Source organism: Carassius carassius, chromosome 30 (genome assembly GCF_963082965.1).
Source record: "Carassius carassius chromosome 30, fCarCar2.1, whole genome shotgun sequence".
Lineage (NCBI taxonomy): Eukaryota > Metazoa > Chordata > Actinopteri > Cypriniformes > Cyprinidae > Carassius > Carassius carassius.
The window spans coordinates 3872167-4160524 of NC_081784.1; the positions used below are offsets into that span (position 1 = coordinate 3872167).

The following is a 288358-nucleotide window of genomic DNA, read 5'->3' on the forward strand; positions in this document are numbered from 1 at the left end:
CATCACTGCTGAAAGTTGACGCGTCTTCATGGAAGTGCAGAGCCCAACTCGACCGCAGCAGAGAAAGCGAGGTAAAATTGTTGACCCGCGAGATAAAGTTGTATGCAAGCTATTCAAGATACAGTTAGCATACCATTCAACCATGAGGTCACATCTCAAAAATGTGCACCCAAATGAGCATGGCATAATGTGTGGAACTCCAGCTAAACAGTCACGTCTTGACACTTAACGTTACATTGCATCGCCCGCCACAAGCTCTTTGTCTGCAACACGACAAGAGGCCATAACGGATAAATTAATTTCGTTCATTTGTAAGGACATGAGACCGATCAGTATCGCGGATGGGGCAGGCCTCGGGGAGTTCTGTCAAGCAATGGAAGCGAGGTTTGATTATTTATCGTTTCATGTCAAGGAAAAGTTCCATGTTTAGCCTACCACAGCACAGCTCGCTCGGAGCATCCATGCCAGTTCTATATGCTGTAAAACTTCAATTAATATTAATAATATTTGTTTCAATCACTGAATGAAGCCTGCTATATTTGGGACAGAATTCGCGACCTTAAATTGCTTGCACAAAACTATTGATCAGCACTGAAAAATTTGTTTGTTCATTTAAACCGTTAGGGCTGTTTCATAGTCAACGCATCTGTACGCATACGCGTCCCCGAGGCTACGCATCGTTATTATGGGCAGAGAGGGTGAGAGAGCGTGAGGTCTGCAGTCTTGGCCATTAGTTGATTTCCTTGTTTTTGTGTAGGTAATACGTTGTCAAATATGTTTAAACTTAAATAGACTACCTATACAAGTAGTTATGTCTCTTTGTATTATTTTGTCCTGTTATTGACGTAATGCGCGTCATTGACAACATGCGCCACCAGATGTTCGAATAGTTCGAATATTCGTGTTTTTTTAGAGGGAATATTCGAACGTCATTTTTGAGCAATTTTGACAGCCCTACATCCCAGTTGCTTAAAAAAACAATTCTATATTAATATTAACATATGCATATACAGCAATACAAATATAAACATGAACATAAATACGTAATTATTAAAAAAAGTATTTTACGGTTAAGAAAATACTGCCATTTTCACTTTGTAAAATATATTCCATTGCTATTTATATTGTGTCAAATTGCTTTTTTTTTTTTTTTTTTTTTTTGCTGTAGAGCTAAAATTTTAATTGGTAAATAATACAATTTGTTTAATAAAATTTAAGTTTTATTAAAGTTCAGTTTTGAGCATTTTTAGCGCTTCTTCCCCAGGCAATCTACCTCATGAACAGTTAAATGTTCCCCACTTAAACATGCAATATCCTTACATTTATTTTTTACCCCTCCATCCTAGTATCCCTGCATCTTACTCAATCCTATTCCATTATAATTTATGGCACAATTGTTAAATACTTATTTATTTGCAAATTATTATTATTTATAAAAAAAAAATTGTGTATTGTTGTCTCTGTGTACTGGAAGTTTATGTCACTAAAACAAATTCCTTGTATGCTCAAGCACACTTGTTAATAAGTAGTTTTTTTTTCATAATATTTGGGTGTGGGGGCACAACAATGCAATTCTGCTTGGAGCACCAATTTGGTCAGTAGTGGCCCTGTATCTATCTATCTGTCTGTCTATCCGTCCATCCTTTAAAACTTTATAAACTTATATAAAGTCCATTAAGCATGTGTAACATTCAAACTCAAAGCTTACTTGAGACTGACTTTCCAGTGAACCAACAACAGACTGATGCACCTTCCTTTTCTACTTTTCATTCTTGAAGTGTGTAGACACAAATAGTTATGTACCCTGAATATTTTCAACACAATAACTTATAAAAAGGTTCATATATAATAGAAGTTAAGATTTTTATACAATTCAATCACTGGAAACCCACCCTTCCGAGAGAGAGAGAGAGAGAGAAAGAGACAAAACTGTATGGCCTTGAGCCAGCGTGATATTGTGATATTCAATGTCATGTATTTGAAGTGTTATTTCATTCTTTTAATACAATTGTATTTTGCTTCAATATGCGTTGTATTCAAGGCTACCATATGTACGGGTCTGCAGCAGGTCTTGTACTTAAAAAGCTTTAAAGCACAAATCCCCTTTACAAACAAGGAATACAGCTTGGAACGTTCCAATTTCTTTTTTGGGGTACATTGGATCGCTAAAACTCTATTAATGTGATGTTAATATATACATGGTCGAACACGTAAACATCATAATATGTATTTAACTTTTACACAACAAGATTTTGTGAGAATATAAGCAAAACCGGAATGTTGTCGTTTAAATTATTTTTTACTTATGATTAACAAAACCCTATTCAAGACTTAGTATCTTCCACTCGCCAGCTGATCGGCCTCGACTCCCGGTGCGGTCCGTCGGACTGTACGCGGCCGTTAATTTCTTGAATTTTGTCAAAATTACGTCGAATTCATAGTAACGGCCGCTCGTGTCCGCGTCTTTCACTTCTTATGCTTTGTTTTCAGCTCGGGGATTTCGTTGTAAAGCATTTTTGATTAAACGTCGAGCCAAGGAATTCCCTCAAAAGCGTTAGGCCGTGAGCGGATCCCCGGTGTTTCCCGCAGAAACCTGCCGCCTTCACATCGCCACCATGGGGGACACAGGAAGCGAGCGCAGCAAGCCGCCTAGTATTCCTCCCCGCTGCCCTTGTGGATTTTGGGGGTAAGATGATTTATTTTACACGTGAGTATACCTGTGCGCCGAATTAGATGTGGACACGGCGAAAAATGTGAATGAAATGTGAAGTGTTTGTTGTTCATTGTTGTAGGCCGATGGATGGGGGTGGGGAACAACCACTCCTGTTTTTCACATCCACAGCTGTTGTTTCCCCTCGAACACGCATAAGACCCATACATCCATCAAACACACATTGCATTTAAATATCCAGGCTCATCTAAAGCAGATTTGGGCGATTTGGTGGTTTTTAACGAGCCTTGTGAGCTGGACTGACAGATCACTCATTTCCTACTGTCCTCTGTCACAATCATTGGCTGAGTTTGAAAGCCTTATCTTCACAACTTTTTGGGCATTATAGATTGCATAATGTTCGTTTTGTATTCAGAAAACTTATGGATAGTTTTAAACATTTTAGACGTTTGCAGATTTACTTTTTGGCATCTTTCTTTGTTATTTTTATTTTAAGTTTTTGGCTGTATTTAAAATCTAGCGTCCTGCCTACTTAGGCAACATTTAAGTTGACAATCATTTTTGGATTGTATTTCAGAACCTAGTAAGCTGGCTCCCTAGATAGCTTTTTAGGGCATCACAGGTGACATTATGATACATGCATTTCAAAACATTGTGTGTAGGCTTCCTAGACCAAGGGGGTTTCAATCTTTTAGATGCTACAATCCTAGAATAAAAAAAGCAGCTCTCTTTTTGTGTGTGTGTGTAAATGATCAAGTTTATGCTGTGAATCAATAATGTTTAGGAAGTCGTGGCCTAATGGTTAGAGAGTTGGACTCCCAATCGAAAGGTTGTGAGCTCGAGTCCCGGGCTGGCAGGAATTGTGGGTGGGGGGGAGTGCATGTACAGTTCTCTCTCCACCCTCAATACCATGACTGAGGTGCCCTTGAGCAAGGCATCGAACCCCCAACTGCTCCCCGGGCGCCGCAGCATAAATGGCTGCCCACTGCTCCGGGTGTGTGCTCACAGTGTGTGTGTGTGTGTGTTCACTGCTCTGTGTGTGTGCATTTTGGATGGGTTAAATGCAGAGCACAAATTCTGAGTATGGGTCACCATACTTGGCTGAATGTCACTTCACTCACTCACTCACTCATAAATATATATTCTATTGCATTATTGCACCATTTTCCTACTGGATTATGCATTTGTATTTATTTGTATTTTTTTTATTGATTTTCATCTTTTTTTTTTTTTTATTTGTTATTATTTTAGAATGCATTTGTAACACTGCGTTTCTGTAAACTTTTCCACTGAACCCTAGCACTCCCTTGCGGCCCCTTTGGGTCCCTTTGCCCCAGTTTGAAAACTCTTGTCCTAGACAACATTTTGGGATTTTTTTTTTCTTCTTACCTAGACTGCATTTTTAACATTTGATGCACAGTTCTGATGCCTTAAAATTAGGGCTGCATGATTTATCGAACACGATTTATCGCTATTGTCATGCACATTTTGTCAGTAAAGCCAGTTCTGTGATTAGTAGTAAATCTCTGTCACCTGCTTTCAGGTGGAGCAGTATTTTCTACACAGAGCCGTAGTTGTCTGAAAAGCTATGCAAAATCGCTTTCATAATCGTAGGATTATGAAATTGCTTGTGATAATGACAGCTGTTTGCGTGTCTTCTCCGTGAACTATGGCTCTGTGAAGTAAATGCTGCTCCATCTGAGAGCACGTTGAAAATACCACATTTAATAATGTTTTTACTACAAACTCACTTCATAACGTTAGTCAAGTGTTTGAAATGAATCCTTCAGTGAGATGATGTGGCTTCTTAAACAGAATAATTAAGGGCACACAGTATTTCATTGTATTCTAAGCAGTGATAAAGGCTATGTTGATTAGAATTTCATTCTAGATATATACTTTATTACGATGAAAATTATAATAATAAAAAGTTGAATCAGTGAAAGCAGTTAAATCTGTTTATTCAGCTGCAGCAATAGGCATTTTCTGGATCGCTTCTTCGGAGGCATATTTGGATTTTTGGATTGAGATTTACTGCTGATCACAGAACTGCTTCACTGAAAGTTACACATGACAATCGCAGTTTCTGCCTAATCGCGATTTATTGTCTTTGCGATTTAATTTAGATTAATATTACAGCCCTACTTAAAATGCTGTTTAGGTAGACACAGTCATCAAAGGCTAATGACAGATTGCCTTTTTCTTGAGTGACACATCAGTCAGGGCTCTTCTTCAAGCACGTGTCAGGCTCACAGGTGCAGTCATTTGACACTCCTAGCTGTCTGTGCTTTAAACAAATGCACCAGATCTGGGCAAGACCAAGACAGACCTCTGACAAGTGATCATTTCACAGCTTTTTATTAGCCATTTGTCAATTTGCTTAAAAAGATAAAGCAAAGGTTGGATCAAATGCTGATGTAACACCAGTAATTACATGTTGCTTTGCATGTGAATCAAGTGATTTGATCACTTTACCCCATAACTATTTTACTATTTTAAGAAAAGGCTTAATCTGACTTTTTTATTTTGTATATTAGATTGTAAATCGGTTGATAGGTCAGTGTTTCACAAATGGAGATTTCGGGAACTGAATGTGATAGAAATGCCTGCTAATTCTATGTGCATATCTTCATAATTGATTAATCAGTGGTGGATCAGTCACATTTGTCGACTTGTCATCCAGCAACCGATTAGAAGACCATTTTTGTCCCCACATTCCAACAAAGTAAGGTTCACTGAAGCAGTGTTGTGAGTTTGGGGTGAGACTACCTGTTTGAAGACAGTAATTTTTTCAGATGCTGTTTGGTGCAACTAGCCACAAAAAATGTCAGAATGCAATGTCATGCTTTATTGCAATATTATATTAATGACCCAGTTGAGTGTTGTCATTTGGTCAGAAGCATTTTCTGGAATGAAGTCAAGGTTTACTTCAAGGTGTGTGTAGGGCTGTGACGGTGGCTGATTTTTACCACCGCGGTAGTCATGGACCAACAACCGCCGGTGGCGCGGTGTTTGAAAAAAAAAAAAAAAAATATATATATATATATATATATATATATTAGTGTCAAAATTTGCTTATTAACCAAGGCGATAATTTTTTTCCAGTTTAACGTATTCAAATTATTTTACGTAGGGGCGGGGATTGCCACCCACTCACAACTGCTGCTTCTGTCACTTTTTCTCATGACAAGAAGTGAATTTATTCAGTCGCAGACTCGCAGAATGACTGAACAGGAAACGTTTCAGACACGCGCTCCACTTCACTTTATTATCAGGTGCAAGTTAAGCGAGCGAGGACGGTCCTGTGCTCAAAGGCGGTGCGCGCTTCCTTTGTGCGTATCCTTTCATATCAAACTGTGAAATAAACTATGTGCAAGCAGTGTCGTGGTCAGTTAATTCATGGAATTACCAAAAAATGTGATTAAAGCTGACTTAAACTGTGCATGCATGTAATATATTTTATATATATTATATACAGGATATATTTATATGTATGCACGTCTAGAAATCAGCCCAGCACTGTCTCACTCATCTAACACATCCTATTTAACTCGTCAGTTCGTGTTTATTTGAGCACTTCTGTCAGTGAACGCCGCCTGCAAAACACTAAAATAAATATCAAAGAAATAATGTTTATTTAGGCTACAAGAAAGTAGCCTAAATAAGAAAGTTAAATACACCCTGTCTAACGGACGCGAGCAATGCAGCGCAACAAAATACTCATTATAATCAGTGATGCTACACTGGATGTAGCACAACATGACATGATAAATCCCCGTCCGGTCTGTGATGTAGGCTACTGACACAGAGTTCATATGTCCTGTATAGATACTAGACAGACTAAACCTGTCGCAACGCGGTTGTGTTGCGTCCGGTTAACTTTTCCGCCACCAAGCAAGCTCAGTAACTCCTCATCTGTCCGCGCTCTCTTTGAAATAGGAATCGTTGCCATATTTCTTGTTACCATCTTTTATTTATCGCGGTCTCGTTTGTATTTGGCCAGTTTGGAGAAAGCCTCACCAAACCTTACCAGCCAGCGTTTGCGATCACGAGAACGAGAACTTGTGCAAACGCTGATGGGTGACATGAATGCAGATGACTCCAGATCGGCGATGTGGTATTTGCTTTCCCAACAAGATCCATCGCCTAACACTAAATTAATTTGCTGAATGTATAAACTGTATTTTCCCGCGCTCAAATCTGCCAATCTAAAGGATACGCTGTGTTTGAGGTAATTTGTTAATTACCATAGACTTAGAATTTGCAACTATTACAGTTATTACACTTATATACAAAACTTTGTATTATGTTTGTGACGTCACGTGCACTACCGCCGGTGGCAGTAGACAACCGCGGTAGCAACCGACCACCGCGGTGACGCGGTTGTCACGGCAACCGTCACAGCCCTAGGTGTGTGTGTGTGAGTGTACATGGGTGTGTGTGTATTTTGGTAAATTAAAAATGATGACACGTGATGAATAATCCACAAATTGGTCTTTTCATTTTTTTTTCATGATCCCTATAGTATAGCTGTTTGCTTTAAATGTCATGTTTGTGTGACTGAAAGACTCCAATAGATTGCAGCAGTGGTTTATTTTGGACTCTATTCAAGTGACAGTTGCTGTCATTGTAGATGCACTTGAGGTTTGAAACTGGACGTTAACATGGCACATCATATCTGGCTTTTGATAGCTATGTCCTGCAGATTTACACCACAGCCCATCTTTATTCTGATTCCTTGACTGTTTTTCCCTTTCAGACTCCGACTTGAACAGATTGACTGGTTTGCTTTGTGCAGAGATGTACGCAATTATACAGTAAATGTCCTGAAAGAGGTGTATGTTGACTCTGCCTTGTAATGTCAAAGTCCCAGTTTTCCTTTTTACTGTGTTTTTTTTTTTTTTTTAATTACTGGAAGTAGTGCTGGGCGGTAAACTGGTTCATACCAAAAACCGGTGTAAATTTTAGTTACGATATAAATTTTTAATATACCGTCATACCGATGTATTTAATTACTCAACGTTTGGAATGAATTTTATGCTGCGCTGCAGCTGTGCGACACTGTTTCAGACAGACCCTTTACAATGTTGCACTTCTGCAGCGACTGCGAGGCATGGTGAGGGTAAACACAGCAGTGCTCTGGTGTTAAGTTATAACGCCTGTTTCACACATACTCCGTCTGCAGTGCGTATTGCGTATTTTTTTTTGACGCACCCATGTTAACGGATTCCAGCTTTCATACTGCACGAGATTGCGGTCCGTCAGTGCGTTCAAGGAGCAGTGCGTCTGCAGCAGTGCAGTGATTGTTAACGTACCGAGTCTATTTTTGCTGTGCTGCAGGCGCTGAAGTAAAGTGAAAGCGCATTGTTCGCGGGAAAAATGAACATGGATCAGTAGCGGACTGCAAACGCGTCTTGTGTGAAAGCACAATGAGTCCGTGGTATGGACTGCATATGCACCGCAGACTAGTGTTGTCAAAAGACCCGATACTTCGGTACCAAGTCGGTACTAAAAAAATTTAAATGTGACGGTACCAGGTTTCTTTAAGTACCAGTAGTACCGAGGTCCCGTTCAAACCCGGTTCAGCGCTATGGTTTCCGCGAAGCAGAAAATGAGGACGGAATCTCAAAATCCAGTCATGAAAATGAAACTTATATTTTAATATGGACAGTCATAGAATTTGTCAAAGTTAGCATAAATTAATCAAATCAAATCTCCATATGGACCAGTATCTGTAAATGTTAAGCCGCAAATGTTGCTTGAAATATGAATCCGTGTTCTGCGCGTCTCTGTGTGAATTAATGAATGGCAGAGACGTGCGGGTTTGTTTACTACATAGACTGAAGCGCATGACGCTTGCATTAATTTCAGCATCTGAGCTTCAGAGTTCTCTCTCCATCAAGCGATCTTTTCAGTTTCTCACACATGCAAAAGAGAGAGAGAGCGAGAGTCTTACCACGCTGAATCGACACGCTATATGTAAACTATTCTTTATTGTATTTTCCTGTAATGGAGTTCATTTATTCATATTCATTTTTGAACAAGCAGAAGACATACCGGTTTCTCCGGTAGTGGGCGGAGCTAATGCGCAAATGGCAATTTCATTGGCTGGCGCTGATTTAGTACCGTCCCTGTTTTGATTTCAGCAAATCAGTTTGACCGAACGCAGACAACGTGATTAATATTCATGAACCCAGCAGCTCATCAATTCATAGTGCATTGGATATACATTAGTATGATAGTAGAATTAGTAGTAGTATTATCTATGAATAATAATTAATATGATCTATTACTATTTTTTTTACAGAAACCATCAATGACCAAAAATATCTTAAGCATCACCACCAGTTTTAAGTTCAGTTAAAATGACAAATATGCATTCATTAGGCCTAAAAGTTAATTTTTACATAAAGGCATTGTGCTAGAAATATTACTATTATTTAGTAAAATGTATGTGATACTGCTACTACTGTTGAAAAAATTTATAAAACTTTATTTTTTAAAGAAATAAATCACAATATTTCTTACATGTTTTAATTTTAATAGAAAATCCCCTTTATTTACCAGAAATAAAATGTTTAAATTTCATAAATTAAAAGACAAATTAAATTTGGGTGAAACTTGTTTACTGTTTTTCATAATTATATAACTTGTAGAAAAACTTTAAACACAATTGTAAATAAGTTTAAAGAATGGCATTGGTTTTATTTTTAGTGCTAAAAAGTTTTTTTTTTAATTAGCATATTTTTGTGTTTTGCTTTGGTACCGAAATTGGTACCGAGAACCGTGGATTTTCACTGGTATCGGTACTGAATACTGAAATTTTGGTACCGTGACAACACTACTGCAGACGGAGTATGGGAAGATGGATGCTGCAGAACTAGTAGAACAAAAAGAGGAGCCGGGTCTGTTGTTTGGAGGGTTTTTGGTTTCCAAAAATCCGACGTTGACCAAACAACCATTTTATGCAAGTGCTGTCGGGCTAAAAGCACGTCTTGGAATATCAACCAGCAGAAAATCCATTGTACACCTAATTATGCATGGAAAAATAAAAACGTCATAAACCAAGAAATCGGCATAATTTAGACAAAAAACGTGATATAAATTTTTGTTGAAACCTCCCAGCACTAACCGCAAGCTCCAAAGGAAAAATAATTATGATAAAGTCCTCTTGACTGAAAGCATACAGTAGTTTTATGTGATAAAGAGGCCAAGATCTCATTATTTGCATTATTCAGCAGCTCTCCTTTTGTGCACCATGAAAAATAAAATCATATGGGTTGGTAATGACATGAGGGTGAGTAAATCATGATTTGTAAAGTCAAGTTTGATTAATTTGTCATTATTAAAGCTGTCCATTTTTGTGTGTCTTTGCTTTCTGCATTGTTTTCTTTGCAAAAACTGTATGTTGGTAGATGTTGTTTTAATGTTTATTGGTGTATTGGTGCATTTAAATGACCATGATTAAATGGCATTCTTGTTATTGTTTAGTATGAAGCTTTGTGGAAGCATTAAACATTTTTAGTTTACAAGTGGTTACAATAGCTGTTTGGTCAAAATCATTTAAGTCATTTTATAACAAATCCCTATTTAATTTTTAAATGCATTTAATAATTAGTCACCCAATCTCATAAACAGTTAAAGGGTTAGTTCAGCCAAAAATGAAAATTAGCCCATAAATTACTCACCCTGAAGTCATCCTAGGTGTATATGACTTTCTTCTTTTAGACAAATTTTGTTGGAGTTATTTTAGAAATTGTCTTAGAACTTTCAGGCTGTTTGATGCCACTCAGTGGGTGTTGCAATCCATCGGTCCATGAGAATTTGAATAAAAAGCTCATCCAATAAAAAAAAGTGTCTCGTTGTAAACGGAGTAGTTTTGGGATAATGACGTATGGAGGTCAGCTTTGCACATGCATGGCTCAGAAGGGACGCACACGGAAACGCAACAGAAAGATTAAAACAAAACAATGGTCACTAATTACAAAACCAGGATTTCGATATAAGCTAAGAGAATACTAGTTTTCCTTATGAGGAAACTTTGCTTCCTTTGCTACTGTTAACAAACGTTGGTTTTACACTGACCTCATACGTCATCTGCTCGGAGCTGCTTCTGTTTTATAACTGAGCGCAAGCTAGATTAAAGTGAATATTACATTTTGAATATGGATATGTTTCTTACAAAAATGCATCAATTTGCTACAGAAGGCCTTTGTTTCCTCCGTGCTTTATTTTTCTCTGGGTTCTCTGCTGCATCGGTATAAACTTTTACCTGTTTATATCTGGTTTTAGTTTGAAAGGATTAATGTGAACTAAATTGTAGTTCACTAATAATACTAATGGCATGCAGTGTCACTAATGCCTGTGGTCTAATTATTGTTTTCCATCAAAACGTGAAGTGTAGGCCTATATTTGTTATACTGGGCATACGTTAAGTCGAGCATGCTTTTGTAAGTTAGTTATTTAGATTGGACAAAGCGTAAAACCTAGTAAACCGATACTTGAGGGAAAGGTTTCGGCTAACCTGTTGCATGTGTAAAAGCAGTCTCGAAACATGAGTGGTTCTTGCCTAAACCTTGTGTAGACTTGCCCAGCCGGTGTTGAATGGCACAGGCAAAGGCAGCTCTGTTTTGATAACCAGTGCCAAGAAAAATTGTGCACACCTACTTGAAATGTAAAACAACAGCACATCCTTCTATATATGGGTGATCTAATATGTAATTTCGCTTGTTTTTGTTTACAACTGTATGAATGCAAACCAAAAGATCTAATTAATCATAGCAAAAATGTTTGATTTTAAAGTTGAATCAAAATCTGTACTGTTTAGGCTTGGGCGGTATCCAAATTTTGATACTGTCAAACCTCCTCCCTATTTTACTTAGGTATTACCGTGAATAATTAAAAAATTATGACGTAAGGCTCAGACAGCATCACCAAACTGTTGGCTTGTGCCCAAACCGTTCAGAAACTGAATACCAAACACTAATACTGAAACAATAACAAAATAACATGCACAACAATATTAACAACTTTTAAAAAAAGTTCAAATAGACCCACAACAGTCAACCAGAGTTGAATTAACATAAACATGGCAAGTGACATCAAATCTAGTCAAGGCAGCATTTTTCCACCAGAGAAGTGGGTCCTCGTCTCCTTGAGTAACTGGCCCAAAACAGTAGGCTGTTATTTCAGCTCCGATTCAGTTTCGATTAATTCTTGTCTCCTATATAAGTGCATTGTTTTTTTTAGTATGAATGTATTGAAACTGATACCGTTGCTACTTTTAGATCCCGCGGTATACCATATTACCCTATTACCGCCCAAGCCTAGTACTGTTCCACAAAGACATTTCTTTATATGTGTAGATAGAGGTCGCTGCAGTTCAGAGGGGCTGAAGTGTGAAGGGCAGCAGTGGCGTTTCATTTTTCATCCCATTTCCGAACTTCCATCTGGTATCTTCCAATTTAACACCTGTTAACACGTCGGTCTTGTAATTTTCAAGCATGCATTATCTTTTGGGAGGTGGAGCAGGCAGGGAATGAGTGTGGAGAGTGAGATCATCTGTTGTGTTTGGATCCACCGTCCCCTGTGATTCCCACAGAATGCTCTCATTATTGCTAAAGTAAGCCGTAACCAATTCAGTGTTACTTTAATTTTCTTTCAAGGTAATTGCAGTAATATTAGACCTTGAACAGCACCTACTTTTTAAAATATGCAACGTTCTCCTTGCTAGCTGAGTTTCTGCAGATGTTGACGTCACGCATACAGAGATGTGGTGGTTTATGTGTGTATTCAGTTATTAGGTAGGACTTCACATGCTGGTGAATAGATGCTAAGAGTCTGGAGTGTCCTGTTTGAGTGAATCGTTACATTTGGATCAGTCAAAACGACCCCCAAATCTGAATTGCTTTTTAATAGCATTTGAGACTTTGAGTATGTTAGTAGATATTGCATCATCTTTTGAAGAGACATATTTGCTGTTTTTGAAAAACCTTTTAATTATAAAAAACAAGTACAACATTAAAATGGTAATATTGTTTTGTTTAGTATGTAGTTAGAGCCAATTATTGGCAGGTGGGTTCATTCTGTAGGAAGCATGGCATCAATAACATCTCTGAATTAGATTCGGTGTTATTGTGGTTATTTAGTCAAATGGCTTGATTAAGGGTGTGATGTGATTTGTGTTTCTCAGGTTGTTGAATGTGCCACACACAGTGACTCTTCAGAAGGTGGGCTGATGTGTGTGCACTGGGGTCTTGATTGGGCTGTTTCCTCATTTCATAAGCCATAATTACAGATGACATTTAACAGAAGATGTCAGATTAATCCGGAGAGAGGCCGCTTGATTGAGCTGGAGTCATGTGACTGAGGAAGACCATGCATGCACACACACACCAAAAAAGTCGCATTTCCTGAAAATATCTCAAAGTTTGGCTGCACAATAGGGATGCACGATCATGATTTTTCATGGCCGATTCCGATACTGATTTTTTTTTACAAGCAAACTGATCGATTCCGATACCGATTTCCGATTTTTCCTTTATTTATTTTTATTTCTAAGCAACAAACAAGAAAGAAGGAAAGTGTGCATAAATAAGATGTTTATTTGGTATTTAATAGGCCAAACTGGCTTTTGGCTATTGAAAAACAATAACCATAACCATCTGAAATTGCACAGTAAGTAGCCTACATTCAATACAAACACAGATGGTACAGACATCAGCATTTAGCTTTTGTTTTTGAATTGGGTTGAAACTACATAGAACTGGCCTTAAATTAAAAGATTAACTGTAACCATGTGGAATTAAAGGCAATAACTGCATAGTTCTACAGTCCAAACAACACAATCAACACACATTCAATAAGATGTTTCTTAATCAGCATATACTATTTTAGTTTTTAAATTTGGTTTAAAAAAAAAAATCTTTACCAGTGAGACTAAATAAAAGTATGCTATATAAATACATTATTCCAAAATGTTAAAATTAAATAATGTTGGTGCGAATAAAACAAAGATGCAAAGTGTTTCATTCATCCAATTAAAAAACAAATTAGGGTAATGATTCACATATTTTTTTACTTGAGCTAATGAAAAATGAATAACTATTGTCTCAAGTTAAAAAATATAGATGTGAATCATAACCATAAATTTTTTTTAATTGGATGAATGAAGCACTTTTATTCAGTGTGCTACAGCAGGTGATTTTTAAATCAAATTAAGTCTATGTAAATTTAAGGTAAAGTAAAAATAAAGGTAAAGTAAAAAATTTAAGGTAAAGTAAAAAATCCTATCCAGAACTGCTGTTTACTTCTGGCTTTTCAAACGTGTATGCAATTCTACTTTACAAAAAAAATGTTTATTTTGTACGCCAGTACACCAACGGCTGATCGCTTCCTGCTACCTGTGCCTCAGACGTGTAGCTCTGCACTTCCAGTGCTGAACGGCTGCCCGTGTCCTGCGCACAGATTTCGAAACACTTCCACACAAATTACATGATAGCGAATGATTACAATGTAGTCTGTGCACGCGAGCGCACTTCCGTAAAAATCGGCCGAAAAAAGACCAAAAACCGTTATATGGCCGGTCAACCGGTGCATCGCTACTGCACAATGTGTGTAAATTTCATGTATGTTTCAGTTAAAGTGTTTGTGTTTTTGTGTGTGGGTATGTGCTTTTGAGAAGTTGAATGCCTTTTAAACATTATTGGTTTTAATGCAATAATTTACAACTTTCTTAATTTTTCTTTTACACAACCATTTACACAACAGCTGCATAATATATTAGCAAGTATCTTGTTTGTTACTACTAGCTCTCATCATGTAGCTTTAATTACTGATAATCACTTTCTTTTTGGATCATTAGCCAGCAAATCCTTGGTGAACATAGCAAGGGTAATGAAAGTTGCAAGTATGGAGTGTAGCTTTAATTCTCGATTCAAGTGGCTGTTCAAAATGTCTTTTGTACGTTACATTTTGGATTTGATCATAAGTGGTGATGTATCATTGGTCTTCGAATTGTAGACTTTATAATTAGTTAAATCTTCCACCCATGCAATCTATTCTGGCTGATTTGTGGACCAGTTTTTTGTTGGTGGGCTTTATAGCATTGATCAGCCAGTCATAATATGTCAGTGACAATCATTATAATCAGTACTGTCAAAAACAACTTTCCAACCTTTTTATTCCTCATACACACACAGATGCCCCATTGGTGTTCATGTAGTGATGTGCTCTTCAAGACTCTAATGTGCTCATCTTCTTAATATTTATTATTCCTACCCACAATGCCCTGCTCTCTCCCCATGCTTCCTTCCGCCTCTTTGATTGGGTGCTGATTATGATTGCTCTTGATTGTGCTGAAGAAGGTATGTTGATGTTGTTTTCATTGGTAACCTGTGTCATCCTGGGAGACAGTTTCAAACGTGTGCAGGAAGTGCAATGGCTGTTTGCGTGTGTGTAAAGTAAAGTGTTTGATGTCACCACCCTCAGAAAGCAAAGAACAGTGAAGAGCTCTCCACTGAAGAGGCCTCTGAGGCTTTGTTCACACTGCAGACAATTCCGATTTGTTTTTCAAATGTCCCCACTAAAATAGCTTATTAAATAGGTATTGCTCTTGTGTAGGGTAAAACTTGATTGCAAGCCATAAGGTTGTTTGTTTTGTAAGCAAATTATTTTTTCAAGACTTTTTGAGATCTTTTCAGTGAGTCAGAAGAACTGGTTCTAAATCAAATTCACTTCTACACACCTTTATCCAGTAATCACAAACAATTGGAAAGGTCATGCAGGAAATGCATTGGATAAAGTATGGGAACCCTTTAATTTGTGTTTGTTCTGTTTTTCTTTTTCTTTTTTTTTTTTTTTTTATTGAAATCTGTACGAAGAATTATGGAATTTCTCTATATAGATATTCAAGGGAATATCTTCTTTCTATCCTTTTGTCTCTCCAGGTCCAGCAAAACCATGAACCTTTGCTCCAAATGTTTTGCTGGTAAGTGACTTACATCACATGGTCTATATAATCACAGTTATACTTGAATCAGTGTGTCTGAACTGTGTTTGAGTGACTGTCATGCTCTGTCTGTTCTCTCCCTCAGACATACAGAAGAAACCACCAGACGAGGACTGCACTCCAGAGCCCGCCCCCAGCTCAAGCAATAGCCAATCAGCAGTCTTCTGTAACGAGATGAGCAGCAGCAGTAGCCAAACCCAGTCCTCCAAGCCAGCCAGCTCTGAAGAGCCCTCGACAGAAGCCACGCCTCTTCCTGCACAGGATGGTGAGAACACACAAATTCTGTCTTCAAAAAACTGAGATGACATTTCAATGCTTGTCGCATCTAGTCTCAGATGGACCCTAATTGTTTTAATATCACACAGCAGTCATAGAGAATGATAGACCACTGCAAGATAATACTGCAGTTGAAGACAACCAGAAAGTCTGAATCCTTTGAGATCTAGACCAGTGGTTCTCAAATGGTGGGTTGCAGGGAAAAACGCTTCTAAATAGCAACACCAAGGTCATGGGTTTGATTTCCAGGGAACGCATGAACTGATAAATGCAATGTATATCGTTTCGGATAAATGCATCTGCCAAATGCATAAATCTAAATCTTACATCATTCTCTCTCTCCCAGAAGTCTCCAGTACAGACACAGCTCGCGGCACGCTATCCACTCCTACAAAACGACCCTGCGACTCAGGTACACCTCACCACTGCTCTGTATGTGTGTGTGTCTGGTAGCTTTTAATAATCGTCTAGCACATCACACCACTGAGGAACGGAGTTGTAATTCTACAGCAGCAAATGAATGTGGTTAGACTCAAAGCATCTGTTTGAAGGTAATCAAGTGTTGCAAATTACACAAGTTCTCTTTCTCCGTAATTTTTTTAGTGAACATAATTCATTTATTATTTTTTTTATAAATTTTTTTGTGAATCAATGCAAAAATGTTTCATTTACATTCTTTCCACCTCTCCATCCACAAAAAGGAAGAGTTTTAAAGCTCTAAAACCACTGAAAGCTCTGGTTTATACTGAATAACCAAGGGCAGAGAGAGCTAAATCAATAGAGTAGAAGCTTTGGTCAAACCATGTGTATTAGCAAATTTTCTGCCGCCTCTGACATCCCTCTGCAGTGGCTCCAAGTTATACCGCTTCTTAGGACTGGGTGCTATGGCGATATATTTAGAGATAACACATCTGAAGCATGCACAGAAAGTCGCCCCTCAGACAGCTTGTGATTACAGATTTAGTTCTCTTTTGTGGCTTACTGTGTTTATCTGGTTAAATATACATAAAATGATGTCAGAATGCACTTGCATCTTGGTCAGTATTCACATAAACACAGCTGGCTATGACACAAATTGATGTGTAACAGGATGTTACATCTGTGCATTAGGTTTTAAAGGGACAGCAGCCTAATTTACCTACTGCTGTCTGTGTTAATAATGTTAATCTAACAACAGTTGAAAAAGAATATGACTGACTGCTCTTGACTTAACAGCTTGTGTAGCTTTAATAAAAATCAGTATGTATTTAATTTATACAGTAAGGCTATCCAGTATTTAATTTTTGTTTAATTAATCGATTTGTGTATTACTACTTGAAGTTATAGTTCACCTAAAAAGTTCTTAAAGTTCTTCCAACCCTCTTTATCTTTCAGTTGAGAAAAAAAAATATATATATAAAAAAAAAGAAAAAAAAAAGGAATAAGTGGAGGATGAGTAAATCATGGCAGGATTCTACTATTGAATAGACTTACTGAACCTGAAAAATGTATTGTAAAGTTTGAGAAATTTAATTATTCATATTCTGAATCATCATTTTTTTGGATGAGTGGCAACACCATTCAGAACAACTTGGCACACACTTAGTAAGGCCTACATCCTTTAAATCTCAAACAGCAATGCACTTGCAACTACATAAGTGTGTGTTTTGTGTGTTCAGCCTCAGGATCGGAGAGCGAGTCGTCTCCAGAGAAGCGTGTTCGTGTCGGTGAAGCCTCATGTTCTGAAGATTCTCCACGAGTCCCCAAGCAAAAGAACCGTCGGCGGTGCCATCGCTGCCAAACCAAACTGGAGCTCGTACAACAGGAGCTGGGGTCCTGTCGCTGTGGTTAGTATGGCCGTCATCTTGTGGCGTGTCGTCTGTGAGATGATGTGACAAAACTGTAATGCTTCCTGATTTGCATGCCTGAAATCTGGACAGCTTTGTTGATTGCAACAAAAGTTTTCTAGTTTTGTCACATCACATCACTAGTTCTGAGACGTGTAGAATAATGTAAATGATGGGCTTTCCAATTCTGCCGATTCCGTGTGGGTTTGTTCATTCCTTACCTGACATTTTGCAATTTCAGCAAGAACGTTTCGATCCCTACAGAAGTAAAGGAGTTCATTTAACCACCCTCGGCCATTTAAATTTTAGACACTAACTGTAGGTAATGAAATAAAGGAGCATTTAAACATGATTGTGCCATTAACATCAGTCCTCCTGGCTGTGCTAGTTATTTTTTGTCTTGTTTTGTTCAACTGAATGTGGTATTGTAAGTCATCAGTCTAATGACAATTCCCGCTGCTCTGCTAATACACTTATGGATCTGACTGTTCCTGTGACAGCTCGCATCTGAATCATTATCCCACCAGGGTTTATCTCAGACAGGACTCCTGCAGTTATTTGATGCCGAAAACTCTGCCGCATTTTCATCCTATGGTTAGGAAATCTGTTTTGATGTACAGTAACGGATAATAACCTGTGGTCCAGTGAGCAAGTAATCGAATTAACAGAATTGTTCAAACTAGGGATGCATCAAAATGAAAATTCTGGGCCGAAGCGAAGCCGAGAATTCTGGATGCACTTAGGCGTAAACCGAGACCGAAAATGCTTTTCAATAAGAGTTAAAAAATTTTTTATTAAATGATATAAAATAGTTTTATAAGACTTTTAACTCAATTTTAATGATACTGGATTTAAAAAATACAAGCCAATTAAATAATCACACTTTAATTGAAAGTAAAACAATAAAATTGGACAGAAAATATATTAATATTAAATGTCAAATCGGTTATTTTTCTATGCAACAGAATCAGATTTAACTGAATGTTTTTAGTCCAACAAAGCTATTACTATTGGAGCATGTGAGCAGAGCATAGCGTCAGGAGAGGGCAGCGTCATTTTACCAGCGCCGCCCAGTACAGCTATACTACACCATGTTACAGCAGTAGCTGTGTTGTGTGCTACATGGAAATTTCCTGTCAGCACCTTATTTGAGCGGACTCTGATTTTCCAGTGAGCATTCAGATGGGCCGTGAAACAAAACCTTAGAGAGGAATATTAAGCGGAGCGTCTCACCGTGCAGTGAGTACTGCTAGAGGGAGAGTGAAACCTGCAAGCTGAACTACTGCGCTGTGCTGCACACCATATCATCTCCGCTGATATTTTCGGTTGTTATTCTCTTTTGGCCAAAAAGGAAAATGCCATTCTCGGCCGATGATTTTAGGCACATCCCTAGGTCAAATGAGAAAATGTACTCACCCTCAGGTCATCCCAGATGTAGGTGTGTTTGTTTCTTCATCAGAATATTTAGCATTGCATCACTTGCTCACCAATGGATACTCTGCAGTGAATGGGTGCTGTCAGAATGAGAGTCTAAACAGCTGATAAAAACATCAAAATAATCCACAAGTAATCCACAAACTCTCCAATCCAGCAGTTAACGTATTGTAAAGTGAAAATCTGCATGCTTGTATGAAAAAAATCCACCCTTAAGGTGTTTTTACTTTAAACCTTTGCTTCTGTCCAAAACACAAGTCCACAGTTCATAATATTGGTTTCTCCAGTGAAAAATTCTATCCCATGTTGTCCTCTCACATGAAAATCCACTGACATATTTGTTTAGAACTGTTTTCACTAATAAATGGTGCTTGATCTGTATATATTTTTCTCCTGATTGATTTCCTGATGACGGTCTCTGGAAACAGCAATATTTTGGATCGAGGATTCATTTTAGACAGAAGCGATGTTTTTAAGATAAAAACGTCTTTGTGATGGATCTATTTCTGTTTCACAAAACATTAATTGATGGACTGGAGTGGTGTGGATTATTGTGATGTTTTATCAGCTGTTTGGACTCTCATTCTGACGGCACCCATTCACTGCAGTGGGATCTATTTATGAGCAAGTGATGGAATGCTACATTTCTACAAATTTGTTCCCAAGAAACAAACTGAGAGTGGGTAATTTTTCAGCAAGTTTTTGTTTTTTGGTAAAGTACTCCAATTGTTTGACTGATTCAAACCTCTGCTAATCGATTCGATTTGTTAAAATGAACCGCCTCCAATTGAGTGAGTCTTTCATGAATTGGGCAGCACATTATGCTTTGTTCATGGTTGCATGCAGTCAGTGAGAACAACGCTGCACAATGTTTTTCTTTCTCATCAGACAATTCAAAAGCTGACAACTCATCTACAATATATATGCACATTTTTGACCATGTGGCTGCAGCTTCAGCGACGTCGCTCCTGAATAGCACTACATGATGCACTGGTGTGTGCAGTGCCGTGCAGCTCTTCTGTGGCTGCAGTAATTGAAACATTGTAAGCTTTTAATCATCTCTGACTCATTAAAAACACCATGTGTATTAATGAATATATTAAACTGCTTAACAAGACTCTCTTCTTAATGAGGCTCTTAGGATGGAATGGATCCTCCGTGTGCAGATCTGGTTTTTATTTACTTGGAAATTAGCTCAGATCACAGTTTTTACACAAGACGTCAGCCTACTTCTGAATAGAATACATAGAATTATAATAATATATAATGTACAAAAAAATACTATTTTTTCTATTATTATTTGTATAATGTACTTTAATTTTTATTAAACATTATTTTCATATATCTAGCTTTAGGATATCATAGAGACTTGGAGGTGAGCTCTTTTTCAATTGTTCCAGTTGTAAGCACCTCCAACAACACCTTCATCATGCCAGTGTTGCACTGCATGGGCAAGCACCCCTAAAATCCTTTTCTTTTTGCTTAGAAATGATCTGAGCTCATTATAATCTCTGTGCCAGCTCTCAAGAATTAATTTTAAAAAGCCAACACTTCAGCTGGGTTAACAGTGACGTAATTGGTGACTTTTCAGAGCCATTCCTGATGTCTTAAAGAGGCGGCGTGTGGGGGAAGCAAGATGTGCTCTCAAGCATGCTGTTAAAATACGTTAAACTAAGGGTCACGTGCTGTGCTATTAAAATCAACCTTGAGCAGATTATACAACACTTTCATCTCATTTTGATCGCTCTCCCTCTCTCTCGTCCTCAGGTTATGTGTTCTGCATGTTGCACCGGTTGCCGGAGCAACACAACTGTATGTTTGACCATCTGGGCCGTGGCCGAGAGGAAGCCGTGCTGAAGATGGTTAAACTGGACCGCAAGGTGGGCCGAACCTGCCAGCGCATCGGAGAGGAGTGCTCTTGAATGCCCCACTGCACACATATACACACACACACACACTCTTACACACACACACAAGCTTATCCACCGCCCACATGACTCACTAACCTGTTAGTGGCATCTTTTTTCCTCCCAACACATCTCAGAGGACCTACACCCCTGCTTGACCTCTGACCTGTGACCCCATCAGTAGCCTTGTGCTCATCACACACAGGCGACCCGCACAGCCTTAACTTTCTGTTATCTGTCCCTCCACACACCCAAACGCAGGTCAGCAGGTCAGACGAATTTGCCGGTCTGTACTTGGGAGAACTGCTCTCGTCTCAGAGGCTGCGATCGACTCCAGGGGAAACACATCGATCGATCCAGACCTCTGGGAACTTCTGCTCCAGCGTTCCGATGACAGACACTGACCGAGGGAAGGGGGGTGACCTGGATCACACAAGTCACCTCCGTCCCGAAAAAATAATAAATAAAAGGCCGGGTACGGCTCTGACGCGGCTCGAGCCGACGAGCCGCATCAGAGCCGTGCCGTTTTACTTGCGTACACTCACACTCACATATGCACTTACAGCTGTGTTTTCATACGCTGTTCGGCACGAGGGCCGAGGCGAAATCAGACGGTACCCTTCGGTTTGGGTTCGGTTGGGAAAGGGCAGCCCACAGCTCATCTGAGAACTAGTTTGTTCAGGTCTGAATAATCACACTCTGTAACCTCGTACGACTCCCATCAGATTGCCTCTTTTAAAGATCTTGGTGGCTTTTTTTCATTCTTTTTTTCTCTTGCTTTCTTTCCTTCATACTCACTAGTTCCTGTACTTATTGCCTGCCTCCTCATGCTAACCTTTCTTTCTATATTCTCTTGATTCATTCACTCTTTTTCGTTCTTTCCTTCCCTCCCTCACATGCATTATGGAGGGATGTGTTCAGCTCTGGTGGGAACGTGGAAGGCGGAGTCTCAATTTACCGGCGCTTTTTTTTTTGTTTTGTTTGAATTTCTTTTTACTTTAACTGGTTTTCTGTTGAGATGTCGACATGGACAGAACTGAAGAAAAAAGATGAATATTGTGTATCTTAAGAAAAATCCTTATTTAACCTCCTTTGTGTTTCTGGTTAACTCTCTCTCTAAGCATAGAGCTGCATTACTTTGGCCTTTTTAGGTTAACATAAAAAAAAAAAAAAAACGAAGATATGGATAAGATAAATTTCTGTAGCCTTTCTTTTTTGTTTTCTTGTTTTCCTTTTCCTTTCCTCTTTTGCTGAAAAAGAATAAAACTGGATTAGAGGATGTGTGGTGTGCTTTTCTTTTTTACTATATTAAAGCGTGATTTTCATTTATATACACAGAGCTTGTGCAAAAACATTGATTTATACAGCTGAAGAACAATTCATAAATATACTAATACACTACCATTTAAAGTTTGGGGTCAATAGGTTTTTTACTTTTTTGAATTAAGTTTCTTATGATCATCGAGGCGGCATTTATTTGATAAAAAATACAGTAAAAATTATTGTAAAATTTTTACATTTTAAAAGAAGGATTTTCTGTTTGAATATATTTTTAAATGTTATTTATTCCTGTGTCACATGATCCTTCAGAAATCATTTTAATATACTGATCTGCTGCTCAAAAATATTTCTTATAAATGTTAATAATAATAAGTTCCTTAGTTTTGAAGAAAGATTTTTTTTTTTGGATTCTTTAGTGACTAGAAAGTAAAAAATAAAAAAGCATTTATTTGAAATCAAAATCTTTATTAGAACTATTAAACACTTTCTCTTCAAAAAACTAATTGTACTGACCCAAAATTTGAGTGAGTGGTGAAGCTGTAATTCTTCAATAAAGGTTTTCTCTTTAATAAATTATTACAACGGACCGTTTATGTCCAGGAGATTCTAAAAGAAAAAGACAAAAGCTTGAAAATGCAGGTCAGAGCTTGATTTGGAACCGGATCGACAACAATTCTCATTTTTTTTTTTAATGTGGTTAAAAAGAAAATTTGTTAACCAACACAAGCCAAATGTGAATTCCTTTGACAAATAGGTTAGCTGTAAAAGCTGGGAGCACATCCGCTGGACAGACAGAAATTAGTGGGCTGGAGGAATGGCTTCATAAATTCTCCTGGATGAAATGAACACCTGTGACCCAGTTTCAACAAAACCTGCATCAGGAGCCCCGCAAACATGGGTCTGACGGTGACCATTCATAAAGCGCTGCTGTTTAAGGTCAGTGATGTGAAATCTGTGGTTGAGAAGCTCTGATCCTGGATCACATGAGCCCAGCGGACCTACGGTGGTCTGGAAGCTATGAGCGTATAATGACTGTCTGAACCAGAGGCGACTGTCTTACTGCGAAGTCAAGTGACTTAATAGAAGCTTATTTCTGTTTCAGACAGTCAACATCTTGTGTCATTTGGTGGAATATAATATGGTCCATGAATATGGTACATTTTAAAGTCCTTTTAGACTTATTAGCTTTTTTTTTTTTTTAGCTAATTTAGGTAAATTGGTAAGCATTTTGTCATTGAATTGACTGGAAAATATCTTAATTAAACTGAATTGACCCTATGTTTGATAAAATGATATCTAACTAAATAGATTCACCTACAGCATGAAAAGCCTCTATTTTTAAATGCATTACATATCTATTCCCTTTTCAATTGTATATGATTAAATTCATGCAATGTCAGTGTGTTATTGATGATGTGATTGTAAAAAGCAACATTCCTTTATTATGAACTCATTTTTTCAAACTGATGTCTGATGTGTTTTAAATCCAGGTGTTTCTTAATTTTTACAAAGATTTTTATTTAGCAATTTCTCAAGAAAAAAGCAGAAGAAAAAGAAACGAACACCAGCCACTTCCTTAATGACATATACCAGGAAGTGACATCACTTTGGAGAGAAATCAACAGCACAAACCTTTGTAAGCATTATCAGTGGATTTGAAGAATGGCTAGCATTTTGTGCTGTAAGTAAGTTTGTCTCACATCTTGTTGTGATTAAAATGACAGAAATCATTTTGGTCATCATTTCAAGATAATTAAAAACAAATAATAATAAAAAATTATCTTTAAGATTACATGTGAAACAGATGTCAATCCTCCGCTGAGAAATGACTAACTCTTCCTATCCATTTATTTTTATTGCTCTTAAATAATAATGTTATGGAAGGCATAAAGAAAGGTAATTGCGACATTATGAGTAGAGTAGATTTCTGAAAGTTTGGACTGGCATTGTCCAGAAAAGCATCTTTATAGACATATATGATATGATATATGAGGGCTCAAATTGGCCGTCAGCCCCATCACAGAGCCTGTTGTCTTGTCTTGATAGGTATTGGTGCTGAAGCGGATTTGAGGCTCTGTGTCCACTAATAATCCACTCAAACCCTGATCCTCTCATGCGTCTGTAATCCAGGCAGATCTCCACAGTGTCCCGCTGCGTCCTAATGCTGCTCTCCCACAATTAGCCTCATGTTTCTCTTGCACTTCTTGCAAACGTTTTCCCAAGACAGAACGATTTGTTCTGGCTGATAGCAAGTGAAAGCTAATTACCGCTGGATTAATGGAGTGAGTGTGTGCTTGTAGGGTTTATGTGTGTATGAGAAGGTTTTTCTAATCAAATTAAAATGGCCAGCAGTGGACGTCCTTATTTACTGTCATATTAGTTAGATATCTGTGTGGAGGACGAGGGAGGAGAGACTGCAGGGGGTCTGATGTGATTTGCGTTCATTATCTCTAAGAGTCCAGTTGAAATTCCATCTCTTGTTAATACACACTTTGTTCAGTCTTAAATGAGCAATCAGTCATAGTGTCGACAGTGACCTCTCTCATATCTCTCTTAATCATCTGCTCTTGCATGTATTCAATATCATTCCTGCCACTTAATTTATGATTTATATTATAATGATTCAAGTAACTTTTGTGAAAATAAAATGTCAAAATATGGGTGAAACATCATTCCATCATCATCATTCAGCATAAAAGATATGTTTATGTAAAAATGCAGCAACATACTTATTCTGATATGCACTTATTATTTATTTTTTTTAATATGAAAAGAAGTGGTCATACTACTTTTTATTTTATTTTAAGTGATTACAAACGTATTAATGGCAAATGTGTAAAACCTATTGGTTTGAAGGATAGTGTCAAAGTAAAGTTTTAATATATTTTCTGGTATATTAACAATGTTTCCTTAAAAAAAATCAATAAATCAATCAGGACACATTCTTAAGTAAATTTAAAATAAATAAATGAATAAAGCTGTATTAAATATTGTTTTGATGCTTGAAAACAATATCAGCCAATCAGCCAAGTATGGTGACCCATACTCAGAATTTGTGCTCTGCGTTTAACCCATCCGAAGTGCACACACACAGAGCAGTGAACACACACACACATATTGTGAGCACACACCCAGAGCAGTGGGCAGCCATTTATGCTGCGGTGCCCGGGGAGCAGTTGGGGGTTCGATGCCTTGCTCAAGGGCACCTAAGTCGTGGTATTGAAGGTGGAGAGAGAACTGTACATGCACTCCCCCCCACCCACAAAACCTTTCGATTGGGAGTCCGACTCTCTAACCATTAGGCCACGACTTCCCTGTAAGTATAATGTATGTAAGTATTATGTATGTAAGTATTGTTTTTGTGCATCACTACCAATTCAAAGTTTGCATGGGGTTGGTAAAATAAGTCTCTTATCTGATCCATTTAAAAAAAATTTTTTTTTAAAAATAATAAAATAAAATGTAATATTGAGAAAATGCCACATACCTGTTTTCTATTTTAATCTATTTTAAAATGGAATATATTTTTGTGATGCAAAGCTGAATTTTCAGCAGCTTTGGAAACTTCTCTTATTATTGTCAATGTTGAAAACAGTTGCTAAATATTTTCATGGAATTTCAGGAGTTTCAGGATTCTTTGATGAATAGGAACATAGGAACATGAATTAATGTTCAAAGCAACATTGTTCATTTAAAACAGAAATGGTAAACATTTTAAGCATCGGTGTAAATGACAAACCAGTTACCACCAATTAAAAATGAACTTTTCTATTTCTAAGGGAATTGGATCCTGTTTTCAACAGCAAAATGTTGTGGCTCTCAGCTGGTGTGTGACGGTGGGCCGTGAGCTTTCTGAGTCACTGTATTATGAACAGCTCAAAAACATAAGCGACTTTCTCTGTTCTTCTCCCTATTATCATCTGACCTGTCTTTTTATCCGTGTCTGTCTTGCCCTTTCCACTGGCTGCTGAGGATTACTCGTGGACCGCTCAGAGATAAACCAATAAAATGGATAAATATTTATTGACACATCGGTGCTGGAAGGGATAAAACAGATAAGTGAAGGGAATCACTCTCAGATGAACAATAGCAGTGAAGCAGGAAGTTTTTTTTAGAATAGAATACTTCCTCACTACTAAAGCATCTGAATGCAGTTTTGTGTCTTTTTACACCTTTGGAGCTACTCTTTTCACAGAATTTCATAATTGTTCACCAAACTTAATTCTCCCAAAACAGACATCTGGGAAAGAAACTCAAGCCATTCGCCTTATTAGAAGTAAGTGTGCCATCTGAATGATTTTGAAACTGATATTTCAAGGTAAAACATTTCTATATAGTTGCTTGACACTGTGGTTTTATTTACTATTTAAATTCTGGCCGTATTTCAGAATCAGTCCCAGTGTTTATTTTTATAATCTAGTTTGGTCTACTTTGCAGCTTCTCAACAGAAGCAAGAACAGAATGACCGACATGAACAACAGCCAAACACATCTGGGTCAAACTGAATTAGATCAGATCACAATAAGAGACTACCAGAGAAAAAGATCTCATTTAAAATTTGCCATAGAAGTCTCCAGAGGATGCACAGAAACAGCAAAAGCACTTAAACTGTGTGTGTGTGTGTGTGTGTAGAACTTGCAGTCAGAATGTCGGGAAGTAATTTAAAGTGCAGAAAAAAAGCGCTATACAAATAAACTTGAATTTAATGATTATTTCACCGACTGACAGAATATGCATATGAATATGTAGATTAATTGCTTCTGCAGTATGTGGCTTAAAAGAGTCAAAACCTTGAACCTGGTGATCTTTGGCAAATCAAGTGTACATTCAACATTTTGAATAAGGTTAAAAACCAAGGATGAATAAAGCAAACACAGCTAGCTAGTGAGGTAACGGTCAGAAGTTAATTACAATTAATACTGAACAATATTCACAGCAATCAATTCACACATACATTAACGTAGGGTCAGTAAGATAAAAAATAAAGTGATTAAAATTGTGAAATATTACAATTTAAAATAACTGTTTTTATATTGGATAATGTATAAAAATGTAATTCATTCCTGTGATGTAAAGCTGTATTTTCAGCATCATTCCTCCTGTCTTCAGAGTCACGTGATCTTCAGAAATCATTCTAATATGCTGATTTACTGCTTAAGAAACATTTCTGATTATTATCAGTGTTGAAAACAGTTGTGCTGCCGAATATATTTTGTGGAAACGGTGATACTTTTTTAAAACTGTATTTTTTTTAAATAAGTCTTTTGTAACATTATAAATGTCTTTACTGTCACTTTGGATTAATTTAATGCATCCTTGCGGCATAAAAGTATAAAAAAGAATGAAAAATATCTTCCTGACTGACAGACTTTTTAATGCTAAATAATGTGTGATATTAATAAAATAAACCATCTGGTGAAGCTCTGCAGAGTGTAGATGAGTGTATCCTCTGGGTAATTAATTGTGTGCAGACAGCTCTGTTGATGTTCTCATGATGTCCATGATAGCAGAGTTTAAAGTGAATTTTTACATTTTAATTTCTCCTGTCTCGCCCCCTCTGTCTTTTCCTCCCTCTCCTCTTCCTTTTTTCTCATCTTCCTCTGTCTCTCGGAATCTCGTTGGCTCCTCTTATTGATTTTTCTGTCCCCTGGTCTCTTAAAACAAACCAAAGTGGAGGAGATTGTTTTCTTTGGAACTGTTTTCTCTCTCTCTCTCTCTAGTGTGTTTTATTTGCATGAAAAAATTGGAAGTTCATCTTTGTTTGCAGCTTGACTGTGTACAAAAGGGAAAAAGAAACGAAAAGGATCTTAGATAATAGTAATATTAATTTATCTTAATCTTAGTTAGTTTAATAATTATATATTCCATTTTTAATCAAATTTCTTATTTTTATTTTAAATTGGATTTGGATTTTTCAAGTATTATTTTCACATGTTAACAAGTATAAAAAAGGGGAAGTCGTGGCCTAATGGTTAGAGAGTCGGACTCCCAATCGAAAGGTTGTGAGTTCGAGTCCCGGGCCGGCAGGAATTGTGGGTGGGGGGAGTGCATGTACAGTTCTCTCTCCACCTTCAATACCACGACTTAGGTGCCCTTGAGCAAGGCATCGAACCCCCAACTGCTCCCTGGGCGCCGCAGCATAAATGGCTGCCCACTGCTCTGGGTGTGTGTTCACAGTGTGTGTGTGTGTGTGTTCACTGCTCTGTGTGTGTGCACTTTGGATGGGTTAAATGCAGAGCACAAATTCTGAGTATGGGTCACCATACTTGGCTGAATGTCACTTCACTTTCAAGTATTATTAATTTAGTTAATAAAAAAATAATTTAATATGGAATTTATTCTAAATGGAATTAAATAGAATTTAATATTAATTTAATAATAAATGTGTTGTTATTATTATTGGGAAAATGTTTATACATCAAGTATTTTCTTTATTCAAGTAATTTGTTTAACGTAACATCTTAATTTAATTATATTTATTTTTGTTGTTAGGTTATTTAGATTATTATCTTAATTTAATTAGATTTAGGTTAATTTGTTGTTTGAATATTTTATTATTTATTGTTAATTAAAATTACATTTACAATTATAATACAAATGGTTATTATGGGTCCAAGTGTGAAGTGCTGAAACACTATTGGATTATTATTACTATTATTATTATTACAAAATTTTCATTTTTTTAAAGACAGTGGTCACAGTGTTCACTGGTGTGGACGATAACATTGTTATCTTTATAGTTATCGTTCTTGGTGTGATTGAATGGGCCTTTAGACTATTTTTACTAAAGTTAGTCATCTAAATTGTTTCTTTGAGACTGGTTACTTTTTAAGCCAGTTGCATAAAATCTTAGATTTTAAAATTACATTTTTAATTTAAATCTAAATTTAAATGTGTCTAATGTAAGACCAAAAATTAAGACTGATTACCCCCATGGTGAACTTTTCCTTACAATCTGTGTTGCCATGGAAACTGTCAGCTGTGCTAGATAAAAAAAAGTGGCCTGACTTTTGTCTCGTGCTATGGCAAATTTTAATCTTTGATTTTATGAATGTGCAATAAAAAGAGAAAGGATTTTTTTTTAAGGAAGACCGTTAAACCCACTGGAAGTTCTTCCTGAAAAGAAACTGCTAGAAAAACTGAGATTTCCAAGACATACGATTCAACATAGCGTTTGACTTGGAGGGCCTGAAATTTCGAGAAATTGTAGCATCCCTTCCCTGCTTCATGTCTAGCGCTATATGCTTTGCCACAGGATGTTTTATAAATGCAGCTGCAGACTTAATTGGGGTACACAAGTCTACAGCATCAAGAATCACTCCTGAGGGGGATGATGATGGACTGTAGAAAACATGTTGTGTGTTTGATTGAGAACTGACTCTTTTGAAATGCACTTGACACATGTTTTACATTTATTATTAATCAAACCAATATTTACAAAAAATGTCAGTAATAACTTCTGAAATACAATATAATCTTTAAATCACTTAAATAGATCTACATTAATATTCACTTAAATGCATGCCAAATCTATTAAAAACAACTAAAGTTATTGTAAACAAACATTGCTTTCATTTGTAATTGCTTACAATGGAATTTTTTCCGTTGTAATTCTGGAATGAGTCTTGCAGCATGGCAGAAAAACCATGCTGAAGAGCGTTGGCGCTAAAACGCAGCCTTGCTTCACCCCGTTTGTGATTGGGAACGGATCAGAGAGTTCTTGCTGGTCTCTGACACTGGCCATCATGCCATCATGGAGATTGCGCACAATGCCAATGAACTTGTCTGGACACCCATACTTAGCCATGATTTTCCATAGGCCCTCCCGCCTGACTGTGTCGAATGCTTTTGTTAGATCAAAGAAAGCCATATATAGATCAACATTTTGTTCTTGGCATTTCTCCTGTAATTGCCGAGCAGTAAATACCATGTCAGTGGTTCCACGGTCTTTATGAAACCACACTGACTCTCAGGTAGCAGACCCTCTAGATGGACAATTAGGCGGTTCAGAAGAATTCTTGCCAAGATTTTGCCTGCGACTGATAGTATGGAGATGCCTCTATGGTTGTCGCAGTCCTGCCGTTTGCCTTTCCTTTTATATAGATTGATTATAGTAGTATCCTTGAACTCCTTGGGAACGACTTCTAATTTCCACATAGCCTGGAAGAGGTCGTTCAGTTTCTCGACTAAGCGAGGCCCTCCAGCCTTGTAGATTTCTGCTGGAATGGCATCGGACCCTGGAGCTTTGCCTGATGAGAGAAGTGTTATGGTTTTGCTGATTTCCTCAATGGATGGTAGAACAGCCAAGGACTGGTTTGTTTCAACTTGAGGCAATCTCGCAATTGCCTCCTCATTTGTGCATGATGGCCGATTGAGGACCGCATTGTAGTGTTTGACCCACCTTTCAAGTATTTTGTCCTTCTCCGTAAGGAGTGTTGTTCTATCTAAGTTCAGAAGAGATGAAGTTCCTGAGTGTTGCGGACCATAGACCTGCTTGAGTGCATCACATGCATACACATGCAGACAGAGTGAGATCAAAGGCTATTTGAGACAAGTTATACTCTTAATTAAGAGTCTTTATTTTACTTATATAGTTAAGGTTTGATCAAGCACTCTTATTCTTTTTTACCTTTTTACAACCCGAATTCCGGAAAAGTTGGGACGTTTTTAAAATTTTAATAAAATGAAAACTAAAGGAATTTCAAATCACATGAGTCAATATTTTATTCACAATAGAACAGATAACGTAGCAAATGTTTAAACTGAGAAATTTTACACTTTTATCCACTTAATTAGCTCATTTAAAATTTAATGCCTGCTACAGGTCTCAAAAAAGTTGGCACGGGGGCAACAAATGGCTAAAAAAGCAAGCAGTTTTGAAAAGATTCAGCTGGGAGAACATCTAGTGATTAATTAAGTTAATTGATATCAGGTCTGTAACATGATTAGCTATAAAAGCTTTGTCTTAGAGAAGCAGAGTCTCTCAGAAGTAAAGATGGGCAGAGGCTCTCCAATCTGTGAAGACTGCATAAAAAAATTGTGGAAAACTTTAAAAACAATGTTCCTCAACGTCAAATTGCAAAGGCTTTGCAAATCTCATCATCTACAGTGCATAACATCATCAAAAGATTCAGAGAAACAGGAGAAATCTCTGTGCGTAAGGGACAAGACCGGAGACCTTTATTGGATGCCCGTGGTCTTCGGGCTCTCAGACCACACTGCATCACTCATCGGCATGATTGTGTCAATGACATTACTAAATGGGCCCAGGAATACTTTCAGAAACCACTGTCGGTAAACACAATCCGCCGTGCCATCAGCAGATGCCAACTAAAGCTCTATCATGCAAAAAGGAAGCCATATGTGAACATGGTCCAGAAGCGCCGTCGTGTCCTGTGGGCCAAGGCTCATTTAAAATGGACTATTTCAAAGTGGAATAGTGTTTTATGGTCAGACGAGTCCAAATTTGACATTCTTGTTGGAAATCACGGACGCCGTGTCCTCCGGGCTAAAGAGGAGGGAGACCTTCCAGCATGTTATCAGCGTTCAGTTCAAAAGCCAGCATCTCTGATGGTATGGGGGTGCATAAGTGCATACGGTATGGGCAGCTTGCATGTTTTGGAAGGCTCTGTGAATGCTGAAAGGTATATAAAGGTTTTAGAGCAACATATGCTTCCCTCCAAACAACGTCTATTTCAGGGAAGGCCTTGTTTATTTCAGCAGGACAATGCAAAACCCCATACTGCAGCTATAACAACAGCATGGCTTCGTCGTAGAAGAGTCCGGGTGCTAACCTGGCCTGCCTGCAGTCCAGATCTTTCACCTATAGAGAACATTTGGCGCATCATTAAACGAAAAATACGTCAAAGACGACCACGAACTCTTCAGCAGCTGGAAATCTATATAAGGCAAGAATGGGACCAAATTCCAACAGCAAAACTCCAGCAACTCATAGCCTCAATGCCCAGACGTCTTCAAACTGTTTTGAAAAGAAAAGGAGATGCTACACCATGGTAAACATGCCCCGTCCCAACTATTTTGAGACCTGTAGCAGAAATCAAAATTGAAATGAGCTCAATTTGTGCATAAAATTGTAAACTTTCTCAGTTTAAACATTTGCTATGTTATCTATGTTCTATTGTGAATAAAATATTGGCTCATGTGATTTGAAAGTCTTTTAGTTTTCATTTTATTAAAATTTAAAAAACGTCCCAACTTTTCCGGAATTCGGGTTGTATTATTAGATTATGGGTAACAAAATGTTTTTTTTGTTCAAGACTAACTTTAACAGTAATGCAAATGTTGACAGATCAGCATTTTTTTTTTAAAAATAAACCTTTGACAAAAAGTAGTAAAGTATTTTTGACAACACTGTACTCAGAAACTAAGGGTTGCTCAGCCTTGTATATATACTCATATAGAGAGAAATACATGCATACAAGACTGATCATCTCTTGGTTAACTGCTAGTTGGTCTGACTAGTTATTAAGACACAGTTTGGTTGCTATATCCCAGGTTTTTTTTGTGTGTCTATTTTATCATAAAGAAAAATCAAAATACGCACATCCAAAAAAGTCCTGACCAGGTGCAAGATCAAAGGATGAATTAAAAAATAGAAAAAGGATCTGCACACTATACTCCCTTTATTTCAAGAAGTTAAAACCAGCAACGTTTCAGTCAAAGACCTTGGTCAGGCAAACACAGGTAACAGTGTGCAGATCCTTTTTCAATTGTCTTTGCCTATTTTATCACCCACTAGACACAGATCAAAAGTTTTATTGCATAGAATAACAGCAATAATACAACTCTCCAACACATGCCCATAGCACAAACAATGTAGGACAAGCTACATGGAAGTTTAATAGTTTGGCTTAGTGGTTATGTCACGCTGTAAATTTCTGCATAAATGAGGCCTGCAAATTGATTCATGTATGTATGCCTCATCCATTACCCTTCTGTGAACACCTCTGATCATTATTGACACTGTTATCATTGTGTGTATCTGTAAGCATTCACACATGTAATCTTTTTTATTGCATCATGAAGAACTGCTTCTGGAAATCTCCCAACGTGTGCATGGACCTGCTTTTGTTTGTGTGAGACAGTAAAGCTGTACTCATGTGTCCGAACAATCTCTCTGCCGTTCCCTGGATTCCATTACCAATAAACAGATAACATTTCCTAATGACATGAATTCTCCCCTTTCATTCACTCTACAATAATTGGTAATTGCTGAAAACTCAGACTACAGAAGAGTGATGCGCGTGTATATGCAGTGCTTGCAAAAATATTCTTAAAGATGTTTCTATCCTTTGACTGGTGTTAACCTGTTGCAAGTTCAGTTGATTGGACATGCTTTAATTTGGAAAGGTAAACACCTGTCTATATAAAGTCTGTAACGACTGGAAAACAGCTGTTAGACCTTATATACCCTCAGGCCATGTAGTTAATTTTGTTTCTTCATGGGAACAGATTTGGAGAAATTTAGCATTATATCATTGCTTAAATAAGTTCTTTTAAGTCTTTGATTTAATTAAATAAACATGAGCGCTGCACGTACTGCAGTTATCAGGGAATTAATATAATACCTGATTGATAATATAAATTGGTTTAATAATTGATACTTTTGACTCATTCATTTTCTTAAATGACTGGAATGTGAAGTTTATCATTTTATAAAACTTTTTGCTTTTGTGGAAACCTGCTCATGGACTGTAAATCAGGATTTTTAAAGTAATTTTTCAGTTTAATATGTTAACATAGACCTTGCCCTACCCCGCTGATATCCTTTTACCCATGCTGATATCCAAACAGTGTATGCATTTAACTTATTTACTTTTGTTAAATCTCCCAACTAATCTTGCTGGCACAGAAAACGAAAGAATATTCATTTACCCTCCTGTCTCTGCTTCATTCTTTCTGTTCTCATTTTTCAACACTATAATTATCATAATATTATATAGAAAGGTTTCTTACTGATGCATCACCAAGTGCATGCTTTTGATTACCTGTTTACATACCACTGGATGCTGCCAGATAGATAGATAGATAGATAGATAGATAGATAGATAGATAGATAGATAGATAGATAGATAGATAGATTTGAACTGAATGTAGCATTACTGCACATATTCTGATGCATTGAGCTATGGTGCTCATGTTGGCGATTTGTGTTTGAGTCTAGCTTGAGACATTCCTATATCCCGTTCCTCCCTCTTCTCTCCTACATTTCCTGTCTTCCTGCCAAAAAAAAAAAAAATGAAAGGATGTATTGGAAGTCGCCGATATGCTTCCTACAAGTGCATTTGATCAGCTTTTATGTAAACAAACATTTAGTTATGTCTTAAATAGTAATGATTGCGATATAAAATATGCTGCATTGAAGGACATTATGTTAGTAATTGGATTATTGGCTCAGTCTGTGTCTGGGAAGTCTTCTATAGTGTTTAGGATGTGGCAATCAGATAATAGGATGGTTGTTACACATCCAGCTTTGGTTTGCACCGTAGTGTGAATTGATTTCAGCTCTCATTTCAGGCCTGTGAGCGGCGTGCAGCAGATGAAGAGATGCTGGGAGGGAAGAGGACAGTGAGGGGAGGAAATGAAAGCTAACAGCTGGGGCGGCAGGGCGTGACTCCACTCTCTCTCATTCCTCTGTGTTACGGCAGATCACAGGAAATGCATTCAGATTATGTGTTGAGGGATCACACCGAAGCCTGAGGAGATTTCAAAGGCAGATTTTGCATGTTTGATCAGTGTCAGGGCTCTCAGGGGTCACCAAACCTATAATTGAAAAATCTTTATTGAAAAATATTTTTACAGTAAGGGTCAGCTAATTTTTCCAAAAGGATGTGTGTGTATATATATATATATAAACACAGTACTGGGTAGTAAAACACACACATAATACATATAATACAACTATTTAATCTATTTTGTATGCTTTATCTACTTTAATTTCTATATTAATTTAACTTAACAAAAGTAATACAAATTCAGTAACTGCTCAGATTCAGCGAGTTTATTCAGTGAATGATTCGTCAGACTGATTCAGTTGGCATTTTCTAAGTTTTTAAGTATTTGAAAATAAATTATTCATTGAAATGATCTGCTCAAAAGAGTCATTTGTTTGTGAATTGGACTACATCATTGCTTTGTATGTTTTTATTCACTTAAAATAACCGGTTGCACTTTATTTTACAGTACGTGTACTTACATGTACTTATAGTGTACTTACAGTGTATTTATCTAAGAAAGTTCTGGTAATACAAGGTAACTACATGGGGTAGGGTTAGGTTTAGGGGTAGGTTCAGGGTTAGTACCTAGTTATTACATAGTTATTGTAATTACTATAATAAGTACATAGTATGTACATGGGGAACAGGACTGTAAAATAAAGTGCTGCCAAATAACCGGTTCATAAGTAGCCTTATTTATAAATGATACTTACACCATTAATGTTTGTTTTTGTGTGCACATTTTCCAAGGACAGTTCTCTAGAGAGACTTGTTTTCTTGCTGTTATTTCACTGTACATGTCATATTCAACTTTCTTTGTCGTGGGGCTATAGATTCAGCAGAAAACTCTATCGACCTTAGGATTTTAAGAATCAATATCAAATAAAGGGGTAAAAAAAACAATAGCACGTTTATACTTACCCCTACCATTTAAAAATGCAAACTGCTTCAATGCTGAAATGATTCATAGCATAAATGTAAATACACAGTAATTCAGTATATGAACTATCATAAAATAACAAAGAGACTTATTCTGTGCAGATGAGGGTCTAAATGTCAGTTTCATTCTTACATTCCCTTGTTGTTTTAAAGACTGTTCAGGGGATGATGCTATATATAGAAATAAGTGTGTGTGTGTGTGTGTGTGTGTGTGTGAGTATGCAAAGTTGAGAAGCTGTGATGGAGAATGTCAGTGAGAAAAGCAGCTAACCACCTCCACCACCCTTTCCTCTCTCACTCTCGGGGAAAGTTCTGTTTGACTAAATGCAGGATAGTGAGAAAGAGCAGCATTTCCTAGGACTTTGTCTGTTGTTGTTTCCCAGAGCTCTACTTGCAGTCGGAGTGAAATGCCAACAGATCGTCTCTGTAAACGCCACCCAGGACCCCAGCAGAGGTCTGAAGTAATGCAGGGAGAAATGGAGGAGATAATGAACAGATGATCGTTCCTCTCTTTGGGAGAGAAGTGTAGAAAACTTGCTTGCCTTTTCAGGTTCAGTGAACTAGATTTGACATAAATCTGAGGATGTGGTGAGAGTAAGTGCTGTCTATCTGCTGTCTGTCTGTGCCAGACAAATGAGATGTTTATGCAGTTGTACAGTGTTCCTTTGTTTATGATAAATAGTTTTGCTCCTAATACCAGCTCAGACAGAGAGATCCGTGAGTGTGGCTTCTCTCTGTAACCTCTCTAAGAATAGCAGAATGATGCTCTCTCTGTTTTTATTTTAACTGGGACATGAGTGATCTTATCATTAGTGCAGCTCACACCACTGTCAGAAGGAGAGACAGAGAGAGAGAGGGGACGCGAGCATGTGTGAAGTGTGTGGCAGGGAGAGGTGGTCTACTAACCATGTGTAAACTCCTGCTGTGTGATGCATCGTTTCCAGATTCAGATATGAGTTCTGCCTCCCACCGATACACTGATGCTCAGACAACACCTGTCAAATGCCTCGGCCAAAAAGGAGGCTGGAATCTTGCAAGTAGGAGCCTGAAAATGCTGTTTCCGTTTATATGTGAGTGTCTTTAGGTTTAATTGAGTGGTCTTTCCCTATCTGCATTGTTTATCTTGCAGTTTATGTTACTTTTAGAGTCCACATGTGATCGGCAATAAAAAGGTGCTGGAAAAAAAGACTATTTACATTGTAAGGACACTTACAAATGTCTACATTTGTTTGCATTAAATAGCTATAAAATATCAAACAAAGTGTCATATGTGCTGAAATGGTGATAAAACTTTTTGAAACAAACTTTTAGTGCATACACTACTTTTTCGAACATTTGGGGTTGGTAATGATCTTTTATTATTATTATTATTATAGTTTTTTGAAAGACGTCTCTCATACTCACCAAGGCTGCATTTATTTGCTGAAAAAGACAGTAAAATTGTTAATATTCTGAAATATTATTACAATTTAAAATAGCTGTATTCTATGTGAATGTATTTAAAAATAGAATTTGGTCCTTTGATGTCAAAGCTGAATTTTCAGCATCATTACTCTAGTTTTTAATGTCACATGTGCTTCAGAAATCATTCTAATATGCTGATTTGAAACATTTCAACAATCAATGTTAAATAATTTTTCTTGAATTATGATGTACAAAAGACCAGCATTGATTTGAAATAGATTTTTGATGTTAAAGGTTCTTCATGGAACCTTCAACGCTAATAAAGAACCTTTATTTTTTAATTAATTAATTAAATAGATTTTTTAACCTTTATTTTTTAATTCTATTTTATATTATATATGCTATTTCATGAGTTTTATTTGAGGTGGGCAAACATCTGGATCTGTGCGTATGCATCTGCTCTTCAATCTGCTGTATCCATGGCTAACATCAGTGCACAGCATCCATGAGGCTTTCTGCTTGATTCACTGACACCTTCTCGACTGTTATCTAACCTACCGCAGAGATGTCTGCATGCGGTCTGATCTAACACAGAAGACAGTGGGACTAACACTTGTATGTCTTTGAGCTTGAGTGCGTTTGAATCACGTCAGAAGTGGACTGTGAGGACAGCTGTTCAGTCCTCTTCCTTCAGCCTTTGCAAAGATCTTTTTGCATTAATTATTCATGCCTGTCATATAATATGCTTGTATCTTGTGGTCAATTTAAGTTTTGAGGTGTAACCCTCGCTACCATGGTAACCTTGCAACTGTGATGAGGTCCTAAAGGGTTTTAAGTGCTGCTGCCTTATAGATTGAAGAGGTACTGTCCTTACATGACACAGAAGCGTATTATCTCTGCCGAATCTAATAGTTTTAGTGTCTTTAGTGTCTGTTCATTGTGCTCGGCTCTGTTAATCGCTCTTTAAGACCATCTGCAGGCTAATTGACTGTCTGCTGTTAAATGCCATTAACTGCACAACCTTTACACAGACAATTCATCAATAAAGAGTCAATAGTTATATAGTCGTCAACAAACAATCTCGCAGGCTTCACTATGTGCAGAGAGCATGATCAAATTAATTCTTGCATCCTATTATTATGTGGAATTGTAATGGAGCATTTCTATATACAACCCGAGTTCCGGAAAAGTTGGGACGTTTTTTAAATTTTAATAAAATGAAAACTAAAGGAATTTCAAATCACATGAGCCAATATTTTATTCACAATAGAACATAGATAACATAGCAAATGTTTAAACTGAGAAATTTTACACTTTTATCCACTTAATTAGCTCATTTAAAATTTAATGCCTGCTACAGGTCTCAAAAAAGTTGGCACGGGGGCAACAAATGGCTAAAAAAGCAAGCAGTTTTGAAAAGATTCAGCTGGGAGAACATCTAGTGATTAATTAAGTTAATTGATATCAGGTCTGTAACATGATTAGCTATAAAAGCTTTGTCTTAGAGAAGCAGAGTCTCTCAGAAGTAAAGATGGGCAGAGGCTCTCCAATCTGTGAAAGACTGCGTAAAAAAATTGTGGAAAACTTTAAAAACAATGTTCCTGAACGTCAAATTGCAAAGGCTTTGCAAATCTCATCATCTACAGTGCATAACATCATCAAAAGATTCAGAGAAACTGGAGAAATCTCTGTGCGTAAGGGACAAGACCGGAGACCTTTATTGGATGCCCGTGGTCTTCGGGCTCTCAGACGACACTGCATCACTCATTGGCATGATTGTGTCAATGACATTACTAAATGGGCCCAGGAATACTTTCAGAAACCACTGTCGGTAAACACAATCTGCCGTGCCATCAGCAGATGCCAACTAAAGCTCTATCATGCAAAAAGGAAGCCATATGTGAACATGGTCCAGAAGCGCCGTCGTGTCCTGTGGGCCAAGGTTCATTTAAAATGGACTATTTCAAAGTGGAATAGTGTTTTATGGTCAGACGAGTCCAAATTTGACATTCTTGTTGGAAATCACGGACGCCGTGTCCTCCGGGCTAAAGAGGAGGGAGACCTTCCAGCATGTTATCAGCGTTCAGTTCAAAAGCCAGCATCTCTGATGGTATGGGGGTGCATAAGTGCATACGGTATGGGCAGCTTGCATGTTTTGGAAGGCTCTGTGAATGCTGAAAGGTATATAAAGGTTTTAGAGCAACATATGCTTCCCTCCAAACAACGTCTATTTCAGGGAAGGCCTTGTTTATTTCAGCAGGACAATGCAAAACCACATACTGCAGCTATAACAACAGCATGGCTTCGTCGTAGAAGAGTCCGGGTGCTAACCTGGCCTGACTGCAGTCCAGATCTTTCACCTATAGAGAACATTTGGCGCATCATTAAACGAAAAATACGTCAAAGACGACCACGAACTCTTCAGCAGCTGGAAATCTATATAAGGCAAGAATGGGACCAAATTCCAACAGCAAAACTCCAGCAACTCATAGCCTCAATGCCCAGACGTCTTCAAACTGTTTTGAAAAGAAAAGGAGATGCTACACCATGGTAAACATGCCCCGTCCCAACTATTTTGAGACCTGTAGCAGGCATTAAATTTTAAATGAGCTAATTAAGTGGATAAAAGTGTAAACTTTCTCAGTTTAAACATTTGCTATGTTACCTATGTTCTATTGTGAATAAAATAATGGCTCATGTGATTTGAAAGTCTTTTAGTTTTCATTTTATTAAAATTTAAAAAACGTCCTAACTTTTCCGGAATTCGGGTTGTATACCACATATTTTTATAATGCAAATCTAATGTAAAATCATAAATGTCTTTACTGTAACTTTTTATCAGTTTAATACAGAAATGAGTACTAATTTCTTACTGATCCCAACCCTTTGAATGGTAGTATTAAACCTATTTATTTCCAATGAGTTTCAAACAAAAATACTTTTGCCATAAAATAAATCTACCGTCTAATCTAATCTAATCTAATCTAATACCATCCATCCCTAGATGTATTTATTATATTTATCATATTCCTCTCTGCTTCCCAGGTGTTTTCTAGTCTGCTGAGAGATGTCATCACTTACAGTCTAATATTTGATATATTTGCACTTATTCCTGTTTGAAAAGTGATAATTAACCACTAATCCTAGTTTATTGAGGGGGAAAAAAGCAAAAAGGTTATTGTCTGACATTTAAAGAATGCTGTTCACTGCTCAGCTCAGGTGGGCTTCTCTCTCTCTCTCTCTCTCTCTCTCTCTCTCTCTCTCTCTCTCTCTTTCTAATAGATCTCTTTACAGGCTCTTAACTCTGTTTGGTCCATTTTTGACTGTATGGTCATGTGAATAATCCCTCTGTTAGCACACTGTATGGTCTCTCTCTACATCCAAACCCACTCGGTTGTAATTCCCAGAGGTTGTGCTCCCTAATTCACTCTTGTAGGTTTTAACACTGCCCCTAAAGGCTTATGATATGGCTTGTGTGCATGAGCTCAGGCACTTTTTTTATTGTTGAATGCTGTGCTGGTTTTGTTAAACAGGGTTTTTTGGCCTTTGTCTCTTTTATTGGACAAATATAGAGGAGAGAGTGTGGTTTTTTGGGTTTCTTAGAGAGAAAGAATAGAATGAAGACACAGGCAAGATCTGCATCAAAATGTCAGTTTCTTGGTCTGTATTTTATGTAGAGGAGACATCTCAGCTAAAAGGAATGAATTGAATAGCACTCATCTTACATTTTGATGAACGTCCAAGCTGTTAGTAGAAAGTTTATAAAATATGTAGCATAATATTAATACATTTTTTTAGGTGTGTCTGCCAAGTTATAATTAGATTTGAACTTTTAATTAGAAAATGAGAAAATGTCGAGTTGGCCTGAGATTTACATTTATGCAGAAGCTTTTATCCAAACTGACTTACATTGCATCAAATGCTACACATTTTTAGTGTATGCTTTCCTTGGGAATCAAATCCCAGTATTTGTTCATCCATTGCTAAGGTGTTCGGTGGGGTTCTTGAGTCCTTGGTAGATGGCTTTTTTAGTCAAAAGAGCCCATCTTCAAGTCCCTATCATGTCTCTATATACAGCCGGGAGCTGTGTGTAAATGTAAATCTATGCTCTGAAATGGTAAAACCACAGTGTGAGAACCATATCACAAAATGGGCCACAGTGAGCTGTGATCAACCCACAAAATAGCCATTTCTGATCTTAGTTTGCTGCCGTTTTGTGACATCTGAAGCATGAAGGTTTAAAACTGAATTCTTTAATAGATGTGTCTATCCACTCTGAGCATCTTCACATGACCTCAGCATCAGGCATCATCCTGTCCCTTTTTCTTCAGCGCCAGCTGCTCTCAGATCAGTCAGATAGCGTGCTGTGATGTGGGATCAGTAGCTGACAGTATCTCTGAAGGCGGATCTATAATCAGTGATAGTGAAGAGTGTCCATCTCTTATCAGAGATACACACACAGACACAGTCGTTCAAGAACACAGAATGTATGAGAGGCAAACAAGAGCAGGCACAAAGAAAGTGTGTGTGTGTGTGTGTGTGTGTGTTTCATCTAAAAAATAAAAAAATAGCAGTACCTAAGCATACTTAAAACAAGATAAATTTATTTTTAAGGAGATCTTTATATCATATCATATACATCATATCAGGAGGAACTAATGCTTTTTTTTTTTTTTAGCAGATCAGAAACACTCTTGTCAATCATTTTATGCATTGGGATATTTTTGTCTTAATTTCTGATAACTATTTAAAAATCTAAGTAGAATATTATATTATATTATTATATTAAATAAATACAAATATAATATCATATAATATTATTATATTATATTATATTATATTATATTATATTATATTATATTATATTATATTATATTATATTATATTATATTATATTATATTATATTATATAATATTATTCTATTCTATTCTATTATATTATATTATATTATATTATATTGGATCTTAATGCACTCAGCTTTGGAATTGCTCACTTCTTTGGAGAGCAGGGGTTTGAAGTTCAGTTAGCAGAGTGTACCCTCACTTTACATGTGTGTTTATTCTTATCACAGTGTATCGCAGTGTCTGAGTAACAGTGTTGAGTTCTGTTTTTTGACTCTTTCAAGGCCTTGTGGATCAATACAGAGCACAGCTACCAAATGAATGCTTCTTAATGAAAAGAAATAAACAGGAATTAGTCTGTGTCTGCTATTTATGAATTTCCCAAGACTCACCCTCAGCCTCTCTGTCACTATTTGTATGGAAATCTGTTTTTTTCTCCTTCAGGACAGCCTGATAAAGGATTAGGTAAACTGTTGTGAATCTTTTTGAAAGAGTCCCATATAATAGTTTTATTATTTATTTGTTCCCCCCCTGAGGTCCACTTATTATGTTATCAAGTTTTTGTGCAAAAAAAAAAAAACTTAAACTTTAAGAAATGTTCACTCTATGACTCTTAGTCGTATTTCACTCTTTTAGAAGAGTCTTAGAATGTGTTTATTTGTTTTATTTATTCTGCCAGATTTGGCTCTTCTGTCGTTAGTTTTTCTGATGTTTATGAATAATAATAATAATTAATAATAATAATTATTATTATATGAATATCTAATAATACTTCCACAATTTTATATATATACAGTATATATATATGTGTGTGTGTGTGTGTGTGTGTGAACATACACAAGCTGATAAAAGATTACATAAACTGTTGTGAAAAAGTCAAATATAAATGTTGTATTATTTATAGTATTTAATACTAGTATTTTAGTATTTTTTCCCCCTCTTGCAATGTTGGCAATTTTTTGTGTGTGGCTAAAGTAATAAAAAAGAAAGAAAGAAATCATCTATTTTTAAGGCATTTTCCCACACTGTAAAAAAAAAAACGTAGATTCTACGGTAAAACGCTGGCAGCTGGGGTTGCCAGAATTCCACCGTAAAGTTACGGGTAAAACATTTTTTTCTTTTACGGTTGGCAGCCATTGTCATTGTTGTTTCTACGGTTAAATCTGGTGCTTGAGTCAATGATTTACTGTAAAATAAAAAGTATTAACTTTAGGAAAAAACAATTTTTTGGTTTAACAGTTTTATACCGTAAAAAATAGTTACACTGTTGTAGGTTTAACGGTTTTACTTTATATTTACAGTTTAATACCATAATTTAATTGATATAATATTTATATTCGAACTTATTGAAGCACTGAAATCTATTTTGTACCTTCGTATTACACTGGTAACCACCAAAAGCAGGTGGTGATGAGAGAGTCACGTGGTGAAACAAAGCCCATCACAAGCAGCTTTTAAATAATAAGATATATAGAAGTTGCATGGTGTCATTCACACAAGCACTAAACACCATCATGGTGAGACTCATTAAACTGAAATATGCAATAAACATTAATTTAACAACATTTTATGTAACATACAAACCTAATAAACATAACAGATGAGAAAAAATTAAGGAGAAACATAGTTATTTCAAAGAAAAAACATCAAATGCAAACAAAATTTGAAATGCAACGCAGAGAATTCTGGGAACGTAAGTTTACGGTTTTTCCCTGTAAAGTTTACAGGACATTACCGTTAACCAGTAAACAGGTTTGTACTGTAGCATTTTCACAGTTTTTTACCGTTAAAATCACAGTCATTTTTTACAGTGCACTCTTTGACTCATAAATGTGCTGTATTTATTCATGACTTTTATGTTGTTGTTTTTCGAATAATAACAATAATAATAATAATTAAATAACTAATAATTACATAGAAAAATTATTTTGTTTCAAATGGTTTCCAGTGAAGAGTTTCTGAATTCCTAATAGCGTGAGTGGTCATGTTCAAATGATTCATGTACCTGATGTCAGATAGTTTGCAGAAGTTCAGATTTAAGCAGAGAGTTGTTTAAGCAGGTTAGTTTCAGTGAATTCTCTTTCTTCTCCACTCTGTAGGATGTTTCGAGTTATGAAAATGTTACAGTATGTTTTCATGATACATTGAACTCTTTTACTTAAAAGAAAACAATGATTATGACTCCTTTAAGGAATGAAGCTCCTTTCTGTTCTCGTCCTCATTCGTTCCTCTACTTGTGTTTCCCCTCTTCTTGCTGGTTTCGCCTCTTTCTCTGTGCACTTGTGTGTCCTTGGAAGTGATAGCGAAGTGTTTGTCTTGCTGTACTCCCTCCTCGGCCTAATGAGGATCAGTGTTGTTTTAAACATGAAATCTGAGTCTCGGCTGAGAGCAATCGATACACAGTCATTACTTCTCTCTGTGATGAAGCAGTCTCTCTCTCTCTCTTCTCACACACCCGTCTCTTGTCACAGTGTACTTTCTGTTATCGGATATTGGCTTTGAGGGGGTTATGAATTGTTGGCTCCCAAGGGCATGTCCGTGCACCACTCTACCAATTATACCTCTGAATAATGGCCCCCATAGAGGCGGCTGACATGCCTCAGCTGGAGTCTGATACATACAGTACTGTATATACACCAGAGGATGACCAGATTAGAACTGGACAGGAAATGAGGCCCAATCAGGTCTGACTATAAAGATGTCAAGAGTTTAAACTTTTGTTTCAAATCAATTACTGAACGTAGTTTGATTAGTCTTATTTTAGTAAGCTGCCACTTTTTTTTTTTGCATGCTTTCTGTTGATGTGATTTACAGACTTGATGTTTTCGGTGTATATTTTAGCGTAAAGCTGCAGAGTTAACCAAACTTTGTGCTGCTGGTCAGAAGTCTGTGTTCATTTTTCTGTAAGTGTGAACATCTGGCAGACTCTGTAAATGCTTCTCTATTAGATCAGTCCAGCATTAGTAGCTTTTGCTCTAGGGTTTGTGATTTAGGCTGAATTTCACAACTGATCACCTCATCCATCGCTGGAGATGCAATCACAAGCTTTCAGTGCTTACGTGCGGCATTCGCTATTACTTTACACTTCCCAAAAATAGAATGTTTTTATTCCTTTTTTCCTGTATTTGTAGGTTCCGGGATAGCTCTTTTGTTGCATCCATATCTTTATTTGATTATAAATCGTGAAATATTATTTCAGTTTAAAAACACTGTTTTCTATTTGAGTATGTTTTAAAATAGAATTTATTTCTGTGACACAAAGTTGAATTTTCAGCATCATTACTCCAGTCTTCAGTATCCCATGATACTTCAGAAAACATTCTGATGTGTTGTTTTGCTGCTCAGACATTTCTTTTCTGAAACATTTTGTATTATCTATGTTGAAAACAGCTGTGCTACTTAATATTTGTACTGAAACTGTTACATGTTTCAAAAGAACAGCATTTATTTTAATTTGAAAAAATTTGTAACAGTATACAGTATAGGTCTTTACTCACACCTTTGATTAATTTAATGCATCATTCAAAATAAAAGTATTAATTTCTTATCCCACAGAAGAAAGGTGAGTAAATGATGTCAGAATTTTCAGTTCTGCGTGAACTTTCCCTTTAAATGTTAATATGTATAAACAAGAATAAGCTAAGGGATTTGTAGCACTGCAAACCGCATGGAGAGCATCCCATTAATTAATGTCTCATTGAGGATATTTTCAATTTGAAGCAAGAGAAGTGTAGTCCTTTGTGGCCAACACAAGAGGAGTCTGTGAAAGCTGACATACTCCCACTGACACATGCTTGCTGACAGCATTCCCCTGGCTCACACATTCATTTGGCCAGAGTATTTCTCTGTCTTCCAGTCCGGTCCAGAGAGCCCTCATCCTGCTTTCATGTGCCATGCGCTAGCCCTGGGCAGGAGAGGGCACCTGGGGCACGCAGCGGGCATGTCAGCCACCCGTCCGGCTCTGCCAGCCTCTCACACACATTTACTGTGATAAACTAAACTACGATGTTCTCTTAACAATCCTTCACCATGGCCGCTGGCTGTCTCCCAAAAATGGGAGCAGGACTGAGAAAGAGAAAGGGAAGAGGATTTAGACAGGCTGGTGGTTTCTTCTACAGTACATACTGGGACTGATTTATACATTTCTGTGCATCAAACTGATGTTTAATTTCTCTTTGTCCCAGACAGGAGATCTTCCCAGTGGGTTAGAGAATGGCATTAATTCTCTGGATCAGGATGTATCCCTCAGTGCAAAAAGTGAAAATGCAAGATTTTGCACATTTCTTAAAACTGACACGCCCTCTCTTGCAAAACCCTGCCCTCTAAGAGAGGTCAGCACACTGTGACATGCAGAATGACTGACAGGCAGAGAGTGTTTCTGAGCTATGAATGCCACTACTGAGTCTGTCCTTCTTTTTGAGCACTTTAACTATTCCTTTTTTTTATGTTTTTTTTTGCCGTTTTGTCTATGGAGTCATGCATTTTTCAGTTTATAATCTGAACCTTAAAATGACTTTCTTTGCTGCAATTTAATATAGTCAGGTTTTTCATTCATTGCTAGTAATATTTTTGATTTGGGGAAAACAAACAAACAAACAGTTAGTTTAAAAATGATCTAAAACATTTTTAGGTTAGCTGTCAAAATGTGTTTTACTGTCAGTGGTGTTATTTAAGGTTACTGTGTTTGATGATAATGTGTGTTCATTCTGAGATACTGAATGCACCATACATTTATGAAAAAAAAAACACATATTTTACTTAATATTTAAAAACAAATATTTAAGCATATTAAATATGACCAAAACTGAAACATTATTTTCATGCCAATTGAACATATTTGACCCAAATTACTGTAATATAAATGAACTAACTATATAACTAACTAACTAAATATTATTATTATTATTATTATTATTATTATTTTAGTATAAAGTATTGTACTCTTGTTACTGTCTTAGATGATGATTAAAAAAATAGTGGGAGTTGAGATAATTGAGGATTTAGAGAAAAATTGTCATGACATAATGAAGAATATAGTCATAATTATGTAAATATATTTATATATATTTTATTCAGTTTAGATTTTACCCCAAAACCCAAAAGTAAGAAATAAGAAATGTATTTTACTTGAAGCAATGGAGGCTTGTTGTACTGCATTTTATGATGATTTAAATAAATAAATAAATAATAATAATAAAACAAATAATAAAATTTATGCAAAAATGAGAATTTGGAGAAAGAATGCCATCAAATAATGAATGTACATTTTTAGACAAAATCTATTCATAAATGTTTTATTTTATAATTCTATCTTTTTTCTTTTGATTCTAGGGTGAAATGTGACCTAGACATGTTTTAGTTCGTTTCATCTGGAAACAAAACCGAAGGACAACACTGACACCACACACATGATGTCTTGATATAAAATATTGCATGGATAGCTGAGCCAGACCTGATGCACGATTTGTTTTTTCGTCATGAATAAGGGCAAGGGTGAAGCTGAGCGCTCTCTGGAATTATAATTAGCTCAAACACGCCACCTATCGGTCAAGAGCATCAGCGCGCTTTAGTTCAAAAAGTGTCCGCACCATCAGTGACGACAGACCGAGAAACTGATGGAAGGGGAGATGGAGTAGAAAGATGGAGGAGGAGAGAGGGGGAATAAAGAGGAGGGTGACAGAGACATTGTGAGTTTTTTTCTTCCTCTTTCTTATTTTTAATTGGTCCTCCGGGATCCGGGGCGAGTCCTCCGTTCGCAGCCGCGCCGCTTTAATTGGCTGGAGATTCCAGCAGAATACTATTGGAAAAAGCCTAGAGTTTATACAGTTTAGACCCCGGTCCCTTCTGATAAACCTACTCATTACCGAGGCCAGAGTTGGACAAGCTTTACGCAGAGACTCTCCTGAATCCAGTCGCGCATCTGAGATCTGTGCGCGCATCTATCTCCACACTGACGCGCAACCTCTCCATCCGCCTCACTCTTGAGAGAGCCGTCGATGAGCACACATCAGATAGAAGGACGTCACAGGACAAGAGTTTCATCTAGGCACTTCCAGAGATCGCATCGCGTCGGACTGGATTGGATGTGTGGATGCGTGCCGCTTCAAGAGTTGCACATCAGTTGAAGTTGCCTGGAAGAATGTGTTGGAATTTTGTCTTCATTTTCTGGACGGAGAGACATCGGTGCGCTCCTGCTGAACACGCAACAAACTAAACACCTGGAACTCTGTTCTGCTGAGAGTCGTGCTTTTCTAAAGGAATTATTTCGAAAGGCAGCGATCTACAGGCTGAACCCCAACAGAGCAAGGTAAGCGAATATTTTATTCTTAAAAGAGCTTGGAGTGCTTGAAACAGTCTAAACGCTCGATGTCCACACCCAAGTATGCATACAGTAGAAATATGTGTTTTGAGATATATCCAAAAATGCGCTTCACTGAACTGAACATGGTTTATTCAATCAGTGGAATTTAATTTTAACATAAAAATTAGGTAGAAGTTTCTGCACATTCTCACTTTTTATAGTGCATGCTAGACACGAGAGAACTTTGTGTGTGATTTTAGCCCTGCAAACCTAAGTATTCATGAATTTAATGTTCAGACTGTGGAGAACTTCTTTCGTAAACCTCGCAGGACTCTTTCATCATCATTATACTGATCTGCCACTGAGGTGGTGCCAGGTTTGGTCCTCCAGGAAAGGGGTTCGGCGCACTCTTAATGAAGGGTTGAACCTTCAAAAAAGTCAAAAGTGGTTGGGGGTCTTAAAAGCATGCGTCCACATTAGTTTTAACAGCATTTTAATGACCACAAAAGTAAGACTTACAACTTAGTAGCATATTAGTAACGGAGTCGCGGTTGCCTGAGGCTGTTACTATAGCAACAGTACGCTGCGCGAGGACTCTCCTTTAGGATAAGTAGACCAATAGAGATGACCAAGGACAAAACAGAAGAACTACTGAAATCACTTCATTTGAGAGGTACAATTAACAAATATATCACAGAAAACGTTTGTATTTTTTTAAAGATGTTTTACTACAGATTAAGTGATGTAGTGTATGTCATGTAACTTTACCAAAAATCCCAGAAAAAAAACAGCAAAAAAAAAAAAATTCCTGGAAGTTTCCCAAATTTCTGGAATATTTCCGTAATGTACTGGAAATGTTCAACCTATTTGTAACCCTAGTTGAGATTCATTAATAATAATATTAATCATAATTTATATTTGTGTGTGTGTGTGTGTGTGTGTGTGCGTGAAATATTAGTGGTTTGTACATCTATAAAGTGCTAAATAATGTCATTAATTATTTTTGTCAATGCTCTGCCTGGGATCCTAGAGCAGAAAATCATGTCAGTTACTAAATTCTCTATATGATGTTCAAATGAAACAAATACAGTCCAGTACATTACATGAACAATCATCATTTTTTCAGACCTCTGTTGTAAAAATCAATTTAAAGATGGCCATTCGCCTTACCTTAAAAGCTACCTTTTAAAAAAAATAAAAATCAGTTTGACCACCCTAAAGTGGTGTTACCTGCTGGTAGCTGGTCTGATACTAGTCCAAGACGTTCCAAGAGCTAGAAAAGAGCTACTTTGTGCCAAAATAGAGCTTGGCTTTCCAGCAAAAAGTTGAATACTTGTGCATGTCTTTGTTGGTCTGACCAGTGTGATACTGGATTCCGGTCAGATTTTATAAATCACGTATTTGATCGTCCTTAACCGCCCACCAATTTCAGAAATAACTCATGATTGCTGCGTTCAATCCCATCAAACAATAGCACAGCTCCTGTAATCTGCAGATAATCCAAGGTTTGGCAAATGAATTGTCTGTTCTTAACCCCCCATGCATGCATGCACTGGAACAAGGCAGGGATAAAAATACTTCAACTGGTGAATAATGTTTTGTTAGGCTACTTTAATCTCTGATGATGATGAGCATGATGATGACGATGATGGCATGATTCTGGCTGTAGGAGCACTTTTTTAACGCTGAGCTCATGCTGTGGTGTGGTGTCCTGTGCAGTGATTGTGTGCTTTCGTGGTTTTCCCCACAGGTAATGAGGGATCGCACTTGAAGATGGAGCTTTTCTGGATTTTATTATTTTCTGTATTCCATCGCTACGTGCAAACGCAAGGAGTTTACGGTAAGGAGATATTGCATTAATGTTAAGGGAAGGGGTTTGGTGTGTTAGTCCTCACCTGACAAGTTATGCTACGCCTGTTGTAATTTCAAAGAGGACCGATTAAACTAGTGGTAGATCATCACAAGCAGGTATATGACAGATTTGCAGAGCGATATCAATCTCTTAACACAAACTCAACCACTCTGTTCAGTTAGTTTAGTTATATTATCGAGTAGGATAAATACTTCATGATTATAGTAAGAATGCAGAAATCATTATAAGGATTCATCAAAGAGTCTTATTACATCACATGATTGTGATATTTGTAGATTCACCTTTTTTTCACCATTTATTTTACTACAAGGTCGCGTTCACATAAATGTGCAGTAATTTCTCTCCAGGATGACACTCATTCACCTCGGTGCTTGCCAAAAATGATTTCTTCTTTGCATAATTAATATTTTGATATTGGCTGGATTTACTGCACTTACTGTCAGTTTGTGAAAGGACTTAAAGAGCTAAATTAAATGTGCGGTGAAGAGTGAAACACTTGTCTCGGTTTGTAATATTGAGAGAACATTTAGAGAACTCTGGAACATTATGCCATGTAAAAAAAAAGACTATTTGGTTTGTTATTTGTTGTTTTGAGATGTTAAAAGCTCGAACACCAATGAACGGTGAACTCTAAGGATTCACTCTCTGTAGGATCTTTATCCTATTTTTTTTGTGTTGGAAAGTCGTAATGTCACAAATGTGATTGATATTGCGTTTTAGTGGGATTTCAGTGATATCTGCATTTCATTACAATAATACATCTTTTTGTAAAAACAGCTGTGTTTTAGTTCCATATACTAAAGAAATAAAGAATGCAAATGTGATATTTGCCTTAGCCTATGTGGATTGTATTTAATTCAATTGAGAATGATAGTTTTAGTAAAATGCGGGACGAGTTGAAATTATATGCTTGTATTTCACTCAGATTATTCCTTTACTTTATTTGTAGCTGGATAATGTCTTTGTGAGTGCCTTTGTCTTTCTCTCACACCCTCGTCTTCTTATCTTCTTATCTCATCATGCACAAACCATCTCACCTGACTCTTAAAATGAATGTCATGCCATGCGCTTCTACCCCAATCACTGTAAGACAATGTTGACTGACCTTTTTAGTCTCTTACTTTTAGTTATGTGAGTGCACCAAGTGTAATTTTGTTGTGAAGGCCTCCTTGCTGGGAGTGGAGTAAGCTCTCACCTTTACGGTGCGAGAGAGAGTATGCCAGCTCAGTTAATTAAGGGCGGCAAAGCCCCAGAGTGAGAGAGACTTCAGACGCACTCCTCTTCCCACTTTATGTCTCCACTATGGGGGCTGTTAACTCTCTGTGATCATGACTTTAATCAGTGTTAAAAGATGTTTTACATTTACTGGGTTAATCTCACAAAATATTTCCAGGTCATCTAGGATTTTATTTTATTTTATAAAAAAATAATATATTAATATATTTTAACATTTATTCTTATTTATTATTTGTAAAGTAAATGAAGCTTATTGTTGAGGCCTTTTTGTGCATATTTGGTGATATGTTGTGACAGTAATAACATAATTAAGCACTTTTCCCTTCCTTTTTATTTATTATTATTATTATTTTATTATTATTATTATTATTTGTTTTTGGTAATTCCTGTTATTTTATATGGCTATGCTAATTAGATTTTTTATTACAGTACAATAGTCAAAAAGTGTCATTTTAACTGTTAAAAAATAAATAATAAGTAGTAATACATTAATACATTATTTTTTTGTAATTTACTTTGAAAAAAGCTACTAAAAATCAACTTGAATAATGTTTCTGTTCTTATGCTGCATAAATATCCTGTTAATAACTTTCCTTTCCAGCCAACTAAAAAAAAAAAAAAAAAACCCTGCCCTAAATAATTGGACATTTTTTATGATTTTGCACTGCTTTTATCAAATAAATTTTTTCTTTTAATTTTAGGGTGAAATATGAATATTCTGCTGAAATTGTTCTGTGTTCCACCGCTCTGAACATAGTTTTCTCGCTCTTTCTTCTCATTGAATAAGTCTGCTTTTCTCCATGCAGATGATTGATTCCATTACTACATTATCAGACTATCGCTCTCATGGCTTTTTTTCTCATGGCCTGTCATGCACTGTCTCCCTCTTCTCTGCTTTGTCACTCTTTTCATCTTCCTCTTCCCATCTGTGTTTCTCTACAGTTCTCTGCCTCTGTCACTGTCTCTGCTTCAGCTTATTCACTGTGTAGTTTTTGTTTTGTGTGTGTGTGTGTTTGTCTCTGTGCTAAAATTCTATTAACCTGTGGGTCAATATGTTTGCCCTATGGGGACTGCAGTTTTATTTTAGCTTTAGCAGCCCATGCCGTGTATGTGTCAGCGAAGGGAATTCTCCCGTGGATAGATGGAGATCTGCCCTGAAGCTGAATTTTATGACACTGAAAGCAACTCGGAGCGTATTTTTGCACCTGGTTTACGTCTGACATGACAAAGAGTTTGCAAGAGTGAACAGTTGGCATGCTTTGACTAATGCATGAGAATCTGGGCAGGGGGACGAAAATACCATCAAAGACTATCCAAAAAGACTAAGGGTATTTCATACTATTCTGCACTGTCAGAGATTTTTGAACATAGACTTTATAGTGCACGATTCATTTTTATAATTCATGAATGAAAACATTTTGTAACATGATATTGATGTACCATTTACATGGTAATGCAATGTCTGATTGTAAAATGGGTTTTAAAGGATGAATTTTGAGATTTTAAGTTTTCAGTTGATATATAACTTCTGATGATTTCTAAAATGTGATAGAGAAAAAGGCAAGTCTTTTTTTAAAACAAAGGTCAAAACTCCTGTTATAATTTAGATTTTGGAGGGTGCACTCTTGTCATAAATTAATCTATTACTTTTCCTACATATTTTTTAACAAAAACATTGGTTATATATATATATATATATTTGGGAGTCTTAGACCTTTCCAACGATATATAGTTTGTCAAGATTAGATTAAATTTAATTGTAATATAGTGAATTAAATGTAGGCGTCCCGTATACGGGACGGGGTGACAGTTAAAGGGTTAACAGGGACAGACAGTACCTTCAAAGGTACACCGTTGTGCCTTATCTACCCCTAAAGGATGCAAATGAGTTCCTTAAAGGGTATGTATTGGTGCTTAAAGTATGAATAATACTACTTTGAGGCAGTGGTTCTCGAAGTGTGACAGATACTGTGGGGAAATAGCTGTGGCGGCAACATTCAATATGTGAACGGCAGCTGGATCTCTGCCGTTTATAAAGTGGCACCAAATGCCAATTCCTCCGAATCGTTCTTCTTCAGATTTTTGACTTTACACTGTCTCATCAACGCACTTGTAGAAGATCGCCACTTCCCTTCAACAGCAACACTAAGTGTGTGTATGCCAGATTAAAAAAAAAAAGTTTACAGAGTTAGAGTTAGGGCTGTAGCTATCGAATATTTTAGTAATCGAGTATTCTACCAAAAATTCCATCGATTAATCGAGTAATCGGATAAAATGTGTTTTTGCTTAATTAAAGAGCAATATTAATAATGCAAGAGAAAATAAGACTCCTGGGTCTCTTAAAATGAACAACTAAGTTTCCTTTTTTAGAATTTTTTTATTTTTACTTTTTTAAATGCATAGAATGCAGTGCATAAACATTTAATTATTACCCATTGTTTCTCTGTCTGTGCTTGTACTGTGAACAATGACAATAAAGTTGACTGATGAATTAAGTGCATTTAAGTGCCATTCAGTTGGGGTTTTAAATAAAGCATTTTCTGAGATGCACATTAAACATTAAACACATAAAACATTAATTTAATTTATCTTTTAATTATTGAAAATTAAGCAAACTTAACTTTTTGGTAAACAAAGGGGATTTACTATTAAAAATAAAACATGGAAGAAATGTTGTGTGATTAAACCTTAAAAAAAATAAGTTAGATTTTTTTTTTTGTAGTAGGCTATGTACATTCTGCTGAACAATAGTAATACATATCTTGCAAAAAATTGTCTTTAAACCGGATTTTTATTTTGACGGGTTGACGTACCTTTACAGTTCTGTGTGTGTGATGTGACTGTAGTTTTACTCAAATCAAACGGTTAAATGCTCATGAAGTGACTCTCAGTGCCAGTGCCGGCCCGAGCCTCTTGGGGGCCCTAAGCAGAATTTGATTTGGGGGTCCCCCTCCCACCACGCGGAGTCACCTGTGCTTCAAGATTATTGACACAAATGTCACGCTATAATGTTAAATTATAAATGAATACAGTGAGGTTATGTATTAATACAAAATAAATAAATAAAAAACAATACTTAAATAACATACTTTACTCTTAAACTTCTGAATACAAACTGTCACAAAACATGAAATAAATAATTTGCAAATGTCCAAATGCAAATGTGCATTAAATGTGCAATCTTTTAAATGAAACCAAAATAGACAAACATTAATATAATAAAAAATATAATGTTACAAAAAATTGTTAAAAACTTAAATAATGAAAGCAAACATAAGAACAGCTAGGATTCAACAATGACAATTGTACAACAATGACCTCAAAATTGTTCCTTTTTTTCAAGAGCTTTTCAAGCTTTTCAAGAGGCAAAGTCACTGATGACATCGGGACAGCAGGATTGTATTGTTGTGCCCCCTTCCTCAAATATGATGATGAAGTGATAAACGGGCCTCGTTTTTACCTAAATGATTTATAATTTATTTTAATATACATTAAAAATGTATGAGGTGTGCATTGTAGCTGACACCTGAATGAACAATTACAGTTGTTTTTATGACTGTAAGTCATTTTCCTCAAATGCTACTGACATTAGAAAAGTGTATACCAATATCGCATGTAACTTTAGAGACGGTCCCTAAATTTGAGACTCTCGAACGTCCAACGTCAAGCCAACTTTATGTCCTTTTCTTCTTTCTTCTTTCTCACCAGAGGGATACATGCTTTTTGTGACATGGCTTATCATTTATTACAGTGACGCGCACTTGCGCGCCGGCGCGAATTTTCAATGCACGCAGCAGTTGTCTGTAAATAAGAATTTTCTTGTCTTGAATTATTCATTTATTTGTTCATTATTCATTCATTCATTTATATCACTTGTTTAAGTTATTTAATTGTAAAAAAAAAAAAAAAAAAAAAAAAAAAAAAGATTAAGCAGCCGCTTAGTTCGCTTATGCCTCGGGCCGGCCCTGTGTAGTTCTGGAGATGTTGTTCATGTGTTCACGTCCTTCAGTGTGTGATAAAGGAAGACGCGCTTCTGTTCCATTCATTAACAGAGACACGCAGAACATGCAGGATTCATATATAAATAGACTGCTAAATATTTACAGATATTAGTCTATATCGTGATTTGATGTAAGTGCAATTACCTATTTTTGATTAATTCATTCAAAAATTGTCAAATTTCGTGCCATTCCACGTTAAACTGTAAATTCCGTTTTTATGATCGGATTCCGCGATTCCATCCGCGTTTTCTGCATCGCGGAAATCATAGGGCCCTAGTTGTGGTATGCCAGCTCTATCTTGCGATGGACACACGCCACGACGTTCTCTTTACGTTTGCCCGCGCCCTCAAATCAAAACACTGCTGACTCATTGTGTCTCCTTCCGCTTTGTGGGTGACGTAAACGTGTTGTCACATTAAAAAAATCATTGCGAAAGAACCTGACGTGAGATTTAAAATTAATTAAAAGAGGCTTCGAGGCAGAGGAATTTGCCTTGATCATTTTTTGTAATCGAGTAACTTGAGGAATCGTTTCAGCCCTAGTTAGAGTGACCAAAAAGGTTTGAGAACCACTGCAGTTTAAAACTACAATATGTGCCATTTTTCTGATAGTGGGGGTTATATCCTGGTTTTATTTGCCGCTTTCAAATACACAAGTGCTTGTGCTGATCACATCAAACCCTCTTGAACTTGGCTTCAGGACCCTGAGTCGAACAAGGAAGCATTTGAAAAGCATTTGCAAAGGCAAAGGCATATATAGTATGAACGGATGAGAGTTCAGAACTAGTACTTGAGTATTTGAAAATGTCACCAATGTTCGTTAAACGAATCTTACGGGTATCTGTAACCAGTTACAACTATATGCAAATGTTACACAAAGAGGCTTTATTTTTAGTGTATTATTGTTTACAGTGTCACTTTTTTGTTTCTTTCATTTCTTTCTTTCTCACTGCACTAAGGTTATGAGAGTGCTATTCAAAAGTGCAGATCTCTGGTACAGCATAATTCAATATAAAAACTGAATTCTCTGAAGAGACAGAACCGAATTCTCAATGCTCGCTTTCTTTCTCTTTCTCTTTCTCTTTCTCTTTTCTTTCTCTTTCTCTCAGACCAGCTCTGGTGTTCAATAATACAACACAACTCTTCTCATTCATCTCTTACAGTACATGTGTTTGAGGTGTGTATGTATTTTATGTGGTTGAAAAAAAAAAAACATCAGTTTCAGGCAGTTTCAGACAGTGCCTACTGTCAGATATTTGTTCGGGAAGTGATTTGGCAGAAAGGTCATGAAGAGAGACAGGAGTATATAGACAGAGGGTTTACTGTATAAGACTGGTGTAAGCGTAACATTCACCTGACCATGGCATCATCTCTGAGAAACATATTTCCACTTTCTGTGTGTCTGTCATTCATAGAATTCATTGCCTTTCCATTCAGTCTGTTATTCAACATCTATTAATATTTTACTGACCCCAACGTTTTGAACGTCAGTGTATCTTAACTCTATTTTGAAGTAGTTTATGCTCATATTTCTGGAATGGCTGGTTTTACATTGCAAAGGCAGATTAAATACAACCCAAATTCCGGAAAAGTTGGGACGTTTTTTAAATTTTAATAAAATGAAAACTAAAGGAATTTCAAATCACATGAGCCAATATTTTATTCACAATAGAACATAGATAACGTAGCAAATGTTTAAACTGAGAAATTTTACACTTTTATCCACTTAATTAGCTCATTTAAAATTTAATGCCTGCTACAGGTCTCAAAAAAGTTGGCACGGGGGCAACAAATGGCTAAAAAAGCAAGCAGTTTTGAAAAGATTCAGCTGGGAGAACATCTAGTGATTAATTAAGTTAATTGATATCAGGTCTGTAACATGATTAGCTATAAAAGCTTTGTCTTAGAGAAGCAGAGTCTCTCAGAAGTAAAGATGGGCAGAGGCTCTCCAATCTGTGAAAGACTGCGTAAAAAAATTGTGGAAAACTTTAAAAACAATGTTCCTCAACGTCAAATTGCAAAGGCTTTGCAAATCTCATCATCTACAGTATATAACATCATCAAAAGATTCAGAGAAATTGAAGAAATCTCTGTGCGTAAGGGACAAGGCCGGAGACCTTTATTGGATGCCCGTGGTCTTCGGGCTCTCAGACGACACTGCATCACTCATCGGCATGATTGTGTCAATGACATTACTAAATGGGCCCAGGAATACTTTCAGAAACCACTGTCGGTAAACACAATCCGCCGTGCCATCAGCAGATGCCAACTAAAGCTCTATCATGCAAAAAGGAAGCCATATGTGAACATGGTCCAGAAGCGCCGTCGTGTCCTGTGGGCCAAGGCTCATTTAAAATGGACTATTTCAAAGTGGAATAGTGTTTTATGGTCAGACGAGTCCAAATTTGACATTTTTGTTGGAAATCACGGACGCCGTGTCCTCCGGGCTAAAGAGGAGGGAGACCTTCCAGCATGTTATCAGCGTTCAGTTCAAAAGCCAGCATCTCTGATGGTATGGGGGTGCATAAGTGCATACGGTATGGGCAGCTTGCATGTTTTGGAAGGCTCTGTGAATGCTGAAAGGTATATAAAGGTTTTAGAGCAACATATGCTTCCCTCCAAACAACGTCTATTTCAGGGAAGGCCTTGTTTATTTCAGCAGGACAATGCAAAACCACATACTGCAGCTATAACAACAGCATGGCTTCGTCGTAGAAGAGTCCGGGTGCTAACCTGGCCTGCCTGCAGTCCAGATCTTTCACCTATAGAGAACATTTGGCGCATCATTAAACGAAAAATACGTCAAAGACGACCACGAACTCTTCAGCAGCTGGAAATCTATATAAGGCAGGAATGGGACCAAATTCCAACAGCAAAACTCCAGCAACTCATAGCCTCAATGCCCAGACGTCTTCAAACTGTTTTGAAAAGAAAAGGAGATGCTACACCATGGTAAACATGCCCCATCCCAACTATTTTGAGACCTGTAGCAGGCATTAAATTTTAAATGAGCTAATTAAGTGGATAAAAGTGTAAAATTTCTCAGTTTAAACATTTGCTATGTTATCTATGTTCTATTGTGAATAAAATAATGGCTCATGTGATTTGAAAGTCTTTTAGTTTTCATTTTATTAAAATTTAAAAAACGTCCCAACTTTTCCGGAATTCGGGTTGTACAACAACAATAATAGTAATAATAATAAAACTGTTTTATAAGGTTAAATGTTTATGTGTTCAAAAGGTAAGAGTCTTGCAATGAGATCATGGGGACTCCTGGGTGATTATTTTATTTTCAGTAAACAAAGTAGAAGCAGTAGTTGTATTTGTACTGTATTTATCTGCCTTTATTTTAATTAGTCAAAACTCATGACAAATTTTGAATGGTCATCGGTAGAAAAATATGCTTTTTTACATATGTAGTTGTTCCTGTTCCTAAAGTTTAGCGGCCAAACCGGGACCCCCTCGCATGTGTTCACATGCAATCACATGCTTTCAGTAGCTCCCAGCACCTGACGACCCATACATGGCCAAAGGAGGCTACGATGAGATCATGATGAGGTAATGACAACCCACAGGACTGATATATGTACAGGGAACGCTTCACACGAGCAGCTTGCTTTGCCTGATGGAGGCAGCCTAACTTTTTGGAATGGAAATTGTTGCCTGGTTGCAGAAAGAAAGAGTTGTTGGTCCACAGATTCTGCTTTTCTCTTTCCTTTCTGTGTGTCCCTCAGTCTTTCAGAGCAGCATCATTCATCTATAATCTGTTTGTTCTTGCTGTTGTCTGTCAGTGCTTCTTTCTCAGACGTTTCTTGCCTTCAGCTCACGCGTTCCTCACCTCGATCAGTGGTTCTTTACCTAAACTTCTCTGTACAGCTCACTCTTTTCTTTCTCGTTCCCTCTTGTTCTCCATGCAGAGGAAACAGCACCTCCTCCAAACAGCTCTGCATTAGTAATGCTTTAGCATCATTACACAGCAGAACTGGTGTGTGTGTGTGATTTGGGGATGTAGGGGTGTGAGCACTCAAATGCATGTTTTCTGTTTGTGTTATATTTATTATTTAGGTAAATAAAAAACATATCACATGAAAACATAACCAAACATTTTATAATATATTAAGTAATCTATAGATTATTTTTTTGTTATTATTATTATTATTATTATTTTGTTTTGTTTTTTTGTTTACAGGTTTTTTTGATCCCTGCAAATTTGTTTAGACCAAATCCAAATTCAGAGATTTCACTATGTGCGCAAATATTTCTCATCATACTGTATTCCTCTATAAAAAGTTGATTTTAAAGCTGTATACTCTTACTATATGTTGCTTACTTTCAACAAATGATCAGCTAAAATAGGTGGTTAACTGTCAGAACATTGTCAGTCTCAGGATGTCAAAGTAAATATTTAATTTATTATTTAAACAATTATTTATATTAGATAAACACTTTATTTTCTGTTTAGTTTCTATTTTCTCTAGCAATACACATTAAATAAACATAAGGAAATTTTTTTTATGAAAGATGTCTCTTATGCTCAGCAAAGCAACAGTTATATTGTGAAACTTTATTACAGTTTAAAATATCTGTTTTGTAATTAAATTTAATAAAATGTAATTTATTCCTATGGTGACAAAGTTGAATTTTAAGCAGTCATTCCATAGCATGAGTTTATTTACTTAATCCATCCACAAGATGTGGGACACAGTTATGTTGTAAAACATTTTTGGTCATTAAAATTAGTAAATAATTACTCATATATCTTAGTAAATAATAGTAAATATGTTTTAAAAATATTAATTAATTAATAATTACTTTATAATTAATTCTGCAACAGTAAATTGATTAGCAATTGTCTAATATAGAGTTCTTCGTATGATTTTAAATGAATTATATGGTCAAGAAGGCTGATCAAGAAGAAAGACCTCTGAGGTGCATAAATACCAATTTTTGATGATTTATGTGATTTGTGTCTGTATAATGCTTTATAAAAACACACCAAAGTATACTGTATTCATGGATTGTGCCATTTATTCTGTGAGCAATTCCTCCACTTCAGTAGTGTGTGTTTCCTTACTCATCCGTGACTCAGTCTGACTCTCATTTCCCTCTTACACACTGATGAAAACACATCTGATCAGAGCTCAACAAGTGTTTCATGAGCACTGAGGACAAACACAGGACAGGCCACGTCACCGTCGCTCAGAGTTTGAGTTCTTATGCGCTCTCAGAAAAGTATGAGCAGATACTCTTCATCGTGTGACTCAGCACGATGAAGTTTGCAGCAATTTAATTTGTTAACTGTTCTAAATAGAACCCACTTTTCACTATTGACTTTTTTTCTTGTTGATTATCCTCATTTACTTGGAAATTATTTATTACATATAGCTCTTATTTTTTTTTTGTATACTGTATGTTCACCCAGTTTATTAGTTCTGTACTTGTGAATCAGTGAATTAAAGTGCTTACTACTTTTAAACAAGAATGTCATTATCTATAGTGTTCCTGTAGCTCAATTGGTAGAGCATTGCATTATCAAGCGTGAGGTTGGGGGTTTGATTCCCCGGGAACACATGATAGGTAAAAATTGATAGCCTGAATGCACTGTAAGTCGCTTTGGATAAAAGCGTTTGCTAAATGCATAACTTGACTTTAAATTTAATTATATATATATATTCAAGAGGGTGAATAAACAATAACAGAAGTAAAATTTTTGGGTGCACTGTTCCTTTTAAAGTATTTGCATCACATAGAGAATGGAATATGAATTAGTTATTTTTGTTGTGATGCAAAAAGTACATTGAATTGCTACACTGAATCCTACTGGAAAATTTGTGGGGTCCCCCAGCCCTAGAATCATTCTCACCGCTCAACCCATTAGCGATAGCCTTGCAAACGTGTACACATGTGTTTGTTTGTTCTCAGAGAAGAATGCAGGTGTGCCTGATTTCACTGGGTGAATGATTGTTTCGCTCTTTCCTCCTGTTTGTTCTGTTTGAGTTCTTTGTTCACTCGTGTCTTACTGCAGACGTTTGTCAATAAGGCCTGCTCATTGATTAGACATTGTTTGCTGTGATTTGTGCTTGATGAACAAGAGAGAATTAATACCTGCCTGCCTGCATGCCAAACTTGTGGCTTTGTGTGTGTGTGTGTGTGTGTGTGTGTGACAGAGAGAGACACTCCTGCATCTGCTTTGGGCTCAACACGACACAGACATTCTCTTCTGGGAAACTCTCCCCTAATGAAGCAGCAGATCAACAGTGTAAACCCTGGGAAAGTCTCTGATCATTAACTCCATTCTGAGATGGAGTGATCTGCACTAGATGAAAACCTCATGCCTTTATGCAAGAGAAAATGTACACACCTGACCTGCACTAATAATTTTTGCTGGGAATAATGAATACAGCTCTGCCGCTTATCACATGCTCTGTTCGTCGTATTATTCCATTAGTTCCCTGTTAAGGAACATCTCGTCGTGACCCGTGTCTGAAGCATACTTTGAAAAAAGCCAACGTGTTGGCCGGCGACAGCCTTTGACGTCACTATCGGCGCGACTATAAATACGCGCCCGTAGGACCCGTCAGTTATCTTCTTCATCTTCATGGACTGTTTTGTTTGAAGCGTGCATCTGAGAAATGACCAAAACGGTAAGAGCGATCTATCATTTTTATCATGGCATCCACTATCAAGGCGTTTAAACAGTGTGTGCATCCATGTCAGCGTTATTTGACACCTGATGACACACACAGTCTTTGCGTCTCTTGTTTGGGCGAAGAGCACGCGCGTGGTGTCCATTTTTCTGTGAAAAAGCTCCGCTCTCGTTTGTCTCTCTTTTCGAGGAAAGAGGGACAGCCATCTGGTTCCCGCAGCTCAGGACCCACCGTTGCCGAGGCACGGAGGAGAATGAGCTCGTGGGGATCACAGGTGGATCTCGCTGGGGAGTGTAGAGGGGGACTTTTCCTTTCACACTCTTCGGCGGCAAATGAGAGTGAACTTCAGGAGGAAGATGCGTTGTCATTAACCCATTCTGATACTAAAGTTAGTGCTCTGCTGGGTTCTACCCAGAAAGGCAAAGTTAGACTTGCCATGGAAGTGTGCCAGAAAAGTGATGCCACGAGGTCGCCTCGATGAGCGTTATTTGTCTGACCATAGCCCTCCAGCCCAGGTGAGCCTTCCATTCTTGCCTGACTTTCATGCAGAAGTCGAAAAGGAATGGAAGAGGCTGTTTTCCTCTCGCATCCATCGGTTTCAGCATACGAGTTATGCTAATATCGAGGGCATTCACGAAAACGGCTATGAGAGGATGCCCCCTGTAGAAGTGACGCTGGCTAGCTATCTCTCTGTGGGGGAAACATGCTCTCTTAAATCTCCCTCTTTGCCATCTAAGCCCCTCCAGGATACATCCCGCTTAAATGGTAAAGCATACGCAGCAGCAGGTCAGGCTGTGGCTTCGTTGCACACGATGGCAGTGCTTCAGGCTTACCAGGCTGACCTGCTGAAGGACCTGGATACAGGTGAGGGCCTTTCAGCTGACCAGGTAGCCGAGCTGCGCCACACCACAGACCTCTCTCTCCGTGCTACCAAGCAGGCCGCCTCTGCTATGGGTAGGTCTATGGCGGCCATGGTGGTAATGGAGAGACTTCTGTGGGTGAACCTGGCAGACATCGGGAGGGAAGAAAGGGGGTTTCTTCTCGATGCTCCGGTCTCGCCTTCTGAGCTTTTCGGTACCTCCATCGAGATGGTGGTCGAAAAGTTCAGGAAGGCAAGGGCGCGCTCAGCTGCCTTTAAATCCTTCATTCCACGAAGGTCCAGGTCTGAGGCCGAACAACAAAGGGGTCCTGGCCCATCTCGATCTGAGGATCAAAGATGGGCACAGAAGGCTAGTGTCACGGCTCGCGCTCCTCCCCCGCCTAAGGGCAGGGGCAAGAGGAATCGTGGGTCACGAAGAGGTAAGCAGGACCTGAGGGATGTGATTCAGATGAGGCAGCGTTCTCGTCCGGATTGGAGCGATACCTAAGTAGTTACTCACTTCCTTTGGATGTTTTTAACGACTGCTTTTATCCTCCCCTGCCTAATTCCCCTGTAACCACCAGCTCTCCCCCTGATCGAGGTTATGTGGAAAATTTCTCACATAACAGTCTCCTATGCTGGACCTATGATGTTTTTGGTTGGTCCTATATTCATAGTAACCACCTTACTGATGGTCCGGACCAAAAGGGGGCGCCCCATAAGCGGGACTCCGGTACAGGAGGGTGGGTGAGTATGTAACCCTTTCTTTATCTGCTTATGGGTGTTATATTGCTGGTGGTTATATATCTACTAACAAACTCTGTGAGTTTCCTTGCAGCACTGCAGGGAATTTCATGAATGTCCGGCCAGGTCACCCTGAGGGGCCGCCTGGCCGCTTGGCGCATCCGGCAGGATGTCCGCCCAGTTCACCCTGAGGGGCCTCCTGGCCGCTTAGCGACATCCAATGGGAAGGTGGAGGTGGTAGTTACGGAAGTCTTTCTGTATGTACTGCCTCAGGTGATGCTCCCCTAGCTTGAGGTTTGGAAAATTGGAGCTGGCCTCTCCCGTGCGATCCAGCGCCTCTGCGATGCTTAGGAACCTTTCAGTACACACGTTAAGCCTGTGTACTTTCTCAAAACCACATGGTGGTCAGTGTGCACGTGAACACTTTGCACACTGTCTGAAATCCACGTAAGTGGTAAGTGTGCACGCAAGACTCTGCACACTTTCTGAAATCCTGTACGGTAGGGGTTACGCGCTCTGCTTCGTTCCCTTTCTTAAGATGATTAGCCCTGGGCTCCTTGGGCTTCATTCAGGCAGTGTGTATTTGTTATACACCTCAAGCATCGCTTCCCTCAACGTGAAGGGCTGTTTGGGCAATTCTCGTGGTAGTTTAGCAGCGCTCCCCTTTTCCAAATGAAAAAGGGTCGCCTATGAGCGTGCTACTCTGAGCTCGGAGTCCTCCTCTCATATGAGACTGAATTCTCAGTTTTTTCACCAGAGCGCTCCAGTACTACATACTGTTTTTGAGATGCACTGTGAGAGCAGACATCCTGTTGAGGCAGGGGCTGAGGCTCGGGGAATGGCACCTTCGCACCAAGGTGATGAAGCAGAGTTGGAGAGGTTGGCCAGACTTGGGTGGATCGGTTTGCGACTCGAGAGAGCATCGCACTATCCCCTCTGGCTTCCTCTGACTCATCCAGCTCCACTGGGGCTGGACGCCATGGTACAGGCTTGGCCGAGGCTTCATCTGTACATTTCTTCCTCCAATTGCTCTGCTCCCGGGCCATTCCATCTATGAGCTGCTCTATCAGAGTGCCACGAGAGCCCCTCCTTAGAACAGTATTTGTAAATCCATGCTATGGTAAGTGTGCACGTGAAGTCTTTGCACACTTTCTGAAATCCACACTGTGGTAAGTTCGCACGCTAGTACTCTGCGTTCTTTCTAAAATACTTTATGGTGAGGGCTTCGCGCGGTTGCTTCGTGCCCTTTCTTGAGTCGGTTAAAGCCCCGTTCATCTTGGACGCCACTCCACCCAGGTATCCTCTGATACCTATCTAGAACAGGGCGTTGCTACTAGAGAACTGTTGAGACAGCTCTTTCGGCAGGTTTTTGCGAAAGCTAGCGGTAGCCCCTGTGTGACAGGCAAGACTTGGTAAAGAACATGCTAGGTTCTTAGCCGTATCCCTTTAAAGGAATCTTTTGTGATTCCAAGCCTTCAGCTCTACCCTGGGCCAAGACCCTACAGGTAAGTTGGGTATGTAGCTTAGGCCTTTGGCCATAAGGGATAATGTCATGGACAGCTGTCTAACCACCCCAGGGGCGACTCGCAGTGAAATGGTAGAGTTGGTACTTAGTGTTTGCCATGATTCTGGCCTGCACTCCCCTCAGCATGGCGGCGTGGGTACACTGTTCCCCAAAGCGACCCCTAGAGGACGCAGTTCGAAGTTACGAATGTAACCCTGAGAGGGAACGAGACACTGCGTCCTCTAGCTCCCTGCCATGCTTCGGACGCAAGCTTCACGAAGAAGATAAGTGACGGGTCCTACGGGCACGTATTTATAGTCGCGCCGGTAGTGACGTCAGAGGCTGTCACCGGCCAACACGTTGGAGTTTTTCAAAGTATGCTTCAGACACGGGTCACGACGAGGTGTTCCCCAAAGCGACGCAGTGTCTCGTTCCCTCTCAGGGTACCATGGTTACATTCGTAACCTGAGACGTTATCCCACGTCTCAGCCTCACAGGGCGGTCGTTCTCTTCGCTGGCCATCTGATGCACGCTGCACTTAAACTGCACTGTCATCTGATTGACTTCCAGGACCAAATTCGTGTTTACAAGGTTTAGGGTTGATGCAATCAGTGCTTTTGAGGCATGTAGTAGCAAGTAAACTAGATATTGTTGAGGGTTAACATTTAAATATACAGTACACCCTCATAAAAAATCTGTCAGTGGAGCGGTAACTTTTTAAAAGGTGCACCTTTGTACCATTTTTACCCATAACAGGCACATTTTAGTACTGTAAAGATACCAAGAAGACGTCTTGATGGGCTTTTTGTTGTTGCAGTTTCTTTAGCCGGCATTTCTGTCATTCTGTCTTTCACATAATGATGATATTGAATCTGTTAAACCTGTTTTGTCTGGAAAATAAGAAAATGAAGCATATATTTGTATCAACAATACTTTTGGCATTGTTGATGTTATTTAAATGACAGTTAATAGAAATTTTCTAGGTTCAAAAAAAGTTAAACTAGGTAGGGTACGGCTGATAGACGATGCCATCGTCCATCGCCGATGGCTGATAGACATCATAAGTTGAGCCTTCATTGTTTAAATTTACATCTCGCACACTTTAATGTACTTTGAATGGAACATATATGTTCTCTTCAAACTGGAATCATGGCGGAATATCCTGTGATGTCCACTTTGGAGAAACATACAAAATGTGCAGAGCAGGGGGCACGAGGACTGGAATTGAGAACCACTGCACACCATGTCTACACCGGACTCGACAGTAGTTGTGAGGCACCACATCAGCTAAAGACTGTCTTCACTGGATGCGACAAAGCTATCGTTAAAAATCATTTGAAATTTGTATCAGCACGTCATAAATAGAACGCAGCAGCAGTTTACTGTTGGGGATTTGTCACGCTGTGCCACATCTAGTGTAAACAAAATCACTGATTGCAATGAGTTCTATTGACTGATCTATATATGAATCTGTATTATAGATCAGTTATGGGGCCTTTATGGGTTGTGTTTGAACCATAGACTGTATAAAAACATGGACGTAGTGTCCGTGACGTCACCCGTAGACTCCTGAAGAGAGTTTTTGAAGCCTAAAGTGTGCAGAGCAGGCCGTCGCCATCTTGGCAGCGCGTCACCGCGCGACTCTCCAGGACATGCGAAAATGGGCAAAAGGGTGGGAGTTGGTTGCTGAAGCCACGCCCACCTAGCCCGACGGCTATGACAGCAGTGGCAATTCACCTGTCACTCAAGTGGCCACGCCCTTAATTATGCAGAACTTTAAGGCTTAATATAATTTAAATGGATGAGTTATAAAAAAATTCACCCCCCTCACAGTTGTCATGAAGGGCAAAATTAGCTATATAGACCAAAATAATTTTTTTTGCACCAGGCTGAAAACATGTGTTTTTCTGCTGTAAAGTTGGGCATTTTAACATGAGGAGTCTATGGGATTGACTCTCTTTTGCAGCCAGCCTCAAGCGGCCAGTCGATGAATTGCAGTTTTAGTCACTTCCTTATTGGCTTCACTAGAGAGAGCGGGAGGTTGCCGCTCGGTTTGAACACATGCACAGATTCCGGAAAATCACTGGATGTGTGAACCACAATCAAATGGTCCCGGGACACATTATCCATGTATTTTCCAGAATTTCTGTGTGAAAGAGGCTATATATGTCTTTTGGCTAAACTACTGAAATGATGTGATAATCACTTTTATTCCAAAAATGCTGATGGCTGAGCATGACTTGTACTGAACCCTAAATATTCCTTCAAGCACATTTTCTTCCTAAAATTGGCAGCTGATATTACGTGCAATTGTTTCACCATATTGGATAAGGGAGATCAAGAGTGCAATGAATTGTGGGATACTTTATGACATGCAGTGTTCACTGTCTGCTGCACATATAGAAATGGTCTTCAGTCATCTTTTGCAGTGCATGCAGAAAATTAGCACAATGCACACAATATGCATACTAGAGGATGAACATTATAGTGATATGCTATTCTGAACATATATTCAGAAAGAACTTAGAGATGTTAAAAATGAACTGCTGTTGCATGTTGAAGTTGAAAGTCAAGTTGAGCGCAATGCATAGTGTAATCTGTAGAATTAGTAAAAGTAGTATGCTATTCTAACAAGCTGAACTTAGCGTGTCTTTCTAAAGAATTAGAAAGTCACTCACTCTCCCCGCTCTCCCTTTCTTTCCACTTGACTCCTTAATTAGTCTTCTGTCTTATATTACCTATTTTTATGGAAGTCAGCGAAGAGAATGGAGGTATATTTGGAGTGGTTTGACTTTTATCAGGTCAGTTAGATTACTGTGCCAACAAAGGAGGCCTTTCAGGTCAAAGAAGTCAAACAAGCATTGAGAGCAGCCGAAACCTTTTTAGTATGCAGTAGGGCTGAGAGAAATATAGAATATAGTCATGTAGGACTAATATGATCAGAATCGGCTGTCAGGAGATTTTGGAAATCAATTACTGCTTCTGGTAATTGGTCAGTCGGACGCAGTTACTGTCTGATAACCTCAGAATGGCCAGATTAGTTGCACACCCACATGCACACGACAACCTCTCTGTATATGTGAGCACAAAAATCAACACTACATTCATATCCACATGTACACAATCTGCCAACAATAAATTCCCATGAACTGTTGCATGAACGAGACCATATGCTTCTCGTCTATCTCTCATTTCCTCTAGAAGATAACAGCCAATCCGCACGCACGCATCCATTTCTCTAAACCCTTAGGAGACACCCAATTGCATTTAAGCCTAAGTTTTAGTTTAAGTGAGGCTGTGCTAAAAAGGCTTTAAAGCACATTCTGACATGCAGGTTTGCATGCGAGAGCAGCGCTCAGATCTGCTCTTTAGTAAGAATTAGCTGAAAACTCCCACAAGTTTGTAAGACATACGTTGGATTTGCTGCTCAATGTGTTGTCTTTCTTGTAAAGATGGGGAAGACTTTGTGCAAAAGATGGATTAGCAGAACACAAAATAAACCTTGGTCACCTTTCTGCTATGAATGCTTGGAGTAACGGCTCTAATGTACCTATTCTGCATTAAGAGTAGAAATGAGCAAACATTATGTGCTGTTTTCCATATCATTTTATGTGTGCATGTTTTATCTTTCTTTGAATGGCAATGAATATGTCTATTTGTCTGTGATAGAATGCACCCATTAAATGGGTACTATTTTATATTATGTTTAAAACCCTGTTTACTGGTTTACAGTATGCTTAGAAATGAGGACAACAGAAGCATTCAAAATCAGCAAAAGAGCAACAATATGTAAGTGCTGTGACAAGTCTCGGTTAGTCTAACGCAGTACGTGTAGCAAGTTTTTTTTTTATAATTAATAAAAAGAAAACAATTAGATAGAATAGAAAAAGAATAGAGAACTGGTGATAGAGGGTGTGTGTGTTCACGGTGTTGTGTGTGTGTGTTCACTGCTGTGTGTGTGCACTTTGAATGGGTTAACTGCAGTGCACAAACTCTGAGAATGGGTTCACCGAACTTGTCAAACATGTCGATCATTTTCTCTGCATGATTTAAAGTACAGAACCATAAAACTGCACAGAGAATTGGGAAAGATGGACACACAAAGAAACAAAAGAAGGACAGTATGATGAGACAGTACAAAAGAAATGAGGGATGATGGAAAAGCGTTCCATTGTTTCACTGCAGTTACATCCCAAAAATGAGAGGCAGAGTACCCAGAGAGAGATATGAAGGGTTGAATGTCTTGTGCTTCAGTGACACAGGAATTGAATGACAGAAAGTCTGTCTTTACAAGGATATGTCTACTACGTGTATTTATGCGCGGCTGACACAGTCTGTAGTGTATGCAGTTTGCGTTCAGTTTATAATCCAAAATGGCGCTACGGTGATGTGGAGAGACACAGAGGAGACAAATTGTTGAATAAAGTCATTATTTATGTTTTCTTGATGTACAAAATTTATTTTCGTCAATTCATAACGTTACGGTTGAACCATTGATGGCAGATGGACTATTCTGAAGATGTCTTTCATACTTTTTTTGGACCTTGACAGTGTATTTTACTTCGGTCTATGGAACAGTCACAAGCCTCCATCTTTCATCCAAAATATATTAAATTGTGATCCGAAGACGAACAAAGCTTTTACTGGTTTGCAACAACATGGGGGTAAGTGACTGATGACAAAATGTTCATTTTGGGGTGGAGTATCCCTTTAATATGGGAGGTTATAGACTGATCTCAGTTCAGTGGAAAACTCTGGGCATGTGTGGCCATTTAGACTTTTCGCACTTTCAATAATTTATTTTAATCTAAAAAAGCCCAACAGTGAGTGAACATACATGAATACAGTATTCCGATCAAAAGTTTGGGATCACTAAAATTTTTTGTTTTTAAATAATTTTATACGTTTATTCAGCTTACATGCATTAAATTGCACAAAACTACTACACAACTGTTTTCAAAGTTTATAATAATAATAAATGTTTCTTGAGAACCAATTTGGCTGATTTCTGAAAGAGTTTACTAAAGACTGAAGAAATTTTGCTGAAAATTCAGCTTTGCATCACTATAATAAATTACAAATGGATACTAGTTATTTTAAATTGTACAGTAATATTTGCAGTATTACTGTTTTAATGTAGTTCTGTTCAAATAAATGCAACCTTGGTGAAGACACTTATTTCAAAAACATGAAAAAAAAATAAAATAAAATAATAATTACCAACCCTAATCTTCTGAATGTGGAAACACATCCATTTTTATAACACTGTGTGGTGAAAAGGGTGCAAAACTATTTTTTTAAGTGCAAAACTATTGGTTTTGGTGAAAATTACAGTTTTAATCTGTGTAAAAATGTATAAATTCTTTTCACAAAATTAATGTTTATTTCAGTCTTTTATGGTTGAAAGCCTGGGTCTGGGAGAAGAGTACAGCTGTGATGTGAGCTTCATATAACGGAAAGAAAACAGCTAAATCTGCTTGTTGTAGTAAAAATCAACCACTGTGTCTCAAAAATGCTTGTAAACGAACAAGCACTAGGTTCGAGAGAGAGAGCGAGAGAGAGCGAGAGAGAGCAAGAGAGAGAGAGAGAGAGAGAGAGAGAGAGAGAGAGAGAGAGAGAGAGAGAGTGCATTCAGAGCAGCCCAGCTTCATGTCTGTCTGTCTGTGTTACAGACATTTGCATGTGTTCACTGAGATGTGTCTCTGTGTGTTTTTGAGTATAATGTAATTTAAAAGCTTTCAGAGTAGGAAGCTAAATTTAATAGTAAGATTAGATATGTGTAATGAGATTGCAGCTTACACACATACACGCACAGAATGCAGAGTGAAACTCTCTCTAATGAATAGCCAGATGATCTCTGTGCATTAAGTCGTATGAGCCCCTAAAAGCTGTTATTGCTTTCATCAGACTCTCTGTAGCTGTAAAATGAGAGGAGGTTATTGAATTTACTTTTGAAAAGCTGATAGTCTTCTGTATTACCACATCTCACTTTATTGTACATGTGTGTGTGTGTGTGTGTGTGTGAGTTCTGGAGTGTAAGGCCTGAAGCGTACTTTAAGTATGTGTTGGAATGCAGTTCATAATGTACATTGCATTCTAAGCATTGCCACAAGGGGTGCTACAGCAAACCTAACGTAAACCGTTGTCTTTCAGAGCTGCTGTCAGTGAACATGAAATGGCATTCACAATCCATTTTACTTCTTTAATATTATTGATTTTATTTTATAGATAATTCTGATAATAGCTAGTCTTTTAGTGACATAAAATGTAGGACAAGACTTGATTTTATTGGGAATTGATTGGATTGTGAAAAGTGCTCACTATATTGTGGTACTTTACAAAGACAAATGTTCACACTAAAACGAAGAACATGCTAAATATAAAAAACATAACTTTTTTTCTTGCAATTGCTAGTTTATATCTCGCAGTTTCCTTCTCAGTATTGCAAGGCGAAAAAAGCAGAATTATGAGAGAAAAAGTTCCAGTGCCTTTTTGAATATTTTATTCTGTGGTGGAAAAGGGCTTCCAAAGATCTTGATATTTTTAAAATGTAATAATTCATATTTTTTGATGGATTTTCATATTTTAAAATTGAAAGAGTGTGTAAACGTCTCAGTTTCATCTCATTCCTGTCTAAGAGAGAGAAACGAGGTTTATTATGATCTCATTCGTGATTCTTTCCTGTGAGCATGGGACAACTACCTGTTATATCTGGAGAACAGGGCATGGAATATCACTCTGTGTGTGTTTGAAAGGCCACATTTTATGATTGATCATTTTCTGATGATATATGCAGTGTCTGTTTCTCTGAAGCTTCCTCCCCCTTCTTCTCTCCCACTTTCTCTCTGTCTTTCTCTTTATTCGCACTCTGGCATGTATGATATTTCGTCCAATGTAATACATATTTATGGTCTGCTTTCACTCTCCTCCGCTCTCTATGAATTATAACCCTGTTTATTTGTGAATTAAGTCCTTTACCGTGTGTATACATCAGTTTCTCTTGGACTAGAGCCACACTCCGGTCTGATTAATTGTATTGTCCTTTTCCCACACACACACACACACACACACACACACACACACACACACACACACACACACACACACACACACACACACACACACACACACACACACACACACACACACACACACACACACACACACACACACACACAGGAGCATCTACACAGAGTGAATTTGCAAGTTATTCTCAGGATGTCAATGTTTTCTCATGTATAAATGAACCTAATCAGTGTGTCTGAGAGCTGCACTGATTTAGACTCTCATAAGCGTTTGACTTGACACAAATGAAAAAACTTTGTTTTAAAATAATTTGACAATATAAGTAGTAGTTTTGTCAAAAGAAAAAAATGTATCAGCAATGTATAACTTCACGTTCACAATTTTTTTTTGGAATATATATTTATATCTGTATGTGTATATATATATATATATATATATATATATATATATATATATATATATATATATATATATAAATCCAACAGTAAGATCATTTTAAAAAGTCTCTTATTCTCACCAAGGCTGCAATTATTTGATCAAAAATACAGTAAAAATAGTAATATTGTGAAATATTATTACAATTTAAAATAACTGTCTTATAAAGTTATATATTTAATAAAAGTAATTTATTCTTGTGATCAAAACTGTATTTTCAGGATCATTCCTCCAGGCTTCAGTGTCATAGGATCTTTCAGAAATCATTCTAATATGCTGATCTGCTGTTCAAGAAACATTTCTAATTACTGTCACTGTTGAAACTGCTTACAGTTTTTGCCCGTTGCTTGAACACATTTTGCAAAACTTTGCTCATTGTGCCAAAACTCTACACACAAGTAAACATGACACAACACTGGGAAATATACCATTCACATCTGTGTCAAATTGAAGCTCTACTATCAAAACCTAACAATCCTTTGTCAAAATGTAACTCTTATGACAAAATGACACATACTTGCATCATATGCATACACTTTCAGATCAGGGGGAACACACTAGTCTACTTTATATAAAACACTGCAGTCTTTGATTTTCACTGTTTATTCAGAAGGCATATTTTCAGGAGGCACATTTTCAAACAACCAAAAAAGCAAATAGGCCTACTCAATATTGTACATTGCAGCACTGTACATTGCAGTAACATGAATTCAGATAAAGCAAAAATAAAATAAAATAAAATAAAATAAATAAATAAAAATAATAGAAAAAAAACACTATACTGTGAACACAGAAAATCATGGCAATTGTGCATATGTGGGCTCATGGATCCCGCCGTCTGTTGTGGTCTGGCCACAGGACCTCATCGACATCGCAAGCAATGTCTTCTCCCGCTAGGCACCGGGGAAAATATCCCCTTGCATGTCGAAACCATCCATGGATTGCGGTCACCTGAATGTTGCCGCAGGACTGTTCCAATGCCTGCAGAAGAGGCATGCGGGTATGTGGTTGGCGGTCATATACACGCCATCTCCGAGCTGAAAAGAATTCCTCTATAGGGTATAAAAATGGTGAGTAAGGGGGCAAGCATACCAATTCAAATTGATTGTGGTTGGTGAACCAGGCCTGGACCAGAGTAGCCCGATGGAAACTGACATTATCCTATACCACTACAAACCTGGGCTGATCTGGTCTGTTCTGTACAACTATATTATGGAGAGCATCTAGAAATGTGAGTATATGTTGGCTATTGTATGGACCTAGTTTTGCATGATGATGCAGAAGCCTTCGAAGGCTTATGGTGGCACACAATGTGATATTTCCCCCGCACTGCCCCGGGACGTGCACAATTGCCCGATGGCCAATTACATTACGACCCCATCGTCTTGTTTTGCTCAGGTCGAATCCAGCTTCATCAATGAAAATTTATTCATGAGGCTGTGCAGCTCCATCCATGGCCAAGATTCTCTGTAACAAAAAAAAAACATATTACTGTACTAGAGTGCAACACATACAAAACCCTCACCCCATCACACAGGTACCTGTGTAGCTCTCCGAATGGATCCATGTGGTACAGATATGGTACATATTCAGCTGATACTGGATTTCACCAATACTGTATTGTAAATGTAAAGGACAGTTACACTTAGCCGTACATATTCAGCTCGAAGTCCTTTGACCCTGTCACTGTTCCTCTGAAATGGGACCCTGTAGAGCTGCTTCATGGTGATGTTGTGTTTTCCCAAGACGCGTCTGATGGTGCTGATGCTCACATGGTTCGTGTTCTTGAACACTTGCCTGTCTGCAAGTATTTTCTGTCGTAGCTGGTGGAGACGGATGGCATTGTCTGCCCTCACTAGGTCCACAACGGCAAGTTCCTGCTGTTGTGTGAACAGGCGTTGGCGTCCTCCCCCAGAAGATCTTCTAGTCATTCTAGAGCAATACAACCACAAATTGTCATCGGTTTGCTTCTTTTTCTTACAGTACTTCACTGTATATACTGTATCATCCACTGTACTGAAACATCTCAATATACTGTAAGTAATCATGGCAGGGGCGTAGCACAAGATCCCGGGCCCTATGTATAGGCAGTCCTGATGGGCCCCCATGTTCCAAATAAAATATTCCAGACTTTTCAAGGGCGCTCTCTCCCCTTGGGGCCCTGGTAATCAGTACTGGTTTTACCCCCAGTCCGACGCCCCTGAATCATGGTATGTTTCGCAAAAACTACCACTTTGGCTGCAAATGGAGCATTAGCACCCTGCAATACCCTGTACATGTGAGGTGGTAATGTGATATACTGTAGTACAGTGCTGTAAATACCATCTGAGTAGAGAGGTGTAGACATACCTGTTTTCTAGTCGGAATGTTCTTATTACAGATGCCACTGTGAAGCGGCTTAGATGTGGGTGGACTCTCTGCCCAGCTTCCCTCATAGTCAGGTCATGGTTGATGACATGGTCCACCAAAGTTGTTCTTATATCATCAGAAATATGGGTCCGTGCATGGCCTCTTCGACCTTGACCTCCTCCTCCGCCTCCTCCTCCTCCTCCTCCGCCGCCTCCTCCTCCTAGTGTGCAAAGCAGCGCTTTTGTGTAAGGTATGGGTACATGTGTTTGAGGTATGGTAACAAAAGCTTCAAGTTGTGTTACTTTAGTCTAAGCATGGGTCTATAGTGTTCAAGCAACGGGCAAAAACTGTAAAATGTTTGTGGAAAACATTATTTCAGGATTCCTTGATGAGTGAAGAGAGAAAGAAAAAGGCATTTGTTTGAAATAACTTTTGTAACATTATAATGTATGTCTTTCTGTCACTTTTGATCAATTTAATGCATGTTTGCTGGGTAAAAGTATCATTATTGGGGTCAGAAAGATCATATTGTTTTAGGCAATGGACACACTTAACTTTTTTCGCAAACTTAGGAATGAATCTGAATTAAAAATGCAACAGGTGCTGTTCATAGAGCTTAACCTGTATTTAAGACGATTCCTTTAGAGACAAACTGCTACATCAGATGAATTTTCAGTACCACCTGTTAAGAACGTTCCTGTACACATTTCTGTCACTGTCAGATATAAATTAGCACGTCATACCTTAATATTTTATCAGCATCGCTCGTTTGCAAATAAAATGTAACATGCCTCATTGCCTCTAATACTCCTCCTGATTTTTATAAGCGCATCTGTTCTGCTGTCAGTCTCTCCTGTGAGGGATGTCTAAAAAAAAGGGAGTTGAATTCCTGACACTTTTCCAGTAAATCTGTTTGGTAACACGTCTATAGCATTTCTCATTTGTGTGTGCTCTGTTTTGACACAGAAATATCCCTCCTGACACTTTCCTAAATAAACTAATAGATATCACGAAAAGCTGGCTTTCTCCTCATTCCACAGCCACAACCCATTTAGGAAGCTGTCAGCAGTCACACACTTTAGCATGCCACTTGTGCAGAGGACACGCTAACCAAATCTGAGCACACATTAGCAGAAAGCTATGTGGGGTTTTGCTATAGCTTCAATAACATGTTTCAGTGAGGGAGAACAACTTCCATAGAATACTAATATATATATATATATATATATATATATATATATATATATATATATATATATAATTTGTTTTATTAAAAGAAACTATGTTTAAAAAGCGAAACACAGCAAAAGCGCAGACAGAGGAATCATGGCATTTATGATTGACTGCCTCAGCAGTGGATAGAAACGCAAGCACACCGGGGTCTTATAGAGACCTTTGCTGATTCATTGGTTAAACTCTGTGCTTATCGATCACTTTATACACACATGCCCTGACTGGAGCTTAATTATTCAGAGCTGTTAAACAGGCATTCTTAATTATTCACAAGCTGCTCTGATGTAATTAATATTGTACAGTTGTGTGACAGACCAAGTTTTCTATTTCTTTCTTTCTTTCTTCCCCTGCCGGTTTTATAAAAAGGGGTGTACTCTGATATTGATGAAGTGTGTATTTTAGGTCTAATATAGAATAATATATTATATGACCCTGGACCACAAAACCAGTCTTAAGTGTCAATTTTTGCAAAATTGAGATTTATACATCATCTGAAAGCTGAAAGCTGAAATTTTCAAAATATGTTCATGAAACTTCAACTCATACAATGTTTTTTGGCTGTTGCTACAAATATACCCCAGCGACCTAAGACTTGTTTTGGTGTCCAGGGTCATATAATATAATATAATATAATATAATATAATATAATATAATATAATATAATATAATATAATATAATATAATATAATATAATATAATATAATATAATATAATATAATATAATATAATATAATATAATATAATATAATATAATATAATATAATATAATATAATATAATATAATATAATATAATATAATATAATGATACTTTATACAGCAATATATCAAATGTGATAATAGAGACATTTACAATGTGCATATTAATATACAAGATTTCTATTTCAAATAAATGCTGTTCTTTTGAACTTTCTATGTTCCTTCAATATCTATAAAATAATATTAAGCAGCACAACTATTGTCAACACTTAAATGATTTCTGAAGGACCCCCCCCCCATTTTCTGTGAATGTATTATTATTGCTGCAAATATTTATTCAAGTTCTTTTATTTAATTGATTTTTGCTGTGGATATGTATACGTAGATGCCACATTCGACTGCTCCAGACTTGTGTGGTGCATAAAAACAGTAAAAATCCATGAATTTTCCAAGATACCACAACTTTTCATAGCCTCTGATTATAAAAACCATTGATATTTTAATTCCTGAAAAAATTTGATAAGATTTGACAGGTAAGAATGAGTGGGTTTTTGTCTTTATGTGTATTAACTATATTTTACAGGTTTTAAACTACGGTAACTTTTTAATGTCATGTTAGCTAATGCCTTCATCTTGTTGTATTGTTAGTTTAGAAAAATCATCTCCTAAAGTCGATTGCAGATATAGATATTCATTCATATGTATAACTCCGGTTACTCTCGAGTGTTCACGGACTGTTCCAACATGCTGGACGGCTTAGTGATAGTGGCCCATGGAAACAGCCGCTAATGAGGCATCTATGTACATATTTATGGTTTTTCTTTTTTTATTTCTGATGGTTTGCTAGCCAGATGTGACGCGTTATGGAGACTGATACCTTTGTCCACTGTATCAGAACTTGGTGAGAAGTCAAGTCTCTTTTCATGAAGTGTTCAATTACCAAGTTTTTCTAAGCCAGTTGAGGGCTTCACACCAGAAAGAAATGAAAAAAGAGAGAAAAACAAGCCTTGAAAGATAACAGAACTCTTCAAAAACAGGACCAGTTGCTCTTCTCTGAGTGTTACTAGATAAGATAGAAGATGACACAGAAGAGAGCCGAGTATGTACAGATGGAGCCTATAGACATCCTTGATGTTTCAACAATGGTTCTGGTCAGGTGGGAAGACAGTGGCCGTGTTAATGCCACTTAATATTAGAGCATGGCACTGGAAACACCAATGTCAATGGTTTGATTTGCAGAGAATGCATGAAATGACGAAATTGATACCTTGAATGCTCCGTCACCTTTATTTATATAGCGCTTTTAACAGTACAGATTGTGTCAAAGCAACTTTAAAATATTAAATAGGAAAATATCCTGTCAAAAATGCAGAATGACAATAGTAAACACTTAAAATTTTCAGTTAAAGGCAGTTTATCATTGAATTCAATTATGTCATCATCCAGCTCAGTTCAGTTTAAATTCTATCTGTGCAATCAAATTGATGATATCGCTGGATATTAAGTGTCCCCAACTAAGCAAGCCAGAGGCGACAGCGGCAAGGAACCAAACCTCCATCAATGACAGAATGGAGATGAAACCTTGGGAGAAGCCAGGCTTAGTTGGGAGGCCATTTCTCCTCTGGCCAGATGAACCAGGCGTTCAATTCCAGGCTGCAACAAAGTCACATTGTGCAGAGGACTCATCTGGTTCCTGTGGTCTTGCTCCGGTGGCCGCCGAAGAGACAAGAAATCAAAGCTATTGTGCCAAAATTGTGACATTGATCTTACGCTAATATACATAATGTACAAACTACACAAATTTTCCATATGCAAGAATGATCTAATGCATATGATATGACTATATGAGCAATGTATCATGTCAGATAATGCAGTGTGCTCATTATGACAATCAGCAAATGAACTCAAAGTAATATGAGCCATGATTTTCTTTCTTTTAATTTGATTGTTAATATTAAATGTTTAGTCAAAAACCTAAATTTAGTTTGGAAATGATGCATAATACACATACTCTATTGAAATGCATGACAACAATGCGGCATAAAACAGTTTGAAGCATTTGTTGTTGTAGTGTTTCTTATTGTATACTGTTTTATGTTCAATTTGAAAAAGTAACTATACATTGTATACTGTGCAATAATATGTTAGTATTTTGTTCATGAAAAAAGTCTTCACACTCCACCAAAAATCATATGCAAAAAGTTTACTGAAAGAAACAAGGCAACAAGGGAAACGTTTCATGTATTTTACTTTTTGGAAATCCTTTTGGTCTACACACCTCGTCGGAATGATTTTGAAGGCGTGCTGAATTTCTGGCTGTTTTTCTGCATTTTGTTCATGAAACGCAAGCAAAACTAATTTCTAAAGGCGTGTTCAAGAACATCTATAAAGATAACTTAATTAGCTTCCATGCATGAACAACACACAATAATGTTCTGTTGATCAAGTGCACACTGCAGGTTTGTCATCTGCCACATTAAAAGCTCAAGCTCATTAAAACAAGATGGATTCTGATTGGCTGTCAATGTTTTTGTTCATTAGTTGGAAAAAAATTGTCTGAAAGTGAGTCCAGTGATATCATTCATCTTTGTAATTATCATTAAAGTTTTTATATTCACTGTTATAGTTATGTACATTACGCACATACACTAAAGGATGTCATGTTAGGTGGCGATTTTATTGTTAATATTATTTGCCCCACCCACACTGTCCTGATTACATCAGCAGAGGAGAAAAGGCAAAACATGTTTTTACATTTTATTGAAAACAATCATTTGTTCCCATGGAATCATGTGCAATATTTCAGGATATGGTTAAATTGTGTGAGTGTTTTTATCTTGAAGATATGTATTATGTAATATGTAATCTCGCTATATGTTGGATGTAATCTCATTACGTTTTCCTGCAGAAATGCCTTCTGGGAAACTCAACACAACTTTGAAGTTTGAAGTTCTCAAGTTTGAACTCCATAAGTAAAGGGCAGTTTAATTTTGGTGTCTCCTACAGACACATTTGAGTGTGTGTGATGTGCTGTCGGAAACTCTCTTTCAGTGGCATTGTTGATGTGAATGTTGTAATTAGAATGTGTGTGTGTGTGTGTGTCTGTGCGCTGAAAGGGACCGGAAGCTTCTGAGACAAGGTCAGTAAGAAGAGAGGACCTTTTTTCCCTTGTCCTCTTTTTTTAGCATTGCAATGGCCAGAACATCTTCTCTCTTCTTCATCCAGGTGGTTTTTTTTTCTCAACTAGATCAATCTAGGGCATGATAGAGCCGTCGTTTATTAAAGCTGATCTTACTGGATCTTTCAAGCACAGACCCCGTTCTCACAGCAGACGCTTTCTGCCGGCTGTATGATAATCTTTATACACACCTTCAGTTGAAGGCAATCCTGGAATAATGAGCTGCTGTCACACTGCATCTAATTATAGTGAGCATTCACGCTGCGTTAGGCAGTGAAAGCTGGGGTCAGGAGGCCATTGATGCAGGCCACGCTGGCTTGATGCTTCTTGCTTGCACCCGGATGTGTGGTGAAACATGCGGTTCATTCAGCGCTCTTTAACCAGCTGGTTCTAAGAGCGTGTTTGAGAGAGTGTGAGACTTTAAAAGAGTGATTGACTATGACTGAGATTGATGGAGTTGCAGAAAAGAGAGTGAATATGTTCAGCTCAAAGCATTCTTATTTTCTCTGTCCATGATATTAAACTTTCAAATGAGGCTAATGGATGCATCTTACAAAAACATGGTGATTTTCTCATTTGCATAATACATACAAACATTTGAGTGTGCAGTTTTCGTTATTCTCAAATGGTGAAAACGGTGGTTCTCAAATGTGTTCTTCGTTACGTCCCCTTTTAAAACTCATAAAGCAAGTGCATTTGACTAATTTACTTAGTCTTCTGAAGTCATGCAATAGCTTTGTGTGATCGAAATGTACACACTTTGCTATTTAAAATCTTGTGGATTGATAGTAATATACATAAGAATGTCTTTGTTTACATGAATACACTAATGAGGCTCTCCATCAGATTGTTCCCCCCATTATTTTCTGTTATTATTTTTTGTTATAGTTAATTTGCATCACCAAACAGAATTGCTATTGCGCTGCAGGGATGATGTAATTTTAAAGGTCCAATACCCTGGTTCTCTTGACAAAAAGCCAATAGGAATTTTCCATAATAAGTTCTCAGAAAATATGCTTTGTGAGCAACAAAGGTTTGATAGTTGGTCATCACGATAATCTTCACAAATTAACACAATTAGTATCAATTTTGAAGCCTTAAAACAATTGGCAGAAGTAAAACGCTAAACGTAGGCTATAAACGAACTACGAGACGGTCGCATTACTTTAACGTAAACACCACTAAGATTCAGGAAAGTCTTTTAGTCTTTATTTTTAACATTTACAAGTTGGAAGTTTGAATAGTTCAATTTAATTATTATTATAATCACAAGACTATGAAAAGCAGACTATTTAGTAGATGAGTTTTCCTATTTGGCGCGAAAAACAAAACAAAAAACAAAACATAAACAGGGGTATTTCTGATGCATTTTTTTGCATGTTGTAGAAATCATGTGTTAACCACAAACCTTATTTCAGAGATTTAAGCAAAAACACATTTAAACAAAATATTTTGGTACAATGGAACCAGAAGATTTCTAGTGTTAGGATTCCTGTAGCACTCTGTGACTCATTTCATACAAGATGAAGTGAAGTGACGAAGTGACGTGACATTCAGCCAAGTATGGTGACCCATACTCAGAATTCATGCTCTGCATTTAACCCATCCAAAGTGCACACACACAGAGCAGTGAACACACACACACCGTGAACACACACCCGGAGCAGTGGGCAGCCATTTATGCTGCGGTGCCCGGGGAGCAGTTGGGGGTTTGGTGCCTTGCTCAAGGGCACCTAAGTCGTGGTATTGAAGGTGGAGAGAGCACTGTACATGCACTCCCCCCACCCACAATTCCTGCCGCCCCGAGACTCGAACTCACAAACCTTCGATTGCGAGGTTAAGACAAGATTGTGCAAATACTCTCCCAGTCTGTTGTTGGTTAAAAGAACATATAGTCCCACCCCAAACTAATGTCAGTGTTGCATTTTTTGGCTGGTTGGGATATTTAAACAAACACAGTAATGCTTTGAACAGATCAAACAAATAGAGAAACTTTTTGGGAGAAATCAATCTACAAATAGGTTACTTATTGTGGTAGCTTAACCGTATTGCTGGCTCTGAAGAACAATTGAGATATTAAAGAAATCTAATTTATAACATTTATTTTCAATGAGGTTAAAATGCTTCCAAAAGAAAGCAGAGAGAGAATGAAAATGGAATTTGTTTCTGAAAGACCAGAATGACATATCATGAGGTGTTTGGATTTCATGACTCACTTTTTGGAGTTTCTGTGAGAAACTGTGAAATGACTATATAGAAGTGTGTGTGTCTGCGAGTATGCGCTCAGCTCCAGTTACATTGTGGGATGGTGACATTAGGACTCGGAGCCGAAGTGTAGGTCACACATTTCACATTAACAGTCATCACCAAATGTTACTGCTGCAAGAGAGAAAGAGAGAGAGAGAGTGTGTGTCTGTGTGTCTTTGTGTGGGTGAGGGAAAACGTCCAACAGAGTGGTGTGTGGGAGTGGAAGATGAGAGAAGGTAAAGTGAGAGAGAGAGAGGGTCATTGTACAACATTTACTCGCTTTACCCAGGTGCCTCTTAAAAGCACACAGCTTTATAAGGAGGCTGTCTTGCTCGGCTCATATTGTTGAGTTATTCAGGACTCGTGTCCGCAGCATACTCCATGCAGGTACTTGAACCCAGGCCGTATCAGCTATTACACCTACACTACAAATAAAAATGGTTTCTTCACTTGTTGGGAGATAATCATTCTACAAAAAAAAAGGTTCAGAGCAACAAGGGATTTAAAATCATAGCATAGTTGTGAAAAGAGACAGATGATATTTAAATAGTTAGCCCTGAATTATACCTAAATATTTAATGTCGCAGGGATTTGAAAGAAGCTCTATGTTTTATAAATAAATAAATAAATAAATAAATTTATATATATATATATATATATATATATATATATATATATATATATATATATATATATATATATATATATATATATATATATATATATATATATATATATATATATATATATATATACATATATATATACAGTACAGACCAAAAGTTCTCATTCAAAGAGTTTTCTTTATTTTCATGACTATGAAAATTGTAGAGTCACACTGAAGGCATCAAGGGCTATTTGAGCAAGAAGGAGAGTGATGGGTGCTGCGCCAGATGACCTGGCCTCCACAGTCACCGGACCTGAACCCAATCGAGATGGTTTAGGGGTGAGCTGGACTGCAGACAGAAGGCAAAAGGGCCAACAAGTGCTAAGCATCTCTCGTGGAACTCCTTCAAGACTGTTGGAAGACCATTTCAGGTGACTACCTCTTGAAGCTCATCAAGAGAATGTCAAGAGTGTGCAAAGCAGTAATCAAAGCAAAAGGTGGCTACTTTGAAGAACCTACAATATGACATATTTTCAGATGTTTCACTCTTTTGTTATGTATATAATTCCATATATAATTCCACATGTGTTAATTCATAGTTTTGATGCCTTCAGTGTGAATCTACAATTTTCATAGTCATGAAAATAAAGAAAACTTTTTGAATGAGAAGGTGTGTCCAAACTTTTGTTCTGTACTCTACGTATACAGTATACAGTACACATATAAATATACATACCGTATTTTCCGGACTATAAGTCACACTTTTTTTCATAGTTTGGCTGGTCCTGTGACTTACAGTCAGGTGCGACTTATTTATCAAAATTAATTTGACATGAACCGAGAGAAATGAACCAAGAGAAAACATTATCGTCTACAGCCGCGAGAGGGCGCTCTATGCTTCTCAGTGCTCCTGTAGTCTACGTACACTGAAAACATAGAGCGCCCTCTCGCAGCTGTAGACGGTAATGTTTTCTCTTGGTTCTTGGTTCTAAATAAATGCGACATATAGTCCAGTGCGACTTATATATGTTTTTTTCCTCATCATGACCTATTTTTGGACTGATGCGACTTATACTCAGGTAGACTTATAGTCCGAAAAATATGGTAATTGTTGTTTTAGACCTGAATGAGTTTGAACATTAAAGTTATTTTGAAGAATGTGTGTAAACAAACAGTTGCTGGTCCCCAATGACTTCCATGGTATTGTTTTCCTTACTATCAAAGTCAGTGGGGACCAGCAACTGTTTGGTTAACCACATTCTTCAAAATATCTTCTTTTGTGTATAGCACAGGCAAGAATTTAATAAAGATTTGGAACAACATGATGACAGAATTTTACATTTTGGGTGAACTATACCTTTAATATCAAGCGGCAGCATGTTTTGTACTATTAGTATGCTGTCACTTTAAGACCTGCATGCGTCTAATATACAGGGACACATCTGTTTTTATCTAAACTTTTTACTTTGTCTTTAGACATAACCAACTGTGTTTAAATATAAAACTTTTTTGACAGTATTAGCACAATCAGACATGAAAGATAACTTAGTCCAGTATTCAGTGGGTAGTGGTGGCCTAATAGTTAGAGAGTTAGACTTGTAACCCGAAGGTTGCGTGTTTGAGTCTCAGGTCTGGCAGGAATTGTCAGTGGGAGTGTATGAGCAGTGCGCTCTGTTCCACTCTTATGCTGTGTTCACACCAAACGCGAATAGAGCGTCAAATTTGCGTCTACCGCGTCTAGTTTGCCGCTTGAACATTTTGAATCCATTCGCGCGTCTAGAGCGAAATAGACGCGCGTAGAAAGCAAAAGTTTGAAGCGCAATTGACGCGCTTCTGAGGCGAAATCCGCTGCTTGTGGGAGGGGCAAGTGCTAGCGGTTGTCTGTTTGCAAGATGGCAGATGTTTATGGAGCACTCGGGTCTTTTCCACTTTTTTCTGCACACGTCCTCTGAATATCTTGTTAGCGAAAAGTAGCTGTAGGCTATATTAGGGGGAAAATAGTTGTAAAAAAACAGCGGGAAGGCCGCGGGTCGATAAACGTGTACGTGATTCAAAAGTTAAATGTGTATTTAAAAACACACTCTTCCAAGCTAGGTCCTTTTTATTCCTGAAATATGAACTTGTGTGTGATACTAGTGTCAAAAAGCTTCGGTTGACTGCTCACTGACAACATCAGTATTTCCTCCATGTTGAATGAGTGACTCCTGAGCAGGCTCCTGATTGGTTAATGCGGCGCGAATTGACACCAAAGTTAAAATTTTTCACCTCGGGCGGCAGACGCGAATTTGCGTCAAACACATAAATGCACAAAAGCACAATTCGCGCGTAACGCGCCAGACGCTCAATTCATGTCATTCGCACGAACTAGACGCGCGAATGAGGCGAATTCGCGTCTTCCGCGCCGCGCTAAACGCCTCATTCGCGCCGCGAGACCTCCAGATGCGCATAAACGCGCCTTTGCATTGACTTAACATTGAAATCATTCATGCCAGACGCTCTATTCGCGTTTGGTGTGAACACAGCATTAATACCACAACTGAGGTGAGACCTTTGAGCAAGACCCCCAAATGGAGGTAACATTTGATGTGAATGTATGTTGCGTTGTACAGTATGTTGAGACAGAAGCGGCGTAACATTTCTGTCACACGCTTAAGTCATTCGGCCAATCACAACACACTGGACAGCTGGCCAATAAGTGTACACCTCACTTTTCAGAATGATGACCTTTGTAAACATCAACACATTTCAGAAAGGTGCGGCATAGAGGAGAAATAATAATGTACATTATGTGAAAATGTATATTTTTTTTAATCCTTAAACTGCATAAACACATTGCATTACACCAAATACACCAAATAATGTTCTTTTAAGCAGCATCTTATGACCCCTTTAAAGTATTTTCACTGTAAACCTGTGGACCCACTGCATGTACAGTGGGATGGCATACTTGTAATGCATTGTCCAAGCACTGGCATCAGCGTTTGAACACTTGTGTTAGAGTATGTTTCTGGCCTAACCTCTGACTGTCCCTGTCGTCTGTACTAGAGGAAGCAGCGTGCTGTTGGTCTCTGAGTCATGAACACACGGCTGGCTGTAAAAACAGCAGATAGCTCTTGTAAATATTGCTTTAATGCATATTAATTGTATAATAGAGTTATCATCACTGATTATTTACTCTTTTAATAAAGGAAAAGTGTCAGTGCTGCTGTGTAATGAAACACACCAGCATAGTCCATGTGTGCATTTGGACAGACTATGTATTTGTTCAAACAAACAGAGGCAGATCATATACTCAGAAATTATTCAATATGTGGATTTGAGCAAACTGTGTTTGATGGATCTTTAAAACCAAAACTAAAAATAGAAAAGCCTTATTGCTTGGATTGATACATTTGTTGCAATCACATATTATAGACTTTTAAGTGGATGTAAGTTTTTTTATCTTAAAAAAAATATATATTTATAAAGTTGTTTATTTGAACAAGAATATGCTTATTTGAACAGGCATAATGGTGTTTTGAATATGTTTTAAATGTATAACTGTATATTTTCATTAATTGTCATTTATCATTTTTTTTCTGTAGTCTTTAATCACTTATTCAATAATAAAAGACACCTGTCTGCTGTTGTATGAACAAAACAATACTCACCTGTTAGTAAATGCAGCAGTCAATCCCAAAAACTCACTGAGTGAACAATGATTGCAGCTGAAATAGCCCTACCAGTTACTAGTGAGTACTATTTGTTACCCGATAGGATGCTGTTTTTCTGTGACCTTTGATTAGACTCAGTTCCACTTTGATCTAGTGCCTTGATGCTTTACCTCAACTCATCCCTGCTCATTCTCTCAGTGCTGTGATCTGTTTGCCTGACAGATGGGTTGATGACCCAGCAGTCTTTCTTCTCATTTACTTCTCCATCCCTTGTTTCTTCACCTCTTTGTGCCCATTAGACTCCAGTGGAGAGAGAGATTGGCCTGAGCATATGCTGTCCACACACACACACACACACACACACACACACACACACACACACTTACATACAGTACACACACAAACACCTGTAGACAGAATGGCGCTAATTTTAACCTGCACCAGCTGCTCACCTCCTCAACTCCATTGTAATGCAGCTGAGACAGATGTGTGTGAGTGTGTGTGTGTGCAGAAGAGGTATGGACAGGATGTTGAGATATATAAGTATGAAGAAGTCACAGAAAGGTATGGGGGGCCATACAAGCCATAATTCATTCTGGCACTCTCACACACATACATTCTCCATTCACATACATACATTTCTACTCTCACACACATATATTCTCCTTTCACATACATACATTTCTACTCTCACACACATATATTCTCCTTTCACATACATACATTTCTACTCTCACACACACAAGATACAAGCTACATTGCAAAAGTGATGATACGGCTAAATGGAACACCTGAAGAAGCCAAAGTACTCACAATAAGAGAACTTAAAGAATTGGAACAGTACGGATAAGTAAGGACTGCTTGGAGGAATATCCTTGTAGAATGATGTGTAAATCGTGGCTACAAGGGTGAACTATGTGGACTGTACACATGGATCAACAATATAAAATGATGGACTTTGATAAGGATTTCTTGTTTCCATTTAGAGATATTGATGATGGGGAGTTTGTTCATATTCATAAAGACTGTGAGTCTGGTGATTTACAAAGTCACTGTAAGTATGAACATTTAAATTTTAAAACTTTCAATCACACAGATTACAAAATGTATGAGATTAATAATGACATAGACCCAGAAAACCACTTTTTCAATAATATAAATAATAATTGTTGTGAGTACTATACAGAAGAACAATTTAATAGAAATGTGGAAATGGAAGGGGCATTATCAATAATACATTTTAATAGTAGAAGTCTCTATAAAAACTTCGTACAAATTAAGGATTTTTTGTGCAAGTTTAATAAATTTGATGTGATTGCTGTGTCAGAGACTTGGCTTGATAATGAGAAAGCACAAGATGTGGAATTGGATGGATATAATTTGTTGACGATTAACAGAGTTAACAAAAAAGGAGGAGGAGTTGCTTTATATGTTGACACAGCGTTAAAATGTAGTCTGATTAAAAGTATGTCATGGACTATAGAAAATATTCTGGAATGCTTAACCATAGAAATCGACTTTGAAAGATCTAAAAATATAATAATTAGTTGTGTGTATAGAACACCAGGATCATGTATTGATACATTTATGAATAGATTAGTAGGTGTGTTAAATAAATGGAATGAGAACAAGTTACAAATTATATGTGGAGATTTTAACATTGATTTGTTAAATCCAAATGGACATAAGAGAACATCTGATTTTATTGATACAATGTATAGTAAAGGTATATTTCCGGTGATTACAAAACCAAGTAGAATAACATCAGACACTGCTACACTAATTGATAATATATATACAAATGAAATTGAAGGGGAAATTGTAGGAGGATTATTTATAAATGATATGACTGATCATCTCCCAGTTTTTGCGATCTTTCAAAGATTTTTTACAAAACCAAATGAAAATAGGACAAACAATGTTAAAATGATTCGACATAGAACACCAGAAGCCATTGCTGCCCTTGGGGAGGATTTAAAGAAACTTAACTGGAGTGAGGTTTATGAAAATGAAGATCCTAATAGAGCCTATAATGCTTTTTTAACCATACTGATTGAAAAATATGAAAAACATTGTTTTTTCAAGAAGTTTGTAAGGAAGCGAAAAAATGTGGACAAACCATGGATTACAAATGGAATAGAGAAGGCATGTAAAAAGAAGAATGCATTATACAGGAAATTTATTGCAACAATGACAAAACAAGCTGAAAATAATTATAAAATTTATAAAAATAAATTAGTAAGTATTATAAGATTTAGTAAAAAGGACTATTATCATACATTATTGAACAAGTATAAGAGTAATACTAAAAAAACATGGGAAGTACTTAATAGTATAATTAAAACGAATAGAGGAAAAGTAGATTACCCAAATTATTTTGTAAATGATGACTCAGGAATTATAAATAAAGTGAATGACATTGTCAATACATTTAATGAGTATTTTGTAAATGTTGGTTATAAGTTAGCACAAGAGATTGTGGAGCAGAGAAATGAGGAAAGGCCAGATGAAGTAGATATCCCTAGTAATATCCATTCAATATTTATTAGGGGAACTCATGAAATGGAAATACTTGATATTGTTAATAATTGTAAGAATAAAAAATCTACTGATTGTAATGATATCGACATGTCATTATTAAAAAATATCATAGAATATATAGTAAAACCATTTACATATATTTGTAATCAATCATTTTTAACAGGTATATTTCCAAATAATATGAAAATAGCTAAAATTATTCCTATCTTTAAAAGCGGTGATAGACATCTTTTTTCCAATTACAGACCAATTTCTCTGCTTTCCCAGTTCTCTAAAATTTTGGAGAAACTATTTGTGCGTAGGCTAGACACCTTCATAGACAAACATAAACTATTGAGTGAACATCAGTATGGCTTTAGAGCAAATAGGTCAACTTCAATGGCAGTGATGGAAATGGTAGAAGAGATTTCCACTTCAATGGATAATAATGAATATACTGTGGGGGTGTTCCTGGATTTAAAAAAAGCTTTTGACACTATTGATCATGCTCTATTAATGAGGAAACTGGAAAGATATGGTATAAGAGGCAAAGCCTATTTTTGGTTAAAAAGTTACCTTGATGACAGATATCAATTTGTCCAAATAAATGATGTTAGATCAGATTTAATGAAAGTTACTTGTGGTGTTCCACAGGGCTCGGTGTTAGGCCCCATAATGTTTGTACTGTACATAAATGATATTTGTGAAGTGTCAAAAATATTAAAAATGGTTTTGTTTGCTGATGACACTAATTTATATTGTTCAGGGAAAAATTTGGAACAGCTTCTGAATACAGTGGAAATTGAATTGATGATCTTAAAAAAATGGTTTGATGATAATAGATTGTCATTGAATTTAAGTAAAACAAAGTTCATAATATTTGGTAATCGAAAGAGTTTTAATAAAGTTAAAATTAGGATTAACAATGAGGAAATAGATAGAGTATATGAAAATACATTTCTAGGTGTTATAATAGATCACAAATTATGTTGGAAACCACATATTAATCATGTAAAAAGAAAAATGTCACAATCCATTGCAATATTACATAAAACTAAACATATTCTGAATGAAAATTCATTATATATTTTGTATTGTGCGCTCATAGTTCCATACATGATCTATTGTGTGGAGGTTTGGGGACATGCATATAAAACCAATATAAATCCAATATATATGTTACAAAAAAGAGCAATAAGGATTATAAAACATGTTGACTATCACGAGCCAACTAATCAATTGTTTAGTAATTTAAATGCTTTAAAATTTTTTGATTTAGTAAATTTCTATACTGTACAGACAATGTATAAAGTCTATAATAATTTGCTTCCAAACTGTATCCAGAGGCTGTTTGAAATAAGAGAAAGTCAGTATGGAATAAGAGGAATGCATATGTTTAAAAAAATAAGGGTAAGAACTAATACAAAAAATAGATGCATATCTGTCAAAGGGGTTAATCTATGGAATAATTTGCATACGGAATTAAAATTGTGTAATTCACTTTGTAAATTCAAGAAAATGTTTAAAAACAAGGTGGTTAATAATTATTTAATTTAACGGGTATTAAAAAGTTATTTTTCTTTCCTTCTGTTTTTTTTTTTTTTTTTTTTTTCTTTCTTTATATAATTTGTATATGTATGTGTGTCTTGTATTAATCACTACTAGTAAAAAGTGCCGCTCATTTGATTGATAATTATGTACAAAGGGTAGGCGTAATAAGCAGAGGCTTCAGCCTACACCTTTTCGGTTATTATGTATAACTTCATTTATTTTTGTATGATTGATTGTCTGTGAGGACCGAATTAAAAAAAAAAAAAAAAAAAAATATATATATATATATTCTCCTTACACATACATACATTTCTACTCTCACACACTTACATTCTCCTTTCAAATACATATATTCTTGCTTTACACACATAAATTCTCCTTACACATACATATTATTTTTTTTTGCTTTCACACACATGCATTCTCTTTTTACATATATATATATATTTCTACCTTTTTTGGTATCCATTACTTCCTGTATAAGCAGGAAGTCACTCTCAGCCCCGGAAATACATGAGCAAGACCTGCTCAGCTTTTCCTCACAATTTTACAGTTATGCTCTTTTCTTTTAAAGTCATCCTGTTTTCTTTTCAAGTACATATTTTAAGTTTTTATTTTTAACAATTCATTATGTAACCTACGGGTTCTACAGATCTGTGTACAAGTTCTAAGACACTGATTTTGATCGTATTAACAGGGCTTAACGCTAAAGACATTTTCTACTGGTCCGGTTCGGCCAGTGGTTTAATTTTTTCTTTACTTGCCCTGGCAAAATTTTTACAGGACTTGCCACAATCAATCAATCAATCAATAAGACTAATTGTTTTCATTGTTGACTGTAACATTGTATTGTAATAAATAATAACCACTTTGCACAAATAGGTACAATAGTTTTCAAAGATAAAACTGAAATAAACCATGCTTTTTCAGGTCTTTCAGGTAGTCCTAACTATTCCAGTTAAGGATGCACTGATCAGGATTTTATTTATTTTACAATCAAATGAGCCGATTCCCATTCTCGTTGCCAATTTATTTAGTTCTTTTTTTTTCTTTTTTTTACATTTATTAAATGTTTATTTTGCTCTGTTACTGGCCAAACTAACCTTGAGCAAACAAACAAACAAACAAAAAAATATATGCAACATGAAGCAAGTGCACAAAACAAAAACATCAGATTGGCTGAATTAATTTTTCATTATTATTATTAGTTTTATTTCCTTAATTATATGTGTGTCTGCACTATGTTTGTAATTTCTGTACTGGAAGCTCCTGACGAAATTTCTTCTGTGTGTAAACACTTGGCAATAAAGCTCTTTCTGATTCTCATGAAAATGCTAATTCAATCTCTGACAACAGGTGGCGCTTATAGATCACTATTCTAGCAGAGTTATTGCTGCACGCAGAGCTGCAATTGAAAAAAAAAAAAATTAAATAAGTAAATGAAAATCTAAAAATAAATAAAACCTAAAAAAAATAAAGTCTTGAGTTATTTAAATAATATAAAGATATCGCTGTCCCTAACTTGCAACCTCCCACTTTATTCACTTCCTAAATTAAATGAAAAAAAAAAAAAAAACCTTGGACGCTTATAATACATCTATCTGGCAACACGACTGAGGCTGAGCTCGCGTCCTCAATCACAACTCGCTCAAAGGACGAGGCCATGTAACCTTTTCACAATAATAATATTTATTTATTTTTTAAAACCCAGATAGCTTGCTGAAATACATCTGCGGCTTCCTCATCTACCTCAGCCATGCTGATCAAGACCTGTCACGGTGAGCCTGATCGCGCCTAACCTGCCTTCCGTTTCAACTAAACGCCTTCCGTTTCCACTTTACTCCTTCCGTTTCAACTAAATGCCTTCCGTTTCCACTATACTCCTTCTGTTTCAACTATACTCCTTCCGTTTCAACTAAACGCCTTCCGTTTCCACTATACTCCTTCCGTTTCCACTATACTCCTTCCGTTTCAACTAAACGCCTTCCGTTTCTACTATACTCCTTCCGTTTCAACTAAACGCCTTCCGTTTCCACTATACTCCTTCCGTTTCAACTAAACGCCTTCCGTTTCCACTATACTCTCTCTCGCACATACATACATTCTTCTCTTACATACATCTATATATGTATGTGTGTATATGTATGTGAAAGGAGAATGTATGTGTGTGAGAGTAGAAATATATGTAAAAGGAGAATGTATGAGTTTGAAAGCAAAAATATATGCATTTGTAAGGAGAATGTATGTGTGCATGAAAGCAAAAATATATGCATATGAAAGGAGAATGTAAGTGTGTGTAAGAGTAGAAATGTATGCATGTGTAAGAAGAATGAAAGTGTGTGAAAGAAAAAATATATGTATCTGAAAGGAGAATGTAAGTGTGTGTAAGAGTAGAAATGTATGCATGTGTAAGAAGAATGAAAGTGTGTGAAAGAAAAAATATATGTATCTGAAAGGAGAATGTAAGTGTGTGAAAGCAAGAATATATGTATGTGAAAGGAGAATGTAAGCGTGTAAGAGTGCCAGAATGAATTAAGTCTTGCACGGCCCCTCATAGAAAGGTCATAACTGTGCAATGTAAAAATGTATACTTCAGAAATCTTTCAGTGTTTAGTCTTATAATTTGGTTTGCATCCATCACGTTCAGATTTTTTTAGCCTATTATAAATAATAGAAATTAATGCTTTGCTTCCCGTGTATGTACGCTCCTATCATAATAAAGGCAAAAATGCCAAAAATAACTCTAAAAGACCCCAATTAAATTAATTATTACATTTAATTTTTTTTAAAAATTATAATTATATAATAAAAGAAGTCTCTTCTGCTCAACAGGGCTGCATTTATTTGATCAACAATATATTCAGTTTTCAATGCCACATTATCCTTCTTTCAGAAATCATTCTAATATGCTGATTTGATGCTTAAGAAACAATCATGTTTTTTTGAATAATATTTTCAATTATGTTTTGCTAACTTTTTATTTTTGATTTGGGTATTTTGATTTCCTGATTAAAGGTATTAGTTACTTAAAAATTTTTTTTTTTATAAAAACTAAACCGACTAAATCTATGCTAAATCTGCTCTTTATATTATTTAAACTAAGGTTATTTCACAGGTTTTATCATATTTCTTTTGCTCTCTTGTGTTAAAACCTCTTTTTGACCATTACCTGAGAGAATCTCCAACACTTCAAATAGTTCTTTGGCAAGATCCATCAGACACAAAAGGAGGTGACCTGAACTGAACATTTCTGCCGATGTTGAAGCCCTTATTGTAGGTTAGAAATGAAGTGTGTAATCACACAGAGTTTCTCGAGCAGGGATGTTGTCAGTGTGCCGGGGTTTGATGGGATGCAGACATGCTCTATTCACAAAGAGAATGCCAGTCAGGTGCCCTGATGTAGCCCATCTCTGTTTCTTCCTCTCACTCTCTCTCCATCCTTCGCCTTGTCAGTCTGCACAGGAGATCTAAAGTGCCAGTTTCATCTTTCTGTTTTACAATTCTGTTCATTGCTGCCGCTCTCTCCTTCACTGCGTGTGTTTCTGTATCTCCTGCTCTGTCTCTTTGTCTCTGTTTTTCTCTCTCATGCCATCTCTGTCCTTAGAGACATCCAGACCACAGACTAGCTTCCCAGTTCTTGATTGACAAGCTTGTATTTTGCAGTAAGAGACACACTTGGAGGTTCTGTCGCCCGGGTGACACATTATGACTGAATTTTGTCTGAGGTGCCTCACAGTTGTCATCGGAACAACTTTAGCAGGCTAAGATGAGTGAATAAATATTACAAATTATTTGAAGTAAAAACATTTGAACAAAAACACACTAGACTGTTTAAATAATAGCTTTAGGTAGGCAAAGATCCCACGAGGCACTGCGAATGACATGATTAAATTTAAAACCATGGTGAAAAATAAATCTATATTTAAAGTTGTCAATTATATCTATATAAACAATATATTTTAAGTATATTACAAAATATGGATATATAGATTTAAGAATTTGCACAGTCTATTGAGACTTAATTTTGTGCTTCATGGGAGTGGTCGTTTGCTGCAAGCTCATTTGGCATTAGGTGTGTTCGACTTCATGCAGTTCCGCGCAAACTGATCGCAATCTGTCTTGAAGCAGTGCAGGCTGGTTTGGAAATTTTGTCTGATTTGAGACGCCCCCCCAAAAATATATATTCCAGACTTTTAAAGGGCCCTCTCTTCCTTTGGGGCCCTAGTAATCAGTACTGGTTACCCCCAGTCCGGCGCCCCTGCCAATAATGGCCACAAATCTGTGTATTTAGAACGGTTAAATTTTTTTTGTAGTGTATTTGCACTGTTTTATTGAATCACGTTTATCATACAGCACTGATAAAATCATATATACCCCCCACTTTAATAGTATTTAAATAGTACTGTTTATGATTATGTTTAATTTTTTCTTGAAAAGATGGCGCTGTATTAAGCAGTGAATAAAAATTGTTTCTGTTGCTCATGAAAATGTTTCTGAAACGTCTGTGTATTTGACAAATATTGCATTTACAGTTTTACAGTTACAGTCACTTTGGTACATTTCTCAGATCAGAATTGAAATTCTCAACCTACCTGTTCAATTCTCACATCATTGTGTCACTTGTGCACATCAAAAAAGCAGTTTCTCATTTCTTTGAACAAGTTGCAAATGCTTTGGTACATCCATGCAAATGATTATGTACAATTTTCTGTTGTTTCCTACATTATCAGTAGCTAATGTCATGTTGCTCAAAATGTATTATATAGTTTTCTGTGCAATAGTCTTACCCCCCAAAACATCGGGTCTTTAGTTCATCGTATAAGTCATTAAATGCAAAATGGTTAATCTAGTTGTCATAAACTGCCAAGCACACTTTTTATTTTTTTTATATTATTATTAGACTTTTTGTCAATTTGGCATGAATTGTGCAAGTGAATATTTACTAATGAGGAGAATTTAGATGATAAACCAATGATAAACCATTTCTCTGAAATAGCTAAGGTTCATCTCATGAATCTTCAGTTGGAAAGCTTATACTGTATAGACAGAGGATAACACAAGAGTTACAAATTCTGACAATTGACTTATTTTCATCTTTGTGCCTGTATTTCTTTTTCCTTTTCTATATCACAATGACATTGTAAAGGTTTTTTTTTTGGCCAGACCACTAGTAAAAGTGTAACTGGGAATTCTATCCAGTCTCTTTCAATCAATATCCCACATACAGTAATGTGTAAATGTGTACTTTTGAAATGGATATATGGCATACAGTACATAAGCGTATTGCATACTGTTCAATACAGTAACTGTCATCCAAAATGTTGCCATAGTTTACATCAGAACATCTCTCCAGAGTACACTGTTATATTGACAACATGACTAAGCAATTTGACTGTCTTATTCGTAAACTATGACACAAGGACTTGTCATTCGATGGAACTGACATGTTCATTGACACATATTTATTTTTGAGAGATGAACTAAGGATTTTGAGCAGGAGACTGGCTTTTGCAGGTAATCCATGGTGTTTTGCTATTTGTATGAGTTGTTTTGAGAAATGCACTTACTGTTTTGCAAATTGTGAGTTTGATTCGAGAAATGTACCAAAGCGACTGGGAAAACTGTGATCACTTCATCTGTGATGAAGTATGCAAACACTGCGTGAGTGTCACAAACGGTAGCAGAAAGTGTCTGGCTTGACGGCTCCGTTTTCAACTCCGCACCCGACTGCAAGCGGCAACTCTTGCCGATTGCCATCTGTAGCCGTGCTTCAAGTCGAACGCACCTATTATTTGCTGGCCACCACTCTCTGATTGGTGGGATTTTCTGCACAGAATCATGGGTAATGTAGTTTTCCACCACAAAGTCAACTGTTAAACATGTTTATTATAAAAAATAAATTGAAATAATGCTAACGGTTGGGTTCCAAAAGCATATACCATTGATTAACAACATCAAAGCTCAAAACGGGTCTGTCTTTAAAGGTTTAAAAGTTATCAGTTCCCTCATGGAGATTTTGTTTAAATAACTGATTGTTTCACTCTATATATTGGCAATGCAGATGACTTACTTCAAGGTTTTAGCATTTGCCAAAAAAGGAACTGATTGTAAAGTCAGCTGCTTGGTGCGAATAGGCCTTCAAACTGACTTTCTCATCATATTCTCTTAGTGTCTGTTTTCGTCCATCCTCTTTTGGCTCCACTCAACATGTTGTTTGATCAGGCTTGTTCTGATCCTCTCACCCTCAGACTGACTCAACACAGGCTGTTTGAAATCTGCCAACATGGGATGCCCTGATTACATGTGATTGTGCATCTGGCGGTGGGAGATTTGGATGTGTTTGTGTGAAACGCTGATTGTAGTCATTGTTGGCATAATGTTTGTGTACCTGCAGGTGCTGGTGTTTGTGTGCATGCCAGTTAAAAGCAATTCACTTCTGAAAAAAAGTGACCAAGCGTCTCGAAATTGTAAGAAATCACAAAAATACATCCATGTCACATTTCGGCCTAAAAATCGATAGAAAAAAAAAAGCTTATTGTAAATGAGTTGAATCTATTTATTAAGGTGAATTGTTATAGATTGTATTATAATATACAATTTTATGCCATATACAAAATACTATTTTAATTATCTTTAATCTTTAATCAATTACATTTATTATGTCATTTAATGTTAAATACATTTTTTAAATCAGTATAAATGCAATACAGGACATATTATTATTATTAGGTTTAAATTTGTAATATATATTATACAGCACACACACATACACACACTGTACTGTATATACATACATAATATTTAATTATGATAATTTTAATACTAATAATAATAAATTATTGATAAAATAATACATATATATATAATTTTATGTTGCTGGGGTGAATTATGACTTAGTACTTCTTAACCGGTTTCATGAATTCATTGTGTTTTTGAAGTGATTGGTAGATGTGATTTATATGCTATGATTTTTATAACAGCGTATATCATTTCATAAGCCTTTCTCTGTTATCTGGGTGGTGATGAAAGAAGGATGGGAACACCATTAATTCCAGGGTTATGTTCGCTCTTTCTCCTTCTTCCTCTCCACTGTGCTCCTTTAATCAGTTTCTGTCACTGCCACTAAAACTGTCACTGTAGTGATCCTGCAAATTTACTTTAGCTCACATCCTCCCCGTCGTTTTTCTCGCGCCTCTCAGAGCCCCTCAGTCGCTCTGACAGGGGCCGAAAGAATTCTCACAGTGCAGCAAGTGCATGTTTACTCTCATACAGCGCTAATGGATGAAAGAGCCTTCTCACAACAGAGACAAATGGCTTTAATACACACACACACACACACACACACACACACACATACACACGAGGACTGACATCTAATTAAAGTCCACATGAATCAAAATCAGCGCTATTTGCTTTTTAAATACACATTCCTGGTTGTATATGAGTGACTCATCAGTGCACATCATTCTAAATAAAAAAAAGTTTGTCTTTTATAATCTTTTATCAAAATGTAATAACTCGCTCCACCACCAAAGCAACTTTTCTTCTTCAGCTGATGTCACAAATCCCTCTTACTTTCTCAACCAGTCCAACCATCAGCTCCATTCTGGTATGTGTTCATCTGATAAGGATTAAATAAAACGAAAATGTCAATTTTAACAATTTCAATCAGATTATTTTTTCATATGCTGATTAATCAGTTACAGTTAATTAAATATATCAATATAATTCCATTAGTAATCAACTATCAATGTATTAAATCATTTATAGATTTTGTAATAATAAACAATAAAATTGTCAAACATTTTTACTGAATGAACATTTAATTAACCTTCAAAATGTAACTTTAATGTTAAATTATTTCAATGTAATATTTATAGTTTAATTGATTTTTTTTTAAAATCAGCATTATGTATGTGTATAAATGCAATTTAAATAAATAACATAGTAATACATTAAATTGATATTTTTGTTATTATATATATATATTTTATTTTATGTGAAATATGGCCTTTTTTTAGATAGATTTTAATGCAATAAATTATAATATGCTGGTTAATTATATATAATTATATATAAATATAAATTTTTTTTCCTTCACCCCATTTATTTTCTCAGTGTACAAACTAAATTCAGACACATTATTGTGTGACATCTGTTACAAATAGTTTACACAAGATTTTTAGAAGAATGTTTTAACTATATTAGTCCATATAGTGAAAGCCAAGTGGACACATAACATCATTGGACCTCATTGGCTTTCATTACAAAAAAAATAAATCAATAAATAAATTCTTTCAAAATAACATTATACAGGTTTGAAAGAACATAATAAGGGCAACTAAATGATTACAGAATTTTTATTTTAGGTGAACTATCCATTTAATTACTCATGATTAAAATAGTTACTTTGAAAGTTGCATTCAAAGTGATTTTGTTGCTACACAAGTTTGAATGGCCTTGGCGTTTCTGTGTGAATGCATGCAAAACGGAGACTTAGAATTCCTGACATGTGCACCTCCAGGCAGCACTCAGCCCTGCTCCTCTCGCTGCCAGAGATGCTTGTCTGATGAGATGCCGTCTGCCCTAGTGCTCGTTTTTGCCAATAGTTGTATTTGTCAGAGGGCTGATCCATATTGAGCCACAGTGAAAACTAATAGCTCCTCAAACAACAAGTAAACACTCAATAAAACACCTTGACACAGCTAACACTGTCAGATTAGCCCTCACCAGCCCCTGCTGGTCAGTCTCTTTCTCTCTCTTCCTCAAGGATCTTATTTATTCTCACCAAACATGCTCATAGATGTGCCATTCTGCTTCTGCAGGATGAATAATTCCCTCTCTCTCTTTCTCTTTTGGGACAGTGGAAGATGCAGGACAGATGAATAAGTGTATGACTCCAGGACGTGAGTGAAGCAGTAGATCTGGTGAAGCTCCTCAGCAGGAGCGTTTCAACTATGATTTATGTGTGATGCGTGTTCATGAAGAATAGTGAGGCAGAAGAGGAGATGCTCTAGAAAACTTTCACCAACAGTTGAAGCCGGGCAGAAGGGGGGCAGAGATGTTCCCAGAGGACCGTCGATGCAGGTGGAGCAAACAGCAGCTCAGGTCATCAGTTACACCTGCAGATTTACACCTGCCCTAATTTGCTTGGTGTAATCCCCTCCGAGCGCTGTGTTTGTCATCCTGTTGTTTGGGGTCTTTTATAAGAACAGGTTAAAAATGACATTACAGTGACACATTATTAATATTTTACTCCCTGATTTACTGAAAAACGAAAGTTTTTAGCAACATAGAATTTTCATAAGGCTGAAAAAGCTTATAATTAAAATGTTTGTTTAAAAAAATGTTTGTGTTTTATATATATATAATGATATATTTTTCTAGTCATATAGCTAACAAATATAGCTAATATGATAATTATTAACTATTAATGCTCATACTGACACGTTACAAGATTCTGTCTTTAGGAAAGTAAAATAAAAATGCATGAAAATAATTGATGCAGCAAAATCATAAATATTGGTTACATTGTCTAATATTAGTATCGCAAGTGGCTCAACATTTTGTAAGCTGCATCTCAGAAGATGTCTGTACATACTTCCCCTTTAGGCCACGTCCAGTTGTATTTCCTAAAACCATGCAATTTCAATTTCATGTCGGCCATAGTTGTCTATTTTCGCGTTTGTATTCCCACTCCTACTCTTGCTTATATCACCCTCTCTTTGGGTTGTGACTCTGTGAGCGTGTGTGCAGGTTCGGATGGCTGTGTTCAGTTATTTGTGTGTGTGCGTCTCACATTGATTTGTTTTTATATTCCATCTCTCTATGCCTCTCTCCATTTGTTTTGTTTCTTTTCACCCCCCCCTCCCGGCGTGTTCCCCACTGCTGGCTTGTGACTAGTTTGATAACTCACAGAGAGAACCTTGTTTGCTTCAGATTTAGATGGATGGTTGTATGGGTGAATGGATGGATGGATGGATGGACAGGGCTGGTAGGAGAAAAGGCAGAAAGAAGGTGAAGTTTGAGAAGTTACTTGTTGTTGGATGACAACATGCCCACACAACAGCAGCAAAGAGAATTCAGCAGCCCAGCATGCATACAGGTTAGCACGTTTACCTCCCATCCGGCTCGCCACAAATGGTTTGGACGCAGTCGCTGAGAGTAAAGATTTGTATAAATGTGCGTGTACCTATCGTTCTATCATTCTATTTTTATATAATTCTATCTATGGTTCTATCATTCTATCTATCTGTCTGTCTGTTGTTTAGTAATTCTATCTACCATTGTCATTCTATGTATCTGTCATTCTATCAATCGTTTTGCACCTCTATCTATCATTTTATCTGTAGTAAATACAGTTGATAGTGTTGTTGGTCGGACAAGAACTTATCCAGACTAGACTGACTTTGCTCCAGTTCGCCGTGATATTTATTTCCTCAGTATCTGACCCAGTGCGAATCCTGTTGTTGAGCGACCACCGCTGAATACTGATTCTGTGAAGATTGTCTTTATTCCATGATGCGCTTGGTCAGTGTGACAGTGATGGATGTTGACCCGGCTGGAGAGTTAAAGAGAGCTCATCCCTGACACTAGGAGGAGGAGAGTGGCCAACATTCTGGAGCTGAGACACACACTTCCACACGCACACCTGCTGAGAGGGCAAGTGCTTTGTGAGGTCCAGTCATCCACACATTATGTGGTGCACCGGCAGCTGTTAACACAAGGACCTCACGCACACAATCACACCTCACACTTAAACGATCAATAATAATCACATCATGGAGAAATTCATTGGCTCTGTCTTTGAGTAGACCACTCTATTGACCACGCTGTTATTTTCTCTTACACTCATCAATAGAGACACACACAGCCTCTCTTTATTTTGAAACAGGGTGAGGGCGGGATGATATATTTATATTGACTGATGAATACCATGACATTTTCAAGCACAATTATCACCAAATTCTAAGGAAGCATCACAATACCCAAAATTTGTTTCTATAGTTATTATTTTATTATTATTTACTTACAAATTATATTTATATACAAATATATACATAATAATTGTACTATTATTTTGAATTAGCTTTTCATTTTAATTATTAATTTTCTTTTAGTTTTAGTAATTACATATGCTTTTACCATTTTTATTTTGTAAAGAGTTTGTTTCTGTTTAGCTTTATTTTTGTTTCAGTTTTTGCAATTGTAGTAATTTCACTTAAACTTATTTCAGATGGTACATTTTTACGTACATTTGTTTTTAATGTAATGTTTATATTTTTGACTTTTAAATAGATTTTGTTTTAGTTAATAACAACAAAGGTTCATCATCTGGCTGTTCATCAGACTGATTCACTAATGAAGCATTAAGTCCAATTTTAAACTGATTTGAATGATTTATTCATGCAATTGTCTATTTTGTGAAGGTTATTTAGTCTAAGATGATTTATTTATGTAAAGGAAAAATTTTAAATGATGAATTTCCATAAGTTTTCCAACATAATAATTTCCAAATTATAAGGCAGCATCACAAATGTAATGTCTATGTATTATTTTCCAGTTTTCAAATGCTTATATTATTGTAGTATAAGTTACATGTTTAGAACTAGCTTTTATTTTAATATATATATTGTATTTTTGTGATGTCATTTTATATCAGTTTAGTAGTATTAGTACTTAAACTTATTTCAGTTGATTGCCAAGGCAAATTTTTTTTGAATAATAATTCATAATAACAACACTGGTTCATCATCCAGAACAATTTTTGAACTGGTTTGAATGATACTTAAAAAAAAAACATTGCTCACAAATTGTTTGTCACTATGGGCTGTGAACAAGTTTACAATTCTACAAAAAAAATAAATAAAATAAAATAATAATAATAATAATTCAATTAAATGTATTGTAGCAGAGCATAAAGATGAACATTCTTTACATACATTTCCATGACATTCCTAGGCCTACAAACCCCCCCCCCCCCTAAATATTCTTATGTTGTCTATGAACCCACAATAAGAGTTATCTTTGTAAAATGTCATGCACAGAATAGCTGAGCTAAGTTTGGTTTTTTAAGTGTAAAGATCCCAGCGCCTTATTTTACCGCTAATGAGCATTATTCATTTCCGCATGTTGACTGACCTCTGTTGCCCGCTCAGCCCTGACCACACCATTACACTCACAAATAAAAGGTTTGGCAGTTTCCACACATTTCTAAACAAGTCCTGCATTGCCTCGCAGCTCTTCCTGTCCCAGACTCCCTTTCAAATGCTAATAAGAGACTCAGACTCATCGTTTACTGTGTGTAGGCTGCCGCGGTACATGCCTTCCTCTTCATAATCAAAGAGCTCACCGTGCAGTGACCGCAGGGCTTGGTTGCCCGCAGTGCTGGCTTATATTCCCGAGGGTCTTGAGTTTGAATTCTGCTCAGAGCTTGAAATGAAGCCCTTTCCAAACTCTGTTAGGAAAGATGCTGGAGGTTCTTGAGTGCACATCTGACTCATGGAACATGAGAATGGACGATGTCATCTGAAATTTCCGTTTTCATATTGTTCTGTTCATTTTAGCATGTTCAGGCCATGCATGCTTTTCTATAAACGTAAATATAAGAAGTTCATATCTCATAGCAAATTTAACCCCCCCCCCTCACTTAAAATTTGTACTGATGTCAGAATCACTACAGTTATATAAATTTTTGCATTCTTAATAATACTTAGTACATCAAACTTAGTACTTTTTACTTGTATTGCATTTATAACGAATTTTATAGTGGGTTTCAATTAAAAAAAGTGCCAGTGTAGTTCATTCATTCATTTATGAAATGTCATTGTTTTTTATAATATACATAGTGTACATAATATACAGTTATAATCAGTTATAATAATTTATAAATAATACATTGTGTATAAAAAAATAACAATTTTATATTTGTTAGAAATGGTACATTAAACCGTATTTAGACCGATCATTTACTAAATTTAAGAAAAATCTTGATATTGTGTTATATAATGAAGTGATATCCAGACATTTTTAATTGTGGCAAAAGGTATCCAAATACTTTTTAGGGTCACTGTATGTATGAGAGTACAAATTTATCATCTACTGACTGGAAAAATGAATTTGTAGAATCAGTAGTTTTAGTTAGTTGGTCTCCTGTACAGCATTTATAACACCACTGCTAAAGAATGAAGTGAAAATGTAATAAACTTATTTTCTCTCTGTGCTTCAGCTCCTGCGAACGCTCAGATTGTGCATTCTGGGCAGACATGTGTGGTGAAGGAGGACAACATCAGTGAAAGGATCTACACCATCAGAGAGGGGGACACGTTAGTTCTGCAGTGTCTGGTCAAAGGACACCCACGGCCTCAGGTGAACACAAACACACATTCACTAGTGGACGAAAGTCCAAATTAAACAAATAAAACATCTCTCTCTAAAATTGTACCTGTCAGAAAATGACATCTATCATATATTCTGTTGAGTTGTGGAGATTCTAGATTAAACTCTTATGGTAAATCTTTCACCGAGGTAAAAGTTAGAAACAAGCAACATACTATGTTTGCTTCAGCAGTCAGTTAATTTCAATTATTTATTAATTAATAAATACAGTTTACAATTACATTTAAAAATATTATATATTTTCATAATGTATTCATTCTTTTTTTTTACCAAATGACATTTGATAAATTATTATAAAAATAAAATTCACACATACATATACAATTTAGTTATAAAATTAAATGATAATAGTATTCAAAATTAAAGTAATATATATATATAAAATAGAAAAAATGCAATTATTAATCAATGGCAATCAAATTAATCAGAGCAACCCGCCAAAAATAAAAGCTTGCTGATTATAATTTCGAAAATAATGAAAATTCATATATATATATATATATATATATATATATATATATATATATATATATATATATATATATATATAAATAAATTGAAAAAGTTAAATATTATTTAATAATATTATTACAAATGTTTTATAATATTTTAATTTTATTTTAAAATATACACTTTATTATTTTATGATTTCATTTGAAAAATAAAAAAATCTATATACTATTAAAAATTAAATTAATGCATTTAGCAGATGCTTTTATCCAAAGCGACTTACAGTGCATTCCGGCTATCAATTTTTACCTATCACGTGTTCCCGGGGAATCGAACCCCCAACCTTACGCTTGATAATGCAATGCTCTACCACTTGAGCTACAGGAACACTGTTAATATTCTATAGTTATATTTGATGGGACACACTATGTGCAGTATGAGCACCAACCCAAATCTCAAGGTGCTCTCAAGAAAGCCAGACCTCTGTATATAGTGTATTCTTTTTATCAATATACACATCATTTAAATTGTAAAATATCAATTAAAATAAAATGAATAAATGTTTTGCATACACAACAACTCACAACATGTTAACTTGTTGCCAAGTTTTTGAGAGGTCAACACTGACACACACAGCCCTCAGGAGCCACTGTACCTCTCCATGAACCATGCAGTTTTTGTGCGTTTGCGTGTCACATATCTGATAACAGATGACTGTAGACACTGAAGGAGAGAGGGTCTGTCAGTGAACTTTAGTTTTTTTTTTTGAGGCTTGTGTTGGCATGTGAGTGTGTGTTAAGGTAAGGGTGAGCTGATAACAGTAGGAGGTGTGAAGAGCATGGCTCCCACAGGCGCTCTGTCCACTGCCATCAGATCACTTATTAAAGACCCTCATACACACACACGCGTCCTCCCAACGACCTGTCTACATGTATTAGTTCTCCAGGTTGCATCAGCAGAACACCGATCTGATCTAAATTCCATCAGTTTTCACTCCCGCGGTCCTGAGGAAGAGTGCACTGAATAAAGAAGTTGCTATTCCATAACATGATCCACGATTTCCATTAAAAATGTCAGGACATTGCGATGACAACAGGCTGAATATAGGAGCGTAATATAGAGTGTGAATATAGTCACAGTGTCTGAATATAAACTAATGAGGATATTACTGCATATACTGTCGGATGTTATTGCCTGCAGTGCCGGGCCTCTACGGGTCACTAGATAGTGTGCTTGTGTGTGTGTCTAGATATTTGTGCCTGGACTCCAGGGCTTATGCATTGAATGTGTATTGGTGTATTCTGCCAACTCACTGACGTGTAATTGCTTATATTGGAGTCGATGTGTCGATGTGTTTGCGAACTGAGTATACTGTACAGAATGTATAAAAGTACTGTTTGTAGAAAGAGAGACGATAGATTGTCACTCAAAATCTATGGCTATTACTGATATTAACTTATTTTAAACATAGGAAATGAATAAAAACAAGTATAATGCTATAAAAAATTTATTTTAAAGTGACATACAGCCAAGTATGGTGACCCCCTACTCAGAGTTTGTGCTCTGCATTTAACCCATCCAAAGTGCACACACACAGCAGTGAACACACACACACACACACTGTGAACACACACCCGGAGCAGTGGGCAGCCATTTGTGCTGCAGCACCCAGGGAAAAGTTGGGGGTTCAGTGCCTTGCTCAAGGGCACCTAAGTCATGGTATTGCTGACCCTCGAGACTTGAACCCACAACTTTAGGATTAGGAGTCAAACTCTCTAACCACTAGACCACGACTTCCCCACATGACTTCTAGATTTTTAGACAATCTAGAAAACTAAAAAGAAGAAACACTAGATTTATTTTTAGTTCTATTTACCTTAGAGAAGTACTACAAGTTTGAGATGTGTAAGATTGTTTTTGAAAGAAATTAATACTTTTATTCAGCAAGGATGCATTAAAATGATCAAAAGTGACAGTAAAGACATTTATAATGTTACCAAAGATTTTAAATAAGATTTTAAATTTTGGTTTCCACCAAAAATATTAAGCAGGACAGCTGTTTTCAAAATTTATATAATGAGAAATGTTTCTGGAGCAGCAAATCAGCCTAATTAGTGATTTCTGAAGGATCACATGACACTGAAGACTGGAGTAATGCAATAAATTACATTTAAAAATATATTCAAACAGAAAACAGTTCTATTAAATTGTAATAATATTTCACAATATTACTGTTTTTTTTGAGACTTCTGTCAAAGACATAAAATCTCAGTCCTTTTTGTTTTTACACCAATGCTAGAATGTTTTAGCACACTGAATTTATTATATTTAATAACTTAAAATGTGTAAATGTTAAAATATGCTCGTAACAGTCAAATAGTAATCAAATCGCATAGTTATATTCAGTCTGATGTTTATATGTAGTGCAGATATTTTCTTTGATATTTTCACATGGTAATTTTAGAAATCTTTTATTTGTCTAGTGTTAACTCTTATATGTCCATTGGATCTGTGAAAGGTTGACTTGTAGATGATGACGGTGTTGCTGGGAAAGAGATCTGGACTGATGCATGGGGACATTGGTTTCTGGTGCGTTTGATGCATCCCAAAGGGAGTGTTGAGTTGCTCTCTGCATTGGCGTTCTGCAGCGGTTTCCAAAAACATGATATGCTTTCCCCCCTCCCTCCCCTGCATTTTTCTACCATATCATGTTTTTTCCTTTTTTTTCTCTGTGTGATTAACAGAGAGGCAGTAAAGGTCAGCCGTCTTCGGAATGGTGCTGTGTTTGGCTGTCAGAGCACATCTGCATGTCCATTGCTCTATGAACCCATTTGTTTGATATCTTGTTAGCATGACACAACTTCTATATTGTAAAGATGGAGATTGATAAGCATATGTAGATGTGTATAAATGTTTTCCTTCAGTTAGCTGTACTTTTGGGGACATTAATACTACTATCAGATAGGATATGCACATTCTCTTGACAGTTGACTATATACACTACCATTCAAAGGTTCGGATCAGTTATATATATATTTTTTTTATAAATATTTTTATTCAGCAAAGAAATATGGGAAAAGCCTTGCTAATGCAACAGGTTAGCTGTCAGTTGACTCTAAATGTATAAAAATAATTGGATTGTTAAAATTCTAAACAACTAACCATTCTGGTATAATTCTAATGACAGAGAAATTAAAATAATAATCATATTAATAATAATTAAAATCGTTGACATACAGAACACTCTGAGGAGCAAAAGGCTTCAAAAGTCTTAATTTGCTCCCCATTATCTCATTGCTGTCTAGAAACAATTAAGATTTAATTTGTGATTTTTCTCTCGTATACTATATATCACAATGTCCAAATCAGGCCTGATTTATCATACTATTTCTGACACAGATGGCTTAGTACACTGAGAGTGTAGTGAGAGAGTAGTGAGAGAGTCTGTTGTGTATAGGGTGAGTGAACAGTGATTGTGTTTAAGGTCATTGGGAAGGTCTAGTGGTGTTGGAGATATAGCTGTTACACAGGACTCGCGGTTCACATCCTATAGCATTTCTGTCACATGGACATCGACGGCTAAATGTACAGTCTTTAGTTACACAATAGCAGCCTAAATGGCTTTTCTGAAAGAGATCCCGCTCCGCACATTATTTATTCATACTGCTGGTCACTGCAACCTTGGGCCCCGATCAGAGAGAGAGTGAGAGAGAAAAACAAAGAAAAAAAGGGGCATTGGTGTAGAAGTTTGAGATGGGGGAGTAGAAAAAGGGGTCGTCTGGGTTTAGTTTCTGTTCTTGAGAGTGCAGAAGGATCAATACACTTCTTAAAACAGAAAGATCAGATGGCAAAAAAATCACTCCACACCACATACGGATCAAGACACAAGGTCAGAGCGCAGAAAACACAGGCCAAAACAACTGTATCATCCGTCCATCCGTTCTTTCTATCTATCTATCTATCTATCTATCTATCTATCTATCTATCTATCTATCTATCTATCTATCTATCTATCTATCTATCTATCTATCTGTCTGTCTGTCTGTCTGTCTGTCTGTCTGTCTGTCTGTCTGTCTGTCTGTCTCTGTCTGTCTGTCTGTCTGTCTATCTATCTATCTATCTATCTATCTATCTATCTATCTATCTATCTATCTATCTATCTATCTATCTATCTATCTATCTACCTATCAGCCCATCCTTCCATCCATCTGTCCGTCTGTCTGTTCTTAAAAGTTCAATAGGCATTTTTCAAATCTTTTTGTTAAAGAAATATTTTGTCTTGATTTTTTGTTGTATGGATATGGAATCCTTTACTTTCGTTTCTCAATTCTTTGAATTTTCCTTATACATTCAAATTAGAATTTTGCTTCTGAATCTTACTACATTTTACTACTGCAGTTCAAAATCTTGAATTTAGAATTTTTCTATATACAGCCGGATGAAGGTTGTGATGGTGAGGCACATATAGAGCAGAAGGAATATTAAAGCAGTGTGCTGGTGCTGGTGCTGTGAGTTCTGTAAAGCACACAGTGTTAGAGTATTCTAGATAGCACAGTTCTCATTGGCACCTCAGTGTGCACGGCATCTAAATGCATTACAGCAGATGGCTTTGCACAGAAACACTGTTTAACATCCTCTGATTGGCCACGAGAGAGAACGAGTTAAAGGAGGAGGGTTAGACACCAACGTTTTAACTTGTACCAGATGTCTCGTTGTACCATTGGTAATAGCAGGAGGGAGAGACTCGGGCATCAGAAATGTTTTATGTTTGAAGAGCTGATGGTACTGGATGAGTAAACACGGTTTTAAAGAGGTCACATTACAGAAAACATGTTTTTTGAATTTAAACACTTTGATTAACTATGTAGATATTTGCAGTTCAGACTAGGCTGCAAAAACATGTAATTTGGAAGCAGGTGTGTTAGTGGTTCACAGGTTAGTGAATTAAAATCCATTTACATAATTACGTCTTAAAGGTACAGTAAAAGTTTAATGTGTTATTTCAGAAATAGGAAGTAAAATGCTAATAAAAAAAACCCACAATGTTTAATTTCAAGAAACTTTGATTAACGTTATTAGTTGACTTAAGACTAAAAATATAATGCTACAAAATAATGTAATCTTGCTTTTGGTTTAATCTGAGATCAGTGATTTCACCACAAAGCATTATGGGTTGTGTTTTTCATCTTAACTTAGCTGAGCCAGTATCACTTTTCTTAGAGGTCTTCCTTTTAAAGTTGCTTTAGGAATAAAAATATTTAAATGAGAAATTGAAATCAAATTGTACAGTAAAAGTGTAAATCCATGTGAAATAAACATGGATATACTGTATGTTCTTGGAAGTATTTGATTAGAAATATATTTTATAATGAGATCTCTGACTTTTGGTCGCTGATTTTGGTATTGACAAATCAAAGTTATTGAGACATTATTGAGATCTTTTCTGAAACTCTTAAGGAAACACATGTGCGATTACTAGGGTCTTTTCTCTCAGGAGAAACATCTGTGATTAAAAATTAAGGTTCCAAAAAGGGTTTTTCACAGCAATTCCATCGAAGAACCATTTGAGTTCCTAACGATTTTTAATTTATTTACACTCTTAAAAATAAAGGTAAAATGGTTTACATGGATGCTAGATAAGCCATCACGGCCAATCAAGAAGCTTTATTTTTAAGAATGTGTTTGATCATAGAGATTTTAAAGACATCTCAATTGTGATTTTTCCCAATAGAAAACTAAACTATGAGACATGTCACTTACTTTAATCTTTCTCCATCTCTTATGTCTCCATTTCAGCATTCTCTTGATCATACGGTTCATGTTACATTCTGTCAGCGCTCCGCCGAATGCCTCGGTCAGTACTGACATCATCGTAATCGTGTTCCTGTAGCTCATCTGCTAAAGCATGTCACTTGTGATGCCAAGGTTGTGTTTTCAATTCCCAGGGAACACACATATTGGTAAATGAAAGCCTGTTTGTGAAAAAGCCAAATGAATCAGTGCTAGAAAAGCAGTAATCACCATCATCATTGCGATTCAGTTTCCTGTTCCAGACATTGCTCTCTCAGACTGATCGATCTCAGATCGCCTTTGATTGCCATCCAAGAGGAACTGGATCTCTCCCTGATCATGTGGTGTGTTTAACTCAGCGTCAGTGATTATAGAACATCACAAATGGATTAGACTTTTCACTGATGAACTATCTTTCACTGAAATCCTGTAAGTCAGGCCTTGCCAGACTTTTGACTATGGCCTTAAATACTGACCCTCAGTTTGTGTGGCCAAGAACCGCCCACTTAGACAGGAAGAGACCATCAGAACTTTAAATCTGCGTATGTTCTGATGAAAGTGCTGCGTGACACAGAATGTTACAAAAAGTTAAACTTTTGGGGAAAACATTTTAGGAGAGAAAGAAATTCAATTGTTAAATTTGCTATTTAGTGTGCTCTTACTTGCTGTTTTCAAGGGCATGAATGAGAATTATTGAAATTAAATTGCTGTGCAGAATTACAGAAAATTGATTTAAATGAATGGCAAGAGTATTTCCAGTACTTCTACGAGCAGAACAGGAAAAGCTGCATGTGCAGTACAAGTGTAGTTTTTATTCATATTCATATTCAGTTTAATTTTAAGTTAGGTCTTTGTATGTAAAAGTTTAGGTTTTGTTGTAATTTGTTGTAATTTTGTATGTGCTTTTATAATTTCCATTCATTTATTTATATATATATATATATATATATATATATATATATATATATATATAAATCTGATTATTTTTATTATGGTTTTAGTAATTTTAGTAAATAATTCTGACTTCAGTTAGTTGCCTAACTGAACATTTCTCTCTTTTTTTTTGTGTTTCATAAGATTTTGATTTTATTTAATTCCAGTTTTATTTCAAATAACAAACTAACTAAATACATACATATATACAAATGTAATACTTAATATTAGTTTTAGTTAAAAAAAAAAAAAAAAAAAAAAAAAACAACAACAATGATAATTCATATTTATAAATAATTATTTTTGGAAAATGTATACATTGTATCATACAACTTTTCTTGATGATGGCTTAACCACAATATAAATAAAAAAGTGGGGCTTTAAAATGTGTTGCACCAAGTTTGATGCCATTGAAGGTTCTCACGTGTCATGTGACCCAAATTTGAGCACTACCGCAGAGGAGAGTATCATAACAGAATAAGCTCTCGCATGGTTTCAGAAGACTTGGAATATAGCGCAGGAATCGCATGGGCTACGTTTATGATGCTTTTAAGGTCCCTTTACATTTCCAAGATATTCCAACATATTTTCTGTTGAACAGAAGACCAAAAATAGTATGAAATTCAAAGGACATTGTATATGATAACAACATTTTCATTTTGGGGTGACCAGCTACTCTTCATAAAATGTGCATGTAAACATGGCGGTTGTTTTCTGTTGGCTTGTTTGGAGGACAGGAGTGTGATCTTGAAGGAGGGCCACAGAAGGACTAACGCTGTGTATATCCCACATGCCGCAGATGTATTTCTGCCCTCATTGTGTCCGTGAGCAGAAAAAGCCACCTCACACTTTATCCTCTCATTTATTACGCTCGGCGTGGGAAGTTTAATAGAGCTGCTGTTTGTGTAACATATGGAGAGGTTTAAATACTCTGCAGCGCGGTGTGTTATTTGATTAGGATTGATTTCAGTGAACAGAGGTGCAGTTCAGAACGGGAGATGAGCTGGCAAAATCTGACACTGTTTTGGTCTTCTTTCTCTCCTGCTGTTTTATATTTCTCCTCAGGCTTGCTTTTACCACTCATACGGATTTAGTTTTCTAAATATTAGCACGGGACATCTGTGTATTCATGTACAGATTCGGGCAGGATTGCATGCTTTAGAATTATGACTAGGGTGGGAGTGTCATGTTATCTGGATCTGTTGATGTTATGGAAAGTTGTGTTCTCAGGATGCTTGCATTACAAAAGCTAACACAAGACTTAACATTTAGATTTAGATCTTAAACTGATCTAACTCCAGTTTTTGCTTAGTAAAGCGCTGCAGGAGCTTCACAGTGGAATCCTGCTCATTGTCTGTTTATTTGGCAGCAATGACCCATAATTATCCTTAGTATTGCATGGCTACTTACCGAATAAATAGTGTGCACCTTGTAAATTTTACATTATTTACTTTGCTGGTTTTGCTACACTTTAGCAATACAAACGAACAGTTTCTGTCATGCCTATAAAGCACAAAATTGAATTTAGAGAGCTAAAGTGAATGAGAGAGGGAGACACAAGATTTTAGAGTAATACAGTGTAAAGCTAAGCTGCAAATGTTGAGCTTTTGTGTGTAGTGATCACTCTTCACCGATTTATCATGCTCAAATATAAAAAGCTTGGCAATGAGCATTAAATGCGCTTACAGTAGCAATAACCCAATGCTAGCACTGAAGTAGACCACAGCCGCCCAGATTTAAGCAGGCTTGACAGGCGTTAAGCAATAAACGTCTCTTTGCAGATGCTTGACTTGGATTGGTGTCACTCGCAGAGAACTTAATTTATAGAGGCAGTTATAGGATGGGGGGAAGAGAAAACCTGAAGCGGAGTGAGAGAGAGAGGGTTTGGAGAAATGGGAGTAGGATGATAAAAGCTCTCTTCGGACATGAGAAGCTTTCCCTGAGGAAGTCAGGTAAATGCACTTTATGATTTCAGTTCAGCATGAAAGAATTTTTCTCACACAACCTAGATTAAAATTTCAGAGAAAATGACCTCAATCTTTAAAAGATAAAGATTCTTTATTGGCATTTACTGTATGGTTAGATGAAAAACCAAAAGTTCTTAATAGCAGATAAATGTTCTTTAGATTATTTAAATGTTCTTCACACTAATAAAAAATGGTTCGTTTTAACGAAAAGGTTCTTTAGGGAACCCAACATAGTGGTTCTATGGCATTGCTGCATTTTTTTATTATTATTATTTAAATTTTTTAGTGGGTAATTTTCTATATTACGTTTTCTCCTCATTTATTCGAACCCTTATCAAATTTCATAACTAAAGCTAAAAAAACAAAAGTACTATGCTTTGCTGCCTGTTGCAGCTTTATTATGGACCTTTTTGTCAACTTTGTGAGTGAAAAACCAGTCTGTGGTTTTCTGTGGTTGCTGTTAAATATCAACTATAATAAAATATTTGTTTTTAAATGTTGATTGCAAATATTTTGTTCATACAAAACACATCTTATTCTGAATGACCATCAGCATAGAAAGATGAGTTACTGATTCAGCCAGATCATGACTATGACTGTCCCTTGGTCAGTGTTTTAGTATTATTGTTATATATCCTAGCATATATATTCTATGTTTTGTTAATATTTTGAATTAGATTTTAATTCTCTCTTTTTAGGTTTTGAGAAATTAAATTTTAGTAATTTGTTTGTCATTTATTATTATGAGTATTATTATTATTATTAAAGGATGTCTGTATAGGTTTTTATACATTTTTAATAATTTAGCTTTAGTTACTTTAGTACTTCAAGATCAGCTTTAAGAAAGTGGGAAATGTTGCATTGGAAACTAGCTGAAATAAAATAAATATATTTTACAATTATTTTATTTTAGTTAACTTTAATTGTATTGAAATAGAAGAAATCATTTTTTTTTGATTGTTTGATTGTGGTTTTACTTTTAGTTTTAGTTAATGATGATAACCCTGCCCTTGTTCTGAGCAAACAGGACCAAACTCATTTCTATCAAAATGGAAAGATGGGATTCAGAAAGCATATCAGAATATTGTAGAGTATATTGTGTGGCTGATTTTGCAGTAGAGACAGATGAAGATGCTAGCGTACCAATAACAGAGAATCATGGGATTTCTTTCCCAAGAGTTGACAGAAAAGGCGATGTGAAGAAAGAGAGAGACAGACGGATAGACAGCCAATGTTTGCGCAGTCTATTGGGATTTCTTGAGCAGTAAAACATGCTGATGTGTGGCATCTGTTGATGTTGAGAAGGGCAGCGTTGTCTCTTTCACTGGTTCATCTTGACCAATTTCTTCATCCCCTGTTGTGCATTCCAGTGTCTGTTACCATCAGCCAACCTCTCCTTTCTGTCTCTGACGCTCTCCGTATCACTGAGACTTTGAAAGTTTCTGTGCCACTGTGACTTTGCGTTGCTGTAAGTGAGCCGTCTGAGGCTGCTGTAATGATAGCCTATCCAGAGCCATCTGTCTTACGCCTGCCAGCGCCTGCCCTTTGAGAGCCACGATGAATCAACACAATGATGGCAGAGTTTTGGGCTGCTGAGAAAACAAACAGGACATTTTCACAACCAATGGTGGATACTTTCTGGGATGACACGGATCAGAGGTTCAGCTTACTACTGCACTTGAATTGAAAGGGTGCTGTGACCTACAGTAGCAACTTTTCTCATTGTAGAAGGTTTACAATATACTGTATGTAAATGTATATATCCAGTAGCTGTAAGAAGTTTTTCCAGTATTTTTAATGATCATTTTGGATTTTTTAGTTCATGGACCCTACATATGAGCAGTTTGGAGAATGGATAGCTAGATAGATGGATAGGGGTTTAAACTTTAATGAGTTGTAGCTTGTGGAGGACTACTATGCTACAATCTACACAAGAAAGTGGCACAACTTTTTAATGATTTTGCCCCATCAAACAGCTTTTGACCAGCTTTTCTGTCCTTTTCCACCGAGGGGATAGGTTACTCCAAGCAGGAGCTCTCTCTCCTTTCCTCTGTGTTAATTTCTCACACCCCACAACTGATTAATGAACAGCAGCTGTGTCCTAAATCCACAGGCAAACAAACCTGAATAAACACAAAGCTTGCCGTTTACACAGGTCGGTGTAATCCCATAATCCTTTGCACGTACGTCCTAACCTTCCCGCTGCCCCCAGTGCTGCCAACTACAATCGGCTGCTCACCCGTGTGGCACCCTGTTCAGAGGTGACCCCGGGTTATAATGCAAGCAGCTTACTGATGTCCAGAGGTGGAGAACAGTAGGAGATTACACAGGCTTTAGTTTGTGATGTTCACTTCACCTTGCATACTCAGTGCAAAGATTGTTTGAAGGAGTCAGAAGAATGATTGAGATGCATGAGACTCTAATTACAGATAGTCTGAACGCTGAACTTGTTGAGTCCCACTGATCTTTATCTTCTTTGTGACCGGTCTTTTTATACATCTTGTAGGAGACAAGAAATGAAATCTTTCTGCATTTACATGGTTATTATTTATAGATGTTATTATTCTGTGATTTTTCCTCATATGTTTATATTTTATAATTTTAACATATGTTTAATCAATATTTTAATATAAAAATGCATTTACTTAATAATTGAGATTTAATAATTTTTAAAAAAGACGTATCTTTTCATAGACTAGGAACTTATATGATGATGTTTTTTTATTTTGATTTTTATATTCCAAACTTTGATTTTGTTACTTTAACATTGAAAAAGAGTTAAAATATTTGAATGTTAAAAAAGGCATTTATATTTCTTAATCATTACAATTTGATTGCAATCATTACAAGACACGGCTCTTTTTATTGATATAAATATAAAAATACAGTAAAGTCTCAGACCTCATTGAAAATATGAAACTTCATTTTTTTTGTACGTTTTTTATTAAAAATAAATGTAAAGCTTCAGTTTCTTAAAACAAAGAAAAATTTTGACATAAAATGATTATTTAGATGCTTCATATTTTCTTGGTCACAATCAAATATAAGCAAAAGAGAGACCAAATGTTAAGTTTGACATAAAATGATTATTTAGATGCTTCATATTTTCTTGGTCACAATCAAATATAAGCAAAAGAGAGACCAAATGTTAAGTGATCTTTTTAAAGGGGTCATTGCTAAAACGTTGCTAAAAAGAACATTATTTTGTGTATTTGGTGTAACGAAATGTGTTTATTCAGTTTAAAGTAAAAAAAACACATTGTTTTCTACATAATGTTCATTATAGTTTCTCTTCTATGCCCCGGTTTTCTGAAACGTGACATATTTTTTTGGTTTTTACAAATCTTATAGGTCTGAAAAGCGAGGTGTGCTCTGATTGGCCAGCTGTCCAGCACATTGTGATTGGCCGAATACCTCAAGCGTCTGACAGAAATGTTACGCCCCTCAACATATACTGTTATGGTGTCCTGGTCAGAACAACGGCGCGAAAAGACAAAAACAATAAAACCCATTACAATCGAGCCATTTGTTGCATCCAGTGAGGACATAATTACAGATTATAATGGTTTAGTGAAAGTGATGTGACACAAAGCCAAGTATGTTGACCCATACTCAGAATTCGTGCTCTGCATTTAACCCATCCGAAGTGCAGTGAAAACGCACACACCGTGAACACACACACAGAGCAGTGGGCAGCCATTTATACTGCGGCACCCGGGGAGCAGTTGGAGGATCGGTGCCTTGCCACAACCTTAGGGTTAGGAGTCAAACTCCCTTCCCCATGAAATGCCACGACTTCCCCATTTATCCTGTCTTTTTATGAGTTGCATTGCATCGTGCTGAGTAAACATAAAACCATGTCTGCATTTGTGATCGGAGAAATGATGAACAACAAGCTCTACTCTACAATGCTCAAAACTTGCGTTTGAATCATCAGTGGAAAAATTCTTTAAATATGTAAACGTACTTACAGACTGTGAGTCAGAACAGCCGGCAATGTAGTCTAATCTCTCAGCATTAGGAAAGAGTCCTCCTTAAAATGTGCCGCATATATCTGAATATTTGGATTGAACTGTTCTGGAACAATGTTGTAAATACAACGTAACCACTGATTTCTAGTGGTGTCCTCTTTTGGAAGGCTAAACAAAGTATTTTTGCTTTTACAATAAAACATACAGCTTCTCCACAACATGGCACCGGCGGTAACAGCAGGAATAAAAGTTATGCCTTCTTTCTTTGCATGAATATTTGGGCAGCGTTATGCAAATATTCACACATTGTGACGTAGACATGTGGGGGCGTGTTTAAACAAGGCGTTTTAGAAGGGCGTGGACAAGTCTTAACTTTTATAAAGAATATCTCTTTGGATTTTTAGACTTTAGTCTTTGCAACTTTAGGGATCTTATCTATTCCCGAACAGCTTGTTACACTCCAAAGAGAAAGGAAAACTTGAAATCGAATCATATGACCCCTTTAATTCAACATCTGAATCATTGATTGATTGATTGAAAAATCTAAATGTAAAGCATGCGCTGAAATTAAATTGTTTTGCATGTTTATTATTAGCTCCTAAGTCTCTGAATGTCGCCCCCTGCAGGTGCGGTGGACAAAGACAGCAGGCAGTGCTTCCGACAAGTTCCAGGAGACGTCCATCTTCAATGAGACTCTACGGATCCCCAACATCCAGAGAGTGCAGGGCGGCCGCTACTACTGCAAAGCTGAGAACGGGGTGGGGGTGGCTGCCATCAAGTCCATTCGCGTAGATGTGCAGTGTAAGTGATAGGGCCACGATCCCTCCTCTTCCCAGCCTGATCCCTCCCGGATTTCTTGCTGGAGGTGAATCAGTGTGAACTCTCCAGAGCTCCATCTTTGTCCTAGTGCTGGATATAGGTGTGGGAGGTTATGGAAAACAGTAAGGCAAACGATGCTCAGCTGAGCTGCCAAGACAAAAGAGGAAACAAATTGTAGCACCCACCGCTTTTGGGGAGATATAATAAGCGGTGATTGATGGACATATGGGCTGCACTGGACAGATGCACCTGGAGAGTTCGAGTGAATGAATTGGAAGGATCTCGAGTGAGAGTTGAAGCCATAGTTCAGGCAGGGTCACACTCTTTATGTGTGTAAGGGATTCCCTGCAGTGCTGCCCAGCACCACTGATCCACTGTCCCACTGAGCCAAGGGTCAGGTCAGCGGCTACAGCCAGACCCCACAAAAACCACCTACAAAAGACTCCTTATTCTCTCAGATCAACGTCATATTCAACACAAACAACCTTAAGGGGCATTTGCTCAGATCTAGTTTTTAATATATATATATATATTTTTTAAATGTATTCAAATAATTTCAATTCATACAATTTATTAAAATGTATAAAAATGTAATAACAAAAATATTAACCTTATTTTATACATACATAATGATAAAAATATTACATTTTATATTGTTTTTATATTTTTGATACTTAGTGCATATTATTATATGCAGTCTATAAATGTATATTTTTTTATTAAAATAATATGCATCTTTTTTATGCACAAAAACATTTTAAATATATCAATTTGAAAATAATTGCATTTAAATATCTTAAATATTGTTTATGCATATAGTATATATCCAAAAACATAATTATTGTAATTCATTTTTGTATTATTTATTATATAATAATCTTTTTAGATTCTCTCTCATTTACATTGACCATTTTTTTATTAATAATATTAAAAAAGAAAAAACTTTTAATGAAGTATTTAAAAAATATTAATAATTATTATTAATAATTATTAATATTTCAGTTAGTATGACTTATGGTCAGTCGATTTGGTTCAAAATAAGTCAGAATAATTGAAATAAGCCTGGCTTGTTTTATGAAACAGCTCCCTAGCTTGGGTATGAACATCACATTTCATGGGTTTAGACTCATGCCATCGAGAATTCGCTTTGAATATTCACAAAGCTTGAATGCTGCACTTGACAATGTTAAACTTGTGCTGAGGCGAAGCACCAGTTGTCAAGAAGCAAGCAGAGAAAAAAATCTCTCAGAAAACATCATTTCAAGATCATTTTAGGTGTTTATTTGTTTATAAAAATGCGAAGAATTGCTGCAAATTGGTCAAAGAGGCCATTTAATGCATGTTAGCATAGAAAAACAATTAAACAGTTAATAAAACAGACATTTACAAGTTTGGTGGAATTTAAAAACATGTTGTGTAGGATCCCGGCCCTTATTCTTTCACCCTTATGGCTTAGCACGTCTCTGTTGCCACATATACTATCCTGTCACAGACTTTTAAATGCTTAATTTACTTCCAGCCGCTACTACACAACAAGATTCAGTCAGCGATCTCCCTCTGCGATATTCGAGCATCACGCTTCCCCCGTGGCCCCTCCTCGTTCCCCAGAGGATGGATGTGTTGTTCCGTAGGGTTCCCCAGGGGCGGATGATAATTGTGTAGCAGGTAAACAGGGCAGGCTGACAGCTTCTCTGAGTGGAAGCACTCTTGACGGGTGATGCTTGTTCAATTTTCCCCCGCTGGCTCCACACGGCTCTCTGGATGACTTTAGCAACACAACACCGGCAATTAGACTCAGCCTGACCAGAGCGACGAGGCACGGCGCGGACCACCGACCACAAACACACACACAAAACATCCCCCCTCAATCTTCTACAGCACCAAACCCCATTACTGGGAGAAAAGAGAAGTAAGAGAGCAAGTGTGAGCTGTGAGATGGAAAGGTGAGAGGTACAGAAGGTGTGAAAGATAAAGATAGAAGAATTACGGAAGCGGGATTCAGAGGATGTTGGGAAAGGCATGATAATAAGACCGTCAGAATGGCCTGATTCTTTTATTTGGCTGAATAAAAGATCCATGCCGCTTTTGTAGCATAACGCCAGCGTTCGCACAAGTTTTAAGAGTTATTTAATTCGAAAAGTGATGACAAATCTCTGTCTTTTTCTGTTCCCTACTTTTCCTCCAAGCTCTCTGTTGGTTCATAGCTATGTCCAGGGGTGTTTTGATGCGGTCTGTTAAAGGGACTTTGATAGAACCAGTCACTGTTCCGTGTGTGCTGTGCTAAAGCTGTTTGCCTGATTTTATGTCAGCATATTTCATCTATTTAACCTCAGCCTGGCACATGCTACAGAGCCAGACAGCCTTAGTTAACATCAAAGAGAGAGATGCAGGACAGCGATGTGCAAAACCACAGATTTTCAAAATGAACTAGTCTGTGGTTTGTCAGAATGGTTATTCAACTAATTGGGTATAATTAGGCGGCTTTGGGGTTTTGCAATCAAAAACAACTGGAATAAAAGGGTTCCAGGCATATGTTAAGAAGAAATATCCTTTAACTTGACATGTTATAAAACGCAATACTTATCACAAATTTTCTTAATTTTTATTTTTGTCTTGTTTTTCAGTAAAAATATAAAGACATAATTAAATAGGATATATTTGCTTGATATATTATGCAAAATTGCATCATGTTTTAAGATTTTTTTTTCCATTATATACTGTATATTCACTATATTTTAGCTTATAACAAGAATATAATTTTTTTTTTATTAAAACTATTTTATTTTAAATATTTGTTTATTTTTCATGTATACAATTTTTTTTTCAATTATTATATGTGTGATTTGCACAACATTTACATGAAAATGGCCTTTTCAATACTGTGTATTAAGCAATTTTGTAAAATATATTGTTAATATATCTTGTTCATATACAGTACGTGTACATATTTTTACTGGAAAACAAGACTAAAATATAAGTAAATCAATTATGCTATATAATAAGCTATCAATGTATATGATAAATTATGATTATTATTATTATTATTACAGAATACAATTATTTGAAAATATATATGAAAACAAGTTTTTTATTATTACAAGATAATACTTTTATTATCACGCAAATGTATCTTGTTTTAATGATGTTTAGAACGAATAAGGCAAAAATAGGGACAATCTTGACCAATCCTGTGCAGCTAATGCAGATATTGATGGGAACTTTGAAGCCATTAAACATATTAAACATTAAACACACACAAACTCACTCAGTTGGTGGTTATTTTTGTGCGGGCAGGTCATTCTCTGACCGTGGCACTTTGGCCAGTGAGACAGTGGGTAACTGTTCTGGGGTCAGCGTGCCTCTACTGTAAGGATGGACTTGGTTCAGAGACCCAGTTCTCACCCTTTCATTCCTTCAGTAAAGTTCAGATCAAATAATTCAGCACCAGGTAAGAAAGACAGCAGTATGTGTGAAGCGGCTGGTTCGGTGAACTCTGCACCAGACATATTTTTTCACTGCATGTTTTCCTTGACGTTTTTTATATACATTTTCAGGATTTACATTTTGTTCCATCTAGGTGGATTCAGTCAGGTATGTGGGCATAATTCACTGAATCCTATGTGTTATGTTTAAAGCGGATCACTTTAAATGAATAAACGGTTTGATACTGCTGTGATATTTCACACTGTTCATTTGTTAGAACATGAAATGCAACAAGAATGACATTTAGTATATAGTTTATTTGTAGTTAGATTAGGCATTATTGCATTTAACCTAAGCAATGAAGTCTTGGACAACAGTCACCACTGGCACAAACATGTACAGTATATAAAGTAGAATCACTTGAGCCTGTCTTACTTCAGTTCTCGTGAGTGTCACTTTCTGAAGTATTTGAAAAAGAGCTCTTAACATGTCCTGAACATGTGAAATGTTTAAACTTGCATTTGTTTTTTTTCCTTGCTCAGTGGTGGCTCTTCATACAATATCTCAGGATGTAATGGTATTATCAGGTTTCGTTTAAGTATAGAATTTGTCTTAGATGTTTCTCCTTAAACTCCAAGTATAGCTCTATAAAATGTGGAGACTTTTGTCTTGGAGGAATTTTATAAGCACATTTTGAAACATTGTTGAGATATTTTTTAAACCTTTACACTCTTTTAAAAGTTTGGGGGCAGGAAGAATTTTACTCTGAAAAAGAAATTATTAGGATGCATTAAATTAATCAAAAGTGACAGTAAAGATATTTACCTTGTTAGAAAAAATGTATATTTATTCTATTTTAAATAAATACTGTTCTTTTGAACTTTTGATTCATTAAGTATCAAGGTTCCCACAAAAATATTAAGTAACATATATGTTTTCAATATTGATAAGAAAAAAAATATATTATATTATACTGATTTCTGAAGGATCATGTGACCCTGAAGACTGGAGTAATGATGATGGAAATTCAGCTTTGCCAACACAGGAATAAATTACATTTTAAAATATAGTCTTAAAGTCTTACAGACCCTAACTTTTGAATAGTAGCTTACTCGAGATTAGTTTTTTTCTCTCCCAGGAGAAAACTCTGAGAAGCAACTCCATTTACTCTGCATTTAATCTCCTAGGAAATATATGAAAGAAATCTAATTTATCAATGTGTTTTTGTGATATGGGCTCCCTTCGGGTTTTGCTTGTCCGTGTGCTGAGCTGGAGTGTGTTTGGTTGTGCTTGTTGAGTGTGTTTGGGCACAGGCTCGTCTCTGCTCTGATTCTTCTGGAGTGTGTGTCTGTGTGTGTGTGAGCTGGCTTTCAGCCCTGGCTTGACTGTGAGTGCCAGAGTCTGGCGTCACAATACAGTCCACAAAAAGCCCCTTGTGCTGAAGACACAAGAACAACACTGGAGGAGAATAAAAATGAACCAGTGACACACACACACACACACACACACACACACACACACACACACACACACACACACACACACACACACACACACACACACACACACACACACACACCAGGCCTGCCACTATATTTTAAATCTTACTGCGCTAATTAGAAGATTAAAGTACAAGAATTCTGCCTTTTGCTTGGAGTTTAAGGAGTTCTATCGCTCTCTCTCTTTCTCTCTCTCTCTCTCTCTCACACACACACACGCACACACACACACACACACACACACACACACACACACACACACACACACACACACACACACACACACACACACACACACACACAGTCTCACACTTCTGCAGGTTATGGAGAAGGTACATGGTATTTAACCTTTGTGTTGGGATTGTGATGGGTAGTTGGCTAACGGTGAGTCACTGTGCTTTCTTTAGGCCAGACAGAAGTGTGTGTGTGTGTGTGTGTGTGAGCGCCCACATGTGTGGTTTTTCCTAAATGGCAATTTTGAGTGAAACCAAAACCAGTTAGTTCATCATATCTCATCTGTCTGTGTCATCGGAAAGTCTTTCAAATGACTTTTCAAAGAAAGGAGCGAATGAGAAGAAAGGGCAATGACAGAATGAAAGAAGGATGAAAAAAGTTGGAAGAACAGAAGAGATGCAAGAAAGAGAGAGGTGCAAGAAAATAGGAACTACGAAAGAGGAGAGAAGAGGAAAAGTGGAACGGGAAGCTTGAGAACAAAGACATGTCATAATATTTGGCTTTCCATGAAAATGGCTCTTAAAGGGTTACTCCACCCCAAAATGAAAATTCTGTCATTAATCACTTAACCTCATGTCGTCCCAAACCCGTAAAAGTTCTGTTTGTTTTCAGAACACAATTTAAGATATTTTGGATGAAAACCTGGAGGCTTGAGACTTTCCCATAGACTGCCAAGTAAATAACAGTGTCAAGGTCCAGAAAAGGTAGGAAAAGTTGTTGTCAGAATACTCCATCTGCCATCAAACCTGCAATCTGGGTTATATGATGCGACAGGTACACTTTTTGTAAGTGAAGAATTAATTCTTTATTCAATAATTCCTTTGTTAACGGTCTCCTCTGTGTCACCGTGCTGCGTGTGTTCTTGTGTCATCCGCACCACAAGGAGGACACAGATTAGCATACACATACAAGCTTTTTACACATACAAACGGGTTTGGAACAACATGGGGCTAAGTGATTAATGACAAAGTTTTCATTTTAGGGTGGAGTATCGCTTTAAATTTTGTATGTTTCACCCTGTCATAATTTAAGTCAATTTTACTCTGATTAAATGACATTTGATTTTAGTATACTGACTTAAAGTACCCCTGTGCATTTGCGTCATTTGCATCACTAAATAAATAAATAAATCGTATTTACCCCATACTTTTAAACAGAAGTGTATATTCCTACCAGTGTTCATGCAATGATTAGTTCACTTCACATCTTTGTTCTCTGGCTCGCCTCTCATCTCGTCAAACAGTTGTGCTAAGCAAAGTCTTCTGATTGGCTGATTTGGGTTGATGATGTTCCCGCCCCCTCACCCTTGTCTTTGATGATGTCACCTGAAGGCATGGCCCCCCGCTCTTAACCGCTGCCTCCCTCCCATGTGGAGCTGCCACGCCGGGCCTCGGCTTCCGCCTCGCACTTGACAGCAGACTGCTGGATGAAAGAGAATGCTTCACTCCGCATGAAAATTTCATACGGCTCTAATAAATAACTGCAGGCTGTCTAACAGCCACGCGCTCTTGTAGAAATGCCGAAATTGGCATGGAGCATTGGAAGAGTGAGCTTTAGTTTATCATTAAGATCATTTAGTGTAGAGCGAATATAGGGAGACTTTTTAAGGTGTCTGAACTGCTCAGCTGTATCTTTTTAAGTGCAACTGATTTGGCGGAAGTCACCCGAAGGGCAGGGGAGATTTCAGATGAGGAAATGCGAGTTAAAGTGATGATGCTTCGTCTGTAGTAGGTTTCGTTCAACTTTGTATTGAATAAACATTAGCAAAAATTAACAATGAGACACGATTTAGGGCTGAAATGAGCTTGTCAGGGAGATTCGCTTGAGAGGGATAGCCAAAAGGCTATTATATGAAAGCTGAATGAGAGAAAAGCAACAAGAAAAGTAAATTATACACTTTTAGTTCCTTTAGACCGGAGTTTGTCATTTCCTGTTTTGACCATTCGAGATGGTGACAGAGCTTTTAAAAGTCATTCTTGTGCATCTTCTCTCTTAAACTCCTTCTATCTCTCTGTGTGGTTTAAACCTTGTTATTCAGAGTTAGATTGTATCTACAAAGCCCCGAAGCAAATGTTACAAGGCCTCTGCGTCTCTGCTCTTCCTCTTATCCAGCTCACTCTCATTCTCAATAAATCCTCCAAACCTGTTCTCTTTTGCCATTTAAAGTAACACAGCAGCAGAAATGAGGGAGATCTGCCAGTGCTATTGTTCAGAAAGATATTTAATATGAGAGTTTAATAAAGTCGAAAATCTGATTAGATAAAATTACTAAAAAATAACATGAAATTCATACTTTTTCAGATAGCAATTTTTTTTTTGAAGAGCTGGAAATGTATTGCTAAGTTTTTTTTTGTCATTAAATGTATTTTCTTTGTAAGTGCTTAAATCTTATGAACTGTGTTATAATTTTGTAAAAAATTAAGCTTTACAGTCTGAATCAACATTTACTTTCCTCATATGGAAAACATTTCATTTTGTGCCTCTGGATGTCATATAGGTATGGATCAACATGAGGGTCATTGAATGACATTCAATTTTTGGGTGAACTGTTTCTTTAACATCTGCAAAAGCTTCATATCATCTCAAGGAATAGCAATCCTACTTAAAGAGATACAAACACTTGGTGGGAATGAGAATACCTGGATCCCAGGGAATTCTCAATGTGTTCCCTTTCTCAAGCTGAAACATTATTACTTCTCACAGAAGACGATGTGCTATCAGTGTGGGATATCAGTCCTGGCATCAACTCATTTAGTCTCTTATTCAGATGAACTCTCAGATCCACAACAACATCTTGCAGACATACACTCACTGTGCGCTTTGCAAAGATGGTTAATAACTTTCTATCAGCTTTCATATATTTTTGCCGATGCATGTCTTATTGAAGTGTGAAATGTGGAGCTGTAATAGGAGAGGCACTCTTGAATAGAACAGACCACATTCTGCCTTTGCTTTAAAAATATTCTTTTGATTGCTCAGGCTTCATTCAGCAAAAATAAGATAAATAAAAATCTGTTTCTCTTTCTATTAGATGAGTATTCAAAGGCGCTGTCTTTTCTCAATATAATTTGAGATATCTTTAATGGGAAAAGTTTCAGGATGTTTAACTTTGGAGAAGCACTAAAACCATTTTTATACATTCTTTGTCTTTTAATTTTTTTGTTTAGTATTATTATTATTATTAGTATTTTTATTTTATTTTTTGTACTGATGTTATTATATGAATATTGTTTTATTATTTAATTTTGTTACTATCTTTTATGTTTTCTAAAACATTTTCCCTTTATTTTCTGTTTCTTTTTTTTGTACATTATTGTTTATTTAATTTAATTTTATGAATTTTTTTTGCCGGTTGTGCTTTATCAGCATGGCAAAGCTTTCACATATATTTTTTCTTATATTTTTCATGGACTTCTTTTTTTTTACTTTATGAATTTTTCCAGGAAGCGCAGCTTTGTCTGAAGTCTGTGGTGTTTATAATGCAGCTAGCCTTTATCTTATGGCAGCTTTCTGTGCTTCTGTGTCTGCTAGCGTGTTTCTCTTAGTTAGGTCATGTTCTCTGAGTCTCTACTTGTCAGTGTGCTTCCCACTTTTCTATCGGTCTCATGTAGCTTGACATGCACATATACAGTAGAAACTTGCTCTGAAGCTGCACTCCTGCTTCAGATGCGGATACGGTTTCCTCTTGGTGTAAATGTCAAACACTTCCCGGTCTGAATGTATGTGGAACATGATAAAGCCAGGCTTCCACAGATGACAATCGCCAGGTGACTCACAATGGTGTAGATCCTCTGATTCAATCCCTAGTGAGCCATGCTGTCTGCTGCCTACATAGATGGCATCTTAAAGGATATAGAATCTTGTAAATGATTTTTAGAATATTCTACAAAGCTAACATAGGTAATAACTTAATACAGTTAATGTTGCAAGCACATGGATGACTTGACTTGTAATTGATTTTTAATACAGAATGATATTAGCATGTTGCAAAGCTGTCAATGTGCAACTCTAATAAACATCAAAATTCACAGCACATGCTATTTTAATTAAACCGAAATACTTTTTTTTTCTGTAGTAAAATAAATGTATTTCAGTAATCAGTCGCATTTATTTTTAGTACTTCGTCTGCAAACCTGGATGGATTGTTTTTCCACCGAGCTTGTTGCAATTCTTGTGTTGCCTCATCAGTAAAGGACACATATGTGACTGCCTTAGGATCTGGCAAAAAGAAGGTATCATTAGGAAGCAGAATCATGCCTATATAGGCAGCATACTAAGTTTTGGCACAAGACCAGAGTGTCATTTTTTTCATCATACTTAATGTATGAGCTATAAATTCACAGGCAGCCGTTAACGATTCACGAGGATGTATTTTGTGGCAGTTTGTAAGGTGACAGAGGTGATAAAATAGCATTTATAAATGATAAATGGACATTTGGTGACAGTGTCCATCTCAGTAATGATGTTTGGCAACACAACCACTCATTTCCCCTCATTTTTATCATTTAATCTATATAGCATAAACATACATATTAAGCAATCTTAATTTATTCTGCTTTGTAGAACATTCTTTTAAGCTTTTTAAGCTGTAACTAACAAAAGATTTAGAAAATTCTGAATCATGCTTAGCAGGTTCTGTAAGTGCGTGGTAACAACACTATCTTTCAGATGTTTAGGGTCAGTACAATAATAAAAAAAAAATTTTTTTTTTAAAGATTCCTTAAAAAAGCTTCCATAAAAATATCAGCAGCTCAACTGTTTTCAACATATATAATAATAATAATAAGAAGAAATGTTAGAATGATTTCTGAAGAATCATGTGACACTGAAGACGGGCGTTATGATGCTAATTAGTGGTGGGCATAGATTTTTTTTTAAAAATCTAGATTAATCTCACTGTGATCTTGAAATTAATCTAGATTAAAATGGCTCATTCAAATTGCCGTAGCTGGGGTCAGTGGGGCCCCGGTGAAGGTTGTACCAGTGGGCCCTGTTTGAAATTGTTTAATTTGTATTTTCGTTTATTTTTATTTATTTGTGCTATTTACACAATGTTTAAGTTTTTTCAAGTTTGTAGGTGTCAAGGTACAGAAACCAAATAATTAAATGTAAAATAGCACTGGATAGTCTTCAATGTCAATTATATCTGGTGTCTGAATAATTTTTGGTTTGACTGTTAAAACTACAAAGTAATTCAGTCAAGAGCAGTGAGTGAATTTCATTTTCTTTGATTAACATTACAGCAGCCAGTAGCTAAATTAGGCGCGGTCACTTTAAGAGACGATGAATGCATCCAATATAATACACATCAGATTTTTTTCCTCAACTGTTTACTTTCAATTAAGAAATAACTGACAGTTTTTTCGAGCATACTTTCTAAGGTGGGTATTTTGACATATTTTGTATGTATTTGTCGACACAAGAGCAAAAAGCAGATTCGGTGTTCAAGTGTTTTGAGACTCCTTTCTCTGCGTGAGCCCTGAACAGAACACCGCGAGTACTGAACTGGGCTCTTTTACATCTTTTTGTTTGTTCAAACTGCGATTTGTATTTGTTCGTTCAGGTGCAGGAGGGACTTCGAGGAGAACTTTGCAGAAAAGAGCTCGGTACAGTGTCGCTGTCCGTGATACACGGCTCTCGATCTCTCTCGTGCACACCGAACACAGCGCGCGAGTAACCAGCTACTCTGTTCAGCTTTTCCGCGTCTTGTGTTTGGATGCTTTAATGTTTAAATCGACAAGCGGTACGGCTTAAAAACACTTTTTTTTTTTTTTTGAGTTAACTATTCTATTAGCTTAGCAGAAGAGTATCACATAAAGTTTGACTTCACGTGCATGTATGTGCATATATGTGCTGGAGCTCCTGTCTCTTTCTGAATGCATGGTATGTGTGAGCAGCCACCGGTGCGTGCCTCTGCATGTATCTGTTTGTGATGTATTTGTGTCGATGGGTGTTGTTCTAGTCTGCTTCGTTTAATCCCCAGACTAAATAGGGCTCAGATTTATAACGGTGGGATGTAATGAGACATTGATTGCATTCAGAATAGGCCATTTAGTGTCCACACTGCAGTATATGAGCCTCTCTCTGATGGACCCTAGAGTCCTGTGTGGGGGACACAGACACAGTCGGCTTTGTCTGCTATCAATAGGACTTGTGTACTCTCCTGGGGGTTTCACTCAGATAAGGTTTAGTTATTTAATACTTATTTTTGTGAAGAAATACAGTAGTGAGTGACACCCAATCAAACTTGATTGGTTATGACACTATGGTTAGAACACTTTAGATCACTTGTTCTTTATTTGGATCTAGAGAATTCTCATTCGCCTGTATCTTGACAAGTATCATCTCAAATGTTTAATATGAAGTATTATGTTAAGTAGGCACTGCACTACACACACACACACACACACACACACACACACACACACACACACACACACACACACACACACACACACACACACACACACACACACACACACATATATATTTGTAAAATGAGATGTTTTGGTTAATTTAAGTTGAAAGACAACTCATGAAGACCTTGATCACTAAAACTATCATCCTTTTAACTGTGGCATGACAGCAGGAGAATAGTAGAGTTTGGAGACTCTCTTCAGTCATCAGACTAATCTGAGATAGGTCTATTGTATCGCATTTGGGCTAATTAGTGCTGTGTTTATTCCAAACCCCTCGATACCAAGAAAGTCGACCTTGGAACTATTTCTAGATATTTCTCAAAAGAGGCTTGGCTTCCTTGGGCCTCCCTCCCTCTCTCTTTCTCTCATTTTGTCTGGCTTTCTTCTCTCTCTGACCCTTTCTAGATGAAGTTTGAATGTTAAAGTACCGTACAAGCAACATTTTATTTTATTTAATTTTTAATTTTTTTTACTAATGTTATTTTATATTTATTGTTTTTTTATTTTCTTAAATCTTTTATCTTTTACTATTTAATTTATTTTATTTTATATAGAATTTATTTTATTTTATACTTAATTTATTATATTATATTATACTTATTTTAACCATTTTTATTTATACTATTTTGCACTTATTTTAACTGATAATTTTATTATTTATTTTTTATTATTTAATATAATTTTATTTTATTTACAGTGTGTGTTAGGGTGGTGTACAAGCTTAAATTAGAATTTTTGTAGCAAACATTTACATTTGCATTTAATCATTTAGCAGATGCTTTAATCCAAAGCAACTTACAAATGAGACAAAACGGATTAATGGATTTTTAATTGAAATTTTGAATTTAAGGAATAATATTTAAATGAAATTCAGTAGCAGGTGAAAGTGATTACAGTAGGTTACAACACTAGTAAACCTCATTTGCGTAATTGTTTTTTAATAAATAGTCTTCCATACAGAATTCCATAGTTTCTTCATTACCTGTTCTTCTTTTACTCCAAAGGCCTGGATATATTTAACAGTGAGGAGGGAGAATTAAACATTTAATACTTACACATAGACAAACTGCTGACAGTGTCGGCTCTAGTGTTTCTCTTTGTGGCTGTTATGTGATTCCTGAGTTTGTGCTGTAGCAGCATTAATATTGAAGCGCTGATCTATAGTTCACCTCTCAGGCCTCCATTAGCGGATCACCCACGCTGCTGCATTGCCCGCTCCTGTCAAGACTAGAGGATGGGCCTAAATTTAGCCCGGCAGATTGGCACAATTGTTTCGGATCTGCCTCATCCTCTCTTTTTTCATGAATGTGGAGGCAGAGAGCAAACGTTCAGAGATCAAGCTGAAGTCAACACACTTAATGGTCAGATAGTGTTGAGACAAGTGATACAGCAAAAAGCACTTTCCACAACACCTGTGACATATGCAAGGGAGAGATCACCTCAGTATAGCACAAATGTAATTTTAATGGCACATGTGATGAACAAATTATGAGTGGTGTATTGGTGCACATCAATAAAATAGCTCAACCCTAATGAAAAAACAACAACAACAGGTCATTGCAGCTTTAAGGAATAATTTGAGTTAAATACAACTTAAGCTCTATCGATTTCCACAGGCTTAACCTTCCATTTGTACAAACCAACTGAAAATTGCATGTTCAATAATGGACAGAAAATGAAAGTCTATGAGGGCAAGTCATTCAAGCTAAATTGTGAAGCTTGTATTTATTTTGTTACAGGGCCTATAAAGATGTAATTCTTTTGAATAGATACCTTTGTTTTACAAGATCATGACAGTTTTGATCAAAATGAGTGGTTTGGGGTCAGTAAGACATTTTAATGTTTGTAAAAAAGTCTTCTGTGTTCACCAAGGCTGCATTTATTTGATCAAAAAACACAGTAAAAACTGTAATATTGTGAAATATTATTACAATTTAAAAGAACTGTTTTCTATTTGAATATATCTGAAAATGTAATTTATTCGTGTTATGCAAAGCTGAATTTTCAGTATCATTACTCCAGTCTTCAGTGTCACATGATCCTTCAGAAATCATTCTAATATGTTGATTTGCAGCTCAATAAACATTTCTTACTATTAAAACAAATAAATCACGTGATGAAATGTTTGAACAGTAGTGTATTGCAGTAATCTCATGTCAACATATGTATTGTTTAGAAAATTCATGCCTTTCTTGAAAGTCTGTATTTTAAATGTTTATTCTGGTCCATTTTTTCTGTTGTAGCCAACAAATGTTCTCTATAGGCTTCACTTGTCGAGTAGTTCAACCAGTTATGGCCATTTTTTTTCAGTCTGATTGGAATTAAAGGTCACTTTTGACTATGCTGGTGGTGACCGGTTGAGCTGCCAACAGGGGAGCGACAAAAGTATAGTAAGAACGTCATATTATCTGAAGTATCCATGCAATGGAGTCTATGTTTCTAAATAGTGAAGCAAAAACAATAGTTTCTACTAGACTCAGCAGTTTGGACAGTTGTGTCACAGCAGAATCTGGCCAAGCGGGTTCGAGATGCCATCTTCAATCAACTCTCTAAGAGAAAAAAACAACAATAACATAACATTGGCATTTCACACAAGCAGCTATTTACTGCTGGCAATTTTATAGTGATTCATGTGTCCCCTGCAATCACAGAGGCAGTAGAGTCATGTGAAATATATTCTGAATGTGTGGCGCGCGGATCACTTACATGTCAGAGAAATGCAGCTGTGTTTGAGAAAGATCACTCCCCAGAGACTGACCTTATAGACTCCCGGATACTTGCTGTTTTCTAAGAGCTCACCTCAGGACACAGAAAACCATCGATTACCTCCATCAGGGTGAATGAGAGGAGTTCATACCCTCCAAACTGTAAATAGACAAATACACAGGCTGCAGAGTGTCATTGTTGCCTGGCTGAGTGTGTTTTAATCTGCTTTAATGGGATCTATCTATCTATCTATCTATCTATCTATCTATCTATCTATCTATCTATCTATCTATCTATCTATCTATCTATCTATCTATCTATCTATCTGTCTGTCTGTCTGTCTGTCTGTCTGTCTGTCTATCAATATACCTGTCTGTCTGTCTGTCTGTCTGTCTGTCTGTCTGTCTATCTCTGTCTGTCTGTCTGTCTGTCTCTGTTACTGTCTTCATCCATCCATCCATTCATCCATCGTTCTATTTATTGTTCTGTTTATATTTGACAAAAACCATCAGTAGTTTTATCATCTATTTTTATGTAAGTGTTAACTGATATAGTGTAATATAGTATGTATGTACAGTAAATAAATGTTTACTATATTTATGCATAGGTATAATAATAACAATAATACTAATTACTATTATTACTCATTTATTATTTTCCCATCCATCCAACCCAGTATTGACAGCCAGTGCTCACTATGACCATTTCACTCTTTGAAAGATAACAGCTTTGGTATTTTCTTAGTTTGAAACAGTATGAGGGTGGGCAGATGATTACAGAAATGTTGTGGAGAGGTTACTCAATTCACTGACAATTTTGGTCAACAACCCACCCCACACCCCCCCACACCCCCACCTCACAAGAATGATCATAATACTTTATTTTCAAATAAATAACTGTAAATGAAAGTTGGAAGTTGCATTTAAAACCCACTAGACTCAAAAATGGCATCTGATATCTGTTCATAATGAAATGCTTTACTTACTGAATACTGTGCAGTATACATATACTGTATACTAGAGTTGGAGTCCTTGGTCACATACTCCATCTATAAATGGTTTTGGTCTTGTCATGTTGTCTTTTTGTCTTCTATTCATCTTACTGAGCACAGACAGAGATTTCATGATAATATTAGTGTGATGGCTTGTCTGAGAGCCCTGCAGCATGGGAGCTCTACTCTAGAGTGGATTAGTGGTCACCTGCTGTGCCTTGTGGGAGTTTTGCACCCTGCATGCAGCTCTTCTCTGCTCCCTGTGACTGAAAGATTTACCTTCTGAACTGTGAGGTTCGTCTTGTAATATTTTGTGTAATATTATGGAAACTGAAAACAAACACTAAACTTACTTCTGGGTTCAGGTCATAAAACTGCCGCTGGCCAAATGCTTATCTGGGCTTGAGAAAAAATGATGGATACCAGGCAACACATTTGTTATTTTAATCTGATTCCCAGAGCGTTTAATGGCATACTGCTCTTAATCATATATAAAGTGCTTTCAAGTGCTATAATGCCGCTCCATTGGCCATCAAGCGCAGATAAAAACAGCCAAGCAGGTGTGCAGCAGCACCTGTCAACATTAATGAGCTCCAGTTCTGTATTCAGCAGGATTTCAGTGTTTGATCCACCTGTAATTATAGCGAAGCACTCTGTACTTTTGAATTTACTGTAGACTCTGGAATACATTTGATGCTTGTTGTACGAGCTTAAAACCCGTTCACACTTCAATCGCTGCGCTTAACGATTCATGTTGGCTCAGGATTGCAAGGTTGCACACGCTGATGAAGGAAACGATATGTGATTGTCCAACCTAGCCAGGGTAAGCAGAGCGCTTCATTCAGAAGTGATCATGGATATGAAGCTTTCCTTGTGAACACTTATATCACCTAGACTCAACTCAACTCATTTTACTTCTGTAATATGTGAAAATATAGTAGAAATATAGTAAAAATATGTGGGACTTGACTTTATTTTATATTTTATTTGTCAGGAAATTAGTGAATGGTGGAAAGTCTGTGTTATACGCCAGAAAGGAGTGAATTTGGAGTGGAATGGGAAATAAGGAAATAAATCTTTTTCATAGCAAGTATAAGTATATTTTGATCAAATACAAACATTATTTTTAATGACATGCATTGAATGGGCGGTGTTAATTTAATATGAATTAGTATTATATATATATAATAGATTATAGATTATAGAAGTAAATAAATTTCTAAATAATAAATTATATATATATATATATATATATATATATATATATATATATATTATTATTATTATTATTATTATTATTATATATATATTTATTTCATTTATGTATGATGTTCTAGGTATGATGATACAGTGAGCATCACCAGTGCTGTAGAAAGAGCTAGTGTCACACTATGTCTCCAGGGAGTAAAAATACAGCTGAATAAAAGTGTCTCTGGATGAGCCGCTGATAACATCCGTCTGAATGTCCACACGCTCTTTTTTTTTTTTTTTTTTAATCTGAGATGTGTTTTTTTCCTCACCGGGTGCTATGGGCATTTTCCATTCTCTGTGAAGGTTATTTTTATACAATAGACCACCAAGTCAAGACCAGCTTGACCTTTTCTCTGGCTTTTGTTAACTAAGGGGAGAAAAATAAAGAAATTCAGGCTGAATGAATCTGCACATAGACCACCAGCAGGGTGTAGTCTGGCCCGCTCGCTCTATCAATCACCTAGGCCTCCGTCGCATGTTTGTTAATTCAATAGACGTGTCCAAATACCTGGAAACTGAAAGGTTGAGGCTTGTCAGAGCTGTCCGGAGCTCTGTTTCAATCGGTCCCTGTGCAGACACGCTGGATTGACTTGTTAGAAGTCTAGACCGTGTCGCTCCCTTGACCCTGTGCTGTGGCTGGGAATCTATTTCAGGGAATCTATATGAAGTTCAACAGTATTACATACTGAGACTGCTTGTATCTGAGACTATATGATTGTATTGATAGAAGCCTTGTTCATTTCTGACATCTTTTTTAAGATTGTTGGGCAGTTTTGAGATAGACATCAGACATGTTGTATCGAGCTAAATTTCAATGGATAGTTCTTGACAGAGGTTTCTATCTTGGGAATCCACAACTTGGGTTTGGCTTGTTTTTAGGCTGTTGTTTTTCCTTCTCTGCTGCCACAGGTTTAGTCTTGAATGTATTTTTGAGGTCCAGACTATGGTGTGTTTGTGTCATCAATGTAAATAATAGCTATTTATCACTTATGCTAGTTGATGACTTAGTATACAAAGTTTCACTGAATTATTCAAGAGTTATTGATAACACTTCAAAATGCAGTGCATTGAAGGAAGTGTTTTATCAAAATGTACACAAATTACACACTTTGCAAAATAAAATTAAATGTGTGTTCCAAGGAAAAAATAAATAAAACTGAACTGAAATAATAATAACTGATTCGGCTGTGTTGGACTGCACCAATAATAGATATTTTTGAAGGTGAAGTGAGAAATGTCTGTCAGTTCCTCATCTCCTATTGGACTAACAAACAGGTGGCCCCGCCCCCAAACTCACACCATTGGTTAAGAGTGATGTTTTGATGGCAACACAGAGACAAATTTTCAAATGTCCTTTACTTGACTATCATATTTGTGATAGGAAAATGCATTTTTAACATTAAACTGCACTCTTTACCTTCAAGAATGTTCTTTTCTTTTGTTTTATACATTCATAAAGAGTTTTCTAGGTGATATATGTGAGAAAAACAGGGTGAGTTGAGTTTTCTGAAAATGCCTTCAGATATAATGGATATGATATGTGCAATTCTCAAGGATTTGCCACTAAATAACTGTGCACAGAGATGGAAAGCCAAGGAAGAACCACGCAGAAAGAGTGAAATCAGCCGAGAATAGAAGCGTATTCCCTGCCTGACACCTCCTCCACCTTTGGAGCAGAGCCAGTAATTGTAAAAGAAAAGCTCCAGGAAAACTAGTAAATAAAGTGGAAGGTGCGGAAAAGAAGATATAAAGCGCTCTTAAAATGAAAGAGGGGCTTTATATCAAGATGATCCACAAATGCTTACATTGCATGTCCTGCCGGGGAGTGTTTGCAATGAAATGGCTATTTAATGAAAGGTTGAACAAACAGTTGAGTGTCGCTCCCCTGTGCCCTGTGCAGTGGCCCTGCACTCCAGGAGGCCAGGGAGCATGGGGCCCTCGTGCTGGGCACGCGCTGCTCTGCCGGGCCGCCCAGGGCCATATTGATCTCCAGAAGTTAAGATCCTACCTCCCACACAATATTTTGCGTCTCAGTCTGTTCTGGAGAGATGTATTGGAGTCATGAGATTTGTGAAGCAGTTTGTTTGAATGTTCAGTTCCTGCTGGGCTTCATGCTGTGACCGTTCAGCGCACTAAACACAACGCACAGTTAAAGTCTTCTTCAAATTCAGATTGACGTTCCTGGCACAGTATTTTAGTATTATTGAGATACTATAATGTATTATAGTATATATTAAAGTGTATATTAAAGATATTAAAGTCTATATGAATATTTTTAAATAATAGTAATAAATTATGGATTATTAAAACATTATATATATATATATATATATATATATATATATATATATATATATATACATAATATAATATAATATATACACATATATATATATATATAGATCATTGCTGGTTGAAAACCTTTTGGGGAAGTTGTGGCCTAATGGTTAGAGAGTTGGACTCCCAATCGAAAGGTTGTGAGTTTGAGTCTCGGGCGCGGCAGGAATTGTGGTTGGGGGGAGTGCATGTACAGTGCTCTCTCCACCCTCAATACCACGACTTAGGTGCCCTTGAGCAAGGCATCGAACCCCCAACTGCTCCCCAGGCGCCGCAGCATAAATGGCTGCCCACTGCTCCGGGTGTGTGTTCACAGTGTGTGTATGTGTGTTCACTGCGCGGTGTGTGTGCACTTTGGATGGGTTAAATGAAGAGCATGAATTCTGAGTATGGGTCACCATACTTGGCTGAATGTCACGTCACCTTTATATATATATATATATATATATATATATATATATATATGTATATATATATATATATATATATATTAATTATAAAAATATAACTAACTAAATCAAATAAATTATATAAAATAATTGTTTTCATTAAATTTCTGTTTTGTCATTTTTAGTTTTTTATTGTTTTTACTATTTTTTGTTATTTTTTGTTATTTTAATACATCTAGTTAAAATAACAAAAAATTTAAAACTAGCTCAATTTCTTTTTTTATTTCAAGTAACCTTTTTTAAATGGTTTTAGCTTGAATTAAATATAAGAACGCTGGCTCTCAGTTGTGTAAAATTCTGTATTGTGGACTCACTTTTAATTCATTTTTGTGAACTTAAATTGAATTAGCCACAGCATACAGAAATTTGAATTAAAATGACATGAAGTGGAATTTATTGAATTGAGTTTAAAGAAACAGAGGCAATGCATTCTTGAAAATTAACTGTTCGTTCTGCCTTAATCCACCAAGTATCATAAATATGTCAATTATTATAAATCTTTAAACCCAACATGCAAAGTTTCTCTTGACAAGTGCATATTAACATCCCTTGTTTTTCTATTATTTATATTTTTAATGTATTACATTTTAATTAATTTTTTACATTTGAAATATCCATATTCATATTGCAATTCTTCACCTGGTTTGCAACCATTAGTCTAGATTTCAGTTGACATCACAAATTTCTCTTATTTTTTTAAATTAAAGTCAAGTCTCGTAGTACCCATTGTACTCTGAAAAATTTCACATTATGGAAGTTTTACTGGTTGCAAACAACATTTATGTTTGTATTGTGTCGACATTGTGTTGTTTTTCACTCTTGGCCCTTGGTTTAGTGTGCACACTATACTTCACGAGTACCAGGAGCTCTGACTGTATCTTCAGTAGACAGTCATCTTACAGGATCTTAATGACTCACTTGAAGCCAAAATGAGCCCATGTGCTGTTTTTTTCAGTGTGTGTAAACCATTGTGACACACTGAACTCCGATGAGGGTGATTCATTCTGTTGGTATATACAGAATAGTATCATGAATGCTTGAAAATAACCTGAAATACCACTGACTTTTGTGATATTAAAGATAATAGTTTATTATTTCACATATTAATGTGCCATTTATAGTTTGACTTTCCAGAAGAATGCGAATGCTGTGTATTTGAGTTTTTTTTAATGGCATGATATAATACATTGTCTTAACCAATGGCATGCTGAGTTTGAGTCGGGACTAAAGTTTTTGAGCAGATGAAAGGGGCGATAGGAGTAGTGCAGCAATTTCACCATCATTTACAGTAAAATCAATTTAAAGGACAGTTGACATAAAAAAAACATATCCTGTTATTTATGGAGATTTTTAAAATGATCTTCAGTTTATAGTGACTCTCAAGCGCCATCAAAATACAAAGTGAAAAGGAAAAAAAATCAAACCAGTCTCACAAGCTCTCATGTGACTTCAGAAGACTTTGCAATATGGCACGAGTCAGATGCAGTTTTCAATTTTGAGTGAACTGTTCCGTTAAACACTAAGATTTCTCTTCCTTCTTCAGCCAGTTTCGAATCAATCACAGACACTTTGCACAAACCGTTTGTAATGGAAATCCTCACTCCTGAGCCCAACAAATACGTTTCTATTGTTTGCCGACTCACAGTAATGAGTTTAGATTTGGCTTTTAGTTATCAGTATCATATAGTCTAAAGGAAGGCTGATTCAGTATATAAATTAGTAACAAAATACCATCAAATTTAATATCACAGGATGTTCCTTTAATGACTTGGAGGTGTTTTAAATGTAAATGATTTCTTGTCAACAACATCTAATCAATATCTGTCAATAATCAGTAGAGGTCATTCTGAATGATTAGAGGTGTTGAGTTGCCTCTGGTTACTCTGGGCATTTACTCATCATCTAATTTGAATTGCTAACTAGGTTTGTGATACACATGACATTTCTCCAGTCATATAACAGTAAGAAAAGATGGAGATGGTGAAATTCAAAGAGAGAGAGAGAGCCAGGGCCCAAGATTGAAAGAGTGATTAAATAAGTGTCGACAGAAGGAGCTAAAAGTGTTGAGTGTGTCCAAACAGCCCCGTGTTGAGTAAACAGGTGGGCACAGGCGGGCAGACGGGTATTAGCGGCCACATGCATACACAGGGTCCAAAATTAACACTCTCAAATTGCCAGGTGCCAAATGTGTGGAAATCATCTTTGGCAAATAAAACTTTACTGTAACTGCAACTTGGTTCAAGTTAAATTGTAAGAATGATACTGATAATGTGAACAAAATAACAAATTTTGTGACATTTTTGACACTTTTGTGACTGGGATTTTTAACCAAAAAACAAACAAAGAAACAAACAAACAAACAAAAAACGTCTAGAATTTAAACAGTTTGTACTCAGAAATTGCTAGAAATAATTTGAAGAAGAGTGTTTATGTATTTATTTATTGTCAAATATACCCCAGTTATTTATCTTGTGGCAGATTCAGTTTTCTTGAAATTTGTAGCTCTTATTTCATAATTTAAAGGGATAGCGATAGATAATGATAGACAGATAATGCTCATCGGTGTGCATTGCTGCGCTCATAAGGATTGCAGAGCTGTGTGTGTTTGTGCATATAAAGTATGACAACTTTTTAAATTTAGTTTTTTTTTTCCGGACCACATCCAAACTAATCAAGTGGTCATAGAATTATGTGTTTTTCAAAGTGTGTAGAAAAGGTGTGCTTTTTTCTATATCAGATTTGAAAAGATTTATATAATTATTGGCATGTCGTAATGGCCAGAATTGCAATTTTCATCGCTTCTCCTGATTTGTTGAGGGGTTAGTTGTGGGCCAGAAATGCAATACTTTGGGTTATGGATTTGTTCAAATCTCTGACTCTAAGTAAGAGCAAAAGTAAAATTGATTCTTTAGCAATCTTTATGCTGAAGCCAAACCACAAGCGAAATCTTGAATCCTGCTCTCAGACATCTTATATATCTGATATATATTTTAAGAGTGAACATTTTAAACTGCTGCTGTTCTGGATGTTTCTGACGGTAATGGAATGTAGTTTTCATGCTTTACGAACAGTGTCATCCTGTGTCATTGGCCCGTGCTGGGCCGCTGAATAAAAGCTGGATTTGTGGATATGTCATGCGTTATGTTATTAGGTGCCTAAATATTCCCAGACAGGTTGATAGCTCATCTGGTAAGACAAATGGTGTAGTTACCAAAATCTAGCTAGAGCAAAAAAAGAAAACTACTTCTAACAGCAGTCATTACTCTGGGAGGCCAATTAAAAAACAGCATCACTGTACAACACCATCTGTAGCCAACAGCTATGAGTTTGTATCTGTGCATGTAATCGTCCCAAGAAAATCTAGGCCAATTAACAGAACAGCCAGAGCACAAGCAATTATAGAAACTCTCTTTTTGTCTATCCAAAAGAGCAAAGTCCCTCTGTGTCTCTCCTCTGGAATTCTGATCCCGTTAGGAGGTGGCGACTCGGGAAGTGTTCGGATGGTTAGTGACCCCCTCAGCCAGTGGAGTTCAGCTCTCAGAGCTTTGCCTGGGGTTTTTAATTAAAACTGCACCCTAGTTCAAAGCACTCTGAAGGTTCTTGGTGCCGAGCCAGTGGGGTTGACTAAATATCTCATTTCCTGCTGCGGGCCAGAGACGAGGAATGGCTGAGTGTAATTAGCCGATATGAAGAAGAGGAGGCTGCAGGTGTGCTGAGAGTCTGGAGGTTTGGGATCAGTACTAAGAGTCTGTCCCTGATCTGCTTTCTCATTTGGAGGGTGTTTATTAAAATCTCTTGCAACCGCTGGTCTCTGCACAGTTTAACTGGAGCTTCTTGTAGTTGTTAAATAAAAATCACAAACGAGATCTCTTTAAAATCTCATTGTTTCTCTTAAAAACCAAGAAGATCATTTGGAGAGCAAATAGACTCATGTAATACATGCAATGAAATTTCTTCCTAGCAAAGATCTCGCAAGTCGCACATTTTAATATGAAAGTCTGCATTAAATGAAAATTTCCACTTTTTTATATGCACGTCATTGATCTTTTTTTTTGAAGAGATCATATTTTCATGTTCTTTTCTTTTCTTTTCTTTTTTTAAACCTTAAAATTCTTAATCACAGTGTCATAACTTTTATTTTGTAATATTTTTTTATAATGTATTAACTCTCACATCTTGACTTTAACTCCCACATTCTCCCACAATGCCACCTTCATTTTATAGCTTTTAAAATATTACATTTTTGTGAAGGACCGTCTTATTTTTTCTGCTTTAATATAAATATTCATGTAAAATCTGTCTTTAAAATGTTTGTTAAGCCCTCATTACCTTAAAAAGTAACTTATTACTCAAACACAGTAACTAATTAATGTGACTAAGTATATACTTAGTCACATTAATTTTGATTAATTTTATTGACTTTTATGCTTTTTGTACTGCATTTTTTTTAAACCTTAATTTTTCAAATGACTCTATTACAATGATGAGGATCTTATGAGAAGCACCATTGAGAATAATGAGAATTACAAAGAAACTTAAAATTAAAACATTCCAGAGGCATACAGTAATGGGAATTATCCTAAATCTGGTTAACTTTTCTTTATGCAATATATAATCTTCTTTCTTTCTTTTTTTGGAGTGGTGAAATATAACCTCTTCTTGACATATTTCACCCATTAAATTGTACAACAAGTTAAGTGCAGAGAATATTGATTTACTCATACGAAGGCTGACCTGTGACCCTCAAGTGTGTGACCTCTAGAGTAACCCCTGTGGATGTCAGCTGTTAGATACTGTGGATCCTCTCATATTGACAGAGGATATCAGATCTCTGCTGCCTCGGGCTTTGCTATATTATATTCACCTCATATAGGCTACATTCAGCCACAAATCCATCTGCTTAATGTGATGTTCAAATAATTAGAATGTCTTATTTGCCAGGAACTCTAGGTATTTGAAATTGACCTGTTCACATTGGCTGAAAATGCAACATCCAACTATTTTTGAATACTAGACAAGTCATTTGTGCTATTTCATCATTATGAACTTATAGTAAACAATCCTTATCAGATTTATTAGTGCTTTCTTAATATTCTTAATGCACATGTAAAAGTCTCTGACACATTGTCATTTGCTTATACTGTATATCTGTCCTTTCACGCATATTGACCGAGAGTGAGCTGAATTATGAAAGAGATACAGGGATGTTCCTGTGGGTAGAGAACAGGTGCATTGTGGGTCCATGCCCTCAGACCTACCAGGTGAAGAGAAAGCTCATGTTTATAATATCACAGGTTTTATGTTCACACATTATGCAAATAATGCTGCAGTCCTATAGCAGTAAGGACACGATGGAAAAGCATGCATTACAAAATAACGGAGACACACTCACTCACATAACATTCCTCGCTGACTCTGTCCATGTAGACACTGAGAGTGCATGTGAGAACAGCTACTGATTTATAAGTGATCTAATCAGAAAATAAATGAAATGCTGTTCGTATGTGCTCATTATATCCAAAAGTGCTGCTCACAATCATGTGATGCTCCATTTCTAGCAATATGAAGAGTGCTGAATAAATCACAAGATGCTGGGATCAAACTTCTGTCTCTGTTTGTGCTCTTCAGAACACAGAATGGTGTGTTTTGGTGTTGGTGGGTTAAAGTTTGTGATTGTCTGGTATCAACCTTTTGGTGAGATTCAGCATGTTATCAGTATATTCATTCTGAAACAAACTTTTTTGTTGTTGTTTTTTTTTCTCAGAGGAACCAATGATATGACCAAACAAGCATGATAACCATTAATTTAGAAATGTTTAATTTATGTATTACCTATTGTAGTAATAATGCAATTTGAATTAGAATTTTACATCAGTTACATCAGTTTTGACTTAAAATGGATTAAGTTTGAAAAGACATGAAGGTGAGTAAATTAAAACATTCACTTATTAATCTGTTCAGAATTTTGGGGCTCTGTGATGCAAAGCTGAATTTTCAGCATCATTACTCCAGTATTTAGTGTCACATGATCCTTCAGAAATCATTCTAATATGCTGATTTACCGCTCAAGAAACATTTATTATTATTATTATCAATGTAGAAAACAATTGTGCTCCCTAATATTTCTGTGGAAACCATGATCATTTTCACACACACACACACACACACACACACACACACACACACACACACACACACACACACACACACACACACACACACACACACACACACACACACACAGTCACACCACTGCACAGAAAATCAATGGTTCTGCTCATTGGTATATTGGGTTGGGTCAGTGTGTCATTCGTGATTTTCTCCTCTGGCCTGTGGTCATCAGATTAGCTTCAGACGTCTAATAAAATTGAGTGATAATTTGACACGGTCATTGTGATGTAGGTTAGTGCTCTCACCGGATTAATCTCTGTGGAATTGGCAGGGAATTCCCTACGGATCAGCAGGTTTCCCAGTCAGTCTCTCTCTGACGGATGTGATGTTTTCATTTGAGGCTTCTTATTGAATTTACTCAGGTGTTATGCTTAGGTTTCTTTCAGAAGCTAAAATATAGCCATTCATTTGTGTTCTCTGCACACACACACACACACACACACACACACACACACACACACACACACACTATTAGACAGATTCCGGTTCATTCAGTGGGAATCACTGAGCAGCGAGAGGTCAGAGTTCAGACTGGGTTACACAGTCACATAGATTTAACTTTCACCTCTCTTTCCTCCATTTGTGAAACTGTTCTCTGCATGATCTGTGTGTTTATGTGTGTGTGCATCTTGTTTGGCACATAATGAAGTAGCAAGTGTGTTAATTCTTAGGATAGTTCACTCAGAAATAAACATTTTAATATAATTACTCATCCTCATACCAGTCTAACCTGTATTATTTCTATCCTTCTGTGAAATATGCAAGGAGATGCCAGTTGTTCTTGTTCATACTGTTAAAGTTGATGGTGATATTTAGTATCAAAGTCTAAAAAGGACTAAAAAAACACTAAAAGTAGTTTAAAAACCATGCATGCTGAGTCTTCAATCTGAAGAAATGTCGGTCTGAAACCATTTTAATGAAGTGCATTAGAGAGCATTTATCACAGTTTGTGAAATGGCTAACCATCCATTCAGATCCATTTAAACTCTGGTGAAACTTGTGTAATGGTGAAGATAGTGTGCTTACCTGTGGAAAAAGTGGTCTTGTCTGAGACCACATGATCAAGACTCTGTGTTTAGAGAGCATTTACCTCTAAGATTTCTCAATTAAAAAGATTACGTTTTCCCAATCTAAGTCACTTCTCTTTCTTTCTGTCTGTTCTTCAGATCTGGATAAACCTGTGCTCACGGTGCACCAGACAGTGGGTGATGTACGAGGGAACTACTATCAGGAGAAAACAGTGTTTTTGCGCTGTACGGTAAACTCCAACCCTCCCGCTCGCTTTATCTGGAAACGAGGAAATAAACCAATTGAACAGAGCAAAGACAACGGCGTGGACATCTACGAGCCTCTGTACACACAGGTACAAGACTATCATGACTTTTTCTACCCCTGACCCTTACAACCCTTTTTGGATTTTTTCAATTTCAGTAAGAAATTTTGTAGGTTTATTAAGCTTTTGTTGTTGTTGACTGCTGGCTGTCTCGATACTTGATCACTATTTAGTTTGGTCTAATTTCATTTCATGAACATCTCTGGGTGTCCCAAAAGCAACTCTTAGTCTATTTAAGTTAACTTTTGGAAACAATTTTGTCCCCAAACTAAGAAAAACCCAACCACTCCCACACACAGCTGGACAATATGCAAGATTTCTCTATAGGCCTTATTTCTACTAAAACAGAAAATAGTTTAATTAGAGTTAATAATCATTTGAATATCAGATAACCACAGGAGACCTGCTCAATCACAGAGAAACGTACTGAAAAAAAATCAGCGATCAATCAGTGATGAATTCATAATCTGAGTACTTATTATTAAAGAGTTGTTTGAATAAGGTGGGATGGATGGAGATTGATGGCTTTGCCATTAATAATGAGGATTGATCATTTTCCTGATGCACTCAGTCAGAAGAATTAGAGGAATTTAAAATTCCTGAATTCATTCTCTCTTTATCATGCACACAAAGCCTCTGACATTGCATATGTCAGAGGCTTTGTGTGCATGATAAAGAGAGCCCCATTTGTGTTCACACGAATAACATCATGAATTACTACTGACATATTTAACTTGGTCTTATTATTTGGTAGCTTGAACCTTGTTTAATGCAGAATGCACAATAAATTCTGGAGCATTTTTTTTTTTCAGCCAAATTGAATGTTCCAATCCAAGCCAGTTATATTTGAATTGGTAGTATATAATTAAATTTAACTGTATTTAAATTTAGCTTGGTCTTAAAATTGAAATATCATAAATATGTATTCATTTTAAAATGTTTTATGCATTTTAACCCTGTTATGCTCTGATATTTTCTGTTTCTGACATCATATTTGAAGAAATAACATCACCACAGTTGTTTTCACTTGAAGTCAGCTCCTTTATATTACAGCCTTAATAAAGGGTTTTTTTTGTAGTAGTAGTAGTATTTCATAATTTGCACTTGTGTTGGCCTTGTCTCGTCTCAACACTGTGATGCCCCAGGTGGGAAAATGTGATTACATATTTTAAATATGAATTACTCAACAGCAGTCAAATGATGCGAGTAGAAAAAATTCTAAAAGTGTAAATGGCACTGTTTGCAGAGGGTGACCAAAAAACATCATTTTGTTATTATGCACAGTATTAATGCATGTTTTGACTGACAGGAAAATAATGTTTTTGCATGATGTATTTTTACCATGTGAATGTGTGTGTGTTTGCAGGGTGAGACAAAGGTGCTGAAACTGAAAAACCTCCGTCCACAGGACTTTGCTAATTACACCTGTCAGGTGTCCGTCCGGAACGTTTGTGATATTTTAGACAGCTCTGTCACCTTTCGCCTTACCAACACCACCAGTGAGTTCCCATCTACGCTCAAACACCCACATTCTCTCGCTTTCACCTCTTTATACAACAGCTGTATTGAGTTTGGACATGAATTTTGTGAACCTTTTTTTTTTGAAGTCCTGCTTTAATTGTATTTTGCTCATTTCAAAAATCTTTTCTCCTTCAGTTCTTTTTATTATTTGTTTTCTCCTCAAATGTTCCTTTTGCCTTGGTTATGTGTTGACCTGTCAGGTTTAATTCACCTTTCTTTGATTACATCTTCACTTTTAATCTCATGTTCTTTCGCTTCTGCGTTCTCTCGTTCACTGTCTGTCAGAGCTGAATAACACGTGTCTTTGATCATGATGGTCTCTACACCAGTACACTGGTTTGTGTCTCAGGTCTCTCTGAAGGCAGACGTCACTATCATTGTGTTGTCCTGTACCGAAATTCCTCCAAGAAATCTTAAAAAAAAAATTGAAATCATTTCAAATTTTTCTTGTTAGAATAACACACATTGAGCTGTGGTGCACATACTGTATGGGGGGATGTGAGTTCACAACCTATCTTGATCCCATTCCCCCCTCTTCTCCCTGTCATTTTCCTGTCTTCTATATCTCTTTGAATTAAAAAGAGCTCACAGGGGCTGCATTTATTTTGCAAAGCTGTATTTTCACCATCATTACTCCAGTCTTCAGTGTCACATGATCCTTCAGAAAACATTCTGATAATCTGATTTGCTGAAAATGTATTTTTATTATAAACGTACAGTTGTGCTGTTTAAATGTTTTAAATTTTTTGACAAAATTTTCGTGGAAACTGATAAATTTAATAAATTTAAATTTAAACTTTAATAAAAAAGATCAGAATTTATTTCAAATAGATTTTTTGTTTACGTTATAAATGTCTCCCCTGTCATTTTTGATCAGCCTAATGCATCTTTGCTGAAAAAAAAAAAAACTCCTTCTGAACAGTAGTAGTAAATCTTTGTGATGAATTTCCCGTGTGACAACTAGCCCCAGTCTCTTTATATACTGTATGCTTATTCACCTGCTTTCAAATGGTTTCATAGGATGAGTAACTTCAGTGGGCTTATGAAAGCTTGTTCCTTGTAAACTAGCGTTTTCTTCATCGTCAAAATAAATAGTTTGTGTAATCCATAATGAATCAAATCCACCGCAAAAGCAAAAATATGCCTGCAACTGGCAAATGAAAGAGCAATCTTTGCAAAAACAAAAAATATGACTACAATACCCAGAGAAACCCTTTATGAATTAGTCATGTAAAAAACATGTTTGTTCGTGTTCAAATTAGCAGCATTAAGAATTCATGCTCGAGAAACAAGTTCAAAGCTGCAGAGAAAATCTAAAAGTAGCCCAAAAGTTCCTCCCTCTCTGTGTGTGTGTCTTTATTTCCCTCGTTTCTCGTTCTCTTTCTCTTGTGATGAGTTTGAAAGGCTGTTGATTCTCTTCTTTCTGCTCTCTCCACTTCAAAGGCAGCTGTGAAATAGTCAATAGAGATGAGTGACAATATCAGAAGTCTGTACCTCACACACACACACATACACACCCATTCTCCGCGACGCCACATCGGCGTTCTGCCCTGTGGAGAAACAACACACTGCTGCAAATTGGAATTTGTTTTCCGCGTGGCAGGAGCGCGTGGCTCGCGTACACGCAGATCATCACAGAAAGAACAAAATACTGATTTGTTTTTCTGTTGATTTTCATTTTCTTTCCTCTGAACTGACGAGCAGGAAGGGGGTGAGATGAAATTGGAGGGAGCATGAGAAACACGTGTCAGATGCTGCGCTGAAGTTTGAGAAGTTCATCGCTTTAGAGGGTAGAGTGAAGGAGACTGCGTCTGTGCAAAGGATTCAATGCACTGTTTTCAATTACGGGTCGATCAAGACATGTAACTCCAAAACTAGCTGGTCAGCGTCTGCTTGTGTGAAGGTCAGAGCTCAGATCAGAGAGAAAGACCTGCTTTGTTCACTATGGGGGATGGATCTATAAAAGCCATTTTTAACCATTTAGGGTCTAAACCATATATAAACCATCATGGCTGATTATCTGTTTTCATAATTCTCTCTGCTTCTCCTCTTATACACTAGTATTCAAAAGTTTGGGGTCATTAAGAAATTAAGACTTTTATTCAATAAGGACACATTGCATTGATCAAAAGTGACAATAAAGACATTTGTAATGTTACAAAAGGTTTCTATTTCAAATAAATGCTGTTCTTTTGAACTTTCTATTCATCAAAGAAAAAATCCACGTTTCCACAAATAATAATTATATTAATCGGCACTAGTGTTTTCAACACTGATAACAATAAGACATGTTACTTGACAGCAAATCAGCTTATTAAAATGATTTCTGAAGGATCATGTGACACTGAAGACTGGAGCAACGATGCTGAAAATTCAGCTTTGCCTCACAGGAATAAATGTAACTTTTAAACATATTATAATAGAAAACAGTTTAAATTGCAATATTTCACAATATAACTGTTTTTACTGTATTGTTATTTTCAAATAAATGCAGCCTCAGAGAGCATAAGAAACGTTCAAAACATCTTCAAAAACATTGAAAAAATCAAACCAATCTCAAGCTTTTGAACGGTAGTGTGTCACTTTGGTATTTATTTAGAAGAATATTAATTTAACATGGCTGACAAAAGTTACCTCGGAAAGACATACATTTATATTCTAATTTAATGAAAGATGTATTAAGAAATGTTAAATCTAAAAAGCAATAACACATGCAAAATGCATTATATTTATATTTTTCCTTTTTGATTTAATATTTCATGTTTCAGAATCTTAAAGATGATTGTCAGATGAATCAGAATTCTTTTGGATGTAGAAAGTGAAATTGACGTCTAATTGTTGTTTTGAAGGTTTCTGCATTCTTAAACCAGTTTTATATAAAAATATGTCAAGATATAGCGTACAATTTAATGAGATGTCCAAAATCACTGATATTTCTTCCAGTTCATTCATCACACTGGAAATAAAAGGTCAAATCAAGCACATTGCATTGTGGGATACACTATTCCATGCACTTTCCTCTGTTGTATACAGTACTCCACATTTTAGCAAACGTAGTAGGCCATCAGAAAGTTTCCAAACAAAGTTTGCTTACTATATAGTGCAAGTACAAGTTTGTGATTCCATATTATGATTAATTAATATTTCATCCCTATGCATGTATATCAAATCTCAGCTTTGAAAAGATACATGCACCATTTGTGTAGATCGTTCAAGAGGAAACGATTGATGTAACTCAATCCCATCTCACTCATGCTCAAATGAAGCTTTAACTGGATAATTATATGGCTGGGATTGAGAGAGCTGTAGACGATCTGGAAGAGAAAGAGAGATTGTTATTATTCAGAGAAAAGAGTGAACCTGTTGGAACATTTCTCTCTTTCAAACAGTTCCCCCCCCCCCCTCTTTTAATGTTTTCATATTTTCCACTTGGCCGAATCCCACTGCAGTAGGATATGATGAGCTGTAAGTTTAAATGCTTTAGGAGCCTCAAAGAAAAGGAGCAGAAGGAATTAGGAGAGGGTCTACATAGACAGCATTTCCTGACAGCAAGTCTTGTTCACACTGATCAAGAAGCTGGTAAATAAGCTGTCATTCTGTTTTTGACAGGGAATTCATTTATTTATTTATTTTTTATAATTATTATACCCCCCTATGCTCACAGTACTACTAACTTTGTCTTGCTGATATTTGACTCTAGTATCTTCCTAATGATAGAAACTATCATTCACTGTGGCACATGTCATCTCACAAAATGTCAGTTAGACATTATTTTCATGATAATTAAGCATATTTCCAACATAATGAAAAACAGAAAGGGAAACCTTTTCATTTAAAATAATTAGTGTATATATAGTTAATATAATTAGCATTCATGATTTATGATTTATTTATTTATTATTACATATATCAAATTATTATATTTATGCTAAACTTCTTGTTAGTAATTGTAATATTATAATTTGCTTATGAAGCCATGCATTCCAAATAATGAAAACACACACGCACACACATAATCAAATGAGAAGTACATTCGCATTTAATTTTACAGGATGTGCTTGTGTTGTGTTCACCTTTGCCTGTGATTGGTTGAGGCCTGGAGAGATTATTTTCTCTGCTATCTTTATGCAATGGATGCCCAGGATTAGATTCTCCCCAGGTGGTTCACAGACACACACACACACACACACACACACACACACACACACAGACAGAACAGGTGGCGTCCGGTAGATTGATTTTTGTATCGCAGTCCTGATGCTGTATTGGAGTTCATTCGACCTGTTAAAGACGCCACACTAAATCGTCCTCCCTCACTGCTGTCACGCTCTGAGTTTTACTGTATATGAACACACGTGTATCGAGCGCTGCTTACCAATGTATTGACACTTCATGGATTTGACGAGATGTGACAGATTGTTGATGAAGGAAAATCTTTATTTGTACTCTGAATGTCAGCCATAAATCTCAGCTTTATATCACATCAACTCTATGTATCATTATATAGTTACTCATGTTGACCATTTAATGAAACATCATTTTATACTCCAAATAATCATGTGTTTGGAGTATAATCCAACTCCATTTCTAGGAGTGTAATCCAGGGAACTAAATACTTTTAAATGAAATATGATGTATTTCGTGTCATTTGATTGTTTTTTTTATGTTTTATTTGGAATGGATTCATAAGCAAATGATCAGATTATTCATCCCAAATTAACGATAAGTCTGACTTCAATTATATAACAACTGATTTACAGTAATGCTGATTAGTTAAACCATGTTTGAAGGCAAACAAAAAAAGCTATAATCATGCTTTTTGCACCTCTGAAAGGCATTGGGATGCTACTTGGAGGGTAAAAAAACAATAAATAAATAAATATGCTGATTACATCAAAAGTTTTTTTACATCATACATCATAAATTATTATTATTATTATTTGCTATATAATGAAAATATAGTATGCCAGTCAATTCTTTATGCAAGGTATAACAAACTGTAATGCTTTGATGCAATTTAACAAGATTCCGTCATAAATAATATATAATTATTTAATTATTTAAATTTTTTTGTAAGATATTTATTTACATTTTTTTTTTTTTTTTCAAAAAAACCCCCATTTGAATGTGAATCCTCATCATTTTTGACAATTTTTTGGCCGTTAATTCATACTGCCACCTCTCAGCTAATTATAATTTGCACACACTCTGTTTGCTGACTGGTACTCCTATTAGTTTATTTTAGAGTGTGTTTTCTCTGCTTTTGAAATCTCTGTAGGTTCTCATTGTTCAAATCTAGAGGGTTTGAACGCAAATGGTTTGTTTGTAGCTCAGATTACGGGGGTGAATTTCTGGGGTCGGATATATGTAAATTAATGAAGTGTGGGTTAATGTGTAATGCTGAACATGTGCTATTGCTTTAGGGGTCATTGTCTCCCTGTTAGGATGAGTCTAATAAAGGTTTGGTTAAGCGTTGGTTAGCTGTGTTAATGTATCTCTGCCTCAGCCTCTTTGAGCCATTAGCTGCCAGTAATTGCTCAAGCCAGGTCCCTACGGCAATAGAGACGGCGGATGTCCAATCTCTAGATACTTGTTGCTCTGGTGATTCGCTCTCTTTTACACACACACACATTGTATGAACATCAAACACCTGGAATGACCGACTGCATTTGACGGGACATGCTTTAAACTACAGAGCATACTGCATCCCATAATGCAATGCACTCAACATCTATTAAGATGGATGAACCTGAAGAAAAACTGGGATTCTTACACTGGTAGTTTGTCTAGTTTTCTAGTTAAAATATATAAACATACTTTAAACAAGATAATTTACTTGAGAAGCAACACTGCATGAGATATTAAAGCTTGTTTGCAGACAATATATCTTTATCAGTATAAAATTTGTGTTTTGTCTTAATGCACTGGAAGATTTCTTTACCTCATTTGAGTGTACATATGTTAAAACAAGCAAAAATAAATAAATAAATAAATAAAAGCCTAGGAAACAGTACTTAATATCTTATGCAATGTTGCATCTGAAGTAAGTTTGTCTTGTTTTAATGATTTTTAGATATTGTATAAAAAAAACAAGTCAACGAAAATGATAAAACATTTAAATTTTTTAATGCAGTTTTTTTTTTAACACTTGATTGGATCAGTTTGACCAAACATTAAGAAATGTTGTGATGATGGTAGATGGTAGTTTAGACATTTTTATTGCTGCATTTTCCATATTATTATTATTATTATTATTATTTTATAAAGTAGGAGGAAGTATACAATGCATTCTTTCCAGTATTTAGTATGTAGTTAATATCAATTATGAAAATACTCTCTAACCATGTTACAGTTGTGGTGCTCATGTGGATGATGTGGGTTTGAGTCCTGTTACTGTATGTTCTCGTCTCCTTTCTCTGCTCAATCTTTTTCTCTTCCCTCTAAAATGATGCTGTGTAGCAGTGGGTTTGATCCCGTAAGAAACAAGTGAAGTGAAGTGAAGTGACATTCGGCCAAGTATGGTGACCCATACTCAGAATTTGTGCTCTGCATTTAACCCATCCGAAATGCACACACACAGAGCAGTGAACACACACACACACTGTGAGCACACACCCGGAGCAGTGGGCAGCCATTTTTTATGCTGCGGCGCCCGGGGAGCAGTTGGGGGTTCGGTGCCTTGCTCAAGGGCACCTCAGTCATGGTATTGAGGGTGGTGAGAGAACTGTACATGCACTCCCCCCACCCACAATTCCTGCCGGCCCGGGACTCGAACCCACAACCCTTCGATTGGGAGTCCGATTCTCTAACCACCAGGCCACGACTTCCCACCAGGCCACAACTTCCCCAATGGCCCCTGCCCTTTTATAAGACATAGCTCTCTTCCATATGCATATGCACAACTGTGAATTTCTATAGCAAAGCAGATTTGAAAGCATACCGTAAGCATAGCAGAGAGCGGCTGAGGGAAGATGTGTCTGATATTGATCAGTCTGTGTCTCGCTACACTCACCTGCCGTCCCTTACCATCAATACACAGAGCTAATACACCATCAGGTGGAATGAGGATGAATGGGCTGCATGTGTGTGATGTACACACTCATTTCCCCTTGGGAGAGGACATTTGCCTGTTAAAGGGACAGTTCCCACAGATTACATTTCTGTTATCTTTTTTTTTTTCTCCAGTTTTTTGTTCCAGTCTACATTTGCATAGATGTTTTTTTTTTCTATGTGGATTTTCCATATAATGACAGTCCCGAGTGACCATGACTACAACACTCCATAAAGGACAAAAACACCCCCAAAATAAACCATAACTGTTGTCTACATGACATATTTGTAAGCCAAATGAATACTTTGCTGAACTGATTTAGCTTCAACTTTAATTTAATTAGTAAATGAATAGTAGAATACTAGAATAGTAAATGAATACAAAGGAGAAACTCTTAATGAAGCATATTTTTACAAACAAAATCATGACATCTTCTGACTTTGATAAAATGGCAAACACACACACACACACACACACACACACACACATATCGGTAGGCGTATTGGCATACAGTTACGATTTATTTAACAGCACTAATTGAGACAGGCATAGTTAAATCAGAGAGGATTAATTGCTTTAATTATGTTACTGTTGTGTCTAACATTGCTGAGTACTAATTACTTTTCATCTGTTGTCACGGCAGCACGGCTCCGATAGCCTCATTTATTTGCTGTGTTTTTGCATAACATCTTTTCTTTTTCTTTTTTACGTGGTGAAGCCATCCATGACTGACAAGTGTGATTGGCGCATGCGACACTGAGTGGATGAACAATCCTGAAAGTGTCATCCTGCAGGAGCAGCGTTTTGCCATGTTTGTTCCGCCAAAATCCTTTAATAGAATCTCTCTAGGATAAACTCAGTGACTGATATATGAAAACCACAGGTGCTGATTCACAGGTTCATGCTGTCTGCTTGGTTTTCTGAGTCATGCCTTTGAAATAATCAGTACTTATTACTTCTGGATGGAAAATCCAATAAAGAGCATATTGTGATTTTATCAGTAGGTCTGGAAGAAAGTTGTGTTTACCCAATTGATACAATAAGCTAAAGGAAAGTTTGACAGGTTAGCAGCATCAAAGCAAAAGATACTCTGTGTTCCTTTTCAGGAACTCGAGCTGCGTCGAGCGCTTTGGGGAACGTCCCTGACGAGACCAACTCTGAATATCATGTACAATCTGTCCAACGGAAGGGCGTGACATCATGGGCGGGGTGACGTAACGACCAGGAAGCTATAAAAGCACGTGCCGTGCAGCTGGCTTCAGCTTCGCGTCTGTCAGCAAGCGCTCTGTGTGTGCATGTCAAAAGTCTGTCCCGTTGGTCCTATTTATTGTTGTCTGTCTCTTAAGCATTAAAAAGATCGCTAGAACATACACACAGTTTATGCGTGGCTTGCCTGGAATCGAAGCACGCTGAGTCGGCTCTCGAGGGGAGAGTTGTGAACGATCGCCAATGCGGACGCTTCGATCCCGGAGGGTTCTCTTTGAGGAGGGAGTCTTCACCAGCGTTCCCCGCGGTGCTGGCCCCGCTTCTGCCGAGGCAGAACGGCTGCTGCACTCGTGGGGTTTGCAGGTGGATCTGTCAAAGGGAATGGAGACGGGCCAGTCCTTATCTCCCTCCTCATCTGCCAGATCCAGCGCCCAAACCCTGGGTTCGGAAGCACGCTCGTCGGTTTCTTCCCCCCAGGGTGAGGGATCAGCTCTTCACCTCTCTTCCTCCGAGGAGGTTGATGTGGAGACTGTTGCTGGGGATTCGCCACCCCTGTCGCCCCAATATGAGGAGCTTGGTTACTCGCGCGGTTGATAGATTAAAAATCGAATGGTCCGCTGAGAAACATACTGAGCCGCAGAAAAGTAAGCTAGATGAACGCTTTCTGCGGCCGAGGCAACCACCTCCACGTCGGAGCCTTCCATTTTTTCCCGATCTCCATGACGAAATCGCGAGATCGTGGAATCACCCATATTCGACCCGCCTCTTCAGCTATATTATGGCAACGTGATGGGGCTGGGAGAGCGGGGTTATAGAGCGGTGCCACGGGTTGAACAGACGCTTGCGGGCTATCTGTCGCCCGGGTCGGCATCGTCTCTAAAGGCTCCGACGTTGCCCACCAAGCCTCTCAGAGTTACATCTTCGCTGGTGGGCAAAGGCTATGTGGCAGCAGGTCAGGCTGGGGCTTGCCTTCATACTATGGTGGTCCTACAAGCATATCAGGCCGACCTGCTGGGAGATATCAACGAGGGGGAGGGGATCAAGTCTGATGATATTCAAGAGCTTAGAAGGACCACTGATCTCACCCTCCGCGCCACTAAAGAGACCACTTGCGCGATTGGGTGGTCTATGGCAGCCTTTGTGGCCGTGGAGAGGCATTTATGGCTGACCCCTGTCAGAAATTAAAGAGAGGGACAGGGTCTGCCTCCTGGATGCCCCGCTTCAGCTTTCTGGCCTGTTTGGCGACACAGTCAATACTGTCGTCGACAGGTTCCAGGAGGCATGTAAACAGACGGCGGCGTTCCAGAATTTCCTCCCTCGTCGCTTTCGTAGTGCATCTGGGCGGGAGATGCCCACACCACATGCTGGCTCCTCATATCGGGAAGCACAAAAGCAGAGTGTCGCCTCTCGTGTTCTCGTGCGCTCTGAGTCAGGGACTTCCAAATCTAAGCCTGATTTAAGAACAGTTATCGAGGCACGGACATCCTCGACAAAGAGATCCTGACGCCAGTGACATAGGGATCCAGAGGGTAGCCCCTACTGGGGTAGAGTGTGGTCCACCTCATTATACGGTGCAACGGCCTCCAGCGAGCGCTGCTCCCAGTTGTTTCCTCCCACGAGCGTAGCGGAGCTGGGATGCTCGCCACCCCTTCGGGGGCCTTTTACACCAGAGTTCAGTCTCGAGAGACTGATTCCCTTAGTAGATTATTTAGCAGCGTGGAAACTATTGCCAAATGTATCTCATTGGGTCCTGCGTACAATAGAAAAAGGCTACTGCATTCAGTTCGGTCATCCACCGCCGAAGTTCAATGGGGTTACACCGACAGTAGTCGGCCCCCGGAAGGCTCTGGTTATGGAACAAGAAGTGAATACCCTATTAAGGAAGGAGGCCATTGAGGTGGTCCCTCCTCTAGACAGGGAATCCTGGTTTTACAGCCGGTATTTCATAGTTCCAAAGAAGGATGGGGGGTTGCCTCCGATCTTAGACTTACGTCACCTGAACCGCTCAGTTATGCCACTGAAGTTCAAAATGCTCACTGTCAAGCAGGTTGTAGCTCAAATCAGATCCGAGGACTGGTTTGTCACAATAGATCTCAAAGACGCATACTTCCACATATCCATCCTTCCACAACACAGGAAGTTTCTGAGGTTCGCTTTCGGGGGCAAAGCTTATCAATATCGAGTACTTCCCTTCGACCTTGCACTCTCACCCCGCATGTTCACGAAATGTGTAGATGCAGCTCTGGTATCCCTCCATATGCAGGGAATCCACATTCTAAATTATATCGACGATTGGTTGATTCTAGCTCAATCAGAGCAGATGGCGGTTCGACATCGAGATGTCGTTCTCGCACATATGGGGGAGCTGGGTTTGAGACTAAATGCCAAGAAGAGTGTACTTTCTCTAATTCAGAGAACCACCTATCTAGGCGTAGTGTGGAATTCGACCACGATGCAGGCACGTCTGTCTCCTGCTTGAGTCGATTCTCACATCAGTCGAGAGAGTCAAAGAAGGCCAGTCACTCACTGTCAAACAATTTCAGAGGTTGTTAGGTCTGATGGCAGCTGCGTCCAACGTGATACCTTTTGGCCTGCTGTACATGAGACCCCTGCAGTGGTGGCTCAAGTCCAAGGGCTTTTCCCCGAGGGGGAATCCACTTCGAGTTATCAAGGTCACGCGGCGATGCCTTCGTGCCTTAGACATGTGGAAGAAACCTTGGTTCTTGAATCAGGGCCCAGTGCTGGGAGCTCTTTTACGCCGTGTAACGCTAGCAACAGATGCGTCCCTCACCGGTTGGGGTGCGGTCATGAGTGGCCACCCTGCCCGCGGTCTGTGGAGTGGTCGCCATCTGACATGGCACATCAATTGCCTAGAGATGCTAGCAGTCTATCGAGTATTGAAACATTTCCTCCTAGACCTGAGAGGTCACCATGTGTTGGTGCGCACCGACAACACATCAGTGGTCTCTTATATCAATCTCCAGGGGGGTCTGCGTTCACGCCCCTTGTACAAACCTCTTTGCGACTCAGGAGACATCGCAATATCCCCTCTGGTTCTCTCTAGTTCATCCAGCTCCTCTGGGACTGGACGCTATGGTACAGACCTGGCCGAGGCTTCGTCTGTACGCATTTCCCTCTATCGCTCTGCTCCCGGGAGTTCTGGCGAGAGTACGCCGGGACGGGGTCCGTCTGTTATTAGTAGCCCTGTTCTGGCCGGGCCGAGTATGGTTCGCAGATCTAGTCTCGCTCCTCGACGGCTCTCCTTGGGAGATACCGATCAGGACAGACCTACTCTCACAGGCGCAGGGCACGATAATTCACCCTCGCCCGGAGCTGTGGAAACTGTGGGTGTGGCCCCTGAGGGGGCACAGCTCATAGAATCCGGTCTCTCAACTGAGGTTCTTGAGACCCTCCTCCAGTCCAGAGCTCCCTCTATGAGGAAACTGTACGCCCTGAGGTGGAAACTCTTCACCAGCTTGACCCTGTTAACTGCCCAGTTGGTACGGTTCTGGAGTTTCTACAAGCTAGGCTCTCTGCAGGGTTTACCCACTCCTCCTTAAAGGTGTACGTGGCGGCCGTAGCTGCTTACCATGTCCCTTTCAATGATCAGTCAGCGGGTAGACACCCCCTAGTTACACGTTTCCTCCGCGGTGTGCTGAGGCTGAGACCTCCAGTACGATCCTGTGTTCCCCCTTGGATTTGGTTGTGGTTATAGAGGCTCTTTGTAAAGCTCCATTCGAGCCAATACAAGACATCTCAGATAGACATCTGACACTTAAAACTGCCCTGTTACTGGCAATCACCTCGCTAAAGAGAGTTAGAGATCTTCAGGCCCTTTCGGTGGACCCTACTTACCTAGACTTTGCCCCTGGTATGGCCAAATCATTCTTCTACCCTCGAGCGGGTTATGTTCCGAAGGTTCCCTCTATTACAACACAACCTATCGTACTGCAGGCCTTCTGCCCTCCTCCCTTTCCGGAGCCAGTGGTCCACGCCCTCTACATTTGTCAGATTTTATGACCTTGATATGCGAGCCACTCTGGGCTCTTCTGTTCTCTCGCCTTAGCTGTGCTCTTCAGATACACACTAGGCAGGGATTTGGAAGTCTGGCAGCGTGGGCACATCGTTCCCCAAATCGCTCGACGCAGCTCGAGTTCCTGAAAAGGAACTTCTCAAGGTTACGAATGTAACCCTGGTTCCTTGAAGGAACGAGACGCTGCGTCGCAGAGCCATACTCCCAGCACCCCTGCCGGCGCTTGCTTCCCTACTCGAGGCTGATGCCAGCTGCACGGCACGTGCTTTTATAGCTTCCTGGTCACTACGTCACACCGCCCGTGACGCCGCGCCCTTCTGTTGGACAGATTGCACATGATATTCAGAGTCAGTCTCGTCAGGGACGTTCCCCAAAGCGCTCGACGCAGCGTCTTGTTCCTTCAAGGAACCAGGGTTACATTTGTAACTATGAGACGTTTTTTATTGAAGCACGACGTAGAAGATAACTAGATATTCCTGAGCATAGCAATATGCTTTGTTCAGAGTTATATCTGTGAAATAATCTGTACTTCTTTCTTTTGGACAGATATAGATTTTAATCAAAATATTTTACACATTTTCAGCGTTCTCTGCTGCTGTACCATTATTTCATATTTTTTATTTATTTTTTATGCCACTCTATTATTGTAGTTTAAGGCTGGAAACCCACTGCTTCTTTTTAAAACCAATAATTTAATTTAAAAGCAGCTGCGGAAGATGATGTGTGAAATTTAATTATTCATCAGATTTCTATATAATTAATCAGTCTAAATTAAATTGTTAAGAGGTAGAATCATGTTCTTATGAAGGAAAAACTTTGTCAGAAGCTAATAGGAAAACTGAATTTAATATGAAAGTTCAGAAAGCACTTTGCAAAATAGCTATGACTTATTAAACAAATCTCTACTAGTTTTTGTTGTTTGTTGCTCAAATAATGCAAACAACCCAGGAAATAGCATTGGCATCTGTGATCAAAGTCTTAGCAGTTGCAGCTCTTTCATGGTTGTTGGCTTTGTGAACCTCTCTGTGGTGGGTTTTTGTGGAAACAGGCTCTTCAAGGTCAATATTGAAGTTTGCTGTCAATTTGCAGCAGTAGTTCTGTGTTGTTTGGACACAATTCCTCTTAGTGTTTGACCATCACTATCGTTCAATTTCAGTTTTCACATATATATTTTCTTTGCTTCGGAGGTCTTGCCATGTTTTGTGTACGCAGTCATAATCGTACAGACTGTTGATCTTAAAGCACTAAACAGTTGGGCTGTTAAAGGGATAGTTCACCCAAAAATGAAAACTCGCAGTTGACGGAGAACGTCGGTAACCAAAAAGTTGAAGGTAGACATTGAATTCCACAGTGTTTTTTTTTTTTTTTTTTCAAACTATGAAAGTCAGTGACTACCTTCGGCTCTGTGGTTATCAACATTCTTCAGAAAGTTTTGGAACAACTTGAAGGTCAGTAAATGAAGGCAGAATTTTCCTTTTTTTTAGGGTGAACTATACCTTTAAGGACATTCGTACTAAACAGGCTTCCTTGACTTGCCCTTTTTGGAAGTCTGACAAGTCACCCATTTCTCAGAGCACTTGTACTAAACACTGCTGAACACAACTTATACTACACTGAAAGATAAACTAGAGAAATATAGACAAATAAAAGATAAATAAAAGATTACCACAATGTTTGTTTTTGCACTGAAGCCTTTTGTTCACCTACACAAATGATATTAACCCCTGGGTGTTCACATTATTTTGTCCAACCCTGTATATCAACAATGCTTTTCAGTAGATTTATTTATAATCAGCACATCAGCTCTTTCCACCATTTCAGTTATCCACTGATCTTGTGCATTTACCTCAAAACCCTGTTTGGAAACAAAACAAGATCTTAGGAGGGAACACATTTCACATTCTATCTTATTCTAAGTTAATTTCTGACCCTAAATTTCTTTTACCGGATTCCTCTACCCATTACTCTCTCTAATGTGTTTGTGGAGCACAGAAGTGCAGCAGTTTGTAAAAGCGGCATAAACTCCATTAAACACATCAGTCCCATTGTCGAGAGATAACAGTGGACTGAAGCTGCGCCATCCCCCTCGTACCGTTCTTGGGAGTTGAAGCAGTATATTCTTTCCTCCTCAGACCCTTTCTTTCTCCATCTCTGTTTCAGTCCCTATGATCTCTCTGTTATTTGTAGAACAAATAAGATTGTTGTATGTACTGTAGCTGAGAGCTTGTAGAGCTGTTGGCAGTACAGAAACCCAGATCCCCTCCAGTCTGGTGCTGGAGTCCATTGGGATCAACTGAGATTTCAGCAGATGTAAGTCTATATATATATATGTCCTCTCTAAAGGGTTAGCTTATTTTAATCTCTGGTTGAATGAGAGAATAGTTGGGGAGATATACTGTAAGTCAAAAACCTTTTCGATGACCCAGACTGAACTATGAAAAGTCATTTTCTTTGAATATTAATCTTTTTTATTTTTAACATTTTTATTTTATTTTATCATGATTTAAAGTAAAAAAGTAAAAAGTAAAGAAATAAATAAATCTAAATATCTTTAAAACATTTAAAACAGTTTCCTGAAGTTGGATTTTTGGTTTAAATGTATTCAACATGGTTTCTATCAAAACAAAACTTTGTATTGTGCACAGTTTGGCTTCTAAATCATCTTTAAGGATGTTTTGATATTTTTACTGGACGACAAGCCAAAATGTGGATTATTATGACTTGAATGATGATTATCGTTATGTTTTGAAATCACATTTTTAATAACTTCTGATGCTCTTTTTTAACTATTATTCAACTTTTTGGATCAGTTTTAATTGGGCTCATAGACGTTGAATGAGATTATTTGGCATTATATGTGAGGTGTTTTACAAGTCTATTCAGAGCTCAGATATTGCCAGTCACAATTAATTTGTAGGTTGATGAAAAGCACATTGGCAAGTTTTCTGCTTTCTAATTACAGTCATTTTTAACTAATGAGTTTATGATGCCGTCTGGTCTTGTTCAGGTACAGTATGACTATCCTAGACTGCAGAAATAATGAACACAGATGGAAGTGATGCCATTTAGACCGACTGTTGTGTGCTGTGTGACATGAAAGAGAGGTCGATGTTGGGTTCGCAAGTTCCAATCTCCATTTCATTTACACTGTAGTTTCCTGTTTCTTCCAACATGATTACATAAAAACAGACTGAGAAATTCAAATCTCATGAGGACTGATGTATTTGTGTCAGTGTCAGTGTCTCTTTGCAGCCATCTGTGTATAGCATAGTAAATATTTTGTTTCTCTGTAAAGAGAAATGAGAGGCAGCTTTTATCTCCATAAATATATTAGCTTTAATGTTAAAGGTTTTCAGATACCAATAGGAGTTTATTACTCTCAGTTTAACACATTTGATTATATTTAAACTAGGGGTGTAACGGTACGCAAAAATCACGGTTCGGTACGTACCTCGGTTTTAAAGTCACTTTTCGGTACAGTAAGGGAAATAAATGCAAACATTAAACTGCAGGTTGTTTATTACTAGAAACTTTTTTTAACAATTTGTTTACAAATGTATTTTTTTAAATACTTTTTAATAAAATATATATAAAATAAAAAAAGAATAAGAAATAAAATACTGCTGCAAAGTTCTCCACTAAATAAAATACTCTCAGTCTCAAACCAATATCATATAATAAAATATAATGAAAAATATAAATAAATAACTATGATTACAGTGCAGCACTACCAATCCCAACTTGTAGGCCTGTTCATATTTAAAAAATATATATAACTTTTTCAAAGTGTAAAGTGCAGCATCAACAGTTTCAGTTTTTAGACCTGGTCAGATTTCGTTATTGCGATGGACCGATCGGAATTAAAATGCAAATGTCTGTTTAAATGCCGACGGGAGCTGCGTTTGAATTACAATCGCTTTTTTCCTAGTTGTAGTGATGTTCACACTCGCATGATGCCTTTTGAATACCTTACCCCTCTTTCACACCGCAAGCGTGAGCGGTGCGAGAGCAGCGCGTCCGCGGAACTACATCGTCACTGCAGCAGCAGACTCTCGCGAGTATTCACACTGGAAGCGTATAAGTACAGCATCACAGCAGCAGCTGCAAAGCGTGTTCGGCAGACAGTATAACCATTTCAAACAATGGGTATAATTCTTTCAACATTTGTTTTTATAGCAATACACCATACTTTCACCCAAAACGATTAATTAAAAAGTTAACATGGGTAAATACATATTTGTTATACTTAATTTTCTTTTCCATACCGGGACCAGCAGCAGCGCGTGAGCGTCAAGCAGGAGCGTCGCGTGAACACCAGTGCAGCGGGGATTTCGGCGTCCTTTCTATTTTTGCTGTGCTGCTCACACTCAATTAAAGTGAAAGCACACTTTTGATGGACAAAATAAATGTGATTTAACACAAAACGCTGCTCAAAATGCACAAAATAAGCATGTCAAGAGTTTTGACAACAATGCCAATGTCTAGTGTTTTAACAATTATGCCAGAAAACCCATATAAGTATAACAAATATGTATTTACCCATGTAAACTTTTTAATTAATCGTTTTGGGTGAAAGTATGGTGTATTGCAAACCGTTCTCATCCCAAGGCGTCATGTACTGACCCTTTTGACATTTCGTCAACATCCTACGCACATGGCACCCTCTAGGGTCAATATTAGAAGCAGATAAAAATGGGCCAGAAGGCGCCTTCTAGCGGTCTAACCCTAACCCTCACCCTAACCCTAACCATAATCTGTGTCTCATATTGACGCTAGAGGGTGCCATATGCGTAGGATGTTGACGAAATGTCAAGAGGGTCAGTATATGACGCCTTGGGATGAGAATGCGTTATGTATTGTTATAAAAACAAATGTTGAAAGAATTATACCCATTGTTTGAAATGGTTATACTGTCTGCCGAACACGCTTTGCAGCCGCTGCTGTGATGCTGTACTTATACGCTTCCAGTGTGCATACTCGCGAGAGTCTGCTGCTGCAGTGACGATGTAGTTGCGCGGACGCGCTGCTTGCGGTGTGAAAGAGGGGTTAGAATCAGCTGTAGAGCGGGACTTGCACTGAACGCGGAGACTTCCGCCACTTAATATGTTAGTTTGGAAACACGAAAATGTACTTATGTTCCGTGTACAAAATATTGCATTCAGTCATTCGGTACACACGTGCACCGTACCGAAAGCCCTGTACCGAAACACTGTATGAATACACGTACTGTTACACCCCTAATTTAAACCCATCTTCAGCATTCCGAACACTTTCCCCACAATCAGCATAACAATGTGAAAAGACAGGTGTATTTAAATAATATGTATTTGTATAACTTTATTTTAATTTTTCTTTACATTTTTCTCTTTATTTACTGCAGTGGATTTCATGAAACTTCTCAGGAACATGTCCATGTCCAAAACAAAAATGTAAGAAACCATATTTAAAATGATAATAATAATAATGAAGAAAATATGACAGATATAGTAATTAGTAATATTTTCTTGCATTGTAGCATTATTTTTATAAAAACAATTAAAACAAAATAAAAATTCTCATTATAAATTAGCCTTTAAAAAGCATTAAATAAATAAAATAATTAAAGTTATTAATCTTTCAGCTATGCTTACTTAATGTTTTTTAAATAATCTAAAATACATTGTATTACTTTTTTTCTGCAGCTGTTTAATTTTTTTATGGTAATAATATTATAATACAAAAAGATCTGAATGGTCCTAAAATGTGTCTCATTTTCTTTATGCATATATATATATATATATATATATATATATATATATATATATATATATATATATATATATATTGTATATATGGAATATATATATATATATATATGGAATATATATATACCTGTATATATATATTATTGATGGGCAACGATAATTTTTTAGCGATTAATCGCATGATTGTCTGTGATTAATCGCAATTAATCACATTGTTATGCACAAAACTAATTGTGCATTCAAGAGTAGTGTATTGTGCACTTTTTTCATTTAAACGTTCTGCTGTATGAACAAAAATGCAATAACATTTGGTTTACAAACACTTGAAACAAATAAGGTGCTTTTTTTACAGCAGTATTCTTTACATAGTAGCCTATTAAAATATTTCTTGTAAAACTTAACTTATAACATTAATGTAATTAAATATAAAACAAGCTGTTTGTGACTGCCAGGATTAACGTTTTTATAGAAAATATTTTATGATTTGTTATAGAAAAACAAGTTCTGCTCTGAGTCTAGAGCCTCAATCATAACAGGCATCTTCCGAGTAGAGAACTGCAGGACCTACAAGTTTTTTTCCTCTAAAAACTGTTAGAGGAAGCAGCGAAGAGGTTATTTCTCTTGAAGGTTATTATTGATCAATGGTAGGATTGACCCTCTTGTCAGAACACTTTTAGCTTTGAAGTATTCACATGTTGAAGCGAGATCAACTGCTCTTCTCTTGTTCTGCTCTGTTCTGTAAATGCAAGACTCACTCATCTAGACATAAACAGGAAACCTACCAGCTTTAAATGATGCACACTTTTGTACACTGTTTTTAATTCCCAGCACCCCCTGCTCTAAAGCTGTCTGTGAATGAGACGTACATGGTTGACCCAGGCCAAGACGTCACGCTGTCATGTGAGGTAACAGCAGGGTTCCCCACACCTACGGTCACCTGGTCGCGGTACCCTGGGTCCCTCCCTCAGCGCTCTGTGATCCGAGGCGGGTCCCTCAATCTCCGGTCCGTCACTCCCTCTGATGCTGGCGTCTACAACTGCACAGCTGTCAACAATGTGGGAAACCCTGCGAGGAGAACTGTCAACCTCATTGTGAGAAGTAAGTGTGCTCGTTTTTACACATGTACTGACATTTGAGTTTGAAATTAAGGAAACAGAATTCAAATGCATTGGAAATTCATGTCACTTTAACTAGAATAAGTTTATAAATAGATGGATGGATGGATGGATGGATGGATGGATGGATGGATAGATAGATAGATAGATAGATAGATAGATAGATAGATAGATAGATAGATAGATAGATAGATAGATAGATAGATAGATTGATAGATAGATAGATAGATAGATAGATAGATAGATAGATAGATAGATAGATAGATAGATAGATAGATAGATAGATAGATAGATAGATATGTGGGCTGTGGCCAATTCAACTTGTGAATTAAAAATGAGCCAGTTTAGTTCTGAATTTGATTCAACACTGGTATGAATTATTTCTGCAGTTCTGTTGGGTGGCACAGAAATCACTTCACCTTTAATGGCTGAAATATAAGTTACATCTCAAGCCATCAGATTCAATTTAAGTTTACATATTCCTCAGACCGCTTGATTGACATGCATTGAATGAGTTATGACTTTCTGTCTGTCCCACGCTTAGCACAAAAATTGCAGAGCCAGATTTCTTCATATGTATGCGTGGGAGCGTGTGTTTATGTGGCGTGAGTTAGCGGTTGAACTGTAATTAGCTCTCTTGGCAGTGTGTGATCATGTTAAACTCCTCAAGCCGAGAGGGTGATTCAGGAACGGCTGCCATAACGCCTGCCGTTCATCAGGGCCTGGAGCTATTCTTAGCTTCTTAATCATTTTTATTTGCTCCAATTAATTTGAGAGGAATTGAGGTAATTAGCAGTAGAAGCGTCTTATTTCAGAAAACGCGGGGTGCACGCTGGATCCATCTCTGTTGATGGTAATGAGCTCACTTTGTGTCAAACGCGCACACAGGTGCCGCGGACGCCTGAGCGCAGCCAGTCATCCAGGTAAGGCAGCCGTCTGTTGAAATGCAGGGTGATATGGATCTTCTAAGCTTCTTCAGCTGTGTTTTTGATACTGCCTTCAAGCTCCTTATTTTCATCTTAAAAAGCAGTTCATGACTGAGGCATTATTTTTTATCATGTAAATTTAACTTTTTTCCCCCCATGAATACATTCAGTGTTTGTAGTAAAGCAGACCTCTGAGATGGTTTCATGAGAAATTAAATCAGTTAAATTCACTCCTGTACAGACTGCATTCAGTCTTTGTCTTGCTGATCCTTTGAGTCTTAGATGTGCTGTCTAATTGTATGTGTATGTATGTCTTTTTCGTAAGCTATATACTTTTTCAGAAACATATGATTAAATAGAATTTCTACATTTAGGAATGTTCAGTTGTTTCAGTGTTCTACATGTAACTGACAATGATGATGCCATTGCAATATTACACTTTATAAAGACTATGCATTTATTTCTGTTTACATGATGACATCATTTAATTTACACTGAAATAAAGTTTTAAACCTAAACTAATCTAAAACATAAAAATAAAAATGATTTAATTATACTAAATGCTAGTATTTGAAATTTAATTTTAATATGTAATGTTAAATATTTAGTTTTAATATTGTTTTTTATCTTTCCTTTTTATTATGTCCTGCCCTTTTAAAATTGTTATTATTATTATTATTATTATTATTATTTATTATTATATTATTATACTACAGCTGTGCCTTCCATTTAAACGACACCCACAGGTTTTTGCATATTTTATCGCACATTTCATAATGTATTTAGCTGCTAATCCTGCATAGTAGCATAGCATAGAATCCTGTTGCAAGACCAACATAGAATGCAATTAATTCTGCAGTCTTTCATAGACCCCCCCCCCCCCCCAAAAAAAACATTTTACTCTTAATTACTATGATATATTTATTCATTAAAATTTTAAATTAGCTTTTATTTTTCATATTTTTATTTTTTTATGTTTTATTTGTGCTTTTATTATTTAAAAAAAAAAATCATTTTGTATTACTACATAGCTTTAATGTGTTTTTATTTCCATTTTAGTTTTAGCAATTGTAGTACTTAAAATTATTTAAGTTAGGTAGAAAAAGCTAACAAAAGTTTTTAAGGTTTTTTCTTTGGTCTAATATTCAAATTTATATAATTTATATATATATAATATATAATATATAATTATATAATTTCAGTTATTGATTTTGAATAGTTGTAGTTATAAACACTGGTGAATAAAAAGTTGATAGATCCAGGAATGGGTTTATTTATAACCTAAATGCTTCTTTCACCTTGATCACCATGTCATTCTTTCTCTTTTCTGTTAGCCATGAAGAACTTAACATTCCAGATCACGCCAGACTCCAACAAAGACGGTGAGAACATACAGATGGGTCGAGACCTTAAACTTTCCTGCCACGTTGACGCCCAGCCCCAGGACAAGGTGAACTACACCTGGTACAAGAACGGAGCGCTCATCTACCCCACCGACAGCCTCATTGTGCTGCGCAGTGACCCAGACATGCCACCAGGCACCAGCAGCCTGGAAATTGTGGACATGAAGTTCAGAGATCAGGCCACCTACAGCTGTGTAGCGAACTTCCCCGGGAGCAGCGTTCCTGAACTGCGAGTGGACGTGAACATCACACAGAGCAGCGGTGAGACAGTGATTGTAATACTAAAGACGCTGTGGGTTTAAGGCCTCAGAGCTTTTAAAACTCACTTGTTGTGCTCGTACTGTGAAATGGCTCTTTGATCGGACTCCTTCTGCTCGTTGCTGATGATGTTGTTTGCTTGTTAAAATGTGCTTTTCTTTGCACACACACACACACACACACACACACACACACACACACACACACACACACGTTTCTGTCTATCTATCTATCTATCTATCTATCTATCTATCTGTCTGTCTGTCTGTCTGTCTGTCTGTCTGTCTGTCTATCATCTCTCTGTCTGTCTATCTATCTATCTATCGTCTCTGTATGTCTGTCTATATCTGTCTGTCTGTAATTTCTTTCTATCGTTCTGTCTGCCTAATTATTTGTCAATCTACTTATAAAACATCTTAGCAACTGCAAGTTTTCAAACTAGTACTCATCACCTTCAAACTTTTAGACATTCAGAATTTTATTTAATTTTATTTATTTATTTTTTATTTTTTTTATTTTTTTTTTATCATGGTGTATTACACTGGATTAAGACTGTTATGTTCATATAAAAGCAAGCCTAAACATAAATTTACCAAAAAATCACTCACAACATAACTCTTAAAGAAATCTAAAAAAGAACAATGAATATTTAGCACAAATCCTTTCTCTTATATAGGGCCTTTCTGCCCAACATGCTGTCTGAGTGTTTTTCCAGCTATCAGAGAGGTTAAACTTATGCCTCGTGGGTAAACCGTGATACTGTGGGAATTGCCATTCTGTTGGGTTGTAGGTAGTAAACTGTTGAATTCTGGGAAAAACTGACGCCCTCATGCATTTGCATCCCCTCTGATCTGTTCTCTCTTATCTCAGCAGGATACTATTTTTTTTGTGTTTCTCCTCTTTTTTTTCCAGAAGTTTCGACCTTCTCTTGGGTTACTCTCTGTTTCTGACTGCAGTACCTTGCATGATCAATCAGATCATCTGACAGTCTCTTTATCTCTTGCTTTATGATCTTTCTGTCCTACTGTCCACCCGATATGGTCATTATTTTGAATATTTTTAAACAGTTATCTTATCTTATACATTTTTCTATATCGTATCACAATTAATTGTTTCTTTTGTGTATTGTTAACCTGCCAACTGGTCTTCTTTAGGCAAGCTGTTTATAAGACATAAATCGTTTTTTTGATTAGTTTATTAACTGCAATAAATAAAATACTATTCCAAATGCATTTTTTTTTTAAAGATTTGGGATAAATTGTTTCATTTTTTTCAGTGTCAGCAGATTTACAATGATGACACAAGATGTTGCATATACATTTTTCATAAACATCACATTTGAGTGTCATGAATCACTAAAGCTAAATATAGAGAGAGAAGTTGCAGTTCAAAACGTTGGTCAAAAACTTTTTGTTATTTCTTTTTTTTTTGATACACATTAGCTATTGAATAAAAAAAATAAAAAAAATAATGGTCTGACTTCCAAAACCAATAGATCTCCTTTTTACGACTTTGTTTCCTCTTTTCCAGTCATTCCTCCAGTTCTGAGTGTGCCAGTCGGAGGGGGTGTGGTCAATGTCAGCGAGGGCGGTACAGCAGAGCTTGTGTGTTTGGTCGATGGTAAGCCCCGCCCACCTGTTCTGTGGTCTCGGGCAAACAAGGACCTGCCAATGCCATCGGGGGATTGGGTGGTGGAAACACGTGATGGCCGCTTGCGTCTGACCAATGTGACACGGGACATGATGGGTGCATACCGTTGCCAAACAGCTCCTTACAATGGCCTAAACATCAAACGGCGACAGGGTCAGGTGCAGCTCAATGTTGAGTGTAAGTGTTTCAGTCATCAACCAAAGTTTTTCAATTAGAGAACTACTCTGAAACTGCTAAAGCTATAAGTACCTTGCTACATTGAAATGATGTACAAGCAGTGAACTGCGTTTCTCCCCATGATATGCATAAATGAGTGTTAATAAAATATTTATGGGTTGCCAAAGTTAGCAATTGAAGTTGACTATTTATTTTCTATTATAACTTGTACAATTATTCCAGATGTCTTAATTTTTTTATCAAAATATAATTTTACATTTTTGGCTGTATATTTTATGTATAATACCTTTCAAATTTAGGGGTAAGGAAGATTTTTTTTATGTTTTTGAGAGTCTCATATGCTCACCAAGGCAGCAATTATTTGATAAAAAATACAGTAATATTGTGAAATATTATTTTCAGCATCATTTCTCCAATCCTTTACATGACCCTGCAGAAAAAAGTAGTGATTATTGTTTAGTGGAACTAGTAAAAGAAAATTCAGGATGCTTTGATCATTAGAAATTTTGAAAGAATAGCATTTATATGAAATAGAAATCTTGTAACATTATAAATGTTTAATAGATTGTTTAATATATCCTTACTTTACAAAAGTATTCATTTCCATCGAAAGTTTGACACGTAACATTTGAGTTGTAGTGTATAATCACTATCGAACCAGATTTTTATTCCTCATATATTTTGTATCATACTCAAAAGTATGTCCGATTCCATAAAATGACTTACTAAGTTAGTTTGCTTGTTGTTTTGGTCTGTATTGCGCAGGACAAACTATATAGCAGTTTCAACTGTAAATTAAAAGGATTTAGTTAAGAGGTTATCCAAAGTGTTCAAAGGAAGTCCCACTCTAGTCTCTCTGTAAGGTCACAGAGGGTTTTTTATTTGTAAGTCGATCAGACCACTGGACTTATCGCACATTATTTGTCAATTGACACAGTTTGGACACATCCCAGAACATTTCAGGCAACGCCACTTCTGTGCCTATCTAAGAAAGGACAGCGGTAATGAAGTCTATCATGAAATTGCCTCAATCGATGACGTGATTGCATTTGATTTGGTGCCGCACATTCTAATGTGATTTTAATCTTGATTGTAATGCGATCCACTGACTGAGGATAGATTGAGTCTCTGAACGCATGACCAAAGATCCAAAGTGGTACGTGTTTTCCATTAAGACCCAACAGGCCATTATGAATGATTTTGATCCTGCTATTTTTTGATGCAGTATTTGGGGGCTGGCGGTTGTGTTAATGTGCTCAGAGTTTTCATAATGCATTATGATGCCTGCATGGAGTGCGTTTTGTAAGTGCCAAACTAAAAAGCCTTGAATTCATTAGTGCTCTAGCTACACACAACCACACAAAAGATAGACAGGCTAAACCCTGGAACACTCAATGTGCATCAGCCCTTTTCACACGAGCCATTAGCAGAGCAAAGCACTCTGTGCTCTCATAATGGATCCTGTGTTTATTGTGTTGCTTCAAAATGCACCATGTGATTACAGGATGATGCTGAATTTGAGTGTGCGTCGGTGCATTCACTGCACAGGAGGAGTATCTGATCATGAGTGTCACACAAAGAGCTTTTGGAGCTGTGACATTGTGGCTGGGAAAGCCAGGTGGCTGGTGGTTCAAGCCCCTCAAGCTGCAGGCTATGAACCAATACCATTGTGTACAAGGCATTGAACCTAAAGTTTATTTCAGGAGAACTGAGCATGCATAATTTTTTTCAACTGGTTTTCTTTCAGTTACCACAGGTTTTGTATTTTTTCTTGGATCTGGTTTAGATCTGAGCTAACTGAAAGAAGACACGCTGTCAAAAAGATTAAATCCGAGATTTATAAGCAGGATTTTTTTAATATAGATCAGTCTTTTTTTAACCCGGAACACTAAATTGGGTAAAGGATTTTCAGCACAGCACAGGGTTAAACATGCAAAAGTAGAAACTGCAAGTGTATTGGAAAATGTACTTAAATTATCTTTGTTTTAATTACATTGTGTGATAGACTTGGATGTATGTGTTTGCTATGCTGGTAAACTCATTTTGATATCTCTTTAGATTATTTTTATTGATCATATGCTGTTTTGTTATTATATTCTGTGTGGTTGTTTCAGTATACGTCTCTTTCCATCTGGCAGATAGTGTTTAGGTAAACGAGTTTGTCTCAGGTGAGCGGAGCATGTCATTGATGACACCAGCTACGTGATTTATACTGTTATTAAAGAGCACAGTCAATGAATCTGCACAGCCCATACAATCAGAGATTAAGTATAAATTCTTCTGCACAATCTGACTTTGCTGCAGCCTGGAATTGAACTACTGGTTTCGTCTGGTCAGAGGAGAACTGGCCCCCCAACTTAGCCTGGTTTCTCCATTCTGTCACCGATGGAGTTTTGGTTCCTTGCCGCTGTCGCCTCTGGCTTGCTTAGTTGGGGACACTTCATCTACAGCGATATCGTTGACTTGATTGCAAATAAATGCACAGACACTATTTAACTGAACAGAGATGACATAACTGAATCCAATGATGAACTGCCTTTAACAATCATTTTTGCATTATTGACACCGTTTTCCTAATGAATGTTGTTCAATTGCTTTGACGCAATGTATTTTGTTTAAAGCACTATATAAATAAAGGTGACTTTGGCTGTGCATGTGACTTGAACACAATATACCCCAAAACATGTAATGCAGAGCATGCTGTGAACAATTTGTAGTTCTTGGGATGGATTTATTGTAACGACTGGGTGAAGGAGTGGCAGGAAGCAAGTGCGAGATTAATGAGATTTAATGAAGACAATGAGACAATACAAAACTGAGACACGAATAACGCTGGGAGGAATGCACAGTCCAAGATGGTGGTGAGGAATGACGAATCCGGAAGGTGGAGGTGAGTTGGCAGCAGGAGAGGGTGACACAGGAACTGCGGGGAAGCGATCCGAAGGTAATTGGTGTTGCTTGGTGGTGGGTTGCTTAGAGTGGACGGGGTTCTGGGGAGACACAGACATCCAACGCAGAAACACACAAGAAAGCAAGGCATAGGTTACAAACATGAAACAACGCTCTTACGAACACAAGACACTAGACAAGCCAATATATAGGGATGAGTAATGAGTGACAGCTGTTGCTGATGACAATTAACGGAGACGCCCACAAACTAATCAGTGCTGACGCGTAACACACAGACTTCGCCCACAAAGTGCAAAACCCAGAGATCACGGTTTACCAACCTTGACAGTACCCCCCCCCCTCTAAGAACGCCTCCTGGAGTTCCCAGAAGGGCCTACCTGCTGATTGTAATCATCAATAAGGGAGTGATCCAGTATGTCCCTAGCAGGTACCCAACTCCTCTCCTCCGGACCGTAACCTTCCCAGTCCACCAAGTACTGGAATCCACGTCCCCTCCGTCTCGAGTCCAGAATACGATTAACCGAATAGGTCGGTTCCCCATCTACGAGACGCGGCGGCGGGGGATCCAGGGTAGGTGGATTAATACGTGAATAAAACACGGGTTTAATTTTGGACACATGGAAGGCGGGATGTATCCTCCTGTACGCTGGAGGTAGTTTGAGGCAGATTGTCACCGGACTAATGATCTTTGTGATAGTAAACGGGCCAATGAATTTGGGAGCTAATTTGTTAGAAACGGAACGGAGAGGAAAAGCCACACCTTTTGACCCATGACGTAAACAGGAGGCTTTGACGGGTGGCGATCGGCCTTGGCCTTAGTGCGCTCCCTCATCCGGAGCAGAGTCTCGCGGGCTCTGGTCCAGGTGCGGTGGCACCTCTGGACAAATGCGTGAGCGGAGGGGACCGCGACTTCAGATTCCAGACTAATCTGTGTGACGCCAGTGACGCCCCTCCTCTAAAGCTAATTTGACAGCTAACGATTCTCTGTTACCAATGTCATAATTGCGTTCAGCAGGAGATAACCGATGAGAGAAAAACTCGCAGGGATGCATCTTATCGTCCGAGGCAGCACGTTGGGAAAGAACTGCTCCTACCCCCACCTCTGATGCGTTGACCTCCACCACGAACTGCCGTGTGGGATCAGGGGCTACAAGGATGGGAGCCGAAACAAAGCGGCTTTTGAGGTTGGTTAATGCAGTTTTGACTGCATCCGACCACCTGAACGGAGTACTGGGGGAGGTCAAGGTCATCAGAGGTGAGACTAGTTGGTTGAAATTACGAATGAAACGTCGATAAAAATTGGCAAACCCCAGAAACCGCTGTAGGGTCTTACGGGAATCTGGAGATGGCCAATCTTTCACAGCCTTAACTTTGTCAGGATCCATACATATTCCCTCGGATGAGACGATATACCCTAGGAAGGGAACAGACTGTGCATGGAATACGCATTTCTCCGCCTTGACAAAAAGCCCAGTCTCGAGTAATCTCTGGAGCACTCGTCTGACATGTTGAACATGTTCCTGGAGAGATGAAGAAAAAATCAGTATGTCATCCAGGTAAACATATATAAACTGATCTACCATGTCTCTGAAACCGTCATTAACGAGTGCTTGGAAAACCCCTGGCGAGTTGGAGAGCCCGAACGGCATCACCAAATATTCAAAGTGCCCTCTAGGGGTGTTAAAGGCGGTTTTCCATTCATCCCCCTTCCTGATGCGGACCAAATGATAAGTGTTACGTAAATCCAATTTTGTGAATACGGATGCTCCCTGTAACCTCTCGAAAGCTGAAGACATCAACGGTCACGGATAGGTGTTCTTTATTGTGATGTTGTTCAGCTCTCGGTAGTCAATACAAGGTTGCAGAGAACCATCCTTCTTACCCACAAAAAAAGAATCCCACCCCCGCTGGAGAAGAGGAAGGGCGGATGAACCTCGATGCCAAGGAATCAGAAATGTATTTCTCCATGGACCCCTCTCCGGAATAGAAAGAGAGTAAAGTTTGCCTTCAGGCGGAGACTTACCTGGCACTAAATCTATAGCACAGTCGTAGGGACGATGCGGAGTAGTGTTAATTTCGTCACCTATTTTTAATTTAGTCTTAGTCTTAGTCTTGTGCCAAATGTCCTTGTTAGTTTTAGTCATATTTAGTCATTCACATATCTTTTTTTTGTCAGTCAAGTTTTAGTCGACTAAAAGTCTTGTCATTTTAATCTAGTTTTAGTCAAAAGAAAACTCAAGGTATCTTAGTCGACTAAAAGTCTTTTAATTTTAGTCTAGTTTTAGTCAAAAAATGTTAGTGTTTTTTTTTTAAATAACACATTGACGACCACATATACTGTCATATACAATAAAAGAGCCCGCGCAGCAACAGGAAATATAATTTAACACAAAAAGCCTGCCTAGACGGTGGACTTGCGCTCAGGAATTTTTTTTTATTTTGTATTTTTTGAGCGGCGTGTGGACAAATTCTTTTTACGCACACACTATTTTATTTCTTGATAACAGACCGCTGCTAACTATAACACACAAATATCGAGCCTCTTCCTTTGACCTAGCATGTCGTCGTCGCTCGCTCCTCACTCGTGTTCGCTTTGGGTGTTGTGCGTTCAGCAGTTTTGTGTTGCAGCCACAGGCTGGCAGCAACAGGAGTATGAGACCAGTAACTTGAGCAACAGCGGGAAGCCGCAAACTCGTTCTGAATTTTTAAAGGCGTAACAGTTGATGAAAAAGCAGAGACGATTGTAGACGAAAATGAAGAGAGATTTTATCTTAGTTTTTATTTTATGCAAAACATTTTCATCTCGTCTTTTTTCGTCAACAATAATGCATGTTAATTTTGTCTTAGTCAGCGTTTTTGGACAGTGGTGCAGTCTTGTCATCGTCTCGTCTTAGTCATGAAAAAAAAGGTTGTTGACGAACATGTTTCGTCTCATCTCGTCTGACGAAATTAACACTAATGCGGAGGAAGAGAAGCAGTACGGGACTTACTGAACACCTCCTTCAGGTCCAAGTACTCTGCGGGCACGTTTGATAACACCATGGTCTCTTTCTGAAAGACAGAAACAGGCACAACAGGACAAGCAGAAACCAGACAAGACTCATGACAACTTTCACTCCACAAGGTGACAGTGTTGGAACCCCAATCCACTCGTGGATTATGTTTGACTAACCAGGGGTGACCTAAAACAATGGGAGCTACAGGGGAGTCCATGAGGTAAAAGGATATGGTTTCACTGTGGTTGCCTGAGGTAAGCAGAGTGATGAGTTCAGTGTAGTGGGTGACGTGTGGCAGTTCCTGGCCATTGAGTGCGGTGACATGGATGGGATGAGACACAGGAAGGACAGGAAGGTTCAAGTGACGTGCATGGAGAGAGTCAATGAAATTACCTTCGGCCCCAGAGTCCAGAAGGGCGTGACAGTCGTGAGTGTGGTTCTCCCACCGCAGTTTCACCGGAAGGAGAGTCGATGATGTGGTTGAGGACTTTCCGGAGGAGATCCCACCCGATAGTAGCCTCAAACCGGGCTGGCTCTTTTACCGGGCACGAATGGATGGAATGCTCCGAGCCACCGCAATATAAACACAGTCCTTGGGACCTCTGCCGCTCTCTCTCCCACCGGGAAAGCCGAGCTCTACCCACCTGCATGGGTTCATGATCGTAGACGGGGCCGACCATGTTCTCTCAACTCGAGCGACCCCTTTCCGGAGAGACGTAATGGGGTGTAGGACTGACTTGTCTACCCAGGCGGTTAATCCGAGCGTCCACCCGAAGGGCCAGGTCGATTAGCCGTTGAGCGTTGGGGGCAGCTCGAGGTAGATCTCCTTCTGAACATGTTCGGCCAGCCCATGCAGGAATCGATCTCACTGCGCCGCCTCATTCCACTGGCACGCGGCCGCCAGGGTGCGGAACTGAATGGAATATTCCGCCACTGATGATTCTCCTTGTTTCAGGTCCGAGAGCTGGTGAGCGGCCTCCCTGCCCGCTGCGGCTCGATCGAAGACCCGTTTCATCTCTTCGGAGAGGGAGTGGAATGAGGCGCAACACGGATGTTGATTCTCCCACACCGCCGTCCCCCATAAGGCGGCCCTGCCAGAGAGTAGGGTAAGAGCAAACGCAACCTTGGACTCCTCTGTCACGAAGGTGTGGGGCTGCAATGCAAAATGCATGGAACATTTGTTAAGGAAAGTCTTGCAAAAGTTTGGCTCACCGGAGTAACTCTCTGGCGCCGGAAGTCGCGGCTCTGGCCGTAAGTGGTCCTGGGAGGTCTCCCGGGGGACGGGCGGCGCAGGCGGTGCAGTGGGCGCAGTGGGAGAGGTGAGTTGATGAATCTGCTGGGTGAGCTCGGACACCTATGTCACCTGTGTCACCAGTGCTTGTTCACAATGCTCTCTGTGGTGAATGAATTCAGACAGTGAAGTGGTGCTCGCTGCTTCCATGGTTGGTGAGAGCGTTCTGTAATGACTGGGTGAAGGAGTGGCAGAAAGCAAGTGCGAGATTAATGAGATTTAATGAAGACAATGAGACAATACAAAACTGAGAAACGAATAACGCTGGGAGGAATGCACTGTCCAAGATGGTGGTGAGGAATGACGAATCCAGAAGGCGGAGGTGAGTTGGCAGCAGGAGAGGGTGACACAGGAACTGCAGAGAAGCAACCCGAATGTAAGTGGGGTTGCTTGGTGGTGGGTTGCGTAGAGTGGACGGGGTTCCGGGGAGACACGGACATCTAACGCAGAAACACACAAGAAAGCAAGGCATAGGTTACAAACATGAAACAACGCTCTCACGAACACAAGACGCTAGACAAGCCAATATATAGGGATGAGTAATGAGTGACAGCTGTTGCTGATGACAATTAACGGAGATGCCCACAAACTAATCAGTGCTGACGCGTAACACACAGACTTCACCCACAAAGTGCAAAACCCAGAGATCCCGGTTTACCAACCGAGACACTTATGGCATGAGAAATCCCAGAATGTTGTGTTTCAGCTAAATGAGTGATAGCTTCATTAAGAGCTCATATGAATCACCCTCTCCCCCACACATCTAGTCTATCCTCACATCCTCAGTCCCTTTGTTTCTATTTTCTGTCAATATCGCTGCTGTAACGGGCCCAGCTAATACAGAGTATTGCAGGATGGAGGCAGTTTAAAGCCCACCGCTGTGGGCATCCCACGGCAGGTCTGATTTATGAGCCAGGTGGCTCTGCCTGTCTCTCTGGAGCTGAAGACAGGGGGATGCTGTCTAACACCTCGTCCTGTCTCTCTGTGTCAGGAGAGGCAGACAGCATCTGCCTGAAACTGAACCACATTTCATGCATTGAGAGGCTAGCAGGGTAAATCTCACAAAACCTGTCAAGAAAAAACTTATGTACTGTATATTGATTTAAATAAAATGTATATTTATATTTAAAATATTATACATAAGGTTTTAATTATGAATACTAATGTTTTAATTTATAAATACATTTACAATTATAAATATTTAATAAAAGAGAAACCCGTAATATATTTGTAGAATGTAACAGTAATCATTATTAAAGGAATAGTTCACACAGAAGTGGAAATGTAATACATAAGCTGTGTGTTTGTAATAAACAAATGTGACTTTAAAACGTTTTTAACTTCAAATATTTGCTAACTCTTTTATTCAATAATATAGCTTTCTCCAGTGAAAAAGTCATCTTGTCTGATTCAGGAGAGAAATATGAACAGATGAAGCACCATTTACAAGTGAAAATAGTCCAAAACTGGTTAGATTTTGATATGAGAGGACTTTTTCACTGCAGGTGCAAGTGTTCATTGTGGATTATGGAAGTGTTACAGTATTAATGATGGGTTTGTTTCTTAGCTTGTTGTTTAATAAGACATTTATTGATGGACTTGAGTGGTGTGGCTTATTGTGACTTTTTTTTTATCAGCTGCTTGGACTCTCATTCTGACGGCAGCCATTCACAGAGATAAAATTTTTCAAATCTGTTCCAAAGAAACAAACTCATAAACATATTTCACATACTGTTATATTCTCAATTTCCCCCTATCCTTTTCCTATCTTTTAATGGCCAATGACAGGAAACTTTTTATATTTAATATGTATGTACACAGTATATGTTTTCTCTTCTGTCTTTATTTTGAATTAGTTTTATCTCCGTGCTCATATTGATCAGTGTTGTTGGGTGGCTGAAGCTTATGATGTTTTGACTACAGACACGTGTCCTTTCACATGAGACGGATGATTATAGTTTGTTTATTGGAACCGCTGTGTTGTGAAATGAAAATAGTCTTGTGTAAACTTCATTATGAGAATAGATGAGAGCAAATCACCTCTTCCTGTTGAATTTAAATAAATGTTTTTCACAAACTACGTTAAAATTCAAGACTGATGATCGCCCGTCCCATCAAGGGAATTTATAATGCTATATACTGTAAAGTATCATTCACGGCACCTTTTGTTATGCATTTCCCGACTTGACTTTTCTTTTTGTTTTGGCTGTTTTTATGCTTTCTTTGTTCACCACATTTATATCTTTTCAATGCATTCAGCATTTTTTCTTTGTCAACAAATAATCAGTAAAATGAGGTACATTTCAGAAAAGTAAGACAAGTCAAAGAAAATATCTTATGAGCTGTTTTATTCATTTCATCATGCATAATGAATATGCATAATTTATAAGTTCATGTGTTCCATGGGACTGGAACTCCTGACTCTCGCGTTGCTAGCGCAGCTGCTTTTCTATTCAGTTTAATTTAAGTTTACCTAACCTCTTTGCAACATTTGGGACATGTCTAAGCATATTTTATTTCAGGGAAAAAAAAAATTAATAACCATCTAAATACATATACAAACTGTATCATATTATAATGCAAAAATTTATGCAAAATGTGCTTTTGTGTTCATGTAAATTATTTAATATATATATATATATATATATATATATATATTATTTTTTTTTACAGCAAATAATCATGCCACTTATGGAGTGGTTCGGCTGGAGTAGTAGTTCTTTCCCACACTGTTTGTTTTCTTAGTCTTAGATCCAAATCACAAACCCGAGAGCCTTGTGGGAATTTCAAATGGGTTTGATTGTGATAATTTTGGCGGTTGTGTGTGAACACGAGTCAGTGAAATCAATTTGACCTGGTCTGCTTCCTTAATTCATAGACCTGGTCTTGTTTTACCATATTTGCTGCAGATGAAAGACAAAAAAAAATGTTTGTCTTTATTTAATTTTATTTATTGTTTTAATATTATTTATATTTTTCACCATGTGATAACTTCCTCTGACACGAATTTCCTTTTTATTTTAACTCGTGTCACCTTGTAAGTGTGAGATGCCAGTTAACAAGCCAAATTATTTATTTAATCTGACATATTTAAAATAAATAAATAAATAATCTATCCGGAATTAGTTGGATTATGGAAAATGGGGATGATAATCGTTTAGAATGTTGGATTTATATTTCAAATGATTATCCATTAAAGATATCATCCTGTACAACCAAACAGTTTGTAAATCAATCTGAAGCTAATAAGGATTCATAATTATATTGTCATTAAAAACACTGAATTAAAGTTCATAAGTTAATTACACCCTGATGCTTTGCCACAGTCTCTGCACATTATCAGTTACAGTAATGTACTGTTGATGTATTCCTGAGGTGCTGTGATGCTAATTTGCAGTCACATCACTTCATACATGCAGAGTGTCAAACCAGACCCTGGTAGACTGTAATTAGTTATTAGCTCTTGCACACTATATAGATTGATTCCGTGCAATTAGCTGAGACAATGTGGACCCCATCTTATTGATTCAGGTAGTCGCTTGCAATCTGTCATCTTAACATCGTCGGCATGTGCGATGGATTCATGCATTGTGTCCTAAGTGCTTTGGTGTGGTTTATGTGGGGCTTTGTTTCCAGTAAAATTCTCAAGAGTGGTCAGTTCATTTACTGTTTTTTTCCTTAAATTGATTTTTGTCATGTTAGTGAAAAAACAAAATGCTGTTTGAGAACCTTACTCTAAAGAGCGTTTTAACAAAGTGAACTGTCAAAGTCAAAATGTCAGCACAGAAGGCCAAAAGAGATGCAATTGGTAAAAAACTTTAGACTTTAAAATCTTAATTTTACCCAAAATATTCACTGAAAAATGTTGAAGAATCAAGGATGAATTCCAGTGTAATAGTCTTTCTTTCTCCACCAGACCCTCCTGTTGTGGATCCAGTCCTGCTGGATGTCCGTTCTCAAACACTTTCGACAGTCAATCTCCGATGCCTGGTTCTCAAGTCAAATCCAAACCGGATAGCCAGTGCCCGCTGGTACCGTAATGGGATCCCCATCCGAACTCCACCGGTGGACCCTCAAAGTGTCCCTCAGCTCCGGTTCAAACTAGACACCACAAATAATGGCACTTACGAGTGCAGAGTGAGCAATGGAGACGGTACATCAACCTGCACCTTCACTGTGTCTGGTGAGTTGTAAAACACTCAGCCAAAAACTGGAAACTTTTTATGCGTTTTGCCTGTTCGTTTACACGACAACAGCGTTTTGGGGACTTAAAATGCATATTTTTGAAAACGTCTTTCTAAGTGCAAGTTTATGAAAATGCCACTGTTATCATTTCCATGTAAACACCCAATACAGGAATCTTTGAAAACAGTGACGTTATGCCCATGCGTAGTACGTGTTAGGTATGTAGACATGTGCAGTATGTGTTACTTTTCAAGTTTTGTCTGGTGCAGCGGATAGGGAATAAATTATATATTTGCAATGCTATTTGCGAGGAAAATACACGCACCCGTAAGCAGATATGCTGTATTAAAGTAATTTTTTATTTAAGTGAAATGTCAGTTTTTGATGTTTCAATGTCCCTTACAAAAATCTATCATGTTAACCAACATACAGTATCTGAAAACCAAAATTTTACATTTAAAAAAAAAAAAAATTTTTGGAGAACATTCAGAAATAACATTTTCATTACTTAATGGGAATGTTAGCAAAATGTTCTTAAAACATACTTTTGTTAGCTGGGGTACATTTCTGCAGAAATGCCTTTGGTAGTAGTCAGAGTAAGGAAGTAAGGCATGCTAAATGTTGCAACACAATTCCTTCTACAATGTTGTTAAATGTTACACAGCAGTTAGGCCTTTAACAGCAGTCGTATTAGTGTGTGACGATAGAACTAGCTGATTAGGATTAGCATTAGCACCTCTCAGCTGTCATGATGTGTTGGCAAAGCTAAAGATAAGACCCTACTGAGAAGGAAAAGCCTAACAAGTCTGCAAAGATGGCAGCCAATTATTTTCCCCAACAGAGAACAGAAACACCTGGGCCTTTCGAAAGTGCACTGTCCAGTGCCACAAACGTTTGACGTTTCTTGGCAGATTTTTTCATCAACTAGCACAGTAGTTAACAAAGCTGGCAACTCAACTCTAAGGAGTGAGTGACAGACGTTTTTCACATAAAATTCACATTTTAATGCTATTCATTTATCACAGGAAAGCAAGCAGAACTGATCATGTGATCCCGGATGGAAGATCCAGTTAAAACCAGCTTGATGATAGTGATCATATGGTTTAGTTGGTCCAAGCTGGTCATTTTTGTGATGGTGATAGTGATGTCTTAAAGATTCATTCTTCTGAGTCATGTCAACGAATCAGTTAAGCCAGTTCACAAAAACTGAATGATTCATTTATGAATCAACAACTGGACTTGACTAAACTGAGAGGCATCACTTTATAAATGTTTCAAGAAGGGTTCATATTGTAGCTTAATAAGCAACATTATGATGTGAATAGTATTCTTGAAATGGTTCACTGAAAGTGTTTGAAAGATCCAGTTCGTTGAAATTAATCAAACTCCACCTCTAAATAGTTGATCATCTAGTCTAGCAGCTTTTGGGCTCAGGCTGACCTAGCAAACTGGTCTGAGCCAAATACCCCTTCGTGTCCCTTGTTTCATCGCCTTGGTCTATTAAGACTTACCGAATATAATACTTTTCATAATGCCTGTATGATATTCCAGGTTGTTCATAAGTTAAATTACAGGTTGTGTGAACTTGTCCCAATCAGCCGACCCCAGCATACATATCACACAAGGGAAAAACATTTAATTACTGGTAAAATAAGACGATTGAAATGTACGTGCCTGAGTGCTGTCTGTAGAGGTCAGCAGATTTGGAATGAGCTTGAGGAAAACCTTAAATTGATGCATTCTGTCTCCGTTTTCAAGAAAAATCTTAAGGAAAAACTGCTTTTAACATATACTTTTTGATCATTTTGAAAGTGTTACATTTGTGCTGGGATCGTTTGTTTGCTGTAGTGTTTGTCTTGTTGTATTTATATTCATTTGTGTTTATGGATTGAGCTTTTGTTCTTGTATGTTATATGTTGTATGGTGTTATTGGGCCCCCTCCTAAGAGCTTTCAGTAGCTTCTTTGGGGTTTCCCCTTTTTACACACAATAACCTTTCTGTAACTATTGTTAATTTTGTCTTTAAAATGATGAAGTGTGTGAAATAAATTCTTCAAATCAAATCAAATCAAATCAAATCAAATCAAATCAAATCAAATCAAATCAAATCAAACAATCTTGGTTTTAACAAGATTAGGGTTAGTAGACCAGCTTGGCCAAACTTGTGGGGTTAAACCAGATGACTATGAAAAACTAGTCTGACCAACTAGCAGTTTTCCAATGCATAATCAGTCCCACTTTTCGGATTCAAATTAGAGTTGTTAAAAGGGACATCGGATGAAGGTTTCACTTTTTCTCGTTTTGCATTTAGTTAGGTTTTTGGCATGTCTGCAAACTTAGAAAAGCTGAAAAGAAAAAACGCAACCAGTTTGTTATGGGCGGTCTTGAGTCTGAAACTCAAGACAGCCGTTTACACGACAACGATGTACTCAAAAAGTTTTTAAAGTTTCATGTATACACGACAACGTTTTCAAAACGATTCATGTTTACACATATCTGCGAAAACGAAATGTATTATGTATGCCAGGCAAGTAGTTGGTCCTGTCACCTTGTTAGTAAACAGCATTTGTAGGGAAGTGAGGATTAAATTATGTATGTGATGTGTTTCCACTATTGGTTGTAATGGTGGTGAAGTAAATCCACACTTTGCTGAAGAAGCGTTAGCAAACTCTTGAGCAGCAACTGTATCTCAATACTGTTATCATGTACTCCTCCATTGTTGTGTATGTTTGTTCACGCTTGCCTTTAAAAGCAATTATTTTAAACAAGTTTAAAATGCACCCTGGAGTTGCAGTTTCATTTGGTGACACTAAATTAAACAGTTCTCCTTTAATGAGATGCTTGTCCTTCATTGATGCTGTAGATAATTGATTTTCACTCGGTGGGTCATGACCCAATAATGGCTTTTTGTCTGCAATAAAAAATACAATTAAATATGCATACCTAGAATGGCAGACAGGTTTTCAACATTATTTTCAATGTAACAGCTATGTCTTGCAGCAGAACCACTGCAATTTCAGTCAGATATCCACCTTATTTTTTAATAGTCCATTAAGCTGATTTTTTTTTTTTTTTATCATATTATTTTAATGCGTCAATATATTTATAGACACACCAGTTTGTAGTGCAAATAGTTTTACCTTTTACTGCACTTTGTTATTCTACTAGTTATTTACATACAAGTGGCTAATGAATCAAAAACATCACACATTCACAGAAAATAGCTTACTTCCTTATTGCAAAATAAGATGGTAGTAGTTTATCTTTTTTTTTTTTTTAGTATTTGACTAACTAGTCATGCTCTGTTTTGGTTTGTTTGTTCATTTAGCTCAACCGTATAATGCAGAGTTTTACTACGACACTCCAAACCCCATTCGCACCCTGAAGAACAATTATTCCTACATCTTGCAGTGGACACAGAAAGAGCCCAGCGCTGTGGACAAAATCATTGGTTACTGGATCAATGTCCAACAGGTAAAGCAAACAACCACAGACACTGGAAGCTTAAGATTTACTACTTCTTTCTTTCTTTCTTTCTTTCTTTCTCTATGGTGGCTCAGTGGGAGGTGGATGAGTAGAATAAGTGTGCTTGTAATAGGAGTCAGGGGAATAGTGTGCTCTGTCTGATTGGGTCTGCATTCCATCCCTGCTGGATAAAAACAGGTCATACACCCTAAGGTGCTCTTTTAAGGAACATGGACAAGCATGTCCACACCATCTTGTAGTGTATGTGATAAACAAAGAGATTGGATTAAAATCCAGTGATACTAAAGCCTATTCTGAGGTCACGTTTCTTCCCTAACCATGTCATTGATGAAGTAAATTGGCTTTTAGGGTTAACCTCACTGGCCACTTTGGACAAAAATATTGCTGTTAGCACAAAAATCACAATAGGAAGTTGCATATTTATAGCATGTGCAAACCTATTGTGTTTAGTAGCTTGAGTTCTTCTCCACAGAGATGAATATGTCCTCATTGTGTCCATCATACTCGACTTTGCCAGATGGGATTGGATGGTCATGTACTGTATAGCTAACTTTATTTCACACCCAAGCAGCAGTAATTCACATAGTTCTTGTCTTTTGACCTTCATCCCTGAGTCAGCAGTGTGAGGCCACATGAATATCTGCTTTGCATTTATGTACGTGATGTAGTGGGGCATTGTCTGAAATAGTTTGCTAAAAATTGTAAATATGTCCCAGTTTCCACTGTGAGGCTCACTGACTGAAAAGGTAGTATCTTCAGTGCATGTCTATAATAACCACCATAGACATTGAGGACACAAGTGAACTGTTAGCTGCCAGTGTTAAGTGTTCCCAACCAAGCATGAATTACTTGAATTACACAATGCTTCAGTTTTTAATGGAGAAAGAGTGCAAGGCAAGATGTGATTTGACAGCTGTTTTTAGATAGAAATATAAAAAACCAACAGTAAATACCAGTGATACAAACTACGCAACTTTTTTTTTCTTCTGCTGTTCTGAGTTGAAAATACAGGCTGTCATTTACATGTTTCATGACTTTATTAGTGACTGTGATGAGACAAGAAGTATGTTTCTATGTTTTCCGCAAATAAGGCATACAGATAAGATTGAATAGATGCATATTTAAAAAAAATATATACATTTAATTGATTACATTTGATTACATTTTTCGTTATTCCCTTAAAGTAAAAAAATATATATTTTAAGTGAAAAATTTGTTGAGAACATGGTTTGCTTCCTTTTAGCTTAAATGTAAAGCTGTTTCTTATCTTAATTTTTATCTGTAGTTTTATTCTAGATATTGTTTCAGAATTGAGCTTGCATGTCTGGTCACTGCCTGTCGTCCTCTCGGTGCAAGCAGCTGGTGCAGCCAGCTTAGTTGGAAAAATGTGCAAATGCATTTTCAGCTACCAAATTTTTACCACACATACATGTGCTGTCTTTGTTTTTGTCATCCACCAAGCCAAGCTTATAATGCTATACCACCTTATGATCAGTGTTAGGGGTAACGAGTTACAAAGTAACGGATTACAGTAACTATATTTCTTTTTTGGGTAACGAAGTAAAGAAACGCATTACACTAATAATATTGGTAACTACACTACTTTACTAGACTATAGGAAGGCTCTTTTTTCTTGCATTACACATGGCGTGTTTGCCTGTGTGTATAGTTCTGGGCCGGGTTTCCCAATAACGATTGATTGTAGTGCTTAACCCTCAAAGACCGAGACAACCGCCCGCGGCTAAAAATAACTGTTATTCTTTAATGTTTAATAACATTTGAATCCGCTAATCCAATCTGAATGCTTTAAAAAGTGATGTAAAGCAGATATTCTCCATGGTTCGGAGGTATCATATTTATCTCATTATGGATTTTCAGAGGCGCCGTAGTGTACGTGATTACGTCATCGCATTTTGACAACATTGATTCGTCAGAAGAAACCAATGCTTTCGTTCCTCTGAGCCAAACAGAAATGATTGTTGACGCTTAGTCCCTCCCCCGTGCCCAGATTGGTTCAAACTGTCCCACATTAAACCAATAACTAGTCTTTTGAACTACTACTTAACATAACCTATTACTTTGGAAAATAAACAAAAACAAAGTGAAAGTAAAGTCTTGTCTTGAGTGCATGGATACAAACACACAATAACACATTTGCATGAGAAAACTCTCCGAAAAAGCACAAAAAACACTCGACAGAGTACTTTGACATAAATCAAAAACAAGGATGAACCAGTGGAACATATCTGATAAAGCACTGGGATTTATGTCTTGGGTCGCTAGGTGATGTCCCGGTAAAATCGATTCTGACACAGATTACAGCCAACAGATCATTTATATTATGTATATTATGTATACTAAGTAAATCATTATATAATTATACAGTTCATAAAGATAGTTGCACTATTTTTTTCTGTTGCACTCTGAATATTTCTCACTCATTTTGTGTGTAGTTTGTGAATCATTTGCACTGTTTTTGCACTGTATTATTGAAGACAATTTGTGCAATTGTTTTTACTATATGCTGCATAGTTTGTGTTTATTGTTCATACTCCGATTGAAAATATATTTCTCAGAAGAAGAAAAAAGACATGCAATTTATCTTTAAAAGAAATTCTAAATGAATGTTTTATACCTTCATTTGATAACCAGAAAAATTTAAATACACAACAGAATTTCTGAGGGGAAAAAAAAACATTTAATAAGGCTATTTTAAGAAAAAATTAATAAATGAAGTTGTTTTTATGCATTTAAATAATTACACATGCTTAAATCAAATTGATTGTTTTGAAAAAATCAAACATTTCATAGGGCCCTAAACATGTAATTTTTTTTATAAATTGCTGTGAAAATGTATGTGTTATGAATTAAATTAATTAGACATGCTTTTTGATGAATACAATTAAATTTAACCATTAAAAAGGAGTTGAGAAACAAAAGTAAAGTAATAAGTAGTGAAGTTACTTTTCAAATGCAGTAACTAGTAAAGTAATCTCATTACAATTTACAGAAGTAACTAGTAACTAGTAACTAATTACATTTTTTGAGTAACTAAATACTCTAAATGCACTAAATATTCTGTAAAACATGAATTTTGTTCAAAAACATATTGAACTGTTTATACTGTAAAAACAAGCCTTAATATGTTATGCAGTGTTACTTCTCAAGTAAACCAGTCTTGCTTTCAGCATTTTTAGATATTTTAACTGGAACACAAAACAGTTGCATTTAAAATATATAGCATTTTCTTTTGGCTAAAAAGCAGCATCTCAAGTATCCTTCATTAGAAGGGCGATCCCATAAAGCCTTACGACAAGCTGAGGGAAGAAATCTATGGTTAAGAATTGAAATTAATTGAACATGAGAAATATCTAAACATCTTGGGACGACCCCAACAGCGGCAGCGGTGCGTCGGGAGCAATTCATGAGTGCATCTCTCACAACTGTGTGCGCTTTGTGACTCTTCATCAGATTTTTTCAATTCTGACGTCCTAATCATCTATTCATAGAAACCTGGCCCAGAGGGGGGCAGCAGGAACGGAAGAGCGCAGATGAATTATGGAAGGAGGCAGGAATCAAAGCGAACGGGGAGGGGGAGATTAGCCACTTGTCTTTGTGTGCATGAATAGCTAATCTTTTCCTCTTTAAAACCTTACCTTAAGTAAGAGTCTACAGGGACCAATGAATTAACATCCTGACTGCAGCAAGCATGCATTAACTTTCATGAGTTTGAGTGTGTGTGCGTGTGTGTGTGATGGAGAGAGAGACAGATTATAGATGAGTTTCTCAATATACTTAGTTGAGTATATGTGCATATTTGATCATAGCAGAATAACAATGAATGTCTGTGTGTGAATAGTGAAATATAGTTCATTCCATTTGTGTGTGAATCTACAGTATACGGTGAATTGACCTGTCCCTTTGTGTATAAATTTGTCTAAGGTGTGAATGCGTTGTGCTGCTTTGCGGTGGTAGTAATGTTGATAAATGTTTTATAGATGTTGCTCTGAGAAATGTAGACGAGAGGGAAAAGAGAGAGAGGGTAATGAGCTGAAGAAAGCAGAGTCATTGTTTCAAACAAGCTATGTTTACATGCACAAGTTTTGTTTCAATTAGACTGAATTCATTCCGAGTGATGAATCTGAATGTTGTGTTTATGAATGCTAAATAAAGTGACCCTACTAAACTTAGCATTCTGTCTTCCTTTACTTAAACACTTTCTTTACATTTTCTTATAAAAGGTGCGCAGACTGCTTTTATTTCCTCTGAACTCGCCAAAGAAGATTCAGAACATTTCTGAAATGAGTGTTGTGTTTTCAGAGTCCGCAGGAAACATCAAGCCTAATTTCTAAAGCTGTGCCACTTGTTTACCGGTGCGGAAAACAGAATCCCTCTAGAATAAACGTGTGCTGAGTAAGATGAGAAACTTTCATTACCTATTATTATTTTGGGCTCATTTTTTTGCAGTTCTTTTTTTCCCATTAAACTGATGCTAACAAGCTAAACCCTTTATTCAGACATTTTTCTAAATTTGCTGACAAACCCAGTTTCATGTTTTAAACACACTCTGTGCCATATGTTACTCAACCACCAGAGACTCAAACAGCTGTCCGCATCCAAACCGAGCACCAATGACAGACCTCCAATCAGTGGGGTGAATAACCTCAGGAGAGGGAGTGAGAAAAAGAGCTCTTGAATGCATTAACGCGTCTTTATTGAGATGTACCTGCTGGGGAATCCTGCGGTGAGAGAAGCGCGGTTCACAGGTCTTTGCTCACACTTTGCACACCTGTGATTTTATGAGAGGTGAGATCTTACAGCTGTGTGTGTGAGAGTTTAGTACATAAAGCCCTTTGCAATGTGATGTAACCCTTCAAGCTTCTACATTGTGCTAGTTCGTGTTCGTCATCCTTTAATGATTCAGTATGTACCATTTTCCTAAAGACCAGAGAACTGGTTCCCTTCATAAAGGTTAAAATTCTATTCAAATAATAGAATATGCATTCCAGATATCAGTGTTTACTCTTCAGACAGATTTATCTATCGTGGCATGTTTAGAGGGAGCGCTAACAGGAGAGAAGTCAAAAACTATAGAATACCCAAGATGTGTCACGCGTATTGTTTTGAATGGGGCTAAAATGCAATGATCAATATGGCCGCTCAATCACAGGAAGCCCTGCCTTCTGAATGAAAGAGCCAATCGCTAATTCTTGCACTTGCATGCCCGAGAGGCATTTCAAAGATGACTGACCGAGTGACATGACTTGTCGTAAAGGGACTTTGGAGACCTGAGGATGTGTTTCAATTTACCCAACATGCCCTGCTGCAGGTGAACATGTGACAAACGAAATTATGTCTGACAATTCACTCACTACATGACATGCAGTGAAACCACAGCTTGATGTTATCAGGTCTTTCTCAATACAATGATGCTGTTATTGTTGGCACATACACATTCACCGGCCACTTTATTAGGTACACCTGTTCAGTTGCTTGGTAACAAAAATTACTAATCAGCCAATCACATGGCAGCAACTCAATGTATTTAGGCATCTAGATGTGGTGAAGACGACTTGCTGAAGTTCAAACCGAGCATCAGAATGGCGAAGAAAGGGGATTTAAATGACTTTGAACGTGTAATGGTTGTTGGTGCCAGACAGGCTGGTCTGAGTATTTTAAAAACTGCTGCTCTACTGGGATTTTCATGTACAACCATCTCTAGGGTTTACAGAGAATGGTCCAAAAAAGAGAAAATATCCAGTGAGCGACAGTTGTGTGGAAAAAAATGCCTTATTGATGTCAGAGGTCAGAGGAGAAGGGCAGACTGGTTAGAGATGATAGAAAGGCAACAGTAACTCAAATAACCACTCATTACAACCAAGGTATGCAGAATACCATCTCTGAACACACAACACGTCGAACCCTGAAGCATATGGGCTACAGCAGCAGAAGACCACACTGGGAGCTGCTTTTGTTAGCTAAGAACATAAAACAGAGGCTACAATTTGCACAGGCTCAACTGGACAATAAGATTGGAAAAATGTTGCCTGGTCTGATGAGTCCCGATTGTGACATTTAGATGGTAGGATCAGAATTTGGCGTAAAGAACATAACAGCTGGATCCAACCTGCCTTGTCTCAATGGATCAGGCTGGTGGTGGTGTAATGGTGTGGGGGATATTTTCTTGGCACACTTTGGGCCCCTTAGTACCAATTGAGCATCGTTTAAACGCCACAGCCTACCTGAGAATTGTATCTGACCATGTCCATCCCTTTATGACTACAGTGTACCCATCTTCTGATGGCTACTTCCAGCAGGATGATGCACCATGTCACAAAGCTCAAATCATCTCAGACTGGTTTCTTGAACATGACAATGAGTTCACTTTATTCAAATGGCCTCCACAGTCACCAGATCGCAATCCAACAGAGCAGCTTTGGGATGTGGTTGAACGAGAGATTTGCATCATGGCTCTGCAGTCGACAAATCTGCAGCACCTGCATGATGCTATCATGTCAATATGGACCAAAATCTCTGAGGAATGTTTCCAGCACCTTGTTGAATCTAGGCCATGAAGAATTAAGGCAGTTCTGAAGGCAGGTTCAATGAGGTACTAGCAAGGTGTACCTAATGAAGTGGCCAGTGTATGTGTTTCTTATATCAAAAGTAATAAATGAATTAAAACAAATACAATAAAAATGTATTTGTTACTAGCTATTTTTCAGGTTTTAATATTGTCGTTGTTGTTGTTGTTTTATCCATATAGTTGGTAATCCAGAGGATAATGTTCCTCAAGTGGTCTCAGTCGTTGATTGCATTTTTTGGTCTTTCGTTCTTGACAACGTCCAATACATTAGGTGGCCGTTTATACCAAGGATGATAACAATAATGACAAAGATATAGTTAAAAAAATTCCAAATGTAAAGCAATTACAGAATCCACACCATATTTACACAGATAATGACACAGTGAAATGATATTATTGGAAACACTTTTTTGTTTCAGCTGGTGAATGATAAAATCACTGACAGCCAATCATAATCCAAACTGTTTAAAGAGCTTGAACATTTAAAGCACCAGACGACAAAACTGCAGTGCGCCTTTAATAAACAGAACATTACTGTGCATTGAAGTGAATGGTAATACATTTATAGTTATCTTTACACTTAATACTGACAGGATAATCAGGCATTGGAGGCACTGTCTCCTGTCATACGACTTTTTGTCTGCATTTTGCATTATGTATATAGCTTTATAAAAGATTTGATTTCATATTTCATAATGTTTAATTTGCTTAATTTCTGTAAAATCAATTATTCTCTGGTCTTATCTTTTTTCTTCATTAAGCACTGCCACCCTTCCCTTGGAGAAAACACCGCTGGACTCTCTCTCTTGTGTGTGTGTGTGTGTGTGGTAATTTAGATGAGGAGAGATGCACAGAAATTTTGTGTTAACAGAGAAGAGCAGCCAACCAGAGACAATTTATCTGTGACTTTTACAAAATGCATGTTTGCATGTGTGTTTTGGATACGGCTGTTAAGTCTTGGCATGCATTGTGTAGGCTCAAGTGGGTTTAGTGTTGGAGACGTGGCGGGACACACTCCATGTTGCCGTGGTGAATGGCCCAGAAACAGTGGTTTATGGTGGGACTTAATTAGACAGATAACAAATGTGTTTGACCCCTCACTAGCCAGGTTAACATCACAGCTACGCTTCTACTTCCTGCCTGGAAAAGGGGAAACAAAGGATGAATTGGAAACACACACACACACACACACACACACACACACACACACATACACACACACACACACACACACACACACACACACAGACACACACACACACACGCACACACACTTATTCATGTGTGTTGTATTTGTAGGGAATACCGGCAGGTTTACCTGCTGCCCGGGTCTCCATGAAGAACTAAGCAGAGATAATTTCTCATTCCATTGTGCACTGTTTCCATGGGGCTGCTGCCATGTTTCCCATAATTCCATATGGAAAAAGCCTCGACTGCCAGAGTGCCACTGGCCCTGTGATTACCACACATCTTCTGGGAGTGAGAGCTGACCTGAAACAGCTCACTGCACATTCATTTCATCTAATAAGATAAGGCTAATAGTATTATATATTACTAGTGTAGGTTTTTGTGGTATCAAATAAAGCTGCAACATGTTTGGTTGTATGAATAAGAGAAATCAAAAGCTAAACATAGCTAAAAATACACTGTAAATATATATAAAAATGTATTTTTTCCATATGGAAAATTTATTTAAAATATACAAAAATGGCCAAATATATTGCTAGTATATATTTTGAAATCTAAATATATTAATATTGCCCAATATATATTTTATTAAACACATTTTAAGATTGAACATATATATATATATATATATATATATATATATATATATATATATATATATATATATATATATATATATATACAGTACAGATCAAAAGTTTGGAAACATTACTATTTTTAATGTTTTTGAAAGAAGTTTATTCTGCTCATCAAGCCTGCATTTATTTGATCAAAAATACAGAATTTTTTTTTTAATATTGTGATATATTATTACATTTTAAAATAATTGTTTTTAAATTTATTATACTTTAAATTATCATTTATTTTTGTGATGCAAAGCTGAATGTTTAGGATCATTATCACATGATCCTTTAGAAATTATTCTTATATGATGATTCATTATCAAAGCTGGAAACAGTTCCGCTGCTTAATATTTTTTCAGAACATGTGATACTTTTTTAGGATACTTTGATGAATAAAAAGTAAAAAAAACACTACTGGTCAGTAATTTGGGGTCAGTAATTTTTTTCTTTCTTTTTTAAAATAAAATCAATACTTTTATTCAGCAACGATGTGTTAAATTGATAAAAAGTGATAGTAAAGAAAATATATTATTAGAATATATATTATTAGAATTTTTTTTTTATTTTGAATAAATGCAGTTCTTTTTAACCTTTTATTCATCAAATATATTAGACAGCAGAACTGTTTCCAACACTCATAATAAATCAGAATATTAGAATGATTTCTAAATGATCATGTGATAGACTGGATGTTACATGTGACACTGAAGGCTGGAGTAATGATGCTGAAAATTCAGCTTTGCATCACAGGAATAAATTATTTTTTTTAAAGTATATTCAAATAGAAAACTATTATTTTAAGTTGTTAGAATATTTCACAATATTACAGTTTTTTCTGTATTTTTTATCAAATAAATGCAGGCTTGATGAGCAGAAGAAACTTCTTTCAAAAACATTAAAAATAGTAATGTTTCCAAACTTTTGGTCTGTACTGTATATATATATATATATATATATATGTATAATTAACATTTGAATGTTTAAATGTAATATATTTCCAATCTAAACATAGCCTATTTATTTTGTTCAGAATACAGGTTCAAGATTTAAACAACTATATTTAATTAATATATTTCTTTAAAGGTCCCCTTCTTCGTGATCCCATGTTTTAAACTTTAGTTAAGTGTGTAATGTTGTTGTTAGAGTATAAATAATATCTGTAAAATTCTAAAGCTCAAAGTTCAATGCCAAGCGAGATATTTTATTTAACAGAATTCGCCTACAAAAAACGACCCGTTTGGACTACAGCCCTCTGGTTCCTGCAGTAATGACGTCACTAAAACAGTTTTTTGACTAACCTCAGCCCACATGAATTCACAAAAAGGGGGCGTGGTCTTGTTGCGCTCCGACGGAGAAGAAGGAAGAGCTGCGTTTGTGTTTGCCATGTCGTTGAAACGCTGTTATTTTCATCTCGGAGTCCAATCATCTTTGTTTGGGCTTCCCAGGGACGCTGTACTTGGAGATTAATGTTTACAATTTATGTTTAACTCGGTTCCCGAAAATTATAATCCACATGTAAAACTATGTGCAGCACATTTTGCTGAGGACAGCTTGCTGAGGACAACTTCCTCAATCTCAATCAGTTTAATGACGGATTCGTAAAAAGATTATTCTTGAAAGATGGAGCAGTTCTCTCTTTGTCTGGAGAAGGCGTTCTTTATGGACCACAACCGGTAAGTGTATTTTATTATTTAAATTGGTGCGTTTAACATTTTCTGTAACTTACTACACAAATTTTAACGCTGTTTAGCTTTGTTAACTAGATGTTAGGGCTGTGCAAAAAAACAAATGCGATTTTCATGCGCATCTCGTCAGTAAAAACGCTCCTGTGATTATAAGTACATCTCCAGCACATGCTCCTGCCCACTTGCTTCTCAAAACTAGCCCAATCGCGTTACCAGGAGGTCAGCCTGCTCTAAGCTGGTGTCGAATCACAACACAGGAACCGCTGGCCCAATCAGAACTCATTACGTATTTCTGAAGGAGGGACTTTATAGAACAAGGAAGTCATCAGCCCGTTTTTGTGACAGTGAAAACAGCGGTATACAGATAGGTGAATTGTGTGAAAAATACTGTTTTTTTTTACACGCGAAACATGAACACGTTATATTGCACACTGTAAACAAAATCAAAGTTTCAAAAAAGCGCGAAAAATGGGACCTTTAAGCCATGCCATTTACAGAATATATTTAGCAGATATTTGAAATATATTTTGGCCTGGAATGTTTTTTGCCCCTGTCTGTCATATGGGTTTCAATATTGTGATGGAGTAGGTCGAGTAGATAGAGATATCTCCACTATTATCTTTGTGCTGTTAAACTACATGGAATTTTGTTCATTTAGCTATAAACATCTTGACAGTTTAACTAACTAATACTTGCTATTGTTCCTTGAGGTAACAATGAGAATTTATTGATGCAAAAGTTTGCATTGAATTGTATGTTTGGACTTGAATAGAGTGTTTTTGTAAAAGTGAATTTTCTCCTTGAGTATGCAGCAGCAAATTCTATGTTTTACAAGAAAAGAGACACAGGAAAAATCTCAAAGCTCAGTCAAAAAAAACAAAAAAACAAACACATGAAATGTTAACGTTCGCTAAAGTATCCTCAGAAAGGACTCAAAACCAGCAGATTCAGAGGCACCGTGAGATGTCCCATGGGAAAGCAAAATAGCTCAAAGTAGAGAATGACAAGTTGATCTGTTTCACCAAGTGTTCTTAGTCAGCACACTGCTGTTGTGCCTCAGGAAAGACTTCTGAAACTTCTTACAGCAGGGTGGCTGGATAGCTGCTGACCTTGCACTCAGCAAATCATTGCACTGAGGGCTTTCTGTGGTTTCATGGAAGTTAGAGATGTATAACTTCCAGCGTAACGTTTCTGTCCTAGCTGTGAAAGTGAATATGCTTATGGTGAAAAGTCATATGGTCAGAAATGCGAGTGTCTTGTTTCCATGGAGTCATTGACATTTCTTCTATCTTCCTCTTCTTTCTGCCCTGCTTGTTTTCAATAGATAAATAGTTTCAAATAGTTACAAGTCCAAAATTATGTCAGAACTACTGAGACAAAATATTATAGGGTAGAGTGGGCTCACCAAGATGTTTTAAAAAGCAGATGATACTTTTATACAAGGCAATAATGCATTATATTCAAAAGTGACAGTAAAGACATTAATAATTTTACAAATAAATACTGATCATAAAACAGTTTACTGAGCTGTTTTCAAAATTGATAATAAAAATAAATGTTTCTTGAGCAGCAAATCAGCATATTAGAATGATGCAAATACACTAGCAATAATATTATATTTACATTAAAATTATATTTTATAGTATTACTGTTTTACTTTATTTTTGCTCATATGCAGCCATGGTAAGCATAAGAGACTTTTCAGAAAAACAAACAAAAAAATCTTACTGACCCTAAACCTTTTAACATTAGTGAAGGCTATATGATTTCATAAAACAGGCGCTAAATGATAATAATTTCAGACCTTATTTCACCATGATCATAGCATGATTATCCTTAAACTCTTTCTCTTGTGTTTTTGCAGAACCGACAGACAATTTTGTCCAAACAGATCACTACTAAAGAGCCGGTGAAAGGTGTTCTCATGTCCTACACGCTGACAGACTTGCGTATTCCCCTGTCGTATGAGGTGAGCCTCACTCCCATAACCAGCTACGGCACTGGAAACACAGCCACGCGCACCATACAGTACTCAGAGCGTAAGTCACCTTCCTCTTATACCAGACATTTAATAATTACAGCATGCAAGATCTCAGTTATCTGTTGCCTACTTGCATCTATTTATTTTTATCTTAAAGTTGAAATGCATAATATCATTTTATTTCAGGTATAACATTTTTGATGAATTTAGATTTTTGATTTTATATGGACGAGCGCAAAGCATAGCTGGGCTAGTTGTGGAATGGGAATCAAAGCCAGAATTGTTAAAATCTTCATGATTCCCATCAACAGAGGTCATGCATTTCAAATGTGAGGTTTTGCTTTTGGGATTATGTTAAATTGAGATGTCAAACGTGTGGCAGCAATCGTGTGTTGAGATTGCTGATGCTACAGAACAGTAGGAAAAGACCAGTAGTTTGAGCACCAGAGCTGAGTCTGGATCTCAGAAACTGCTGATAGAATCTAATCCCACTGGATAGTCTTTCAATCTTTAACTCCCAATCTCAGCATTTACTCTAACCAGACAAAAAAATGGCCAATTTACAGAATAAATGGATTGCTGGAAGACATGAAACCCTTCTTCTGTGATGTCAAGGTGGTATTCACAAAAATGTTTCAGTACTTTAATTTGATTGGCTGAGTAAAAAATGTGTGTGGTTTTTATTAATTGTATTTTATGTATATATAGTTTATTTATATTAAAGTGTTCAGTTAAATATTTGTAAAAATAATAATAATTACTTTTTTAAACTATTTTTTAATTAATATATTTGGTAGTATGAAAGTACATTAAAGTATATGGATGTAAATGCTTTTTATTTTATTTTTATTTTTTTCCATATTATTATTTTGTTATGTTCAGATATTTGGTAAAATATATATAGGTAAAAACTGTATCATGCATTGTTTTATTATAAAACATGCCTTAACTATTTTAACTTTTTTTGTATACATATTTTATTACTTACATTGAACCCTTTTTTAATCTCATTTGGATTAATTTATTTTGGATTTAATAAATCAATAATGTTTTTTTTTTTTTTTTTTTTTTTTTTTTTCTTACAAATAATACATTTATAAGTTCGTTGAAATAACAGTTAAAAAAAACTCTTGAATGCAATTTTAGTAAATAAAAAGAAAACGAATAGAATAGAAAAAAATAGAGCAAGCTAGTGTTAGAGGCCTTTTTTGACTTTTTTAATTGTATAATAAATAAAAAGAAAACAAATAGATAGAATGCATAAAGATTAAAGAAGCTTTTTTTTATTTTTAAAGAAAACAAGCAGTTAGTACATGAATAGAATTAGAACAGAGAGTGCTAGAGTTAGAGGGTCAAATAAAGATGTGTTTTTAGCCAGTTCTTGAAGTTGGGGACTCGGATTGAGTTGGGCAGGTCATTCCACCATGAGGGAACATCTAGTTTAAAAGTCCGTCAAATTGATTTTGTGCCTCTTTAGGGTGGCACAATAAAGCAACGCTCACACTATATATATATAAATAGGAATTGTTAGATAAATATTTAAAGTTTTCTCTGTATAATTTTGTTTGATATGTTAAAATACAGTGATCTCATTTATCGTGTTAACTGATCAATAAGAAGGCTCTGTAGTCACTCTTTTTTCAAATTTCTTTTCTCTTGCAGCTTACACTTACCCAAGACCTTCAGGTGAGACAGTCTTGTACTTTTTCATTCTGTGATGGTTTTTTTGCGTGTTGTCTTTCTCTCTCCTCTTAACTGTTCTCCCATCTCACGCTTGTCCTGCCTTTCAGTTCTTCCCAATTAAATTCAACACAGTTCTCCTGGCAGCCTAAGCACTGAGCTTTGCCAAAGAAGTAAAAAAAAAAAAATACACATAAATTAAACCAGACTGGAGATCAGCAGAGTATATTGATGAGCCGAACGCATGTGGAGGGAAGAAAATGTTGATTTCAAACCACTATTTATAAACTGTGCACTCTTATCCATTCATTTGGTCTGTGTTCTCTCACACTTGGAAAATTAGTTAATCAGCCATTTAGAGTGTGACTGGAATCTTTCTGGGTGACTAAATAAAATATTCTATGTTCACTGTTTGTTAGGTGATGTTTTATTAACAAATTTTGGGAGCAGCAAGCACAGATAATAAACGTGGCCAATCCATCACCAGAAATTACACCATCTATCCAACCGGCACAAGTGAGAACCCCTATAAATAATCAAAGCAGTCTTACCTTCAGTATCTCTAGTCTTTTATTATTCCTTCCACCACCCTGACTCCTCACCTTCAGCCTGTTCCTACCCCAGCACGGAGTAGCGCTCTGGGTCTGGGCTAAAAACCGAGCTCGGACCCCTCTCCCTGGATAGGGGGAGTACCCCGTGCTCGAGAGTAATTACCGAGCCCTCTTCCTGGACAGAGACGCCAAATACACATAACCTTTACTCAGTACATTGTAAGTAAGTGTGAACTCGTGAAATGAGAGTAATAGCTGTGAATGCTGCAACATGCTGAAAGTAGTTCTGTACTCCAGAAGAACCTGTTAAAAACCTCCTTAAACCTTAGAAATCCTGTAGACTTGCTCCTCAGATCTGCTCATCAGCATTAGGCCAGTAAAAATACTTTATGCAAGTACACAAATGCAGGTGCAAATGTTTATCCATGTTAAGCAAACTTAGCAGCATTCTTGCACTACTGTGGTGGAAATGTCAGCTGCACAAGACCCAAGTTCCTTTACGATTTTCTATTTTCAAAGTGACTTGCTGCACAATAATTGACCTAACTGAGAAAACAGACTATAGAGGAATGCAATTTTCGATAATGGCTGCTTGTTAGATTTTGGTTTTCCTACAGTCCTCACTCCTACAACAGGACATCTCTTGTTGCCTTTGAACTCTTTCCACTCTTTTTTATTATAAAGTTGCCAGTCACTACTAGCATTTTTTTATCGTTTTCACAAAATTGTTATGTCCCAAAGATTATTTTATTGTATGAATATCTGAACATGCAATATGTCAAAAAAAAAAAACACCTTACATTTTGTTTGGTAATGTTAGGCAGTTTTGATTTTTATGCTATTTAATGCTTGATGATCACATTATTTCAAACATGCATCTGCTTACATACTCCATGTGATTGCTTGTTTCTGCTTCTTCTTCGCCTTATTTTGATCTAGACATTCAGGACTCTTTCAGAAGATGTGATATAGTGTCTCTTACTGTATAACAGTGAAAACACAAAAGTCTGAAAATTCTGTCGAAAAACAGGCCTGTCCTGCTCTCAGTTACTGAATCCCTGAGACTGGCAAGAGCAGCTTCCAAATCCTCAGGACTCATCTTGCTTGATCTGTCTTCTCCCTTTGACAGATGGGCATCTCAGGAACCGTTCTCCAGTGGTTCAAGTCTTACCTCTCAGTTAAGTCCTTCAGGGTGTCTCGGAGGGGTGAGGTTTCTTAGTCAAGTTCTTACTACTGGGATTCCTCAAGGCTCAGTGCTTGGACCACTTCTCCATCTACATGTTATCATTAGGATCAGTATTTCAGAAGCATGGCTTTTCCAATCAGTGCTATGCTGATGAAACTCCACTCTGCTTCTAATTCCAACCAGATGATACAATGGTAGCGGTTCGCATTGAAGCCTGTCTGAAAGATATTTCTGGCTGGATGAAGGACTCATCTCAACATGAGTAATACAGAACTGCTTGTGGTCTCAGCCAACCCAGCACTTCATCACAACATCTCTATACAGCTAGGTTCGTCAACCATAACTCCTTCTAGGACAGCAAGGAACCCTGGAGCCCCGCTAGAATCAAATTCAAGGCACTGATGTTTGTCTACATCAAAACCACTGGTGCTGCACCAATATACCTAAACTCGCAAGTTCAGGCTTATGCGCGATCCAAAAGCTTGTGTTCTGCAAGTGAATGACGCTTTGTGGTTCCATGCCAAAGAGGCACAAAATCACTCTCGCTGATATTTTTCTGGACTGTTTCCAGCTGGTGAAACAACCTTACCCAGTTTAAAAAAATGTCTAAAGATATCTTTTTTCGCCTTAAATGTTTTTTTCTTATCTTATGGAACATATTCTTGCATTCATATGCTTGTGTAGAGCATATATTATAATTACTATATTCATGTGCCAAAAAACAACAACAACAACGACAAAAAAACAAAAACAACAACATAAAAAACGGAAAGGTGTATTTTGATTCCCTCTCATGTTTTTTTGTGTGCAGATCACGTGTGTGGGTTTGAGGACATTAGGATATGTGGGTTCACTCAAGACCGCAGCGATATGTTTGACTGGACCAGACAGAACCATCTCAACCAGAACCCCAAAAGGTCGGTTAATACAGGGCCGGATACAGACAGGAGTGGGACAAAAGAAGGTAAAAACACACACACCAAAGTGGACATATTTTTTTCTGCCCTGTATTGAAGTAATTCTAAATTTATACATCTGAAGATAACTTTTTCTTTGTCATTGAAATTTATTTTATTACACCTTTTTTTAAACTAAAAATCGTTCCAAAGCACCTTTACCTTTGATAATTTTTCCAGTTGAGAAACTCCATAGAAAGATACACTTGTATTCTTGAAAACAATTACAACAAAAACAAAACTAAATAAAATGTTATTTCTTTAGAATCTTTAGAAAGCAGGTTTTAATGGATTGTTATTTTTTATTAAATATATTCTGTGTGTAAAATTATTTATTTTGTGAAAGCTTCTGCCCTCTTTGAAAAACAGTGGTAACAAATGCGTTTTGTACTTTACTTCTGCAATAAAGGTTACTACATGTACGTTGAGACGTCGCGGCCACGCCAGGCTGGGGATAGAGCGCGTCTCCTCTCTCCATTGTATAATGTTCCGGCAGCCCGAGGACCAACGGGGACCACCAGAACCCCCTACTGTGTCTCCTTCTACTACCACATGAATGGAAAACATATCGGTAAACCTTTAACCCTGGTTTGAATTCACACTCTCAGAAAGACAAACCTTTAAATGCTCAACTTTTTAACTTTGTTAACTGATATTGTATTGATATACTCTTGGGCAGTTGATTGAACAGTGGTCTCTATGATATTTTGGAAGTTGTTTCCCTGCAAAAATCGGTACTTGTACATGCACATATGTATATACTGCAGTTTCTAACTGGAGTTTGGTTTGTCTAAAAGCATCCTCCTCTACCACAGCATTGGGCTGAATTTGTCAGGGAAAGTACAGTTGTTTGAGTAGCATTCACCAGATGGTCAAAGACAATGAAGGACACAGACAGTTAAAGAGAGAGAGAAGTGATGTCATCCACACATCCATTAATTATTTATCTTGTCTGTTAAAACATTAAGTTTTGTTTCAAAGTGACATCTGTCTATTCTCTGCTCCAAGCATTCTTTTGTGTGTGTGTGTGTGTGTGTGTGTGTTTCTTCTTGGCACATTTAAGCTGATCAAGCACATCATTCAGTGCCACACTAGTCCTTCTAAGTGAAAGTACACAGCACAACAATATTGCAAACAATAATCAAATTGTAATCTTAAAAAACTATTTTTTATACACTACCATTCAAAAGTTTGAGGTCAGTCATTTTTTTTTTTAAGAAATTCATATTTGTATTTATTGAGGATGATTTAAATTGATCAAAAGTGACAGTAAAGGCATTTGCAATTAGAAGCGACAAACAAAGAATCCTAGAAAAAAATATCACCATTTCCACAAAAAATATTATAATGTTTAAACATACATACATGATAATAATAATAATAATTAAAAAAAAAGTTACATGGCACAGGCGACGCAATGTCTGACACAGCCGAAGCCAACGGGAGCACAGCAATGCCGAATGTCCAATGGGTTCTACTGGAGTTAAGGGAGGAAGGAGTGCTGGTGCAGGAGTTAGGGCAACAGACCAACTGCAGGGATATCTGTGATGATGGGAAAATGCAACAAAAATGGAACTCACTTACCAAAGCAAAACACTGCTTAATCTTCTCTAGCTCCTGCCTTTTGTCACGGTTTGTAGCAAACACAAAAACAAGGATGAAAGATTCCAAAGTCCTTTAAAAGATTCAACAGCTGCCCATTTTCCAGAAGTTGATATGATTCTTTAGGGGCTAATAGGGTTAGTTCACCCAAAAATGAAAATTATGTCATTAATGATTCACCCTCATGTCGTTCCAAACCCGTAAGACCTCCGTTCATCTTCAGAACACAGTTTAAGATATTTTAGATTTAGTCCGAGAGCTTTCTGTCCCTCCATTGAAAATGTACAGTATTCTGTCCATGTGCAGAAAGGTAATTTTAAACATCATCGAAGTAGTCCATGTGACATCAGAGGGCCAGTTCGAATTTTTTGAAGCATTGAAAATACATTTAGGTCCAAAAATAGCAAAAACTATTTTTTTTTTTAAATTTTAAAACTTAATGACATAATTTTAATATTTGGGTGAACTAACCCTTTAATGAAAATTCTGTAATGTAGTTTGGAGAAAGTTTGGTAGTGTAAAACAGTACTGTTTTTACCCTGTCAAAAACAGCTCTTTTCAGGACAAGCTGTTTTCTTGCATGCTACTTTAAATGCAAATGAGCTCTGCTCGCCACGCCCCTCTCTTCCGAGCTGCTCTCTGAGAGAAGGTAAACTTTAGTTGCATTCATTGTGAAACTTGTTAACTAGCACGTCATTAGGAAAGGTTATTTGCAAAGATTCATTAAAATTCTGGACGTGAAGCTGGATCATGAATGATTTGCACAAAGATAGACGCATGTAGGTAGATCGGGGGGTGTCAGTTTGATGTCACAAAGACAGGCACCTCAGATCAGCTCGATTTGAGAAAGGGGAAATGATTTAATGAGATTAAAAAAAAAAAAAACACTGGGTGGATCTTTATCATTATAGGGTGGTTGTGTACACACACTCCCAACACAAATTTCAGTTCAAACAGCTGGTAAAATGCATGTGTCATCCGATGACCCCTTAAGTGCAATTCTCAGGTATAGGAACACAGGATAAACTTCCTCAAAGCGTTAACGAGGCAGAACAAACTGAACCGAAACAAAGAGAACTTGAGTACTGGTGATAATGAGGTATTCTGTATTATATTAAATGTATTAAAATATAAATTATTAAATATGTATATAGTCAAAAGGATTTCATCTTGGGTGGATTTTTTACACTTGTCACATTGCATTATGTTCATATATTCTATGTTAAGGAAACATGCAATGCTGCCACACAGGACACACTCTAGCATGCATCTGCATGACATTTTTATTGTTGTTGGCATCTGTGACTCTTGCCACTTTTTAAGACACCATATCAGGTTAAATTAAGTTAAACTCTTGAGACCTTATGGTCTATTCCTCTGCACTGCGTTTAGCTGCTTTTCAATGCAAGAACATGTCCTGCGTGAACGGCCTCTTAGGATTTGACCAAAAGAAGGCATCTTAAAGGGATAGTTCACCCAAAATTCAATTGCATTTTTTTGCCCCTACAATTAAAATAAATGGGAACCAGAAACATTCTTTAAAAATTGTTTGTGTCCCACAGAAGAAAGCAAGCCATATCATTTTGGAATGAAATGAGTAAAGCAAACAAAGACAGAATTACATTTTTTTGGTGGGCTAAGACTACATATCTTTTTCTTTTTTTTGGTGGACTACCCCTTTAAAAAACAAACCCACGTAAACCTTACAGTGGCACCTAAAATGTGTTCTAATTAGGCAGCAGACAATGTTTAGGAGCAGAGCCTGTGTGTCAGGCCTCCTAGAAATGAGTTTGTTTATGCAGGTAGCTATTGTATATATGAGCTAAATCTGACAAAAGCTCTCTTTTCGAGACATTAAAAGCATAAATGACTCATAAGTAAATAATGCTATCTAAAAATGCAACATGAATGCTGATTTATAGGTGTTCTTGATGGGGTTAAAAGATCTGTGACTATCTGGCAACCACCTGTTATCACACACTCTAGTACACATTTGCACATGCAGACTTTAATTGCTAATTAATGTAAGAACTTTATCACAGAAAACTCTTGTTTGGACAGCAGACCAAAAGTTCTTTGTTGTTGTTTTCTAATTTTTCAGCTTGACAAATAGAGTAACTGAACTTCCTGTTTACCTTTGCTTTTTATCTGCGCTCACTCTTCAAACTTTATCAACCCATTAACAGCTCATAAATTCTCCTCTTCTACTCCTCTCTCTCTCTCTCTCTCTCTCTCTCTCTCTCTGCTGTCTGCTTTTCTTTCACCTCATTCTCTTCACCTGTGCATCTTAGCTGTCTGTCTCCTGGTCTAATGAGACGAGCCCATCTAATTATTTGCCAGTTGCCACTCATGACACAGGCTGGGCTCACGGTGGGGGGCGACTGGTGAACACAGAACAGGCTCAAAGCTGTTCGGCTTTCCAAAGGCATTGTGGGTTCCCTGCTGCAGGCCTGCACTGTATTTTTCAAAGGGTATGTTTTATTAATTCCATTGCTATTTAGGAGTCGGAGAGGACAGCAGGTCCTTAATGAAAATTAAAATTGAAAGGCGAATCACATTAATCATGATCAAAATCACTCTAGAGTGCACGCGCAGATGCACATGCACATAAACTCATACTCAAGCAGTCTGCTAAAGCTCTCTAACTCATCATATTTGTCTGTCTGCTTTAAAATGAGATGGAGCGGTTCAGCTGTGTTTTTCTTTGCTGCTACAGTATAAACCTTACAATCTACAACGTCATGCATTTTACTCTATCTAACAGCTGTTACAGAAGTTTTTTTTTTTTCAGATCAATTCAGTTATTTATAAAGTTAAAAAAGTACATAAAAAGTCATCATTCATAAGCAAAAATGTCAATAAAACTGTTTAATATGATTAAAATGTAATCTATTTATGCAATCTATTTGGAATAGTTAGAATCAAACAGTCAAATAACCTTTTTATTCAAGTTGTTCTTACCATCAAACCATTCAAATTGGGATTTTGCAGATGTGCTGAGTGAAAATGCAAATTCTCTCTCTGACATTAGATGGCACTTTTGGACAAGCAGAAACACAGTAGTTACCATGGTTACCCCTGTAAACAAAACAGCTGTGCTGATAAACATTATAGACGGTTTCATCGGACGCACGCGCCTGGACCTAAGTTAACTTCCGGTCTGTGTTGTGTATATCGGTCTGGCTGCAGTGCCTTCTACAAACGCAGTTAAAGTCAAGGTGATGAGTAGAATGAAGTTGGGGTCAGGTGGTTGTGCTGCGGGATGTGTTTCCCATACATTTATTTATTTTTGGAGACTCGCCACAATTTTAAAACTGATCGATTTTCAAAAAGGCTTCGTTGAATAAACATGAGTAACGTTACGTAATGCACGTTTAATAATAATAACTCCATACATTTATATGTTTAAATATCAAAACGAGGCACAGGTGTTTTTATATCGCTGTATTTCTGAAGGAAGACTTGCATGTGCCTGATAAAGCAGCGTGTGAGCGTACCAGCTCTGCTTTGTTTACAGCTGTTACTGGGGAAACCTCTATTTCTCGCGCTTTATGTCTATGCTTTAAAACATCTCCTGCTGGCAAAGAATGAATCTGCATTTTCATTAAGTCCGCCTGACCCACGCGGCAAACATATTTTGTTTGTTATCAAAAAATATTTACTTTAACCTTTAATCACTCCTAAAAAAGGACAACACTTAAAGTCTTTGGGGTCATTTTTACCCCAAACTTTTAAAAAGCGATTGCATAAGGAAATATACATTTTTTATATGGAAAACTATATATCATTTTTTTTATTTACTTCTCAACTATACATTTATGCTGTGTTTTTGTGGAAATTTTGAAGTTTTTTACCTATTTACTGCACAATTACATAACTAGGCCATAAATTGGCTCATGAAAAATGATTTTTTAAAGAAAAAATCACTTAAATGATGATCTTAATTAAATCTAAATAGTTTCTGGACATTGCTCTATGTGTTAGGGATAGAATACTGCCATCTAAAGGTTAGTCAAAAAACTTTATTTCTTATGGGTTAGGAATTAAAGTGCAATGGCCACATGTATCCACTAGAGTGCTATAGAGACTCATTCATTTTCACTTCATTTTTCTTGATGCTTCAACTTCTCCTCACAACTTTATGATATATATTTTGTGAATATTTATTTAAACATTTTGAAATACATAAAAAAATCTGTAGTTTTGTCAGAGTTAGAATTTGTTGTTGTTTTCTAATATATTTTGAATTATCTGCTTTTGCAAATTATTATACATACATTTGAAAAAAACATTACAAGTCACCACTATGACGTGATAATCACACACTATTTATTTCAGAAAATTATTTATCAACAACTATTTATTTTTTTAGAACAAGAGATTTTAGAACAAGATGAATTTTAAAAGTAAATAAACCAATATAATACAAAACAACAGCACCAATAAACTGTAATGAACAGGAGTGAAGGGTACACAGAACAACTTTTTTTATAAATCACATGGCTAATAAACATGTGAAAGAACAAGCAGAATATTATAGAATATATATTACAAGCTTGTTCCATGTTGCATATGTGACATTTTTCAGATTTGTGCCAGTTTAGTTGATTTTATTTGCCAATTTCTATAAAAATGCTCTCTGTTGCAGTGGCATACGTATGTTTGTGTGTGTGTGTATGTGTGTGTGTGTGTGTGTGTGTATGAGATAGAAAGTTTGTTCCACTTTGGGTTTATGCTCTAGGACCAGACCTTGAATTAAATGTAAAAATTTTTAGATTTATGCCAGTTTAGTTAATTTTATTTGCCAATTTCTATAAAAATGCTCTCTGTTGCAGTGGCATACGTATGTTTGTGTGTGTGTGTGTGTGTGTGTGTGTGTGTATGAGATAGAAAGTTTGTTCCACTTTGGGTTTATGCTCTAGGACCAGACCTTGAATTAAATGTAAATTTTTTTAGATTTATGCCAGTTTAGTTAATTTTATTTGCCAATTTCTATAAAAATGCTCTCTGTTGCAGTGGCATACGTATGTTTGTGTGTGTGTGTATGTGTGTGTGTGTGTGTGTGTGTATGAGATAGAAAGTTTGTTCCACTTTGGGTTTATGCTCTAGGACCAGACCTTGAATTAAATGTAAAAATTTTTAGATTTATGCCAGTTTAGTTAATTTTATTTGCCAATTTCTATAAAAATGCTCTCTGTTGCAGTGGCATACGTATGTTTGTGTGTGTGTGTGTGTGTGTGTGTGTATGAGATAGAAAGTTTGTTCCACTTTGGGTTTATGCTCTAGGACCAGACCTTGAATTAAATGTAAAGATTTTTAGATTTATGCCAGTTTAGTTAATTTTATTTGCCAATTTCTATAAAAATGCTCTCTGTTGCAGTGGCATACGTATGTTTGTGTGTGTGTGTATGTGTGTGTGTGTGTGTGTGTGTATGAGATAGAAAGTTTGTTCCACTTTGGGTTTATGCTCTAGGACCAGACCTTGAATTAAATGTAAAAATTTTTAGATTTATGCCAGTTTAGTTAATTTTATTTGCCAATTTCTATAAAAATGCTCTCTGTTGCAGTGGCATACGTATGTTTGTGTGTGTGTGTGTGTGTGTGTGCGTGTGTGTGTATGAGATAGAAAGTTTGTTCCACTTTGGGTTTATGCTCTAGGACCAGACCTTGAATTAAATGTAAAATTTTTTAGATTTATGCCAGTTTAGTTAATTTTATTTGCCAATTTCTATAAAAATGCTCTCTGTTGCAGTGGCATACGTATGTTTGTGTGTGTGTGTGTGTGTGTGTGTGTGTATGAGATAGAAAGTTTGTTCCACTTTGGGTTTATGCTCTAGGACCAGACCTTGAATTAAATGTAAAAAATTTTAGATTTATGCCAGTTTAGTTAATTTTATTTGCCAATTTCTGTAAAAATGCTCTCTGTTGCAGTCACATACATGTGTGTGTTTGTGTGTGTGTGTGTGTGTGTGTGTGTGTATGAGATACAAAGTTCGTTCTACTTTTTATTTATGCTCTAGGACCAGATCTTGGTTTATTTGTAGAAATTTTCAGATTTATAATGGATTTAGTTTTATTTTTTTGACAAACAAAATTTTAAAAAGTCATTTTTTGCATTTTCCCATTCATTTTCAATGTGGGGTCATTTTGACCCCAAAGACCTTAAAAGGTAAATTTTTTTTTACACACCTTTAGAACAACCAAATCAAGCCCAGTTTTTTTGTGCATGTTTAGATAGATGATTTAGGAAATGTCACCGAGTTTCATGCCCCTGCGATGAAGGTAACACTTTTAAAAAATGAAGGAAAAATCCATTGGGGTCATTTTGACCCCAAAGGATGATTAAAGGCTAGAGGGACTTGGCTGTTGTTATTGATTCTATTTGGAAGTCTACCGGAAGTTAAGTTAGGTCCGCAAAAGCGCGCATGCGCAGTAACGTTTGTTTATGTTGTTACCGTTGAAACCGTCTATACAGGCATTATACTGAGGTAAACTGAAAAAACAAACAAACAAAAAAGTCAACAAAACCTTTCTGAATATTGTCAGTTCCCTGTCATTCATAATGTTTTCCCCTTTAAACCGAAATAAAATGAATTTGTTATCCACTCTAGATATCCACTTTAAAAAAATTTATCATTTTTAAAAAGTAACTAATGACTAAATTTCGACTAGTGGGCTATTCTCAAACATCCCTGCCCAAAACCATCTAGCTTGACCAGACTGGATGACCTTAGGGTGGTTTAAATCATTTTTATCTGCAAGCTGGTCCTACATGTGACTGGTGGCAGTGATCAGCTATAGGCTGAATGCTGGTGTGATTACTGTTGATTACGGCCCATGCACACTAATCTGCTAAACATTAGTCTGTGCATTGGCATGTGGGTGGCATTGTGGGCACAGATGCTAAACTGAGAGGGAGAGACAGCTGGCTCGACTCTCATTACATGAGATGTCCTACTGAGAGACAGACATCGTTGTAAGTAATCTGAATGTGTAGGACTGTGTTAGCCGCACTTGTGCTGGCCGTAAAATACAACCTCATTAGCAGAATGAAAGTTTAGACTTTTATTTGTGCAACGGTGCTTGGATTAGATTTGATTACCTCCCAATTAGCAAATGAAGAGATTAGCTCTGCGTTTGGTTATGCCAGTCTAGCATTACGTTATTCATTGACACTTTAGCCTGGTGCAATATGTCTTATATTGAATGTTCTTCACATACAGTACAAGGAAACACAGCATGTAGTGTTTAAAATGTGTGTGTGTGTGTGTTTGGAGTATATTCAGTTATCTGGGGGCTTGATGGTCCTACAGAAAGATCTTTGCATTACTTGACTGGACCAATAAATCTTTACTAGTAGAAAGACGGAGACATTCCCTCTCTATATTTCTGGATGGGTTTATCTGATTAGAGGGAGGAGGCACGTATTCGAGTTGCTTTTGATGACTTAATCATTAGATTTCTAGGTGCTGTTTTTATTTGATTTTAATTAGCATCAGAATTTGTGTATAATGCAGTTTGTCTCTCTTTTAAATGCAATGCTTCATGCATCTTAACAGCTGTTATTTAACAGCCCATGTTTTTAGGGTTGAAGTCCACAAATGCAACTGTAATGTAAAACACATTCACATTTTTTTAAATGCAAAACCAATATCACAGCAGTTCAGTCAGTGTATTGTTTGAGTAAATGAATTACTCCGGGATATTGGTTTGTTTGAACTCAGAGGGAGTGTCAGCCACATTAAAAAAGTTAACAGCTTAAGTCATTTGTGGATTAATGCGTATTGGAGACGCAAACCGTTTAAAATGATTCAGTTCGATTTGGTGAACTGGTTCAAAAAGATCCGGTTACATCGAATGATTCGTTTGCGAACCGGATATCACAAACTGCTTTGTTTTGAACTCTCTCACAACAGACACGGAAGAGAAGACAATGCTGAATAAAGTCGTAGTTTTTGCTATTTTTGGTCCAAAATGTATTTTCGAGGCTTCAAAAAATTCTAACTGACCCTCTGATGTCACATGGACTACTTTGATGATTTTTTTCTTACCTTTATGGACATGGACAGTAGACCGTACACACAGCTTCAATGGAGGGACAGAAAGTTCTCGGAGTAAATCTAAAATAACTTAAACTGTGTTCCGAAGATAAACGGAGGTCTTACTGGTTTGGAACAACATGAGGGTGAGTTATTAATTACATAATTTAAATTTTTGGGTGAACTATCCCTTTAAATGTTATGTCTGTTTTGTTGTTATATTAATAATGATAATAATAACAACAATAATACTACTTATTTCTTCTCTTTATTCTTGTTTTTCTCTGTTGTATTTTTCTTTTTATATATTTGTATTCACTGTATTATTATAATTATTATTATAGATTTTATGTTGTATTTTTGGTTTTATATTTTTATATGATGATTGTGGTGATGATGATGATTATGTCCTGTTATTTTTATTTTCAGTTGTATTTTTGTATTTAAATTGTAAGTCTTTTTAGTTGTTATATTTAACAATTATAATACTAATTGCCTCTTATTTTTTATTTTGTTCTCTCTTTCTCTCTCTCTCTCTTTATTTATTTATTTATTTATTTATATTTGTGTTTATTTATTGTTACTCTTAAAGTAAATGATCAGGGCTTACCATAAACTAAATGCTATTAGGCTAATGAAACAATACACATTGAAATGTGCCAGTTAAATTGTCCATTTCGATTTCATGTTACTTTTTTCGTGTCATTCTCCTTCCTCTCCACACAGTAAAGACTAGGCAATCACCCTCTACGCTCGCAGTAGTCTGTTTGATTTTTCAAGAGCAACACAATAGCATGTTCTATTAGGCTCTAAGTTCATTACAAAGGAGTTCAGCAGCCAGTGGATCCATTAGAGCAGAAGTCAATCACAGCAGCATTCAGTCCATTAGATCCTTCACTCATTACTGCATCAGAGTGTGACCCTACTGCTGTTTCTGGATGACAGCGGCACTTCACAAGGTGTTTCGTCAGTCATTGTCGTGATTTAGTGATGCACACACTTTATATGGTACAAGAATGAATGGCTTGTTTGTTCAGACAGCCTGTATTCATTTTCTTCCATCTCTCAGGAATACTTGACTCTGATTGGTTAATCAGTCAAATATGTAAGGTATAGTGTACAGATAGCTGCTTTCAATATATATATATATATATATATATATATATATATATATATATATATATATATATATATATATATATATATATATATATATATATATTATATATAATTCAAATAAAATGATTTGGGTTAATGTAAATGTTTTAATAGTTTTAGTTATTAAATAAAAATTTTTATTAACTGTTTTATGTAAACATTTACGTTAAATTATATATGTTGTGCCCTCTACTAATATTGACACCCTTGGTAAATATAAGCAAAGGTGGCTGTGAAAATAAATCTGCATTGTTTATCATTTTGATCTTTCATTCAAAAAAAAAAAAAAAAAAAAAAAATATATATATATATATATATATATATATATATATATATGCATATACATAATAAATAAAATAAAAATAAAAAAATCACAAAATTCTAACCTTTCATTAAAAACAATGTACAAAGTAAAACAATGTCAAGTGGGGGGAAATCTCACTGACAAGAAAACTTCAGATCCCTAGCTCAATGTGGGTGCTTCTTCTCCTCAGTAGGGCTCAGGTCAGAGGACTTGGATTGCCATAACAGAAGCTTTATTTTCTGTTCAGTGACCCATTTTTGTGTTGATTTTAATGTTTGTTTTGAATCATTGTCCTGACGGAAGATCTAAGCATAGCCTATTATAAGATTACTAACAGAGGCAGTCAGGTTCAGATTTTTTATCTGTTGGTATTTGATAGAATTCATGATGCCATGTATCTGAACAAGATGTCCAGGACCTCTGGCAGAAAAAAGTCCCAATACATTAAAGATCCAGCAGTATATTAAACAGTAGGCATGTACTACTTTTATCCCTGTTTGCACCAAACGCATATATATATATATATAGTACAGACCAAAAGTTTAGACACACCTTCTCATTCAAAGAGTTTTCTTTATTTTCATGACTATGAAAATTGTAGAGTCACACTGAAGGCATCAAAACTATGAATTAACACATGTGGAATTATATATGGAATTATATACATAACAGAAAAGTGTGAAACAACTGAAAATATGTCATATTCTAGGTTATTCAAAGTAGCCACCTTTTGCTTTGATTACTGCTTTGCACACTCTTGGCTTCTCTTGATGAGCTTCAAGAGGTAGTCACCTGAAATGGTCTTCCAACAGTCTTGAAGGAGTTCCCCGAGAGATGCTTAGCACTTGTTGGCCCTTTTGCCTTCTGTCTGCAGTCCAGCTCACCCCTAAACCATCTCGATTGGGTTCAGGTCCGGTGACTGTGGAGGCCAGGTCATCTGGCGCAGCACCCCATCACTCTCCTTCTTGCTCAAATAGCCCTCGATGCCTTCAGTGTGAATCTACAATTTTCATAGTCATGAAAATAAAGAAAACTCTTTGAATGAGAAGGTGTGTCCAAACTTTTGGTCTGTACTTTGTATATATATATATATATATATATATATATATATATATATATATATATATACATATATCATTTAATGCATATTAAGAAAACAAACAGCACAGAAAAAGCAAACTCTGCACCACACATGGTTTGAGTGTGTTTTAAAATTGCCTGGTGCATCCAGCTTTCCCACTCAACCTTCATCTGCTGCTCATTAGAGAGATTAATGAGTGTTTGGATGTGTTTGACCTGTGTCAAGGTTAGCCAAGGGCCTCTGATGTTGTCATTCTCTGGCAGCACAGAGGTCCGATTGGAGCCTTAGGCCTTTACTACAACCTGTCCTTACATACAGTACACAACCACGATTGTTTCTTTTAAAGGGTTGGTTAGCGGTTTATTTTAAAGTGCCTGGCTCATTGTACACAACGGTTTATGTGTTAAGTGTGTGTAGTCACCTTAAAGATGCACCAGTATGCAATTTGTGTCTGTTTATCAGCAAGCGAGCAGCTCTTCAGTGCGATTGAGGTCATTGAAACGTGGCGGATGCTTTCAGTTTTTATACAAAACATTCCTCAAAACGTAAAGAGAGTAAGAAAGTAAAGACTGGAGTAAATAGAAATATGATGTCTTTGTATATTTCTTTAGAGAGAGGTGTTTGCTAAATTAATCAGTGTACATATAAATAAGCTAATTAATGACATTAATGCATTATTATTATTATGTTTATTACATTTAAGACATTAATTTCTGTAAAAGTCCTTTAAAAAATATGGATTGAGAGAAGAGATATACCAGTATAAAACAATACTATTCATAATTTTGAAAAAATAAATAAAAATGAGAGTGACAAATTTGACACAATGCAACATTATCTTTAAATAAGAATTGGCTGTCTAGGTGCTATACTGAAATTAATTATGTATCTGTGTTTGACTGATGTACTTGCGGTCGGTATCTACAGATATTGCTCAGAGTTTATTAGGACTTGTTTTGTACTTTGAGCGAGCCACTTTGTCACAGTACCATCTGTTTGCTTTGTTAATGTTGCTGTGTGCCACTTCTCTGCTGTGTTATTCATTTATATATGCTATTCCTGAATAAGTAAGTAAGATGTGAAGCCTGGGTAGTTGACTGGACCCATCTGCATTTATCTATGAGTGCATGTCATGAGCAGTATGTAGACTCTGTGGGAGAATGTTTTGTAGTTTTATTGTTCAGAGCCAATACTTCTGAGCCACTTCAAAAGTTGTTCTCTCTCTCTCTCTCTCTCTCTCTCACTCACTCACTCACTCACTCACTCACTCACACACACACACAGACATACACACACACACACACACACACACACACACGTTTGTTTTTGTGAAAAGTGGGTTCATCCCATAGGAGAAATGCTTTTTTTTACTGTACAAACTGTATATTCTATCGCCCTTCACCAACCCTTACCCTAAAGCTCACAGGAAACTTTGTGCATTTTTACTTTCTCAAAAAAACTCTGTATGATTTATAAGCATTTTGAAAAATGGGGACATGGGTTATGTCCACATAAGTCACCCTCTCCTTGTAATACCTGTGTCATACCCATGTCATTATACAGAGTTGTGTCCTGATATGTCAAAAAAACAAGAGCACACACACACACACACACACACACACACACACACACACACACACACACACACACTCTCTCTCTCTCTCTCACTCTCACTCTCTCTCTCTCTTTCTCCCTAACTTTCTGATCCAAAGTGCAACTGAATTATATATTGGTTTCCCTTAAGCACAAAGTCAGAGTAATAATTTAATGCATGAGTCATAAAGGTGCCACTTGGCCCCAGTGCCTTCCATCATCTGTGTGTGTGCTTGTGTTCAGTGTCTGTGACAGATTTTAATACTGACGTTCATAATAAACATTCTAAACCTCACATAATCAGAATGTGTGTGAGATGCCTCTGCTTTGTTGTCTGTGGAGAGTTGTGTTTAGGGAGCTGTTCTATCACACGTCAGTCTCAGACTACAAACCCACAGACTGTCTGATGAATGTAGATCAATTCATTATGATGGCATATCCTGGTTTTCCAAACAAGCTGTTTTTAGTGGTGACACTGCACTTTTAATGATCTGATGAACATTATGTACAGTATTTTATGAAAGTTGTTCCTATGATTTATAGTAGAGTACAACATGTAACAGGTCGTTGAATACACATTTTCAAATGCATAATTAAAAAATTCTAAAGCTTAAAAAATAAAAGTAAAACAATGCTCTTTTCAGCAGCAGAATGTTTAAATACCCAATTTAAAGTAATTATGTTTGACATCACAATTTTGTATATATGTATATATATATATATATATATATATATACTCAGAAATTGGTAGTACATTTCAGAAATAATTATAAAGAAATGGCAAGTAACACATTGAATTGAACATGGTATTTTAAAGTAAAAAGACTGAAATAGTATTTTCTTGAAAAATATACTCCAATAATTTTCTATTTATAACTTTAAAAACATCAGTGTCTTGTATTGCTTCATTTTTGTTTCATATTTCAAATTGTGGCAGTGCGTTCTGCTCCAAAAAAAAAAAAAAATAAAAAAAAAAAACATCCTTGTTACAGCGCGCTGTGAGACTTGGTTGTGTTAGAGCAATGGTCAAGTATTTGACCTTATATTTGTCAGAATAGTAAAGTCGTTGTTTGTGCAATCCCTCAGAGATATGCTAATCTATTCACACCAGCACTGGGTCAATGAGGTTTTACTAGAGCAGAAGCAATGATCTGTCATAATATGTCAAATCCTGAGTTTGTCCTGATTCACTGATCCTGATGGATCTCCAGTAATTGTTTGGAAACAATGTTCGAATTGCACATTTTCTGGAGTGCTAATATATATGTGTATATATATATGTATATATGTGTTCAAATAGCTGATCTACTGTTTTCTGCGGTGTCGTGATTTTTGAATACATGTGTAGATAAAAGCTTTGTTTGATTTCAGAAATGTTGTGCATGTGTCATTTGTCATCATAAAGTTGATAAAGTTGCAGTGACCCTGGACCACAAAACCAGTCATAAGAGTCAATTTTTTAAAATTGAGATTTATACATCATCTGAAAGCTGAATAAATAAGTGTTCCATTGATGTATGGTTTGTTAGTATAGGACATATTTGGATGAGATACAACTCTGCAAATCTGGAATCTGAGGGTACAAAAATTCAAAATACTGAGAAAATCAACTATAAAGTTGTCCAAATTAAGTCCTTAACAATGCATATTACTGATCAAAAATTAAGTTTTAACATATTTACTGTAGGAAATTTGCAAAAATATCTTCATGGAACATGATCTTCACTTAATATCCTAAGAATTTTTGGCATAAAAGAAAAATCGATACTTTTGACGCAAACAATGTTTTTATTGGCAATTGCTAAAAATATACCCCAGCAACTTAAGACTGGGTTTATGGTCCAGGGTCACATACTGTATTTGCATTTTTATGGCCAGACTGCAAAGTGGACTGATTGTCAAAGGTCTGCCATCTGCAGAAGTGCTTGTACAGCCCAAATGTCAGTGTTCCGCTGACCTCTGTTTTCTGTGTGTCTGCAGGTACACTCAATGTTCTCATGAGGGTGAAGAGCATCGCCACTGTGGATTCTGCCTTCTGGTCTCTCTCCGGACACCAGGGGCCCAAATGGAGGAAGGCAGATGCTGAGATCTATCCGAGCGGACCCTTCCAGGTATGACTGTGTTTATGTGCAGATGTGTGCATGAGAGTTTGTATGGAAATGTGCCTTCTGATCTGTGTTTGTGCACATGTGGCTGTGTGAGTATATTTTCTATAGCACACATTTGGACAGGGGGATGTATCAAATATTCCTGATATATGCATGATGCTTTTGCTAGTGATGTTTTCTCTTTAATGCAATAAGAGTTGACTTCTTTTGTGCAGTCCACGTTGGCAGGTGTTAGTGTGTGAGTGTTTGTGTGTGGTTAGAGGCTCTGCGAGGGAATGATTGAGGAAGTGCTGAGTCGTGCTCTACCGCTGTCCTCTGGACCCGTGTTTCTGCTGAGTTGAGCTCTCAGCACAACAGCTGCAAAGACCAGGAGACGAGGAGAAAAGGTGCTGGAGAGAGAAAATGACAAATTGTAAGAGTTTGAAGAGCAGGGCTGAAAAAAAGAGAGATTTATACAGTGAAGAAAACTGAGAAGGGCAGAAAAAGATGAACACCATATGCAATAGGGATGGAAGTGAAGATAATTTCTGGTGGGGTGGAGAGTTTACAGGTAAATGGGACACACTTTCGTCTGGGCTCATTGGTCCTGGTCTTGTCAGATTATTTTACCCTCATTCTTTCTACACTGCTGCTTAAAAGCAACAAGAAATTGCATTTGACTTTCGTAATGGGACAAATTTCCAGGTGAAACTGAATATTCAGTTGGAAACAATGTAGAACAGGGCTGGTGTTTATCCTTTGGGATTTGATTGGATCAGGAAATATAGGCTATGTTATTTATTAATATTTTTTTTGGCTTCACCCAAGTGGATTATAACATCAGAAAAAAAGAGTTGTTTCATAGGTGGACAGCATTATTACATTTTGTTGAAGATTATGAAAACATGTAGAGCAATATAAACTGATGAATCATGCTCAGTAAGACCTGGATCAAGTTGTAACTATTTGTGACCCTGGACAACAAGGGTCACTTAGTCTCAAGTGTCAATTTGAGATTTATACATCATCTGAAATGCTGAATAAATAAGCTTTCCATTGATGTATGGTTTATTAGGATCGGACAATATTTGTTCGAGATACAACTCTTTGAAAATCTGGAATCTGAGGGTGCAAAAAATTAGAAATACTGAGAAAATCACCAAAATCACCTGGAGTTATCCAAATGAAGTTCTTAGCAATGCATATTACTAATCAAAAATTATGTTTTGGTATATTTACGGTGGGAAATTTACAAAATATCTTCATGGAACATGATCTTTATACAAAAACTGTTCTCACTTTTCACTTGCTGTTTGGAGTGGGGAAACTTTTATTTTTCTTCGTTTTTTCCTCACAGTTAATTTTTTTGAAAAAAAAACAACAACACTTGTTAGCCTCTCTCCTCTTTCTGAACTGTCTCTTTCATTTCACTCAGTAATGCAGTGTATTTGACACTTGAAGACATAAATAGATCCTCACCTCTCATCCAGCCCCCAGTTGGCCTCCATCAATCGATGCTAAAGACCAATCCAGGCGTTCCTGGACAGTAGGACTTGACAAGTCCGGCAGACAGCCGTGTTTCTCCGCTGTCTGTTTGTTTGCTCTGCTCTCATCTCCTCTTTGTTCCTCTGTTGACTCTTGCCATGTGCAGAGGCTTGCCAAGATAAATTAGCATAATTTTCCCACAGAAGCTCAGTGTAAAAGAAAGTACATCTTTTGCATCGTTGCATGAGGCATCTCACCCATCGCTAAGCCTGATGGATCAAGCAGAATCACAACAGCGTTACTTTATCTGCAAGCTTTACTCAGCTGTGTGAATCCATTACATGGGCAGCATGTTTGGGGTTAAACTGAGCGGGATGGATTGTCGAGGGGTTAGAGAGATATAACAGACCTCACAGCACTAGTGGAGCTATTAGAGATGTTACTATCTTGGGAGTAGAGAACTGGATATTAATCAATATCTACAGTATACATTCAGCTAATTATATTCTGAGTAATTTCCATATATAATTTTATAATCTTTACATATCACAATTTTCTAATTTAATATTCATATAGACACACATTGGTGTCTTGAACTATGATAAACTGAAGTTTATTTTTGCAACAACAAACAGCTAGATGTGCATATATAACGCCATTACTATCGTTAGTTTTAATTTTTAATTTTATTCTAATATATATATATATATATATATATATATACTGTATGCTGATTTATTACCAATGTTGGATATAAGATTACACATAAATAATGTTGCAATTTTTATTGAACTTTTCTAGTTCTGTATGTCTTACATAAAGACAAAGCAATGTTGTAACATCTATGTGCAACATATTTTCAATATAAAAAGCACTTAGAGCAACCACTTTAAAAAAATAAATAAATAAATAAAATTATAGGTATGTCTTTTAGTGTCGGTTTGTCTTACAATTTATTTATTTATTTATTTTTTTTGGACGTCTTCTCATTGATCAACATCCACATATGCTTAATGTAGAGTGATGGTTATATGGCCAACATGCTGGACGTGGGCCACTTAGAGAAGATTCAAAGGATTTTACACATGGGATTACTTTTGCCACTCATTACATTTTCATGCCACTTTTATAGAAGATAAAAGATACTGTAATATTTAACGGCATGGGAATGCACAGTCCATTTAAAGCCCGGAAGATCACTGCCATGGCCAAATCGGATGTGATTAAAAGAAAAGCTCTGATGAATATTATTATCATTACCCTACCATTGTGTGTATAAAATTAGTCCAGTCTGTGTAGGTCTTTTTCAAATGCTTTTTAAAAACTTCACTTTGTGGAACTAATATACAAAACATATATTTTATCCAATATTTTAACCAATTGGTATATGTATGTATGTGAAATGTTTATGTAATGTCTGCCAATAATATAGCTGTAGCTCCGGCTTTGTGCTCCTCTGTTGTATGTTTGATTGCTCCCCATCTATGACACGGTTTCAAATGGCAGTTAAGGCCAGTTGGTACTGTACGTGTAAAGGCCCAGTATAACTGTTCTCTTTTATAGAGCTCTTAAAAGCCACCTGCCTGGTATTGGGCAGTTTAACACAACTATAAATGTTTACTACCACATTCTCAGTATAATACAGTTTATAAATGCATTTTAAACTTTATATCCTGCAGTTTAGTAGCATTTTATTTAATTTCTCAGCTTTAAGTCCACTCATGTCAGTCAAGATTTCTGGCACCAAGAACAGATATTGTATTATATTTAGTTTACATTATAATTTTACTTACCTCTGATTTAATTTGATTAAACCATTTGTGTTTGCATGATAATACCCAAAACCATGAGGCTTATCGAAGTTATGTTTTCAAAAGCAAATTTAACCTGCAATTTTAATCTAGGATGATAACGTTTTTGGAAATCACTTATGCTGCATTTATTTAAACAAAAACATGGTAAAAATATTTAGAAATATGAATACTGTTTAAAATAACTGTTTTCTATTTAAATATATTTTAAAATGTAATTTATTCCTGTGACGCAAGACTGAATTTTCAGCATCATTACTCCAATCTTAAGAGTCACATGATCCTTCAGAAATCAGTTTAGTATGCAGATTTGCTGCTCAAGAAACCGTTCTTTTCAGTGTTGATGCATATTTTTACACAAACTTTGATGCATTCGGGATAATAGTATTTTTGGAAATAGGAATGTTTTGTAGCATTATAAAAGAACTTACTTTTCATGCATCCTTGTGGAATAACAGTATTAATTTCTTAAAGTAAATAAATCAGTCAACCATCAGACTACACTGAAGGTGGTATCTTCATATGTCTAGAGATCATAATATCATAAACATTTGAAAGTAGTTACATGGATGATTAGGGAACCACCTTGCAATACAATTTCAGTGTACTCAGTCACTCCCAATACTCTTGGTGGCATCTTTTGCCTAGGCAAACAGCACTACAGTTTTCTTCAGAAAATGTTTAAATCTAGTCTAAATTCTACAGTTTATCTTATGCATCTCTAAAGTCTTTTTTTTTTCATATCTTAATGGAAAAGGTCACCGCAGGCAGAAGTGATTTGTACGGCCGTGTGAAAGATGGCAGCAAGGAAACAAGATCGGGACGAAAGCGCAGGAGCTTTACAAAGGAAAAGTTCAGGGAGCAAGGGAGGGCTGGTAATTAGCTTTGCTTAATTATGATTTTCTGAAAAGATTGAGAGAAGAGCAGAGAAAAGCGTCCACTCTGCGAGCACTAATCCGTTTTCACACAGCATTTTAAGCTCTTTCCTCATCATCTCCTCTTTTCTCTTTATCCTCTTTATCGCTCGCTGGTTTCTCCGCTGATGCTCTCAGCTCTTTGTCATGTTTGTTATCCATTAACCTCTCCTCTCTGTGTGCTTGAAATTTCCCATCACTCTGACCTCTTGCCTCTCTGCCAGTACTGCTCTCCATAGTGATTGGTTGATGAAATTCACTAGACTACGAGTCTCCATTACAGCTAAATCACAGCCTTAAACAGTTCTGGTCTGGAACTCTGTTTCTTCATTCCAAACTCAGTGGAACAGTTCAGCCAAAAATTAAAGTTTTCCTTTTGAAAAGAAAAGCAAAGTTTTATCAGGGCCCAAGTCACTAGGGATGCAGAGCCCTATTTTTATTCTAAGGATTATTTATTTTTTTGCCCCCAACTATCTGGGGCTTTTTTTGCACCAAACATTTTAAAGCTCCTCCTAGAGTTTATATCCAATCACCACCAAACTTGGTGAACTTGATCTCATGGCATTTAGGATGCCAAATTGCAAATGGATTTTTGATATATCAAATGGTTTGGCCGAGACGAGGCAACATATTTATGGCGAAAAAATGGAAACAGGAAGTATGTTATGGCAGGCTTCTCATACATTGTCTGATTTGATCAAACTTCACATAGATGTGACAAAGTTATAGCACCACCAATAGGCAGCAGGAAGTGTGTTCTTTTCAAAACCCTTTGAAATCAGTTTTCAAAAAGATATTATTTTTTTTTACTCAGTTTACTTTACACTTCGTCAGAATAATGTTGAAACATGGCATATGTAAGATTGCAAAGGGATTCTTTATATCTTAAATACTGTTACCATGGCAAAATGCCAAACTTTAATATGATTTTCTGATGTTTTTGAGACACTTAACATGCCTAACATGCAGTCATTAGCTACAACCAACAGGAATTTGGCTATTTTGGTTTGAATGTGGATTTTTGGATATTCAGGCTATAAATCATTGCATACTCTTTTTAGGAGATTCATGCAATTCACACCAAACTTTGTCTACATGATGCCAAGATACTGAAGATGCTAAATTGCGAACGGGTTTTGGATTTCTTGAATGGTGTTGCCTTTCTTAAATTCATTAAACACTTTACAATAAGGTCTCATTTGTTTAATGCATTAACTAACATGGAATAATAATGAACAATTTATTATACAGCATTTATTAATCTTTGTTATTATTAGTTAATAAAATAAAATAAAAGTGTACATGTTAGCTAAAGATAGAACTTTACATTTGAATAATGTATTAGTATATTTTGAACTTAACTAAGATTAATAAATGCTATATAAATATTGTTCATGTTAAATAATAAAGTTAATTCATGTAAACAAATGAAACCTTATTGTAAAGTGTGACCAAAGTTTTATGTATCGTTCCCTTTGAGTGTGTGTTCTGTGTGTCTGCTCTTTGTGTACTCCTTGTTTGCAAGTCACTTTGGATAAATAAGCATAAATCTGCTAAATAAATAAACGTACTGTACATGTGAATGTCTTTAGAAACCATTCAATAATCTTATGTGGTGAACAAACTAAAATTTAAGTTCTTATTCGTTGAAAATCATAAGCACAATTCATTTAAAGTGAAGTGAAGTGACATACAGCCAAGTATGGTGGCCCATACTCAGAATTCGTGCTCTGCATTTAACCCATCCAAAGTGCACATACACAGCAGAGAACACACACCCGGAGCAGTGGGCAACCGTTTATGCTGCGGCGAATGGGGAGAAGTTGGGATTCGGTGCCTTGCTCAAGGGCACCTCAGTCGTGGTATTGCCGGCCCAAGACTTGAACCCACAACCCTAGGGTTAGGAGTCATACTCTCTAACCACTAGGCCACATCTCCCCCTTTTTTATATATATAAAGTGAAGTGACATACAGCAAAGTAAAAGGATAGGTCTGTCAGAAGTAGGATTCAAACCCATGCCTCCAGGGGAGACTGCGACCTGCACTCAGTGCCTTAGACCGCTCAGCCATCCTGACAATTTCCTGTAGACTATTTGTTTAAGTTGCTTTTTGACAGCCCCTGGTCTTTGTATTTTATCTTTGTATAGAAAAGAGCAGCAACAGTATTCTGTGTAACTTCCACAAAAGCTAGAGAGAATTTGGTGGAAGTGTTTCTTTAAGTTCTGCTTCACCTCCATCTCTCCCCTGTTCCTGCACGTTGCTCTCTATCCTCACCCAATCTAATGAACATGGAGCTGGAGAGGTGTCTGCAGGCCTACGCCTCTCAGACGTGGTGCATAATTGTTTCTTTCTGTCTCCACTGGCATCTGAGCTCATGTGTGAGAGGTGAATGGTCTGTCATACTCTTAATGAGCTCAACCCACTAAAGTCAATTGTGCTCTGCCCGTTAGAGGAAACCATTTGCATTAACGAACAGAGAGAAAACACACACATCGCCTCACCTACCAATTACTGCTACAAGCGACTACAGCGAGATCTCTTTGTGCATGTTTTGTGTGTTTTGTGTTTGCCCTTTGAGCATGTTTTTATGCATACAATGACCTTGTAATTCTGGAAGTGTACCATGAGTTAAATGCATTCTGTGTGAGTTTGAGAGTCTGGGCTTGTAATGCATGAATATATATTCAGGTGAGCAGATATTCTTATGGAGCACTGCTTGACATTGGCCTAATGATGTCGTGTCACCCAGCATCTACTGTGGCCCCACAGCCAATTAGCACAGACAAAGAGACTGTTTTACACACACAAGACAAATCAAATTACCCATCTGTCCTCATCCCTTGATCCCGTTCAGCCTCTGTTATTCTGTTATTTATGATTCGGAGTCACTCGTTGGGCATCGTGGGAGATGTGTGTGTGTGTGTGTGTGTGTGTGTGTGTAAAAGCACACGGGTCAAAAGTATGCTATCTTCACCTGGTCAAGCGTGTGAACCATTCTAGGAAGTGTCATTTTAAGGCTTAATACAAAACAGTCATACTGTCTCTCTCTGCTTCAAGTCATGTTGAAATTATAATATGATCTAAGAAAAACAAATACAAAACTGTCACTGGAGCAGTACCCTTTCAAAAGGTTCAATCAACCTATATTCATCACTAATTGTACATTTTAAATGCTAATATGTACATTTAAAATACCAGTACTGTACTGTATGTACCTGTAAAGTACTAATATGTACCATTTATGAGTAAATACAAAGAAAATAGCGATTTGAATTAGCTTTTATCTTAATATATATCTCTTTTCATCCTATTTTTCATTTATTGTTTTATTTATTTATTGTTTAAATATTGTTATTGCTTTTTTTTAATTTTTTATTTATTTAGTAGTTTAAGTGCTTTAACTATTTCAGTTTTCCATCTAGTTAACAATAATAGTCTTGGCATCTATGCTCTTTCCTCTCCAAATTTTGTCCATATGTAAAAGTTCTCCTAAACTTAAATCTCAAATACAGAGCCATTATGCAAAATTTCAGAGTATGTGAATTGCCTGTTTTTAAGGGGGCTGTGGGTGGATTAAATCTACTGAGACCCTGTGTTCATTTCAGCTGTGTTAGTCCACCTGCTGGGGTTAAGAGGTGTGTGTTTGTCTGGGGAGGGGGTAATTCAGTAAACTCTAGTTAGAATAAACGTGGCTTTGACATGGATCTGATTAGGTCGCTGCAGTGAGCTTCAGAGCTGATGTAATTATGCTGTCAGTCAACTTACTGCACAAATGTTTGATAAAGTACTGTGCTATTTTTTATGTGCTATGTAGTGCAAAAAAGTTTAATTGTGACTTGGGTCTAGTGCCATACAGAATTTAGAATCATATAGAGCAGTGGTTCCCAACCTTTTTCAATTAGCGGCCCACACAACCAAACACATATGTTTGTGTGGCCAACTGCAAAAAAATTAACTGATCCCGCTATTGTTGGGTTAATAGTACTCAGAAGCTAGGTTGTTAACTGTATTTATTGAATGAACTGGCAATGAACAGAAAATAACTTGGGCTGGCACCGCACAGCAAAATGGGAAAACCGGGTAGACAGCCAGTGGAGCAAGCAGTCAGGAGGGAACATGTTGACACCCATTTATGTTGACCCTGTTGACAGCCATTATGCATGTTTGAATTTGTTGTTCTGTAGAATATGCAGCAAAAATATCTAAGATAAATTGGTGGTTTATTCTTAAACCAATCAGCGAGCTCAAATAGTGGAAGCATAGTTACAGTTTAATATTTATTTTTTGTTATTTAATTATATATATGAAATGATGTTATTATGTTATGACTTAATCATTTTTACATATATTTACAATATTATTATAATATTGTAACTAGGGGCCGCAGCCCACAGGTTGAAAACCACTGATATAGAGAATGGTGTTCAAATTCCAGTTCAGTTCCTGCTGTTCCAAGTTGCAGAACTGACCTTTTGCAGGGAGCTTGATTGACCGAATCTGCCATTTTGTCCTACAAACAACCCAGAGAGGAGAGTAGATTAATGTTGGTGTACTTGAACTTGAAAAATGGTGGGTATTGACATTTTTCTGTGTTTGAAATAAAATACCTTCTGATGTTCATTCATGTTTATTTTGTGGTTTAAGTAAATATGAAAAGATGATCAGTTCATGTGCCGCTTGAACTGAGGCGCTACAGCAATCTGTCAGCCACAAAACTGTATTTATTGGTTGAAATTCTCAGAAAATGACAAAATTTGAAAGCTGAGACCTTGTTTCATATGACAAGTAACCTGCTTTGTCGGCATGTTGTCAGATTCCTCTTTGCTTCATGATGTATTTTTCCCAGCGTGAGCACATGATGTGTGGTGTGAGAGCGGCATGCATGGCCTTTCGGACATAGAAACACTAACTGGGGGTGGGGCAGGTATTTGTGAAGGGTCAGTTCTAATTTGTATTCATGGATGCACTTGTAAAGAATTGTAGTTCTTAATATTATCTCTTATTATTTCTTAAATGTTCCTTGAAAACAAATAAATGTTTGGAATTTTTTTTTTCTGCTATTTTTTCAGTTTTAAGTTTTATTTTATTTTTTTTCAGGTGGTGTTCGAAGGTATCCGTGGAAACGGCTTTGAGGGAGACATCGCTATCGATGACGTTTCTGTTTCCAAGGGCAAATGCAAACAAAAGGATAGCGTGGACAAAACAGGTCTGTACCATCAATTTTTTTTTTTTTTTGGGAATATTAAAGCAAAAGAAAAGACGAAAACCTGTGAGTAATGAAACAGCACTGAGAAGTGACCTTAAACCAATCTTTTTTAATCATCCTTATGTTTTTCCAAGACTTACTTGCTTCTGTTGAACACAAATGGAGAACATTTAAAGTATTGTTTTGGTCCCTCTATTCCATGCACTTCAAAATAATAGGGACTTTGTTTTAAGTTCAGAAAGGGTGGAAAGGTATCATAAATGCAAAGTTTGAAGTCATACAAATCTTGACTTCATTTATGGTGCTTTTTCATTCTTTTTTGTGCTTTTAATAATACAGACAGAATATCAAATGGTTTGATATAACATTAGGGTGAGTAAATGATGACAGAATTTGAATTATTCCTTTAACTCCAGTACAACAGGAAGGTTTTAGAGATGAACTGACAGTGAGTAAGTTGTGCCAGGACTGTGCGCGTACAGGAGAGATGCCGCACCAGTGTGAGGTTGCTGATGGTGGAGGCAGCTGTAGTGGACTGCAGGGGTTCGGGCCCGGGGCCCAGCTCTGACAGCTCTGGCTTCTTCTCACCTCGTGCAGCCCTCTGATGGTGTGGCAGGCCTCGGGTCTCCTCCTGGATGCTGATCTTGGCAGATGATGGGTGTGAATGCATGCACGCAGACAGGAAAAGGCCCAGCGCCAGACTCTGAGAGAGAAAGAGAGAGAGAGAGGGCAGTTGGCCAGAACACCATCTCCCTCAAAACCCACCAGATGAATTGATAAAATATAATTCTCATTACTGTAATGCAGGATGATAGTTTTTACATTTATTCTTTAAAAATGCAAAATATAATTAATTAATCATGTTATCAATAATTGCCTCTAAATGGATATACAGTACTGATTAAAAGTTTGTTTTAATGTTTTCAAAACATCTTAATCTCTTAGTCTCTTAATCTCACCAAAGCTGCATTTATTTAATCAAAAACACAGTACTAAACATGAATAATGTGAAATATTATTACAATTTAAAATTGAAACTTTTTCTATTTGAAAATATTTAAAAATGTAATTTATTTCTGTGGTGTCACTTTTTGACCGATTTATTGTGTCCTTTCTAAAGAATTAATTTCTTTCAGGAAAAAAGGGGTAATTGAAAGACATTACAGTATATTGTCATGGCATTGTATTTCTATTATTGTATTTCCATATCATTGAACATGACTATATGATTTTTTTTTAAACAAAACTGGAAACTACACCAAAAAAAGAAAGAAAGAAAGAACTAAAGAAAAATACTGTTACATATACATATGTAATACATATATAATATATAGCTGTCTCACAATGTTTCACTGACAAACGTCTATGAAGATAGATGAATACAAAGAGTAGTATATGAGCAAATAAGAATATATGAATATGACTAAATGATTAAATAGATAATGATTGAATTAAAAGACTGTAAAGATTGTAAAACACTTCATTTGGCCTTCCTTCCGGAGAGGAAAGTTACAATGTCCATGGTTACTCTAGGCATGAGACAGATCAACAACAATTATCCTCAGAAACTATAAGATACACAATTATCAAAGAATTACTTAGATCTGAACAAGAACAATTCATGAAAAATAGATAAATACCTAAATAACAATATGTACTATTACAACTATTAACTGTCCTTAATGATGGCCTCACATGACACGTGCACTTCGTGTCACACAGTCTTGTGTAGAATAATTTACTGAGTCAAAGACCTAAATCCCCATCACATTTTCAGGGCATAATGATTCTTGATAGATTGAAGTTTTGACCTTCTTGTTCTGAATATTTAATATGACAAAACCCTTATTCTTACTCGGTGAAACCTGTCAAGAACATGTCCTGGTCACATTTCATACCAAAAAGATATCAAATATTACATTTTGCTTAAAGAAAATAAAGCCAGTTTTTAGAACTATTCGATACTTAATGACATTATGACAATGATGTTAATTTCACCTTCTAGTTCATATTGCCATGTTGAAAAAAATCTCCATATTTTAGTACAATGTGAATGATATATTATTTAAATGTTGCACTGGTTCATATAGATAATAAAACAAACATTCAAAAGTAAAATGTGTGGTTGCATTACAGTAATAAAAATAGGCTTATGTATTTCAGGGATTTATGATGAAGGAAACTTTTTTATTTTTGTAATTCTGTTTTGTTGAGCAAATTTTAATTGAATTACAGAGTTCACTAAAGATTTGACTAAATGATCTTAAGTTATTATCATACAAATTCAGAAGAGTTTTATCTAATAGGTTTCCTTTTAACTGTTTAATTTGCCAGATGGTCTCACATTTAAAGGCCACATCTCAATTCTTTAAGTCACATATTATGCAATGCAATCCTTTAAATAAATAGCTAGGGTTGAGCAAATTAACTTATATTTAATTTTTTTATTGATACACCAGGTGTTAACCCTGACATTTATACCACACAGTGAACAAACTGTGTAGCTTCCTTTTTATAAGCATTATTTTTATGGTATGGTACCTCAAATGGAGTGTACCTGTAGACATTCAGGAGTGTAGGAACTATCTGAAAGGTTCAGGAAACATGTTGTAAACCTTATCATCATGAATATTAATTAATTAATTTCAGCTAATTTGCTGAAAGGCATGTAAGCAAGCATCAGGTCTATAAAATGTTTCAGCCAACTTTTAACACTGTTGTTTGGCTGTTTAGTTTTAATTCCAGCTCCATTTTTTCTTCTCTTGCTGCTAAACAAAACAAAACAAAACATATCTCCCAGATTGGAAAATGACCTGAAACAGATTCACCTGCATACACAGGCACTGTGCTGTGTGCCAAAGCATGCGCACTGCCCGCAAGGCATTAGTTTCTTCTGACAGTAACACGTACAGACATTTTCATATACCAATCCACATAGCTCTTACAGCTCCAGCCTGATATTTTTTTCGATTTTAAATTGTTAAACACCTCAGGAAGCTGTCATGGTAAAGTGAAAAGAAAAAAAAATTCTCCATTATTTTTTCTAGTTCTAATGTAATCTTATACATTAGTTTTTGGAAGAGTACAGCTCTGCTCTCTCCCCTGTACCTGGGTTGGCATGAACACTGGTGTCACACACACACACACACACACACACACACGGCCCACACAGTAAAACCTGTTCATGCCGCCCACAGGTGCTGAGCTGTGCTTACACACAGGAAAGTGTAAGGTGAGCTGCGTGCGGAACACCGCAGGGCAGAACAAGAGAACCAAATTAATGATTAAGATCAATCATTGTGAAAGCTCCCTCACAGAGAGAATATTCCAGATCTCAACCGTATGGATTGCTGATAGCTGTTGTTTGTTTCGGGAAAGTTGTGTGTATGTGTGTGCTGTTAGCTTGCAGGCTCTGTCTCTGACCCATGAGGCTTTGCTATAGACTAGAGCAGGGGTCTCCAACCTTTTTGTGAGTGAGGGCTCCCTGAAGGGATAAAATAGTCTTGTGGTCTACTTGTTTGATATAGGCACACAAACATGGAAAAGAGTTTGCATTTTAGCACTTCTGGTTCAATTGTACTAAAGTTAATGGGTTTTTAGTGAAGTGCCTGAAAGACGGTCTGTGGTAAGCACAAGCTCAGGATATTTTCATGTTTTATTCTGTGATATTATATAAATAAATAATTAAATAAATAAAGACTAAAAGAGTTGGCTTAGTGGTGGTGACGTTAAGTCATGTGACTTTGGTGGAGTTTGTTTATAGCCTTGTCTACATTTAGCTTTTTTATTTCTGGCGGTTTGCTTCAAAATGTATAAAAGTTGTGTAATTTGTGAAGCATATAATAATGAGCAAAATGTACAGGAATCATAAACTTATTTTGGTCAAAGAGCTTATTTTCTGCAATAATCTAAAATCCAGTAGAAAACATCTTCTTGACTTTTTGTTGGGTGACCAGGGTGATGCTAACATCCAGACTGGCTTATAAAGATGCGTCAACACTGCAGCACAGCGCTCTATACTTAGTGATGCTAATGCTGGTTTTCCCTCCAAAATGATGTCACTTCCTGTATAACGATTGCATTAAGGAACTGGTTTATGTTAGTTAAGAGATTGTGCTAACTGGATAGAAAGTGATATTATGCAATTAATAAGTAAGTAAACAAATGAAGAAACAATTGGAATATTTCTTAATAAATTACCTGTTTTTTTGAAACTAGAAAATATGATTTCTGGCATAGCCAGAATGACGATGGTTTCTTCTGCTCTTCTCTGGCCTGTTCTAATCGAGGTGCTGCCCATGGGAGCTCAACCGTGAGCTGTTCTTTCTTTAGAGATGAATGATGATTGGCTCTGACATCCCATGTGTTATTGTGTCCCCATAAATCACACCTTGACTGGGATTTGGCTTTAGGGTGGAAAGGCAGAGCAGGCAGAACAAGAGAAGTAGTATGTGTGATTTGAAACGAAGGTGACCTGTTGAATCAGAATTAGAATCTGAAGACCCCACAGCACACACAAAAATTGAAATTTGTTACAGTGCCACTAACTATTGATATATCCGTTTTTGAACACTTAATTAACTGATTTCCCTCTCTCTTTGATTACAGGTTATAATATTAGACTTGTTATCTTGCTGCACAGGTGCATAAGTAACCTGCCTCCACACACACACACACACACGGACACCCACTCTCAAAATTACCCGCCTCCTTCAAAAGTCCTTGAGAGAGATGTCACAGCTCACACAATCTCATTCTTTATTGAAAAGGAAGAATAGAAAGTGTTATTATGAATAAATTGATTTCCTGCTATAGCCAGAGAAATCCTTGATATAATTTCTTATTGATTTTTTTTTTTTAATACAATACCTGCTCCTAATTTATTAAACCCATTTTGTTGCCAGCTTGTATGCATAATTAAATGCACACGTGTATGTGTTGTAAGTCTGCTTCTTAAACAACACTTCAAGCATGTTTTGTCCAGCCCTCATCATCATCTGAGGCCATTTCCTGTGAGCTGTGCCAAACGATATTACTCAACGTTACCTCTGAGACATAATGACTTGTAATTGTCCTCTTGCAGGTCATCTGTCTTCCGTAGCTCAAAGATATTACCGCTTAGGGCCTCCGGTTCAGTCATACGATGATGCCAGCCCCTGTAACCCCATCTGTCTGATCCATTATTTCAGTGTCCCATGCTCCTTTGTGCCAAACACTCAACAGGAGCACAAAACCATTTATGATAGCATCCCACGTTCTGTTCTGAAAGGGGTCTGATCCTGCAACTGTTGTGTGGTTAAGGTTAAGAGACGTTTTTCTTAAGAGCATTGTATGAACTACATATTGAGTTCAATATGTTTCTTTCTCCGCTGAGCACAAAAGAAGATATTTTGAGTAATGTTTGTAACCACAGAAATTATGGTAACCTTTGACTTCCATACTATGGATTAAAAATCCTATTGAAGTCAATGTCTGTCTTCAACTTTTTGGATGTTAGGATTCTTCAGAATATTTTCTTCCATGTTCAACAGAAGAAAGAATCTCATTTTGGGTGAAATAACCCTTTAAGGTCATACCATGAACCTTAGAGGTACAATGTTTTCTCTTTATGGGTAGTGCCTCAGTGACAAGCTGTTGTACCCCTAAAGAAATGCCAAATTTGGCACTTTTCTCAGAGAGTGTTGGTTTTAGTTCTTCCAACATATAATACATATAATAAAATAGCAGTTGGTTTCTCAGGAATGAGCTTTTTAAGAATTATTGCATTCAGTTGTGTAATGTGTTGTCCTGAAAATGTGACCAACACAATCCATATCTAAAGTGCCTTGGAAATGCTTTTGCCATTTTTTGCGGGGATGATTTTTTAACCTTGCCGAACAAGAGTTTTCATATGGATTTTTTTTATATTCAAAGCAGTCCTACACATCAATAATAAAGTCTAGGTTCGAATACCAGGGAATGGTTGGACTGCACTGCAAGTGGCTTTGGATAAAATCATCTGCCATATGCATAAATATACATATTATTTAGGAGAAACATCTGAGACAAAGTAGATATTTCAGTGTAACATAGCTGAGAGCCCCATTAAGTCTCCTGAACTATCAGAGAACAACATTTGAGCAATTTCTTCTGGAGCTTTCACATTCATGTAGGAGATCCCACTCACTCCCACAATACTATTATGTCCCTTTTCCACTGTTCTGTCAATATAAAGTGGCAGATGCACAACAATAAAGAAGTAGTTGTGTAAAGAGTGTAATAGAGTGTCTGTCTTTGTTTACAGCAGTTCTGTCTGGGACACACCAGAGTTTTCACCTTCTTCCTGTGATCGTCCAGCTGCTGTACACCATCTCTCTGACATTCCTTCTCAGATGATACAGATAGCCCTCAGCACACACACCACCAGTGTAGGACGGCCCCTACGGCAGCAATAAGATCTGCCCCAAAACATGACCACCCTTCCTGCTACTGCGTCCTCCATTTCCTCCTGTTTCTTATTCCCTGTGTCCTGGCTGCAGACTTCCTATTACCATTCAAGTCTGCTGTTTCTTTAGTTTCTTGTCATCTTTGTGGTCACTTGTTGAGCTTATATCTGCTAACTGGCACCTTTTATGTTTTATGTAAGTGTTTATTTTATACATTTCTGTCCATATATCTTGACATCTTCATCACTGGCACCCGTGTATGTATCTGACACCAAAGTGTCAATTATAACCAAAGATGACGGAGGGCTTACAGGATGAACAGACGGCTGAAAGAACAACAAGGACGTCCTTTCCCCAAATCAACTACTCTTTCCACACAGTTCAAGTGCACAGAGATGTGATTTTCTTAAGACACTAAGATTGCAAGGAATAACTTGAGCCGGAACGGATGAGTGAAACAGGTGGTCATGAAGTTACTGATGACCTGAATGGACCTGTACATGCACGTGTACATTGGAAAATATAAAGCTGCAGAAAGGACAAACGGACTCCAACTGCAACTTCTAGGACTGTGACAATGTGAAAATAAAGAAGCACAAATTTATATCTTTTTTTATTTTGGTTCCTTTACTTAGTATCCCATGAGTCTGGGTTTGTTGTACACTTTTTGTCCTTTTTCTTTCTTTACCAGAAACAGTGTGCCACTGCTGCATTGCCATTCAGTTCGTTCGATTCCAAAAATGACACAATGTGAACTTTGGACCAGAAGAGCATCAGTTACCTCACCCTCAATCTACAAGAACCATAAAACACCTGGACAACTTATGAGAACTATCACTTTTAGCTTCAATAAAACTGCCGGAAGAGTGTTGACTCACTGGGTCAGTCATTCTCGTTCAGCAATAGGACCGTACCTCTGACTACAATGAATATTATTTTGGCACAGACTCCAACAGATGGATGACTCTAGACAGACAAACTCCACTCTTGGCTTTGGTGATCAAGAATGTCATTTTGTATAGTGTTAGAGAGAAATTGCCTGTGCGTGCAAGCTCTTCAAGGGGACATTTTTTTTTTTTTTTTTTTTGTGGAAGTTTTGAGATGGCAAAGAAACAGTGTTGACATGAAAAGTTGACCTTGTTCCTCATTAAAGCATCCTATAGTATTGCTGCATTCCATTTACATTGGAAAGTTGGAATTTCCAGCTTTCTACTTGGAAAATTACAATAGAATGCCACTTGAAGTCACTTGAGTTTGAAAACCCTTTTGGTGAGATGCACTTTTAAGCAAATTAAACACACCAATAAGTCAAAGTTCTTACATTATATTATAATAAAACACGTTTAGCAAATATCTGCTGATAAGTTATCCTCTAAGATGATAATCATACACTTGCAGAACAAATGCAAGTACTGTGCTAGTAATGCTCAAATTTGGCTGCTGGGGACTTCTTTGTTGACAATCAAGATCTGTACAGCAAACAGTATTGCCATTTTATTTTCTTATATATATCATCTTCCAAACTTTAGAGAGGAGAACACCTTCATGCTTTGAAGTCAGAGATACCAAGTAGGAATATCCCACATTTGACTTGTAATTGAATGCAGCATAAATCACAGATGCCAATGGTTTAAGATTCAGATGCAATATATTATGATTGATTTTACTTTCAAAAGATATGAAATGTACGCTATCCTCCCTGGAACTTGTTTTAAAAAAAATTGTCACATCAAGTTAAATAACATTTAAGCACATGCTTAGAGTTCAGAAGCAATATGTGATTGTCTGATGTGTAAGCAAACCAGGACTGTGTGTTTGATCCTTTCTGAAAGCTCAAGTATGTTTCATCACATCTGTCATCACTGCAAGGGAAGGGCAGGCACAGAAGAATAAGAGCATATGACAAAAAAAAGGGAACCATTTGTCCCTCTTTTTGAGTGTCCTTTATCAGATTTGCTTATGCTTGGATGTTTTGGTGCAATCGTGTATACAGTATATATTTAAATTGCTTTGCTCTAGTATTACTCATACTCGTAGTTCCATCCACAGTGGAACTTTAAGGTAAGTCTGTTTACAAACATAAAATGCTCAAAATGATTTTCCGGCTTGTAATATTTGCTCACACTCATATTTAACCAGTTCATATTCATCCTAATGTGGCGTACATCTGTCGCTGTTGAAGAGATTATCATAGACTCGCTCCTCAGGTAATTCCATGGGTAACTGGGACAGGGCCTGGAGTAATTCAACCCCAGTCCAGGTTCTCCTAAAGTTAAAGACTCTCCCGTGGCTGTAATACTGTTCCTCATGTTTGATACCGTAAACGCTCTGAACTCTTGCACAATGCCTTCACTACATGTCATGTATAATCAGCTATCATTTATTATCCATGCTAAGATTAGTAGGACCTACTGTACTACAGGACACGAGTGATTGGATTTAATGCAAGAGGGAAAATAAGAGCTAAACAATAAATTGGGTTATGTCATTTTACTTTGCGGGATAGCGTGCGTTGAACATTACGTATTCCAAATGTTTCCTTTTGTTTCTTTTAGATATTCCTACATGTTTTTGGTGACATCTCAATATTACCTAAAAGCCAAGATCCTTGACTGTGACTGTTTGTGTTATTCTTTGGTTTTGTATTCAAACCATATCTCATTGTTTCATTAAAATGGATCTGGTGTAAAACTCTGCATTTACAAATATGGTTTGAGGCAAAGGCGGGATCTAAATACTGTGCAATATTTGATATTGATGATGTTTTATCATGCAATTCAGAGCATATGAATACAACACAACAAAAATACAACAGAGCATATGAAGTTTGAATGCATCTTTATGAATTTTATTTTTGTTCTAAAATGTTTGACATTTTGAAACATTCTGAAAAATTTCATCCTTAAAAATTATGTGGTTTGGTTATTTTCCCTGTACCCCCCCCCCCCCCCCCCCCACCTCCCAAGCACTCAACAGCCCGTGTCATTCTATGGTAGACATTATTTAATTTAAGGTTTTTTTTTTATTTTTTTTTTATACAGGACTGACATCTGTATTGTGTTGCAATGTGAATGTAGCCACTCTCTGAAGCCATCATTATTATGAGGGATGAAGACATCTTGTTACAATGCATTTAATGTGGCATTGTGTTCCTGTAGCTCAAGTGGTAGAGCTTTGCCTTATCAAGGCGCAAGTTTGGGGGTTCGATTCCTCGGGAACACATGATAGGTAAAAATTGATAGCCTGAATGCACTGTAAGTCGCTTTGGATGAAAGCGTCTGCTAAATGCGTAAAATTTATAAAGATCAGGGGCCAATGAGACTTTATTATTGATTGATATGCTACCAATGGGAAATCATTTTGTAATGTCTGAAACATTGGTTTTTGTCACTTTTCAGACTCACTTGTGTGTTCATCTACTACCAGTGACTTCTGATGTATGATTTACATATGATCAGAGAATGAAGCATAACAACACATGTAGCATTTTCTGTGTGAGTAGAGGAGGGAGTCAGTAGAATATACCACGAGAAAGGCCATTTCCAGTTCCTTCTGGAGAACGTCAGTAGATTCCCTTTTGAAGTACTGGTGAAAGTGAAAGTAGCGCTTCTAACTACTATGATTACTGCGTTATGCTTTATCTATTGAGAGTACATGGGTGAACATTCAGGTTATTTCATTCTAAAATGAGGAGAAAAATTGCGTACAGATAATTACACCTGTTTTAGATTTTTAGAGGGGTTTTTTTTTTTACTAGACCATGTTTTGGACAGATTGTTTTGTTATTGATTCACCTGTGCATTTAATAAAATATAACAGCAACTCCCTTGACCAAACCTGAAGATCCATCTGTTAAAATCACCAAACCACTCACAAAACCAATCCCTTCACTGCTGAAGAATGTCGGTGGGTGTTGAATTGATCGTTAGTGGGCAGCGCAGCTCTGATTGGCTGTTCTGCCATAGCAAAGTCTTTCTGCAAAGTCTTCAGACGATCGAGAAAGAATCTGATTTTTTTTTTCGTATGTATATTGTTTGTTTGTTTTTAGATATACCGGTGCACAAGTGAGAGAGCAACTTGTAGTGCTGGATGTTATATATTCTCTGTCATGTAATGAACTATTTTAGAGGAAAAATATATTTGAAATATGACTCCGAGATGTATAAATAAATAACCATGAAATACCTGCATTGTGTGTGATTGTGTTCCTAAAATAATGCTTAAAAGACATCACACTACCTCTGTTAATCAAGAGCTCATCATTAACACTGACAACCCTGAAAGAAGATCCAAATTTACACATACTTTGCACATGGAAACCATTACTAAAAACTGAAAAATATTTAGAAAAAGCACAGTAAAAGCAGATTTCTTCCTTTCTTTCTTTCTTTCTTTCTGATTAATCAATATAAATCTCTTTCTATATGATTAATCAACATGAATCATCATATACTGTATATGTAATGTATATATATTTATATAATTTATAAAATTTGTTCTGGATTAATTGTCCCAATAGAATAAAATAATAATAATAATAATAATAATGCAATACAATGGCTTAGTATAAAGAATTAAAGGCATGGCATACTTTATATTGTAGATTTAATTTTATTGATTTATTTTGCATTCTAACACACTTTGATATTATGTTGTTGTTGTTTTTTTATTTTTTATTTTTATTGGTGTTCAATGTCTCTTTTATGTTCCATGGAAGAAACCCATATGGTTTTGGTAGATGATGGTGAGTAAATGACAGGATTTTCATTTTTGAGTGAAATGTTCTTTTAAATCTCTTGAGTTATGAACGGGCAACCTCTAAGCAATACCAATTCCTTTTGGGCTTAATTTTTTATTGAATTTCTTTCTATTGTATTTTTTCACTTCCACCTCATCTCTTCTTTGGACTCTCATTTGTCCCCTGGTTCTCTCTGGATCTGTCAGTTCATCTATATTTACTGCTCCAGCTCCTCCCACACACTCTCATTCTCCACTCCTGCACTGAGAGACTACAAACTCCATGACACTTGATCATATTTTTAAACCTATCCTCAGACACCATTATCATTCTTAGAGCCCGAGAAAGCAAGACATGACAGTACAAGGTGCTTAGACAAAAATATGATGTCCTGTCACTGAAAAAAAAGAAGCAAGAAAACATGCTTGTCGGGGTACACTTGACTGAGCTCTAATTGGGGAGTTTAATTGCTGGTCGCTATCATCAACGCTGCATTCGAACGGAGAGGAAAAAATGAGCGGAGACGCCTCAGTGGCCACAGCATCTTATTAAAGAGCTCTCAGAAAGCAGCCAGCTGAACTCTGCTACACATGATTTAAGCACTCACATCTCTCTTGGATCAAATGCTCGGATGAAGGAACCTCCTGCCCCCAAAACAATACTCAACTATTACATGCTAACTAGCTAATGACTAATTAATTCATGTCAAAATTAATCCGTCATGTCACCTGAAAGATAGAGAGATTTTTTTTTGCATTTCAAGTCAATTATTACTGTAGTTCTTTTTGTATGTAAAAAGTATATGTCAAACTTTAATGTGTAGAGTTGAATGTAAGTAAAACAAGTTTTTTTTCTTCTTCCCAGAATACCGGAAAACATCCTGGCTGTGTCTAAACATGGCTTTGTTTGTTTGAGTGGACTGACATGTTAGCATTTCCACAATCTAAGTAAATAATAACAATACATTTTCCAATTTTGTTTTGTGTAGAAATTACCCACTTCAGCTTTAAACTATGATTATAAAAGCCCTCTCTGTTACACACTCAGAAAAATTGAATAATCTATATTACTTTATTTGAGAGAAGAGACCTAAATTTATTCTCAGTCTTTCTCAGTTTAAGTAATAATATGTCCTTGAAGGTTACATGTCTCTCTCAAAGTGGAGATTCTGTCATAATGGCTAGCACAAGGTCTCCTACTGTACTGTACATATACAGTGTGAATCTACAATTTTCATAGTCATGAAAATAAAGAAAACTCTTTGAATGAGAAGGTGTGTCCAAACTTTATGTCTGTACTGTATATATATATATATATATATATATATATATATATATATATATATATATATATATATATATATATATATATATATATATACAGTACATATAATTTGTGTGTGTCTGTTTAAAGGAGTCATGACCCACAATTTTAACTTTTCCACGAGAATCAATGTATGTTATGATTGCCTAACGATTATACACTGGCCGGGAAGCCGATATTTAAAAGTGAAGCGTTTGTTTACCTCAGGGTTTGTAAAATAGCCCACGTGCACGCGCACTCAAATACGAGATTTTGATTTCTTCCCCGTCTTGACGTCAAGACTAGGCAGGATATACCATATATGGACACCGCAGCAGGAAGCTCGCCCTTCCCCTCTCCCCCTCATATTCAGTCGAGAAAGACGCTGGAACTAGTGCACACGAGTTGCTCTGTGGTTGACTGCCAGAATCAACATGTAAATGTGTTTTCTCTACCAAGTACGGACCTAGCTATCAGAGACCAGTGGATTAAATTCATTTTTAATGACGCGGTTCCTTCAACCCTTCCACTGGTTTATCGTTACGTGTTTGTGCTAAACATTGTACGGCGAAATCCTTCACAAATTTGGGGCAATATCAGGCGAAGTTGGCATCGAAGCTCGGGAAAAGCGCCATTCCAACAAAATTGCCTGCAATTGAAACGGTAAGACTGTTTTTATTGCTCTACTGTGTATAACAAACAGCATAACTGCTAATGCAGCTATTGTATGCTATTGCGTCTGTCACTAGACAAATAAACGAAAGACTGGAGGTGAAGTAATTATTTATGTTCCCTGTAAACGGACTGCAAAAACGGACTTTTGACTGCATTATAATGATTTCTTAATTCAGAATATGATCAAGATTGCGTAGGTTGATGTGTTCGGGGAATTTGCCAGTTAATAGTAACATTTAAAGCCCCTTAAATGAACGAAATGACTCGAAAAAAGATTTGTTCATTTTGATGAGCGAGTTTGAACAAGAGAGTCTGGCGTTGCCAGATTGGGTGTTTTTTCTGCTACATATTAAGGCCGGTTTATGGTGGGTTTTAGGTGGGTTTTCGCCTGGAAGGCTTTATAGAAATCTGGCATTCTACTGAACGAAGTTAAACTGAGAAAGCGTGGCGTTCACAGACACCAGAATGAACGACTTCACAGTAACGATCATCAGGCAGTAATGCGGTACGTTCAGTTCAATCCAAAACATGAACGAGTTCATGAATTATCGTTCAATGAACGCGTTCAGGCACAACTCTGGCGGGAGTATTAGCTTCGAGGTATGGGGAATGGCTGCTAACGTACTTTGCAAAAAACAAATGACTGAGATCATCATGAATTCGGTTATTGTTTATTTATTGCCTAACGCTTACATGAGGCCCTGTCTAGTTTGTGTGTGTGTGTGCTCACGTCTTATATTTGTGTGTGTGTGCTGTGCTCACGTCTCATATGAGTAACTTTATGTGCGTAGATAGTTCATATACATGTATGTGTGACTAGTACTTGGTATATATGCAAGCGTGTTTCATATGTGTGCGTGAATGAAGTTTGATTTAAGCCCTAAACGGCACCTCATACGGGAAGCCGGTCGCGTTCATTCACAACTTGCGCCATGATGTCAGTTTGTAATGATATGCTAAAGCGTTACCTGAGGTGTCAACCCCCCCTTCCTGCAACCAATCAACGTGCCCCTCATTTGCATTATTATAATGACCGTCCACGACAGCCAAAATATCGCATCAGATCTCGCGAGACAATAATGCCTACAGAGATAAGGGTCTGAGGAGCTCTGTGTACAGCAGTAGGTATCCAAGGTAATACGAGGGTATGACTCCTTTAAAAAAAATATGGTATTATATTTGTAAACATTTTAACGAGGCTCTATCTAAATGAATGGGCAGAGAGTCAGAACTGCACTTCACTGGTCACCGGGACATAAAAACTGCATGCCTGACTGTTAAAAGCAGATGATTGGCTTTTCAGTGGGAGGGGTGGGACATGTGCATCCAATCGCCATCTTTGCCGTTACGGGTTTTCCTTATATAGTTGTATTGAGGATTGAGGAAGTGGCATGTCTCTTATAAATTGTCTCTGGTACTCTGTCACCTGACTAGTTTATATATATATATATATATATATATATATATATATATATATATTTATATATTTATACATATAATTTGTGTGTGTCTGTTTAAAAAAAATATGGTATTATATTTGTATACATTTTAACGAGGCTCCATCTAAATGAATGGGCAGAGAGTCAGAATATACATATATATTATATATATATATATATATATATATATATATATATATTGATTTCACCTGACTAGTACCAGAGACAATTTATAAGAGACATGCCACTTCCTCAATCCTCAATACAACTATATAAGGAAAACCCATAACGGCAAAGATTAAAGGCAAAGTTAATATATATATATATATATATATATATAACACTTTACAATAAGATCCCATTAGTTAAAGTTAGTTATGCACAAGCATTTATTAATCTTATTTTAATTAAAAATACAGCTGTTCATTGTTAGTTTGTTCATGTCAAGTTTATAAAACATTATGAACAGATACAATGTTTGATTTTAAAAATGTAATTGTAAAGATGAAATTAGCATTAACTATGATTAATAAATACTGTACTTTAGAAGTATTTTTCATTGTTAATTCATGTTAACTAATGTTAACATTTGGAACCTCACTGGAAAGTGTTACCGATATTTCAATAAAAAGGTGAATTACATGTTTTAATTTTCAGTTGTACATTATTGATAAATGTTGAAGAGAAACAATTCCACAAATACGTCATATACTGTACTCTTTCCATCCTCCAATTTGTGTTTTTATTCACAAATGCTGTTATCTGAAGATGGTAAATATTTGGCATTCGAAAAGCATGTGTTTGTTTTACTGACATTATTACTGACATTATGCGAGACATGTAGCTGTGTAACAGGCCGAAGGTGAAAATGAGAATGACGTGTATTACTCTATATCAGATATTTTCATCTTGCCAAAGCGCAACTATGCATATGAAGTGAATGAGACATCTCTCTCTCTCTCAAGCACAAGCACTGGTCCTGGGTTTCTGAGGTTTTCTCTCAGAACTTTATTAACAGAGATTCACTCCTGCGAGTCTTTTACAGACCTGACTTGCATCTCAAACACCTTCACTCATTCCTTCGCTGCCTCTAAATGCCCCACTGCAATCGCCCGTGCAGCTCAATTTCACCAACAAATGCATCTAACAGAGTCTGGTTAGGTGGGCCCCGGTGAGCCGAGGCCCTAAATTGAAGAGGAATTGGGTTTCTAACAAGACTCCAGAGCTCTGGTTAGCTTTGACAAGCCTCTCCGAAAACACAAGTATTAAAGCATGCACATTAAGACAGGCCACTGTGTTCTGCACAGGAGAAAACGGACCTCATGGGACAGAACTGGAGGGGTCAGGCAAACTCCAGTGTTCCACATTGTACTTCACTCTCATTTTGTTCTATTGTTTTGTTCATTTGGCTTTTTTCTCAAAGCAATTTCTGTTGCTTTAGGATTATTATTAAACTGCCTCCCTTATTCCACCTGAACACAACGTTGCACAGTTTCCCCCAGTCAAACATCATCTTTTGTTAAGCATTTTCATTATGTAACATTTAGTCATTTAGCAGATACTTTTATCCAAAGTGAAATGCAAATTAGGAAAAACACAAGCAATTTATTTAACAAATGTCAATGATATTAGCAGCACTGAAATACCAAACTTTAATATAAAACTTGAGTAGCTAACGTTAAAGCAGAGGTGTTAAAAGTGGACTCTTACTTTTATTAAATAAGCATATTCAGAAATAACTGGAATAAATAAATAAACTTTTAAACAGCCAATTATAAGTAACTGTCAAATCTTAAGTCACAACAAAAATGACTTCCACTCAAACTAAAGAAGTGAAATTATTTATAATTCATCCCTACATTTATTAAATAGTGATACAAGTAAAACAATTAATATAATTGACATCTTAAAAATTTTTGAGTTTAATAATCTATCCAATATATTAAGACATAAATGAAGAATGGGTTGTAGTTAGATTAATTAAGAGCTCACAGAAGAGGTGTGTCTTCAGCCATTCCTTCAATATTTTTCATTAAAACAACATTAACACAAATTTTATACTCTAAACTCTCTCTCTCTCTCTCACTCACTCACTCACTCACTCACTCACACACACACACACACACACACACACACACTCTTTGATGCAGATAATCACAAATGACATAGATAAATGCATGCCGCCCCCATTAGCAGGTAATATCTGAATGTGATATGTGATGTCCTTCTTATGTAACTTGTCTCTTTTAACACGTATTTGCTAAATATGGATACAAGATATAACCTAACAAAAATATCCACACTATCAGGCTCTTTACACATATGCAGGTCAGTACATCAGTCCATTAGTAACCTGAGAAAGGAGTGGGTTACTAGTTAAGAGATCATGTGATGGAGTGGAGAGCATTCTTCATACAGACCCTCGACCTCATGCTGCATTATCTCTCTGAGGACAAGAGCATGATTTGCTACCAACTTCAGCTATTTTAAAGTAACACTAAAACAAAAAGCATTTCAAAAATGACTGGATACACTTGAACAGTAGTCTGTCTCTTTAAAAACAAATATGGCTATAGATACATTTAATCATTTAGCATATGCTTCTAACCAAACCTGACTCATAAAAAGGGTTATTTTGTGTCAAATCAACTAAATTGGAGAATTCCTGCCAAAAATATTTGACTTTAATAAAAAAAAAAACAAATACAAAAAATTCTGAAGAAAGAAAAACAAACAGTGAAAGGCAAAATATTAAATGTCATCTATTTATAGTTTCTAAAAAATTACATGAGAGAGAAAATGACTTTAAAAACATTTTATTTTTACACACAGGTTTTTGGGAATATTAGTAAAATCTGTTGGCTTTAGGAAACCTTGTTGCATTTTTTTTTTTGCATGGATATAACCCTTGCATATAACTCAAGAAGAATTAAAAATCTCATTTTTTTTTTTTTTAGATTCTTTCTCTTAAATTTTTCTTTTGGTATCTTAATTTTTATATATAATATTTACAGAGATATTGGGATCTCAATGTAGTTCTCAAAATGTTACTAATTTTCAATGGTTGAAGACCATATAGAAGTCACTTTGCATATACTATAATGGTCTCCTTACCGGCCTTCCCAAAAAAACCATTAGACAGCTGCAGCTCATCCAGAACGCTGCTGCCAGGATTCTGACTAGAACCAGAAAATCTGAGCATATCACACCAGTCCTCAGGTCCTTACACTGGCTTCCAGTTACATTTAGGATTGATTTTAAAGTACTTTTACTCGTATATAAGTCACTAAATGACCTAGGACCGAAATATATTGCAGATAAAAGGCCACTCAGATCACTAGGATCAAGTCAGTTAGAAATACCAAGGGTTCACACAAAACAAGGGGAGTCCGCCTTTAGTTATCATGCCGCCCGCAATTGGAATCAGCTTCCAGAAGAGATCAGATGTGCTAAAACACTAGTCACATTTAAATCTAGACTTAAAACTCATCTGTTTAGCTGTGCATTTATTGAATGAGCACTGTGCAATGTCCGAACTGATTGCACTATATTTTCACTGTTTTTTTATTTTACTTTATTATTTTTTTATGTAAAATCATTTCTAACTGTTTTTAAATTCATTTTAAGTAAATGTTTTAATCGTTTTAAAAGTTTTAAAATTGCTTGTTTTATTTTAGTTCTTCATGATTATTTTACTTTCTTTTATGTAAAGTACTTTGAATTACCATTGTGTACGAAGTGTGATATATAAATAAACTTGCCTTGCCTTACTAGTGTTGGGTCTGTGTCCTCCTTATCGAGGCCAGTTTGAGTTGGAGACGGTTATGTTATTTTAATTTTAATGTGATGTTGTTACTTGCATATTACCCATGACGTGGATTCGTCACTACTCAGTCCAAAATGTCTATATGTCCATGTTAGGTTTGAGTCCAAGCCTGTCCAAGTCCAAGTTCATTCATAACAATTCCCAAGTCCAAGTTCTCTAGCTGGCTGATACAATTTATTTGGAATTATGATTGCATTTAAAGATAAATGTCACAACTTCAGCCAAATAACTCGGGTCACTTTCTCTAACATAAACTCAGAAATGCTTCTCTTCATATGCAGATAAATTTGGCAGATTTACTTGTGACACACATGTAAATTGATATTTTGATCGGTTTTCATGTACATGTAAAAGTAGGTTCACAGACATTGATCAGATTGGATTGATTTGCATTAATGCAGGTAAAACTCACAGTGTAACCATCACCACAGGCACAGACTGATGGTGACCAATGTCTGGCTTTGGTCTCTCTGGGAGTTTCCTTTATTAGAGAGTCAGAGATAAAGTCACGCAGCCATCGAGTCAGAGAATCACAGGAAAAACACCTTCCTGTTTAATTTGCAGATTCTCTAAAACAAAAGTGCAGCCTAATTAATTGGAAATGGTATTATTCACTGGAGAACATGAAAGCAAACACAGCAGAGCATAAAGAGAAATTTCTGCACATAGAAATTGCTTTTATTATGACTGGGAAAACACACCAGTGCTTGAGTGGAAATGAGATCTCAGACGTGAGAAGCTTTAAAAATGATGAGATGGCTCTTGCAGGGAGTCCCGTTGATTAGTAATAGACCAGCAGAAAAACCTTCGCATCTGATCACACAATCAACTCCAGATCAAATGGGATACCCTGGGGAAAGGGTATGTACCATATTCAGTGTAGAAGTTTAGTTTAATAAGAAGCGGAGATAAAACATTTGTGATGCAACAGGTATCTAGTCTTGACGACAGGAGCAACCTCAACACCAGCAACACACAGAAAGATGACTTCATTAGATGAATATATAGCTAAAGAGTCTCATCCACACTTTAATGCTAAAAATGGGATCGAATGCCTACACTAAAGTCTCGCCAAACGGTTGCAGCAAATAGTAAAAGAGAGGATGCACAGATGAGCTCTCCTATTCTGCTACATGCTTTTAACCTTCTTAATTACAAAGGCACAAAAAAAGTGAACATTGCTTTCTTTTTTAATTAGTGGCTCATGCTAAGGTGAGCATCACTATTATGAATGCTCATATACAGGCCTAGGAAGTTGTTTCTAAACTTTGGCACACAACATGTACGACACTGTTTGTGTTATAAGTACATATTATTCTCACCTGGAGGATGCCATAAAGAGAGAAAATATCCCAAACACTTTCAAGATCAGAATATAGACAGGGAGAGATTTGGGGGTGCAACTACAGAAAAATGCTAAAAACCCTCAGTGGAAACATATGAACACTTTATATTTATCTACATTTAACCGTTTTTTAAAATGTATTTGTTAATTAAATTTAAATTATTAATTATATATATATATATATATACATACACACACACACACGATACGTTTTATTATCAATTTGAATTATATTTCTACATTTTAATTGTACTTTAAGTTTTAGTATTTTTATGTTCTTTTATTATTATTATTATTATTATTCAAGATAAATTTTTATTTTATTTTAATTGGTTGCCCAGGTTAACGTTTCCATTTTTTTTTCAAGTTTTTAATTTAATATCAACAGTATAATATGCATAATTTATATCAGCCTTTTTTCTATTAAAAATGTTTTAGCTGTTAACAATAACAATGACATTTATATCCTTTTCTTTTTAAATACTAATAACTATAATAACGAATAACTAATTTAATCCTAATAACTAATACAATCTAATATAATTTTTGTTTAGACACTTTAATGGGAGGTTAAAACTAAAATTGATATTTAAAGTTATACTTTGAAGAAAATTGTTTTATTAATTATTGCATTAAATTATATATATATAATATAATTATATATATATTTATATATAATTATATATATATATATAAATATATATATTTATTTACACTATTTAGTTGTTCATCTGCCCTGGCATAGAAATTAATTTAGACCAAATAAAAAGATTAAAACACACAACAAACAACATGCATGCATCTGCAAACCTGGATACAATTAGTCCCCAGTCAGATAACGTCACTGTAACTATGTGTATATGCTAATTAATGCAAATTATTGTTTATCAAGCCATTAAATGCATTTTGAATCCTAACATAGAAAAGAAAAAAGTAGAAAGTTAAGTAGTCTGAAAAGTGGCATATTACTTATTTTACAGATGCAGTCACATTAGCTTATAGAGAGCACATGAGGATGCAGGCATGTGTGTGTTTGAAAGCCTAACCTTTCAGTGGATCTCTTAAATGTCATGTGTAGAGTACTGGAGAGGACTCTCTTTAGCGCAGCTCTCCAGAGGACTGCTCCTGTTTTTATAACCCTGCACCCAGGGCCTTCTGGAACCAGCTCTGCTCCACAAGAATCTGCTAGTATTATCAAGCAAACACACAAGTCTTTGTGTAAGAAAAAAAATACTGTTTCTGTGCACGACAAAAGGTAGATATGAAATAAATACATTTACATACTCACTATCTATAACCTGTAGTTCTAAATCATTTTAAACTATGCCACAGTACCATGGGTGGAAATAGGCTAACTACTTAAAAATGCTATTATTTACACACACTCTCAGAAACAAAAAGGTACAAACGCCATCACTGGGTTGGTACCATTTCAAAAGTTAAATCTCTGTACCTTATTTACCCCTAAAAGGTGAATATTACTACTTTTAAGGTACATAATAGTACCTCAAGTTTACATATAAGTATCTTGATGGTTTAATTAGTCTATATTAGTACATTTTAATTATCGACAACAAAACACATCTATTCTTTCCAACATTCTTTGGATTTTAAACGTGTTTGCGGAGTTTGCTTAATTTTTTATTTATATGATGCATTAGGCTAGCAAAAAAATTATATATATAAATATTTTTATTATTTTATATAGAATAATATTTTTCTGAATAATGAAAAGATGAATATTGTTTACAAAAGTGTCATGAAAATATATGCAATATATATACACATACATGATCATGCAACACACACACACGTTTAAGCAGGTAACTAATATTTTTTATAAGTGAACATTTGTTGAATCAAAAAAGTGCAGGAGATGGAGGCACTTTTAAATAATGCATACATTTCAGCATGTTTTTATACATATGCATCACACATCTTCTGTTTCTAGCAATAAAGTAAACTTCTGCTATTAATATGTCTAAGTGTAGTATTTATCACACACATTTTTTCCTGATCCTCCTCCAATATCAGGAGAGCAAGTTTCCTTAAAACGTCTTATAGAAAATAATAGATATTTGTGACCAGGTGCTGAATCTCTCAAAAACACAGAGAGTGCAGACTGATTGGATTTTGATTTATCAGATACATCAGGGCAAAATAAGAACAAAGCTGTCTTATATGGAGGCATGCACTAAAAATTCTCATCGCTTCCCTCAGCTTTTTAGATTTTGATTCCGTTTGCTCTGATTGTCTTGTCCTCTGTCCATTCTGTAAAAGTACAATTAAAGATTGAAAGACTGATACAAGAAGTTCATAAAAAAGCTATTTGCTTAGGAACATCCATTCCTTCAAGCTGCTCGCAGGGCACCACACAGCATCAATAATGTTGAGAATAGTACTAAAAATAATATCTGATACTCTGAAAGAAGTTGCACCATGCACTTCAGCATGCTGTATTTCAGTGCACAACCATGTGTCTTGTTCACATAAATCTAGATTCCAACCAAAAATGCCCATAGAGGTCCTTGGAAAATAAGATTATAACAGTATGAAGGACCAATTAGCATTTTAATATGACTCTCAATTTAGGAATTAAATGCAGAAAAAAAACTGCCCTGTGCATATTGCAATCAGAACTAATATTATGAGTTTGTTTGTGTCATTATAAGCAAATAATGACAATGCAAACAAAATGTGAAACTATTCTATCAGAGGAAACAATTGATTCTTTGTGAACTCCTTCCTAAATGTGTCGTCTTATAGAGTCAGTACCATTTTTTAGTAGGTATGATATGGATAAGCCTTTTATATGTGAAAACACTCATCAGTCCATTATTTCAGCTGAAATACTATAGTGTCTGTGAAGTGGAATTGGCAAAAGTAAACCTCCATGAGACTTTCTGCTCAGCAATCTCTTGAGATTGTTTCCGCAAGCATGGTTTCTGAGCTGAAAAACTATGCTGGATGATTTCTTTCATGACTTCTGCCAATAGCTGAAGTGAGCACCTTAGATGACTCTTTCATATGCTGAACCAGCACTTATCTGGATTTTATTCTGCCATTTCAGGAAGTGACATTTAAGTACTGTTGGGTCTTCTTGTGGATTTTCAACTTGCCCATTTTTTCCCCTCCTTTCTCATGGTTTTATGTGCTCATCCCTCAAATTATACCTGAAATTATTATTTCATGTCTGTATGGAATACAGTAGTAAATCTTGAATTCACAATGGCTGACACTGAAGACCAGAGTGATGTCTGAAATAACCACTCAACAGCTAGAAAATATATCACATTTTCCACAGATATATTAAGCAGCACAACTATTTCCAATATCAATAATGATAATACGTACATGTCTCTTGATTATCAAATCAGCATATTATAATGATTTCTGAAGGATCATGTGACACTGAAATCTGGAGTAATGATGCTGAAAGCCGGAAGTGGTGTTTAGTGTGCTGATATCATTGGATTGGATTTCTCTCAGTGGACAGTGGACTGGGCCGACACTGACAACGATAGTCCTCAGGCAGAGCATAAATGGAGATGTGGTTTCAAGTCAGAGATCAATGACAGGGACGAGTGAACATTTTGACAGGATAGTCTATAAAAAAATGCCTTCAAAGTGCAGCCTCAAAAATTGCATCCGAATTGAAGAGGCATCCCTCGGACTCCAAGAAACTATATGTTGAGCGCTTTGCAAAGCTAAAATTTATGGAATATTTTCTGAACCCATTCGAGGTCAGTATGCAAAACATGGACCCTCAAATAATGGGAAACAGTGAAATGTTGTGATGAGTCATCTCTCCCCCACACATGTACATATATATATTTGTATATATGTTTACACTTGAATAAAATCTTCAACCTATCTAATATATAGCCTTCAAGATTATGTTTCCTGGACCACATGTACACAATGCTGCAGACATTACTCATTTGCAAGAAGATAATGCCGTCGTACACACTGAACATCTGAAGAATGGTCTCATGAACAATATGACATCAAATATCCTTCTCATGCATAAACTAAACACAAGAGAACAAAAAACATATATACACTTTTCTCTGCATTTAATTCCTTCATTAATTTTAATTACTGTACAGCAAGCAAAGTAAAATGGTTTCTGATTAAATAAATTATGATCTTGCGTGCATGTACAGTTTAATATGTCTATGTTAAGAAGGCTAATTTGTGATGACCAGGTTTCCATTAGTACAACTGCACGTTGCATAATGGACTCCAAAAGTAGGTACTGCACAATGTTTAAATTCCAAAAGAAAAAATATGAATGTGCCAAGTGTTTATGTAAATGGACAGTGGGATGCAAAAGTCTGACATTATGCTGACAATATATAATTATTCAAATAGTAAAATTTTACTAGTGTTCACTACTGTATACTTTTGGACTCTACTGTATACCATATTCGTTCACTTCAGTGCATATGTGAACATGGTTGTCATTGTAATCATTTACTATATTAAGTAATATTTAATAAGTTGACACATACTGGAGATAATGGGGAAAGGTTTGGGTTTAAAGGAATAGTTTTGCTGAAATGTACTCAGCCCTCAAGCTATCCAATGTGTGGATGAAAGAGGACAGATTTGGCATTACATCACTTCCTCACCAATGGATCCACTGTAGTCAATGGGTGCCGTCAGACTAAGAGTCCAAACAGCTGATAAAAACATAATCTGCAAGTAATTCACACCATTCCAATCCATCCAGTCACAACTTTTAAAAAAAAAGCTGTGCTTGTATGAAACAAATTTGTCATTAGAAAAGAATGCACAATATAAGTTTATAGGAGCTAAAACTGACCTTGAATAAAGGTGCTGCAAAAAAAAAAAAAAAATTGCTGAGTGGCAGCGAGTTACAGTGGCTGTCAACACTTATACTTCAGAGCACCAAACGGTTACTGAGATGAAAACAAATGGGCCGGTCTAGAAGTTGTTGACTATAGAAGTATTGGAAATATGAAAAGCTTTTACAGGATTTCAATAATGGCTATGCTACACAGCAAGATGAAAAAGGGTTTACATGACATTTTCCACATTGATGGAAATCAAAAACACCATGGTAGAAAATAATATTTTTGAATCATATGAGCTTATGATTTTATTCTATATAAATATGTCGATATGTCAATGGAGTCCAGTTTTGCGCAGCAGGTTAGGAAGGCCTGCTTACATTAAAAATAATATATGCAGGCATTATTTATTTGCGGTCAACATACACTTATATTACTAAATTAGAGCATATCACATACAAAATAGTATATTTTGAGAACATTACTGCATTTCTGAGCTCAACTGAAGTGCTCAGTTAACTGCTAAATCTACTGCTATTGTGAGACAGTTAAAAGATTATATCTTTCCATTGTTATTGTGACACCATAAAATTAATCTGATGGTGTATCATTAACATTAATTCTTCCTTTAATAAAAAGAAAAGGAATTTTCTCTTGAGCGCTAAACTAGGATTTATGGCCATTCAGAAATGTAGCAGGCCAAACATATGTCAAATAATAAGTCAACGTCTTAGTAATTTACCAAAATGAAGGCAAATAAACCAGACGTTTCAAGTCAGTTTCTTGAAAAATATAGTATAAACATGAGCAGCCACAGGGAGTTTTGTATTTTCAGCTGTTTAGTTTAGTCAGTGCAGTGTGCTTGTTCACTATGCTAGTTTCTGATTTTATATCCATGCGAAGTATTGAGAAATTATCTACACAAAACATATTTTTGACAGGGCTTCATTAAAGCAAACTGGTTCACGTAATCACTGGTTTCACTCACGGATAGCCATTTTGCTCTGTGTTTCATTAGATATTGGCTGAAGCTAGCACAAATTTGAAGGTTTGTTTTGAAGGCTTTTATTGTTCAGGGTCTCTGGGACTCCAAACAATGAGGGAGTAAAATCAATCTCAACAGAACATGAGGGTTAAATGTATTGTGAGCATCTGCAGAGGGCTGCTTTAGAGGAGCATTCAGGCCTTCCATGTTAACTCAGACATGCAAATAAAGAGGTTTGTTCCTAAAACAGTTGACTGCCTTACCTCCGTCTTCCCTTTAACAGTCGCTGCTAAGCTCAACCTTGGCTTCCTGTGAGCGTCTCTGTTTCAGTCCACCATTTCTTTCTGCTTCCATCTGACCACATGACAGTTGGCTTTAATCAGCATAATCTCAATTTTAATTCCCGTCCCATTAACCTTCTGCTATCATTTGTTTTACCATTACAGACTCGCTTAATTGCTTTCAGGACTAAATTAGAGTTTATTTCCAAATCATAGCCAAGATAGCTTTTGTTAATTAGCAGTTTGGTATTTTCCTCACAGCTAACAGATTGGCCCAGAAGTTTTTAGTAAAGCCTGAAGTGGGTTATCTGAGAGATGGATTTACACGGCTAAATTCTGAGATGTTGACAATTTCACAAAGATGGAACAGAAGCCTTTTAGAGGAATAGTTCACCCAAAAATGTAAATGTTGACATCATTTACTCACCATCCTTCCATCAATATAGATGTCATATATGCATGTCATACAGACTCATAATGATTTTTTTTTTTAACTAACTAATGGTTTTACATGCATAACATGTAATTGAATCATGCCAACGTTTGAATTTTTATTAACTACTTTCATTCTAATTTTTGAAATTGGCAGAAAAAAAGATAATAGGAGCTGTTTAGACATTCTGCCAAACACATTTTTTGTGTTTCACAGAAGGAAAAAATAATAGGGCTTTAAAAAATGAATCTATATCTACATCTACCCTTTAAGATTAAAGACCTTGGGAATCTTAAACACTGAATGTTTTATAGTCTGTGCCAAAAATGTCTATAACATCTTACAGCACTGGAGAGACTTTGTTTAGCAGATCAAATGTGCAGGCAGTTGAGAAGAAAGACTTTAATCCCACAAAATAAACAGTCTAATCGATTTTTCGCTCCCCCTTGAAATGGCTCCCATGAAGTATACTCATACCTGATTTAATCAATAAGCTTCACACTTTACAATTTTGCTTTGCATTTCTGTGGGGATATTGGGTTATGAATAGATTATAAACTGCTATCCAATAGTTGCTGGCCTGAGGTTGAAACACTCAACAAAGGATACTGATATCAAGTTTCTGCTGAATGCATGTCACTTCCTGTAGCTTTGGCTTGTCTAACACAGGCATATTATATTCTGGCTGCTCGTTAAGTTAATATATATACCATATAAAATGGTGGAACGCTGTTTCTCGGAGATGAGCAACAGTTTATTCTGCTGCTATTGTGCTTGTATTGTACTGCTATTGTGGTTTAAAATTTCAACACTTTGTGTGGTTGTTTAATGTCTCTGTCTATTACAGCGCTCCAGAAGGCTATAATGGCAGCACTAGTGTGAGGGCATGTTATATTCTTTGAATAAATATATTGCTTTCAGAAAGCTACTTCTTTACTAAAACGTTAAAACAGTCATGACGTTCACATACCTCACAAATGTTCATGTACGTGGAGCGCTGCTCTTCAAAGGGTTAGTTCACCAAAAAATGAAAATGGTCATAATTTACTCTCCACATGTTGTTCGAGACCCATAGAAACTGCTCATTTTTTGGAACACATATAAATATATTTAATATTTTCTTAATTTTTGTCCTCCATTGTAAGTGTGGGAGACCAATGTTTTCTTTTGAAAATACAAGTTTGCTATCATATAATTTAAGATTTATTCATATATAAATATCGGAATGGATTACTTCTACAAAAACTCTGTATTTATGAGGCTTGAAAATACAGATTATCTAGACTATAAACAGATTAACAAAAAATTATGAGAAAATTAAAGATATATTCATTTGTGTTGTAAAGACAGACAAACGTTTTATAGGTTTGGAATGACATGAGGGCAAGTAAATGATTTTTTGTGTGAACTTTACCTTTAAGACGGATGACCAAGAATGATGACCCTCCAAATCAGACAACTCCAAAGATCGTTTGAGTTCTACAATGAAAAACACAGACATCAATGGTTTTAATGAAATGAGCACATAATCAACCCGTCTTTCCCTCTCTTCAGAAGAAGCTGAGAACACCTCCTCCTCCTCAGACAGTCTGTGACTCCTCACACAGCTTCTGTGTCTTTAACTCTCGGTGCAGACACAGTGAAGGCACGAGCTCGACAAGTCTGAAAGATTACATGTAAAACAAACTTTAAACAATTACCACTTCGACAGCCTCAAAATAATTATGCTAGTCTTTACTACACAATGCCGTTTCCTTTAGGAAACTAACGTACATTCAGTTTAACCGCGAAAAATAAGAAAACAAATGAACATGAGTGTAAACGTAACCATAACAGTCTATTAACGCCTCAAAAAGTGCAGATATTGTAAAATATTATGTAAATATGACATAAGACATTCACAGACATTATATTAAAAGTACCTCTTCCGTTCAGTAACGTTAAAGGAGGCCGTTAAGACCTCCGTGTCTGAGGCGAAAACCATCTGCGTATTTTTCTATATAACGTTAAGCTCTTTTTTTCTGCCTTTCATAAAACCTTCCACCTTTCATAAATTCAATTCACTTCAAGTTTATTTGTATAGCGCTTTTTACAATACAAATCGTTACAAAGCAACTTTACAGAAAATTATGTTTCTACAATATTTAGTAGTAGCTAGTAGTTTGTGCATGTTTGACAGGATTTTAGAAAAAATAAAAAATAATAATAAAAATACAAGACTTAGTCAGCTAGACGATGAACTATCAATATTACTAATTAATAGTTATTATATGATGCAGTCACACATGTAGCAATAATTGTTAGTTCTGTTTGTTGATTCAAGGTTAGCATCATCTGGGGTCCTCTGAGGGTCAGCATCATCTCTTCTCAAGTGTTCTGGATCCAGACTGGAGCTTGTGTAAATCCTACCCGTGGCAAAACATAGAAACAAAATAGATACATCATTAGCACAGCTGCTTATCCAACAAAGTAAAATTAGTTTAACCCAAGCTAATGAATAAAAATGCACATTTGATCAAAGTCAAAGTCACCTTTATTTATATAGCGCTTTAAACAAAATACATTGCGTCAAAGCAACTGAACAACATTCATTAGGAAAACAGTGTCAATATTAAAAAAATGATAGTTAAAGGCAGTTCATCATTGAATTCAGTTATGTCATCTCTGTTCAATTAAATAGTGTCTGTGCATTTATTTGCAATCAAGTCAACGATATCGCTGTAGATGAAGTGTCCCCAACTAAGCAAGCCAGAGGCGACAGCGGCAAGGAACCGAAACTCCATCGGTGACAGAATGGAGAAAAAAACCTTGGGAGAAACCAGGCTCAGTTGGGGGGCCAGTTCTCCTCTGACCAGACGAAACCAGTAGTTCAATTCCAGGCTGCAGCAAAGTCAGATTGTGCAGAAGAATCATCTGTTTCCTGTGGTCTTGTCCTGGTGCTCCTTTGAGACAAGGTCTTTACAGGGGATCTGTATCTGGGGCTCTAGTTGTCCTGGTCTCCGCTGTCTTTAAGGGATGTAGAGGTCCTTTCTAGGTGCTGATCCAGCATCTGGTCTGGATACGTACTGGATCCGGGTGACTGCAGTGACCCTCTGATCTGGACACAGACTGGATCTGGTGGCCACGGTGACCTCGGTACAAGGGAGAAACAGACAAATATTAGCGTAGATGCCATTCTTCTAATGATGTAGCAAGTACATAGGGTGTTATGGGAAGTGTTTCCGGTTCCGGTTTACCTAATTAATGCAGCCTAAAAATCCTTTAACGGATTTGGATAATAAAAGCACATTAGTATGTTATGTGTATGCCAGGTTAAAGAGATGGGTCTTTAATCTAGATTTAAACTGCAAGAGTGTGTCTGCCTCCCGAACAATGTTAGGTAGGTTATTCCAGAGTTTAGGCGCCAAATAGGAAAAGGATCTGCCGACCGCAGTTGATTTTGATATTCTAGGTATTATCAAATTGCCTGAGTTTTGAGAACGTAGCGGACGTAGAGGATTATAATGTAAAAGGAGCTCATTCAAATACTGAGGTGCTAAACCATTCAGGGCTTTATAGGTAATAAGCAATATTTTAAAATCTATACGATGCTTGATAGGGAGCCAGTGCAGTGTTGACAGGACCGGGCTAATATGGTCATACTTCCTGGTTCTAGTAAGAACTCTTGCTGCTGCATTTTGGACTAGCTGTAGTTTGTTTACTAAGCGTGCAGAACAACCACCCAATAAAGCATTACAATAATCTAACCTTGAGGTCATAAAAGCATGGATTAACATTTCTGCATTTGACATTGAGAGCATAGACCGTAATTTAGATATATTTTTGAGATGGAAAAATGCAGTTTTACAAATGCTAGAAACGTGGCTTTCTAAGGAAAGATTGTGATCAAATAGCACACGTAGGTTCCTAACTGATGATGAAGAATTGACAGAGCAACCATCAAGTCTTAGACAGTGTTCTAGGTTATTACAAGCAGAGTTTTTACGTCCTATAATTAACACCTCTGTTTTTTCAGAATTTAGCAGTAAGAAATTACTCGTCATCCAGTTTTTTATATAGACTAGGCAATCCATTAGTTTTTCAAATTGGTGTGTTTCACAGGGCTGCGAGGAAATATAGAGTTGAGTATCATCAGCATAACAGTGAAAGCTAACACCATGTTTCCTGATGATATCTCCCAAGGGTAACATATAAAGCGTGAAGAGTAGCGGCCCTAGTACTGAGCCTTGAGGTACTCCATACTGCACTTGTGATCGATAGGATACATCTTCATTCACTGCTACGAACTGATGGCGGTCATATAAGTACGATTTAAACCATGCTAATGCACTTCCATTAATGCCAACAAAGTGTTCAAGTCTATGCAAAAGAATGTTGTGGTCAATTGTGTCAAACGCAGCACTAAGATCCAATAAAACTAATAGAGAGATACAAATGATCTGCTCTTATCATCTGATCGTGGGTGTAACTCTAAGGAGAGCAGTCTCAGAACTATGATACGGTCTAAATCCTGACTGGAAATCCTCACATATACCATTTTTCTAGTATCTTGGACAGAAAAGGGAGATTCGAGATTGGTCTATAATTAACTAGTTCTTTGGGGTCAAGCTGTGGTTTTTTGATGAGAGGCTTAATAACAGCCAGTTTGAAGGTTTTGGGTACATATCCTAATGACAATGAGGAATTAATAATAGTCAGAAGAGGATCTATGACTTCTGGAAGCACCTCTTTTAGGAGCTTAGATGGTATAGGGTCTAACATACATGTTGTTGGTTTAGATGATTTAACAAGTTTATACAATTCTTCCTCGCCTATAGTAGAGAATGAGTGGAACTGTTCCTCAGGGGGTCTATAGTGCACTGTCTGATGTGATACTGTAGCTGACGGCTGAATGGTTGCAATTTTATCTCTAATAGTATCGATTTTAGAAGTAAAGTAGTTCATAAAGTCATTACTGCTGTGATGTTGGGAAATGTCAACACTTGTTGAGGCTTTATTTTTCGTTAATTTAGCCACTGTATTGAATAAATACCTGGGGTTATGTTTGTTTTCTTCTAAAAGAAAAGAAAAAAGAAATCGGATCTAGCAGTTTTTAATGCTTTTCTGTAGGATATATACTTTCCCGCCAAGCAATACGAAATACCTCTAGTTTTGTTTTCCTCCAGCTGCGCTCCATTTTTCGGGCTGCTCTCTTTAGGGTGCGAGTATGCTCATTATACCATGGTGTCAAACTGTTTTCCTTAACCTTCCTTAAGCGTAAAGGAGCAACTGTATTTAAAGTGCTAGAAAAGAGAGAGTCCATAGTTTCTGTTACATCAAGTTCTGAAGTTTTGGATATGCTAAGGAACTTGGATACATCAGGAAGATAACTTAAAAAGCAGTCTTTTGTGTTAGAAGTGATGGTTCTTCCATACTTGTAACAAGAAGTAGGATTTACAATTTTGGCTATATGAAGTTTGCACAGAACTAAATAATGATCTGAGATATCATCACTTGGCTGAATAATTTCAACACCATCAACATCAATTCCATGTGACAGTATTAAATCTAGAGTATGATTTCGACAATGAGTAGGTCCTGAAACGTGTTGTCTAACACCAATAGAGTTCAGAATGTCTATAAATGCTGATCCCAATGCATCTTTTTCATTATCAACATGGATATTAAAATCACCAACTATTAAGACTTTATCTGCAGCCAGAACTAACTCGGATGTAAAATCACCAAACTCTTTAATAAAGTCTGTATGGTGCCCTGGTGGCCTGTATACAGTAGCCAGTACAAACATAACAGAGGATTTATCATTAACATTTGTTTCTCTGGATAATGTTATATGAAGCACCATTACTTCAAATGAGTTATACTTGAAGCCTGCTCTCTGAGAGATCCTGAAAACGTTGTTATAAATTGAAGCAACACCTCCACCTTTGCCTTTTAGACGCGGCTCATGTTTATAACAGTAATCTTGGGGGGTGGACTCATTTAAAATAATGTAATCATCAGGTTTTAGCCAGGTTTCTGTCAAACAGAGTACATCTATATTATGATCAGTGATCATATTATTTACAAAGTGTTTTCGTAGAAAGGGATCTGATATTCAATAAGCCAAGCTTTATCATTTGTTTATCTATATTGCTTCTGTTTTTTATTTGTTGAACCTCAATTAAATTGTTAATCTTAACTTGGTTTGGACGTTTTTTGTTTTTTCTAGTTCGGGGAACAGACACAGTCTCTATAGTGTGATGCAATCAGATGCAACTACACTCACAGTTTAAAAGATACATTATTTGTATGCTTGGCGAAAGTGTTTTTAATCTAGATTTAAACAGAGAGAGTGTGTCTGAACCCCGAACATTATCAGGAAGGCTATTCCAGAGTTTGGGAGCCAAATGTGAGAAAGCTCTACCTCCTTTAGTGGACTTTGCTATCCTAGGAACTACCAAAAGTCCAGCGTTTGTGACCTTAGGGTGCGTGATGGGTTGTAGCGTGGTAGAAGGCTAGTTAGGTATGCAGGAGCTAAACCATTTAGGGCCTTATAGGTAAGTAATGATAATTTGTAGCTGATACGGAACTTAATAGGTAGCCAGTGCAGAGACTGTAAAATTGGGGTAATATGATCATATTTTCTTGACCTCGTAAGGACTCTAGCTGCTGCATTTTGGACTACCTGTAGCTTGTTTATTGACGAAGCAGGACTACCACCTAGAAGTGCATTGCAATAGTCCAGTCTAGAGGTCATGAATGCATGAACTAGCTTTTCTGCATCAGAAACAGATAACATGTTTCGTAGCTTGGCAATGTTTCTAAGATGGAAGAATGCAGTTTTTGTAACATTGGAAATATGATTTTCAAAAGACAAATTGCTGTCTAATATAACACCCAGATTTCTGACTGTAGAGGAAGTAACAGTACATCCGTCTAGTTGCAGAATGTAATCTACAAGATTCTGTGTAGTGTTTTTTGGTCCAATAATTAATATCTCTGTCTTATCCGAATTTAATTGGAGAAAGTTATTTGTCATCCAATCTTTTACATTTTTAACACACTCTGTTAGCTTAGATAATTGGGAAGTTTCATCTGGTCTCGTTGAGATATATAGCTGAGTATCATCAGCATAACAGTGGAAGCTAATTCCGTATTTTCTAATAATATTACCAAGGGGCAACATGTATATTGAAAATAGAAGGGGACCTAGGACGGATCCTTGTGGCACTCCATATTTTATTGATGATAAATGAGATGACACCCCATTTAAGTAAACAAAACGTTCCGCTTTTCATAAAAATGGGTAAACAATAAAAGATAACTTTACATTTTGAATCTTTACTTACCATAATGTCTTTCACTCCTTCCCGCTTCTTCCACGCTGAGAAAATGGCGGCTTCTCGCACTGGAGACGTACAAAACGTGACGTGCATGCTCTCCTTCACGTCTGCGTTCCCAACCCAGCGCTGCTGGGTTATAGTCCAGACCAATTTTCAACCCAGCATTTGGGTTGAAAAAACAAGAGTGTATGTTCTAAAGGAATTTAATTTCTAAAAGCACACAGGACCAAAAGTGTTCGTAGTTGATGAAACCCCCAATAATAAAGAAATAGGACATGCATGAAAAAAAATAAACAAATTGAGAGAGGAAAATATAGTAAAAGACAGTCTTAATGAGAGGGAAAGAGAGAATCAGAAAGAGAGAACAAAAATATCATTATTACCAGCCGCATTTAGAGGTTTCAAGGTCAGTCGTCAGAGCAGCAAAATCCTGCGCACCACCTCCACTTGTTGAATTACAACAGCTGGAACATTTGGTACTTTTTTGCAATTTACTCCGGCTGGCTGAAACCTGCAATATTTCACCTGCAAAACACTGTCATTACAGTTTTCAGTTGTAGATAAAATCTATAATGGCTTAAACAGAGGAATTAAACCCACTCTTCTTCTCAGTGGAGCTGGACAAATGTTACGGGTTTAATTACTGTATGTTTTTTGTACCATTTTGATAAAATAAATACAAAATAAAACCATCACGACAGGGAAACTATCACTTAGTATAGTATATCTGTCTTTTATTGATTCAAACGAGTCACTTATTTTAAAAATGCTTTAAAATGTGTTCAGATGTTCTGTACTGAACTGCAGTATGTCAGGTGCGAACTCATGTTAACAGAAAAGCATTGCCTCCAGGAAGATGAATTAGATTTTTATTACAATATGGTTGATCATTTGATTGCAGATGAATGTGTTTTTGTAATTAAAGCATGTAATGCCGCATGCATGAGGTATGTGAGTGTGAAAGCGTGCAGTGGAGCATGCACATCTGCCTTAATGTATGTTTGTGTGTATGAGAGTGAATCCACAGACAGAGACTGATAAAAGGATGTATAGAGGACAGGCTGAGTGTGATTGAATGACAGTTTATGCAGCTATGATAAGCCTCATTTATAATGGCTGCCCAAATGGGGCCCCTGGGTCCTCCTGCCTTCAAGAGAGCCCCCATCATTACAGACTGACTGATGACAGGACGAGCCGAGCAGACATCATCCTCTTCATTTCAGATTTATGATACGGTCGAGTCACTCATTCCTCGGTCTCCTCTGATGAAGGGAAAGCACATAGATGATATTCATGGAAGAAGCTCAGCATTTCAATGAACAGAACAAAATGACCAGGTATTGTGTGTAGATATTGATAGATATTTGTGGAAATGTGCAGAGGTGGAAAGTAACGAATTACATTTACTCGCGTTACTGTAATTGAGTAGCTTTTTTGTGTACTTCTACTTTTTTAAGTATTTTTTTTAATCTGTAATTTTACTTTTACTTAAGTATATTTAGTTTGAAGTATTGTACTTCGCTACATTTTAAAACACATTAATTACTGAGTAAAAAAAAATCGCTCCCTGGAAGCTATGTCAGTAAATAATGGGCAGGAGGGCAAACTGGCGCTAAAATCACAAGAAAGATGCAGACGGACAAAACAGGCGTTAGTGATGCAGACACCGCTGAAAACGAAACCCCGTCATATTCTGAAGTTGAACTTGAAGGAAATGAAGTGAACCCCTGCCCATATTTATACTCTATTATGCTGTGTATGCTGTGCTTGCCTAGGGAGACCAAACTAGCAGTTTATAAAATCTCGACAAGACATCAACCCCACGTAATGTAAAAAAAAAAAAAACAACGGTCAAATATGTACTATTGTGTATTATGTATTGTGTTAATCAGCTACAAGTCGGCTGACTCGATTTTCTTCTCATACATTCCCGCAGCGTCACAGTGCATTTCCCTAAAGAAGCCGAGCGACTTCAATGGGGCTTTCTTTGAACAGTTTTTTTCTGTGCTCCGAAGCTAGACGGTCATTGGATAAATGCTGCGATTATGTCCCGCCCACGGACGCTCATCGTCTCTGGAGGTGAATGAAGACTGGGCTTCCGCGTGATGATTGGAGGATCTGTCGATCTCCTTTTGACTGACAGCGGTCTGCACCATAAGAAGTCGGTGAAGCTGTTTCACGCTCAGTCCCATGATCGCGGATTTCTCAAGTGTATTCGAAAGACAAACTGCGGCAATATTTCTTGATATTTGTAAAATGCAGAACCACCACAAAATTGAATTGGTAACTAAGATTGAAAATGTGCGCGCGCACGCACACACACACACACACACACACACACACACACTATAGCCATCTAGTGGTTAAAGTGATTTATTACAATTTTTAAACTGAATTTCCCCAAAAATGGGCAAAAATCTTACATTAAACCTTATAAAATTATCCATGGTATCCCCATGTATGAAAGTTAGAAATCTGGGTCTTTTATGAAGTGAATTTTACCTGAAATGCTTTTTTCTTTTTTTGTAAAAAAAAAAAAGCCTATTTAAATAAATATTTATTTATTTATAGAAATGTAAAAGATTTAAATCCTCCAAAAACTGTACAAAGTTTAGTAAAAACATAAATGAACAGAGTAAAATTATATTTGTAAAAAATTTAAATATTTTACTATTACAAAATGAAATGTTATTGTCTGAGGTCAAAAAGACCCCGAGTGTCATTACAAATGAAGACCATCAGAGGGTTATAATGTAGGCCGAAAATGAGCTTCCCCTCTTTGAAAGACCAGCAGCCGCCAATGATATATATATTTATATATTTATATTTATTAAATATATATTTATATTTATATATATATATTTATATATATATATATATATATATATATATATATATATAATATATATATATATATATATATATATTTTTTACAACAGGACAGCAAACTAAGAGACTTGCATTTTAGACACCATATTGCCGGTTTTTGCTCTATTTCTACAACAAAAATTTATTCCAAACACAGCCACCAAAGCAAAATTTTGCATCTCTGAGCAACATGACAGTGTTTCGTTTCTGAATGAATCAACTGTTTAAATGATTTGGTTCAATCGCAATGACTCACTTATTAACAGTGACTTGCTGACACATACTGGCCATTTTAATTTCACATTTAAAGTATCTTTTGATTTTTTTTTTTTTATAATTAAGTTTTTATAATTTCAAATGAGTATTCAACATTTTATGTCTGGCATATCAAAACATTATTCATGCATTTGTAACTGCAGGTTAAATGCATTCTTGTCCTGCACTAAACAGTGTGTAAATACATCTAAATGCCACGTCCGATGAAGCTTTTGCATTTCCTCTGTATTGAAAAGATGAGTTTGTTGATAATGATTTGCCTGGTAACAGCCCAAATGTTTTATTATTCTAAATAACTGATTCCTTTAATTAAAAACAACTAGTTTGAGATTAATAGACCTATCCCAGCGGTGTCAAACTCAGTTCCTGGAGGGCCGTAGCCCTGCAGAGTTTAGTTCTAACCCTGCTCCAGCACGCATATCATGTAGTTTTCAAATAAACCTAAATGATTAGATTAGCTGGATCAGGTGTGTTTAATTAGGGTTAAATCTAAACTGTGCAGGACTGTGGCCCTCCAGGAACTGAGTTTGTCAACCTTGGCCTGTCCCATTTTTGACTCCCTCCCACTGTTAAAATGTAACTAAGTAATTTTTACTCTGAGTAAATTTTAAATGAGCTACTTTTTACTTTTACTTGAGTTGATTTTTTAGACTGGTACTTTTACTTGTACTTAAGTAAAATTTCATTAATGTAATGGTACTTTTACTTGAGTAGAATATTTTTGTACTCTTTCCACCTCTGGAAATGTGATAATGAAAAAAATATATATATTATTACTATACATATATATAGTATTGAGGTAATTGAGGCAAAAGCTCTCTCTCATATTGGAAGGTCCAGTTAATTTTATTGGAATACAATTTTATTTAGTTAGAATCATACTGTTTATATAAATAACGTAATTCATGTAAACAAGTCTGTGCATTGTCTTGTCTGTTGCATACTGTTTTTCATTACTTTGTTTTCAGCATAAATTAGCTGTCACCCTAATTTAAACCTTCACTTTTTTGCTTGTTTTCTCTAGCAGTGTTTTTTTTATGTAGATTTTTTTTTTTTTTTTTTACAAATAAGTTTTTGTTGGTATTTGTAACTTGGGAAACAAGTGAACAATAAAATCACACTAGCATGGATTCATTAAAGTGTCAGCCAGATCATTTAGGCAAACGTTTTTCTCAGGAGAAGGGTGTTATTCATCATTGTCAGTCTAGGGCAAACTGTCACATGTTTTAAGTTGTCATATGTTTTTTTTTTGTTGCCAAGACTGTAAGCTGTGCATTTATATAGAAACTGACTGAGAAAAAAAATCACAATGAGTATTTGTAGGCTCACCTCATCACACAGCACATTAATGATTCACAGAGCATCCTGTTAAATGAACTCACACTGGAAATAACATTTAATCAAGCAGAAAAAAATGTTTTAATTGCAATGGACAAGCTTTACTTACCCTTTCTGCTATAATCTGACTGAGGTTTTGTTCTATCATATGTCTGTTCTGCGATCAAAGGTTTAGGATGTGTTGTTGGAAAGCACCAATTAACTGCCTCTTTTGTTTTGGAAAATGCCACAATTCCCGTTAGTAAATTATTTCTGTTTCGACAAATTTACTTATGCCATTCAATGCAAATATGTGTTATTGCTCTTATGCCTTCGCTTAACAACAGAGGATTGTGTGAAGCTGTAATTGAAAATGTTTTACACCACATATTCATTTATTTTAGTACTTTCAATTTTATTCGCTTTATTTATTTAGCTTCTCATTATTAGGTCAAAACTCATGTCTTGATTTATGTAGTTGTTCATCTATCTATCGGTCTGTCTATAATTTTATTCATAATGATCATCATCTTATGGTTACAGTGACAGATCATTGATTAAAAAACGCTTGCTTCCATACAGTTTCTTGCACAATGCTATGACCTCAAAACACTTTTACCATAGTGCATAATTTGTAAACTAATACATTTTTAACATTTATTTCTACTTGCGTTCAAATTCTGAATCCTGTTTGCTTCAATTCAAATCAAATTCAGAAACTGAATTGGAAATTAAAATTTACAATTGGAGCAACAGTTTGAAACAAATCTTGCTTAGCAAGTTAAAGTTAATTTGAACCAGCCAGCTAAATAATGTTAATCTCAATAATCCACAAGTAATCCACACAACACAATCCAGTCCATCATTTAACATCTTGTGAAGTGAAAAGCTGTGTGTTTGTAAGAAACAAATACATCAAGAAATTTTTCAAACCATGGCTTCTGGCTAAAATATATGTCCACTGTCCATAATATTGCTCTCACCAGTGAAAAATTCTCATCTGAATCAGGAAAGAAATGTGCACATATCAAGTACTTACAAGTGAAAACAGTCCAAAAAACAAATATGTTGGTGGATTTTGATGTAGAGATGACAACAGGGGATGAACCTTTTCACTGGAGGAACTGTTAATGTGGATTATGGACTGGCATTTTGGCCAGAAGCTTAATAATGGATTTGTTTCCTACAAACAAATTTTTGTTTGTTTCACAGGGTGTTAATTGATGGACTGGAGAGGTATGGATAACTTGTGGATTACTATGATGTTTTTTATCAACTGTTTGGACTCTCATTCTGATGGCACCCGTTCACTGCAAAGAATCCATTGGATAGCAAGTGATGTAATGCTTAATTTCTCCAAATCTGATCTAATGAAAAATATTGATTGATTAAGCAATTCTAGCTTGCAGTGCAGCTCCATGCATGAAGCAACTGTGGATTATGTGCTTGTTTGTTTCTTGTCTTCTCTCATGCAGTTGTGTTTGACACAGTAATTTCACAACACTGATCAAAAGAGCCGAGAGCTGTTTGTGAACATTTAAAGAGACGCCTCTAACTTTGTTTCTCTCTTTTCTTATTCGCACAAGCCTCACAAAGGTTGTTCATTACAAGGTGAATGTTAGTCTCTGGTGTGTGTGATAATCTGTTTGTGTCCGGATTTCATGCCTGCTATCTGTATCTGCCACGGGTCCACCCGCGCTGATTGAGTTGGTGTGGTTAATCAGATCGGAGCTGCTTGTTTACAATGTGTGTTTAATTGAGATAAAAGTGATGGATGTCCTCACTGTGTGAGTGAGATCTGTGTGTCTATAGTCTCTCTCTTCATTAAGACTCTAATCTACATATATATAGACGACACACTAACTGACACATCTAACATCTATAAACTAGCATTCCCCTCTCTGCCACCATTTATCATTGGAATTAGAGTAATGAGCGGGAATAGAACAAAGTCAGTTCACTCGACAGTCATCCTGGTAACATGTAAAGACAACAACATCAGCAATAAAATCTGACAAGTAGTAGAATAGTAGTAGAAAAGTAGCCATAAAGTGTTTTTTTAAGCATTAATTAATATTTTTTTATATAATTAAGTTTTTCCTCTTTTTGTCATTTTTAGTTTTTTTTTTTATATTTATATATACACCTTTATTTTGTATTTCAGTTTTAGTAATTCATTATTATAATAATATAATTAATTAATTAATAATATAATATTTTTTAAGTATTAAGTATCATTAAAATTTGAATTAGCTTTTTTGTAATTGTTAATTTAAATTTTAAGTTTTAGTAATTTTATGTTCTTGTAATTTATATATATATAGCAGAAAAGAATAGAAGGTACATAGAGGATTAAATAAAAGAAGATTATAAAAGAAAAAAATATCTGAACAGAATATAATGACACAAACTGTACAAACCATAATAGAGCAGAACACAATTAATTAAATCAATAAACAAAACAGAAAAGAGTGAATATGATAAATGTGCTTCTTGTGTGAGCTCAGCTGCCAGTTATTCTTTCTTATTTCATTTCATTTCCTGATCAGGTGCCAAACCATCAGGCAACCTTGAGCCTTTATTAGAATATTAAAAGAGAGGGATTAGAGGCAGAGACAGACAGAAGCACATACATACCGCCGCATAAATTAATAATGGGGAAAGACAGCTTTAGAGCAACAAACAAGGCTTTTCTTGAAAAGTGAAACTCCAAATCGCTGTGATATGACGTCTTTATGATCACTGTTGGGAACGTTACTTTAAAAAAGTAATTAGTTATAGTTACTCACTACTTGTTCCAAAAAGTAAGAGTTAGTAACTGAATTACTCTATAATAAAAGTAACTAGTTACAAGGGAAAGTAACTATTTGCGTTACTGTTAAAAAAAAAAAAAGTTGCTATATGTCAAAGAATTTGTATTTTTTTTAGCAGTTTTAACAAGTCAGTTGAAATGAGTAGAACAGACAGGTGTTCGTACATAACTTTCGATATTTATTGCACGTCAACAGACAGCAAGAGTTTTATCCTGCACTTCAAATATTATCCTTGTAAGAAAAGTGTTTTTGGCCACTAGCTTTGTAGATGCGTGTGTCGTTGTGAGATGCTTCATTAAATTAGAGTTGCTTACAACGGATGTCGACACAGTCTTCGCTCCTGGACATAATATACACATTACATGTACTTTCTTGCCATTAACCCCAATGAATTTGAAGTAGTGCTTATATATCCACCTTGAAAATGCCAATTTATCATCGGATTGCTCCTGACTCGCCATCTTTGCTGCTGCTGCTAAGCTGTTGCATGTGTGTGTGTGTGGCGCCGCTGGCATGTGTACTGGCATGTGTGTAAAAACACTGGCTTTGATTGGCTAGCATGAAACACATGACTCTGCCTTAGCCAATCATAATCGCTTATCTCGTTATTAACCCACCTCCTTACTCGCTGTTTGAGCCAGGGTTGCGTTCAGATTATACAGTTTATTCAATCAATGCATAGTAACGCACCGCATTTAACGTCCAGTATCAGAAACTCTGTTTCTGAGTTTCTGATACTCAGAAACAGACTAAAAACTTCCTCTCAAACTTCCTGCAGCTCAGTTCAGATCTATGTCATTACGGAGCACCCGAGGGTTTAATTTTGTTGTGTCCTGAGCTCAGAGCTCCATGTCAAACACGGTCAGTGTTTGGGATCCTGGGGGCCACTAACTCCATATGCAATTGTTGGAACAGCCTTAATTAGCAAGTTAGCATACTGTTCAGTGCTGCTGTGCATTTGAGCACAGGATCTGGTCTCGGTCACTTGTCAGTACTGTGTATATATGTTTACACACTCAAGAAATTTGCATTAGTATTATTCATATAGCTTAATTAAACACTATGAAGGTGAAGACAGCACAAGTTGATCACTGGGACTTTGGGACACATACCAGACCAGAAGTGCCATGCAGCATCACAGGTGTGAAAAGCACAGGTATCCAAAAAAAAAAAAAAAAAAAGGTACAAAGCTGTCACTGGGGCAGTACCTTATTGTACAAAAACAAAAAGGTACAGCTTTGCACCTTATTTACCCATAAATGGTAAATATAAGTATACTTTGTAATATATTGTATACATAATAATTAAGCAGGTTTTCTTTACAGGTAACACACTGAAAAGTCAAAAAATAATTATTAAATGCCTATAAGAAGGATGCAGTACTGTAGAAATTGCTAAATTAATGCATTTTTCAATCCCAGCCCTTATTAAAGGGGTCATATAATGCCCTTTTTCCACAAGTTGATATGATTCTTTAGGGTCTTAATGAAGAGTCTGTAACATAGTTTGTTTAAAATTTCTCAATGGTAGTGTAAAAAACACATTTTGTACCAAGTCAAAACCAGCTCTTTTCAAAACACGCTGGTTTGCGAAATTCTCCTTTAATGCTAATGAGCTCTGCTGACCCCACCCCTCTCTTCTGCTCTCTGAGGCCTAGTCCACACGGACACAGGTATTTTTATAACCGGAGTTTTTCCTCCTGCGTTCAAAAAAAAAATCCAATCAGAAGCAGTCAGCAGCGCACAATCTGACGTCAAACACAGTGGATAACGGCGCACACTCTGACGTCGCAAGGCAAAACCCCCGGTTATACTGTCCACACGACAACACTGCAACCGGCGTTTCTGAAAATGCTCACCCTGGCCGTAGTTTTCAAAAATGTTCGGTTTCGGTGCCCTGAAACTGCGTTTTCATGTGGACGAAAGGCCGAACTGCGTAAAAAAAGTCACGGTTATAAAAATACCCGTGTCTGTGTGGACAGGGCCTGAGAGACTGTTTATTTTATACACATTCATAGTGAAACTTGCTAATTAGCACATTATTAGGAAAGGCGATTTGCCATGATTCTATCAAATACATTATACTTACTGCTGAAGGCTGGATTATGAATGATTCGCGCGAACATAAACGCATTTACGTGGATCAAGGGTCACATTCCCTTTTAGATCCAAACGTAAATTGATCCTCTGCGATTTCAGTCGCTCAGATGTTGGGAGTAAATGACTATGTCAATCAAACAATCATGGGGGGGGGAGGCCTCCGACCATGTGACATCACACGGTCAGACGGCTCGATTTGAAAAAGGGAAAAAAATGTAACGAGATAAAAAAATAAAAATAAAAACCTTGGTGGATTTTTATCATTATAGGGTGGTTGTGTAAACACACTGCCAACACACATTTCAGTTCAAACAACTTGTAAAAGTGCGTGTAGTATTATATGGAAGTAAAATAATGACTTATGTCTTCGAAACAAAAAAGCATGCTGAATAGCACTAACTGAAAAATAATGCATTGCATTAACAGTACTTGCATTTTAATGTCTTGTATTTCCAGGGCTTGCATTGTTATGTCCTGAAATTTTATATAGTTGTTCATTTAAGCTGTGAATATTTCAATTCAAAATATTTCACACACCTTTTCATAATTAAAAAATCAATAATTCATATTCACGTTCCAGAATTCACTTCCAAAATATTAAAATCGGTTAAAAAATACGATGTATAATATTCGACAGGCAAATTTCGGTCCATTTTATTTCACTTTCCAAATTTGCTTCCACAAATTCAGTGGTTAAAATTCGGCAGATAATTCGCCCTTTCACCTCCGGACCTCAGATCTCAGAATACATTTTATTGATGATTATGCAAACTATATACAGGCAAGCAAATGGGGTCAAAAAGAATCCAATGCGCTGCATTTTCTTTATAATTGATTTCCATTACCACTGATCTATAAAGTCGACAGTCCCACAAGGATATCAATACCATGATTAGTTTTAACAATATGCAACCAATTTATATTAACATAAAAAAAAAATTAGTTAAAAACAATCTAGGTATATTAATTCTGAAAATTTAAACTGAAGAAATTATTGACGTGCTACCGCACCCAAGGGACCGCCTGACAATTCCACTGACTGGGTTAAAAGGTCCAATGTGTTTTAATTACAATTTTAAATAAACAGTCAAATTCTTAATCTTGTATTTCTCATAGTGATTTTCTACAGGTGAGATTTTGCCAATACTTCCCTTCATATATTTACAGTATACAATTATTTACATATTAAAGATCCCTGGAAAGGGTTTTCATGTTCCAACAGTTGTAGTACATTGCTAGATACAAGACTGACTTACTACAGGTTAGATTTAGCCAATATCTCCCTTACATTACGTACAGTACAAACATTTCTTAAAAAAAAAAAAAAAAAAAAACATTTACCCAAAGGGATTTTTTCATGTTTCACAGGTTGTACTAGTATGTTTTTAGTTACGTAGTTCATGTAAATTGATAATATCTGCCTTATAGTGTATGTGCCATTCACAATTATTTAAAACAAAACAAAATCCGTAAGACCCCAAAAGGGATTTTTCATGTTCCAAATGTTGTATTATAAAATATTGATGTACTTTATGTACAGCAAGGGAGGTATTAGCAGAAATTTACCTATAGTATGTCAGTCTAGTCACTAGGAATGTACTACAACCTTTGGAACATAATAAAATAAAATAAAAATTATGTGAATTACAGTAATTTCTTATGAATTATTATATAGCCTACTGTATATACAGTGAGGAAGATATTGGCAAAATTTCAACTGTAGCAAGTCAGTCTGGTCACTAGCAACATACTAGTAACATACAACATTTTGAAAACGAATACCCCCATTTAAAAAAAAAAAGTTTAAGTATTGTAATTTAAAAAAAAAAAAAATTTGTGTAGTGTCCATATAAAGAGAAATAAGTTATTGGCCATATTTATTTAGTCAGTTTGAGTAAATAATAAATTTATTGTAAACTGATTCATTTGAATATATTATTGTACTACGTTTTGTTTTGAGGTAAATTTGCAGACGGTCCCTAAAGGATCTTAGGCAAATATCAAACATAAAACTACTGCGCTTTGCTTTCTTTTTACGAAAAAAAAAGGTTAAATTTGGTGAAACTTTGTGGTTTGTGAGGCTCATCTGCTTAAATGTACATAATATACAGTAATATATTGTATTAATTAGATGCCGAATTTAATAATTTAATATCTCGAGGCGATAAAAGACGTTAATGTTTATTTATATATATATATATAACATGCAGATTTTCTTGTTCCGTAACTTGCGTTCATATCCTCATCTGTCTGTATATAGTTTGCATCATCAGTAAGATTTGAGTTTTGTCTTTTAATCGCTGTCACTGTTATTGCGCTTACTCGTCATTGGTGAATCCTGGAGTGTGACGTGAGGGGATCCCCAGTATTACAGCACAGCGACGCACAAGCCATGACACAAAGTTATGGAAACTAAACAACCGAAAGCAATATATGTCTTCCTTAGATGTAATGTTAGTTCTGTAATTCAGCGTTGGGTAAAACACCATTATAATCTCCTTTGAATGCTGCTTACTTGGTAACAGCAAAGATGTTGAAATAAACATACGCACAATCAGCTTTTCCACATGCCCTGATAATCAAAACTTCTACTTAGCGCTTGCTTAATTTCTGCAGATCAGTTTTTGTAACTGAATTACTTAATCCACCTGTTGCTTTGGTCTTCATCAGAAGCCGCTTGCACCACCTGTTGGTGAGCGACTGACAGCAGATGGAGATCATGCCTCTTTGCTCTACTGCTATTCCTGCAGCTCCCGGATGTGAAAGGACGAATTATCTGCCGAATTTTAACCACTGAATTTGTGGAAGCGAATTTGGAAAGTGAAATAAAATGGACCGAAATTTGCCTGTTGAATATTATACATCATATTTTTTAACCGATTTAATATTTTGGAAGTGAATTCTGGAACGTGAATATGAATTATTGATTTTTTTAATTATTTATTAAAAGGTGTGTGAAATGTTTTGAATTGAATTATTCACAGCTTAAACGAACAACTATATTAAATTTCAGGACCTAAAGATGCAAGCCCTGGAAATAAAAGACATTAAAATGCAAGTACTGTTAATGCAATGCATTATTTTTTCAGATAGTGCTATTCAGCATGCTTTTTTGTTTCAAAGACATGTCATTATTTTACTTCCATAGTATTATATGACCCCTTTAACAATTATATATAATTTCTAAATGATTACACACAAAGTCAATAGCTGTATACATTAAGATGTGGTTTGAAATTGGTAAAATGTGCTTGTAAAAAATATGATGACAATATCGACTTGTCTAATCATTTTCAAGTATGTGAAATGTAAACTTTTATATATATACAGTACAGACCAAAAGTTTGGACACACCTTCTCATTCAAAGAGTTTTCTTTATTTTCATGACTATGAAAATATGACTATGTGTGGTGGAAATAAAATCAACCTATATCAATTCATCTAACATGCACATACATCCTCACTCCTCTCTTTTTCACTAGGAAGTTCTTACACACTTTTTTTTTGTTCTCAAACAAGCTAAATTCCCGTCCAAAGCTGTAATTAAAGTTTAATGGCAGCTGAGACATGTTCTGCTCAGGGTTTGTGTGTTATACAGGAGGCAGTCAGTAATTTAACGAACATTTGGAGAGCGAGTGACTGCTTGAAAACCCAGTGAAGGCTCCTCCGGTATTCAGCATTTCACACTCACACAAGGTAGATCACCAGCAGAGCAGTTCAGAGGCTGAGCATAAATGTGAGCTGGTGCCGTTTTCTTACAGCATCGTCTCAGCAGGAGTCTAGTTTAATGAAGCACTTAACACATGCAACGTTTTCTAGGGAATACTGAATATTAACGGGTCAAGGATTTCACAAGCTCAGTCATATCAGTGCAAAGAAAGGAAATAAAGCTTATATCACTGCTTTAAATTTAGGCCACTGTGAATGTTCTTGTAGCAAGGCCATCAGTGATGACAAGGTGACTAGGTTTTCCTGAGTCATAACAACTGAAATGAAAGGCAGCATGTTTTGTATTTGTCAAGACTTGGTAAGGATGTTGAAGAGCATGCAGTAACCAGCAGAAAAGAAAAGTAAACACTAGGTTAAACAAAAGCCAGATGTCACATGCATTTAATTTATAATTTAACAGTGTTATAAATATTACACTTTTATGATGATGATAAAGGTAATGTAAACATAAAAATAGAGGAAAATAAAATATAATTAAATATCAAAATCTCAGATTATTTATATTGAATACCAACTGGGAGTATATATATAAACTTTGGAATATATACATATATTTTTGTTATGTTTCTTATGGTCACCAAAACAGTAACATTTTGAAATATTATTACAATTAAAATAACTGTTATGAAGTAAAGAACTGTGAGAAAAAAAATGCTTTTATTCGGCAAGGATCAGGGCAGACTTAATCAATAAGCAATATAAGCACCCGATTAGGGCCCAAGGGAATCAGAGGGCCCCATCTGATATTGGCAAAACATATTTGGCAAATGCTCCAGTGTGTGTTAGCGTTTTGAGCATGGAGAGAAAATTCCAGAACACAGAGTTTTTTGTTAAGTGCTGAGCTCTGTAAGCTTGTGAATCCTCTCATTATAACAACGTGTAGATACGATGTAAATAAGAAATTGATTGTGTAGTGCAGAGGGCTTCATTGATTTATGGAATGTTCGAACACGTGAATTTATGTGTCTTCATGTTTTAAAATGACTCGTATGTGTGCTTTTCTTATGCACACTGGCGCAAACTGCTGCACTCTCATACAAATGCACAAATTCGATGACTGGAGATGTTTGCTTGATATCAGATCACATTTTTTATTTTTTTCTCGGCAAACCCTACCGTAAGCCTTGAGAACATAGGAATACAGAAATGAGTTGCATGGGATAATTTTATGACAGAGCAGCAAAACACATAGTTCAATCAGGACCACTTCCGTCAAGTATATTTATGACAATTATAATTGCATACAGTTAGTGTTGGCGGTATGGTTATGTTCTGGGCAACACTCCACACGCCTGTCCATGCAGCCATGCTTGGACAGAGCGGGGAGAGCATCAAGACAAACCCCCCTGGGGTACAGAACCATTATAAGCACATATATATATATATATATATATATATATATATATATTATATAATTACAATTCACAATTACGTGAGTTGTAAACAAAATGTGAGAGACTGCTTCCAATGAAGAGAAAGTACAGAAAAAACAAAGTTAGATCGGATTACTGGATAAAGTTGGTGGAATTGGGGTTGGAGGAGAGAGTTAATTGCAAGCAGCAATGCGATGGAATAGACACTGAAGAAAGGGAATTTAAATATACCGCAGATGATAGGTGTCAAGACTGGATTGGTACACGTCAGGAACAGCTGACTGTCAGCTGATGCAAGCGTGACTAACGTGGCCTGACTGAACTAACGCGATGCTCGATTTATTTTCATACCTGAAATGTGCTTGGGGCCCCAAATCACCAAGTCGGCCCTGGCAAGGATGCATTATATAATATTATATTTATATATATATATATATATATATATATGTATATATATATGTATATATATATGTGTGTATATATATATATATATGTATATATATGTGCATCTCTAACTACAAAACCAGTTATAACTACTTGAAGAACCCTAACCAATAAATGCCCCATGATACCTTAAAAAACACTAAAACAAACAAACAAAAACAATCTTAGGGGTCATTCACATAGGGATGTGTTTCTGCATTCAAACACATGTAGAGAAGTGGAATGAGAAAAGGATGCAAATGCCTAGAGGTGCGAGCTACTTTTAAGGCCCTTGACCTCTACTCTGAGTTAGAGCTCCACTCGTCTGTGCAGCCATCTCATCTTCATTACAAATGCCGCTTGGTCGAGAGAGAGGCATGGGCAGAGGGGGAGGCTTTTTAATTGGCTGGGTTGATGGAGGTAAGCATTCCTGTTGGCTGTGTATGGGAGACGTGGATCTAATGCAGTCCCAGGTGAGCACGAGAGGCCAGGAGCTTTTAGATCTCAGAGCAATTTAAGAGGCAACAGAAGCAAGTGCTGCTGGATAACAGAGGACTTGCCACTGCTTACCAAGATGCCTATTAGTTGCCATTTCTCTCTCAAATCTCCCTCTCTCTCTCTCTCTCCCTCACATTTATCCTTCTCCTCTCAGTTTCGCTCTCTCAATACCAACCAAAGGCATGGAAAAATAATTAAAAAATGCTTTGAGAAACAAATATATTCAGCGCCTCAATCATTCGCACTGCCAATGTGCCTTCACAAGCCCTTTTTCTGTCTGTCTCGCTCTCGTTCATTCGTTAATTCTGAGTAGAGTACGCAGGATGCACCTTGACCTGAAAGATGAAGTGTCTGGTTCAGATGAACCTGATGGATGAACTGTCTGGGTTCTTTCTCTCCGAAGAAAAGCAAAACAGAACGATAATTCATGGCTAAAGAAAAGAGCTAGGTGGGCTGCTATCCAAACCTTCAACCTGAGACTAAAGCCTTTTTCTATTCAGCTAAAAGAAAAATAATGAGTTGAACTGATTAATTTTTCAACAGTCTCCCTTAAGAAAAATCACAAATGAGGTCTGTTTAATATCTCAATTTGTTCTAAACACCAGTGAGATTAAATGTAGTGCAAACTGAGTCTTTTGCTTGAAGTCAACATGAAACGGCATTAGTAACCTGCTTAAATTCTGCAATGTGGCTTATATTTGACTAAATAAGCATATTAAAGTAGATAAAATATAAAAAATAAAAAATAAATAAAAAAAAATTATCAAGTAGCCCGGGACTTCCATTAAGAATGGGCTGAATTTTGAAAAACTGTTTTATACCAAAAGGGAAACCTAAAACATTGACTTAAAGTTGGTTATTTGTTAGCATATGTGCTACACTGTAAAAAAAAAACATTCTGTATCCAGTGATGAGAAAGTTATGTGATAAAACAAAGCCCATCACAAGCAGCTTTTAAATAATAAGATACATAGAATGTGCACAGTGTCATTCACACAAGCACTAAACACCATCATGGTGAGACTCATTAAACTGAAATATGCAATAAACATTAATTTAACAACATTATATGTAACATACAACCCTAATAAACATAACTGATAAAAAAGAAATAAGAAGAAACATAGTTATTTCAAAGAAAACAAATATTCAAACAAAATTGCATCGCAGATAATTCTGGGAATGTCAGTTTACTGTAAATGTTACAGGAAATTACCGTTAACCATTTAACAGGTTTGTACTGCCGCATTTTCACAGTTGTTTTACTGTTAAAATCACAGTCATTTTTAATAGTGTATATGAAAGCAGCTGTTAAATTGTATTTCATGTTAATTAACCCTATAAAGCCTACTATATTAGGCTATGTTTGATTCACATTTTTTCTATCATCTGTCCATCTATGGCTGCTATGATTTTGCCAAGTAAGACATGTTCTTGGATCAACATTTTCTGATGATCCTGGATCAACATTATTGTCCAAAAATATAGACTTAACCCAATCCCTAGCCCTAAATCTAACCCTACCCATACTTTATTCCTAAAATCAGTGGGAAATGATTAACAAGGGTGTAGAAGCACCTAACCCTGGTTGTAAGCCTAAAAAAAGATATTTTCTGAAACGTTATATCTCAGTTCTGATTGGTTGATTGGAATGTTGTTCCAGGATCAACAAGGATCATGTTGTACTTGGTGAAGTCATGCTCGCCATCCGTCTATCCATCATCGACATGATAAAAATTTTGCTGAAAAATCGTTATACCCTGTTAATGTCACAGTCCTACTACTGTGGTGGAGACAGGCACTGGAGGGCAATCTGGAAGGGGCTTTTGAGGAGCAGGCACTGTAGTGAGCTTTGGGGCTGGCAGGCTTGCCGCATTAATGTTCATCTGGCTTGCCATATTAACAGACTAATATCTGTAACAAATGAAATATTTTTGCATACTTTCAGACTAAAAAGATATCAGGTCATTATGAATATTATGATTATGCATATATAATTTTGCAGTAAAGACAACCCAGGTGAATAGGTTATATATAAATAAATAATAATAGATATCACCATACTTACCCAGTTGATTGATTACATTAAGAATTGAAATATTATTTCAAATATTATGCATATTTATCAAATTTAATATGCACTAATTAGCATACATTTGCAAAGAAATATGAACATTGGCTAAAAGTCAGTTTCAAAATGATTGTATTAATTTTGGTGACTTACTAGTTAAAGGTTTTTACAGTGGGGTTTTTGGCCATCTATTTTTATTGCTCTACCTCATTTGGTTAAAATCTTCAGTATAGAATATATAACAAACTGATAAAAGAGTATTTGCAGATATGTATTAAGTAGAAGTGTTTTTTGGATATGTTCTTTCCACTAGTCTGGAACAACATGATATGAAATGCCAAGCCCTAAGTCTCAAAATGAACCAGTGCATGAAAAAAAATAAAAATACAATGATTTTGCATGTGGTACCTTGCCTTAAATCTTTTCAATTTCAGATGCTTTCCAGATTTAAAGTTCTATACTTTTATTTTACGTGAATTGTCTAATCTGTTTCTATTTCTCTATTTCTAATTTTAAGAGAATCACACATCTGAGTGTTTTCTAAGCAGTATCATTTGTCTGTGCAGTAAATGCAGTTCTATGAGATGTGATTATATGTATATATCAACACACAGCAATATGTAGCTACTTTGTAATTCATGTTTTAAATTCAACTCCTCTCAACACCTGTGCCTTTGACGCCTCTCGCTGGAGATGTCATCTGGTTTTTATTTCACCAGCAGCATCACTGACATTGAAATTCCTCTCATTCAGTGGTTGAGTTTGCTGTCACAAGTCATTTGTACTGAGGAAATGGGAAACAGCAATCAAACACAAAGCAGGGAGCGGCGCAAATCAAACCGAGCAAATGAGAATGAACATATAACAAGAGAATCACTAAAAGGCCGTGGTGTGCTTGCTTTAAAAAAATTAAATGAACAAACCTACCAAACTTACTTCCCCTATGGGAGAGGGACAGCGGTTACCCTGACGACCACAGTGAAGTGTTTGTGGAATCACTGGAGAGCCGAGGCTTTGGTTATTAAAGCCTCACTCCTCGTGTCCGAGTTGAAATACAGAACAATAATGGTGCAGGGCAGGCAACACCATGTAATGACCATTAAATAGAACTCTGAAATCTAACAACACAGCCCAATCAAAAACAAATACGTCCTATATTTACTCACACAGTGTGTGTGTGATGTATTAAACCAGTGGGCAGAATTGTAACTGGTTATTTGCTAGTTATTTATGTACCTGCAGAGCTATAAGAACGATTTATGCACCAGAGAACTGATATCCAAATACATTTATAGTAAGAAAAGGAAAAACCTGAAATGTATTCAGAAATATATTTATTTATTTGTTAACAGTTTGGTTCTGGAATAAGGTGTTAAAACCCATTTTTTTTATTTTTGAATTTTCACAATTTCAGTGTTTTCCCTTATAGCATACTATTTGAAAAAGATAAAATAAAAAATATTTTATCTAATATATATAATATATATATATATATATATGGAAATGTAATTGGATATAGCCTACTTTTTGTAAAATATAACGACTTTCTCATAAACTTGCTTCAGCCTGTATATGTGTGTATTTCAATGTTATTAATATAGCCATGGGCAGTAATGAGGGAAAATTAAGTGATCAATCTGTTTCTGTGCCAGTTTTGCCATGAGCGATGAGTCGATACTGCAACGAGACTCAATGAAAAACTTTACAGAAAGCAGAATGGTTCATACATGTGTCTTGTTAACAAAATTCAAAAACTTATGTGTGGAAAATAAACCATAAAGATGGAAAGCTGGCATAAAGGGACTGCTGATTTCATGAAGTGTAATGCAACATGCTAAATCCAGCCTAATGCAAGAGTTTTAATGGGCCATTTCATGAAGAACCAAATTCTCCTTGATCTTTTGAGATTAAAGAGCTTGATGTACTATGAAAATACTAATAAAAAAAATAAAAAAAATTCATTTGCCCCAATTTAGTTCAAATACAAAATGACAATTTACTGAAACTTCCGCTAATTCATGAATCCTTGTATTCACAAAATTCTGCATTATTTGTCTGGGACAGGTAATATCCACAATATTTTAGTGCATGAAAAGCAGCTGCCCCCCCCCCCCCCGTTTTTGTTTAAATGATATGTACATTGTACATTTTCTATTGATTATAGCTGCAGTAATTCATCAAAAGTTGACCAAATGTTGGAGAAGAACATCATAATGAGATATGTCCAGATGTTTGGTTCAGCACAAACATTTTGGGCCATGACTTGATTTGCATAATCTCTTTAGTGAATCATTGCTGAGACAATGCAGACAGCATGTGCAAATAAATAGCACTACAGCCACAATTCAGACTTTGTGAACCCTCACAACATAAAGCAGGCATTGTTCTGCCTTTAAGTTCCTTTCTGAGTCTTGTCCTAGAACTGGGAGTCATAAACCCTCCGATGAGGCATCATTGGATGTGTCACATCCACTGCTCTCTGCCATGGGAGGAACCAGGTGTTTTATTTCACACACACATATACACACACTATCTACAGGCTGGTTAGTTTCCCTCTTTGTGAATCTCATGAAGATGTGATGCATGAACACAGCTCACAGAGCACTTATTATTTTTTAAATGTTACGGTAATGACATCTTGTTTTGGTCCAGCAAATGAGTTGATTTACTAATTCAATAGACAAATTAGCTATTATAAGTCTTATCCAAAAACGTTATTTTCTCCCAGCTGAGCACTTGTGCACTAATACGTGTTCAAGATGGTGTAATTCCAGCATAATTGCATAATTACAGCACTGTGAAAATGCATGGACTTTCATGTGTGCAGTCCAACACAGCTGCACAAATGGAGGCCTGATCTTAGACTGATACGAACGAGACTCAAAAGGAGACTCAACCTGAGAACCTGTATGACCATTTTTCAAAACCTAATGATTCACCTGCTGTATGTAGCTGTGACAAGCATGAAGTCTAAAGAGAAGTCAGAATTGCAAGATATAAACTCAAAATTCTGAGAAGAAATGTTGGAATTGTAAGATATAAACTTAGAATTGAGAGATGTAAACTCTGAAGATGTAAAAATTGATGTAAAAATTTTACATCATTAGAATTTACGTCTCGAATCTCACTATTCCAACTTTTATTCTCATAATTGCAAGTTTATATCTTGCAATTTTCAGTTTATATCTTGCAATTCTTTTTCTAGAATTGTAATTAAAAAAAGTAAAAAAAAAAAAAATAATCAGAATTGTGAGATATAAATTCTGACTTTTGAGGAAAAAAAGGTCATAATTGTGAGATAAAAGTTGCAATTAAATTGTTTTATTTATTCCTTATTTATTCCTTAAATAAAATTACCCAATGTTTGTTTGTGTTGTGTATTTTGATGGTTATTACAGTATCGCAACATGCTTATGCCAAACTAAATTGTGAGTAAAATCTGGTACTGCCTATGTAGAGTGTACCTAGAGTCCAGTCTGTATATAAGAATCCCTTACATTTTTCTCCCTCACTGTCATGTCATTAAAGTAGTCCATGCAGACAGTCAGCTGCTTATAAGTACTTATGACAGATTCTCCCATTTGTGAGACTTCCCTAAATGTCCATACTTTACCCTCATTTATTTTTCAGAAAATTACTCTACACTTCTCATCAACAGATATTAATCCATTCATCACAAATCCCACACAGGTTAAAGTCACAGGATCATAAGTCTGGGAAAAGGCCGCCTTTTTTATTATTATCATGCGTCTCAGTTGATGTTTATGTCATTGTGGAATGAATATGTGTATATTAACAGATAAAACTTGTCTTATTGAAACAGAGAAAAATGCTATGTATAAACTCCCATGTGTGTTTTACCGCACAAGATGTTGTCTTGTTGACAAACGATTCCCTGCAGTGCAACATGATTAAAAGGAACATTAAAAAGGCAGAGTTGTCACAAAATAAATAAATAAATAAATAAAATAGATTAAAAATAAAAGCCATAAAGACATTAAAACATATCAGAACGTATACATTTCAATAACAAAAATACATTGTGATGTTCTAATAATTATAAAAATTCACAGCACACTCAAACACTGGGCAAAATAGTTCATTTTAAGTTAGATTAAGAATTATAGATATAGATATATAGATATAGATATAGATTCATTTGAACTCTAAGTGTTAGTAATTTTATGTTCTTTTACCAACTTATTACTTACTTTTTGTTGTATTAAATGTAGCTTTTTGTTAACAGCAACAACAATGGAGCATGAGGAACAATTTAGGACCTTGCTTTTTCATACTATTTCTGTGACAATTAAACACATTTTCCCCACAATTAATGACATTCAATAGACATTACAACAAATCATATCAGAATGTATAAATACTTTTACACTTAAATGGTTCTAAAATAAAAAAAACATAATATAAAATCAAATCAAATTTGCTTATTTATGTAAGTACTGTATGCATGTGTCCTGTACCTGACAAATTTATTCAAATTAAGATGAATTTAGCTCTGGTATTTTTAAAGGGGGCCAACATCCAAGGAATCATATCTTCATTGATCTTTTGAGATAAAAGTGTTCACTGAAGCATGAAAACAAACAAACAAAAAAACAAAACAACCCCCTGTAACATTCATAAAACACTAATATAACCATAAATCCACAGATCTATCTTATATAAAGGACTGAATCCTGTCTATGGGCTGTAAAACCTGAGAACAGGAAGTAATGGCGCATTTGCTAGAAATCAATGGCGCCCTGGAGCCTCCTCCTTACATGATGCCAGCTAAAGAAATCTGATAACAGGTAGGGAAGAACAACACTGTATCTTAAAACATACTGACGAGATACTGTGAAAAGTAGAGAACAGCTCCTCTAAGCAGAAATACAGAAAACCCCCTGCTCTCCACACCTCACATCCATGCCTCACTGACTGATTGATTCATTTAAGGCATTGACCGCCTCTTCAGTCTGCACACCAGGACCTCTCACACCACAATCACTCACTTATAGAGATAATGGCAAAATACAACCAGCCACGCTACCCTTAGTAACTCTTTTTGCTTTATCAACTGTTCGTTTAAAAGTTACACTAGCTGGAAAACAGTGAAAAGTCCAAATACACAGAGGAAACTGAGTGAGGAAGGCTGTCTCACAAAGCAAGTGCACTGACTGTGCATTTCAGAGGAAAATGAGTCCGTGTGGAATTGTGGGATTTGGTATGTAGCTATGTAAAACATGGGATGTTGTACTGCTTTGCAGGGTCCTCATCATCCTGTCTTGGTTTTTGTGAAAAGTGGGTTCATCCCATAGGCGTAATGGTTTTTATACTGTACAAACTGTATATTCTATGGCCCTACACCAACCCTACACCTAACCCTAACCCTCACAGGAAACTTTGTGCATTTTTACTTTCTCAAAAAAACTCTTTCTGTATGGTTTAGCGTTTTGATAAATGGGGACATGGGTTATGTCCTCATAAGTCACCCTCTCCTTGTAATACCTTTGTCAAACCCATGTCATTATACAGAGTTGTGTCCTGATATGTCACAAAAACAAGAGCACACACACACACACACACACACAGTTGTTCAGATACGTTTGTTCAGTCTTCAGTTGTATATAGTTCATTCACAGAATACCTTCAGAAATCGAGCAAGTGAATATGAAGTCATGTTGCCATGCAGGCTGAATGTGAGGGGCTTGAGACCCTGCTGTCAAGTGTGTTGTATTTCTGAATAAACAGAAGTGTTAAGTGGATAATTACGGTGCTTATCAAGCACTTCAATGCTACTTGGAGACCAAACCACATTCTTGAATTTATACAGGCAAGTTTTGATTTCACTTAAAACAAAAATATGATAAATTACTCATAGAAATGCATTTATGATCATTTATATCTCCACGGGCATAAAATGTATATATATATAAAAAATGGACATGTAATTTAAGACATACATAAGATAAATATGTAATTAATATGTAGAATAAGTAAATTAGACAATCATTTTTAAATGTAGGGGTGCCGAAATGAGTACACCCTTGATTAAATTGAACAAACTTGCGTGTATTACATCACACAATGTTGTGTGAATTCGTGACACCATTGATAAAGCATAACTTTCTCACACCGCCATAGCATTTTAGATGCTGTTAGATCCAAAATGATTGACTTGGTCTCATGAGACCAAAGTATGGATTCCCAGAAGTCTATATTTTGTAAATATGAGCTTTGGAAAAGGCTCAATGAGTTTATTGTACTTCGGATGGATGTAGTTCTGGTGTGGACAATATGAAATTAAATGAGATATCAGTCAAACTTGTCACAAGTCACAATTGCATTTCCAAGAATAAATTATTATATAGATATTTTTAATTGTAATTTTATTTTATTTTACCCTATACACTGTATTCTTTACCAATGTCGTATTGTCTTGTTGACATACTGTGCTATGGCTGATAATTTCGGACCTTATTATGTCACTGTTGTCAATGTCAATGTCATTTAAACACATTTGCACTTATGAAATTGCTCTGTCAGTTGATGCTCTATTGTAATCTCGTTGCTTTACAGCAATGACAATAAATTATTATTTATTTTTTATACTCTTGAGTTGTCACGTGACTGATTTGTACTTTCTGGCAATATAAATCACCATTCACTTGTTTCATGCACAACAGCTGCTCAGCCATTCTGCCTGACATCTCCTTTTGTGTTTCAACACAGAAATAATACAGAAAGACAATAGGGCGAGTAAACAATTAACTAATGTTCACTTGTGTCTACAAATTTTTAAATCAGTTTCCAAAACATAACTGTAATACCCCACCTTGCATGCGCTCCACATTCACCAGCACACAAATGGGCAATGGTGGATATCACACAGCGTGTCAGGGTTTTGTTTATTATTTCCAAACTCATTCGCAATTTCCATCCATTTACAATCACTCCCCAATGCACACAGACATGCGCAGCCTCGCACGCAAACACAAACACACTTCTGAATGAATCCACAATGGATAATTTTCCAGTTGGCTGGCCAGAGGTCGGTAGCAGATCTCTGATAGGGCTTTTGCTCCTGTGGGGAATGTGAGCGACGGGCCCGGATTGCTCTGCCGTATTTACCTGCAGCTAACAATACTGTAAATAAAAAAAGGATGTTCTATCAATCAGAGTACACAAGCTGTGATCTATGTTAATAGAAGCTGAGCAAGCGTGAGCGCATCAACCCTCCGAGGCATGTCAATGTCACAGTTCCATTATAATGTGTTAATGGGCCTTGCCACAAATCCTAACACTCGTCTGGGAGATGCATGGGCTGATGTAGTTAATGAGCAAATTGTTCTTCATCTATTAATAACTTCATGCACCTTGATTCCCTCCGAACAAAAGACCAAAACCTGATGAACGTATCCCTGAAAGTCCTACCTGAATATTTGCTTACTGTCATGCTTTGATATGTGTATGCATGGGTATCTATATCATAAAATTCACAGATGAATAAGTTCTCGGGTCTCATTACAGTAATCACCTTGGGGAAGAGCGATTGAAACCTTTGGCCTGGAGGTTATTTCTGTGATTAGCATAGGCTAATATATGCATAGAATCCGTGTAATTAGGTTCTCCATTTAACAAGGTGACCATATTATAATTTCTTAATCCACCAACGAGAGATAACATCAGCAATTATATAACATGCCTATAACCGGGCAGTGATCAGACAGATGATATTGTTCTGATATTGATCTGTCCACAGTTATAGCACACAGTGTTCAACAGATTGGCATGTTAAAGCTCACCCAATTCTTTTTTTTCACCCTAATATAGACTTTTTGTTTTGCTTTGTTTTTCCCTATTGTAGTCAGTAGCTACGAGCAATGGTTTGGTTCTTAAATAAATATCTTCTTTTGCATTCAACAGAAGAAAGAAACAAATACAGGTTCGGAACAACTTGAGGGTGAGCAAGTGATGACAGAATTTTGATTTGTCACAAGTGAATTGTCCCTTTAAAGTCTTTGAAGTTGTCTTACAAATTGTTATGTACATCAGAGTGAAATGGATTATTTAAACAGAAAAAAAAGGAGGATGTAGATTTGTTTGTACGAACTAATTCTTGTTTGGATTGAGGCAGATTTGAATTCAGTCGATTGTATCAAACATCATTAAGAAAATACATAGAATAGAATAAGTGAATTCTAATTCCATGCCAACTGAGAAGCTATAAGAATGGTCACCAAAAAAAATCTAAATTCTGTCATCATTTACATCATTTGTATTTAACAATATTTACATTTATATTCTATATATTTACATAATATTTATATTTCTGGAAATTAAGTAATTAAAAATGCTGAATATAACAAGCGCAAATCTGTAAATAGTGTAAAACTACATTAAATAAATTAATTTAATATTTTTAAATACGATGGTTTCATTATAAATATGATTAACTTAATATATGATATTCACTGTCTGAATCTAACCACGTCATGTCACCAAATGGAAAAGTCAGTCAGATGTTTATTATCATGTTTATTACAGTACCTTTAGCCTCAACAGCAGGTGCACTTTTTACCTCAAAAGTCATACGTTTACATATGCCTCTGTTATTGAAAATATGTTTTTAACAAAACTGAAAAAAAAACATTAAAAAGACCTTTGTCTCAAAATACAATCAATAATTTTATTGATTCTCATTTGCTACATAAAACATTATATACACACACACACACACACACACACACACACACACACTAAATATTAGAAAGAAAGAAAGAAAGAAAAAAAAAAATCAGAATTAATTTTCTGTTGCTCTTTGAGATCATCAAGTATCAGCCAAATTTCCATCCTAAATTTTGCAATCCAGTGGCTAATTAACAGACATTCACCAGATAAACAGATTACATCACTTTTTAAATTTATTTTTAATGTATTTTTTTAAATTACAAAAGTATTTTATGGGAGAAAAGTAAGTGTTATGTATAATAAAGGGAACAGTAATGGCAGGTGATCTGAAGTATGACAGTAATTGTCATATATATATATATATATATATATAAATATATTTTTGTGGTGCTTCGGTGGTTGTGCTGGTGTTTTAAAAGGGATGAATTTACAAATGAGAGAAAGAGTTTACCATGCTAACAGCCTTTCAAGATGCTGTGTTTATATATACAAAACCAAACATAAAAAAATAACGTAGCCAGCCTCAATAATAACCTCTTTAAAGTCTCAAAAGGCCGCTCAGTGAGATGCTAGCCGCTGTACACTGACAGTCACGATTCTGGACCATCAATCGGCCTTTAACAGGGCACTGCTGAGGAAGTGTGGTTACTACGGTAACACCTTTCAAAGCTCTGATCAGAGGCATCAGCACCAGCTGAGAGCAGGTGATAGAGGGCCATCTCTGCAGACGTCCCCGCTGACGACCAGTCGAAGGTCCACGGGAAAGTGCTGATGACAAACGAGCGTTGATAAAGTAAAGAGTCGATGGGTACGACTAGATGGAGAAAAGTGACACGTTACACTTTCCTGCCTGTTCACTGAAGACGACTTCATTTTAGCTTTCATCCAGCACCTGCATGAGGCATCACAAAAGAAAACTTGATATTGACCAGTTTTGACCCAGCAAAAGGATGCATGATGCCTATAATTACAAACCTGCATGACAAGACACGTTTACTTTGGGGAAAAGAGAGGTAACTATTGCATTTATCATATATTTATCATAAAAACACAATTTTACTGCTGCTTATTTAATCATACGTCACTGAACACCCACAGGATGATTTTATTGTTTATATGTTGATTTTCATAGCTCAGGAGGCTTCTTAGTTTCATTATATAAGCATGAATGTTGTCTCAGATGTTAATAGACTGAAAGTAAAAATAAAAAAAATGTGGGTAGCAACTCAAACAATTTGAAATGGAAAAAATTTGTTGATGAGACATCTGGGGTTGTCTGTTTTATTTTATTTTTCATAATAAACATATGAGAGGACATTTGCCTCTTTAAATGGTATAAACAGTGAAAACAGGGTTAAAGAGCATTGCTCATTTTCTCTTTTAGAGCTCATGACATGGATTTTAAAGCTAAGGAGACTAATGGAATTTTCTGTTAATTGCATTTAAATTGCTGTTTTTTGTTGTTGTTGTTTTTTGAAAGAATTCTTATGCTCACCATGGCTGCATTTATCATAACAAAAATACAGTAAAATGGGAATATTATTGTGAAATATCAGTACATTATAAAATAACAGTTTTCTATGTGAATAAATTTTAAAATGTCATTTATTCCTTTTATCAAAGCTGAATTTTCAGCATCATTACTCCAGTCTTCAGTGTCACATGAATGAATGAATGAATGATGCATCTATATAGCGCTTTATTGTGTATTGTTGTACACCCAAAGCACTTTACAATCATGCAGTCAGTGTATGAATGAGTGAGTGAATGGGTGAATGTGAGGCAACTTGTAAAGCGCTTTGGATGGCAATGGGGTC

General features: G+C 36.6%; 2 protein-coding genes across 5 annotated transcripts; both read left to right on the top strand.

The window, feature by feature from the left end:
- Positions 1 to 2330: 2330 nt before the first annotated feature.
- Positions 2331 to 22404, top strand: LOC132110428 (AN1-type zinc finger protein 3-like). Of its 3 annotated transcripts, XR_009424647.1 has the most exons (7): positions 2331 to 2686; positions 15619 to 15659; positions 15766 to 15945; positions 16303 to 16368; positions 17615 to 17782; positions 20105 to 20259; positions 20984 to 21117. XR_009424647.1 is itself a non-coding variant. In XM_059517020.1 (6 exons), the coding sequence occupies exons 2-6, from the start codon at positions 15632 to 15634 to the stop codon at positions 21136 to 21138; spliced, it is 597 nt and encodes a 198-aa protein (XP_059373003.1). In that variant the 5' UTR covers positions 2333 to 2707; positions 15619 to 15631; the 3' UTR covers positions 21139 to 22404. The 3 variants fall into 3 exon arrangements, 2 of the variants coding, with proteins under 2 accessions (XP_059373003.1, XP_059373002.1); XM_059517020.1 differs by lacking the exon at positions 20105 to 20259 and having other exon boundaries at positions 2333 to 2707; positions 20984 to 22404; XM_059517019.1 differs by lacking the exon at positions 20105 to 20259 and having other exon boundaries at positions 2334 to 2686; positions 20984 to 22404.
- Positions 22405 to 47919: 25515 nt separating this feature from the next.
- Positions 47920 to 234086, top strand: LOC132110429 (MAM domain-containing glycosylphosphatidylinositol anchor protein 1-like). 2 transcript variants are annotated; one of them, XM_059517022.1, is made up of 18 exons: positions 47920 to 48633; positions 50378 to 50467; positions 104215 to 104354; positions 118122 to 118296; positions 144961 to 145157; positions 146494 to 146626; positions 165511 to 165780; positions 168058 to 168387; positions 169915 to 170211; positions 181325 to 181591; positions 184921 to 185066; positions 197025 to 197199; positions 198804 to 198827; positions 201370 to 201522; positions 201924 to 202085; positions 217272 to 217402; positions 226686 to 226794; positions 233081 to 234086. In XM_059517022.1, exons 2-18 carry the CDS (start codon positions 50401 to 50403, stop codon positions 233167 to 233169), a joined length of 2865 nt encoding a protein of 954 aa, XP_059373005.1. In that variant the 5' UTR covers positions 47920 to 48633; positions 50378 to 50400; the 3' UTR covers positions 233170 to 234086. The 2 variants fall into 2 exon arrangements, with proteins under 2 accessions (XP_059373005.1, XP_059373004.1); XM_059517021.1 differs by having other exon boundaries at positions 47921 to 48633; positions 233078 to 234086.
- Positions 234087 to 288358: the final 54272 nt, after the last annotated feature.

Bases quoted from the DNA above. Each gene is read 5' to 3' on its own strand.
- LOC132110429 (XM_059517021.1), top strand. From the start codon at position 50,401: ATGGAGCTTTTCTGGATTTTATTATTTTCTGTATTCCATCGCTACGTG. The intron at 202,086-217,271 runs GTAAACCTTTAA...GTGTGTCTGCAG, and splicing joins CATGAATGGAAAACATATCG to GTACACTCAATGTTCTCATG. The intron at 217,403-226,685 runs GTATGACTGTGT...ATTTTTTTTCAG, and splicing joins ATCCGAGCGGACCCTTCCAG to GTGGTGTTCGAAGGTATCCG.
- LOC132110428 (XM_059517019.1), top strand. From the start codon at position 2,616: ATGGGGGACACAGGAAGCGAGCGCAGCAAGCCGCCTAGTATTCCTCCC. The intron at 2,687-15,618 runs GTAAGATGATTT...TTGTCTCTCCAG, and splicing joins TGCCCTTGTGGATTTTGGGG to GTCCAGCAAAACCATGAACC. The intron at 16,369-17,614 runs GTACACCTCACC...TTGTGTGTTCAG, and splicing joins AAAACGACCCTGCGACTCAG to CCTCAGGATCGGAGAGCGAG.